The sequence below is a fragment of the Meriones unguiculatus genome, chromosome 3 (assembly GCF_030254825.1).
Source record: "Meriones unguiculatus strain TT.TT164.6M chromosome 3, Bangor_MerUng_6.1, whole genome shotgun sequence".
In the NCBI taxonomy this organism is placed as follows: Eukaryota; Metazoa; Chordata; class Mammalia; order Rodentia; family Muridae; genus Meriones; species Meriones unguiculatus.
The window spans coordinates 134,369,469-134,648,868 of NC_083351.1; the positions used below are offsets into that span (position 1 = coordinate 134,369,469).

General features: G+C 47.4%; 4 protein-coding genes across 15 annotated transcripts; 3 read left to right on the forward strand and 1 right to left on the reverse strand.

Moving 5' to 3' along the window:
* Positions 1–12,465: 12,465 nt before the first annotated feature.
* Positions 12,466–51,284, forward strand: Ubqln1 (ubiquilin 1). 2 transcript variants are annotated; one of them, XM_021654290.2, is made up of 11 exons: positions 12,466–12,861; positions 30,161–30,312; positions 32,731–32,843; positions 35,568–35,830; positions 36,729–36,887; positions 37,028–37,256; positions 44,143–44,285; positions 46,618–46,701; positions 47,849–47,964; positions 48,105–48,270; positions 49,446–51,284. In XM_021654290.2, the coding sequence occupies exons 1-11, from the start codon at positions 12,709–12,711 to the stop codon at positions 49,596–49,598; spliced, it is 1,731 nt and encodes a 576-aa protein (XP_021509965.2). In that variant the 5' UTR covers positions 12,466–12,708; the 3' UTR covers positions 49,599–51,284. The 2 variants fall into 2 exon arrangements, with proteins under 2 accessions (XP_021509965.2, XP_021509966.2); XM_021654291.2 differs by lacking the exon at positions 46,618–46,701.
* Positions 51,285–64,095: 12,811 nt separating this feature from the next.
* Positions 64,096–70,977, reverse strand: Idnk (IDNK gluconokinase). 8 transcript variants are annotated; one of them, XM_021654293.2, is made up of 6 exons: positions 70,871–70,977; positions 68,046–68,076; positions 67,732–67,818; positions 65,907–65,950; positions 65,015–65,540; positions 64,097–64,902 (listed from the first exon to the last, which is right to left on the reverse strand). In XM_021654293.2, exons 1-5 carry the CDS (start codon positions 70,918–70,920, stop codon positions 65,195–65,197), a joined length of 558 nt encoding a protein of 185 aa, XP_021509968.1. In that variant the 5' UTR covers positions 70,921–70,977; the 3' UTR covers positions 64,097–64,902; positions 65,015–65,194. The 8 variants fall into 8 exon arrangements, with proteins under 8 accessions (XP_060236559.1, XP_060236562.1, XP_021509968.1 ...); XM_060380577.1 differs by having other exon boundaries at positions 68,046–68,254; positions 70,871–70,969; XM_060380574.1 differs by lacking the exon at positions 70,871–70,977 and adding an exon at positions 70,562–70,847.
* A 19,372-nt stretch (positions 70,978–90,349) lies between these two features.
* Hnrnpa0 (heterogeneous nuclear ribonucleoprotein A0) lies at positions 90,350–93,282 on the forward strand. Its single transcript, XM_021654279.2, has one exon. It carries the CDS (start codon positions 90,839–90,841, stop codon positions 91,745–91,747), a length of 909 nt encoding a protein of 302 aa, XP_021509954.2. The 5' UTR covers positions 90,350–90,838; the 3' UTR covers positions 91,748–93,282.
* Positions 93,283–104,306: 11,024 nt separating this feature from the next.
* Positions 104,307–214,066, forward strand: Klhl3 (kelch like family member 3). 4 transcript variants are annotated; one of them, XM_060380581.1, is made up of 15 exons: positions 104,308–104,878; positions 122,110–122,232; positions 132,632–132,738; positions 145,287–145,408; positions 152,111–152,273; positions 164,258–164,367; positions 180,227–180,343; positions 185,265–185,414; positions 195,133–195,250; positions 195,619–195,816; positions 197,571–197,672; positions 200,703–200,831; positions 203,723–203,863; positions 205,555–205,698; positions 209,151–214,066. In XM_060380581.1, exons 1-15 carry the CDS (start codon positions 104,823–104,825, stop codon positions 209,177–209,179), a joined length of 1,809 nt encoding a protein of 602 aa, XP_060236564.1. In that variant the 5' UTR covers positions 104,308–104,822; the 3' UTR covers positions 209,180–214,066. The 4 variants fall into 4 exon arrangements, with proteins under 4 accessions (XP_060236567.1, XP_060236564.1, XP_060236568.1 ...); XM_060380582.1 differs by lacking the exon at positions 104,308–104,878 and adding an exon at positions 105,011–105,090; XM_060380584.1 differs by lacking the exon at positions 132,632–132,738 and having other exon boundaries at positions 104,307–104,878.
* The last annotated feature ends 65,334 nt before the right edge of the window (positions 214,067–279,400 follow it).

The following is a 279,400-nucleotide window of genomic DNA, read 5'->3' on the forward strand; positions in this document are numbered from 1 at the left end:
GTAACACCAGAAGTGAACACATAGGCACTGAGCTTGGCCACTTGAGCCAGTATTACAGGAATGGCGTGTGTGTGCGTGTGTGTGTGTGTGTGTGTGTTGCCTAAATTTATGTATGTGCACTATGTGCATGCCTGGTGCCCATGGAGGTCTGAAAAGGGCATCAGATCCCCTGAAACTGGAGGTAGGAATGGCTGTAAACCACCATGTGGCTTTTGGTAAAAGAATCCAGGTCCACTGCAAGAACAACAAGTGCTCTTACACCCTGAGCCGTCTCCCCAGCCCCAAGATTCAGTCATCCATTTTTATTTTTTTAATTTACTAAGTCGTGCCTGTCATAGCATGCATGTAGAGGTCAGAGAACACCTTGAGTAACTCTTCTCTCCTCCCACCATTTGGATCCTGGGTATCAAACTCAGGTTGTCGAGCTTGATGGCAAGTGCCCTTATTCACTGAACCTTCTCACAAATTCTGTTCCTTGATGGTTTTTGAGAAATAAACAAAAATTAACAAATGTGATGAATTATCATTATTGTTTATCTCTCTGACTTCTCCCATTAGGTTCCATGAACCTTGTAAAGACAGGGATTTATCATTCCTTGTATTCCCAGTTCTGTTCTGTCATGAAGCATACAGTAGATACTAAAGCAGTGTTTAATTAATAAAGAGGGAAAGGAAAATAAAAATGAGGATAAGTAAAGGAAAAAAGGATAAGCAAAGTACGGAGGTAGAGTAGAAGCCTTAGAACCTAGTTAACGTTGGAGATCTATGCACAGCCTGCTACACACTAGGTGAGCATGAGGCTCTGCTGAGTGGCACCTGCAGCCCAGGTGGCCTCCATCTTAAGTAAGGCATGGGCATTTACAGGATCGTGATTAGAATGGCAGTGTGTGATAGCTGATGATCCATCTTTACCTTCAAATTAAGAAAACAACATAGTTTGATAAGTGAAGGAAAACCATGAAGAGTTTACATGGAAGTCCTGTAATCATTTTTAAGGAAATTGGGTTTAGGCCAGGTATAGTGGCCAGTGTGATCCCATAAATATTGTAGCAGCATTCTTCACAAAAACAAAAGAACCATCTTAAAATTCATAAGGAAGCACAAAAAAACCACAGCATAACTAAATCAGGCCTAATTTTGTAGGTATTATCTACCCTATTTCTTGTACTATAGAGCTACGGGAGCAAAAACTCATGGGACCAGCAGAACAGCTAAATCCATGAAGTAAAATGGGACCCAGGCATCAACCCACACAGCCACAGCCACCTGATTGTTGAGAAAGATGCTAAAATATATATTAGAAAAAGCACAGCCTCTTCAACAAACACTGCTGAGAAACTAGGTAGCCACAGATGGAACAAAACTCTACCTCTTACTCTGTGTAAAATAATCAACTTCAAATGTTTAAGAAACCTTACCGTAAGTCCTGAAGCTCAAATTGTCACGGGGTGATTGGGAGGCACGAGAAACACTTCAAGACAGAATCACAGGCAGTGGCTTTCTGAACAGCATTTCAGTTGTTCAGGAAATAAGACCAACTCCTGGCAAACAGGACCCTCTGCATTAAAATCTTCACAAAAAAGAAAACAGCTTCGTGAAGAGATGGCCTACTGAATATCTTTCTTTGCCTAACAGGACTACTATCTAGAGTACTCACAGAACTCAAATATCTAAAGAAATGCAACCAATCAAAAGAAATGGGCTAGTGAACAGTTCTTAGAAATTCAAATGGCCAGATGCAGACACAAATACATGATTAAAAATAATTTTAAAAAACTTCAAAAGTACTTTAAAGCAAACTAAAGTGCATTGAATTTTCATCCCAGCAATTATGGCAGTCATTAAGAAAACGAGGGGAGAATTTGAAGGGAGGAGAAGGGTGTAAATGATAATGTAATACTCATGCATGAAACTCAAAAAGTTAAAAACTAAATCAGAAAAGAGAAAGAAATGCTGGTGAGGATATGGATGAAGTGATCCCTTACATGCTGCTGATAGGGATGTGACTAGTGCAGCTACCATGGAAATGATTGTGGAGGTTCCATAGAAACTTGAAAAAGTCACCTATATGACGCAGCTAGCAGCAGCCCTGGAGCCCCAAGCCAGCCTCTCACAGAGGTACTTGAGAGCAATGCTTAAAGCAGCACCAGCCTCAGTGTCTAATTATGAAACCAGTCTAGGTGCCCAACAGTAGAGGAATGTGAGATAACACGTGTGTGTTCAGCCAAAAAGAATGAAGCTAACATTTTCAAAATGGATGCAACCAGAAATAATCGTGTAAATTAAGCTAGTCTCCAAATGGCAAATTCTGTATGTTTCCCTTATTTGTTGTTTCTGGATTTTAGGTAGATGTATAAAACCATGTGTGTGTGTGTGACATGAATGTAGAGTGAAAATGTCTAGAGCAAGGAGGCTCACAGGATGACAGGAAGAACGGGAAGACAGAGAACAAGAGTGGGGTCTGCTCAAAGTATATAATTGTGTGAAAAATTTAATACCATGTACAATTAATATGTACAATGAAAAATTTAAAGCAGTTATTGTCCTATGTTCTGCTCATATGCACTGTGGAAGCTCAATATCCCACAATGGTTTTAAAGTGAAATATTACAGTACTGTTGGGAGGGTAACTACTGATTAGATTTGTGATGAGGAGAGAGTCCATGTCTTAGCACCATAAACCTAGCCAAAAACCCATGGTGGAAGAAATTATGGGCCCTATGAAGAAACTGAATACCAAAGCTTGGCAAATTGACATAGCATCAAACTGTCTTCTAAATCTGTTTTACCCATGGACAAATGCTACTCCCCTCCTTAATTAGAAAAGGTCTTTCTGGGGTTTGCAGAGATGGCTGCTTGTTCACTGCATGAACACTGGATGCTCTTCCAGAGGACCCAAGTTCAATTCCCAGCAGCTCATGGCTGCCTGAAACTCCATTTCCAGGGGGATCAGACATCTTCACACAGATCCAGCAATAATGCACAGAAAAATTAACTAGAATAGAAAAGCTCTTTCAGTGACTGGTAGTGAATGCAAAGACTCATAGGATTAAAAGTAAGTGACAGGTGCAGCTCAGCCCAGTCCTGAAAAGACACCTTCATAATCCTTTCTGAGGCTCAGGGAACATTGGAGAAGAGTGGGTAGAAAGAAAAAGACAGGGAGAGAAGAGCTGCAAAGTGTTATCTTCTGGACAAGACACAGTCATTACCATCACAAACTCAAAGCACTGTAGATAACCTCCACTGCATCTACACAGAAAGCAGCCAGCAAAGTCAAATATGGAGGAAGGATGGACTCAGGAGCCCTACCCTCCACAACTGTCAGCTACCAATAGATAGATAGATAGATAGATAGATACCTTTCATGTACACATTGATGACCATACAAGGCTCCAATGGATAGCTTCAACATAGTTATCACAGATGGTCCTGGTTACAGGGTCGCAAACAAAGTCAAGAATGTGAGAAAGGACTGATAGTGATGAGTTCAGATGGGGTGGGGGCAAGAACTGGCAGAGCACGGGATATTGGGAGTGGAAGCATTAAGAGAAGATGGAAGGAGAGAGAATAATCAATGTTTTACATGTATGAAACTGTCAATTTTTTGAAAAAAAAATTCTAGAAGTCCTGGGTTACTAGACAAAAATACCAGTTCTGGTTATGAGATACCACTCCAGGAATTGTTGGCCAGAAGGTCCCAAAAAGACCTCCTAAATTGTGTGAGTTATGTCCGTTGCACTTGCTTGCCCTTGGTTGTAGAATACAGAGAAGCCATGTTGGAACCAAGCAGGAGTCTTCCTCATTTCTGGCAGGCCTTTATGGTGCCAGATGTTGCTCTGTTTGGGGAGTAGGAAAGTAGAAATGGTATTTTCTAGCTTTGGACTTTGCAAACTATAATATCAAGCTGACAGGCAAAGGATGCTTACAAAAATAGTGGCACAACTGTTACGGGGTTAATTGGCTGGAAGGGAATTCGTGTCTAGAACTGTGGATCTTGCTAAAGAGCCATTGCTGGGGAGCTCATAAGCACTTTTACTTTGCTAAGTAGACATGTTGTCAACCCCTGACTGAACCCTGTTAAATGGTTCAGTTCTCAGGTTTGATCAAAGCTTTCTGTAGCAAATAGCAGTTAATGTAGACTCATCAAGCTGTTGAGAACAAGTGACGCGTGTGCTCAGCCTTAAGTCGGATGCTCACGTCCTGGTGTGAGGCATCACACCAGGGCTCAGGGAACATGAAAGAAGGGAGGTGAGAAGGAATATAAGAACCAGATGACGAGGACCAAGGCTGTGAAAGAATGATTTGTCCATTGGTGTGCATGAACACAAAACAGATGGACACAAGACTGAACCCCTAAACATTCAATCCTAGAAGGGGAAAGACTCACAGGGTCCCACTGCATGGATCTAATGGCAATCACAGGCTGTTGGGGGAGGGAAATCCATTGTCTTTAGTGATGTAGCCATTGGTGAGTGGATGTGCCAGTGGATAGCCTTACACCCATGCCCATGCAAGTGACACTGGTTAAACTGTAAATCACAAAGCCAAAGTTAAGACATGAAAGCGGAGTGGGGACTTGAAGCAGGAAGGGCAGCCAAAAGGGGAGGACAACAGGGAGGAAGGGGAGTATGATTAGGTTGTATAATACACATGTACGAAGTTGCCACAGACTAATTTTATAAGTGGTGTTTGTCATTAGTAGCTTTCTTTTCCCTGTCCTTTGGGCTTTCCCTCCCTGAAGCAAACCTGTTCAATGGGAGCCTCACTTGACAGTGTGTCAAGCGTCCTTGGGCCTCACTTGGAAGGTTCAGCTTAGTTGACACCTTGAAGAGATTCTGAGCTACTGGGGCAGTTCAGTCCCAATGCTGACACACAAAACAAAACATCCACTGTTACACCTAGAGCAGGATTTAAGGCTTACGGTTTACCTCTCACCAGCCCTGCTGGCCAGTTTTCTGTCAGTTTGATACTAGAGTCATTCTGAAAGAGGGAAACTCAATAGAGGAAATGCCCCCAAGCAGGTTGGCCTGTGGTGCATTTTCTTGGTTGATGACTGACATGGGAGGACCCAGCTCACTGTGGGGGTTGCCAGCCCTGGGCTGGTGGTCCTGTGGCCTCTGCTTCAGTTCCTGCCCTGCTTGAGTTTGTGACCTGATTTCCTTCAGTGATGGATTGTAAAGTGGGGCTGTAAGCTGAAATAAGACCTTTCCTCCACAAGTGGCTTTTGGTCACAGTGTTTTATTATAGCAATAGAAACCCTAAGGCTTCATCTTTGTGCAGCCTCTTCTATTTGTTCTCACTCCTGAGTTGTTACAACTGAACTGCACTTGGCATATTAAAGACCGGTAAGTTGAAAACAGTTTTGTGACCATGAACTGTGAAAATGGATCAGTTGCTGACCCAGCCACATTTCGATACATGGCGAGGGACAACTCCCCAACAAGTGAGCAGTGTGGCAAACTGCCGATGGACCACAGACAGAACCGCTGCCAGTGTGCACTGCTGTACTAGGCACAATACCATCCATCACCACAGACTGAGAGAGCCATCAGTGTATCAGCTGTGGTGCTGTCACAGGCTCCGCGGCTCCTGCTGAAGCTCAGTGCACCTCGGTGAATGGGACCATGTTCTTGTAATATTGATTACTTGGGAGTGCTGGCAGCCCCTTGGGGCCAGAGGGGCTTTCTTCCGTGGTTGACATTCTTTAGGTCTAGGGTATTTCTAGTCCACCCCAATCAGTTGATTTTGTATGTTTACATGGTTGTCATTCTTAAAGCTAATGTCTTTTTTTTTTTTACAGTCTGACAGATGGAGTACCTTTCATCATTAAGGTCACTCCCAGTATGTCAATGGTCTGGGTACTTAATGTACAATCTCACATCCTAGCTTCTTTATTTTTAGTCTACACTCTTTAATATTAGATATTTTGGTCACTAAATGTAGCTGTCCCCAGAAAAGAATAGCCTCTTATTGGCCACTTCCTGGGTGATGATAAGGACATAAGAGGTGGCACACGAAGCTCATAGATTTACTTTGAAAATCCAGTATTGCTAGTGAAATCCTGGGAATGTATGCCTTTCTTCTAATGGCAATCACAGGCTTGGCTGGTAGGTACTCTGAATGGCAACTCACTCAAGACCCAGGGAATCTTAATTCTGTGCTGGCCTGTCTATTTAGCCCTTGTTGGATAGATATGGTTAGTGAGCACTTGGCTGAGGACCTTGCTCCCTAAAGGTTCTAGTAGTGGCCAGTGGAGACCAAAATGGGGTGTGATATTACATAAATATGTAGCTTAAATATTTCCAGTGCTACAGGTTGGAATATCTTGGGTCTTAGAACTCGCAGAAAAGGGGCTCTCTGATTTTTAGAGCTATTTATGTATTTTAATTTTTGTGAGGCTTTCTGAGGAGGTGCTCTAGAACTGGCTGGGTCTGCTGTATGCCATCAGATAGCTCTGGCCACAGGCAATAGTTGGTTTTCTCAGACTGTTCTTAAGAGTGTGAACAAATCACAGCAAGTTTCATGAAGATGACTACCACCCAGAGATGATAGGCTTTGAGTCCTGCCCACTCAGTGTGATAATACATGAAGACAAGAAGGAAATGGACTGACTTCCGCTCCTCTGATGCAAAACATCCGGAAGCACTCTGAGTATCTTCCCACTAGCATCCTGTTTACCCTTCGCCAGCCATTCTGTAGGATAGATGAATGCCATTTACTGTAGAGCATGGATGCCATGCTTTGGATTGATTGCTCTTAGGCAGTCTCTCCATACATAAGAACTAGACTGAATATCCAAACAGGTGTAGCTATCAACCATCCTGGAGGTCCTGCCTACCTGTACTTCCCAAGTGCTATGGGTCACAATTTTGGCCTCTAAAAATGCCATTTTCTTTTCGGTTACATCATGTCCATCACCAGCACTGTTACAAGCCCACAGTAGCATCCCACTCTGAAAAACAGGATTTAGAAGCTCATCATAGGAGCATCAAGGCTCAACAGATCTCTGGTAACTGGGAAAACTATCTTAAAATGAGACTGCGTGGGATCACTTCAAGGAGCCTCTCAGCGATGACTGGTTGTTATCTACATGAATCTTCAAGATATTATTCCTACAATATGAACCATCCAGTTGGGAGAGATGGAACAAAATTTAACTGGGGTGATCACTGATGTCACATTAGCCTAAGAGAGAGCACTCAAGCTGACCACAACTCACTGTTGTTGTGACAAAAAGGATTGCCCTAGAGTTCCTCCTTGCAGGCCATGACAAAAGATATGAAATCTCTGCTACATCCAGTACCTGGACTAGTGCTTTGGGCCAGGTGGAAAAGTCAATACAGACACAATGATCAGGAAGTAGCTGAGGACTGGAGCAGTCTGGGACTGGAGCACTAAGGACTATAGTGGTTTTAATTCTGCAGGCCGCTCTTGTCCTCCTAAGAGCTAAGAGTCTTGCCCTTGTGGACAGAGCAGTAGCCTTATTAATGCAGAGCAAAACAAATTGAGTCTGGAATTCAGATTGATCAGTGACCATAGGCCTGTCACATGTATGGAAAAGTTTACCAGCAGTCAAGACTGCAGCAGCAGTGTGTGAATGCTTTAAGTGCAATTCCTTATGGGTATTCTTGCTTGCATGTTATTGTGTGACAAAACCACTCCTGGGGAGATACAACAGGCACCCAGGCATACATGTACACACACAGATACACATCTGCTCACCTCAGACAGGGATCTCATGACAGACCAAAGTAGGATACCAGCAAAGTGCAATTTGGTGAACCAGTGAGTTTTATTGAGGTTACTTACCAGAATATGGGTGAGGGGCTCCTTACAGGAGCAGAAATGACTCAAAGATGGCTGTATCACCAAAGCTCGTCTTAGCAGGATGCCAGCTCAGAAAGCTGGGAACCTGGAGCACACTGCAGTCTGCAGCAGGCAAGGCAACACATTGGAGGCACCAGGTGCCTCAGTTGGCCTAAACCTTTTCCAGGTAGCTGGTCTAGTGTCACTCTTCTCTGTGGCTTGGCTTGCCTGAGAATCTTTGCAACTCTGTTCCTACTCCTTACTCTTGACAGGGAGGGGACTCAGTGAATTGGTCAGTTTCAGAGACTTCCTGAAGCTATTTCAATTGTTTACCTTCCTAATTAAGCAGTTTCCAGTCAGGATGGAACGGTTTCAATCTCAGAGGAAACTGTTTCACAATACCTGTCCAAGCCTAGCCTACAGAATCCTTGGCTACACTGTTGCATACGAAAGAGGCTGCTTATCTGGGTGGGCCAAATATCCTTAACAAGAGAAAAGGCAAATAGGGAGCAGAAAGTGACAGCCAACTAGAGATTAATCGATGTAGCCACAAGTCACACAATGTGAGTATCCTCTAGAAACCAGAAACAGCAAGGAACTGATTCTCCCTGTGTACTCCAGAGGTAAAAAGCCTCTCATTACACACCCGAGTTTGGTCCTGAAGATCTGCTTTCCCTCAGATGCGTTATTATCCTAGATTTGCTTCATAAAACAGTTCAAAGATTTGTTACTTTGGAGCATCTACCATGTCCATGCAGCTCATCCACTTATGGTTCCCACAATATACAGCAGCAGAATCTTCTTTAAAGAAGCTCAGGAAACACATTTTAAGTCCAATTGTTTGGGATAAATCTATCATCTGCAAAGAAATTATTAGGCTTGCAATTCTGAAGACCAATAAATCGGGAGCCAGAGCCTACCTGTCAGAGCAGTTACACTGTGTTCCTAGTTTCCAGGAGAACCAGTCTTGCGACTTCTGTGACATGGGCAATGCTGGAAGGTTGTGTTCCCATAATCAGCAGCAGTGTTTGCAGAAAATGCTACAGGAAGATACACTTGGGATATTCTTAGCCCTGTTCCCAAATCCTGAGTAAATCCCAGCTAGATAAAAAAACAAGAGTGTGAAATACAACTGAAATTAAATATGTTTATAATGGAACCTTGGCAACATTACAGACTGGGGAAAGTACACTAAGATTTATTCTTAGTATATATTATACAGACTTGGAACTAAACTTTCAATGTCATTTTCTTTTGAGGTAGGCCTCAAACACTACCTGAGAATGATCTGGAACTTCAGACCCTTCTGTCTCTACTAAAGCTCCTGGGCTTTATTTTATACAAATCGTAGAGTAAGGGAGTGCCTTACTCGTTAGGGCTTCTATTGCTGTGTGATGAAACACTATGACCACAAGCAATTTAGGGAGCAGAGAGTTTATTCAGCTCACACTTCCACATCACTGTTCATCATTAAAGGAAGTCAGGACAGGAATTCAAACAGAGCAGGACCCTGGAAACAGGACCTGGTGCAGGGGCCATAGAGGGATGCTGCTTGTTGGATTGCTTTCCATGTCTTGCTTTCTCATAGAACCCAGGACTGCCAGCCCAGGGATAGCTCCTCCCACAGTGGGCTGGCCCTCCCAGCAGTCACTAATAAGAAAACACCCACAAGTTTCCTGCAGTCACATCTTCTCAACTGAGGCATCTCAGCTAAGGCTCCCTCCTCTCTGATGACTCCAGTCTGTGCTGACATAAACTAGCTAGAACAGGGAAGAGTAAAAAAAAAAAAAAGTAACTCTTCATGTTACTTTTATCACCTATTTGACATGACATTGTATTTAAGTTATATATTCTTTTTTTATTTTTTCCAGACAGGGTTTCTCTGTGTGTAGCCCTGGCTGTCAGGGATATCGCTTTGTAGACCAGGCTAGCCTTGAACTCACAGAGATCCACTTGCCTCTGCCTCCCAAATGCTAGGACTAAGGGTGGGCAAAACCAAGCTCAGCTGTTATATCCTCACGTACAGGTGTAGAATAAACTTGCTAAATGGCACTTACTAAACTCGGGATTAACTGATGCTGTCAGGGAACACTGCTCCCTCCCCCAAGGTTTCTCTGATAGCACCGGCTGTCCTAGAACCCCCTCTGTAGACCAGACTGCCCATGAAATTAGAGAGCTGCCTTGGGACTAAAGTCAAGAGCCACTATCTAGTTGCAGCTGGTTCAAACTAGCTTGTAAGAGCTGAATGTTCAAATTCCAGGTGTTTTATGACCCAAGTGACCTCAAGTTGGTAGTTTAAATTGGACATTTGCAAGGAAACCACCAGTGCTTGGTTCGGTTTTGGTTTGGGGAATTACTCAACTAAATGTAGAACAGTTCTTTTAATTACCCCCCCCAGAACAATCATTTAATAAAAATCCACCCCCCCAAAAGATTCAAATGGACATCTAGACCAAAGATCAGCAAATCTATGCTAACTATTTTGTACAGAGACCATATGGCCCCCTGGCACCCTATTCTTGGAGAAAGTTTACAGATCCTTTATCTAGAAAATCCCTGTCCACATTGCCAATGGTCCTTTATAATTTATGAGCCTGTCGGGTTAACATTGTGATGATGGGTAATTAATGGAACCCTATCTTCTTGACTGTGATGGCTAATTTTGACTGTCAACACCTCAGACACCAGTGAGGCTCACCTTTGGCTGCACCTACCTGCGAGGCTTATCTAGAGAGAAATAACAGAAGAGCCATCGTGAATGTAGGCAGCACCATCTCCAGAGTCTGGTGTCCTGGGCATTTCCGTTTTCTGCTTCTTGGTTCACACTACCACCACCACAGCTGCAAGCTCACCCCACTGCCAAGCCTCCCATACCGTGATGGACTGTATTTCCTCAAGCCTTGAATCCAAATACCCCTTCCTCCTCTAAGCTGCTTCTTGTCAGAAACTTATGGAAAGCAACTAATACACTAAATACTTCATAAACTATGCTAAGTTGCTAAAATTCCTTCCCAGGGGACAGGATGACCAATGGCTACCCCTTCTCCTAAGGTCTCAACAACAAACCAAGGCACGGTTACACCAAAGTTCTGTTGGGAGAACCCAGCTGGGATGAACCTTTTCCACAAAAGTACAGCTGAACTCTCAGAGATGGCAGCTGCGTGCTTGTCGGTGAACAGCCACTCACAGCATGCTATGTACATCAAGAGTGTTGAGAAACCAACACAGCTAATTCCAAGGCTCTCCCGTATGTCCACCATTAGAGGCTACCTACAGCGAGCACTGGAGATAAGGTTTCTTGAAGGGCAAGGCAGTGAGGGCTTCCGGTGGGCCGTCACGTGAGAACGGAGAACGTCAGGCAGGCATGGGAGGCAGCCTAGGGAAGCACTCAGGGAGAAGACCGCATGAGGGAAGACCAGACAACAGGGACCTAACAAGGTTGGAAAGAGATTTTACATACTTAAATATTCAGGACAAAATCCCAAAGTGCTTTGCTTGCCCAGTGATGGAACTTCCTTCTCCAAGAAGTAACAGTTTTCTCACATGTAGACATAAGCCTTGTAACTTTTTCCTATCAACGAACAATGCTGGCAGAAATTTAAGTGATAGCAAATGATACCTGTCTCGCAGTTCATCCCTTCAAAACTCTGACCCAGATTTCAAAGGGCTCTGCTAAGAAGTGTTTATGCAACAGTAGTTAATCATAGAACAGGCTTCGATGGCCTAAGAGCAGAAATGTGGAATGTCTTTGCATATTTGGGTCACAGTATGCTGTCAGAGTTCACATTTGTGCAATGCTGATTAAAGTAAAGTGCCGGGATGTATTACACGTTATCCCTACGAATAAAAGACTTACTACTCACACACAAAGTCACTTATTTGTACCTACACTATGCTGAAAATACTTTTTCAACGACTGTCCCCGATGCCACCTCAAGCCTGATAATTCGGTAACTGACTTGGACGGAGTACAAAAGGCACACATCAGCTAAGCTCAATCCTACCCGTTGGGTGGACAGTCCCAGGCATCCTGTTTCTGCCCCCACACAAGCTTGGAAATCAGACAATGAGCGTTGCCCTATCTTCTGCCCAAACCGGTTTGACTCCAGGGAGGGAAGCTGTGGCCTCACTGAAGCAGCGAGTAGCTGCTAATGCGCGGGTTGTTCGCTGGCACGTTTCGTGTTCCTGGCGTTCATTCGAAGACCCTTCTCCTCCGCTGACTTAGCTCTCAAGCCCTTAGCACAAGACAGGCCAACCCCCAGCTCTTCCATCCGGGCAAACAGCACGCTTATTAAAACAGAGTATCTCGCCGCTATTTCATAAGCCGACGCCCACGGGGACCAGGTCGGGAGGACACCGGCACCAGCGAGCGCCAATGGGCCGGGCCGTTTCTACCAAGTTCGCTGGCCGTGACGTCACGTCGGCGCACCATCATGGTGCCTTCAGAAACCACGTTTAGACTCTTTCAACCGGGGGAGCAAAGCGAGTTCTGTTCTCCCGCCGGGCACAGCGCTCCTTCGAACCGGAGGAGCCCGCGCCGCGCCCACCAGCCGGGCAGGGGCCGAGCCCCGCGCAGGGCCCGCAGCTTCGCCGACGCGCTACCCGGCGTGCCTCGCGCAGCCGCTCGCCAGGAGCCGGCGGCGCGGCCAGCGCGTTACCCAGCGTGCCCCGCGCGCGCCGGCGACGACCGTGGGGGAGGAGCGGGAGGAGGAAGCGGCGGCGGCAGCGGCGGCGGCGGCGGCGGCGCGGAGACAGTCCCCGCGTCCACACGCAGCCGATCGCCCACCCGGGCCTGCAGCGGGCAGCCCGCGTCCACGCACCCGCGGTGACCGCGCAAGCTGTCGCGCCTCGCGGACCCGGCCGCAAGCGCCCCTCAGCGTCCCGCTCGCCTGAGTCACCGCCATGGCCGAGAGCGCGGAGAGCGGCGGCCCACCGGGCGCGCAGGACGGCGCGGCCGACGGCGGCCCCGCGGAGCCCAAGATCATGAAGGTCACGGTGAAGACGCCGAAAGAGAAGGAGGAGTTCGCTGTGCCCGAGAACAGCTCGGTCCAGCAGGTGAGGCCCCGGCCCGGGCTCCCCTTCCCCCCCCTCCGCCTTGTCGCCGGCGGGGTGGGAAGGGCGGCGGAGGGGCGGCCTGGCCTGCCGACGGCCCCCCACGAGCTCCGCTCAGGCCCCGCCAGGTTCGGCTGCGTGAGCTAGTGCGGGGCCGGGCCGCGCCGCGGCCGCCGAGCTCCGGGCCCCGGGCCCCCACTTCTCACAAAGGAGCCGGGCACGGTGGGGAGGCTGGGCGCGGGCGGCGCTCGGCCTTGGGCCAGGCTGGGTGGGGGTCATTGTTTTCCCTGCTCGCGCATTGGAGAGGTTTGGGGGTGTGGAGCACGTGGAGGGCTGGTCCTCGGGTTTGAATGCTGAAGTCTCTCCCACCCTCCGGCCTTTTATATGAAAAAAAAAAAATATGACGTGGAAGTTGTGTTCGGTCACATTTTAATAGCTCACGCCAGAAGGAGAAAAGTAAGTGACTTTGATTCACAGGCGCTTGCTGTTTCTGTTTCAGTACATCCGTCATCGCTTAGCTGCCAGTCATTGGGTAGGGTTTTTTGTTTGATTTTAAGGGAGACGAGAGCGATCCCTGGCTGGGTTATTGGTGGTTGCAACCGAGCGCGAGAAAAAAAAATGCTGTTAATGGGAAATCTTACCAATCAAATGATTGCTTTACAGTCTGTTCAGGAAAACAAATCTTGCAGTTAATTAAGAGCCTTGGTAGAATTTATCAAATTAATTTTTTTCAACACATTCTAGAGCACTTGAATTGTTGACAGCCTCAAACATACACAGTTTTAGGCAAGGGAGCAAACAACCGCTGGAATGTACCTTTAAATTCTCTCAGGGTTTATCTGGTTCCAAAGGTGAAGTCGCCGAGCGTGTGTGTGTGTGTGTGTGTGTGTGTGTGTGTAAAGCAAGAGGGCGTGTGGCATCAGCTGAGAGAAACTTGCTGACTGAATCATCGTACTTTGTTTATTAACGCAGCTATTAAAAAAACTTTAGCATTTTATATTTTCCAGCATGTGTGTACATTACCGTATGAATGTGCCATAATTACAGCCCAGGGTCATCTTTTTCAGCTCTTTGCAGTTCCTGTGAACAGTCTCATATAAATATTTTTGAGACTGTATGCTTTTATGTGCATTAGAGTAATTCTGTTTTGTTTTTGTTTGTTTGATTGGTTTGGTTTTTCGAGACAGGGTTTCTCCATGTAGCCTTGAACCTACAAGGCTGGCCTGGAACTCAGAGATCTGCCTGTCTCTGCCTCCCTAAGTGCAGGCATCAAAGTTGTACCACGCCCAGCTTGGGTTTTGGGTTTTTAAATACAGATATTCACCATGTAGCCCCAGCCGTCCTAGAACTCACTGTGTAGACCAGGCTGGCCTGGTAACTTATTTTGATGTTGGTTAATGTTTAAAGTTTTGTGTGTTATATTCTCTGGGAGCAGAAAATGTGATAAAAGTTGAAAGCTTAACCCCACACCACAAGCTAAAAACACATCAAACTGCTGGATAAGTTAAGGCAGGATACTCAGAAACATGCACAAGAATAAGATGAAGCAGATTTCAGAGGCCCTATTTGTGAAAGTCTATTCACAGCACAAGAAAAGGTCTACAATTTTGTAACTTAGACTTTTCTTAAGGAACTTACTAGGTTTGCTATTTGCTATAAAGTTTGTTTCTGAGTAATACTTGATGATAGTGATTTTCTTTAAAATGCATAATAATAATGCTTGTGAATGGGGCTGAGGTCATAGGGTTCAGGAGCCTGGGTTGAATCCCCAGTGCACCCCCACATCCCCTCAAATGGCTGGCATTGGAAGACATTTGATTCTGAAAATTCTTAATCTGGGAGAGGGGAAAGAGGAAAAGAATATATTGAAGGCTTGTGTTGTTAGGCAAATCACATTAAAAATGTGTTATTTAAGTTAGCACACAAAGTAATGGGTTCATTATGGCAGGAAATCCTCTGGGGAGTGGGGGAAACATACCAGACAGAGGCTTACGACTGGAGGTCAGAGGACAGCCTCAGGTATCATCAGTCTTTGCCTTCCACCTTGTTTAGTGATAGGGTCTCCTTGTTTGTTTCATAATCAAGGATTCTGTCTGTTACAGCCCTTGCATGATCTTTGATTAAAGATCTGGCATTACATGATGTGGGGTTTTGAATTTAGGTCCTCCGTACATTTGTGTGGCAAGTGCTTTACCCACTGAGCCATCGCCACAGCTTCCATTCCCCATTTTCTATATAAAATACCAGTGTATCTGTGTAGTGTAGGCTAAGACATTGTACTGAAATTTATATAAATATGTTACTAATTAGGTGAAATTATCTTAAGCCTTCTTGGTAATTTGTAAATTCGGGTGGTTATTTTTATTTTTTAATTTAATTTTGGGGAAGGGTTTCACTATTTAGAGCAGGCTGGTCTGGAACTTATAGCTGTCTTCCTCTGCCTCCTGAATGCTGGCATTAAAGGTGTGTGCCACCAGGCCCAGCTAATTCTTTTTGTGTGTAACCAACAAATAGAAACAAGATTTTTTTATATAGTGCTATGTACAGTTGGTATTTAATGAATATTACTTATTTGATATATGTTAATAAAGCCTGAACTTTACCCAAATTAGAGCAAAATGTTTTTCATGGAGTAGCTAGAATTAATTGTGTAATGTTTAATTTGCTGTTTATGGGTAACTGGAACAGTTTATGTTCCACAATGGTTTTATTAATAAGTGGTTTTTATAACATAGATTCTAAAAAGGCAATATAGGAGGCTGTTTTTCTGCTCCTGATTATGAACGATTGCAGGCAGCTTTGAGAATTTCAGGATTTTGTGTCAAAGGCAAGGTAGAGAAGCGTGTGTGAACTGGTGTAGAGGGTGGAGGGGATTGTGTGCCTAACTTTTGACTGTGGGCCTTTCCTTGATGGGGGAGGTTACAGTACTTCCAGGTTTATCACAAATAACATTGGCATTAAGCCATGCAGGGTGGGTATGGAATCCCCCTGCTCATCTTGATGCTAAGAGCCATATGTGGAAGCTGAGCTAGGGAAAGTGTAGTTTCACTGACCTCAGCTGTATTGTAGCTATAAAATATCAGCCAGATTTGGGAAATTCAGTATTTTTAAAGGCCTAATAGATTTTAGAGCTAGTATATGTTAAGATAACATTTTGCACATACTACATTAAATAATGTGTGAATGTGAATTTGGATTGAACCCAGGGCTTCTTGTCCTGTCTTTACCATCACGCTATTCTCAGTCTCTCCTTTCCAGGATGTCTGTTTGAATGTTTGAAATAATTTCTGTGGCTTCTGTTGTATTATTCTGGACAATATCTTATGCAGAAGGCTGGGTGAACCAGTATTACAGGATATATATACTAAGGGAAAAGGGTGTCTCTTAAATTAGTGTTTTGCATGATCTAACGAATTGCCAAAGAACTGATTTAGTGATTCTAATTAGCAGAGGCTGCTTAACTTTTCTTTAACAGTGCAACCTAAAACTTCAGAGACAACTCATTTGTCTTTAAGCCATAAGTGATGTCTTTTTAAAAAGAGCATTCATAGGCTTATGTAACCATCACCCCCAAAAGAAACTATACACTTCCTTGTTGTAGTTTTTGAAGCAAGCTCTCCCGTAGAGCCCAGGCTAGCCTTCGTTTGCTGTCTTCTGTCTGCCTCAGCCTTTCCAGGGTTAGGATTATGGATTTGTATTGTGTCTATTTTATGATGCTTTCATGGATCATCTGAACTGTAATCTAGCAGTTATTTATTTCATATGTATATGTTTGGGGGGGTATCAGAAGATAATGTGCAGGTCCTAATGATTGAACTCATGGTGCCAAGGTGTGATGACAAACACCTTTACCTGCTCAACTGTCTCACTTACTTATTACTGCTCAGTAATATGTCACTATATGGATGTGCACCGCATCTTATTTCTTCATCCCCGGCTGGACATGTAAATTTCTGTTTCTGTTATGAATAGTGTCTCCGTGAACACTCATGATTCACATATGGTTTCATTTTTCTTGGGTGTAGACCTAGAAGTAGAATTTCTGGATCACATGGTAACTGTATGTTTAAGTCTTTGGGGAATTGCCAAAGTATTTTCTAAACAGGCTGTTCCAGTTACTGCTTTCTTATTGACACTTGCTATTGACTCTCTTTGATTAGTAGCCGTCCTATGGCTCTTGTGAATCACTAAGATACATCTATTAAATTAAAGTGATTTTGCAAATTGGGCTGAGTAGATGGCTTGGTGGATAAAGGGAGGGGCTTGTCCATCCTGGCACCTGAATTGTGAGTCCCAGCTACTCATGGTGGAAGGAGAGAACTGTCTTCTCAGAAGTTGTCCTCTAATTTCCACTTGTGCATCTTGGCCTATGTGTCTTCCTTCTACCTACAACAATATGAACATAAAACTCAATTCAAAATGGTGCCATACTTTTTAAAAAGCTTTTTAAAAATTTATGTGTATGGGTGTTTTGCCTGCATATATGTCTATGTACCATATTTGCCTGGTGCCTGTGGAGGCAAGAAAAGGGTGCTAGATCCTCTGACACTGGAGTTACAGGTGATTGTGAGCCATTATGTGGGTGCTGAGAACCCAGGTCCTCTGGAAAAACAGCCAGTACTTTTAACCCTGAGCCATCTCTCTAGCCCCTGGGCCAACTTTCTTTACTTGGAAATTATAGCTTTCTTTACTAGGAAATTAAGACTGTAGTAATATGGAAAGAGATAATTTTTAATTAACATTTTAGATTTTAAGGTATTTTTGGGGGGTAGCTTATTTGGTTGGTTTGGGTTTTGGGTTTATTTTGTATTGAGCTGTGTAGCTCTGGCTGTCCTGAAACTCCCTCTGTAGACCAGGTTGGCCTCAGACTCATAAGAGATCTACCTGACTCTGCCCAGTTTGATTTTTAAGTTTTAATATCCAGTATAGTATCAGTAGTTGATTTATATAAACAACTCTTGGTTGAAATGGTATCCTGAGTAAATTGCCGTAATGATGTAATTAAGAGAAAAGTCAGGACATTTGAGGACTGTCCTCACCAAGTTGCCATTCTTTCTTCCCTGGAAATTACATTGCAGCTTGCTGGTACTCCCTGACTTCTGTATTTCACCCCTCACTTATTCCAAGATTATTATCTGAAAATTGTTAATCAGATGTTATCGTTCTGCATAAAACTAAAGGTCTAAAATCTGAGTTGGTGGTAGGGCTCCTTGATGGTTTCTGCCACTTCTCCACTGTTGATGATATCTTTCTCCTTGATCATTTTGGTTAGCCACACTGTCTTTGTAATTCCTTGACCTGTTAGTACATTTACCCTCTGCCTTAGGACTTTTGTACAGCTTGTTCTGGCCTGCTTCCTACTCTCTGTTGGCTTCTACCAATCCTTTAAATTGCAGAACAGAGGTCAGTTTCTCAAAGAAATATCCCTGATTGCCCATGCTAGACTGGGGTCACCTGTTGCATTTTCTCACAGTGCCATTGGTATTGTGTATCATAATTTATTATAGTTCAAAAATCACATAGTAATGATTATTTAATGTATCTCTACTCAGAAGGGATTATGATTATTACTGTTTTGTTCTTAGAGCCTGGTGCTTAGTATAGACTCCATAAACAGTGTGTTTGTGCATGAATTGGGAACATTCTGCACAGTAATATATATTTAATATTAAATGCCCTTTGTGGAAACTTTACTGAGTGAAACATAGAAATGGCTACAGTTCTCTGGAAACCTCATTATAAGGTTCTCTTCCTTAATTTACCCATTCTCCTAGCTCAGAACTCTTTTTTGTTTGTTTGTTTTGTTTTGTTTTGTTTGTTTGTTTGTTTTGAGACAGGGTCTCTCTATGTAGCCCTTGGCTGTCCTATAACTTTCGATGTAGACCAGGCTGACCTCAAACTCAGAGATCCTCCTCCCGAGTACTGAGATTAAAGCTCAACTCTTTAAAATATTTTTAATTTTGCATGTGTATGTATGAGTGTGTATGTGAGAGTGCGTATGTGCGTGCTCATCAGAGCAACTCGGGGTGTTGGTTCTTCAGCTGTGAGGCTTGGGTAGTAGTAGCACCCAGTCCATGAAGGCAAGGGCAGCAGAGGCGGGACCAGCTTCAGCAAGGAAGTTCAACTTTATTTGGGATGAACAGGGGTTAAGTAGAACCCCAGGTAGGGAGTAGGGATTTCCAGGATGGGTATACATCATCGGCTGGGGCCTTAAGATACTCAAGTACAGTTTGCATGGAGAGGCATTCCAGGAATCCCAGGTGCTTTCTGATCCAGTTCTTACCGGGAGAAAGGAAGTTGAACCTGTAATGTCTCTAAGGACTATGTGACAGTCCTCAGGTAGGTAGAGGGTGTGGGGTCCAGGCTCCTGAGGCACAGAAGAGGAAGCCACCATTGATAAAGCCTTCATTTTGTATAGAGCTTAGTTATTTTGTTACATTTGTCTTTGGTATGTATAGGTATGTGTACGAGGGCACATATATGAAAGTCAGAGAACATACTGTAGGGATTGCTTCTCTCTCCTTCCACCTTGTCAGTCCTATGGATCAAACTCGGTCTTGAGGGCTGGCAGCAAGCTCTTGCTGAGCCATCTCACTGGCCTTTGATACATTTTCAGATGTGTAGAGAAATCAGTTTTTTTGCAGAGTCCATGTTAAACTGGCAAATGACTGTCAACTAGTTCTCCAGGAAAAACAGCACTGATTTGCAGTGTTTATTTGTTTGTGTGTAGTAAATATTCTTACATACAATGGTAGATTTCAAGCCAGCACTATTAAACTACTTCAACAGTTCCTAAAAGTGAAGAAGCTATTACTTAAATGGGTTCCTTAGACAAAGGCCAGCAACCATGGCAGGGCAGTTCTTGTCTCTCTGTCTTTCAGAGTCAACCTGAAACAACCTGTAGCCCTTTATGGATGTTACAGTGCTAACTGGAAATCTTTTGCCATGTAAAAGTATGGCCTAGTAGAAATGGTGAGAGGGGGCCTAGAGGAGGACTAAGCCATTAAGAGCACCTGGATCAGATCTCCAGCATCACATGGTGGCTCACAACCTTCTGTAACTAGTATCTAAGGATCCAACAAGCTCTTCTGCCCTTCACAGGCACCAGGCACACATGAGATACACAGACATACATCCAGGCAAAACACCACAGGAAAAAAAAAATAGTTCTTAAAAAAAAAGAAAAAGGAACAAATGTAATTTTCTTAGCAAACAGTAAACCTGAACTACTTACATTTGTTCAGGTAAAAGAAAAACTTTTGTTTTAGTTCTTTATTTAAATTGTGTGAATGTATGTATGCATGCCTGCATTTGGATGGGTATGTAGTGTGTGCACATAAATGCAGAGAAAAGACCAGTGGTGGCAGAGCCCTTAGAGCCGGAGTTACAGGTAGTTGTGGGCCACCTGATAGAATTCCTCTACAAGAGCATTGCACTGTCAGCCACTTAGCATCTCTGAGCCTGTTTTTTACAGTCTTGGTTGTCTGTCAGGTGCATAGCTGACAGTAAATTCAACTGTAAGCACTGTCTTTTTCAGGGCTCATCCTCTCTTGCAGAATTGAAACTTAAAACCATTATGCACGGCTTCCCTCCATCCCAGCCACTGAAAGCCACCCAGTCACCAGCTCTTTCCTCCCGGACCCTGGCTTTCACGGGTGTTGCTAATAACAAACCTGTCCTCCTGGAGGGTTGCAGACAGTTATTGCATGATCTTCCCAAGACTACCCAACATCACGGTGATACTGTTAACTACCTTTTTACTTTTTTGGTTACTGTGATTTAAAAAAAAAAAACAACAAAAACAAACAAACAACAACAAAAAAAAAAACAAAAATGTACAGTAGCGCCTTAGGGAAGGAAAGTTTGTTTTGACTCATCTTTTCATATTACAGTCAGCTACTGATGGAAGGACATGGTGGCAAATGAGAGACACTGGAAGGCACTAGTACACATGCTTGCTAAGGCACACTCATATACATGCATGCTAAGGTCACAGGACAACTTCAGAGACTCAGTTCTCTTCACATTGTGAGTTTCAAGAATTGAACTCAGGTCTGACAAATGCTTTTACCTGCTGAGCCATGTCACCAGCCCCAGGAATAGATTTAATACTTCAATTAATTGGTATTGGTTGTTTCTGCTTTCTTTTTACTCTCTTCAGTTCAGTGTCTAGGCTGAAACCAAGTTCTCAAATAGACATGTGCCCGTGCTCGCGCGCGCACACACACACACACACACACACACACACACACACACACCCTTCATATGCAACAGGGTTTCTCTGTATAGTGATGGCTGTCCTGAAACTCGCTCTATAAAAGCAGGCTGGCCTTGGAACTCAGAGAAATCCACCTACTTGTGTTGGAATTAAAGATGTGCTCTAACACCACCGGGCTGGGAGATTTTGAAGATGTATTTTTGTTATTTGTGTGTGAGAGTGGAAACATGGGAGGTGCCCACAGAGGACGTCTGGTTTTCCTGAAGCTAGAGTTGCAGGCAGCTGTGAGCTGCTTGATGGGGTTCTGAGAACTGCTCTGCTCCTCTGCAGCACGCGCTCCCAGCTCTTAGCTGGGCCATCTTGTCAACCCTATATCCAAGCCTTTTCTAAGAGCCAAGTGGTGAGAGCCAGCCAAGGCAGACAAGTGCTCTTAGCAGCTGCACCCATCACCATTTTCTGACCGTCGGCATAAGTGCCATGGAAACCTCACACTTAACTTGAGGTGTCTCTTAAAACCAAGAGGCTCAGTGAGGTTGGAGTCTCTTGTCTGTGACAATAATTGTTAACAGCCTTTAGTTCTTTGAGAGAGGGTGACGTCACATGTGTCTAGCAGGACTCCACTTTTTGTTTTTTATTGATGTTATGGTACCAGAAAATAATATAGGTGTGCAATAAAATGATAATTAACATAAACAGTTTTATGTGTTTGTGCAGGCACGTGTACATGTGTGTACATGCATGTGAGGCTAGAGGTTGAGGTTGACTCCTTTGTTGCTCTGTCTTACTGTTTTTAGGGTGCTGTCTCTTAATGAACCAGGAGTTCACGGTTTGTCTATACTGTCTGGCCTTGAACTCTGGATAGCCAAGGATGAGGGTGACCTTAACTTCTGGTCCTCCTGCTTGGACCCCCTGAGTGCTGGGGCTGCAAGTAGTGTTCTCAGTTTATGAGGTAGTAAGATTTCAGTGTGGGGCCTGGTGACGCACAGCTGTTAGGCATGTATGCTACTGAGCCATGGCCCCAGTCCCTCCTTCAGAAAGCAGGCTTTACCCTTCTGCCTTTCTTCAATTTTATATCAACAAAACCAGAGTTTATCTTCTATTCTAACTGATTTCTTTTGGTTTGTCTATGATGGCACATGGCTGTTGTTCATTTATTTTGAATGTCGTATTATACTAAACAAATGTACAATTGAGGAACATTTTAGTTGTTTTCACTGTTTGGTTAAAGCAAGCAATAGTGTTTGGAACTTTCTTGAGTGCAATTTAATAAACCCACGAACATGTAACCTGTTAGATAAATAGTGAAACTGTAAGTCTTGGTAATCAAATTGAGTGTCTACCATGAAATGTGATTGTAAAACTGACTAACACACTTGAGCCTGCAATTCATGTGGTATGCATGTACTGCATACATTCTGCCATCTCTGGTTGTCATTTATAGTTACCTGATTGTGAGCAAGAAAGGGCACCTTCTTCTGCCATGGAAGATCCCCTTCACTGTTCATTTGGGTTATTTCTTGCTAATTTGTAGGAAATCTTTATGGAATCTGAGTTTGTGCTCTCTTCGGTTTTTGTTTGTTTTGGGGGGTTTGTTGTTATTTTGTTTTGTTTTGGGGGGGTTCTTTAAGTAACCCTGGCTGTCCTGGAACTAGCTCTGTAGACCAGGCTGGCCTCAAACTCAGTGATCTTCTGCCTCTGCTTCTCTGAGTGCTGGAATTAAAAGCATGCACCACCATGCCCGGCTGATCTGTTGGTTTTTTGGAAGATATGTTATTATTTTGTGTGTATGAATGCCTGCATGTATGTTTGTGCGCCATGTGCATGCTGATGCTGATAGAGGCCAGGGCAGAGTGCTGGATCCTCTGGAAACAGAGTTGCAGATGGCTGGTAGCTGCTTTGTGGTGGGAAACCAAACTCAGCCTCTGCAGAGCATCTTGGGTGCTCCTCACAGCCGGACCATCTCTCCAGCCCCCTCTGCTGGCAGCTGTTTATCTCTGACTTCTTCACTCTATGATATGATAGCTCAGTGTGTGGGGGGTGTGTGAAATGATTAATAGATATTTTTGTTCATTTCAGAAGTGGTATCTTTCTTGTAGTGTTTAATCCAATGTCATTGGAGTACATACTTGATAAGATTTCAATCTTTGAACTGTGTCAACAAGTTATGACCTGGTGTCAATCTATTTTGTTAAATGTGCTTCAAAAGATGCTTGTTGTGGAAGTGGGTAGGTCACTTGTTTTATTTTGTATTGTTTTTGAGACAGGGTTTTACTATGTAGAGCAGGCTAGCCTCCATCTTCTGCCTCTACCTCCCAAGTGCTGAGCTTAAAGGGGGTGTGTCACCACATCTACGTAAGATCTTCTTCTTCTTATCCCTTCCAAACCTCTCAGGGTGTGCTGAGGATTTAACCCAAGATTACCTGTGTGCTGGGCAGTTGAGCTGTATCCTCAGCTCTAAATTTCTCTTTTGGCAGCATCGAGAAGTTGGATTTTAAAATCCAGTCTGGTGGTTGGTCTTTTCATATACGGTCTGCTATGTAGTCCATATATGTTTGGTTTCCTTTATCCTACCTGCTCTTTGCACTTCTCCTTTTTATTTCAGATAAAGTATTTTTTCGTTATTCCAGTTTCCTTTATTAGGTTGATAGACATATACTGTTTTTATGTCCTTCAGAGATTTCTCCATGACGTTTTTAAATTATTCAAGCCAGGAAGTACTTGCTACTTCTAGAATAATGCATAGATCATAGAACTCTTAGCTCCATGTACTGTGGATTTTCTGTATCAACTCAAAATTCCTACAAGCTTTGTAAAATTGGCTTTGGTTAAGGGTTTGTAAGCTGGGCATGGTGGTGCAAGCCAAGGCAGAGGCAGCCAGATCACTGTGAGTTCCAGGCCAGCCTCGTCTACAAAGTGAGTCCAAGACAGCCAAGGCTACAAAGAGAAACCCTGCCTTAAAAAACAAAACAAAAAAGTTGTAAGTTTTTTATTCTTTTACCCAGGATCATTTTCTTGTTCCTGAAGGACCATGTTATATTTCCTAAACTGTGCCCGCTAGGTGTCAGATTCTCTGTTTATATGACTATGGAAAAGATCCTGTGAGCTGTTTTGTTTTTACATTTCAGTTAATTTTGAGGAATTTTTACTGGATATAAAACTCTAGGTCAATAGTTCTCTCTTTGGAAAAAGTCAGCTTGTAATTAAGTGCAAACAGGTGGGAACTGGGAGATGGTGCAGCTCAACAGTGAGAACCTGCCCAGCCTGCAGAGCAGGACCTGTCCTTGGAGTTACACAGTGGGTGCCTTTTTATCTTGTCGCCTTCTGTTAGTAATGTACATTTAAAGTTCCTCCATAGCCTTTCATGACCTGGAGCCCACTTCTTTTCAGTGCAAGAATATTTCATTAGCTGAGTGCACAAGAAGAATATCTTGGTTATTTCCAAGTTTGGCCAGTTAGGACCAAACTGTAGGTTCATTATTGTGAATGTTCAGTTTCTTGGGATAAATAGAAAGGAGTGGTTGCTGAGTTTCCTGCTGAAAGTATGTTTGGTTGCCTAAGAAATAGCTAAGCCATCTTCTGTAGTAGCTCTTCATTCTGCATTCTCATCCCAGTGAGGCCCTTCTGTTGCTCTGTATCCTTGTCAACACTTGGTATGGTTGCTATTCTGAATTTTGATAGTTTTAATACATGTCTGTTGTTTATCTCTTTGCTTTAGTTTTACATCTTCCTGGTGTGATGAGACAGCATCTTTCATGCTAATTTGTTGTCTGTATATCTCTGGTGAAGTGCTTGCTTTGGCCCATTTTAAAATTGGGTTATTGTCAAGTTTCATGAGATCTTTGTATATTTGGACAATAGCTATTTATTGACTATACCTATTGCAAATATGTTTGCCTTGTCTGTTGTTCATCTTCTAATTTCTTAAAAGATGTCTTTAATTAGCACACAGTAGGGCTTTTAATTGTCCAGAGACTGATAAGCGCTTCCTGCTCCTCTCTTTCTTTCCCTCCTTCCCTGCATTGGTGAAGGCTTTGAAGACCAGGTGTCCCCAGTGTGCACCTTCAGCTCTGTCACTGAATTTAGAGCCATCCACCAGGTTTTAGGTAAGAGTGTGCTTGACACTATTTGTAGGCACACTTCTGTCTAGTGTAAGATGCCTTTTTTATTATTATTCTTAATTTGCTGAGTTTTTGCCATTAAAGAATGCTGTCAGATGCCTTTCTGACATTGACTGTGTACTGGTCCTTGTCATTAGCCTGGTGAGCTACCTGTCTTTTTTCTCCCGTGAGAAAAAAAAGGATGTTTTTTCTAACGTCCTTCCACGTTAGTGGGGGTTTAGAGGCAAACATAGGAGCATGCCTTAGGCCCAGCTTCCTACCTTCAGATCTTCAAATTCCATAAATGCTGTGTAATTGTACTTCTTTATTACCTAGTGTGCTTGTGTGCTAAGCTCAATTGGTCACTTAGACTTTTTTAAAATAATATTTTTTATTCCTTGAAACTTTTTGTAACTGTGTGTTGATCACGTCCACCCACCATCACCTCCCTGCAGCTCCCTAGTGCCCATGTAGATCGCTGGCCAGATCTGGCTCCGGTAGTCTGCTCAGAAGGAATTCTGGCTTTCTTTCCTACCTTTATTAGATCTGTCTCTGGTAAATAAGGGCCTGTGAAATGACTAAAGAAGTGGTTGCCCTGTTTCTAAAAGAGATTGCCTTTTTTGCTAGTTTTCATGTTTCAAGAAAATGGGGAGTCTTGGACATAGCTCAGTTGTAAGCATGAAGACCTGAGTTTGGCCTCCCAAGCATGTGAAAGATGTGAAGCAGCATTTGGGTTATAAGGAGACTACAGATCAAAACTGCATGATAGCCAGGAAGACTGGAAAAGTCTGGTAAGGCTGTGAAAAATTGGTGAGGCTGTGGAGCAACTGTAATCTTCCTGTAAGGCTAGTAGGAAGATAAAATGGACACCAACAATCAAAAGGGGTATTCTGGCTGTAGAGATGAATAAAATAGACACATGCTAATGATAAGTTGTTGATGCAAAACAGATCTTACTTCAAAGGGAATGAGTTTATTCTTGAAGCAAATGTAAATTGGCGCAGGAACATATGCTGAGGTCATCTTGAAAGGTGTGCCCTACTATTAGGTGGTTGCAAGAGGTCTCATTGCAGAATAAAGTGTTTTTGCCAGAGTCATTGCTGGAGATTACAGGTGGGTACAGCAGAGAGAGGAAATGGCTATAGGTTTCAGATGGTTTCTTATTTCATAATGCTTTCTTAGGATTTTGGTTTTTGGTTTGGCTTGGTTGTTTGGATTTTCGGAACAGGTTTTCTCTGTGTAGTCCTGGAACTCACTTTGTAAACCAGGCTGGCCTCAAACTCAGAGATTCCCCTGCCTCTGCCTCCCAAGTGCTGAGGTCAAAGGTGTGCACCACCACTACCCTGCAGCTTCTTAGGTTTTGGGGATTAGAGGAAACTAGTGACCTACTAATACAATTTAAAAATTTTTTTATTCAGGGATATTAGATTAGACACAGAAGTGAGCATTAAGTAACTTTCAAAGAGACTAAGACCTCAAAGTAATTTGTCTCTGGTTTGTAACAGTCTTATACACTATGACTGCATACACTAAATGCAGGTGTGCTTCCCCCCCCTCCCTTGGGAACCTCAGTGTGCTGTACCTTGAAAATACAGTATCAAGTTTAAGATATTAATACCAAGGACCACGTACTGTATGACTGAGTAGGTTAGGTATATGAATGAATGATCCCAAATAGGCAAGTGTATAGACACAGAAAGTAAATTAGTGGGGCTTTGGAGAAATGGGGATGGACGTGCTGAGTTTATAGGAAAGTGATAGCTTGAAAGGAATAGATATCTTTTTTAGTTAATGAGGATGTTCTGAAATTGACCTTGTTATCATGCTAGTCTATTTCTGAATATACTAAAGATCTTTGAATAATACACTTTAAGTGGCCAAATTTTATGGTGTGTGTGATACAGCTTTGGAGACAGAGTCTCACTACGTACCCTTGGCTGTCCTGGAATTCCCTATGTAGACCTGAGTCCCTCAGACTCACAAGAAATCTGCGCACCTCTACTTCCCTTGTGCTGGGATCAAAGGCTTGTGCCACCGTGTCTGGTGAGTTGTAAAACATCCTTCCGTGTTAGTGGGGGTTTAGAGGCAAACATAGGAGCATGCCTTAGGCCCAGCTTCCTACCTTCAGATCTTCAAATTCCATAAATGCTGTGTAATTGTACTTCTTTATTACCTCGTGTGCTTGTGTGCATGCATGACACTTCTTTCATTCCACCCTGCATGGCCTCAGGTTGTTGGGCTTGACAGCAAGTGCATTTACGCTCTGAGCCATCTCGAGAGCAGCGTGGCTGTACTGTCGATTATTTAGTTCAAATGTGAGAGAGGTCAAACTTAAAGGGCTTTCTGAGTTTAAGGTTAAAGCAGTTGATCTGGATCAACTTTCTCCTCTTATGTATTAAGTGCATTTTATTTGTTTAATTACAGTAGACCTGTAATAAAAGTTACGCATTTAGTTAATAAATTTTGATTTATTTTGCGTATGATATGTATAGGTTTGTCGTTGAAATCAGAAACCCAGTGCAGCAATTTATTTGTCATTGACACCATGTGAGGCTGCAGATCTTTAACTGTTCTTGGTGTCTGGAAAAGGTTCATTCTCTTCACAGAGTCCCTGTGGATCTGGAGAGCCGCAGGACAGTGGCCGTCGTTTGCTGTGTTTGATGCTTGTATTTTATGCATTGTAATTTCTGCTTTATAAAAATACTTTCTGTATTCACTTTATTATTGCTGGTAACTACCAGAGGGAGGAGGTGGTTAAGTTGTGCTCATGTCTTATAGAATTGTATAGAATATAAATAGTGTTTTGTGAAGATTTTTTTAAGTCTTGGAAGTTTTTTTAATTGGAAATTGCTTAGGTAAAAAGATTATACATCATAAAGCCAGGTGTATTGGCATATGCTTTTAATTACCTGCAGAGGCTGTCAGATTTCTGTGAGATCAAGGCCAGCCTGGCCTACATAATGAGTAGGACAGCCTGGGCTATGTATAGAGACCTTGTCTCAAAAAAAGTAAAAAATAGAGGGGGAAAGCTCAGATGAGAAAGTTCCAGAATGTTTACTGTAGTAGTTTTGTGTATCTTTATGCTTTCTTGGCCTTTTTCCAAAGCTTGGATATGTGTGTGAGTTGAGAAGGTAGGTTGTAAAATCCAGGTTGTGGAGTGAAGTGGTCAAGCCTGTGAGCCAGGACTCAAAAGGCTGGCTGGGAGTTGGAGGTCACCTTCTGCTACAGAGTGACATCCTGTCTCCCAGAACCAAACCAAACAAAGCGCTACAGCTACAGTGTTGGGACTTGGCTTGGGAGTGTTCTGTTTATATATGAATGAATAGGATGCTATGAATCTTTACACCTCTCTGCTTTTCAGCTTTGATTATAATACGTGGCTGGTTTTTTGTTTTGTTTTGTTTTTTTTTTTTTCTGTAACTCGTAAGCCTCGGCTACAGAGATGGCTGACCATCTCTTATTTGAAATGGTCTGAGATCTGAGGCCTTTTGAGTCACAACACAACACTCAAAAAGTTTCAGGTTATTTTGGAACATTTTAAGATTTTTGATTAAAGACAAGATAGCTCCTTCCAGAAGCATTTCAGATAAGGAACACTCAGCCCTTCTCATTGGGATCATGTTTTTGTAACATGTTTTGTTATAGTTGTGCTGGCATCTGTACTGAAACCTCCCACTGTAAGTGGTGGGTAGAGTTGTGAGGAAGGGATTCTTTTCTTTCTTTCTTTTTTTTTAAGATTTGTTTATATATTTACTATGTATGCAGTATTCTACCTACATGTGTGCCTGCATGCCAGAAGAGGGCACCAGGTCTCATTATAGATGGTTGTGAGCCACCATGTGATTCCTGGGAATTGACCTCAGGACCTTTGGAAGAACAGCCAGTGCTCTTAACCTCTGAGCCATCTCTCCAGCCCTAAACTTTATTATTATTTATTACAACTTACTCACTTTGTATCCCAGTTGTAGCCCCCTCCCTCATTTCTTCCTGGTCCCACCCTCCTTTCTCCCCTATACCTTTCCCCAGTCCACTGATAGGGGGTTCCTGCTATCAAAACTGATGCTCTGAGGTATTCTGTTATGTGAGTTCCCAGGTCACTGTGAGGTTTTCTGATTTGATTAAAGCCTGTGTGTTTTGGTTATTTTAATAGGGACTTAAGAAATGGTGATCAGAGCCTGGTGCGGTGGCACAGGCCTGTAATCCCAGGGAGGCAGAGGCAGGTGGATCTCTTGAATTCAAGGCCAGCCTGGCATATAAATCAAGTCTAGGACAGCCAGGGCTACACAGAGAGATCTTGTCTCAAAAAAACAAAACAAACCAACAAAAAAAAAAAAAAAAAAGGAAAGAAATGGTCAGTGTCAGTGCATTTGTCTGTAGCATCTCGTTCTTTATCTGCGATCGCAGGCTCTTCTATACTCTAGCAAGTGGTTCTCCAGGTTCTCCTGGTTTTATTTGTTTGTTTGTTTGTTTTTCCCCCCAATCTTTCTTTTGGTCTTCAGTTCTGGAAAGCCTTCCTCAGCTGTCTTTTGTGCTTTCTCTGTTTGTAGTTTATTTGGCTCTCTGGAGGTTTTACTATTTACTGTTTGCTTTTCTGTGGTACTGCTTGTTAAGAAACGTGAAGTGAAGGAAGTGGGGGTGGCATAAATGGCTGAGAATATGCGCTCGCCTGGATGAGAATTGAAAAGAAAGGGGCTAAAGGTGGAGACTCAGCAGACATGAGCTAATTTGTGACCCCAACTAGATTTGGTCCTGTTGATATAAGAAGGAGATGAGCACCATGAATCTGTGTTTGTGTGCGGCAACCACATCTCTTAACACATCTGAGTAAACCCTTTGTGCTAGAGATGGGATCGTAGCACACGAAGGTGGACATGCAGGGTTTGCAGTGTCAGTCACAGGGGCCTCCTGAAGTGCCAGTCTGGGTAGCATTGTGCAAGCTCCAGTATTATTAAAAATAAATACGTTCTTTATTTTTCATCTTATTCAGTTCAAAGAAGAAATCTCTAAACGTTTCAACTCTCATATTGACCAACTTGTGTTGATATTTGCTGGAAAAATTTTAAAAGATCAAGATACTTTGAGTCAGCATGGGATTCACGATGGACTTACTGTTCACCTTGTCATCAAAACACAGAACAGGTATGTCTTCTTCCATAACCAGCCAGGGGCTGTCCTTATCATCAGTATTTAAATGGTTAAAGTACTTCCCTTTGTTTCTGTTGATAGCAGGGTGTGTGTGAAAAACAGCATGTAACTCCATGCTAGTACTAGTATTAGCAGGTTTGGTAGGTAAACATTTCTGTGAAGGGGTTGGGTTGCAAATACAGGGCAAGTCCTCATTTAATCCTTTAGAGACCTCACCTGTAGAAATTCTAGTATCAGAAATTTGTCATTATGTAGAAATTTTTTTTGAGTTAGGTGGCAAATCATTTTTTAAGCTGTTCTCTTTGCTCTAGGGAAACTTTTAGACATGATTTTGGTAACATATTAGCAAACTGCAGATCAACTTCAAATTTTTTTTTCCCCAAGAAAAGGTTTCTCTGTTTTAGCTCTGACTATCTTGGAACTCACTCTGTAGACTAGGCTGCCCTTGAACTTACAGGGATCTGCCTGCCTCTGCCTCCCTAATGCTGGGATTAAAGCCTGTACCATCATCACCTGGTCAATCATAATTTATTAATGTATGATAAATTTTTGAAATTTATTTTTTATCATTATTGTTCTAAATATCATCTAAATTTTTGTTTTATCTCATTAATGAGAGAGCTTCATCACACTTACTTGAATATGGAATTTTATTGTGTCATCCCACTACACAAATGCTTAACTATAGTGCAATGAAGTAAATGACCAAAGCCCCCTAAAATGTCTTCACATTTTATTATTAACTTTGTGGCCAGCTTTGCCTTGCTTTGCTATATAGCCTGGGTCAGCCTAAGTCTGTTACCATGTTGTCTCGGCATCTTGAGTACTGGAAATGCATGCTCGGGCTGCCACACTAGCTTCCTTTCAGAGGCAGGCATCCTTCTAATGCAGGCCGACCACAAACTTGCTCCTCCTGACTGCGGTCCTGAATGCGGGGATTGTAGGGGTGCCTCACTGTGCCCTGTGAGTCCCCTTCTGCTCCCTTTGCTACAGACTACATTTGAAAGCATTGCAGCGGAGCCTGTCTTTCTAGAGCTTGCTGTAGCGTTTGCTCCTGGCGCCTCCTCTAAGCCATTCGTACTCAAGCAGGCTTTTGTGTGATGTTCTCTCAAGAACTGATGAGGAAATGTGTTCTTTTGTGCTTTTCTGTGTACGTGATGTCTCACATGACAATGGTGTGGCTTTAATGAGGACACATGCAAATAACTGTGTACACAGAGCACACATGCATACACATGGTGATTCATTTGTGGTTGTCAAGCAAGTAGAAGACCCATTATGCTTTCTGAGATGTTGAAGTGAAAAAGAAACCTTTGAATCGGCAAGTGAAGTTGAGATCTAAAATCTTACCTGGCCAGGTGAGAACAACTTCTAACAAAGCTCTGCTTTTCTAAAGAGTGCCGAGTAAAGATGGCACCTAGTGTCAGAGCCCAAGCCCTGGCCACCTTCAGCTAGCTCTACCCATCGTCCTCAGCAGTCCAGTGAAGCAACTAATGCAGAAAAAGGAGAATATGGCCACACTGGGAAGAACAGGTAGAGAGTCTGGCGATACCCCCGCCGCCATCTTCTGGGCCTTGACAGAAGGCTAGGTTTAATAGAGGGTAAGAGGGATACTTATAACTAAGTAGTCTTTAGTAAAAGTAAGGCCCTGCCTTGCCACCATGTCTTGGCTTCAGTCTCTCTTACAAGGTGTGTCCAGTGGCCAAAACTTCGATGAAATGGCATTCCAGGAGACAGGCTCTCCCTCTAGCTGACATCAGGTCTCCAGCCTTTCCTTCTCCCAGCATGGGACTCCAGGGGAAACTCTAGCTCCTTAGACCCATAGAAGGGGTCTTGACTCTTACCTAGTTAGAATGTTACCAGAACCAGCCCGCTCAGCAGCTCTCCCCTGAGGCGTCTGATCTCCTGTAGCAGTGGTTGTGCGCCACCTGATGTGGGTGCTGGAAGCAGCTCAGCCCTCTATAAAAAGCAGCAATTGATCTTAACCAGGGAGCCATCTCTCCAGGCCCTTAAAGTATCTTAAGTTTTTCACACTTTTAACAGTTTCAAGGACTTAGGTTAAACTGCCCCAACCGTGAATCTAGAAAAGAAATGGTTTAAGTGTTTGAGCTCTGTGGATGTTACTGACCATGTTTGTATTCTGTGAGGTGATTTGTTGCCCTTTCCTACAATCACTGTGATCAAAAGCGATGAAACATTCATATATATTATATTCAAAGCGTAGAGGCAGTCATTTTATTAAGTCTTACTGTGCTTCTAGTGTTTGTACGTGACACTCGGCCATTTCAGGCAGGGCATTAAGGACATTCTGTTTACCAGAGCGTAACCTTTGTTTGGCTATTAGAATTTTAAAAATTCTTTTAAAAATAATGAGTTCTGCATCTTACATTGTGATTTAATTATTTTCACTAGGCCGCAAGATCAATCAGCTCAGCAAACAAATACCACTGGAAGCAATGTGACCAATTCACCACCTCCTAATAGTAACCCCACTTCTGGTTCTGCTAACAGCCCTTTTGGCTTAGGTAAGCTTTGCTTTAGTCATTCTTTAGATAGGTAGATACATAGAGACGTGGGTGGGTTAAAATGTTCTCTCCCTCAAAGGGTAGTTTTAGATAAAGTGACTGGATAAAACACAAGTCACTTAACAATTTTTTAGGCTTTTCATGTTACTTCTGTAATTGTGTTAAGAATAGCTTGAAGCCAGGCATAATGACACACGCCTTTAATCTCAATACTGGGGAGGTAGAAGCAGGCTGATCTCTGAGTTCAAGGCCAACCTGGTCTACAAAGTGAGTTCCAGGACAGCCAGGGCTACACAGAGAAACCCTGTCTCGAAAAAAGAAGTAGCTTGGAATACAAGTCTATTTGATTAGCTTACATTTATTTAGTAAGTGACACACCTGTGTTTTCTAATGAAAGAGATGTAGCCTATAGGTACCTTATAATCAGACTACCACATAATTGTATCTGATGATACAGTAATTGATGAGCTGTGGTCAAGTGAGTAATAATTGTTTTCGTTTGTATAGGAAGGTACGTGGCAGGGTGCGCATTGTTATTTTTCTATCTTGTGTTTTGATTTTAAAAGCCTTGCAAATGTAGCCTGGGTTAGCTTTGAACGCTGGTCTTCCTACATTGGCCTTCCTGGCGTGGAGATTATAGGTATACCACATCACTCTGGACCTATGATAGTTACTTTGAAACTGTCTTAGGGGCTAGAGAGATGGCTCATTGTTTGCAGAGAACCCGGTTAAGTTCCGAGCACCCGTACTATGGCTCACAACCATCTCTATATCCCAGGGATCTGACACTCTGACACTGGCCATGCTGTGGTGCACACACATACATGCAGGCAAAACACTCATATACATAAAATTAAAAGAATTAAATCTAATACTTAAAAAAAAATATCTTGAAACTGTCCTAAACATGTGAAAGAACTGTTTCCGGAGTATCAGTGGTGAGGCATCCTTTCTGTCAGCCCAAACCACTTTCCTTTTCTTCGTGCCTACTCCCCACCTCAGCTGCCTTCCCCTCCTCCTCTATCTTACCCCTTACGTGCTGGGCAAGCACACCACACTGAACTCTCCAGCCCGCTCTGCTGTTCTTACTCAGCTATGAATGTTGACATTTTGTTGAGGAAAAGTGTTTTGAAGCTAACAAAAGTTGGGCCAAATAGAATAGCTTAAATGTCTTTATCAGCATTGTAAGGCAGTAGCTGGTAAGTTTTTCATGGGTATCATTTTCACATATTAGGAATCACCTTTTCATAAGAATTTTTGGGTAACTCAATTATGTCAATATATAGTACACAGGTTTTAGAGCATGGCATGATTGCTGTACAGCACACACAATACTGATAATAAATAATAGAAATTCTTTTAGGTTTTCACAGAGATGAGGCTCCAACTGCTTTTCTTCTCCTTCCATGACTGGTGATGTGGCTGAAACGTCCAGTTTTAATTCGTTATGCTTTCTGTTGACCAGTTCCTTCATCTGTGGCCATCCGTGGCACTTCTAATGCTATGCCTCCTCAGTGCGCCACTCTAGAGGGCCTGTTATAAACAACAGAAGGCACTGTAGAAACCCTATGAGAGAGAAGGAAGAATAAATTTGTGGTATTATACTAGACAGGTAAAGAAAAAATAGGTCTAGTTGGCTTTGTTAAATATCAAAGTTGAGGCTGGTAAGAAGTCTCAGTGGTTAAGACACTGGCTGTTCTCCCAGAGGTCCTGAGTTCAGTCTCAAGCAACCACATGGTGGCTGTAAAGGGATCTGATACCCTCTTCTGGCATGCAGGTATACGTGCAGACAGAGCACTCCTACATTTAAAAGCAAATAAGTAAATAAAAAATAAGTCAAAGTTGGAAATATGGCTAATATTGATTATAGAATGTGCTTAGGCTTGGGAGGTCCACTGTAACAAACACCAGAAAGAAGCAATGGTTTCAGCTGACAGGCTGCTCTACATTAAGGCCTAGGTGTGGCAAGGAGGGTGCAGCAGAGAGCTGCTTCCCTCACAGTGTAACCACTGTCCTCGTGCTTCTGCCGCGGAACAAAATGAGAAGAGGCAGAGTGAGTCTCTAAGTTGTGCTGGTAATCCACGGAGACCGCATGTAATCTTCTGCCAGCAGATTACATGGCATAGGGGGAACGAAAGGTTTCAGAGCTCGGCGTTGCCGCGGGTCAAATGGTCAGCCATGAGACTGGTAGTGTCTGTCTCCCATGCTGTCCCTTCTCTTCATCCCCTAGTCTCGGGTGGAACACAGAATAGAGTGTGCTGCTGTCGGTGTTGAGGTAACAGGGATGTCTCTGCTGTGGGTGAGGTTAACAAACCATCAGCCATGTGTGTTGTGGGTATTAGTAGACTGTGCAGATTTCTTTCTCTAATCTGGAGTACAAGTATGCCTTTATAATACAGATATACAAGTCCCCTGTCTGTAGCAGCAGGAAGTCCTTTCCAGTGTACTGCCCTGCGTAGCCCACTGAGCTAGGAACTCATTAGCACCATGACCACCTTCATGCGTGTGAGCAGCCGAGGAGCAAGGCTTTGGGGCAGCACTCATCTAGTCTAGGAATTGAAGCTGAGTCGTATAATAGTAAGTGTAACACAATATCATAAAAATGAGCTTTAAATGTTTCTTATATTCTTATATGTTAATATTCTTCATATTATATATTAGTTAGTGATTCTTCATATTTCAGCACAAACTTCTGAGTTTTGTTTTTCGTTCTTATCCTTTAAGGTGGACTTGGAGGACTTGCAGGTTTGAGTAGCTTGGGTTTAAATACCACCAACTTCTCTGAACTGCAGAGCCAAATGCAGCGGCAGCTTTTGTCCAACCCTGAAATGATGGTTCAGATCATGGAAAATCCCTTCGTCCAGAGCATGCTTTCAAACCCTGACTTGATGCGGCAGTTGATTATGGCCAACCCGCAGATGCAGCAGTTGATACAGAGAAATCCAGAGATTAGTCACATGCTTAATAATCCAGATATAATGAGACAAGTATGTCGATAAGTATTTCCTTTCACTTAAGTAAAGAATTTTCATTTACTGATACATTTAAAATTTTATATATAATAAAGTTTTATTTATATATAATATATGTATAGTATATATATAATATAGATAGGTAGAGTTAAAAAATGTTATTTTCATTAAAAAAAAATGTTATTTTCTGTGGTTCCAAAGATTGTGTGTGTACTGTAAAGTTAAAGAAAATTCCAACCATTTTTTTAAAGAAAGTCAGCAAAACATTAATATTAATGTGGTGTGCTTGAACTCTGGGTTTTCTGCTATACTTGAAAAGTCTTTGAAAAGCACTCTTTAGAAGATGAGCTTTTCATACCCATTTCTCCTCAGTGCTGTGAGTCAGAGAGAAGGGTCCAAGAATGGAGAGGTGGTTGGACTCAAACAACCGACTTTGTGATAGCCTCTGAATGTATGTTGGTTTTAAAGATGAAAGCCACCGGGAATTTTAAGAAGTACCTTCCTGATTTAAATGTAACAAAAGTGGTTTAAAGCTCTCAGTTGGCCTTTTGATTCTAGAATTGGATGTCACCTCATCCTGTAAAATAGAATTAGTGTTTCCATGAACTGAGCAAATGAGGTCAGGCTTCTTATCAGGTAGAAAACTGGTAAAGAAAGCAGAGACAAGAAGGCACAAAGTAGTCAGTTTCCTAATAAGGTTTTGATGCTGACTCGAGTAGACTGGAATCTTCAAACTAGCAGTTAAAAGTTCAGCCTGACTTAGCACTTAGCACATATGGCTCCCTTCAGTCTTGTGGGGCCTGGTGCAGGAACTAGTAGTCCAACTTAGTGCTTCTTACAAATTTCAGCTAAACACTGAAGAAATCCTTGCAGATGTCAGTGTTCTTTTTTTAAGTGGAGATTTCTTTCTTAGACATTGGAACTTGCCAGAAATCCAGCGATGATGCAAGAAATGATGCGAAACCAGGACCGAGCCTTGAGCAACCTAGAAAGTATTCCTGGGGGCTACAATGCTTTACGACGCATGTACACAGATATTCAGGAGCCTATGCTGAATGCTGCACAAGAGCAGGTAATCATTGGCTCCAAAGCTCAGGCCTAAGGGTTGTTCATGTCTGACGCAAGTCATCTGTGAGTGAGGATACTGCCATATGGAGAATGTGGCTTCGTTGAAAAACGATTCTGTACTTAATACTTTTTCTTTTATTACAGTTTGGTGGTAATCCATTTGCTTCCTTAGTGAGCAGTTCCTCCTCAACAGAAGGGAGTCAGCCTTCTCGAACAGAAAATAGGGATCCGCTACCCAACCCGTGGGCTCCGCAGACTTCCCAGAGTGCACCAGCCTCTGGTAGCACCACTAGCACTGTGAGCGGCTCTGCTGGTAATGCCACCAATGCCCCTGCTGGGCAGAGCACCTCAGGTCTGGTGCCTGGAGCAGGAGGTATGTGTACCTTGTATTGATAACAGAACTGTTGCTGATACTGTTTATGCATTCATATGCATCCCTTTTATGAAGACTCTTTGTTGCAGGCTTTTCGGATTTTCTGAGATAGAATTTTTAAATTGTGTATCTCTATGGGGTATAACGTATTTATTTGTGTTAAATCTGTATTTATTTAGAGTGTGTGTGCATGCCATGTGTGTCCAGGAGCCCATGGGAATCAGGAAAGGAAGGGTGTCAGATGTCATAAAGCTGGAGAGTTACAGATGTTGTGAGCCATCTTGTGGGTTCCAGGGATTGAACCAGGTTCTCTGCAAAAGCAGTAAGCTCTCTCTTAACTGCTGCTCCATCTCCAGCCCCTACACTAGGTCCTGATCTATGCATTTGTGTATTTGTTGTCACATGATTAAATGTATTCACCATACTATACAGAAGATATCCAGAGCTCATTACTGGGAAAATTTAAAAGGAGGAACAACATTTTAAGATGATATTGAAATTACTCTGGTTGCTATTTGAAGAACACATATTGAGTATTATGGTTTGGAATGAAATACCTCTCACAGGTGTATGTATCAAAGCCTTGCTGCTGTCACTATTTTGAAAGGTTTTGGAAACTTGAGGAGATGGGTAGGTCACTAGGGGTGGTCCTTGAATGTGTCTCGGCCCTTGCCTCTTCCTTGCTTCTTGGCTGCCGTGATGTGAACTATCATTCTTTGCCAATATTTCCATGTTGCTGTGAACTGATGTCTCTGAAATCATGAGCCATAATAAATTTCTCCTTTAAATTGTATTATGTCCAGTATTTTATCACAATTATGCAAAAGTAACTAATATATTGGGGGAGTCAAAGTTAGTGAAAGGAACTTGATTCTCAAGACATTTGGGTAACCCAGGACATATGAGATAATGGCTTGAGTGACTGAAAAATAGAAAATAAACCATGTATCCACTTACTGATGAAGAAGTAAAACAAATTATCCTCATTAATAGTATGATTGTACTGTTACTGTTAGATACATACAGGATCTAACATGAAACATGCACATTTAGATATCTAACACCTAAGTTGTTGCCACACTAATTCAAACATTTCCTTGTCTTGCTCCATTCATTCTCTCTCTGAGAAAGGAAGCAATGCTTAGTTCTAGAAGTTCGTAGAAATAGACCACATGGTGTGGTTCTCTTGTATGTCTGTACTGGTTTTGAAATCCATTCATACTGTGTATGTCTATGATGTGTTTTGCTGAAAAGTATTTCCTTCTGGGGGTATATGGCTTCATACCATATGTGTGGCCTTTTTCTTTTCAACCTGTTTCTCCAGAAATGTAGAACCATGAGAATTAGGCAGGAAATTTAGTATAACAAGATTGAGATTCCCAGACAAGGTGAAAGCACTATGTGTTGGATCTTAGTAGAGGCCAGAATGGACTTGGAAATTGTGATGTCCACTGAGTTTGGAATGAGGGGCTGGTGATGTGTGTGAACTAAGGCTCCAGGGTTGGCATCGTCAGAGGTAAGGATATGTCTGTATTTCTCTGGAAAGACTGGTCTTGATTGTCACCCTTAGGTAATTGCTGTTAGTGGGATCCTTGTTGCTGATTTGCTTTTTGAACCAAATCTTCATATTGTTGGTATGTGTGGCCATTTTTGAGGCCAGGGTATTTTTGCAAAGGCTGGAATCTGGATATTGAGATATTCAGGTCTCCAGTTGCTATTTAATTAACAGTTTTGTTTGGGTGTTCTATTACATGCTTCCTTCCTGAATTCATTCCCATTGTTACATGAAAGATTTTTTTTCTAAAGGAAATTTTACATGCATGTTGGTTAATTATGTATGTACATTAACAATAAGAGTGTTACTGAAGATTTTTACTTTTTTAACAATTGATTTATTTATTATGTATACAGTATTCTACCTAAATGTATGCCTGCATACCAAAAGAGGGTACCAGATCTCGTTATAGATGGTTATGAGCCACCATGTGGTTGCTGGGAATTGAACTCAGGATAGCCAGTGTGCCCTTAATCTCTGAGTCATCTCTCTAGCCCCCTAAAGATTTTTAAAGCAGTATTCACACATCTTAGTAAGATAGTCAAGAGAGATTGTTTCATTTTCTGGGTTTTTAGTTGGTTTTGTGGTTTATATCTATGGAATCTCAAGGATCAGCTCAAGGGCCAGAGCTAAAAGGCTGGAGTAGAGCAATTGCCAAATGTGTTAAGTAGGCTTCTGCAGCCAGGCTCAGGGCCACTGTCCAGCTACGTGGGAGGGAGACTGAGATGAGGACACTACTTGAATTTGGGTGTTCAAGACCATTGTGAACAGTGAGTGACCAACAGTGACTGACTCCATCCTTCCCTAAGTCGGAGTTTCTGGGTCTTAATTCAGAACCCATGAACGAACTAGAACCTTTCATGGTGAGGTGTAAGATCTGGGGGGAGTGAGGCTAGTTTATTATTCTTAGATTAGCATAAAGAGTACTGGGCCTCACAGTTGCATCTTGTGCAAATGAATCATTACATGTTTCTCTTCTTTATTCCCCTTTCCTACTACCCTCCCCCATGGCCCATCTTCCCAAACTGGCTTCTTTCTGCTCCCAGTTAATCCCAGTTTGTGCTTTTTTTATTGTATGTATTCAGCTGTTTCCCACATCTGTTAAGATACCTTCTTCCCCTCTCATGATCCCCTTTTCAGTTTCCTGGTTTAAACACACTCAGATATAATAGACACACACACAACTTTATATCTGATTCCACGTGTGAGAAAAAAATGTATTGAAGTCTGGCTTATTTTACTTAGCATAAGGATTTCTTCCATTGCTTCCATTATGTGTTCTGCAAATATCATGATTGTAGTTTTACATAGGTCTGTTGGTAGGTATTAAGGCTGACTATAACCTGGCTGTTGTGAATAACACAACACTATGCTACTTAAGAGTCATTCAGGTCTATACTCAGGATTGGTGTAGCTGGGTCACGTGGTGGTTCTAGTTTCATGTTTTTTAGGATCTTCCATACTGCCTTCCACGTGGCTACACAAGTTTATATTCCTATTTGCAGTGACCGGTGTGCCTCTTGACCCACAGCATAGCCACTGTGTCTCTTGAGCATTCTAACTGGAGTGGAACGGAATCTCAAAGCAGTTTTAACATGCATTTCTCTAATACCTAAGGATGTTGAACTTTTTCAAGGATTTGAGAATTGTCTGCTCATCTTATTACTAAATGGATTTACTGAGTGAATGATTTGAGTTTTTTGTTGTTTAATTTTTACATTTCTTTATGTAGTTTCAGTATTAATCCCATAGGGTATGTAGTTGGCAAAAAAAAAAAAAAATCCCCTATTCTGTAGTAAGGTTGCAAGCTGATTGATTATATGGTGACTTTAAAACTTAATCTCTTACGGTAGTGTATGATTGGATATGGAGTTTACTTTATTAGGCTAGACACTATAGTTACCTTTCTAAAATACCTTTAAGTTTTATATCTGTGTGTGAGTGTTCACATGCGTGTGGTATGTGACCCCAGAGACCATCGATCATCTGGAGTTACAGGCCACCCAGCGTAGGTGCAGAGATACAAACTTTGAAAAACAGCAAGGCTCCTAAATTGTTGAGCTACCTCTCCAGCCCCAAAAGACAGCTTTTTCTTAGCTACTGATGAATACCGCTGACTTACAGTGCCTGTGCTACCATGATACAAGGCTTATTTTGGCCAGAGTTTAAGAGCGTTCAGTTCATGGTTCCTTGGCCCTTTTGTTCTTGGACTTGGGCTGAGGCTCCCTCATAGCTGGGAAGTTGAGGACCTAAGGTGATTTACCTTCTTTCATGAAACTCCATCTATGTGACAAACTCCACAACTTTTGAAAGGGACCAGGCCTTTCACATGAGGGCTTCTGGGGAGCACTTACCCAGCTAAGTGCCAGGACTTGGTTCATAACTGGAAGAAGTTGAAGAAAACTTCCTTAATGAAGAGGGAAGGGCCTGCAGTAGACAAAAAATTCTTGTATCCTGTCAGAGGAAGTGTAAAAACATATTCTGGATGAGGAATTTAAAATTGATTTATTGCTGAGAAGAATCAGAGTGAGGGGAACAGTTGATGGTCCCAGACAGTGTCATGGGGTTTCTCAGAATGAGTTCCAGGACAGCCAAGGCTACACAGAGACTTTTTCTCAAACAAACAAACAATCAAGATGGAGAAGGAAGGAAAATACTCTTACCTGAGGGGTTCTATGAAAACTTGAGTTTTTTTTGTCTTTTTAAGCTTTTTTTTTTTTTTTTTTAGATTTATTTATTATCTATACAATGTTGTCTGTGTATAAACCTGCACGCCAAAAGAGGCCACTGGATCTCATTATAGATGGTTGTGAGCCACCATGTGGTTGCTGGGAATTGAACTCATGACCTTGGGAAGAGAAGGCAGTGCTCTTAACCTCTGAGCCATCTCTCCAGCTCCCTTAAGCTTTTACTATGTGTGTACAGAAGTTGTGCCTGCACACATGTATGTACACTGTGTGTGTGCTTGTTGAATCCCCTGGAACTGGGTTACAGATGGTTGTGAAGCCAGATTTATTTTGTAGGCTGTAGTGTGCCAAATTGTCTTAAGATATTTTTGAACTTTGGAGTGTAGAAAAAGCTAACTTGAAACTTGAAAATACAGGAACACCACAAACACAAGACTTACAGAAAATTACAAACACGAGTGGAGATAATCAAGTGTTTTAAGCCAGATAAAGGGATATTAGTTCAAAAACCAGAATGGAAATGAAGAATAAATAGTTCAGTGTGGGTACTGGGATTGGAACCTGGGATCTCTGCAGGAGCAAGAAATGCCCTTAACCACTGAGCAGTCTCTAGCGCAAGAGTTAAATTTCTTCGGCAGTTCAGGCTTTGTCATTCCTTAAAAATCTAGGACAGGACACTATCAGTAATGTCTTTTGACCTTTAATATTGATGCTGGACCCCTGTTCTTAATTCTGAGAAAAACCATCTGTTCTTCCCCCATTTGCCTGTACAGTCTAAATATAATCAACTGTGAATTGGTCACTGTTGATACATGACTCTCTGTTACTGGCTGACATGCGCCTTGAAACTTTACTGGAAGCTGGGAGTGGTGGTGTATACCTTTAATCCCAGCACAGGGAAGCAGAGGAAGACACATCTTTGTGAGTTTGAGGCCAGCCTGGTCTACAAAGCAAGTCCAGGACAGCCAAGACTACACATATAAAACACTGTCTCAAATAAGCAAACAAAGAAATTTAACTGGTTGCAATAGAAGTAAAGAAATGAATTTCTAGTGAGATACTTCATTAATTTTGTAATTTTTCTGCTCATTGCTCTCAAGTGAATGAGGAGTTGGTCTGGGGTCGGGTTTTGGTTTTGTGGTTGTTTTGTTTTTAAGTATATTCTTTAAAAAGTTTGCTTTAAGTGTATGGGTGTTGTACTTGCATGTGTGTGCGCTGTGCCTAAGGAGGCCAGAACAGGGCTTTGACCTAGCACTGGAGTTATAATTTGTTGTGAGTTGTCATGTGAGCCCAGGGACTTGAGCCTGGGTCCTCTGGAATAGCCACCAACTCCTATCTGCTGGGCCATCTTCTCAGCCCTGTTGTTTCATTTTTTAAGATGGGGTCTCATTTGTACCCCAGACTAGGTTGGAACTTTGTGTTCTCCCTCAGCCTTCTGACTCTCTCATGCCCAGAATATTGTGACAAGTGCTGACTCTCATAATGTCCATGTATGTTGTATTCTTTGATATAGAACAGTGTTTTGCCATTTTATTTAGTAAGGTAATCGTACTCCACCATGCCTTAACCCCATGATATGAACCATTTGCTTCTCTTGTTTTACCTCTTCTGTGATTAATTTGCACTTGCAATTAAGAAAAGCAAGATGCTAGAGTGGTTTCTTGTGGCACTGTGAAGCCGAATGAACAAGGGCTGACACCATAGGTGCCTGTTTGGGCTCCCCTCTGCCTTTCTAGAGTGGAAGCGCCCAGCAGGAGAGTCAGCAATGATGCTTGCTGTCACCAAGCACTGGATTTCAGTAGCTTCCACATTTCTACATGTATTTATTCTCACTAGAAGTTTTCCTCTTAACCATGTAAAAATGTAAAAACAGTGTTCACTTTGTGGGCTATACAAAAGCAGATTGTGAAGCCAGATTTATTTTGTAGGCTGTAGTGTGCCAAATTGTCTTAAGATATTTTTGAACTTTGGAGTGTAGAAAAAGCTAACTTGAAACTTGAAAATATAGGAACACCACAAACACAAGACTTACAGAAAATTACAAACACGAGTGGAGATAATCAAGTGTTTTAAGCCAGATAAAGGGATATTAGTTCAAAAACCAGAATGGAAATGAAGAATAAATAGTTCAGTGTTATGTCAGAACTGTTCTTTCTGCACTTGAAGGAAGCATTCTCTCTCTCTCTCTCTCTCTCTCTCTTTTTAATTCTATTGATTGATTGATGCCTCTGAAGTGCCATTGTCAGAATTTTTGTGCCTTAGTGCTATTGCTGAGTAAAATAAGGGTTGGTCTAAAAACTGAGCTAAGTAACTAACAATGGTTAGCGACACTGTTTAGGTTCTCAGCCCTTACTAGGTGTGGACATGCTAAAGAAGGGGGCAGAGTAAGATGGGATAGCACTTTCTAATGCCTCTCAAAGCCATGTAATTGAAAACTTAGCTGTTTTCTTGGGAAGGTTGTCATGTAATATTTGGTACTGTTGTTGACCATGGGGAGCCAAACTGCATAAAGTAAATCTGTTGCTATGGGAAATGGCCATCTGCCACTTCAGGTAGCTAAAATTTAAGTACAGTGTGCACTGTGTTTGATATGTCTTAATCTGTTTTTGTTTGTTTGTTTTGTTTTTTTTTAATAAAAATTTAGCTAGTATGTTCAACACACCAGGAATGCAAAGCTTGTTGCAACAAATAACTGAAAACCCACAGCTTATGCAGAACATGCTGTCTGCCCCATACATGAGAAGCATGATGCAATCACTAAGCCAGAACCCTGACCTTGCTGCCCAGGTGAGCTTATACTTGTGTTTAAGAGTCTTCTGAACTAAATACACAGTCCAGTGATTCTGTTCTTGGCACATCTGTCTAATGCTCTCACAGAATACTAGAGATGCAGACAAATTGTATCTCCAGCTTTTGGGGCAGCTTTACTTCATATATACTGGAAACAACCTGGTTTATCCTATTCGTTGATGAGATACACCTTTAGACAAAACACTGAAGTTTCTAGAGAATTTGCTGTGATCGTGGTGCTGCTCTTGTCTTATCTGTCTGGGTGTGGTTCTGTACCACCGAGAGCAGCGCCTGTTGCTGGTCCTGAACAACCGTGGGGCTGTGGAGTAGACTGTGCTCATACAGTGCTTTCCTTTATAGCTGTTGAATTTAGTGTAAAAGCTTCTCCTTTCATTTTGCTGAATGAAATGGTTTTTATTTTCAGCATCATGCAACCACATTGGTACAAGGATATAGCAGATGTCCTTGAGCTAGGGTCTTCAGTGATGACTTACGTAACAGCAAATAATTAAAGAATGATGCTTTTTGATTATTTTTTATCTTAAAATGTGTGTTGCAGGTTGTGGTTTTTTTGTTTCTTTTTTGAAAGGTGGTTTTGTGAGTTTATTAATGAATGCTTGTTGTTAACTGTCTCCTAAGCCACGGTTGTCACTTGGCTACCTAAGATATGGTATGACGTGACCCTTTCCTGTATTTTCAAGTATGTGTTTAGTTACAGCACTGAATGTATCTTATTCTTAATGTTATCTTTAGTAAGCATACTCCATGTAAGTGTGTGTTTGTAAAGGACCTGGCTGCTATACACACTGTTGTTTTCTAACTGTAAAACAAAACACTGACAATGCTAGTAGCCTTGGCTGCCCTGGACTTACTTTGTAGTCCAGGCTTAGCTCGAACGCAGAGCGCTCTGCCTGCCTCTGCCTCCTCGGGTGCTGGGATCATAGACCTGCACCAGCCAGCTGGTGTCTCTTATAGAATATTGAAAACTTTTATAGTGTGCTCTGGCATCAGATGGGTAAAGTTATGGCTTACTCTTTTGAAACCTAAATATTTTAAATGTAAAAACTTAATTGTGGTATGAAGTTTCAGGTAAGTTAGGAAAATATAATAAATACAATAAATAAAAAGATGATTTTTTTTTGTGACAAGCCTTTTTTAGACTAATTTAATTTATTTGAAGAATTTGAATAATTTAAGATGAAAAACGAATGTGGTAACTGGTTAACAGCCTCAAAGTAAAGCAGCATTTGTCTGGAAGACGGAAGAAACGTCCCTGGCCTGGAGCAGCTCCTGCTGTGGTCACTGCTTCTCTGAAGCACTGTGTATCCATACCACAGCAACTGCTGTGATGATGTTGAGGTCTAAAATTAAATAATCCACTTTGAAAAGGGAGGGGAGAATTCTTTTTTTACAGGATTTACATACAGTTGTTCTTCAGTGTGGTTTCCTAATTGAGGGCAAAGATCATTTCCTCCTCGGACTTTGGACAGGTAAACAGGCCATCAGTAATCACTGGAAAGTGATACACAATTTGTCTTTTTTGAACCTAGTAGTTTCCGGTTTGCTGATTGTGTATGATGAGCTTACAGGCAGGCACAGCATGTTACACTGGCCCTGACTGTTAATTGGTCAGACTTTGAAGGTCAGGAGGTGGCTGCTTTTCTACCTGTGGTGCTAGTGAGGTGGACTCCAGATGTCTTGGTCTCATTTACATCCTTGGGTCTTAGGTATTTTAAGACTTCCCCAGAGGATTGTTGGTGCTAGTTTGGGCTGGTTTTCATCTAGCAGCTCCATTTCTCTGGCAGGTTGCTGGCTGTCTCATGGCAATTCTGGACCTAATCTCAACTGATAGTATTGGGCAGGCAGATAATAGAGATCTGGGCTTTCTCTGTGCCTCCTGTTTGTGTGCTGAGGTTTCTAAGCAAGCCACATTTACGCTCTGACATATTGATGTTTCTTTTACTCTGTGGTGTAGGAAAGCATAGCTTCCTGAGAGCCTGGCACTCCCAGTATTTTTTCCTTCGAAGGCAGAAATTCACCTTGGTTCAAGGAAACAATTGCTTTTCTTTTTTAGGGCACTGCATGTCACCCATCATCCACCATTCTCGTTGACAGAGAAGAGACCTTCCTTCCTACCAGCCTTCCTTCCTCCTTCTTTCCCCTCCCTGAGCTCCTTGTGGTTAGAACTTGCCCTACTCCTTTTTTTATGTTCTCCCTTCTTCCCTTTTAAGTGCCAGTTTAGGCACTTGGAGGAAGGTAGAATCTTAAACCAGGTACATTACTTGTTTCAGATATTTCCAGTTAAAATGTTTGAACACTTGCCCCATAGATGATGCTGAATAATCCCCTATTTGCTGGAAATCCTCAGCTTCAAGAACAAATGAGACAACAGCTCCCAACTTTCCTCCAACAAGTGAGTAAGAAAAGATGCTGCTGTCTTTGTGATGATCTGCTTGAAAGGTTTGATGGTGAACGTGTCCTTCTCCTTCCCAGCTGACAGCACAGTGCAGAGGAGTGTGTGATTTCGCCCACTTGTAGACACTGAGCCTGATCCTCCCGGCCCATGTCACTCCTGACTGTGCTTACACTGTGAGGAGAGAACCGTGTTGCCTTTGCTCATGAGGATTTAGGGCTCTGGATGCTTTGTTAGTATCATAGGCCATTTCCCTCACTTGCTAATCCTGAAGTGCTTCCTAAGATCACGTCTACTGTATGGTTCGGACAAGTCTTGAGTGATAGGAAAGTGCTACCCTCTCTTAAATCACAGCTTGGGTTTTGTTATAAGGTCTCAATTTCTTCCAAATTATTAGAGTGCTTTTTCTTCAAGAAGTAGATCTCATTTCCTCAGAATCAGAATTAGTAAGGTTAAGATTGTCAGTGTTGTCACATTAGGAAGGCTTTTAAAAAAAAGTGCCCAAGATTGTTGTAGTGTCATATAGAAACATAAAAGTGGTGTTGGCTTTTTGAAACTGGTAGTTGTCAGGATTCAAAGCTGATTGAAATGATTGTTAAGCCAGCAAGTCATTCTCCACGGTTACTGATTGTGCTTGGTGTTTGCAATGGTGTGAGCTCCCTCTTGTCAGTCAGGTATGGGTATTTGAAAGCAGTGAGGCTAAACTGGGGAGCAGTTGTTTTAGATGGCAGGCTGGTACAGTTGTTAGGTCAGCAGCAGACAGGCGTGGTCGGGAGATACTGTGCACAGCTTTCACCAGATTACCACCATCCCATAAAGTGTGCATTTGGAGTTGTGTAGACAGTTTTTCTTTTTCTTTTTCTTTTTTTTTTTTTCTTCTGTTGGAGAAGGGGGAAATGTGCTTCTGAGATTGCTCTTAATTGTCTTTGCTCTGGCTTTTATGATAGGCTTGTGAATGGCTCAAGTAATAATTTCTGTATGGAATTTGCTGTCAAAGAGGAGAGTTTGTGTTTATTTTGGGAAGAAATACAGAGTAGTGGTGTCTAAGAGTAAGATTTTAGATTTTCTATAAAAGTGTTGCAAAGTGAGAAAGCTGTACTTGCCTTCGTTTAATTCTTTGGTAAGCACTAGTCTCTTTCCTCCTTAGATGCAGAACCCTGACACGCTGTCTGCGATGTCGAACCCTAGAGCGATGCAGGCATTGTTGCAGATTCAGCAGGGCTTGCAGACGTTGGCGACAGAAGCCCCCGGCCTCATTCCAGGGTAGGCTTATCACATAACGGTTCGTTTCACTGAGAACTTTAGGTTTAATGTCATTCTGCCTTTTATTTTGGTTGAGTTGTTTCTTTTTAATAGAGTAACCTAGCCGATACTATGTAACCTGTAACTTGTGCTTTCCTTAGGTTTACTGGCGTGGGAGCAGCAGGCAATTCTGGAGGCTCCTCAGGAACCAATGCACCAAACACTGCACCCAGTGAGAACACGAGCCCCACAGGGGGTGCTGCGGAGCCGGGCCACCAGCAGTTCATCCAGCAGATGCTGCAGGCGCTGGCTGGGGTGAATCCTCAGGTGACGCGTTTTCCTACAAACTTTTCATTCCTTGAGTTTAGAATTTTCAAAACAGGCAAAAAGAAAGCAGCAGCTGTTTTCTGTTCAGAGTAATAAAAAGTACTATTAAAGATTAAATCTAAAAAAGTTATTATTACAGAGATTAATAATTTTGCTGCTATATCAGATAACAAAAGAAAGAATACTTTCAGTCTAATGCCATAATATTTAGAAGTAGCCTTATAAAATATGAGTTTTAAAGTTCTTTCTTCAAAGCCATTTTAAGTAAGTTTTATAAGAGTTTAGCAAGGAGAATCTAAAAATCTTGTCCGTGTTCCAGAGCAGCTGTACCTGGGCTTCCTACTCTAGCCTGTCCACTGCCGAGCACATCCTCTGTGGGAACATGTATTCTTACTAAGAAGTCACCACTAAAGGGGCTGGAGAGATGGCTGGCTTGATGGCTAAGAGCACTGGCTGTGCTTCCAGAGGATCCAGATGTGATTCCCAGCACCCATTTGGCAGTTCACCGCCATCTCTAACTCCAGTTTCAGGGATCTTCCAACTTTTGTGGGCAGCAGGCATGCTATCAGACTAGTTAGCGCTGTAATAGAAGTGTAGTCGGTGTCAATGCAAGGAAAAGTGTCTACAATTCTAAACTGTCTGCACATGGGCTTTAAAAACAGTTTGCTTATTCACAAGGCTCTGAAGTGGTGGAATTTATTATGCTTTTTTTTACTCTTTGTTGGAGAAGAGCCCCGAGGGAATCAAATCCTAACCCTGTGTGCTTACCCCATCCTGTACAGCTTTTTAAAAAGCAGAGTCATTGATCTGCTTGTCATGGTTTAGGAACAGAGCATTTGAAAGTAAAGTGCTAAACAACTTTGAAATAGGATGGGTATTTATAAATCATTTGAAGTAAATATGCATATATGTATATAAGGATAAAATATGCACTGAGTGACACCTGGAGATTATTTTTCTTTAAAAATAATTGCAGATGGTCGTGTGTGTTTTAGCTGAATAAGTCCATTCTATTTCATAAATAACCAAATATAGTGACTATATCTCAAGGCAATTTAAGAAAGCTGTGCAAACAGTGTACATTATTTAAAACGCAACAGAAGTTTTTGGAAAGTGACTTGGGTATAGCAAAGACTAGCTTTCCTTAGAATGTGCTTCGTTGTTCTTCTCAACAGCTACAGAGTCCAGAAGTCAGATTTCAGCAACAACTGGAACAGCTCAGTGCGATGGGCTTCTTGAACCGGGAAGCAAATTTGCAAGCACTGATAGCAACAGGGGGTGATATCAACGCAGCGATTGAAAGGCTGCTGGGCTCCCAGCCATCATAGCAGCATTTCTGTACCCTGAAAAAAATGTAATTTATTTTTGATAACGGCTCTTAAATCTTTAAAATAACCTGCTTTATTTCATTGGAATTCTGTGCTGTTATAAATGCAACAACAGGAAGAGTCTGGAGGTGAAGTGCAGTAAGATGTGCGGGTTTCTGTATCTCGAACAGTGGGAATCAATGTTTCCGGTTAAGGCTGCTGCATGCATCAAACACTTGGCATTTATTGTAATTTTTTTTTTTTAATATCACCTTTTCTAATTGGGTGAACAAATTTTTGTCCTGCATCTGTCCAACTAACTTGCTTTTTAAACATAACCTATGGTAGTAATTTATGTAGAATAAAGGCATTAAAAAAAAAGCAGATCATTTGCGCTCCATGATTTGTGGTACAATATTGCTTATTGTGACTTTGGCATGTACTTTGCAAATAATGCTGTAAGGTTTATACTACTGACAACTTTGTTTATTTGTATACGGTGCAAATTATTGCACATTTCTAGGTCATCTAAGCAAAATTCCTGTAACCAAAAAAGTCAAATAAGGATTCCTAACTGTGTAGCATCTTACAGCATCTTTGATAAACATCTCTCAGCAAAAGTGCCATTTAGTCAGGTTTATTGAAAATAAAGAAAAACTAATTCTGGTTATCTCTTTAGGAGCACTTCATGTACAGGCAACATAATGTACCGCTATCTCAACACTTACATAATGGCTGCACGTTACCTTTATTTTATGCAGACTGAAGGAGCACTGTAACGTGGTCCAGTGCACCTGCCCGGGGCTTCCTGCTCCCCGTAGGTGTCTAAACAGCATTGAGTTTCATTGAACCGCCTCTTTGGAAGTTCTGCTGCTTCTGTTAATTGCCGTGTATCTTATGGGTGTGTCAGCCTTCTCATTCATAGGAAACACCCGGATTGAAAATTATTAGGGAGCCACTTGTTTCTCAAGTGTTTGGCTAGTTCTATTAAGAAATAGTTGAATGTTCAGAGTCTCAGAGAAGGGGGTGGGGGAGGGATGAGACAGAATCTGTTCTGGATTGGGCCAGCCTGAACTAGTAATACTGGCAACCAAGATTCTGTGAAGATTCTAGTGTCAGTCGGGTGAAAAACAAAGAGCCGTTTTAATGATTTTAAGTAAGTTTGGCTATTCTGTAGCCTCTTTCTTCCTTCCTCGAAGTTTTATTTGCCTAAGTCTCAAACTGTTGGGGTGATACATTCCGTTGGGACCAATTAAAATTATAACTTTAGGGTCAGTGATATATGTGACTGGCTCTGGTTCAGTATTCTCTTAGGTCATTGTATTCTCTCTTGTACAGTTGCCCGAAATTATAATGTTAAAATAATCTAAAATGAGTTCAGACAAATAAAATCAAGGGAAATAGAAGGTGAATTCCATAACTTCTGTAAGTTGCTTGCTGTTAAAAGGTTTCGAGGCCAGGTTGCCCCCAGACCGTACGCTGTTCCGACACTTTCCCCAGGAAAAGAACAAGTACGGAGGTCGGGATGGAGGCCTGGCCGGAGGAGGTCGGCAAGGATCGTGCTCACCTGTGTCTGCTCTCGGCCTTGCTCCTCAGTGTGTCTGCTTTAAAGACTTCTTGTACTGGTGATGGCGATGCGCAGGTGGGACAGTGTCGTAAGCAGCTTGATTTATTAATCGCCAAATAACAATAAATCTCCAGCTTTTACACTTGGTCTGTGTCGACTCTTTTGTAGAAAGATGTCTTGTTTTTTTCTCAATATGGCTAGATATTTCTTTGGTTGGTAACTGGGCGGTGGTGACACGCACCTCTAATCCCAGCGCTGTGGAGGCAGAAGCAGGTGGGTCTGTGAATTTGAGGACAGCCAGGGCTACACAGAGAAACCCTGTCTGGAAAGACAACAAGAACACCAACAACCACAAATTCTCTTGTGAGGTGGGGGTTGTTTTGTACAGCACACCCTTAATCCTGTAACCCCGGCTACTCTTAAATTCATTATGTATCCCAGACTGGCCATGGACCTGCAGACCCTCCCCAAATCTTGGAAGTGTTGAGATAATAATGCTATGCGAGCTGTCTAGAGAATGCAATAGTGTGCTTTGTTGATGCCTTTGGCTCACAGTGGGTCTACTTAGGAATGACACTCCCCCCCCCCCCCCCAGGTAAGAACAGCTGTGCCAGTGGCTGGAATTCTTAGAAGTGCTAAGAAGACATTAAGGGCCGGCATAATTGTTCTTATGTGGAGTCCTTTAGAACAAGGTAGGAAAAGAAAGGTCAGGGTGAAATTTCAACTCTAAATAAGTAAATAGGCAAATGACTGCCAGGTCTCTGTGTTCAGGATTTCTAATTCCAAGCCGGGTGGGGTGTGCCTGAAACTGGGGGAAACCCAAAGTTTGAGGCCAGTCTGGATACATAGTGACATCCTATGTATCAGAAAAAGAAAGGGGAAGAATTCTTAAATGGTGGATTTCAAGTTTGGTGTGAACATAGATTATTAAGTAGAGGGGGCCTTACCACCTAACCCTGACTAGCCTCAAAGTCACAAAGGTTCACAGGCCTCCCTGCATTTTGTTCTGTTTTAACAAACAGTATTTCCTTTCGTTATGGAAAAGCAGCGGGGTGTGATTAAAACAAAGATAGCCTTGGAAACAGACTGCCGCTGTGACAAGATGGTACCACGAGGGAAGGAGTGCACTGCTGAGAGGGACATGCTGAGCTTAGGCACAGCAGCCAGCTCCCGGCGCCTCACATTGAATACCAGAAGGTGATTTTACGCAGCATTTCAAATAACTTGAGCCCACTGGCTCATCAAAAAGCACAGGTATGGCTATCCCTTCTCCTGAGGTAGACAGTCTGGCTGTTTTGACATTGCTCTAACTCCCGGCTGGATACAGTGCCACCAGTGGACGGACACTCATTTCCTTACACCTGTTCACACATAAGTAGTGAAAATATGGCACACGGACATGGGAGAAAGCCACATGCTCAGGCCACAGCACGGCGGCCTCACTAGGATCCCCACACCCACCGCCAACAGCAGCCCTCAGTCGGCAGCCGCAGACTGCTTCTCCCTCCTTACTGTGTGTTATATAAACGTGCCTATGTTGTTATTTAATGAGAAACATCAGTAGCAGCTGAGGGACTGCAGAGTGGGTCTTCCCGAGGCGTGGGAATATGTTGCCAACTGGCTTTTTCAAATGTTTCTTCTAGGGTCATCTGCCTCAGTAGAAATGTCTCCTTAAGGGCTGGAGAGATGGCTCAAGAGGTTATGAGCACTGGCTGCTCTTCAGAGGTCGTGAGTTCAATTCCCTGCAACCACATGGTGGCTCACAACCATCTATAATGAGTTCTGGTGCGTAGGCGTGCATGCAAACAATATTGTATACATAATAAATAAATCTTTTTAAAAAATATCTCTTTGAGAGCTGGGGTGGTGGTGCTCGCCTTTAATCTCAGTACTCAGGGAGGCAGAGGCAGGTGGATCACTGTGAGCCTGAGGCCAGCCTGGTCTACCAAGTGAGTCTAGGACAGCCCAGGTTACACAGAGAAATCCTGGGAAGAGAAAAAAAAAACCAAAACAAAACAGTGTCTCTTTGATAAGCCAGCATGATCACACACAGTTCAGCCTCAGGAAGCCTATCACAGCTGCGCCATGCTAAGCCACAGGCACGTTTGTTGTCCACTTTGTGTTTGTCACAGTTCTGGCCATCCTGTCACAGGACCTGTCCACCTGTTTGCCACGGCCTGCTGAATGGGCGGCCGTCTGGAACCTTGCTCATTGTTGACGTCTGGAATGTCTTCAGTGTTTACGTTCTTGATAGATTCCTCTGCTGCCCAGCTTTATGCCATGTTGAAGGCTCACGCCTTCAACAGTTTCTCCTTGTGTCTCCTCAGGTCATCTCTGCTAGCCATTCCAGCACCACCCTTGTTAGTAAGATGGCTCACACTGACAGTGCCGAGCACTTCCCCAGCAGCTTGACTTCCTGTGCTGCGAACCGAGGCATTTCCTCTTTCTTGTCCTGTCTGCTGGCCTTTGTGACATTTTAGACAAAGTCTTTATATCACAGAGCAGGGGGAGAAAACAGAAAGAAAGGAAAAGAAAAGAGTAAGTAGTCTGAGTAAGTCTTATTCCGTGTGGGTGAGCGGAAACGCTTGCGTTGGGCCTGCCTGCATGCCTGCCATTTTACTCCACACCGAGAGTGTGCTTGGGTAGATGGATCTGGGCAGCACCACGAGGTGTGTCACGGCCTAAGGGAACTGGAAGGGCCTTTCCCTTGGGGGGCATGCTGGGTAAGTTGTGCTGTGTGCCTGCATCTTGATAGCAGTCTATGGCATAAGTGTGCAGTTTTACACTTGTGCCGTCATGTTAACTCTCAAAAGATAGATTTTGACATCGGGGATTCCCAAATGCCCACCCTCCTCAGCAGAGAGAGATGTTAAAGCTATTTTAATTTAATAGGCCAAACAAAATAAATGGCAAAACATAACAGGATTGAATTTTAAAACGTGTATTGACAAAAGTGTCCATGACCAAAAGTGTGGTTAGGAGGTTATGACTTGGTACATTCTCTCCTAGAGTAAAGGTGTTAGGAGTTAGGTCCTATGAGAAGACTGCTGTTTAACCAGCCTTTCTGACCTCGTTACACTCGCTTTGCTGCTGCAAGCGAACACAGCTGCTCCTGGCAGATGTCGCTTCCTCTGGGTTTTGTGCACGCTTTCCTTGCTGAGTAGAAAGCCTCCTGTTCTTTCCGGGCTCAGTTTGTGCTAACCCAGTGACTGATTCTGTGATCACTTAGGTTTTCCCTCAGCTACTACTTCGTTCTGTTCTGAAATGATCTGGGTAGGTACGGGAGGGATGGCCTGCGCTGCTCCTTGGCGTCTTTTCCTAGAGCTTCCTGATGCTGTGACTCCTGCTCTGCTGACCCCCAGCCATAAAATCATTCTGCTGCTGCTTCACAACTGTAATTTTGCTACTGTTAAGAATCATATTGTAAATCTCTGATACGCGACTCCTGCCAAAGCATTCGGCTCAAAGAGGTCTCGACCCTCAGGTTGAAAGCCACCATCCGAGAGCATTCCACTGACTGGGAGTGGGAACTCACTGAGCAGTCATTCAGTGGGAAAATACAATTGTGTCATATAGTCACTTCAGTTCACAGACGCGAAGCAAGGCTCTGGGGAGACAGCACAGAGAACACACTGCCTGCCAGGCATGAGGGACTTCAACAAGGAGTGCGGCCTCTTAATAGAGTGGACAGAAGTGGACATTCTCACACAAGGTGGCAACGCAAGCAGGACTTGACCGTCTTGGGCGTGGAGTTACTGTGTGCTGTTGAGAGTTTGTGTTAATGTTGAGTGTTGGTTGGTTGGTTTCCAGTGTATTGTGTGTGGTGAGCACACTTGTCAGTGTGGTCATATGTGTTTACGGCCTGTTCGTAGAGGCCAAAGACCCGTGTCATGTTTCCTTCATGGACTGCTCTCCTTTGTTTGTTGGGACGGTCTCACTGAACCTGCAGGTCATTAGGCTGGTCTGGCTGCGTCCACTTTCGCAGCCCTGGGATTAAAGGCACATGTAGCCATACCAAGCTTCTATGTGGCTCTGGGCTCAGGTCCTTAATGCTTGTGTGGTAGGTACTTTACTGCCCTCAGCCTGTATCTGCCATTCTTAATTGAGAAGCAAGGGTCAAAAGGAAACAGGGTGGACGTGGGGCTAGTGTTAGCAAGTGGCCATCTGTATTGAGAGATCACAGGTACCTGAGCTGAGTCGGGTGTGTTCTCTCTTGCTTTGAGAGATATGATCAGAATCAACTTAGAGAGAAAATGTCAATTGGGCAGGCAATGCCAGGCCGTGTCCATCAGTGAGGGAAGTCAAGGCGGGAATCTGAAAGAAGGCGTGCTTATTTCACACAGCAGTTCCTCTGAATGAGAAACCCAAGCCAACCAAGGCGGTGCAGCGGGAGCCATGGAGAAACAATGCTGGCTCACTTACAGGCTGGCCTATGTGCAGGACCACCTGCCTGAGCACGGCATGGCCACAGTGGGCACACTGCCCCTACACCAGTTAACAGTCAGAACCTTCCTCCACAGACGTTAACAGCTAAACCTCGGGTGCTGGACACATGGCCCCAGCAACAGACTTGGGTTTAGCTCCCACACCCACGTGATGGCTAAAGACCATCTAGACTCACCAGACACACGTGGTACACATCCTACATGCAGACACACATGTAAAGGAACAAAGTACAAGCTAACAGGACAAGACCGAGGATCAGTGAGGTCGGGGTTATGATTGAAGGCCAGACCGGTGGGGCTTATTGCCAGAGGCATAGAAGGTAAAAGCAAGCTGACGAGGTGGAGAGGCACAGATGTGAACAGGAGCCGTGAAGGAAGCTTGGGTTTGACACACATAGTCAACTAAATGCAAACAGTGGTGTTGAGAATGTGACCACAAGCACAGAGCAGGTGAGCGGGGAGGGGAGGTCTCAAGTAGAGAAGCCTAGTCCTGCGAGGTAGTCGTGGCTGGCTGTGCTACGTGTCACTGCCCTGTGCGCTCACACGGGCTGAATGGTAAGCCTTGGGTTTAGTGAAACAAGCTCCTTAGGGCTACAATCAGGAGTTTGGCGTGTGACGTTAGATAGTAGTCAGGTGAACTGAGGGACACCAAAGCGTGGCAAGCACACTTGGAACGCCCCCGGAGCTTGAGAAACTCCCTTTCAAGAAGACCCGCCCGTGTGTAGGTCTTGGTTGGTGCAGGCATGTATGTGGGCACCGTTCTGACAGGATTGCATGTTTCTTCTGCCTCGTGGATTCAGCTCACGGCCTCCATTTGATCTATTTTCACTTACTATGTAGTGAGTTTTGTGGCTCTGCATGTGCCGAGGGAAGACGAATGTGTTATCCATCGCCGCCCCTCCCCTTGAAGAAAGGGAGAGGGAGGGAGGGAGGGAGGGAGGGAGGACAGGACAGGAGATGCATGGAGAGCTGCAGGAACTAAGGTGCCACTTGGAGTCCCAGGAACAGTGAACAGCTCTTTCGAGATGACTGGAGGGTACTCTGGAGCAATGAGGAGGGTTGGATGGTGACACGGGGCACACTGACTGAGCCTGACATCTTGGGCTTCACCTTTAACCTCATCAGCCTGTTGAGGCCCTTGGTGTTCATACTCGACCATGCATACACACGCACAGCCCTGAATGGGCAAGCAAGACCCTGTCTTAATGTGCAAGGCAAGGAGTGATGCCTGAGTTGATCTCTGACCTCCACGCTACACCATAGGACATAACTTGCCCACATTCAGATAAACATTCATGCACACACAGATATTTTAAAAAAAAATTGTTCATCTCCAAATGACTGACTGTGTGTTAAAATCCTGTCGTTCGTTTCCCAAACCCTCCTGAGACACATTGTTAAAGGAGTTGTACAATAAGCAGTAAATTTGGTCTGTTCCTTGCGGATATGCGTCTACATTATCTAACTGCAGAGTAGCCGTCCTGCTTAGGGAAGGCATGAAGTCTTCACTTTGGCGGTGTCCACGGACTCCACAAGCACCAGTGCTGTTTTTAGAATGGCCTCTGGGTAGTCAAGATTTGCAAGTGCTGACGGGGATCTCCCGAAGTTTGAGAGAATTTCTAGCCCTCCTCCCACAAAGCAGAATTCCAGTTGCCCGACATTCAATCCAAGTTGCTGGGGAAATCTGGAAGGATGCAAGATCAGGAAAGCCAGCTTGCCTTTCCAGCTGATTCTGAGGCTGATGGGAATATCCCTGTGTTGACTCTCAACTCCACAAACAGCCTGGCTGTCCAGTCATCTCTTCCTTGGTAAAATGCTGACGGTACCCTTGCTATTATTATTGTGTCTTGGTTATTCGGAATATAACCGTACATGGAGAGTGAACTAGGTTGTGAGATTTAGAAATTCCTCCTTGTATCTCCTTTTACTTATTTCTCCTGCCTCGATGTCCTTCATAGGCTTTCAAGCCCTTTATTGAATGAGAATCAAGATATTGATTGCCTCCTTCCTGTTTTTAGAGGAAATACATTTTTGTTACTTATAGCCTTTAGTATGTTGAGGTATGTTCCTGTTATTCTCGTTTTTTCTGGCTCTTTTATCTTGAAGTGATGTTTAATTTTGTCAAGACCATTTACATTATTGAGGTGATCGTGTGATTTCTCTTTGGATGACATACCTGACTCTTATATTCTTGGAACAAAACTAACTTTCATTTTTCCCCCCTGTGGGTAGGTTTTTGTTTGTTTCTCTGAGACTGGAACTTACCTGGCTTGGAACTCAGAAATTTACCTCCTGCTTTTGCCTCAAAAGTGCTGAGATTAAAGGTGAACACCAACCACACCTGGCCTCTCTCTGTGTTAAAAAGATTTGGTTTTTTAGTTTCATTGTGTGTATGCCTGTATTCGTGTGGGTGCTGGTGCCTGTAGGGCCAGAAGAGGGCGTTAGATCTCCTGGCACTGCCATTCAGGAGGATGTTATCCACCTGGTGTGGGTACAGGGAACCCAACCCTGATCCTCAGCAAGAACAGCACCAGCGCTTAACCACTGAGCCATCGATATATGCCCTAAGTTCTGATTTCCAAAATACACTGTTCAATTTGGTAAACTAATATTTTGTTGAGAATTTTTTTTATCTATATCAGTGAAATTCGTTTGTGTGCATTTATCTGGGCTTTATACAGTAATAGAATGGCTTCATAGCCATTTCTCTGTAATCACATGCTGACCACTACCCAGGTTTGCCTCGGGAGCTGTTTCCCTTTCTAGTATAAGGAGCAGTTTGAGAAACACTGGTGGTAATTCTTCAAGTATGACAGGGCTGGAGCGATGACTTAGCGATTGTTGGATGCTCTTGCTGAGGACTCAAGTTTGGTTCTCAGCACCCACGTGGTGGCTCACAACCATCTGTAACTACCATTCCACCCTCTTCTGACCTCCAGCACCTAGCAGGCATGTGGTACACATATGTGTATTTATGCAGGCAAACACACATAAACATAATCCTTAAAAGCCAACAGTCTACAAATACTGTTCAAAGGTACGCCAGTCTGCTGACATGATGGGTGGTGATGGCAGGAAATAGCGCCTGAGCCGTTATTTCCTTATAAGAGCAGAAAGCTTGGTGTGCACAGTAAGAACTCCAGCCCATAACATGTAGTGGTCTCAGTCTGGTCTGAGGTGTTTCAGAGGCAGCACACAAACACCTGTAATCCCAGCATGCTCCACGGGAGAGGGGAGGCAGACGGAACCCTCCGAGGGTTTCAGGTGAGCTAACCTGGCTAGTGTCACTGCTCTGGATGGCGGCCCAAACCTGGGAGAGCCAGCCCCAAAGTGGGGTGGACTAAAGTCATGCAATTGCCAACTTTACTCTGCGCACCAGACAATTTATACTCTTGAGGGTTAGGCAGCGTCGGATGAGCAAAGTTCCCTTGAGTTCAAGCTGTACACCGTCACGGGGCAACCAGCCTTGGAAACATCATCTGACTAACGAGCAAACAGCTGCAGGGTGTGGCTGCGCACACCTGTGATCCAGCGCTAAGGGAGACAGAGGCAGGCGGATCTCTGTGAGTTGGAAGCCAGCCTGGTCTACAGAGTAAGTCCAGGAGAGTCAAAGCTATACAGAGAAACGCTGCCTCGGAGAGGCAAAAAAAGAAAAGAACAAGTAAACAGCAATGTAAAATCTGAAACAACACGTTATGAAGGAACAGGTTACAAGACTTGTTTTCTCACAAGCTCTCAGAAATCTCACACAGCCTCATCCATGCACTGTGTTCCATCCAGCTGCCTCAGCAGGTCTGCTGGTGTGTATGCAGGCTGCAGTGCTATGTGCATGTGTGTGCTCAGAAGCAAGCTTCTGTAACAGCAACATAGCTGCATGCCAGAGAGACTGGGATTCCGCACATGCTTGATCTTAAATGAGCCTGTGGTTATTGCATGTCAGAAACCTGTCAGTCACTGGATTCCTGGCCAATACATCGAGACAAATTGAAACCTTTGTTTTGATTTGCTTTTGCGGTTTTGTTTGTTTTTGTTTTGTTTTGTTGTTGAGGCAAGGTCTCTCTGTGTAGCCTTGCTATCCTAGAACTCACAGTATAGACCATGCTGGCTTCAAATTCAAAAGATCCACCTGCCTCTGCCTCCTGAGCACTGGGATAAATGGCCTATGCCGCCACAGCTGGCTGAATCTTTAAATTCTTTGTACAGATTCAGCCATCTCAAAAAGAGTTTAGCTGACTGACTCCATGTGGTGGGTAGAGCCACAAAGAAAGCCAGTCATTGTAGAGGTGAGTTTTGTACCTTTGCTCGAGAGGCTCAGCCAGCTCTTTAAGACTTGTGGTGTCCATCTCTCGACATCTCTTGGCATCGTTTGCATGTCTGGGCTCAGGCAGATATTTGAACATCCGCCAGAGTGGCTGTTCTCCTGCCGGGGCATCTGTAGTGTCGGGCAGGTGGGGTGGGCACTAACACAGAACAAACCGTAGATTGTGGTCATAAACTCACCCACAGCAGAATCCTTCCTTCCAGCAATGAATACATTTATGAAGATGTGCCTTCCCGCCCCCATCATTACTGCAGCCAATTGTTTTGTGGTTCCACACCTCCTCCCATCCCATTTTTGAGCCAGTGTCTGTAGCTGTGGCTTGCCTGGAACTCACTGAGAGCCACCTATCCTCGTCTGCTTCGAAGCTGGTTTGTTGGTAATTCTTTCCATGAGTTGATTTATTAAACCACGTTCCAAGCTTTTTATTTTTATTTTTTTAGAATCCCTCTCTGAATTTCTCATTGAAGTTGAATTTTCGTCCAGATTGTAAATTGATGTCATCTGAAGTCTCTGGAGGTTATGCATTATTAAGACACAGTCTTCACTGTTAGGTGTGTGTGTGTGTGTGTGTGCCTCTGAATGAGTACGTACCACAGGCAAGTAGAAGCCTGCAGAGGTCAGGAAGAGCAGGTTGGCACCCTTCATTGCTGAGCCATCTCTCTAGCCCCCACTTATTTATTTGCTTCTTTACTTATTTATTTGATCTCACTATGTAGTTGTGACTGTCCTGGAACTCACTCTGTAGACCAGACTGGCCTGAACTGAGAGATCTGCCTGCCTCTGCCTCCTCAGTGCTAGGATTTAAAGATGTGTGCATGATTGCCTGGCTTCCATTTATCATTTTTTAAAAATGGGCTTTCTGGTTGTTTATGTAGCAGTTCAACCAGCTTAATATCATTGCATCCAGCTATTGGAGTGCTAAGACCCAAAACAAAATAAAAATTAATAAAAAGAAAATAATAGTAAAATGTAATAATAATAATAATAATAAGGTAAAATGTTGAGTATGAGTGTATGTGTGTGTTTTGAAGGTAGCAGCATCTTTCAGGTCCTATAACCCTGCAGCCTATCACCCTTTTGGGTGGGATTTACCCCATCTGTAGATGGAGTTTACTTGGCTCCCACTGGGCTGAGCTCTGGGCTGGTCACTATTATGTTGCCAGGGTTGGTGCCAATTAATTTCAGAACTTGCTGTCTCCATGCATCAGGACCTGCTGCTGCTCTGCCTCCAGTGTGTATTGTAGCCTATAAGCTGTTCGAGTTTTCATTCCCCCCAGGATATCCCCTCCGCCCTTCTGTGCACCTAGAGGTAATAACACCCCAGCTGAAGGGAGTCAGAGAGTGGGGTCAGCAAGAATTCTGCATGCCGGAAGAGAGGAGGGGACCTTCCGCTCTGCCTGTTAGCACTTTCAGACCCACCCAGCAGCAACTGCCCTGCCGGGGAGGAGGCTGGAGAGATGTGCAATCCTAGACCTGTGCTCAGAGCTTTCTGTTTCCGTGGTAACAGGCTTGCCCCTCACCACAGAGGGTGGTGCCCTCTGTGGTGCTTCAGCCCAGGCTCCCTCTCCAGAGTGTTCCTGCCTCTCACTGTGCCTATATATGACCCTCCCCCTTTCGTGCTTCTGTGGCTGTGTCCATGGCAACACAATGGCAGGGAGTTCCCAGGATCCCTCATATTGATTGCTGCTAGTTTTCTGGTCCCCAGAAGGGCTGGATCTCAAACATTAGCCCTGTCTCAATGCTAATTGTGTAGTGCTTTGAGATATGGGGGCGGGGTGATGAAATCGGTCACGTCTTCAGAGCCTGCCTTCCACATGGGCAGAGTCATCCCATGCTAGGAAGAGTGGCCTTCACTGACTAGGACAACCCTCGGCCCTGAAAGCTCAGCTCTAACGGATTCCCAGTGGAATGGCCCAAGACCTTGTTAAAGTGGCATTGAACATCCTTTTCTGTCTAGCAAGCCCAGCCTGTCTGTAGCTTAAGCCCAATTCACCCTACCCCTTTCTATGCTCCATTCTGCCTCTAATCTCATCCAGACAGCAGCTCCTCTCTGCAGTCCCACCAATCACCAGCCAGAACCACAGCAGAGGTTGCTGCTCATCTGTAGTTTCCTGCCAGCTGTCCAGCCGGTCACAAATCCCACGCTGGGCACATTAGCACACACCTTTAATCTTAGCACTCTGTGAATTTGAAGCCTGATGTATGTAGCGACCTCTAGGACAACAGAGACATGCTCTGAGAAAAAAACAACAAAAATGGGATTTAACGAAGAAGAAAAGAAGCCAGGCATGGTGGCACACGCCTCCCAGCACTCAGGAGGTAGACACAGGTAAAGTCTACACAGGAAGTTCCAGGACAGCCAAGACTACACAGAGAAATCCTGTCATGAAATGCCTGGTCAGAAGCCCACCAGGTCTGGGCTTCACCACAGTGAAGTCTCTTGATGCTTCCTGCCAGGAAGCATAAACTACATATGTAGGTAGGGTTCTGGCTGCTTTTCACCCGTAAGGCTCTCCTGTCAGCCGCGTGAACACTCTGGTGGAGATGGCTCGGTGGGCTGGCCGGGAAGGTGTCTGCTGGCATTTGCAGTGCTGGGCTCAGACTTGGAACCTTGTAGGTGCTCTGCAAGTAAGTGCTCTACACCGAGCTCTTTCTGCAACATCGATCCTAAGGTGCATTCGAGATTGAGAAGCACTGCCTTTCTCTTCATTTTCTTGTCACATGATCTTAAGATCCTGCTATGGCACGTATGTGCTGCTCTGGTCCAAGTCTTATCCGGGGTTTGCTTCCACTTCCATCATGGGAAGGGAGCCGGGCATGGGAACAGTCTACCGGGGACTGTCTCTTTTAGCAGATCTAGACCCAAGTCTCAAGGCTCCTGCCATGGCCTTCCTTCCTCACAAGGACACTAGCCTGAGAACTAGTCCTCTTCTGAATGGAGCCATCTAAGAACCACAGCTCTGTGTTGTTAGGCGCCAACCCTCCAGGCAACATATCATAGCCGAAACTCAGGAAATAGAGATCCTTCCTCTCTTCTCAGTGTGGGGAATTCTCATTTTTATTTATTGTTGTTGTTGCTGTTTTTGTTTTTGTTCTTGTTTTTGTTTTTTTGAGACATAGCCTCACTCTGTAGCCCTGACTTTCGGGGAACTCCGTATACAGGCTAGAGTGGCCTGAACTCACAGAGATTTATCTGCCCCTTGGAATGCTGGGATTAAAGATGAGCATCACCACACTCAGCCCGTGTGGGGAACTCTTACCATCATGTGTCAGGAGTATGAACACTGGACCATGTCAACTCTGAAGCCAGGCAGGACATGCAAAGGCTTCCTGTTGCCACAGGATGTATGGTCACCATCCTTGCTGCTGTGACCAAGCATTTGGTAAGCAGCGGCGTGAGGAAGGGTGGGTTGGCTTAGTCTGGCTGTATGGTTTGGCAGGATATGGACTGTCATGGCAAGACCGCATAGTAGCTGGAGCTGGCGGTGACCGACAACATTGCATCCCCAGTCAGCAGGCGTACAGCAGCGATGCCTGCTGCTGAACTCCTGTTGTCCTTTCATTCAATGTAGGACCCAAGCCCATGTGTGGTGCCGCTGACGACGGGATGGGTCTCCTCAAGTCTACTAACCTCATTAAAAAAAATCCCACGCTGGGCACATTAGCACACACCTTTAATCTTAGCACTCTGTGAATTTGAAGCCTGATGTATGTAGCGACCTCTAGGACAACAGAGACATGCTCTGAGAAAAAAACAACAAAAATGGGATTTAATGAAGAAGAAAAGAAGCCAGGCATGGTGGCACACGCCTCCCAGCACTCAGGAGGCAGACACAGGTAAAGTCTACACAGGAAGTTCCAGGACAGCCAAGACTACACAGAGAAATCCTGTCTCAAAGAAAAGAGAGAGAGAGAGAGAGAGAGAGAAGAAAATCCCTCATAGATCTTTCCCCTTCTAAGTCCCATCAAGTTGACAACCAAGATGATCCGCCACACTCTTCCGAGCCCTTTGATTCTCTTAAGTCGTAAGCCTCTTGGAAATGGAGCCAGTCTGAGCTGTCCATCAACAGTTAAAGAAGACATGGCTTGCATGCACCCTGTACTTTTATGTGATCGCAAAAGACCCAAAACTCTCCCAAGCAGGACCCAAACTTAAATATATATATATATATATATATATATATATATATATATATATGCTGTGTGTGTGTGTGTGAGAGAGAGAGAGAGAAATCGAGCAGGAGGAAATCTTAGGAAAGGGTGGAGAGCCATGAATTGGGGAAGGTGGCCACCTGGGCAGAGGAGGAACCAGTAAGAGAAGATCAGGAAAGGGTGGAGGGGAAGGCAGTGAGAGAGGGGAATGAATTAGGAAAAAGTATAATGACACACATAAAAATGACAGCAGCTGTGGGAGTGCACGCCTTCAATCCAGCACAGGAGAGGAAGCAGCAGGTAAACCCAAGTCTGAAGCCAACCAAAGCTACACAGAGAGACCCTGTCTCAAAAACCAATCTTGACGACGACTAAAGAGAAATGATATACTAAAAGAAAACAGCCTGTGGTTTTGTGTGCTGACCTAAAATATTTAAACAGTTGCCTCTGTGCTGGGCGGTGTGGCCGTAGCTGGCTGGATTTTATTCACATTGCTACTGCCGAGACCTGCTTCCAGCACGCCCCCAGGATAGCAAGTTTTGTTCATTTGTATAAATATAGGCACGAGCCATCGTCCTTTTATTTTCCAGGTAGTATTTTCCTGCACTGATTACGGGATTTCCTCTGACCATCCGGTGATATTATACATATTAAACTTCAGTTTAAGCTTAACTTTTAACGTCCGTCTCCTGCCACAGCTGCACACCGCCAAGCACACCAGACGCCTACCGCTACAGTCAAACATCAACCTCCAAACAGGGTGGTTTGTTTTCAGTTAAGAATTCGGAATACATGGCGGCTCACGACCATCTAGCAAGAGATCTGGTGCCATCTTCTGGCCTGCAGGAGTAAAGCAGGAAGAACACAGTGCACATAGTAAATCAATCTTTAAAAAAATTTTTTTTTTTTTTTTTTTTTTCAGAATATAGATGGGGGCCCCCAGGGCACACACCTTTAATCCCAGCCATTGGGATTCTCTGAGTTCCAGGCCAGTCTGGTCAAGAGAGCGAGTTGGTCATGCTACATACACAGCCATGATACAGACACAGAGAAACCCTGTCTCAAAAGACAAAGGAATTCAGAATGCACATATGAGGAGCTTGGAAGCGGAGGGCGATGTGAACCGATCACTTCATTTCAGGGCCTCCATCACAGCGGCAGCGATCTCTGGGACACTTTTGTCCACGCTGATTTGGATGAAGTTTTCGGGAGCTGTCGGGGGCTCCAGAATACTGAACTGGGACTGCAGTAACTCGGGCGGCATAAAATGTCCTTTCCTTTGGAGCAAGCGACCAGAAATGATCTCGAATGACCCGCAGAGGTAGACCACCAAGAGCTTCGCGCCAGCCAGCGCTTCTTCCTTTGCTGGCTCCTCACTTGGCGCATGCGCACCACCATTTCCTCGTATCAAGATGTCCCTGTACATTTTCTTCAGGGCTGAACACGCCAGAACAACATGCTGTCCCAAGGCCACATCTCTGTTTCCAAAATATAAGAAACAACACACACACCCAAAAGGATGAGGGCTGCAAAATGAAGGCGTTTAAAAGGCTGTCGATTCTAGGCAGTGGACTAGTCTCTGCCAATGGAAAGTGTTACTTGAACATGGAGATTAAGCATTGGGTGTCCCCAACCTTAAACTGAGGATCTATCATCAGCGAACAAAATAATCCGCAGGCATCAGTCCCTCCCTTGTCAAATGAGCCCGTTCAGAGCTGACCGCGTGCCTCATACGCTAAGAGGATGGTTTTGCTCCATCCTCGTGGATGCACCTCGTTGTGGTTTCAGACGTGATTTTTCTTTCAATTTTTACTGGATTATATTACAGCCAGATGACTTCATACCTTAGTAAAATGTCGTGCAAGCTGCACAGCCAGGGAATCCTGTCCTGAAATTAGAACAGACTCAAAGTAGCTTTCCCAGTATTGCTTATACAGAAAGAGTTGTACAGCCACAAAAGATGACCTTACTGGTTATGGGAACTGGACATGAACGGGCTGGAGGAGGGAGATGGAGGTGGGGAGCCCACAACCACAGGAACATGGTCTTGTTCTGGTCTCAATGGCTCATTTCCTAATAATATAACTTCCCTTAAGCTGAGTATGTCATATGTCACGCCTCCTCCCAGCTCCCCACAATGTCTTTGAGGCTCACAGGCCCCATACTGTGGCTCACCTATTCCTTCAGTGCATCTGACCAGAACCTACAGCTAAGCTCATGACCTGCAGCAGAGCGCTACCCCAGCCCTCCAGTTAGCGTCCTCATGTGCCATTTGAACTGGTCTTCCAAAATGACTCTTGCATTACCCATGCTTAGCCAAGCTTGCCACATCCATCCAAGCACTAACAGAGATGAAAAGCATGATTTCATTATTATAAACTTTTAAATCTTAACTCCCTGGATACAGGTTTTTTTTTTTTCCTTTCTAAGTTTTTGTTGTTTTATTCTTTGAGTATTTTGCCTAGGTGTGTATAAGTGCACTGAGGACATACAGTGCCCAGAGGCCAGAACAGGGCTGGGGAATCCCTAGAACTGGGCTGGCTCTGGGCTGCCACATGGGCACTGGGAACAGAACCCCAGACCTCTGCAGAGTGGCCAGTGCTCTTAAGCACTGAGCACTTATCCAGCTTCTGGGCTGTGTTCTCTAAAGAAGCTCCCGGGGCTGCGTAGCCCGGAGTCCCACTGTCAGCCAAGAAAGCTTTACCTTCCGTCCTGGGCTCTGTGAAGTGTCACCCCCCCGCGCGCGTGCCTTCCCTGCACCCCACTCCCTTTTTTGCATTTAAACAGTTCAGGTTCACTTCTGCCTTTGGTGGACTGTCAAGACCTTTAGCTCCACAGGCAAAATCTGGCCACTGAGGCCTCCCTGAGGAGTGGGCTAGGAGCTGAGATAGGAAGGATGGACATGGGTCACTCAGTGAAGGAGGAAATACATTCCAGATGGCTGGGGGACAGTGGACACAGGCCCTGTGAGGGAGGAACGTGGCCGTGGGAGGGACAAAGTGGCTGTGTGGCTCCTGTGGAGATGGAGGAGTACCTGACACATTTCTAAAGAGACTCAGAACCTAAAATCAGCTAAAAGCCTAGAGGGCCTCAGAACAGTGGCACGTTGTGGTGGTTTGAGTAAGAATGGCCCTGTAGACTCAGATGTTTGAATAGTTGGTAACCAATTGACAGAACTTTGGGGGAAGGGTTAAGAGGTGTGGCTTCTTTGGAGGAGGTATGTCACTGGGGTCAGGCTTTGAGGTTTCAAAAAGACTGGTACAGTGTGTTCTCTGCCTCCTGTTTCAGACCGACGTGTTCTGCTTCTCCTGCCACACCTTTGCTCCATGACCTCTGGAACTGTGAGCCCAGTTAAATGCTTTCTCTTATAAAATGCCTTGGTCACGGTGATCTAGCAACGGAGCAGTGAGATGCGTGGCCACATCTGAGTTTGCAGTGGGGTACACCAGAACAGTGTCGGGGAGATGAAAGGACCCGGGAGACACTAACTTCCCTGGGTGAGCCCAAGGCGGTCTCTACCTTACAGATCAAAACTCTGCAGCCAGCTGTGGCAGGCTGGGCAGAGGTGGCTCAATCCGGGGGCTGAGCTCATGGAGAAGTTGGGGGTCTAGGCTAACAGACGTGGAGGCGTTTGTTACCCAGATGTCGGGCACCCATTGCCAGTGTTACCTGGTCACTCAGTGGTACCCCCTTCTGCATCTTCGTCCGATTCTCTGCAGAGTGGTAATCGTCAGCATCATAGAATTTCCATCCCAGCTTTACAACAGAGGGAAAGATATATGCAGCGTCAGCAAGGCCCATGTGACAGTCACCAGGAGCTTACTAGGTGTAGACATCACTAGTCTGAGGCTGGCCCTCTCACTGATCACTCTTATCACTACCAAGAAGAAACCTGTATTGCCTTGCTAAGGCGTCTGCACAAACCATAAGCCAGAAGAAGGGAGAAAGCAGTTGCCAAGAAAGCAATAGGTAAAGGACTTTACCTTGGAGGCCAGCAGCTCACCCACTGTAGATCTGTGGAGAGAGTACAGATATTTCCGTTTCTGCTCAACACAGGCAAGTGTCAGCTGTTTTGAGGAGAGGCCTGAGCGATGAACAGGTGTCACAGCTGGTACTAAAATGCAGGCCCCTCCGTGGGCCTAAAGCAGAGATGCCCTTAACCCTGGAGTCTACAGAGATGGCGTCCGCTGTCCTTAGGAACACCAGTGAAAATGGATTAGCCAGAAAGCAATGTATCAGATCTAACTAAAACACCGAGCCAGGTGTAGTGTCACATGCCTATTATCCCAGCACTTGGAGGCAGAGGCAGGAGGAGCTCTGTAAGTTTAAGGCCTGGTTCACACAGTGAGACACTCTCTTGTTTGTTTGTTCGAGACAAGGTTTCTCTGTGTAGCCTTGGCTGTCTTAAACTTGCTTTGTAGACCAGGCTGGCCTCAAACTCACAGAGATTCTCCTGCCTCTGCCTCCAAGCACTGCAATTACAGGCCTGCACCATCTCGCCCAGCTGAGGCACTAGCTTGAAAAAACAAAACAAAACCCTCCCCAACACACACAAAAAAAACCACGGAAAGTTTTTTTTTTTTTTTCTCAATAATCAGTGTTTTGTAGCTATTTGTGATGGTATGTACCTATGGTTCCAGGGCATGAGAGGTGGACACAAGGAAGGTGGATAGCTGGCCCTCAGCAGTTTGGATGGCACACTGAGATGCTGACTCAGAAAACTCAAAAACAAGAGAATCAATGTTTTAGGCCCTGCTGTTTAGGTGTTTATCTTTTGTGAGAGAATACGGAATGAACAGCATGGTAGTTTCATCAAAGGCTTAAAAGAGAGGGTTGTTTTTTTTTAAATACTATTGCATCTGTTTTGTGTTGGCCAACTCCTCGTGGGCATGGGGCCCGCCCTGAAGTGTGGTTGGTACATCCAGTGAAAGAGGGGTGTAATAGAGTTTAATACCCGGCAGCACTGTGTAAAGCGTCCTTAGTTTACCAGATACACACAAGGGCTGGAGAGGCAGCTCAACAGTTAGAGCACTGGCTGCGCTTCCAGGGGCCCTGGGTTCGGTTCCCAGCACCTGCATGGCAGCTTGCAACCATCTGTAACTCCAGTTGCAGGGAATCTGATGTTCTCTTCTGGCCCCTATTGCAGTGCACCTATGCGGTACTCAGACATACATGCAGGCAAAAAAACCGTACACATGAGACAAGCTCAGTGACTCAGCACCCACTGTCCCTGCTCCTCCAGAGGAGAAGGATGGAGCAAAGAAAACTAGAGGACAGGATGCTAGGACATGCACAAGGCACCACAGCAGGAACAAGGCTCAGAAGCAACAGTCGGATCTAAGGTTACAAGCCAAACTTCATGGCCCACATGTCTCTCAGATGGTCTAAAAGACACTTTCAAAGACAGTAGGCTGCTGGGAAGGCAGAGGCAGGAGAATGTCTGAGAGTTCAAGGCCAGCCTGGTCTAGAAACCCTGAGGGGGGAGGGAAGGAAGACAGGCCACTAGTGTCAGCAGCAGCAGCATGGCAGGCCTTTAAATCCCGGCAAGCCTAGTCTACAGAGTAAATTCCAGGATGACCAGGACTACACAAAGACTACTAATTCTGTTTGTCTCAAAAAAACAAAATTAAGAAAGAAGAATAGAATTGAATAGAATAATAGAAAAGACAGTAGCCAGTGGAGGAGAGGGAAGAAATGCAGAAAAGCAGATCTGAAAGGCTGAAGCCTCTCCCAGCAGGAGTGGAGCTGGACCCCTTGCCATCATCACCCGCCTCCATCTCTCGCCTCCATCGAGTTCCCCTTAGTTTATCACCCCCGCAGGTGCTAACCCTCAACTGGGTTCTCATTCGGCTCCTCCATCGAGCCCCCAGCACCAGAACTCTGTTTCTAAACCAGCCCTTTAAGGCCACTCCATCAGAAAGCAAACACCGCAAATGCCCTCCGGCTCATCCTTCCCGGCTCTGCCACAGGGACACTCTGAGCACCTCCTGAGGGCAGCGCTGGACAAGATTGATGGGGTTTCTCATGGGGAAGAGACCTGAGAACACAGCGAACCGGCTTCCCGATTCTACCACAGCGGGCTTCTCTGCTCGGCCGTTTCTTTTGGTTCATTCTGTGTGCTGGGACTGAACCCAGGGCACGACAATCGAACACTTCACCACTGAGCTGCACCCACGCTCTGGGCTCTGCGTTGCGTTTCACTTTCAGTAGAAGGAATCTTGCAGTTAAACGGTGTCCACCAAACCAAAAGCCTACCGCTTGCTTACTTCTGACCTGGCTGTACTAGGTTGCAAAGTAACTGCGTATTTTGTAGAGACCTAGCACTTTCCACGTGAACGTTCCAGCTTAAGCAGGAACACGATCAAGGAAGACTACACCTTGCAGGGTGATCCTCACTTTTCAAAAGAGTATTCAGAGAACTCACTATCTGCCCAACCAGACAAAGCTCTGTAAAGACCCAGGACGAGGTCGGCTTTTGGAGGACTTTGCACCCTTCCACCTTGTTTTGCAAGATGTCTCCAGGCCCGGGCTTGTAAGGCTCAAGGCTGAAAAGTGTGTCCGGACCCGCATTTCCTGCGTTATAACTTTCCACTCTGTGCTCCTGAGGCCTCTACTCCGGGCCATCGTTCCCCGGCAGCTAGCCACCATCTGCATGGCCCCTGCGTCTCATCCGCGGCGACCCTGGGAGATGCAATGGTGCAGGAGAGCAGGGGCGGGGGGGTCTCGGCAGGAGCAGCAAAGGCAGGGCTCGGTGGGGTCAGGCCGCCTCCCCGCTCCCGCCCGCTCTCCTGCCGCCTCCATGACCTACTTCCCGCAGCCGCTGACGCCCATCACTAGCAGCACCGCAGGTGCCTCCATCTCCCCGCTCCTCGGCGCCCTCTTCCGGGTCAGGCCCCGCCCAGGTCCTGACGCCACAGGCCACGCCCCCGCCGTTCCTGTGCTGACCGCTGGGTGGTGCAGCCAGAGGGCACCTGCTGTCGCTTCCAGGTGATTGTGTCCTGCAACAAGGAATCCACCGCGACGCACGGACAGTAGTAGAAATAGACACGCTTTACTAAGAAAGACAGCAGTGAAGGACAAGGAGTCTGTGTGTGTCTCTCTCTCTCCCCTCCCTCCTTCCTCTCTCTGCCTCCCTCTTTCTCTCCCTCCCTCTCTCTCTTCGCTCTCTCTCCTCTCTCCCTCCAAGAGAGGGCTCCTCCGGAGTTACAGAGAGTTGCAAGCTGCTAGGGTAGATCCTCTGTAGGAGCAGCAAGTGCCCTTGACCAGGTTGGCCTCGAACTCACAGAGATCCGCCTGCTCTGCCTCCCGAGGGCTGGGATTAAAGGTTTGCGCCGCCACTACCCGACTTTATATATAATTTTTATCTGCACACATATTATATAATATATATATAATTAGGATATATATATGTATATATATACCTAATGGTGTGACTTCTGGGCCATATGGTACCTCTAGATTTGAGAAAATACCAAAATGTTTTTCAAAGTGGTGGTACCATTTACATGCCCACCAAGCAAAGCATGAGCCTTCTAATTTCTCCACGTCACCACTACTATTTGTTGCTGTCGCTTTTGCGCTAACCTAACCATCCTGACTGTCACTTTTTAAAGCAAGATTCTCACTTTCTGCCTAGGAGCGGTTCTCCTGGGTGTGTGTAAGTGCACCACACGCATGCAGGCTTGCAGAGGCCGTAGGAGGGCATTGGAGCTCGAGAGAGCAGCGTTGCCGGTGCGTTGCTGAGCTGCGGCGTCAGCGCGAGGTCCTCTGCAAGAAGAGCAGGTGCTCTTAGCTGCTGAGCCGGCTCTCCTGCCACGCCCCCATCCTTCATTCCTGAGACTAAGACAGGACACGCCTACTTCTACCTAACAGGCTGCTCTTTCCGTCCCTGTGTATGTTTTCACATGCTTTTCCTCTTTCACCTCCTCCTTTTCTTTGCACTCCTCTTTTTCCTCCTCCTCCTCCTCCTCTCTTCCTTTCTTTTCACTCAGGTTGCAACGTTGGAGTGATTTTGTCTTATACAGATCTTTATCCCTGATCTCCGTCTATCCAATTGTTTACTTAACTCTTAGTTTGTCTAATTGGGATTGGAGACTTAATAGTAACAAAACGAAATCCATAAGAATGCCTGTCTCTTCTCTCAGCCTTCCAAGTTTTAGCCAATGACTCTCTCTTGCGCTCTCCATGCGGTTGGTCAGCTGAGCCTCCTCTGAGCTATTCTTGAGGATGCTTTGCTTACACCCTAATCGGGACCATTCCTTCTCCACCCCCCACCCTTCCCCCACTTGTTTGAATGCATCATTATTTTTTATGTCTTCTGCCACAACCCTGGTCCTCAACGTCATCCTCTCCCACTGAGGGAGATTGCTAGTGGTTTTCTCACTTCTGCCCGACTGTTCAGATAAAAGCCGTTCACTTAAAAAATTAAAATGTTTATTTTTAATTATGTACATACATGTGGTGGTGGTGGGTACACGTGAGTGCAGATGCAGGTACAGAGCAGAAGAGGGCGCTGAAATCCCTGCAGCTGGACTATAATTGTGAGTCACGCCAAACAGGTGCGGTGCTGGGCACCCAACTTGGGTCCTCTCTACTTAAGCCAGCTCTCCAACCCCATTTTTTTTTTTTTAAGTTTTAAACAATCATATCATGTTAGTTTTTGTTAAAGCCTTCCTGTGGTTTCCATTGCTCTTAAAACCTGTATTTGTTTGCCTGGTGCACAAGGCCCTGCACATTCCACCTTTGCTTAACTCCCTTCTGTGCCTGGCCTCATTGCTGTTCTACTAAACCTCCCAGTCCTGCCACTGTCACTCTTGTGCCCTTCACTGTGAATTCTTTTATTTGCCAGTAAAACAAAAAGAGGAGCCATTAGAGTCCTAAAACATAATTTCAGTTGTGGCTCATTTCTAAAGTTCCAAAAACTTTCAGCCTCATCTACCTACTCATGAATAAGTTTTCTTGTGAAAGAGGTTATTGTTAAGAATAACTTACTTATCAGATAAGTACTGCACATGGCCACTTTGGATTTAAAACCTACCCCTTCCCTTTCCTCCCTTCCCTCCCCACTCCTTCCCTCTCTTTCCTTTCCCTTTGTCCTTGCCTTGACTTCCAAAAGTCATTATGTAGGGCTGGGCAAAGGAGACCTCTTCACTGGCATGAGCCCAGCCTGGTGGGTGGTAAGGTGGTCTGTAAAACAGAGGAAGGTAGAGGTCACGGCATTATTCTTATTTGTGTGCACTATGACATTAAAAAGGCCATAAAAGCTGGGTGCAGTAGTACACAGCACATGCCTGTAATCCCAGCACTCGGGGAGGCAGAGGCAGGCTGATCTCTGTGAGGAAGAGGCTAGCCTGCTCTACAAAGTGAGTCTGGACCAGCCAAGGCTACACAGAGAAACCCTGTCTTGGGAAAAAAAACAAAACAAAACAGAAAGAAACAAAGAGACCATGAAACATTATTTAAATCAAAGAGGCATCTGTGCAAAGATCTGGAGCTCAGACAAGCATGTCATTTTCAACTGCAAGGAGTTCTGTGCTTGTGGAAAGTGGAGTTGGCAGGGTGGGTGGGTAGCCCAGTGGTGCCCTTCAGGCACTTCTATGGCTCTAAAACTCACCCCAGAGGGCACAGCATAAAGACAGACATCTGTTTAACACTGCCCGGGATGCCTTTAACCTTAGCACTCAGCCCAAAATTTCCCTAGAGATGTGCACTCCTCAGAAAAGCAAGGGTGGAAAGAGAGTCCTTTTCATATCTACTTTCAGTTTTGCCAAAATGATCGTAAGAGTCATGTGGAGGGCTCATTTTCTGAATTTACAGGGTTTCTTTGTGTAGCCCTGGCTGTCCTGGAACTCACTCTGTAGACCAGGCTGGCCTAAAACTCAGAGAGAGATCCACCTGCCTCTGCCTCTGAAGAGCTGAGGTTAAAGGTGAGGGTCACCACTGCCCAGCTCATTTTCTGAAGTGTTAATTTATCTTTTGTTCCCACCATCTGCTCCCTCCCCCCCCCCGCCGTATTCTCTGAAACAGAGCAAAGACATAACAGCACATCCAGGTGCTTTTTGATTTTTGACAGCTTCGACTCGGAAAAGGGAGAAGAGGAAAGAGCAAGGCAGCATGTGGTGTCTACTCTAGAAACCTCTTAGAGGGACTTATGAGACAAGGGAAGGCTCCCTGGAGGAGCAGGGACCAGGACCTGACCCCTCCAAGTAGCCCAGGGATGCGGCCCATCCTCTGTGTGGGGTAGCTTTGTGGTGCAGTGCTAAAGGTATCCCTTTTGCCACCGAGAATCTAGGGCTCAGAAGAAGGTCCTGGAGTTTGAAAAGCATGACAGCCACCTCCCTACGAGGGGACCATGAGGCTTCAGACAAAGGAACCGCTGGTAACCAGTTAGAACCAAGTTCAGAAGATTCTTCCTAAATATTCTGGGGGGTGGGAGGAAGCACTTACCAGCCAAGACTGCTGAGACATGACTTAATCCAATAGAAAGTCTTTATTAGCTGGCCCTAACTACACTGGGTGTTTGGGACCCCAGTGTAGCCACACGAGCCTTTCTCAGGATGAGCTTTTAAGCACAAAAACATGTCCTGGGTTGACATACTTAAGTTAACAAGAACAGTTGACCAGAAGCTGAACTACAGAAGCCGAAAAGCAAGGTGAGTACATTTAGAGACTTGCCCAGAACTATGGACTTTGATGGATTAGGTCATTGTTTTCGTTTTTGGCAGGTGGTGCTGTCTGCGTGCTGAGTCTTATGGCCTGATTGGCACTTCCACCATGGAGTCAGCTGTGCTAAGGTCTGCGGGCCTGTTACACTCCAGACTGTACAGAGCCAGAAATCTTTGCCCTTGGGATGGACACAGCCCCAGGACTGGCTGAGGCTAGAGTTCTATTCACATCCAGGAAGGTGGTTTAAGGTGAGACACGAGAATATGAAAATAGTGTGCTGTTTGCTTCATCGGGGGCAGAAGGGGGGTTTGCATCTCCTCCACCTCAAGTTTCTAGCTCTCAGTGTCTGCCAGGGATTTCTTACACACCAAAGGACAGTTTTCAGGAAAATCCGGTATGTCTCCAATTGTATCTTTTCCATGAGAAAACAAATGAGAGGGTGTTTGCTATACAAGGCCAGACCAGCTCAAACTACCGCAAGGCTTGGTTTTCTTCAGTTCTCTCTAATCCAAAAGCTGAAGTGTCAGAATGGAAGAGACAAGGTTGGGTGACATTCAGGAGGAGAAAGGCCTGTCCCCCAGGGCACTCTGAGCTGAGCAGGCACAGGGCCAGCAGCAGCTCCCTCCATGGCCTTGCAGCCTTAGCTCCAAGTACAAAATCTGAAACAATGGTCTGGAGAGCTGGCTCAGAGGTTAAGGGCACTGGCTGTTCTTTCAGATAGAGGTCCCGAGTTCAGTTCCCAAGCACCCACATGGTGAATCATGAACCATCTATAGTGAGATCTGGTGCCCTCTTCTGGCCTGCTGGTATACATGAAGGCAGAAAACTGTGTAAATAATAAATAATCTTGAAAAAAAATCTCAAGCAGGAATCTAACTCTTATATGTGTTTTTGCTTTGTTTTGTTGAGACAGGGTTTCTCTGTATTTCTTTTTTCTTCTTCTTTTGATCCAGGTTTATCCCTGGATGTTCTGGAACTCAGTACGTAGACCACACTGGCCTTGAATTTATAAAGATCTGCCTGCTTCTGCCTCCCTAGTGTTAAGCCCAGCACTCCCGTGTGTGTGTGTGTGTGTGTGTGTGTGTGTGTGTGTGTGTGTGTGTTAAACCTTCATTTTAGGCATGAGAGTTCCGCTGTGGCACACTGATGGACTGTCAATACACAAGGACCCCGGGGACACGCTAACCGTGTGATGTGGCTCATGTAGAACATCTACCCAGTACACACGGGATCTAGGCTCCGAAAATAGCAAAAAGGAAAGGACAGGGCATGGGGGCCTTTTCTAAGTGGGTCACTGGACAAATATAGTCAGTGATGCCTTTGATCTCAGCACTCAGGAGGCAGAGGCAGGCAGAGCTCTTCAAATCTAGACTAGTTTGGACTACCTAATAAGATCCTGTTTTGTTTTGTTGTTTAAATAATCTTTTAAATTATTTACTTTTATATGCATGGATGTTTTGCCTTCACGGGGTGTCCCTGGAGCTGGAGTTACAGAGCAGTTGTGAGCTGCCATGTGAGTGCTGGGACTTGAACCTGAGTCCTCCAGAAGAACAGCCAGCCATCTCTCCAACCCTTGTTTATTCTTTAAAGAGGATATAATAGAGACCCAATTGGTACTTTTTTAAAAAAAGATTTATTTCTTTATTTCATGTATATGAGTACTATGCCAGAAGAGGACATCAGATCCCGGTATGGACGGTTGTGAGCCACCCTGTGGTTGCTGGGTCCTCTGGAAGAGCAGACAGCACTCTTAACCACTGAGCCATCTCTCCAGCCCTGGCACTTCAATTATATATTTTGTTTTGTTTTGTTTTCCAGACAGGGCTTCTCTGGGTAGCCCTGACTATCCTAGAACTCATTCTGTAGACCATGCTGGCCTTGAACTCAGAGATCCGCCTACCTTTGCCTCCCGAGTGCTGGGATTAAAGGCGTGCACTGTCATGCCCAGATCTGGGTGTTCTTTTTAATTCTACAACCCATCAATGTGGTAGGAATTATTTGCTACTGGTCACTGAAAACATCTGTCCATTAAACACTTAGAAAAGTAATTGAAAAGTAATTTGTTCTGAGGGCAGGGCTTTCATAATCTAATTTTATTCATTTTTCTTCTGTTTAAAACCATATGATATCAGAGCTAGAGAGATGTTTTCCCAGCTGAGAGTACTTGCTGCTCCCGTACAGGATCCAGTTCCCAACAACCCCGTGGTGGCTCACAACCATCTACCATTCCAGTTCCAGGGGCTCTGACAACCCTTGCAGTCACCAGAAATGCACATGACGCATAGACACACATTCAGGCAAAACACTCATACACTAAAACTTTGTGTACACATAAAGCTTTAGAAAAGTTATCGTGTTGGGAGAAAAATAGATTTACACCTTTAAAAATCAATGAGTTATTTTTTTTAAGATTTATTTATTATGTATACAAAGCGTGTTTGCATGTACATCTGCGCACCAGAAGAGGGCACCTGATTTCATTTTTGATGGTTGTGAGCCACCATGTGGTTTCTGGGAATTGAACTCATGACCTCTGGAAGAGCAGCCAGTGCTCTTAACCTCTGAGCCAGCTCTCCAGCTCCCCAGTGAGTTATTTTTTAACTAAAAAAAATAAAATAAAAAAATAAATCTTTGATCAAGTGCCAAAGATATCAGAAGTCACTAAATGAACAACAAATGATGGAAATTAGCAAATTATTAGAAATGGAAATGAATTTGATGTAATTTTAGTCATTGAAAGAAGACCCAGTAATTAATGCTGGTGAGTGAAAATGCTTCCTACTCTGTTTCAGAAGCCGAAGGACAGAGAATAATTAGAACCTTGGGCAGAAAGGGAACATGGATTTCACGTAAGCTGTGCCTGGGGCTATTGTGTCCGCTACTGGGGGTCGGGTGGGACTTGTTCCCTGGGGAACACATCTCCTGAGCGCCCCCATTTCACATCGGTGCACTTGACTCAAGATGTCAGCTCAGTATTTTCATTTTCTCCGCTGGCCTGTAAATATCATTTAACTAAAAGCATTCAGATCCCGAATGGCAGAAAGGCCTCCTGTCGATGTGGTCTGGCTGAGGCGCTGTCTCCTGTCAGCGCCATTGCTGGACCTTCCTCTATTTTAACATGCATTCGCTTATTTCCGTGGTGCTGGGAGACAGAACCCCCACCTCACAGACAAGCCCACACCACCGACTGCACCCCCACACCTTCACCCCACCCCACCTCCTGCCTGCTCAGTGTGTTCAGAAACGAGGAGCAGAGTCTTCGGGGCTCCGGTGTGGAGCAGAGTCTTCGGGGCTCCGATGTGGTTGGTGAGCGGCTGCCACTTCTGTCAGACTTTTGGGAATATGATCAACATCAGGTGTCTGTTGTTGTCCGTCTCATTGAGGAAGATGAACTTGGTAAGTCATCCTCGGTATCCCGCACCCCCGCGGCCCGTCATCCTACACGCTGAAGCCAGAAGCTGGGACAGGCTTAGTGGGTAAGATTTTTTTTTTTTTAAGTGGGTAAGATTTAAAACTTTATTTTCACATCTTTCTGACAGATGCCTCACCAAGATGAAAGAATTCAGCATAAAATTCGCTGTAGGAGATAACCATTCAAGTCAATTTCAAGTTTTCGCTGGATTACGAAACACAAAAAAGAAAGAAAGAAAGAAAGAAAGAAAGAAAGAAAGAAAGAAAGAAAGAAAAGAAAGCACTGGGCAGTGATGGTCCACGCCTTTAATTCCAGCACTTGGGAGGCAGAGACAGGTAGATCTCTGTGTGTCTGGGGCCAGCCTGGTCTACAAAGTGAGTTCTAGGACAGCCAGAGCTGTTTATACAGAAAAACCCTGTCTCAAAAAAAAGAAAGCTAATTTTAGAATAATTAAATATATTAGTATAAATAAAAGCAACTGACACCAAAAACCCAAGTTAAAGAATGTATTTGATTTTAAGGGATACATGTAATCTATAACTCTCTAAGGAACTCACAGGCGTGTGCTGGAGAGGTGGCCGAGCAGTGGAAAGGCCTGGACACTCTTCCGGAGGACCTGAGGACCCGAATGTTGGTTCAAAGCTGTAACCAGGGCCAGGCAGAATACCCGCACACATGAAATTAATTAAATCAATCGAAACCACAATGTTCAGGTAAATTACTAAGTGTTATTACCCAATCCACAGGCCGTGGCGAAGTGCACGCAGGCTGTACAAGCAGGCGTGGCCAAATGAGGCTGGAGCCCCTGGCGTGGCCACTTCGAGCAGCTCTGCTGTGATGCACAGCTGTCGCCTCGTTCACTGTCCCACATGTTCGGGGCCTCAACATTAGGAATTTTTTTATTTTTTATTTTTCTCAACAACTTGCAGAACTAACCGTCAGCAGGGCTGGTGTCTTCCTGCTGGCTCTCCTCGGCTTGCAGACAGCTGTCTTCCTCTCATGGACTTCACGGAGTTCACCAGTGTGAGCAGACAGTCTGGTGTCCTCCTCTTGCGCGGAGGCCCATTGGAATGGCCTTGTTGTCCTCCTTAAAGATGCTGTTGCAGAACAGGGAGATGGCTCCGGCAGGAGAGTGCTTGGGCAAGCACATGGACCCGAATCCAATGCCCAGAACTTGTGTGAGAAAGCCAGGCAAAGTGGCGTGTGCTCTGGAAGCAGAGACAAGCGGGTCCCGAGGGCTTGCTGGCTGTCCAGCCTTAGCCGCATGGCAAGCTTCAGGCCACTGAGGGACCCTGTCTCAAAAGACAACCCAGAGAGTACTCTGGGCTCACATGCAAAAACAGTGTGAGTGCACACACACAGACGTGATAAACAAACAAACAAATGCAAGAGGAAGAGGAGGGGAGAGTAAACTGTCAGAGTCAAAAGCTTTCACCCCATGGCTTAAGCTTCTTTCACCTACCTGGATTGAGTTAAATTCCTTTTCCGTGCCTTTCATGCCAGTCTCAGAATCTCCGCTGTTCACCCTACAACCACTGTATCCTGCCAGCTTCTCCATCCTCCAGTCAAACCTGGCAGCAGCGTGGAGCCCAGCCTCCTTACCTCCCACCCTCCTTCTCCACGCATGCCAGGTTGTGCAGAGTTCAGGAGGTAGCAGGTGTGTGTGTGTGTGTGTGTGTGTGTGTGTGTGTGTGCGTGTGCGCGCACACCAGAGTCTGGAGACCCCGCTCTGCCCTGAAGCTGTGGTGTGTTGCCTTTGTGGTCCCTTTTGAGTGTGTGCAGGTTAACACCTGCTTGCAGAGGTGTGATGGGAGGCTCTGCAAGATCAAAATCTGTGTGTGGCAGTGTTACAGTGGCTTCTCAGTACCCAGAGGCTGCTATGTCAAATGCTGGGTCATAGTAACCAGAGAGTTGTGGGGCTGCGTGGTGTGAAAAGCCCTTCTGCTGTGGCCTTACAACGTCCTCCGCTCTCTGCGGGTGTGGGCTCCGCACGGTTTTCTGTCTTTCCCTTCCAGGAGTTCCCCTTTGCTGTTGATTCATCTCTGCTGTTCGGCTTCAGAGACTTCTCATTTTATTACTGTGGTGTTCCTCCTTCTATCTATGCCCCCTTCTGTCTTCTCTTTTTCTGTCCCTTCTCTCCCTTTCTTCCTTCTTCCTTCCCTCCATCCCTCCCTCCCTCTCATTTTCTTTCTGTTGTCTTGTTTTCAGAGTTTTGATTTTTAAAGGACATTTATTTGGGGAGGAGAGTTGTCACCGTTTGAGGACAGCGTGAGGGAGTCGGTCCCTCCTTCCACCCGTGGGCCCGAGAACTGCACTATGGTTGCCAGGCTTGGAGACAGGAACTTTACCCACTGTGTTCTCTCGCTATCCACTGAGCCATTTTTCTGTTTCCAGCTTTCAAGAAGCATTTCTCTAAGATCATGAGACCTCAGCACTCCACAAAGAGCTGCAGGCAGCTGAGGAATGCTGAGTGGGAGAAATTGCCTTCCCAGGGAAGGGCACACCAGCTGGCTACCCATTGCCAAGTGGGCATCCCTGAGAACATACACACAGTGATCTTATACAGACCGAGCAGGTGATAGTTAGGGATGTATAGTTAGGAACACATACAAATGTATGTATGTATGTATGCATGTAGATACACATACATATAAACATGCAGTGAGAATTAGTGAAAAAAGAGGTCATTTGAAAGAGACCGAGGAGTAGGTGGGACTGTTTGGAGGGAGGAAATGGATAGCGGAAATGATGTAATTATATTATCTAAGAAATGAAATAATTAAAAATGGTTTTCCTGCAGCTGCTTTTATTTCCTGTGTGTTACCGTGTACTTCCTGTCTGATTTCATTCTCATATTTGGTGATTTCTTCCACTGTCTGGTAATCCCCAGCTGTGTGTTCTTGTTAAAGAACAAGGCACCAGAAAGACAATCAGTGGCTCCACAGGGGGACTGGCCTCTGCACCCCTCAACAACCTCTCAACATCTCCCCTCCACCACTTTCCAGCTGTGTGTATTAGATCACTTTTCTCTGGGCCCTAGAGATTTTCTTCAGAAGAATCCTCCAACTTTTGGCAGCTCTGACATGAGCCTTGATACCAGGATTCTGGCTCCCAAACAGGTCAGCGGTCGAGTGAGTTATGTTCAAGAATTCTGCTTTTTTCCAGTTTCCCACTTTGACAACCCACATTTACCGTTTCCAGTTAAGCTGGCATTGAACTCACAGAGTTTGCCTGCTTCAGCCTCCAGAGTGCTGCATTAAAGGTGTGTGTCACCAAGCCTAGAAGACAAGAGGAAGGCTGACAAGAGGAAGCTCTTATGGCACTGGGGCCATGCAGCTATGGCCTCATGTACCCTTTGTTACCTCTCCCCAGGAATGGTGTCGCCCAGCTGGCTCAAACTGGACTCAGCACAGAGGGGCCAAGAGACAAGGCAAAACCAAGGCTAATAGTTTGCTGCCGTAGACCATCTGAATCAGTCCCATATCCTTCACCTGGGATCAAAACCAAAAACACTCTGTTTTTTCAAGCCAGGGCTATGCAGAGAAACCCTGTAAGTTCAGAAAATGAGCCCTCCATGTGACTTTTACTATCATTTTCGTGGAAATGTTTGAAAGTAGATATGAAGAGGCCTCTCTTTCTACCCATAAATTTCTGAGGTGTGCTCTGGCTGTCCTAGAACTCACCATGTAGACCAGGCTGGCCTTGAACTCAAAGATCCACCTGCCTTTTTCTTTTTTCTTTCTTTTCTTTCTTCTTTCCTTTCTTTCTTTCTTTCTTTCTTTCTTTCTTTCTTTCTTTCTTTCTTTCTTTCTTTCTTCCTTCTTTTCTTCCTTCTTCTTTCTTCCTTCCTTCCTTCCTTCCTTCCTTCCTTCCTTCCTTCCTTCCTTCCTCTCTCTCTTCTCTGTAGACCAGGCTAGCTAATTCAGACTGTCTAGAGGACAGGAGTTTTAAAAGTGGTAGTTTGCAGTGCTTGTGGACCAGGATATGAGCGCTCAGCTGCTGCTCCATCGCCATGCCAAAGCCTGCTTGCTACCATGTTCCTGCCTATGTTCATCATGGACTCTACCCATCTGGAACTCTGAGCCCCAAGAAGTTTCTTTTTATAAGTTGCCTTGGTCATAGTGTCTTTTCATAGCAATAGAAAAATAACAAAGATGGGAGCTGGACATGGTAGTTCAAGCCTGTAATCCCAGGACTAGGGAAGCAGAGGCAGGACAATTTCTGAGCTCAGAGGCCAATAGTAAGTTCCAGGACAGCCAGGGCTACACAGAAAACTATTTGCCTCATGCAGGCTGAGAGAGGCTCTTTGCCAGCTGCAGATGGATTGGACTTTCCATGAGGAACCCAATGACCTAACAGCAGGAAGTAGCCAAAGAGAACTCCACACACTTTCCCCACTAAGCTCCTTTCTATTCTACCCATTTTTTGGGCATTGGAAGGGATTGAGGCCTAAGAAACATAAGTAAAAATAGAGTTAAAAAGTAACGCCAACATGTACCTATGAGTGTTATTAATTGAAACAAAGATCGCCAAGTTGGGACAGCAACAGTGAGCAGAAGAAAGAGTATACCTGACTGATTTTTGTAAACCAGGTTGACCTTGAACTTAAAGATTCCATCTGCCTCTAGGCCCACCACGCCCTCACCTATTTTTATTTTATGTTTATTTTGAGACAGGGTCTCACTATGTAGCCATGGCTGGCCTGGAACTTGCTATGAGAACCAAACTGGCCTTGACTTTACAGGTATCTCCCAGCCTTTGCCCTCTGAGGGGTAGGATTACAGGCCCGAGCCACCGCACCCAAGAGCTGAGGACCAGATTGTTTTTTTTAAAGACGTACTTAGGCACAGAGAAAAATACTTGCTATCATTAGCTTTCTGGGGCAAGAGAATGGCAGGCTAGTGAGAGTCTCTGACATGACTATCCGAAGGGCCAAGATTATTAGCTTTTTAAATTCTGGGCCACGCCTTCTGCTGGCAGCCTATACAAAGGACATGGAAGAAGGGAGCTCTCGCTCTTGGCCTGCTTGTTCTTGCTCTTCCTGGCAAGTCCATTCCTTCCCTGGTAGCAGATCCTACTTCTTCCGGATTCCGGCAGATACTGAAGACCAGCTGAGACATCCAGCCTTATGAACTGAACAACTACTAGATTCTCGGACCTTCCACTGGTAGATGGTCATTGTTGGACTAGCTGGACAACAGCCCGTAAGCCACTCTAATAAAGCCTCTTTGTGTGTGTGTGTGTGTGTGTGTATGCATATACATTCAGTCTACAAGTTTTGTTCCTGTAGAGAACCCTGACTCATACATTGCATTAATATATGAGTCCCACAGACTGGGACTTATTTTCCTACCATTTTGGAAGCTTCCGTGATGAAGGTGGGTTTTGGTGGAGCCTCTTTTCTGAGTTTGTGGAGGCCATCTTTGCCCTGTGCTTGCAGGGCCTCTTTTCTTGCCCATGTAGGGTGAGATCCCAAGCCTCTCTTTTTAAGGATGTTCCAGTCCGATCAGGTTATAGTCCCAACTATGGCCTCATGCACCCTTAGTTACCTCTCCCCAGGAATGGTGTTGCCCAGCTGGCTCAAATTGGACTTGGCACAGAGGGGCCAGGAGACAAGGCAAAGCTGTTCATGGGGTCTGGACTCCTTTCAATACTTTTCACATTTCCTATATTTCAGGCACCACACTTAGAATTTTGCATCTTGAAGATGACATGAGGATGAAGAGCAAAAGTTAAATCTGACCACATCAGTGCACCAAATTAAGGACACACACACACACACACACACACGGGAAGACTTGATAATGTGTTTCCACAGACTGTGGTAGGTGTGGGAAACTCTCTCTTCTGCTCACCATTACTGTTCCGTCTTGACAGTCTTTCCCTGAATCAGTAACACTCATGGGTACACACAAGAGGAAGCCCCATGCAGCAATGCTCCATGAAGCACAATGTCTGTGCTGGGTGGGTTTTTGTCAGCTTGACACAAGTAGGGGTCATCTGGGAAGAGGGAACCTCAGTGGAGAACCACCCCCTCAGCTTGGCCTGTCGCCATGTGTGTGTGGCATTTTCTTGGTTAATGATTGATGCGGGAGGGTAGCGGCCACTGTGTACAATGCTACCCCTGAGCATGTGATCGTGGGTGGTACAAAAAGCAAAAAGAAAAAACATTTTTGGGGAGGAGGCATGGTGACACACACCTGTAATCCCAGCACTCAGGGATGCAGAGGCAGGTGGATCTCTGTGAGTTTGAAGCCAACCTCATCTACAAAGAGAGTCCAGGACAGCCAAGGCTACACAGAGAACCCCTGTCTTGAAAAACAAAAAATAAAACAAAAGACATTTGGAGCAAGCCAGGAAGTAGCATTCCATCATGGCCTCTGCTTGAGTTCCTGCTTCCAGGCTCACATCTTGAGTTGCTGCTCTGACTTCCCTTCATGATGAACTATAGGCTGCACAATGAAATGGACCCTTTCCTACCTTAGTTATTTTTATTATTTTTCTATTGCTGTGAAGAGACACTGTGGCCAAGGTAACTGAGAAAAGAGAATGTCTATTGCAGCACATGGTACCAGATGGTCAGAGTTTAGGACCATCATGGTGGGAAGCATGGCAGCAGGCAGGCTGGCAGGGTGCTGGGGCAGAAGCTGAGAGATCACATCCCAATCCAAAGTCATGAGGATGAGAGCTAACTGGAAGTGGTGTAGGCTCTTGAAACCTCAAAGCCAGACCCCAATGACACGCCTCCTCCAACAGGGCCACACCTCCTAATCCTTCCCACACAGTTTCATTAACTTGGACCAAATATTCAAACATAGGGTTTGGGGCACCTGGAACAAAAGCAGGAGCTTGGTTTTCTCAATCACAGAGCTTGGTGGAAGGAGCTTCTGAGACTGAAGAACTCCAGCAACCAGTGTATTAGTTCCCTGTGGCTGAGACAATACGGTGAGGAACGAGGGAAGGGTTCATTTTAGCTCCTGGTTTGCGGGGATCTAGTCTGTCATGGTGGAGTGAGAACAAGAGACACCTGCTGCCAGAGAGGACTGATATGAAGGCTGGTGCTCTGCCTGGACTCTTTTCCGTTCACTCCACGATCCCAGCCCATGGGTTGGTGCTGCTCTCAAAGGAGTTTGCTCACTTTTCAGTTAACTTTTCTCTAGAAGCATCGTCATGGTTAGGCCCACGTCATCTAGCGCAGGTGATTCTAAGTAGGTCAAGTGCACAACAGAGATTGTGCACTTGAACAACCTTGAACCCCAGTGCTGGGTGGCAGAGGCAGGCAGGACTCTGTGAGGCCAACCTGGTCTATGTCGAGAATTTTAGGACAGCCAGGGCTGTATAAAAGACCCTGTCTGGAAAATAAATAAGGCTGACCGTCCCAGCAGGAGATCTCCTGTATCTTTGGGCAAGCTGACTGTTTATGGGGCACTGTGGGAGTCTGGGAAAACCATGCAGCAAGAGAGGGGAGAAGCAAACCCTGAGTGGTGTGACATGTCCTTAGGACAGGCTTTGACATCTCTGGAGATGAGAGGAAAGCGCCGGAGTGGACAGGTTGGCTTCTGTCACTCACCAGCAAGACCCTGAGGCTCATAGCCCATGCTTTGAATTTTCCTTTACCAAATAGGCAGATTCGACCTGGGGTCAGTGCTTTCTCTGCTCAACCAATGTTTTGCACCTGCGGTCACACATTCGCTGAGACACAGGGACATGGAACTTTCTAAGAAGTGCTCTGCTGGGTGACTTTAGTGTGCAAACACCACGGAATTACTCGTGCTCATTAAAGCTAGGCAGCTCCAGTGTCACCAGGCGTGAAATCTTATGGGACTGTTGTTTATGCTAACCACTGATAGAAACACTACAATTACAATTACAATCAGGTGCAGCTGGCTGGGCACATTAATGGCATCAAAGCAACAATATCTTCCTTAGATTAAAAAAGAAAAAACATTTAAAAATTTTGAGTTAAGCAAAGGGATGCAGAAAGACGCGAGCACGAGTCATCCCACTTCTGGTCTACCGTATTTCTTTGACTCAACTCTTCAGAAGGTAGGACGGTATAGAAAACAAACGTGGGCAACTTCGTGTGGTGATAGCCTCGGTTTCCTTGGTTGAATGACTGACCTACACCTGTTGTGGGATGCTGTCCCTGAGAAATGTCTGCTCACTCTGCAAAGGGAACCAACAACAGACCAGATTAAGGACATTGCCAAGGTTCAACTTGATGAACCAGTGAGTTTTATCGGGGTCACATACAGAAGCAGGTGTGTTCCAAAGACACGGCATCACCAAGTGCCCACCTCGGAGTGGGTGATAGCTCGGGGAGGCTGGGAACCTGGAGCTCACCACATAGCTTCAAGCAGCTGTGGAGATCCTATTTTCCAGGCAGTTCTGCTGGTCTGAGTCCTCTCTCTGCACCACTTATACAGTCCCTCAGGAGAGGAGGGAGCCTAGTGAAGCTAGTGAATTTCAGGGACTTACTGAGGTTATTGCTTGCTTGTTTTTTTTTTTTTTTTTTGTTTTGTTTTTTGAGAGAGGGTTGCCCTGTGTAGCCTTGGCTGTCCTAGACTCGCTTTGTAGACTAGACTGGCATTGAACTTACAGTGATCTGCCTGCCCCTGCCTCCCTGAGTGCTGGGATTATAGGTGTGCACCACTGAGCCTGGCTTATCGTTTGCTTTCTTAAGGGGCTTCTCTGCAGGACAAAATGCTTCACCTATGTCTTAAGAAACTTCCCTCAAAGTTGGAAGGTTTGGTCTCAGAGGAAATGGCTAGCTACCAAATCCTTCCATGATCCTTGTGAAGATTCACAATCGTACTTAGTCTAAGGCAGTGGGGTTCTCAACCATTCTAATGTTGTGATCCTTTAATACCCCCAACCATAAAATTATTTCTGTCGCTACCTCACAACTCTTAAGTTTGTTCCTGATATGAACCACAATGTAAACCTGTGTTTTCTGACGATCTTAGGTGACCCCAGGGGGTCACGACCCACAGGTTGAGAACCTCTGGCCTAAGGCCTTGGGTAAGATTCCAATGGACATGTGCAAGACCCATGTAGAGAGCAGGGAATCATCCTGTGCCAGTTGGGATCCCTGTATTAGGCAATCTGGTGATTATGATGGCGCCTCGATGCTCTGGGTTCGTCTCCTTGCAGTCCACCTGTTTTCAATGGCTGGGTTGAAGCCAGCTTTCACATACGGGATTGTAGTTGGAGGGCCATCTGTACCTCCTTTGACCAGCTGGCTGGAGAGTCCTTTTGCAAAGGAATTGTTAAGTGGCAGAGAAACTGCCAGCACGCAGGCGGAGCCACAGTGGATGGCTCCCTCTAGCGTCAGTCTCCCTGCAGGCCTCAGATACTGGGGCCCTTTAGGAAACTTCATTGCTCCAGCTCTCACGTGGGCTGAGGTGCGTGGTACCCCTCAGCTGTTGGCCTGGGTGTCCCCGAAAGACTTGATGGTGCTGCGGAGTTTTTCCGGTGACTGGCGCCTGCGCTTTCTGTTCTGCGGCTCTTGATAGCCTTTTCTTCTTCCTTCTCAGCCTTCTCGCCTACGGCTCCCACCCCACACTGGCCACTCCTGACACTGCAGGAGGCATTGCTTCAGTGGCTGGTAGGTTTACTGTCAAAGACCTGCCTGCTAACTGCTGTGTGGCCCCCACTGCCTGCTGCCCGTTTCTTCCTGTTACTGGGTCAGCTGCCCTCGTAAAAGGTCAGGAGACAGAAACTTTATTGGATCTAATGTTGCAAGTGCGGCCCTGGAGTGTCTCTCGGCGGACTCACCCTGTGAGCTTGGGAGTCCTGCCTACATTACCCACTCTTGACCATGGTGCGAAGTCCTGCCCTTCTGGCTAAGTCCTCTGGAGTTTCCTGAGGCACCATAATAAAGGGTCTGGTATAACGCCCTCCTAGAGCTCAGGGACCATGGTGTGTGTGTGTGTGTGACCTGAGAGCCAGAAGACAGGGACGAGTGTGAAATACCATCTTCTAGTCCAGACACAGCCATTGTAACCATAAGCCAGTAGCAGCTGTGGATGCCCTGCACAAGGGCTGCTCAAGAATGGGCCCCTCGACAGTGAGGCATGTGTGGCAAAGGAACTCAGGGTTCCTACCTCCTCAATTCTGACCTGTTTGCCACTAACAGATTCAAGATGAGGAGGCTGCTACCGCCTTTGTGTATCCACTGGTGACCTCACCAGGGTCCAGTGGGTAGTTCCAATCCAATGGTCATGAACCTCAGAAAGGGACTGATAAAGAGGTGGCTTGACAGGCTTGGGAGAGAAATGTTAGGGAGAGAGCAATCAGAATTGTAAAAAATCAAGATCAGTAAAAATAAAGACTGAGGCTGGAGAGATGACTCAGAAGTTAAGAGCCCTGGCTGCTCTTGCAGAAGACATGGGTTTGATTCCCAGCACCCTAATGTCGGCTCACAATCATCTGTAACTCCAGATGCACTCCAAAATACCTCCTTCCCTTGAATTTTCTACTTGTTATGCTAATATTTTAGCCTTCCAATGTTCAAACACTGTTATGCCCCACCCTTGCTTGTATCACATGCTCGAATGTAATTTGGGGCACTAAAATTAATCTTAAAAACTATTTTATTGTTTAAAATGTTTAAGAAGTTTTATGTAAGAGTGTGTGTGTCTGTGTGGGGCCATAGGCACCTGAGAACAGTTGCCACTGGAGTCCAGAGGTTGAATTAGACAGGAGGTCTGACCTTCGCTGGGAACTGAACAGAACTTTGGTCCTCTGGAAACAGCAAGCGCTCCTAACCTCTGAGCCACTTCAGGCCCTTAGTTCTATTATTTTAAAATGGAAAAAAACAACCAACCAACAACATTTTCCTTGTTGTACTGGCTTATTTTGTGTGTCAACTGGATCCAAGCTGGAATCATCAGAAAGGAGCTGATTGAGAAAATTGCTCCATTGGGATCCAGCTGTGAGGTATTTCCTCAATGGGGGAGGGCTCAGCCCATCGTGGGTGGTGTCATTCGTGGACTGGTGGTCTTGGGTTCTATAATAGGCCGAGCCAGCCAAAGGGAGCAAACCAGTAAGCAGCACCCCTCCACGGCCTGTGCCTCAGTTCCTGCCTCCAGGTTCCCGCCCTGTTTGAGTTCCTGTCCTGACTTCCTTCACAAATGAACAGTGCTGTGGCAGTGTAAACCGAATAAACCCTTTCGTTCCAGCTTGCTTTTTGGTCAAGGTGTTTCTGTCAAAGCAACGGAAACCCTGAGACATGGTAGAAACTGAGATCTTGTCTGTGGACAGTACCCGACACAGGTCTGTTTATAGTTACACGGATGTGCTAGGAGCTGGCACATCTGGAATCTGGAACTGTTGCAGGGAACACGGGCGCACCGAAATGAGGCCCCCCTAGGTTTAATCACAAATGACGGCAGGGGGTGGAGGTGAGAACGCTGTAAAAATGGTGAAAATAACTTCACAGAACAACACGCCTGTAATCCAGGGCTTGGGGGTTATAGTGTCCCGCCAGTTCCAGAAGCCAGCCTGGGCTAGATAAAGTCTCAAGGCTAGCAGCGTTTAGATGGGGCGGATCGACAACACGAACACCGGCGAGCTCTGAACATGTCTGCAGGAGCTCGCTGCAGGGGAGCAGGGAAGAGCGGCGCCTAGAGGTCCCCCCGGGCCGGGGCTCGGGGCCTGCGTGGGCCGCCAGGCCTGAACGGCTTTTGGCGTTCCGTTACTTCGGCGGGCACGCTGGCACGGGGCATGAGTCACACTAGTTTGTTTAACCAAGCCACCAGCCCACCGTAAACGGCCAATAACCGCCTTCGGGTCAGGCTTCGGCCCTCCATCTTGGTGCCGCCCGCGGGGAGCTGACGCCAGGTGCGGGCTGGGCCCCAACAGTCAAGTTTTCAAAAAGCCCGCGCGGGGGGCCCGGGCCGATCCGTTGGGAACGGCCAGGAGTCCCGCGAGGGCGCGCGAGGACTCGGCGTGCTGGCGGCAGCAGGTTCCGCACAGGAGGCGCCGGGACAGCGCGCAAGAGGAGCGCGCCCGTCCCGCGGCCGCGGAAAACGGAAGTGGGCTCGGGGAGCTGTCGGTGATTGGCTGCCCGGACACGTCCCTCAAGGGGCTGGCGCGAACGCCACTGCGGAGTCGGGCCCGGGGCTTCCGGCGAGGGGAGGGAGGGAAGACTGCGGGAACAGCCGCGCGGGCCGCGGGAAACGCCCCGCGGACGCGCGCGGAGGGCGCCGGCGGGCCGTCTCCCGGGCACTGCGGCCCCGCGCCGAGTGCGAACGCCGAGGCGGAAGGGCCGGCGGACGCCCGGCGGCTCGAGGCCCGGACGGAAACCGCGGAGGGCGGGGAGGCCACGGCCTAGAGCGGCGCTGCGGCGCGGTGGGCGGGACTAAGGCGAGCGCCGAGCCCATTGGCCGGCGGCCCCGGCGTCGCTCGTGACGCACCGCGCGGGGAGGGTGCGCGCGCCTTCAGCGGCCTCTTTGTGTGGCGTCCGGATAGGGGAGCGGAGGTGGCGGCCGCGGCGGCCCTGGTGGGGTTCCAGCGTCCTCGGCTCGCCCTCGGGCCGGCAGCGCGCCCCTTCCCTCCCCCTCCCGCCCCTTCCCCGCCGGTGGTGGCGGCGGCGGCGGCGGCCCGGCCCGGGCTCCGACGAGGCCTCGGCGACCGCTAACGGCGACGGCGACGCCGCGGAGCGCGCAGGGCGGGGGCAGGGCCCGGGCGGCCGACATGGAGAACTCGCAGCTGTGTAAGCTGTTCATCGGCGGCCTCAACGTGCAGACGAGTGAGTCGGGGCTGCGCGGCCACTTCGAGGCCTTCGGGACGCTGACGGACTGCGTGGTGGTGGTGAACCCCCAGACCAAGCGCTCCCGCTGCTTCGGCTTCGTGACCTACTCGAACGTGGAGGAGGCGGACGCCGCCATGGCCGCGTCGCCGCACGCGGTGGACGGCAACACGGTGGAGCTGAAGCGCGCCGTGTCGCGGGAGGATTCGGCGCGGCCCGGCGCGCACGCCAAGGTGAAGAAGCTGTTCGTGGGCGGCCTCAAGGGCGACGTGGCGGAGGGCGACCTGATCGAGCACTTCTCGCAGTTCGGCGCGGTGGAGAAGGCGGAGATCATCGCCGACAAGCAGTCGGGCAAGAAGCGCGGCTTCGGCTTCGTCTACTTCCAGAGCCACGACGCGGCCGACAAGGCGGCGGTGGTCAAGTTCCACCCGATCCAGGGCCACCGCGTGGAGGTGAAGAAGGCGGTGCCCAAGGAGGATATCCACGCGGGCGGCGGGGGCGCGCGGGCGGCCCGGGGCGGGCGCGGCGGTGCCCGGGGCCGCGGCGGCGGCGGCGGCGGCCGAGACCAGAACGGGCTGGCCAAGGGCGGCGGCGGCGGCTACAACAGCTACGGCGGTTACGGGGGCTACGGCGCCTACGGGGGCGGCGGCGGCGGCGGCGGCTCGTACGGCGGCAGCGACTACGGCAACGGCTTCGGCGGCTTCGGCAGCTACAGCCAGCACCAGTCCTCGTACGGGCCCATGAAGAGCGGCGGCGGCGGCGGCGGCGGCGGCAGCTGGGGCGGCCGCAGCAACAGTGGACCGTACAGAGGCGGCTACGGCGGCGGCGGCGGCTACGGCGGAGGCTCGTTCTAGAAGCCGGGTTCCGGATGCCGGGCGGCGGCGCCCCTGCCCCCCGCGCCCCCCCCAGGCGCCCTCGGGGGAGCCGCCCACCCGGGGGGGCCGCAACCCCCCGTTTGCCTGCCTGTCTCCCTCTGAAGGTGGACTCGGCCCCACACACACATTTTTGTGTTACAGTCATTGATGGACTCTATTTTTTTATTATTACTTGGACCTTGGTCGTTTTTATACTAGCAAAATGTCTTGTTTTAATTTGTGTTTTTTTGGGGGCGGGTGGGCGGGAGGGAGTGAACTTGCTGATTCTGTAGCAAAACCTGGGTGGGGGTTGGGCGGGCGGGTAGTTTACTTTGTTGTAAGGACTTGATACCTGGCTACAGCGTTTTCTATGAAACCTACTTGGATCCCATGCCTGAAATTTGGAAGCATATGTACAAACAAAAAATCATTTTTACGTTTTATTTTTAATAAATCATTGTGTTTGACCGTACATGTCTAACATTTTCTTTTCTAGGATCCACTCTTTACCGTTTTCAAAGGGTATTTTTTTTCTTTTTCTTTTTTTTTTTTTTTTTTGCTAGTTATTGATGTGTACTTTGAGGAACTTAAGAAGAGGTCCTGTAGCTTATTTTTTTTTCCCTTCCTGTTTGCCCAGCTAGTGATGTGTTGAATTTACCTTTTACAGACAAAACTTTGAAGTGGTGGATGTGGCTGTTTAAAAGTTTCTGTGCATCCATCTGTTTGTAATAAGCGATTTGCTTATCATCTTGACATAGTTGGTCACTTCTTTCTATAAGAATTTACTTCAAAATATGTACTGTGTAGTTTTAAAAGAAATAGTTTGTGTTTTAAGCATGTGTTTTTATTCATATAAACTGTTTAAAACTTTTTTAGATGACCTAGTTTCATCTTTACTGGTTTGTCTGTAATGAATGGTTACAAATAAGGGTTATATTTTACCCTAACACTAAATGATTTTTTTTTTTTTAATGTATTTTCAGAGCAGGTTTAAAAACCGCTTCTTCCCTAAATCTGAACTTTGTCCTTTTAAGTCCAGCCTATGTAGCACCATCTACTGGTAGAGTGACAGTATAGCTGCAAGACAGTCGTTTTTAAATAACAGCTTGTTCAGGACAATTTCATCAGATTTAGCAGTTTGCTCTCGGAAGTCCGCAGGCTTGAAAGTCCCGCATTTACTTGTAGTTGAGCCGGGCCTCCCAGGTGTGCATTTAACAGCCCATATCAGTCACTTTTTCTACGTGAGATTTGACAATGTAAACTGCTATGCATAGCTTGGGCAGTAGCCCCGAACTGCTCTGGTAGCTACTGAAGCAGCTATGTGTACCGGGGTTTTAGGTGCAAGTTGTAAAACAAAATATCTGTATTCTGCTTGGTTAACGTGTATTTGTAGCCCTTCATGCAATAGAATTCAAGTTGTTGTTTATAAAAAAAGAACAAAAAAAAAACTGATAATAGGGGAAACTTGCCTTCCTGGATAGAAAAATAGAATAGTAACGTTTATGGATATCACAAATAAAGAATTCAATTCTTTACATGATTGAGTGAGAGTATGTATAACCTGGTGGGTGGCTGCAGAGGACCAGTTAACTTACCGGATTTAATGGTATGGTAACATTTTTGACTCGGATTTTGAAAGCCCAAAGCCTTAAGGTATCAAGCTTTTGGGAAAATATTTTTCATTTTACATTTTAAGATAATTTTTTTTTTTTTTTTTTTTTTTAGTGTTGGAACCTTATTTTGTTATTGTGTAACTTCTGAGGTCTGATTCTTGCCAAAATACTGTGATTACCAAGGCTTTTAAAGAGGTAATTGACACAAATGCTAGGCTAGTTGAATGAATGATAGCTGATGCTTGCTTCAGATTCTTCCCACTGATGAGGTAGGGGTAAGTATTTGGCACACGGAGTAAAATTTGGATCATGTTTGCCAGCTTAGCTGGGCTGCCCTGAAGTTTCTGCTTGAATCTACACATGCTCCTCGGGAGATTTAATTCGTTTTTTTTGGAGGGGGAGGAGAGATTGCCTCTAGGTTCAGGAAATTAATCTGAAACTGTATTATGTGCTACCTCTGACTTTTGCTTATTTTGGGTGAAGAGATTGTGAGCTGGTAGAAAGTGGAAATCACATAAGTCCCTGTTGGAACCCACATTCATGGTATATTGATAGCTCAGTACTGTGTGTTCCACCCTTAGAAATAGATGTAATTGGATAGTAGGAAAGGAGTTTTAACATTTTTAAGCACTTCCTGTATTCCCTGGCCAGCCTTGGCATGTGGAGCTGTCTTTTGAAACGGTTTGATGTCTTGGCTCACCTGTGAGAGTCTGAACAGTACTTTTGACTTAGGTCAGGAGGTGGTGATAGAGTCCAGCCCCCTGGGTATAGGTTTTCATGCTTGTGTATGTGAAGATCTTTGTATTTCAGGTACTTGGAGTTTACATTCTAAAGTAATCGCTAGTTAAAAGATAGTTTGGGAATCTTACGCCTGAGTGTGAGCACATGCCTTTGACAGAGCACTCTGCTCTCCTACCATCTGGGCCCTGGGGATCAAGCTCATGGCTGCAAGTGCTTTTACCAGTTGAGCCATGTTGGTGGACCTGGAAGATCTTAAAGATGGCAATGATAAAAATGTTAAAGGTCTTTAAAAAAAGGTGCACACACTTGTGTGGGTGCAAGGGAGTGAGTCAGGTTGCTGTAGAGCTGAGAAGGTGGCAGTGAGTCCCCTGGAGCTGGATTAGATGTGGGTGATTGTGAGTTGCCAGATGTGGGGGTCCTCTATAAAAGCCAGCCATCTCCACACCCCACAATTTCGAATCTTCAAAGCTTAAAAGTGCTTTAGGTTCATAAAGTGCTATCAAGTCTGAACGAATGCATTCCTGTTTATATCCTAATGTGGAATCTCAGTTTTAGGAAAATCATGGCAGATGGCTGGTAGTTTGGAATTTAGGATCCCTTGTCTCAAGACAAGTGACGGTTGATTTGTAGACTTTGTTGTTTGCACTCTTAAGTTGGATCACTTGCATTTTAGGCTGCTCTCTAGTGTCTGGTAATTGAAGGTGTGGAAGTGTACCTTAGGGTGTGGGTGGGCTTGAGCATCAGCTGTCTTTAGCTAGTCTGTGGGTGTGACCTGTGTAACATCCACACTTGACGGTTTCTTCCGGGTCAGTGTAATAGGGAAAAGCTCCTCTCTGCCCTAGTTTGGCCATGTTGGCTCCCCAACCCACCTTGTTTTCTTGCAGTGTGTCCCTACCTAGCTTGAAACTTGCTATGTAGACTAGGCTGGCCTTGGGTAGCCTCCTGCCTATCCAATACTAGCGTTAGGGCATGTGCTCTTTTGTCTTTTTGGAGGGACCAGCCAAGCTAAGTGGGACTGTTTTTTTTTTTTTTTTTTCCCCTCTCAGTGTCTCATTGTAGATGAGCTGCAGGTGCTCTTTTTTTCCTGCTCTCTTAAAAATGAAAAAAAAAAAATTTTTCCCCCAATAAAAAGTTCCTTGAAAGCCTAAGAAGTAGATAAGTGTTAATGTTTATTTCTTTTTGTTTGTTTGTTTTTCAAGACAGGGTTTTTCTGTGTAGCCTTGCCTGTCCTGGACTTTGCAGACCAGGCTGGCCTTGAACTCAGAGATCTCCCTGCCTCTGCCTCCCTAAGGGTTGGGATTACAGGCGTGCCCCTACCACGCTTGGCTGGAGTCTCCTATTTTAAAAGAATGTTTTGATTGGGGGGGGACAGGCTCTCATGGAGTCCTAGCTGGCCTCAGACCCCGGGATCTACCTGCTTTTGCCTCTGAGTTCGAGATTGCTCAGCTGCTCTTCTGAAGTAAACATTACTCTTCCGAATTTGTCCTGCTTGAAAGGGCAGACTATCCGGTTGTGTGTTCATAGGTGATAGTAGCAGCATTTGCCTTAGCTCAAATTGTGATTTACCAAATACTTTTATCAAGAAGCTTTCTCAAGAACTTGGAGAGATAACAAATTGGGAGGTGCTGAGTGAGGCTTGCTCTGGGTCAAAGGTGTAAATTTCCTGATTGAGACAAGTCCAGTTTGCTATTTAACCTGCTAAGTCAACTTATTTTCTAGACTATGCAATTGTTTAGATTTTTTTTATGATTTGATATGGTTTTCTAATCACTCACTAATTTTTTGCTAACAGTCTTTGAGAGAAACCCTTAGATTCATTCTTGTGATACATTCAACAAAAATTTTACTAGTAAGGGGCCAGCAATTTTTTTTTCCTCTTAAGATACGTGTAGTTTTGTTTGGACGGAGAGAATTTAAACCGTTATGACAGTACCAGCATTTGAGTTGGTCCTCTAAGCAGCAGTGACTATTACAGAAAAATGTGACAGGTGTTTGAACTAGTTTTAATATTTGCACATTCCTACTGCTTGGCTGACATGCAAAGCAGTCATTGGGTTCCTTTCGTCATTGTCTCTTTTGAATATGAGACCACGAAGACCTTTAAAAGAGCAGCCATTTAACTTTTATTGTTTTTGCCAAGTACTAATAATAGCAAAACCAGCTGTGGGACACAGACTAATTTATTCAGTTTTGGAAATACCAGTCACCTGAGATTGTTAGTGAAAAGTGACTCGGCGCTAGAGAGCTGCTCAGTGCCGAGAGCACTTGTTTCTCCTACAGAGATTTCCAGCACACACGGCAACTCGCAGCTGTCAGTCCAGTGCTCCTCCCTCCTGTGACCTCCGAAGGGCACAGGCCTCCACCTGGCACACACACGTACATGCAGGCAAAATGCTCCTGTACACAAGAAAATAAGTCCAAAAGGATGACATCAAAGATGAAGAAAACATTCCACACAGCGGTCTGTAGTTTGAGGCTCCCCGAGAAGCTACAGTCTCCATGACTCAGGCTCTTCCGGGTCTCCTCCTTTTAACTAGGAGCAAGCTTTCCCGGTGGTTTGACTAGTTTGGTGAAAACGAAAGTCAATTTTCTGTAATTGAAAGGGTATGAATGCAAGATAAGTCACTTTGGAAGCAGTGAAATGGTTCCAAAGTAGTGAGCTGGAGTTACTAGCTTGAGATTAGAGTTAGGTACAGCATAGGTGTACTTGCTTTTTAAATTTTCTTACTAAATATGGGAGATTTTAATTTGGAAATTTACTGGGTGACTGTAGTTGAGGAAAAAGGAGCAAAGTGATTAGCCACTGAGAGAGAGCACCAGATCCTGTTTTGGGATGGAGGCCATTGTAAAGATACAGCCTCTTGGTGATGGCTAATTTGTCACCTTGACAGCTGGGCAGAGGAGTCTCAGGTGGGGGCGTTGTCCCCATCAGATTAGGCTGTGTGCAGATCTGTGCTGGATTGTCTTGATTGATGTTGGTATGGGACCCGTCCAACTCACCGTGGGTGGTGTAAATTAAAGAGCTCAATGAGCCCTAGCAGGGCAAGCTAGCCAGGAAACAGTGTTCCTTCCCTGCCTGCTTTGGCTTCCTTTGATGATGGATGTAACTTGCAGGCCAAATAAGCCCTTTCTTCCCCAGGTTGCTTTATGCCCACAGTGTTTATTCCAGCAACAGAGAAGTAAACTAAAACAGCTCTGAAGAAACGAGTAGAAAGCCATTTGAGGGTTTTTTGTTTCGATTTTGAGACAGGCTCTGAGGGGACCTTACTATTTAGGGTACCCAGGTCACAAGAGTATTCTGGAAATAGTGGCACATTTTTAAGCAGTTAAAATTATAAATTTTATTTTTAAATATAAAACTGACACAATATAAGTATATTAAAATTATATCTTAAAATGACACATGTAAATTATGGGAAGTTGAAGTGACCTAGCTTCCGTATAATGATAACTGCCTCCCTCCCTGATTTTTTGAGACAGCACATCACTATATATACTATATACTCTATATATACTGGAACTTTCCATGTAGACCAGGTTGGCCTTGAACTCACAGAGATCCGACTACTTCACCCTCCCAACCCTCCCAAGTGGTGGAATTAAGGGTGTAGTTTTTTTTTTAACTACTTAGTTTTTTGTGGGTGTGGATATTTGCCTATCTGTATACCTTTTGTGTGTAGCGCCTGGGGAGGCCAGAAGAGGGCGTTGGATCCTTTGGAACTGGAGTTAGAGGTGTGGAGCCGGTAATTGAAATTGAACTCCGTTCCTCCAAGAGCAGCCAGTATTCCTCATCACTGAGCAGTAAGAGTATCAACAAGACCCTGCCACAAATTTAATAAGATCTAAACTTAAGTTTTGCTTCTTGTTCCCACTTTCTCCAAACTGAAAATTGTCTTCTGCTGATTTCTGATGGGCTCTCGAGTTTTCTCTCAATTTCCCTGATGTGTGTAATCCCTTCAGCCAGGCTGTAAACTCTTGGGCTTTCTAGTCATACCAAGTTTACGGAAATTTATCCATAGCCAACTGATGTAACTCAGTGAGCCTCGGCTGAATTATAAGCATGCTATCAAGAGATATGGAGAGTTACCAATTCGTCAGTCCCCAACTCACACTCCTTCATACTAGGGATTGCATTAAGGCCCTCGCACAGGCAAGCGCTCATCCACCCAGCTACAACAGACCCAGACTGATTTTTTACTTTCTTTTTTGAAACAGATTTTTACTGAGTTAGGCAGGTTGGCCTTGAAGGAATCCTCTGTAGTCGGCCTTTTTTTTTTAATGCAAAAACAACAAGGAAAGAACTGAAAGGTGAGAGCAGTAGGTAGAGGACCGATGTTATTAATTTAAAGTTGAATTAATGGTCATTCGTGAATCTGTGAAGGAAGCAGGTTTTTTTTTTTTTTTTTTTTCTTTTTCTTTTTGTGAAAAGCGCTTTCCCTTTTGTTATGAGAGATACACAGGTTTACCAGCAGGGGGCACCAGTTGTGGGCTGCAGCTTTGGGAAAGGAACCGAGTTCTTGGAAAACAGCCTGAGAGGCCGGAGAGCCTTCGGTGGTGGCTTCCTCCTGCTGCCTTCGAGTTGACTTTCGGGGTCTGAAGGGTTCCTCACTGGCTAAGCCTGGCTGGTGACCAGAGGACCTTGCTAGAGGAGAGGTTTGGATGCCAGCTCTGTGGAACGCCCTTAGGAGTTCCTAAAGCAGAAGTGAGGTACAGTGTGTCTGGGCCAGGCACCTGAGGCTATGGTTTCCATGGACACCTCGCTTGGCTCTCGAGTCTTGGGAAAGTTCCTCTCTCTGTGTCTTGGTTGGCTGATCCCGTAGTAGGTAACAGTGGGCTCCGAGGTGTGCAGACCTAAGTTAAAACCCGAGCTTTGCTGTTTGCTACCTGTCCTCCGTCTCAGTCAAGTCACTTAACCCTTAGACCCTCAGTTCTCCCCTGCTTACACCCTTAGGGTAGCGACTCTCACCCGCCTACTGCTTCCATCCGTCTACATAGCTCCTCATGTCCTGGTGACCCCTAACCATAAAATTGTTTTCATTGCTGCTTCCAAAGTGTAATTTCGCTGCTGTTATGGATCATAATATAAATATTCGACACGCAGGATATCTGATAGGTGACCCTCAAAGGGGTCACGACCCCCAGATTGAGAAGTGCCGCCGTAGAGGCTGTAAAAGTAAGAAAGGGTGTGTGTGGAGCGGTGAGGGGACCTGTGCATGCTAGAGGTGTAAGGCAAGCATCTTGAGCAATGGCTCCTGAGGAGACTTCCCCAGGACATGGGCTCCTCCTTTCTCAGAGCAGAGTGCTGAAGGAGGGAAGGCCAGGGTCCCTCTGGACCAGGTACTGACCTGTTCACCTTTTGACTGTTTGGGGGTGCTAGGTCCTTTCGCAGTTTCTGCCTGCTTTCCCAGGCACTTTAAGTAGTTAGAGTCCACTCAGCAAGTGGTCCAGGTTCTGGTGGGAAGTTTCGGTGTACAGCTTAGGGTGGGCCATTCTTTAGCTCCAGTCTTCCTCGGTCCTTGCTGGGCCTGCTGGCAAGAGTGGCTACCGAGGCTGGATGATGGCTTCACAAACTGGGGTCCCCCTCCCTCAATAATTGTTTTCTTGGTTCCAGGACCAGTGGGCCAAGGATGTTTAATTGCTTTGAAGAAGATGAAAAAGACTATGGGACCAGTTGCTACTAGTGATTGCTCAATGCTCATCACCAATGGGGCTCTCTGCTGGATGCTTCTCTTCTATGTTTAAACCTGAGAACCGGTGGCGGTAGCGGCTGACATTAGGCTCCTTCTATGAAAGGGAAGGTGATGTTCCAAAGGTAACTTGTATGGGGCCATGCTTCTGGAAAGTACACCTGCACTGCGCCCTACTAGGACCTTGAAGTCGACATGGTCTCCTCATAGGTGCATTCCAGGCACCTGTTCCTCATCCTGGGCTCTGTGAGGTAGAGCCTAACTACCCAGTATTTTTGAGATATATAAATTATGCAGAATTTTCCTTTCTAGGTGTATAGTTTTTAAAACACAGTAGGTTTTTTTAAAATATTTTATTTTAATTATGTGCATTTGTGAGTGCAGGTATCCTTAAAGATAGACTCACACGGGTGGTTGTGAGCCACGTGACATGGGTGCTAGAAGCCAAATTCAGGTCCTTGGCAAGAGCAATGTGTGCTTTTAACCACAGAGCCATTTCTCTGGCACCCCCAAGTCAAGATGAAAAAACAAAAATAAAAAAATAAAAACATTTTCCTCCTCCTCCTCCTTTTCTCCCTGAGACAGGGTTTCTCTGTGTAGCCCTGGCTGTCCTGGAGCTCTGTAGACTAGGCTGGCCTCAAACTCATGGAGATCCACCTGCCTCTGCCTCCTGTGTACTTTGGATCTCTTGATGTGTACACTTTCAATCACTTAGGTAAATGGTTCAGGTACACAGTTTGACTTGAGACCCAATTTTGCAATGCAGAGGGATTTTATCCAGCAACATGGCTACTCTAGCTGGAACACACACACACACACACACACACACACACACACGCCCTTTGCACACACCTTTAATCCAAAACAATGAAGGTAAAGTTAGTTTGTAGAAGGAAGCACCCATATTTGAAAGTGACATGTCATTGAGAGACAGACAAAGTGATGAACCAGAGAAAGATTTGGCAGAATTAATCAGGATAGGATACACTCAACTCTCAACAGAAGAGACAGGAAAGAGAGGACTTAGGAAATCAGTGCAGAGAGGAGGCAGTTTTACCAGGATGATTTTATAGAGAGAGGTTGAAGAGAGAACAAACTAGACACAGGTGAAGATAGGATGAGCCAGAGAATGGGAAGGAGCCAGAAGATCAGAAAATATTGCCAAAGTTAGTGTTGGGGCCAAGCAGAGCAATTCAGTGAGAAACTGAGAGAAGCCAGGTTGAAACAGTCAGCTTGGAGAGGAGTTTGAGCAAGAACAGCTGAACTGAGCCAGCCAGCAAGAATTGTGTGAACTTATTCAGCAGTAAGTCTCAGAGGCTGAAAATGTTCTAGGCCTAGTTTAGATTGTATGGAGGCTAGAAGCTTCCAGGACTAGGCCTAGGTTAGCAGATGGAGGAAGTAAGCCTCAGAGACAACAATTACTTCAGGAGAATAAAAGAGACTTTTATAGTGCTGTTTTATGATGCCTGCAGAGGTAAGAGAGCAAAGCATTGGAGAAGTAGAGGAAAAAGCTGGAAAAGAAGAAAAAGGGCTGGAAGAGAAGTTTGGTTTCTTTGCAAACTGTTATGTTTTTGTTTTAATCCTAAGTGTGGGATTTTTAGTTGGTCCATGCCTGTCAATTGTCTCGTGCAGAGTGTGGCTTTTGCCAGCTGGCAATGGCCTTCCACAGGTGGCACAGAGAGGGGCGTGGCCTAGGACTCAGAGTATAAGTATGAGGGCTGAGAAAGAGAAGGTGTGGCATTCGGTGGGGTGGTGGAGTGTGGCATGGAGCAGTTCGGAGAGACCAGAGGCCAGAGATAGTGTGGTGGTTTAGAGCAGACAGACAGAGGGAAATGCTTCAGCATACAGCAGCGTGGAGGGGCCTGCTCGCTGCACCTGTGGTTGCTGGAGATTGGTAGAGCCCTGAGAGAACCCCTTGACCCTAAACAGCTGGGAGAATAAAGGGGTCTGCGTCCCCTCCCCCTACTAACCTTTCCTCTTCCACGTAAGGGTTGGGAGGTTGGAGGGAGGTTAAGGCCTAAACACCTCAAATAAAAAAAGTTAAAAAAAAAAAACACTGCAAACGGCCCTTATGGGAAGGAACTGTTGCCATAACTGTCTTTAGAGGAGGTACTGGCTCCTGGTGCCAAGGCAGAGAGTAGGAGAGAGAACTTTCTAGTCCAAATCCAGACTGAAAAAGGAAGTCAGCTGAGAGCCGGATGATTGTGAACAGAGTTGGTATAGATCTGGATAAATTGCTTTGGGGAGCAGACCTGGGGTCAGCAGATGTGCTGGGCTAACTGAGGGTAGCCCAAGGCAGCGAGAGGAACCTGGACAGTGGGTGGTGGGACAAGCAAAGGGTAAGGATTTTCCTCCAGGCAGGTACCGCTTTGGTCCTGTTGATTTTCTCCTGCTAGAATCCAGAGTGGCTCTTCTCCATCTCAAGTCCAGCCGGGAGGATTAGCTTACCCTGAACAGGTCGGAGTGTGGCCCAGACAATGTTTGGATAATAGGCAGAAGGTGTAAAATGGGGCAGAGAGCAGAAAAATGCTCCAGCAGCTCTCCAGAGAAGGGCCCTTGGCTCCGCTAGCCTTACTTCTGGTGGATGGCTTTCCCAGATGGCCTTCTCCACCCTGCCACATGGATAGTGGGTGGCGGGAAGAGCCGGTGTGATCTGACACACCATAGTGACACCGGTTCATATGGTAAGAGTAGGTTGCAAGGAAAGCACCTGGGGCTTTATGTTGGCTTCAGTCCTTCCTTTTGAGGCGTGAGTGTGTTCAATCCTTAAGTATTTCCTTTTCAGATCCCCCCCTCCTCTTTCCTGAATGGTGAAGACGTGAATGAGGGCACACACAAAGGGAAGTCAGTTTTATATCCCTCTTGTGACTCACCCCATACTAGCTGCCTGCCTGCACCCTGGCACAGATCCTGGGATGCTGAGCTTCTGTGGCCCCCGTGACTGACATCCAGAGGAAACGGAACCACAGAGCTGATTAGAGGAGGAAGCGAAGCAGTGGGAGGAAGATAGGAAGGGTTTGTTGTGAACAAATGAAGATGTGGGGCTGTGGGGTGTCAGCAGTCACTCAGCGCTCTTCTTTGAGGGAGAGTGGCTTTGGGCCTCAGCTAAGAGGACACTCGGGTGTCTGGAGATAAACTTGGCGACTCACACTTTTGTCGTTTTGAAGTCAGAATGTTATGTCAAGTTCAAGTTATTGATACTTGTAGTTTTTATAACTGTGTTCCTCCTTTAGCCTGATGACCTTAGGTCTGTACAACACTGAAGAAAGCTAACATTATAATTATAATAGTGACACGTGAGCATCTCATATTTTCACACGTTGTTGTACCCTCCTAAAGTTCCCCATAAACATGAGAGCCCAGTAAAATTTCCCTCTTAGGCAGGTGTCCAGAGATCAGCAAGGAGAGCAGGGGCATTTTCAGCTTCTGTAGAATCACAGTTATTAGAGATGAAAGAGACTGTAGGGATTGTGTTGTCAAGGGGTCAGCAGTACAGAAAGATTACCTGAAGCCACTGAGCCAGTGCATGCTGGAGTGGCTCCAAAGGTGCCTGGTGTGTTGGTGGGTGAGGAGTCCTGGAATAGGGATGGGTACTCACGTCAGTTTTTCTGCACTATCAGAGAAGCTTCTAGACTCATCACTAATTGCCCCAATTATCCCTAAGCCCTGGTTAGGTGTAGGAGACACAAACTAGCTTCCAGCTGTCCACAAGTTTGCCTTGCAAGCCTGAGAAACAAGACATGCAAATACCAAACTCCCCAAGCCTCTCAATTAGGGGCAAGAACAATAAGGGCAACGCCCTTTGCAGTTATTTTGGAGGCCAGTGTGTGATTTAGTGAAGGGTTTAGAAGAACTGTGGTTTACTGCCCTTCCATAAAGACTGAGGATGGGGCCAGAGGAGCCCTTCCAGGTAGGGTCAAGAACTAGAAGGTAGTGCCCAGGACACAGGAGCTTCATCTGGAGAGAGCGCAGTATTAGACACGAGAGCTGGAACCGCAGACCTTACCAAGCTCATCTGTAGCAGTCAGGCACGGTGGCCCATGCCTTGCACTTGGGGAGGCAGAGGCAGGTGGATCTCTGAGACCAGCCTCATCTGCAAAGTGAGTCCAGGACGGTCCAGGCTACATGGAGAAACCCTGTCTCAAAAAACCAAAATAAATAAATAAAAAATAAAAAGAAAGCTGTTTTGTTCTGGTGGTCTTTCAGAGGGTCCAGGATAACCGCCTGACAGCGTTCTTGGGATCCCTGCAGTCGTCTTTGGTGTTTTGTAAAACAGGGGCGTTGTTTTAGGAGCACCTCCTTCTCTGCGCGTAACTCATCTGGCTCTGCTCCCACGTCTAATTCCTCTTATTCATTTCGGTTCTGTGACACCCACCCACCCAAATCCTACCTGTCGTACTGTCACCTCTCAGAATTTACTGTAGGCTTGGGGCGGGGAAATTAGACAGAGCTGATGTGACAAGCGAATTTCCCCAGGTGGGTAAACTCCATGGCAGGCCACAGAGGGGCCTCCTCATTCCGGCAATCTGGCCTGGCCCACAGACTCACAGCCTAGGAGGAGGAGAGGACAAGAGGAGGAGGGGTCAGCTTTTCTCAGCTGGTGAGGATTCCTCTGCTCCGTGGCAGTGCAGAAGAGGAGACAAGGGACTGTGCAGTGGGCTAGTCGCTAGGGCTGGGGATGCCTGAGCAGATGTGCAAGCAGCTGGAAAGGTGGCACAGCCCTTGGGTCGCCGCCGCCGCCGCCGCCGCCGCCGAAGCTGTGGCTGTTCCTAGGAGACAGAGAAGCCAGCCTGCGGGGGAGGGGGAGCGAGTGGGTTGCTGCTTTTAGCAGCTGAAAGGGCTGCAGGGAGCTCTGGGTAAGACATTTTCTACCACGGTCGCTTCTGCGGTGGAAGCTGCCGTGAGTAAGTCAGAGGAAGGAGGCTTGGGAGGGAGGAGGTCTCAGCTGCAGCCATGCTGAATCACTGTTGCTGATCAGAAACCCTCGCGGCGCTGCTGGGAGAACCCGGAGAGCAGCGCTAGTTCCCCGGGTGCATGCACAGTTTGGTGGATACTGACCCTGCCGGGCCTCCCGCAATGGAGGGCGAAAGGTACGTTATGTGTAAGTGCTGGTGTGTGCAGCGTGCATGTGTAAGCAAATGCGAGCTTAAGGTGTAGCCATCGGCATTTGTTTGCATCAGCTAGGCAAGGCTTGCAAAGCCTGGCCGCTGCGGGATCCCAGAGCAGAGGGAGGGCAGGGAAGTCCCTTTGGAAACCTACCTCTTCCAGGACTCAAGGTTCCGGAGACCAGGCTCCTGCCAAGGTAAGTCTGGCTTTGCTGGGCAGTGGAGCACACGGGAAGAAGGAACTTCCTGGCTGGCGTTGGGCAATAGTTTCAGCACGCCTGGAGCCAGGATCACCCTTTTCAGGCCGTTTTTTCAGGGAGGCGGTCCCTTTCCCCCAGGGTGTCTTTCTTTGGTGGGGGGTTTGATGTTATTGCAGGGCTGGCCTAGGAGACGACACTTGTTCACACCTAGGTGGTTGAATCTTCAGGAAACGTGCCAGGTGGATGGCTTTCCTAAAATCCAGTCTGTGTGTGTAGGTATGTTCCCGGACACTGGCTTTGTGTGCTGGGACCAGCCGAGGAGAGAGAAACCCGGTCCAGTGACATTTGCTCACCAACCGTTTTGTCCGTATCAAAGTTTGAGAGCTGCTGTGTGTCTTAGAGGAACTCCGGTTTCTTCCACCACAGACTTTTAATGAAGCAGCTGAAAGTGTCCGAGTGCTTGCAGCAGACAGGAATGAGCTGACCAGGGTTTGTCTCCTGGCAAGCTGGAGTGTGTACAGTTCCCGTTTATCCGAGGAGCTGATCCTCCGCTGTGAAGGCTCTCAGTGCAGGGACAGGTTTGGCAGAAGTCTCCCGAGTGCCACCGCCTCCTCACCCGTGGGTTGGCGCTGAGGACAGGCTTTGCCGTTTCCCTTGAGGAGGACAGGGAGAGAGCCCGGTAGTCTTTTCCTCCAGGTCATGAGTTGCTGGCTATGGGGGGCAGGCACATTTGGAGAGCACCTTCAAAAGTTTGTCCCCACTCCGGCTCCCGTGAGAACAAGTGTGCTTCATTTCACTCTCCTTTCTGTTTGTTTGTTTTGGTTTTGGTTTTTTGAGACAGGGTTTTTCTGTGTAGCCCCAGCTGTCTTGGACTCACTTTGTAGACCAAGAGGCTGGCCTCGAACTCACAGAGATCGGCCTGCCTCTACCTCCCTGCATGCTAGGATTATTAGGCATGTGACACCACCAGGCTCTCACTTACCTTTCGGAAAAAGCCCTAGAGACCAGTGGTTCTTGATAGCCCACCCACAGGAAGGGTAGAGCAGTGGCTCTCAACCTTTCTAATGCGGTGACCCCAAGTATAAAATTATTTTTGTTGTTACTTCAAAACTGTAATTTTGCTACTGTTATGAATCATAATGCAAACGCATGTTTCCTGATGGTCTTTGGTGACCCCGGTGAAAGGGTTGTTAGGCCCCTAATGGGTTGAAAACCACCGTCCTAGGACTTTTTAGACTATGTGTACTGCCTCGCACCCCTCTCTTGACGACAGGCGCCCCTGTGGGGCATCAGAGGCCTTGGGGCAGAGGCGGAGGTGTCCTTTCTCTCACTGGTCTGGTTGGTAGCTGAGGGAAGGAGGAGGAGAGGAGGCGAATGGCTCGGGACCTGTCTGCTTGCACCACCTGCAGCGTCTCTGGGCTGAGTGGCTGGCGTGGGAGTGCTGCCAGCCGAGCATTTGGGAGCAGAGTCTGTGTCCACAGTTCAGCGTCCTGCTTCGTCACAAGTCCTTGTACCGAAGGGCTCTTCCTCAACGGGTCTGCGAGGGCACCGTTTGTCTGTGGCTTTTGGGTACCCATTGGCTTTTTGTCTACCAGAGGCTGACCAGACACAAGAAATCGAGTGGAGATTTCCAGCGTTTACCAGGCTGCCCAGATCATTACTTTTTGTCCCTGTTCTGGGGACAGATTGCAGTCTTTGATTTGCCTCCTCTCTCTCTTTCCAACACGTGGCCGTTCACGCAAGAGTCCCGTGTGAGACTCAGCTTTTTTAGTCTTTGTTGATGGTCTTACATACAAACCTCTGTGTGTGTGTGTGTGTGTGTGTGTGTGTGTGTGTGTGTGCGCGTGCGTGCGTGTGCGTGCATGTGTGCTAAGACAGGGTCTCTCTATATATCCCTGATTGTCCTGGAACTCACTATATAGACCAGGTCGGTGATCTCTGATCACAGAGATCTGGCCTACCTCTGCCTCCAGAGACTGGGATTAAAGGTGTGCGTCACCCGGCCAAACCTCTTGTTGGTATTTTAGGTCTGAGTGAGAGGTCCAGCTGGCCTTTTTGTATTCCTGCTTTGTATGAGTTACAGGTCCTCAGACTTGGAGACATGTTCTCACAAGTGAGGATGGTGTCTTGTACTTCTTAACATCCCTCACGGACTCCTGTATGGCGTCACCAACAGCAGGTGCTGGGGAAAAATTTTCTAGCTGGTAACACAGGAAAATTTCGTTAATTCTTTGAGAATTTCTTACCGTACATTTTGATCATATTCATCTCTCCTTCCTCATCCCCTTCCAGACCCGTTCCCACCTTTTTAACCCATCGAGTTCAGCGTTCTCTCTCTCCCTCCCCCATTCCTTCCTCAACCTTTTCGGTGCAGTGTGTGTTATCCAGTTACCACTGGTGTGGAGCCTTCCCTGGGCTGCCATCCATACACCAGGCATTATGTCAATAAAGAAAACTGACGCTCAGCTGGGCCCGGTGGCACACACCTGTGATCCCAGCACTCGGGGAGGCAGAGGCCGGTGGATCTCTGTGAGTTAGAGGCCAGCCTGGTCTACAAAGGGAGCCCAGGACAGCCAAGGCTACACAGAGAAACCCTGACTCTCCCTCTCCCAGCAGCTATCAGACGCTAGTATCTCCTCAGCTTGGGAGGGAGGCTGGGATTGTGTGTGGCTCCAGCTTGCACAGATCCTGGGCGTGCTGTTGTGACTGCTGTGAGTTCCCGTGCACAGCTGCCCTCTTATCTGGGAAAACAGAGTTTCCTTGAAATCCTCCACCATCTCTGCTCTTGCGCCTTTTCCACCTCCTCTTCCACAAAGACGCCTGAGCTCTGGGTGATGACACAGACACCCAGTTTTCTCTTATTCTCTGCATCTCGGTCTCAACTGCTGCCTTTTGTGATGAACTCTAACTAAAAAGGTGAGAGAAGAGATCGAAACCTTTGAGCATCCCGGCTATGGAGCTGATTCTCTCGGCTCCGCTTGAAATGCTTGAGATGAAGGAGGAGGCGGAGGTGGCTTCGGCTTCTAAGTTTCCTGGAAACCAAGAGTGAAAGCAGAGTGATTGGCCCAGGCCACGAGCCCAACCTCCAGGGACTGGAGACATTCCGCCTCTCGTGCCTGCTCCACATTTAACCCGCTGAAATGTAATTGGGGCTATTTTTAAGCATTAAGACATTTCAGCCAAGAGATGTCTATGAATTATTTTCTTTCTTTGCTGTGAGGGTCTGGAAGTACCTTTTACCTCGAAATGTCAATCGAAAGCGTGGGCTTGGAGTAGCACAAACTTAGTAATGTGAAGTGATTTACGAGCCGTATGACCTTGTGCATATCATATTTTTTACTGAACTGTTTTTTGCATGTAAAGGGAACAACATTTTTCGTGGGGTTGTTGTGAAGATTGAATGAGGCGGTGTGTGCACAGTACCTAGTATTTCTTTTTCTGGTGTGGACAGCGGCTGCTATCATTCCTGGACCTTCTCTTGCTGTGCCGGCCCTGAGGGGTGGACAAAGCCTTTAAGATTTTCCTATAACCGTTATCCAAAGCAGATGATTATGTGGGACTATTTGAATGAAAAAAAAAATACAGAGAAAGCTAACCCAAATTCTCTGCATAGTAAAGTGTCTCACAGGGCTTCACATCTCCTGTACTGTTATTATTAATGATTATTATTATTTTTTTTTGAGACAAGGTTTCTTTGTGCAACATCCCTGGATGTTCTGGAACTCACTCTGTACACCAGGCTGGCCTCAAGCTCAGAGATCTGCCTGCTTCTGCCTCCTGAATGCTGGGGTTAAAGACATGTGCCACCATGTTTGGCTCTCATTGTTTTAAGGTTTCACCGAGATCTATTTTTAAAAATTTTTTAAATTCACTTTACATCCTTGTGGTAGCCCCATCCCTCCTCCCCTCCCAGTCCTACCCTCCCTTCTTTTTTCCCTATCCCCCTCCTCTTTTCCTCAGAAAAGGGGAGCTCCCTTTCCCATCTACCTCAGCTCATCAAATTGCATCAGGACCGAGCATGTCCTCTTTCCCTGTGTCCTGGCAAGGTAGTCCTACTAGGGGGAAGGGATCAAAAAGCTGGCAAGTGAGTCCCTGTCAGATATAGTCTCCACTTTCCTTACTAGAGGACCCACTAAGCTGCCCATCTGCTATACCTTTGTAGGAGGCCTGGGTCCAGTTCCTGCGTGGTCCTTGGTTGATATTTCAGTCTCCACAGGCTCCTCTGGGCCCTGGTTAGTTGGTCCTGTTGGTCTTCTTGTGGAGCTCCTGTCACCTCCATATCCTTTTCTCTTTCCTCCCACTTTTCCTACACATCATCCAATATTTGGCTGTGAGTCTCAGCTGTTTTGAGGCACTCCTGGGTAGAGTCTCTCAGAGGACAACTCTGACAGGCTCCTGTCTGCAAGCTTAGCAGAATATCGTTCACAGCGTCAGGAATTGGCACTCTCCCATAGGGTGGGCCTTTGGTTGGGCCAGGCATTGGTTGGACATTCCCTCAATCTCTACTCTATCCCTGCACATCTTGTAGGCAGGGTAAACTTTGAGTCAAAGTTTTTGTGTGTGTATTGGTGTTCTTCTCCCTCTGCCAGGAGACTAGTCTAGTCTAGACTAGTTAGAGGGTGTCCTCTTCAGTCTCTATGGCCTCTACTACTAGGAGTCTCTGCTTGAATCCCCCCACATATCCTCCCAGGAGCCTACCCTGACTGAGGTCTCCAGCTTGTCACAGAGCTACCCTCACCCTCAGTTTCTCTTTTCTCTTCAGGCCTTTGTCCTCTCGCTCTCACTCTCCCCAGGTCTAATCTCCCCTCTCTTATCTCTCTGCACCCCCTCTCCTACTTGCTCCCTCTCTTCAGCCACTACCTCTGTCTATTCTATCTCTCCTTCCAAGTGAGGTTTATGCTTCCTCTCTTGGATCCTCCATGTTATTTATCTTATTTTGAGTCTGTTCCTCGTACTGTGTTTACCCTGTACTATATGGCTAAAATCCACTTATAAGTGAGTACATACTATATACATCTTTCTGGGTATGGTTACCTCACTCAGGAGGATCTTTTGCCAGTGAGTTCAAGGCTCTTCCCTACTTTCTTTTCTAATAGATTTGGTGTATCTGATATTATGTTGAGGTGATCCACTTGGATTTGAGTTTTGCGCAGGGAGATTAATATGGATCTATTTATATTTTTGTACATTTAGACATATAGTTAGACCAGCACCATTTGTTGAAGATGCTTTTTTTTTTTTTCCATTGTATGGTTTTTACCTTTCTTTCTTAAATCTACATGTACACTTGCACACCAGAAGTGGGTGCCAGATCTCATTATAGATGGTTGTGAGCCACCATGTGGTTACTGGGAATCGAACTCAGGACCTCTGGAAGAGCAGACAGTGCTCTTAACCTCTGAGCCATCTCTCCGGCTCCCTTCCCTTTCTTTATAGATGCATGTGGGACATAGCTGCCCAGTGTGCATGAGCTGGGTGCTGCTTGCTTAGGCTAAGACCTCAGAAAGAGCTGTGGAGTTGCACTTCTTTTATAGCCTTCCCAAGCTCTCTAGCTCTAGGGCTAAATTTTTCTCCAGAGGGGAATCACCAAGGCTTCATGAGTAGGGGAAAGTGATTCATTCTCTCTCCTCCTTCTTTCACTCCCTTTACCCCCCTCTCTCAAACAATGAAAATGGCAGTTGCCTTTGCTGTTGGTATTTTCGTTCAGATTTGAAAATCAGCCTTGTGGATGGATTAAAAGAAAATTTCTACTCGCAAGATAAATTCAGTTTATAGCAACAGAAAGTGAAATGGTTGCTGGGAGTAGAGAAAAAGGGATTAGGGACTGCCTCACCGGTGTGGAATTTAGAATCTGGAAGAGAAACTACAGTGATGGATAGTGGTGATGGTTAGACAGCAATTAAAATGGACTTCGTGATAAAAATTATAAATTTTGTTGTGTATGCTCCACACACACACAAAGACATAGACACACAGGTACACACAGACACACACAGACATGCATAGACACATGACATACAGAGACACATGACAAAGACACGCAAGTACAGACACACACAGACATAGATGACAAACATAGACACATGCAGAGACACACGACATACACACAGACACACACATAGACACATACACACACACAGACACACCACACACACACACACACACACACACACACACACACACACACTTAGGTTGAGGCTGGCAGAGCTACAGCGGTTGCAGAGAAAAGCATCTGTTAGAAGAGATGTCATCTTAAGGAGAGGTTGGCTGCCCATTTTTCTTAGAGTTGTACAGTTTTCATCACGGAAAAAGTAGGAACTCTCCTGCTTGAGAAGGCTTTTAGGACAACTCTGCTGTGACCACTTCTATGTGTCCTCAAGGGTGGCTATTCTCGGCCAGCTCTCATCCCAGTAGCCTGCTCCTGTGCCCAGGGAGCTTCTGAGGTGAAGTACTTGTGTGTTTGCTCCAAGAACAGCAATAAGTAAATACCAAGGAGGCACCTGGGAAGTTGCTTCCCTAAATGCTGGATTTGGCGTCAACAGGTAAAACCTATGTCCACCAATGTAACATTGCTTTCTGTTCCATTTCCTGCTAGCTGATCACTTCGTCCTCTCCCAGAGACTACAAGTTGGGAACAGACTCTTGGGCAGAAAGTTTTGGGTTCCCACCCCTCCTGAGACAGAGGCACATGATTACAGTGGTGACCACGGAAACCAAACTTTCCATTTTGGATTATAAAAAAGAAAATATTTGTTCATTCAAGTAAAGCAATTTGTTTATTTTTTTCCTTCTACTTCTTTTCACTCCATAGACCAGGCTGGCCTCAAACGCAGAGATTCTCCAGCCTTTGCCTCCTGAGTGCTGGCATTAAAGGCTTAAGCAACCATTTCTGGCTGTTCTCAAGAGATGGCTCAGAGAAAGGGCACTGGCTGGTCTTCTAGAGGACCTAAGTTCAATTCCCGGCAACCACATGGTGCCTCACAACCATCTATAATGAGACCTGGTGTATACATAATAAAATAAAATAAAATAAAATAAAATAAAATAAAATAAAATAAAATAAAATAAAATAAAATAAAATAAAATAAATCTTACAAAAAATAAGTTCTTGAATCTTTCTTTCTTTTTCCTTTCTTTTTTTTCTTTCCTTTTTCTTTCTTTCTTTGTGTATAAAGGGAATAAAATCAGCAAAAGGAGTCTTTTCATTTCACACCCAGAATTGGCTTTTTAGGGTTTCTCTGCTAAGTTTTAGATTGTTAAGGCCAATCCAGGCAAGAACATTTTCCTCTGTGTGTTCCAAATCTCCTGCTTTATTTGATGACATCCCCACTATGGAAATGACCTATTTTTTTTTTTTTTAAATTCCAGATGAACCCTAAAAGTAGGTTAAATTGAGCAGACCAGTGGGAAGCCATGTAAAAAATAGTTTGAGCATGCTTTGTTCTAAGATTTTTTTTTTTTTCGTTACGTAAGTTCAGTAAATCTCAGGATGGAACATGTGACTGTCTATGATTTGTGAAGGTCTTAGGCTGGTTTCCCCTTTTGAAAAGAAGGTTTGTTTAATGTTATCGTGTGTGCTTGAATATGTGCTTGCATGTATGGAGCTCCGAAGAGGGCACCACATCCCCGGGAACTGGTGATATAGAGGTTAGGAATCACCATGTGGGCCCTGGGAACCCGACCTGGGTCCTCTGTAAGACAAACAGTGCTCTTAACCACTGAGCCACCCCTCCAGCTCCCTACTTCCCCTTCGACTTGTGAACGCACACCATTGCCTCTGTCATAGTGTGGCACACGTGGTGAGTTTGGCGCTCATTCAAGCCCCAGGCAGCCTTGGCTTCCAGAAAGCCTCATTTCAGGAGTGTGCCTCTTCTTGTCTGATTCTGCCTGCATGAACGCAAGTGTTTTCTCTCTTTATATAACTTGTTTCTTTTCATCCTCACTGTAGGTGAAGTCATGGATTAGGCCTTCAGGAATGTGATTAGTTAACACCAGTTCTTGAAGTTGGCCGTGTGGTAGGCATGGCAGCAACTACCAACAGCTTTCATGAATCATGGCTGTCTCATGGGAAGGGCTGCCCGGATCAGAAACATTACAATTATGTAGGATTTTCTGGACAGATTCTTATCTCAGCTCCAAGAGACAGTAGTTGCTGCTTCATCCTATTGATCTGAAGATGAAACTAGATAATGGATGTCAGACGCTTTAGCACAGCCAACTTCCAGTGAATGCTGCCTGTGGTTGACTGTCCTCTGGGAGTCAGAGCTCTCTGATGCGTGTCTAGAGTGTCCCTGTGTGAGTTATTTCACAGCCTCATCCCGATGCAGGGATGAAAGAGTGAGCAGCTTACACGTTACTTGGCGGCCCAGTATATGAACACCTGGATTCTGGTGACTAGATATATTCAGGTGCTGAGTTCTTCATCAGCCAAGATGTTGACATCTAAATTTGGTGATTTTTTTTTTTTTTTTTTTTTTTGTCTTGAACTTTCCGATAGGGTTACTTCCTTGATCTGTAGTTTGTCCAGGGTCGCATGGGTTCAGAAATCTGGTCTTTTTATTTTATTGTCTTGTCAATGTCTATGGGTGTTTTGCCTGTGTGTACATCTGTACACAAAACGTGTGTTTGGTGCCCTTGAAGACTAGAAGAGGGTGTTAGGTATCCTGGTTGTGAGCTGCTGCTTGGATTTGGGAGTTGAATCTGGGTCCTCTGGAAGAGCAGCCAGCACTCTTCAGTGCTAAACCATCTCTCTAGTCCAACCTGTTGATCTCGTTAGGAGAAGCAGAACCCCTCCCCCCCCCCCCCGCCATTGACAACCTCACGAGAACCTGACATACAGTGGGTGACCGGGCCACCATTAATCTGTAGTAAACTGTGTTACCTAGGGCGGCCAGTGTCTTCATTCCCTCTGAAGGGGACCCTGACTGTGTAGTGATTTACAGGCCTCAGGCTCTGCGCTCAGACTGAGGACTAACCAAAGAGCATAATCTGATGGTTAAATCACTTTTCTTTTTACACAGTGGGAAAGGAGAGGGACCTACAGCTGGCATCTAGTTTTTGGTTTTTTTCTTTCCAAAGGATATTTACTTTGCTGAGAGATTCAGCGTGGTCTTATTGGAGTGGTTCTGCCTTCCTTATGTGACCCTGCCTTTCTTTATTGTCTCGTCTCTAGCTCCAATAAAATGTTGTTTTTTTTTTTTGGACCCCATGTGTGAGGGCTGGCGCTAACCGATTGCTTCTGAGCTCTGTTGTATGAAGAGCTGTGGAGGGGAATCTGTGAGCCTTGGCTGCCTTGCTTGGGCTGCTTGTGCCCCTGTGGGTTCCTCCACACTGTCTGTGTTCTGGAGGTCCTCCCTCCAGGCCCCAGCCTCCCCTGCTGGCAGCTTCCTTGGAGGTCCCCCTTTCACAGGCCTCCTGCCTTCCCCTTCAACTCATTGCCGGGATTTTTCCCACACAAGGACCCCAGGACTCACAAGGTACTCAGTGACACTCTGCCTGTCTGCCATTCTCTCCTCTCTCCTGGGTGCTGGCCTGTTCCCTTTCAGTCCTGCTGATTTTCCATCATCTTTGCAGGGGTCTGGGCTGTGCCTCCTCCCCTGCAGTGGGGAAGAAGGAAATGGAAGGAGAGAAAGCTGTGTTTTAGAGCTGGGAAGTGAGGAAGCACACGGCAGTCGGTTGGTGGTTTCATCCCACGATTCATGTACTTGAGGCTCGTTAGGGTGGCTGTCATCCCAGCAGGCCAGAGGCAGGCGGATCTCTGTGAGTTCGAGGCCAGCCTGGTTTATAAAGGGAGTCCAGGACAGCCAAAGCTACAAGACAGAGACCCTGTCTTGAAAACACAAAACAAAACAAAAACAAACAAACAAACAAAGCTGGGGCTAAGGTGCCATCTTGGTTCTCAAGGAATCAAACCTAACAACAAAGCTGCTTATTCAGGAATTTTGTGACTCAGTTACTCGATTTGGCTACTATGAAAATGAAACAAGATAAATCGCATTAACATGTTCGCATTTTACTCTTGTCTGAGCCTTTGGACTTGGACGTGTTGTTTCTCACAGGAAAGGGCTGTGCAGGAGCATGTACCTGTCCCAAGAGACAGGTTGGCAGCTTGAAATTTCAGGGAGGACAGTTTAGCCTGTGGAAATAATAAATACCTGTGATAAATCAGAGCGCCTTCCCCTTGCCCAGCTGTAGCCACTAACCAGCGTACCCTGTGTGGGAAGGCAGACAAGGAAGAACCCTTCAGAAGACACAGGCCAAGTGGTAAAACCCCCGGTAGGGGCGGGGTCTAGCTCATCACACGAGGCTCTGAGGTTGAGCTAGATGTAGGAGAGGCAAGGCGGTAGTAGGACGTGGCCTTAGGCAGACACGCTTCACTAAGCCAAAGAGCATCAGGTACTTAGGCTGTTGCAAGCAGGTTAGTTACAGGGTGGTGACATCTCCAGGGCAATGATGGGGAGATGGAAGACCAGGATGGTTCTCCGAGATTCATTCCGAAGCCCGTGAGGAAAGAGGAGGAGGCTTTGGGACAAAAATGCCTGGACCATGCTGACGTCGTGGAGGAGGTGATGGAGAGAACCCAGGCAATAGATGAGGCAGAAGGGAGGTTGTGGTAGTAGGGCCAGGAGACGAGCTCCACAGCAGAGACAGCAGAGGGCGCGGAATGAGAGTTGTGGAGGTAGGAGACAGGAGTGTGCGCAAAACAAGCTACCAGGGATGACTGCCCAGTTTCCAGCTTGGATAGGCTTGTTCCTCTTGGTTATGTCTAGTGAGGTAGAGAAGACAGAAAGGAACTGTAGCTCGATATCCCAAATTTAGGGCAATTTGGGCTGTGTGTGGATTCAGTTATGTAACAGGAGGGGAGAAGGGAAGACAGTGGCCATCAGATTGGGGATTTAGAGGGTAGGGGAAGTGGTGGATTATACAGAGGCATAGTCAGGGCATGCACACATTATATATATATATATGTGTGTATATATATATTTAGTTGTTGTTGTTTTTTGTTTTTTTTTTTTTAGAGATAGGTTTCTCTGTGTAGCCCTGGCTGTCTTGGAACTCACTCTGCATGAAAACCAGGCTGACTTGAGCTCAGAGATCCACTTGCCTCTGCCTCCCAAGTGCTAGGATTAACAGTGTGCACCACTCCTACCCAGCAATGTCTTTTACGTATACTTCTATAATAGTTTCCGTGCATTCATTTATAGTTTAGCCCGAGGCCAATTCTACCATCAGTATCTGCTCTTGTGGGTGGTAGCTGAGTCAGCCTGCATGGCCCACTCTGCTTTCCTGTCTACCACTTGTAAGGACAAATGACGGGTTCTCAGCTCAGAACCCATCCATGGCCTTCGTCGAGGGCCCGCTGTATCCTGCTCCTCTGCCGGGTAGGCTGTTGTGAGTCATACAGTGTTGTGGGGTACACACCGGAGAAAAGACTGCTTGGACATGGTGTAAGCCGGTAGAAAGTATGAACCAGCAACGACTACACTGGATGCTGGGGACCCCAGCGTAGCCCTGAGCCTTTCTCAAGCTGAGTTTTAAACATAAAAAAAAAAAAAAAAATCCTGGGTTGACATAGTTCAGTTAACAAGAAAAGTTGGCCAGCAGCAGAACTACAGAAGGTAAAGAGCAAGGTTAGCACATTTAGAGGACCCCCCCCCCCAGCACTATGGACGTTGATGGATTAGGCCTTTGTTTTCCTTTTGACGGGCGATCCTGTTTCATGCTGAGTTTTACAGCCTGGATGGCACTTCCATCATGGAGTCAGTTGTGCTAAGGCCAAACAGCTCGTCCTGGGTACATGGCCCTTACCTGCCAATATGTTGAATCTGCCGTGAAGAGACGATGGCTAGATAAGAAAATGAAAAAGCGATCAGACACAGCCATGTTCTGTGTACCAGGTGGCTCGCATGCTGGAAATACAGTAGTCATTTAGGAAAAGAATAGTTGGGACTGAAGTATTGCAAGGGCTGCCCGGAGGAGGCAAAGCTGAATCGGTCCTCACAGAACGGGCAGGCAGGTTGTGATCCTGGAAAGGGGGAACTAGGTCCACAGCGGGGCAGCTCCTACTCAGTACATAACGGTTCTCAGTCAGTATTTGGGTGAGGTCAGGCTAGTGGTTTAGGTTCAGTTCAGGGGTGTATGTGTGTGTGTGTGTGTGTGTGTATGTGTGTATGTGGTGCCTGAATACTAGGCAGGAACTGAGGCTTTAGCCTGAGGAATTTCGAGATTATTTTCATACAGCAGTTTTGAAAGACTATCTATTTATTTCTATTTTTTTTTTTAACTACCCTGGCTGTCTGGCTCTCTTGTAGACCAGGCTGGCCTTTGAATTCAAAGAGATCAACCTGCCTCTGCCTCCCTGAGTGCTGGGACTGAAGGCGTGATCCAGCACACCCAGCTCTTAAATGACAGTCAGTCTTGCTTGGCTGCTAAATACACCGGGCAGATGGCCACTGTAGACTTTGCTGTGGGTGGCGAGGATATGAACGACATGGCCCACTCACTTTCCATAGGAGCAGCTTGGCGGAGGTCTGCAGAAAACCCTTGGGAAGAGAACGCCCACAGGGGGCTGCTGGGTGGGAGGACAAATGGAAAGCTCCAGAGGGGAGGGACAGCCATGTTTGTCCCTTCCTGAAGTCTGACTGTTTTATTCTGACCTTTTGAATGGAGTCAGCGAACGCCTGGAAGAAACAGTGAGCCAACTTGTAACATTTCCTTTCTGTGAGCTGCTGATAGGTTTATTTAAAAAAAAAAGGTTTATTTTTATTTTCTTGTTTATGCATAAAAATGTGTGTGTGTGTATGTGAGCATGTGCACACGTGCCTTCTTCTGTGCCTGGAGACCAGACGAGGGCTTCAGCCTCCCTGGGGTTGGAGTGTCGGGAGGTTGTAAGCTGCCCGATGTGGGAACAGAGTTCTAGTCCTCTGCAAAGGCTGCGAACGCTCTTCACGATGGCACTGTCTTTCCAGCAGCAGTTCTTGGCCTTTTTTTTTTTTTTTCACCACCGGAGCTAAAGGAATCACTCATGGCATCAATGCTGGTTCACAGAGTAGGTTGAAGTAGGCTGATTAGTAGCAGGACAGTGTGTGAAATTACTTGTTGAGCCAGGTCCTCAGTCATTTGATCGACTGGATTAATTTGATGTCTGTTGGAGCTCATGCAGAAAGTGGCTGAGACAACTATTTCTTCTGAGTGCATTCATAATGGGTTACCCCGTTTACTCGTAGGTGTAGTCTGATTCAGTGTAGTGAAGCTCTGGACATTGGGGTACACATGAAGGTTCCTTTAGTGAGCAGCCAGAGCATCAGCTCTGCCGGGAAGGGCACGAGTAAACCAATCTTGGAGGGAAATGACAGGCCGTGTGCCCTGTGAAACCCAGAAGGCTGGGTCTGAGTGGGTGGGAAAGCATGGCTTCACAACCATTCTGTAACTTCAGTTCTGAGGGTGAACTGTCCTCTTCTGCCCCCACAGGCACCAGGAGCACACCTGTGCTGCACGGATTGCCTGTGGACACAGATGCATACCTGTGCTACGCAGACTTACGTGCGGACAAAATTCCCATAAGCATAAGATAATTAAAAAAAATAGCTAGTCTTGATGGCATAGGCCTATCATCCCAGCTCCTCAGGAAGTTGAGGCAGGAGGATCACACATATGAAGACTACCTGGTACATACCCACACCCACAGAGAGAGAGGAGGGAGGGAGAATATCATCTCTGGCATTATATACTGATGAAAGTTTATCTACAAAGAACAGTCAATTGAATCAACGGTCAAATGATTAGATACAGTAAGAGCATTTGCTGTGGAGCTGGCTAGATGCTCAGTCGGTAAATGTAATTGCACTGCCTAAACTGCGACAGTCACTGCATAGACCTTTAAAAGGACAGTTTCTGTGATAGAATAACGAGAAAGGCTGTAATATGCCTAGGGAAAGATCGTAACAAATGTGTCTAAGATCTTCAGACGGAAATCCTTGGAAGTGTGAGTGACGCTGGGAAGGACCTGTGGAGCTGCATCGATGGCGCAGTAGTTAGGAGCATTTCCTGTTCTGGGAGAGGCCTGGAGGTCAGCTCCTGGTACTCACACAGCAGCTCGTGAGCACCTGTAACACTGGCTTGGGGGTCTGGAACCCTCTTCTGGACTCTGTGGGCTCCTGTATACATGTGCTGTGCATATGCACACTCAGGCGCGCGTGTACACACACACACACACACACACACTAAAACATTTTAAAGAACCTAAGCAAATAGAGGATAAGCCATGTTTATAGATAGAAATAATTGAAAAAGTATTGATTCAATATAAATTGATCTATAAATTCAATGCAGTTTCTATTAAAAGCCTCTCAGAGTTTTTCATGGAACTTGACAAGCTGATCTTAAAATTTGTAGGAAGAATAAAGGGGCTAGATAGAATACACAGGGCATTTCTCAAGAATGATCAAAGGCTTCATGACTTAACCTGTCAGGAATTAGACATGACGAAGCTACAGAAATTATGTGTTGTTTGTATAAACTGACTTTTGCAACTGGCTAGAGAGTGCAAAAAGGATCTCTCTGTATCTGAAGCTTTGTGAACTAGGTGGCATGATAGGGAATGGGAAAAATAAGAATCAATAAATCAAAAACCCATGGGAAATTTTGAATTTCTGTTTGACACTGTGAAATAAAACTCAGTATCTAATAAGTGAAGGCTTGTGTATTAAAAGTCAAAGACCGAATCTTTCCTAGGAAGGAGGAAGTACCCTTCTGGCATAGGAATGCAAAGTTCTCCTCTTTGCTGGGTGCTTCCTCTCTCTGACCACAATTTCTGACTTGAGATTTGTGCTGGACTTTTGGCTGCTTTCCTGGGTTCTTTTTACTATCTCCCTATACTACCCCTATCCTTTCCAAGCTCCCAACACAAGGTAGGAGAGAAAGAAGGTTAGAGGGAAAAGGGAGCAGTGTTATCAGTAGACTGCTTCTTGCTGATTAGAGTTCCTTGGTGCCAGTTTGATCTTGGGATATTTCCAACCAGCAATCCAGCAAACAGGAGCAAACAGCAGCAGGGGCAGCAGCAAACACTGCCTCTTTTGGGGCTCTGGCATTATATACCCTCTCAAGAGTCCCCAGAATTCCAAACGTAAACTGTCTTCAGCTGGCAAAATCACACTGCTGCTAGAGCACGAGGCAAATCACAGTCAGCTGCTGCGGACAGTCTGAAGCAGCCCTATATCCCACACCTGGGATTGAAACAAAAACACATTCCCAAAGCATTTCTATGTTTGTAAAGAATCCAAAGTTCTCACTACAGAGATTATTTGTATATATTTTTATGTATATGAGTGTTTTCATGCATGTGTGTCTGTGTACCACATGAGTGCCTGGTACCAGCACAGGTTGGAAGAGGGTGTCAGATCTCCTGGGTTTGAGTTACAGATGCCTATCATGTAGGTGCAGGGAACCAAGCCCAGGTCCCCTGAAAGAACAGCCTTGAATACATAATTCTAATCGTCTTTGGGCATCTTGGTATTTATCTTCTTCTGTTACCTTTCTTCCTTGTGCAAGGACTCCAAACATCCCCAGAGCTCATTGGTATGCTGAAGAGAAGGTAGGTAAGGGGGCCATAGGGGAAGCCTGTTATGGTCAGACAAACTCTGGGTCTGGCATTTCTGATAGTGGTGAGTCCCACTGTGGCGTCTCTAAAGACCCCCAGGCCTTCAGGACATTCCCTTAATAAAGCATCGTTGACGTCAGCAGTTTTCAGGGTGAGATGGCAACAGATGGAGGACACTTGACTGGGGAGACAACCTTCAAGGCTCAGATGGGATAGACTGTAGGTCCTCAACTGTGCAACCAATGGGAATGTTGCCTTTTCCCCGCTCATGGAGTGGAGTCTGGCCTAACAGTTCTCTTCAGGGTTCTGGATCTGACCTTGGTGCTCAGATCTGAGCAGAACTTCCTTTCCTCCTCCCATGACGTGGCAACATATTCAAAAGTTTTATAGCGTGACTTCAGTGCAAACAGTGTTGAGACAGTGGGTAGCAGGTACATGTGTTCACATAGGCCACGTATAGCCTGTGTTTCCCATAACAACTGCAGACCCCTATTTTTGTTTCAAGTTCTTACCTTTATTTTATGTAGGTGGGTGTTTAGCCTGCCTGCATGTCTGTGTAGCATGTATGTGTGTGTTGCCCATGGAGCCCAGAAGAGGGCTCGGGTCCTCTAGAACTGCAGTTACAGCCAGTTGTGAGCCACCGCGTAGGTGCCAGGAATTGAACTCAGGTCCTCGGCAAGAGCAGCCAGGTCTCTTAGCTGCGGAGCCATGTCTCCATCCCCACCTTCTATCCACCGGTGGAATTATGGCTTCCTAGAAGCTTTCACACATGGGTCCCTGTTCTCCAAGCTCTCACCACCGTGGCCCTTCTGGATTAAAGATGTGGTCGTCTGCTTTGTGTTTAAAGCCTGTTGCTGCTCCCTCGCTGGTCCAGGGGCACAGTCCCCCCAGCTAATCTCTTCCCCGGGGTGTCCTCTAGGCTCCCTGATTGCGGGTGCTTTCCCCCTTATGTAGGTCACTGTGCCTGCTGTGCCTGTTGCTCAGGACTGCCAGCCCTCTTCTTCTGGGAGGCCTTTCTCTACCGCGATGTCACTAAATACATCCCTTGTGCCGTAGCTCCTGTGGAATCGTAATTCGTAAAACACGGTGCTCCAGCGATACTTGGCTCTCTCCTTCTCTGAACCCTGACTTTTGTGATGAGAGGGACTGGGGACTTCCTTTGCCTACGGTCACGTTAAATGAAACACCATACCTGCCAGGCGTTAGCCCCCATTACATGCTAAGGGAGCCAACATCCCTTCACAGCGAGTGTCAGGGCCCTGGAGCCACTTCCTTTGTTGGCACAGGATGTCCTTTGCTGCTGCATCCCAGGTGAAGAGAACGGGCTGACAGAGATGCTCTCAAGGGCAGGCGTGGAAGGCGTACCGCCGAACTCCCTAATGCTCCATCTCTCTTTCTCTCCTTTTTCCCGTGCACAGCGTCAAGCCAAGCCCTCCTCCACCCACGGTGCAGGCCGAGGAAGCCGAGAAGAACCAGAAGACCATCACGGTCAACCCTGCGCACATGGGGAAGGCCTTCAAGGTCATGAATGAGCTCCGAAGGTACTCACCCTCCCTGTGCCCGTTCGGGTGGAACCCAAGGGTGGGCTTCACCAGGGGCTGAGAACAGAGGCATGGACACAGCACCCCCTGAATTCTGACTCTCCCTGCCGGCTCTCCGTCTGCTGCCCTTGCAGATTCTGAGACTGGAACCCTCTGTGAGCTCGTATATGTGTGTGTGTGTGTGTGTGTGTGTGTGTGTGTGTGTGTGTGTGTGAGTGTGTGTGTGTGTACACGCACACATCACAGCATGCATCTGTATTTAATACCTACATTTCAGTGGTTCATCACAGGGGTGTTCCTTCGTGGTCAGAGCAGGTCCGTGGATAAATCTGAGAACTGATACTGGAATAACTGAGCGCCTACACACAGTTGCACACTAGAGACTGTGGATGGCACGTATTGTTTGGCTTCCCTCCTTGGACCGAGGGCTTGGGAAGGGAGTCACACCACTGGCAGGCCACGCCTCTCCTGGCACGTATGTTAACCCTGTAGAGAAAGACGCGGGGTGAGAGGGCATCCGACCCCGTGAGCTGGGTGATGGCCTGATGGAAGGCCGGCGTGCACGCTTGGTAAGCGTGTTACAAGATAGGTTTTGGCGCTGGAAGTGTCTTCCCGTAAAAAGCCAGCGAGCAGCACTTCTTCCTGCCTCAGCGGCTGGCGAGGTCCTGGGAGGAGAGTGTCAGATACTCGAAAGGTTGTTGGAAACAGACTCTCAGCGGGCGTGTTAGGAAGCGGGGGTGCACCGTGGGCCGGGCAGGTTGTGGGGGCGCACAGTCTTAGTTATTTTTTAAAGGGGGAAGCAGAACCAAGGACGAAAATGAGCGTCAAAGACACCGGTGACAGTTGAGCCACATAAGAGTTAAAGACAGGAGGGGCTGTGGGGTGGGACGGGCCTTCTAGGCACGTGGCGGGGAGAAGTTTTAGCTGAGGTGGGGAACGGAACGCGTTTAAGCATTCTATTTGATTAAAGAAAATCCTCTGCACTTTATTAGCCATTGTTTGTGTGCATGTAAACACACATACGTGTGTGTGTGTGTGTGTGTGTGTGTGTGACAGCATGCACCCGGGATTCAGAGGGCTAGCTCTCATCAGCTCTCTCTTTTCACCTCTGTGTGGGTTCTGGGGATTAAACTCAGGTTGTCTGGCTTGCACAGCCAGCTCCCTTTCCCAGTGAGCCTTCTCCCCAGACCTGAAGTCTCCATTCTCTGTTTTTTTCCCTCTCATTTCTTCTTTCTATATGGTCTAGTATTTCACACACACACACACACACACACACACACACACACACACACACACACAACCAAATTAAATTAAGGCAGCGCATGGCTTATTGTCCAGTTTGTGGTAGGCCTCCTGCCAGACTCCCTGGAGAGGGGGGGACCCTGGCTCTCAGGAGGGATGAAGCTCACAGTTTTTCTCGACAGGCTTGAGTTTGGCTGTCCAGCCACCTGCAGAGACCTCGGAGCACACATACAGTTCCCCTTCCTCTCCCTCGGCTACTGCCTCCCGGAGGTAGCTGGGCTCTGCGCTTTCTCCAGCAGCGTCTGCTCAACTTGGGTCTGGCTCCGCCAGCCGTCCAGCTGCTCCTTCTCTGAGGGCTCGGCACTGCCAACGTCGGGGGCAGCTAGCTCCTTCCAGACACTGTGGTAAAAGGACTCTCGTGCCCAAACTCATGTGGGTGTGAGAATGCACACATTAAATGTCCCAAAGCCTTCCCACGTGTGCTTGGCTCACACGTGTGCAGTGTTTGGGGTCTAAGCAGCACAGTCCTTCACTGAGATGTAAACAGTCTCATCCTTTCTCTCTCTATTCTGCTCAGACGGATCACACTCTGTCTCTGTTTGGCTGGGGGAGTTTTTAGGCCAGGTCTCAGCATGAGGTGACCTGGCCCTCTGTCTTTTTCTCCAGACTGTATTTCCTCTGGCAGAACACTGAGAAAATGTAGATAGATCAAAAAGTTATACACAGACGTGGCTCAGTGGTTAGAGCCCCGGCTTCTCCCATCAGAGCAGAGGACGTAGGTTCGGTTCCCAGCACCCATCTGGCAGCTTACAACCGTCTGGATTCCAGCTCCAGGGGACCCAACGCCCTTTTCTTTCCTCCCCAGGCATTGCACACACGCAGTGTGCATACACCCAGTCACAACATCCATCAACACACATAAAATAAAAACTAAGGCTAAGAGTATTTTAAAGTCAGACATAATTTTGTGAGTGGTACCTGTGGATAGATTTTTGGGGATTCACTTTCTCTTCTTTGGTTTACTTACAGATTTGACTTTTTTCTTAGTTCTATCGCTGAACAACATTTTTTTTTTTTCCTACGTCACTATTCTCCAGCATCAAGCAAATGGATAGACCATATTTCACTTTTGGCTTCTTTAGAATAAAAGCCGGCTCCCTGCTCATGGGTATTACCTAACGCCTACACTCGTAGCGGCGTGTCCATCGCACAAGCAGAGAGAGACTCTGGTCTTACTCAGTTCCAGGGCACACCAACCGCGTGGACCTGGGCAACTTCACTCATCTCCCGACCTCACTCTTGTCAAGCGTGCTCGGAGGCTGATGACGACACCATTCTTGCTGGGTTGTTAAAGGCCTAATGAATACGGTGCTCAGAATAGTGCTAGCACACACAATTGTGGTTGTTAAATATGTGTGCCCCTCAGTTGTTCTTTCTATAGAATCAATGCCCGGAACTAGAGTAGGTTCTGGGCTATTTCAGTCCAAGCACACACGCTCCTTGCAATTTATGAATCATACAGCTCCCGAGTCTCCACTTCTTTTGGCTCCTGTGGTAGAGAATGGGCTGTTGGCATGGCAACCGCACAGCCTCGCCCCTCCGTTGTGCTTGGTTCTGGCCGGGATGCTTTTGGGTGGCAGTTCTAGTGGCTCCTGACCTGGAGACCAGCAGATAGTGGGGACAAGGCCTTCCCCAAGCACACCCCGACCAGGCCTGAGAGGGGAGCAGGCAGGATGGAGCAGCCAGTGTTTGGAATTCCCTCTCTGTGCTGACGGTTGGTTGTGTTCACTATGCACGCGTTATTTCACTGAGCTGTACCCGGGACGCCGTGCTGGCTTCTAACATCCACTGTGTGTGTGTGTGTGTGTGTGTGTGTGTGTGTGTGTGTGGACACGTGCATGTGAGTGAGTGTGTATGTGTGTGTATGGCACCAGGGTGCCCATGCCACAGTGTGTTGCTTGGGGAGACCAGAGGACACCTTTGTGGCATTGGGCTCAGGTTGCTAGTCCTGCTTAAGCCAGAACCTTTGCCTGGGAGCCATCTTCTTCTCAGGTGTGTTTTCACTACTCGTTACCCGTAGTGGACCGCGTGAGCAGGCTGCTTTCTGTTTTCCTTTTGGTACCAGCTTTGTGAAGAGATGACTAATGTGCTCTATGATTCACTTATCAAAAGAGTGTGATTTAGGCGTCGCCAGTCACCCAACTATAGCCGGCTTTAGAAGAGCTTCATTTATTTCAGAAGAAAGTCCAAGCGCTTGGGTGCAAGCCTGGTGTGCAAGCCTCCTGCCTGCTATTACCCAGCCTCTTTGTCTCTATGTATTTGGTTATTTTAGGATCAGACCGTTATACAGTGTGTCCTCCTTTGTGTCTGCTTTCTTTCCGCTAATACAATGTTTCTGTTTTGTTGTTTTTTTGGTGTGTGTGTGTGTGTGTGTGTGTGTGTGTATGTTGCATTAGTATGCATGTGCATTTAGAGCCCCAAAGTCAACGTCAGTGTCACTCCTCAGCTGTCATTCAGTGTTTTCTGAGACAGGTGTCTCAGTGACTGGAACTCACCTCTCAGGGTAGGCCAGCTGGCCAGCGTGCCCCAGAGAGTTGCTTGCCATTACAAGCATGTCTCCACGCCTAACTTGTTCTTAAAACGTGGTTTCTGGATATTGAGGACGTGCTTCTAAAATGGATGCTTTACGAGCTAAGGCAGCTTTCAGTCCTGTTTCTGAGTTTTTGACTCTTGTAGCTCAGGATAGACTCAAATTCCTGATCCTCCCGCCTCCGTTTTCTAAGTGCTGGGATTCCATAGTGGCTACACGGTCCTATGTCATGGTTTGAGGTTCATCTGTGCTGTGGCACATCCCAGCGTCTCCTCCCTTTTACTCGGGCAGTGATGTTTCCTCCGCCAGATAGCACATTTGGCTTCTGGGAGCACTGCTTGCTCTCAGTCCTCAGGGGCATGTCTCTGTGTTACGAATGTCTTCATTTCTTGAGTGTAGATATAGGAGTGTGAGGGTACAGGAATGTGAGGGCACAGGAGTGAGTGTGAGGGTACAGGAATGTGAGGGCACAGGAGTGAGTGTGAGGGTGCAGGGGTAGGGTTTCTCTTTTCCAGTTTCTGCAGCTCCTCTCTGATATCTGTCATTAATTGTGATGTTGTTCGTAGGTATTGGCGTGGGTGTGAGGTGATGCTGATGGTTTGAATTTCTCTGACAGTCGTGGGCTGTTTCCTGTGATTATCGGCCATTTTGTCATCTTATTTAGAAAGATGGGTTTTAAAATCTCTTGTCTCTATTTTAAAATTAGGTTCTTTTTCTGTTGGTTATTTGGGTGTAAGTCAGATTTGGTTTTATATTCTAGATGTATGCCCATTTTCATATAAATGTTTTGCTAAAAATCATTTTATGGCTTGGAAATCCTTATTTCCCAGTGATGTCCTTTAAAGTGCGAATGTTTTAAACATGGGCAGCTAATTTGGTATTTAAAAACATTTTTAAATTAATTTATTTTTTATTAATTACAGTTTATTCACTTTGTATCCTAGCTGTAGCCCCCTCCTTCATTCCCTCCCAAACCCGTCCTCCCTCTCGATTCTCCACCCATGCCCCTCCCCTAGTCCACTGATAGGGGAGGTCCTCCTCCCCTTCCATCTGACCCTAGTCTATCAGGTCTCATCAGGACTGGCTGCATTGTCTTCCTCTGTGGCCTGGCAAGGCTATACTCCTCCCCCTCAGGGAGAGGTGTTAAAAGAGCCAAACACTGAGTTCATGTCAGAGACAGCCCCTATTCCCCTTACTAGGGTACCCACTTGGACACTGAGCTGCCATGGGCTACATCTGTGCAAGGGTTCTAGGCTATCTCCATGAATGGTCCTTGGTTGGAGTCTCAATCTCAGAAAAGACCCCTGTGCCCAGATATTTTTGGTTCTTCTTGTGGAGCTCCTGTCTTCTCCAGGTCTTACTTTCTCCCCCTTCTTTTATAAGATTCCCTGCACTCTGCCCAAAGTTTGGCTATGAGTCTCAGCATCTGCTTTAATACCTTGCTGGGTAGAGTCTTTCAAAGCCCCTCTGTGGTAGGTTCCTGTCTTGTTCCCTGTTTTCTCCCTCTTACAATATCTGTCCCATTTGCCTTTCTGAGTGAGGATTGATCATCTTACCCAGGATACATCTGGTGTGAAAGCCATGAGGCCATTGCACTATCTGAAACCACGATTTCTCCATGTTTTCTTCCAATAGGTTGATATTTTTGACTCTTAGGTCTTTGGCTCACTTTGAAGTACTTTTTGTATACTGTATGAGGTAGTGATCGGACTTCATTCCACTGCGTGCTTATATCCAGGTACCCTGTCACTATTTGTTGGAAAGAGTGTTATTTCACAGTTGACTGGTCATGGCACATGTGTAAGAAGTTGACTAAGGGGCTGGGGAGATGGCTCACAGGGTAAAGTGCTTGCCGTGCACAAGGAACCAAGTTCAGGTCTCCAGCACCCAGGAAAAAGCCAGGTGTGGCAGCTGAGGGTGATGAGGGTGGAGACCGGCACACAGACCCCCAGAGCAAGGCAGCCTAGCCAATGGGTGGTGAGTCCCAGTGGGGTAGGCGGCTCTGTCTCAGAAACTGAGGTGGAGGGCTCACAGGAAGGCTCAGTGCCTAAGAGCACTTGCGGCCAGAACTGATGACCTGGGTTTGCTCTCTAGGACTGTGATGTTGGAAGGAGAGAATTGGTTCCAGCCATTTGTTCTTTCACACACACACACACACACACACACACACACACACACAGACACACACACACACACAGACACACACACACACACACAGACACACACACACACACATTTGCCATGGCATATTCCCCACAGCAAGAATAAATGAGTGTAATACAGCTCAAAAATAAGGTGGAGCATGACTAGAGAAGATACCTGACATTAACTTCAGGCTTTCACATGCATGCGCACACGTCTGTGTACCTGTACACACATGTACATGGACACAGACATGTGCCCTCTCATACGTTGATTGGCCACAATGTCATAAAATACATTACAAATAACAAAAGCCCATTTTTTATGGGCTTCTAATTCTTTTCTGTTGATCTGCATAGCTGTTACTATTCCTATGACTAGTTATTAGTTATTAGTTATTATTCCATGGTATTGCTATGATCAAATACTCTGACAAAAAGCAACCTACAGGATAAAAGGCCTATTTGGGTTCGCAGTTTGAGTCTGTCAGTGTTGGGGAGGTCACAGTTGCAGGAGCCTGAGGCAGATGATCACACTGTATCTACAGTCAGGAATCAGGGAGCAATGTCCAGCTCACTTCCCACAACCCCAGCCTAGGGAATGGTGCTGCCCACAGAGGGCGGGCTTTTCCATCTCAATTAACCTATTCAAGTTAACTCCCCTTAGGTGTGCCTACAGCCGTCTCCCAGGTTGTCCTAGGTCTCATCAAGGTGACAACTGAGATACCATTATACTACCTGTTTTTATGTTTGTATCATTTTTTTGGGGGGGGAGGGAAGCCTGGTTCTTGCCCTTTTTTGATATTAAAAAACATAGTCTATTTTAGACAAGAGTCTCACTGCTTTACCGAAAGCGGCCTAGAAACTGGACCCCACAATGTGTATCCCAGCTGAGGCGGTCAGGAAAATGGCGTGAGCTGCTGTGCTCCTGTTCTTGTGGTTAGCGAGAGTGGGGTCAGTTCTGTCCTCCTCTGTGCTGTCTGCTGCAGAAGGAGGTCCTAATGGTCTCAACTTCTTAGCTCCCACCCCCGGCCTGTCTTTTCCCCTCTCTGTGCTAGTCGGTGATGCGGCCTTGGGTTGCTTTAGGGAAAGGACCATATTTACGGTCTGGAGAACTGCGTTCAGGATTCAACCTCCTGGTTTGGGCATCTCTTTCCTTCTCTGGGTTTCGCAGGCCAAGTGTTGTCAAAGCCCACTGTGTGCAGCTGAGGCTGCTGCTGTCTCAGGCTTTACGGTTCCGCTTCTCTGAGAGAAACTGGAAACAATGCATTGGTAGTTGACAAGGGCTAGATGTGCTGCTCCAGAAGTTATCAAACTCATAACTTCTCTTCCATCTGCCGGCCGTGACAGACTCATTGATCCTAGCATCCTTACCTAGAATCCGGACATGACCAAATTACAGTCAGACCACAGCTGAGCTGTGCTGGTCTTCGATGCTTCGCCTCCTAGCATTAAGGGAGAGACTCGAGATGATCGGGGTACCCTACCTAGAAGGGGCTTGGGGATCCAGTTACTTGCCGTAAAATCTCATCTCCACATTCCTGTGTGCCTTTGAGGAACCTGTTGGTTTCTCTGGGCCTCAGTTTGTTCATCCTAGGATGCAGGCATAACGGCGTTACCTCAGCGAGTTAGTTGTAGACAAGATTAAATGAAATAGTGTCTGGGGGAAAAGCATCTCTAACTCAGCAAACATTATTACATCAATGATAGGAGAGAGAAGAACTTGGAAGGCTGATGAGAAAGTTCTTGGATTGGCAGGCTCTTTGTGGTACCTTAAGGCAATCAAATATCCATTTTCTTTTCTTTTTGAGATGCTAGGGACTGAATCCAGAATCTAACAAACACTAGGCAATGCTCCTCCGATGACCTATACCCTAAGGCAGTGCTTCTCAACCTTCCTAATGCTTCAGCCCTTTAATACAGTTCCTCATGTTATGACCTCCGACCATAAAAGTATTTTTGTTGCTACATTAGAACTGTAATTTTTCTATTGTTATGAATTGTATTGTAAATGTTTTTGGAAATAGAGGATTACCAAAGGGACCAAAACCCACTGAGAATTGCTGCCCTAAGGCCTATTTTACTTTTGTTTTGAGACATGGTTTCACTAAATTGCCTAGGCTAGCCTTGAACTTGAGATCCTCCTGCCTTAGCCTCCTAAGTAGCTGGGATTATAGGCTTGTGCCACCAAGCCCAGTTCTTAATTGCCCATTCTGTCAATGAATGTAGATTGGTTCATTTCATTAACTGTTTATTTGTTTGAAAAGATGTAGGGCCTACTATGTGGAAGTATGCAGCCTAGTATCCAAGGTACAGCATTAAATATGCTAATTACTTTTCCAAGTTCACAGTGGGGTGGAGGTGACTGCCATGTAAACAAGATAGTAGGAAGATTCTGGTGTGTGTGTGTGTGTGTGTGTGTGTGTGTGTTTACAGGTTCTTGTATCTTCACATGTGTGTATATACATGTGGAGGCCAAGAGGTCAATGTTGGGCATCTTTCTTAATCATTCTCCATCATATTTTTAAATAGAATATCAATAATTTTCATTTTTATTTTTTACAATTTATTCACTGTTTATCTTTAACTTTTTGGTAATTTCATAATGCAAGCAATATATCTTGATCATATGCACACCCAAAGTCCCCTCCCAACTCCCAGGCACCTCAACATATCCCCATTTCCCCTTCCTGTTCTCTTCTTTTTTGGTTAGTAACTACTGCTCATTTGAGTGTTGACTTATTTTGTTATCTTGTGCAGCTAATCATCACGTCAGTGAGTTCATGAGAGCGAGGGCCATGCTCATGTCCTGAAGGCAGAATTTTGTAGCCCTCTTCCCCATCCTCCAGTTGGTAGATTCTTTCCTCCCCTTTTCGCTGATGTTCCATGAGCCATGGGGTGCGGACTGATACAGATGTCCCATTGAGGGCTGAACACTCAGTAGACACTTATTCTCAGCACTTTGACCAGTCATGAGTCTCGGTGTTAACTACTTACCATTGCAGAGAGAAGCTTCTCGGGTCGAGACTGATGGTAGAACTAAACTGTGGTCATAAGTGTATGCATTTAGAAGGCGGTTGGACAGCATGCCACTTAGCAAAACGATTAAGAGTAGGCTCCTTCCTAAATAGCCTACGGCCTCCTGAGGCATGGGCTTTTGACCAGGTTTACAGCGCCAGGCCTGAATTCATTCTTGTGGTACAGGCCTTATGTCCAGTTCAAAAGCAGTTGGTTACCCTTGGATATTGTGCCACTACTACACCAGTGGGCGTATCTTGCGTGGAAGGTTGTTACTGCAGTTTACATCTGTGTTTTATTTTTAGAGATAAGGCCACCCACTGAACTTGGACCTTGCACATTTGACAGGATAGGCTGGCCAGCCAGCCTAGGGATATCTTTGTCTCTGTTTTCCTAGTGCTGAGAATGCAGGCATGCATCGTGGTGCCTGTTTTTTAAAAGTGCTTTCTTGGGGATTGAACTCAGGTCAATAAATAAAATAAAAGTGTTTGCATAGCAAACACTTCACCAACTGAGTCATATCCTCAGCCCATAAGACTGTGTGTGTGATTATGAGTGTATGAGACTGTACTGGGGTGTCAGAGGAGGACATGAGAAGCTCTACTTTATTGATCACCCTCTCAGTCTCTGATGCTGAATTCTCTTGAGACAGGGTCTCTCAGTGAATTTGGAGCTAGACTGGTAGCCAGTAAGACCTAGCGATCTTACTCTCTTCTCCCCGTCACCAGCTGTGGAGTTGCCGGCATGCTCCCAGTCACACCTGCCTTTTCAAATGTAGGAGCAGGGGACCCCCAACCAAAATCCCCATGCTTGCACAGGAAGCGCTTTTACCTGTTGAGCCGTCTACTTGGGCCCAGACAACAGTTTCCTTTTCTTTTTAGCAGTACTGGGAGGTTGAACTTAAGACTTTGTATGGGCTAGGCAAGTGTGCTACCACAGGGCTGCAGCACCGGCAAGGTTCTCAGCGACTGTAACAATCGGAGTTTGCTCAAGATGGTTGGGAGTGCTGTGTTTAAGGGTGTCTTTTGGTGGTGGTGTTAAATCTGGGTGGGAGGAGAACCCCCTCCCCCCCGAATCTGTCTTGATTCTTACTAGTCCGGCATACACAGTGGAGACCCTTCAGTGAACTGGAGTGGGGGTGGGGGGTCTTGGGTGTGACATGCTCATGTTCCACAGCATTACGTCAGTCTCTGTTGTCCAGATTCACCGCCGCATACCTTGGGATCAGGGTGATGAGGTAAACGAAGCAGCCTTGGACTTAACAGCCACAGGAGAGTTGAGCCTCACCTTGTCTCTGTGCCAGGCTTCTGTATTGATAGCGTGTGCCCCCGGGTGGGGTGGGGGTGGGGCAGGGCGGGGCAGGCGTCCACACTGTGACCCCCTCTGTCGCATCACTGGTGTCTTACAGTAAGCGGCTGCTGTGTGACGTGATGATTGTGGCAGAAGATGTGGAGGTAGAAGCCCACCGTGTGGTCCTGGCGGCCTGCAGCCCTTACTTCTGTGCCATGTTCACAGGTATGGCGAGGGCGCACAGCCTCAGGTGCTGGGAGAGTTCTGAGGGTGGCCGCATGACTGGGGAGAAGGGCGAGGGGAGGGAGGAGAGCCTGTCAGGAGGAACGTCTGTGCTTTGTGCCACAAGGAGGGCTGCCGGACCCCACCAGGAACAAAGGGACAGAACCAAAGCGCTAGTTAGTCTCAGGCTGTAGCAGCATGGTCCTGTGGGGAAGCTTGTTAGCTGTGTGGCCTTCCGGCCTGTCTGCTGGGCCTGCTGAGGGCTGAGGCAGGGAAAAGAGAGAGACCTGGTTACTGGTGCAGTGAGGAAGACCCGGCTTCTTAACACCTGCCTGAGCTCTCTCCCATAGGGATATACAGCTGGTCCTCTAGGGGACTAACCGATGTCTGCCAGCACCTTCGCCCAGTTTTCAGGGAAGGAGTCTCCTTGCCTAAGGATCTGACATGTGTCATGCCTGGGACCTGTCCCTGAAACCCGCAGGCTGAGCTTTCTGTTGGCAGCACCTACGTGCGGTGCTCCAAGGAGTGCTGTTGGGCTTGTGAGCCATCAAGCTGGCTCAGATGTCCCTGCCACGTGCTTCCCGAGTGGCCTGCTCTGAGGGTGGCAGCCATCACCTCGCATCCTGGCCTGTCCGCTAGTGGCTGCAGCACTGGTGTGCCTGGCTCTCTCTCATCTCACTGGCTGCCCTTCACCTTGCACACCCGTTCCCTCAGAAGAGCCCCTCCTACCTTCACCACAGCTCCACACAAGGCCTTTTCCAGCCCGTGTCATAACCATTTAAAAACAAAACCAAAAATGATAGCTGTCTGTTTTTTAACCTGCCTCCTCATTTCCTGTGAAGGTGGGGGCTCTTGCTCAACCTGTTTGTTTCCGTATCTTACGTGCTCACAGCATTAACGTGTGAATGAAGTGGCCCTGCTTGAGTCTGAGCTGTGGGAGTAAAGTTGGGAGAGGAGTTCGCCAAGACTGGTGAATGCAAACGTTTTCATTCACTAGAGTGACCTTTCCCTGCCATGGGGCACAGCAGGCAGGAGTCACCTTGTTGGAAGGGCCTTGGTATGGCGCTGTAGGAATAGTCTGTGCAAGCATCCCCTGGCGAGGGGCTCAGGAGCTGCTGAAGTAAACCACGTGACCTTGTCTCACGTGAGCCAGGACAGAAATGTACCCTATTGCCCGGAAAACCAACTCTGCTCCCCACCTGGGAATCTCGAGCCACCCTCCCTTTAGAGTGGTTTCAGCTGTAAGGGCTTCACTTCTGTCCCCTTCTTGCCTTCAGCTGAATCTGGCTTTTTTAGAATAATTTATCTCATCTCCAAGAGTTATCCAGCCACCGTTTGGATACACAGCTCGGCCAGTCACTCTTTCTATGCGTGGCTTTGCAACTTCAGCGTTGACAGAGGAATCCGGTTAGAAGTATAACGAATTGAACGGTCGACTCTAAGGCACGTGCCTGTGGGGTGGTTGAAATGCCTTAGTGAACAGAAACAGTTGGGGATGCATGCTTCCAGCTGATCTTGGCCTCCAGGGACTGGTGAAGGGTGAAGGGAAAGGGTTGGATTGCTCTGCACAGCCCAGGCTCTCCATGAGACCTGCTTCTCCTCCGTTCCTCATCCTTGATTCATCCTTCCAGCCACCCATCTGAATATCTTTCACACGTACTGAATTTCAGAGAGAAAAGTCAGAAAATATGAGCAAGGAAAAGGTAAAAAATGAAAACAACTAAAATAAGAATAAATGCATGCACTATAACATTTAGGCAACTGTTCTTTCTGATGTCCTACTTGTGGATATGTGCATCTACAAAGTATCTTTCAACACAAATGGATTCACATGTATTTGAATAGCCAAACCTTAATATATCTATTTTTTAAAGTTTCTATTAATCTGGAATATTTTTCTTTCCTGCTTCCGTTCTGCTTCTCTTCATTCTTCATTACGATTTAGGAGGGTCTTGCATGGCCCCTCCAGACTTACTTAAGTCCCGCTGTCAGCTCTCCCTAGTGTGCCTTCCATTCCTCTTTAGTATTACTGATTATCTCAACACTCCCTTGATCTCGAATTTCCCCTGTTAGTCTTCACTGTGAGGTGAAGGGCCGTACCTGCTTAACCATTACCTACCATAAGTTTACTGGCACTTAGCGTTCTATCCTTAATGTGTTTCCACGTCCACAAAAATCAGGTCTCTATCCTAGTTTCAATAGCTTCAGAAGGTTCCCTCCTAACTGAAAACTCATCCCTTATTTGCTGACATTTATAGTTCTTCCCAGCATTTTCTGTTGCAGCTAACATTTCATGGGAATCTTTGCATTTCTAATCACTGATCATTTTCTTAGAATAGATGTCTGTGTCAGGAAGTACTTGGCTAAAGGCCACCCACATTAAAATAAACCTGTTTCTACATCTGCTTTATGAGTGTTTTGCCTGCACGCATGTATGTGCACCTTGTATATGCCTGGTGCCCACAGAGGTCACAAGAGGGCGTCACATCCCCTGGAACTGGAGTTATGGAGGTTGTGAGCCACCATGTGGGTGCTGGGAAATGAACCCAAGGCTGAACCTTCAGTCCTCTGCAAGAGCAACAGATGCTCTTAAGTGCTGAGCCATCTCGTCAGCCCCAGCCACGCACATCTTGAAGACATGAATATTTTGTGTATATATATATATATATATATATATATATATATATCCATGGAGAGGCACCTGAATGCTTAGTGTGTATAAGGTTCTACTTTTTGTTTGTTCATATTTTCTGATTTCTTTTTTTTTTTTTGAGAACTGTCATTTAGACTCTTAGTTGGCCCAGCTTGTGCTCCTACATAAATAGGACTTGTATGAGGTCTCTAAGAGACCTCTTGGCTCTTCTTAAGACCTGGTACAGTTTTAAACAAACAAACAAACAAACAAACAAACAAACAGAATAACTTATCAGAGTTGGCTTCAAAAGACATAAGCCTACCAGGAGAAGGCCCACGTGGTTTCACTGTTTCTCTCAGCATCCTCCGGGCCAGAGGAAAAGGAAGTACAGCGGCTTTCTCTGGACTGTGGCATGTGACCGCGGTCCTTCAATCGGGCTTACATGCTGCCATCTTTTCATCTCACAGCTGTTCTGTATGTAAAGCCACACTCTTGACCTTGGTGGTTCCAAATTCGAAGCCCGACCGCGTGGGATCCACAATAGCACAGGAGACATGTTAACTAAAGGTCCGAGTGCTTGCCAGCACGTACAGCCATCCTACCTGCAAACAGACCTGGAGTGGACGCGTAGCTTAATTGCCTCCATTGCTTTCGGCACGGACTGAGTAAAGAGGCTGGGGGCTGTGTGCTGCCCGTCCTTTGGTTGTGAATATGGAATACAGAAGACTTCCGCATTCCATCACTTACCATCTCCACTTCCGGGGACACAATGACAGGCAGCCTGGCCAGCTCTTCTCTCTCTCTTTAAAAAGAGATTTATTTTATTATTCTTTTTTTTCTATTTTCTTTTTACTTTATTTATTTTATGTATATGGACACTGTTTTCACGCACAGCAGAAGAGGGAATCAGATTACATTACAGATGGTTGAAAGCCACCATGTGGGTGCTGGGAATTGAACTCAGGTCCTCTGGAAGAACAGCCAGTGCTCTTAACCTCTGAGCCATCTCTCCAGCCCCTATTTTATTATTCTTTAAGTTACACGTCTTTGTGTGGATACGTACACATGAGTTCAGGTGCCTACAGAGACCAGAAGTGTGGCTTCCCTGGACTTTGAGTTACAGACTTTGAGTAAGCTGCCCGATGTGGAGCTGGGACTTGAACTTGAGCTCTTTGCAGGAGCAACGTGTCTTTAACTGTTGAGCCACCTTCCTAGCTCCTTGTTCTCTTTCTTATGCCCTTTACTCTGGGCTCTACATCCTGTCTTTATTCAGAGGTCTCTGACATACATGCCATCTAGATACAGTAAAAACAAGCCTCATTTTACGATATTGAAGGAACAAAAGTCTAAGGAGTATGTGAGCTTGGGATCTTAGTCCTAACATAACGGCTAGAGCAAAGCACCTTTGGGCTTTCAATCCAAATAAAACCTTGGGAATAACCTAGTTCCATTCTTCTGATTCTAGGGTGTTATAGTCATTGATGGTGGTAGTGGTGATGGTGATGGTGGTGGCAATGTAGTGGTGGTCGTGATGATGGTAATGCTGATGTCAGTGGTGGTGATCACGATGACAGTAATGATGATGGCAATGGTGGTGATGGTGGTGGTGATGGTGGTAGTGATCATGATCAGGGTAATGATGATGGCAATGGTGGTGATGGTGGTGGTGGTAGTGATCATGATGATGGTAATGATGGTGGATATGGTGGTGATGTTGATGATGGTGGTGGTGGTCATGATGATGGCGACAATGACAATGGTGATGATGATGGTGATAACAATTATGGTGGTGGTGGTGGTGTGATGTGTTGGTGATGGTGGTAGTGGCAGTCACAGTAGTAGCAGGTGCCATTCTGAGGGTGGTGAGGGAGAATGTGAAGTATCTTTATGGCTCCACACGCATTTCCTTCTGTTACTAACTAAGCAGGTAGAGGTGGGATGAGGTTCCAGGGATCTGGATTTTGGGGTGTTCTTTCTCACTGTGGTCTAGCCTTCACACTCTCATTGCTTCCTTTGGCTCTTACTCGGCCTTGGGATAAAGGCAGGACAGGAAATATCCTTATTTCCCAGGAGATGGAAGTTAGGCTTTGGCAGTAAAATACCTCAGACTCCAGCTGTGGAGGACCAGCTAGGATTCAAGAAGACAGTATTTCTCATTGCTGTGTGAAGTTAACAACTGAAGTGGGCCTTAGAGTTCAGTTCTAGCCCACCAAGTTAGCAAGGCCCATCTTAGAACTCAGGTGAGGGTTAAAAATACCATTTTAACAATTGTGAGGGGTCATTGAATAAGGGCTAAGTGGTTTTCTGTTTCCTTTCCACCTAGTGCACAGAACTAAATTACAGCAGAGATTATTCAAGACAGGAGGAAGGGAGAGTGCTGTTAACACAATGGCTCTTAGACACAGCCTTTTCTTCCCTGCAAGGACAGGCTCTTCAGAGACCTGCTGCCAACAGACCGCACCTTTCTCGTTAGAAAGACATTATTTGCTTAATAATAGGATTGGACTTGTCTGGAAGATAAGCCATTGATTTTTCTAGACTTCACCAATCTTATATGATAATTAAGGATTTTTCTCTTCCTTGTTTGTTGGAGCCTCTGTCCACTGTTCCTGTTTGGCAGTCTCTCTCCTAAAAAGATCTCATTTGTACATCCCGCTTGCTTGTAGAATTTAAGACATGGACTCCTATACCTGATAGGGGTGTGGAATTAATTGTTCTTTGGGGTTTTTCTATGGTTTGGAGAGAGGGCTCAGTTCAAGGTGCCAATGTGGAGTCTGAAGGCTTCAAGTTCAAATCCTTTAATCCAGGACACCAGACTCTTTCCTTTGCTTGCTACAGGGGCGTTCTCACTGGTTATCCCTCTTCCTGGTGTGTTCTTCCAGCCCCGAACGAGTTAACATGGTGTAGTGGCATGCTCTTCCCCAAACAGACACGAGCTACACCCTCAGCTGCTGAAACTGCCCCGTCAAGTGTGAATTCTTTAACAGTGTCTGCTAACATGCAAGCAGCCCTGATCCTGCATGGACCTCTAGCCCTGACTCAGTTTGCATGTGCCCTTCAGCCACACTAAAACTTATATCTTTCCATGTTTATTCTCTCTCTCTCTCTCTCTCTCTCTCTCTCACACACACACACACACACACACACACACACACACACACGTGCACACCACAAAATAAGTGAGGAGGTGAGAGGACAGTCTTGAGAGGTGGTTCTCTTCTTCCATCATGGGTTCTAGGGGTGGAGCCAGGCTAGGCTTGTATTGTCAGTGCTGTTTCTAGGGCTCCACCTCACTAACCCTAGACCAAACTTTTTATAAAGGCCACATTCTTCTTCCTCACTCCTAGACCTTTTTGCACACTGTTCTCTCTCCCTGGAATGCTTTTCCCCCATTCTCACTTCTTTTCTGAATAGCTATGACACCTCCAGATCAGCAGCTTTTTTTCAACACGGGGTTTCTTTGTTAGCCCTGGGTGTCCTGGACTCGCTCTGTAGACCAGGCTGCTCAGTGGCTTTAATATAAATCAGTCCAGTGGGAACAGCGGACTCCATGACCAGAGAAGCAAATGTGTGCTTCTGTGTGTTCGCATCAGGGTGCCAGGGTTTCTGGCTGATGGTCTTTCCAGGCAGAGTCCCCTTACCCTTTGCAGGTGTGGGTTTGATCATGTCTATCTCTCTTCTCCATAATCCCAACCGACAGACTTGGCTCAGTGAGGGATGATGGATGGCTTGTGCACCATTAAGTCCTATAGCTCCAGCATATGGTACATATTTGATATGTGCTAACTGAGTGAACAAACGTCTGCTATTCATGGGTCATACATGTTAAGACGGGACAAGAGAGAGAGAGCGCCAAAAGATACGTGCAGTGCATTTCTCTGGAGTGTCTGGCAGGGCCCCTGGGGAAGGCCAGCTGAGGTGGCCCTCAGGGAAGAACTAGCAGAGATGGGAAGAGTTACAGGGTTTGACTTTCTATTTTCTGGAACTGTTTTGTCAAACTGTTAGAGATTAGTGAGGATCCAGAACGGCCGAGCCCCTAGCTTGATGTGTTATCTTAGTCCCTGGGAGGCTGAGGCAGGAGGACTGTGAATTTGAGGTCAACCTGGGCTACCTGATGAGAGCCTGTCTTAAAAACAAACAAACCAACAAACAAGAATGAGCAAGCCTCGGACTGCTTCCCTCTCTGAGGAATGACTGCAGTTCACTGGAGCATGAGCTGCCAAGAGAAAATGTCTGTCTTCGGCTCCCACTCTAAAGAACGCTTCCTCGGCGTCTGCCTCCTGCCAGCTCCTCTGCTATGTGACAAGGCTGCCAGGCAACAAGCAAGACAAGGTCTCAGCCCTTTTGGTTCTCACTTGCTAGGTATTGAATGGTGACTTACCCTTAGACGTTTGACCCATGTTTTCAGTTTAACAACTGTTCTGTCAAAGCTGTTGGCCGCGGTCAGGTTCAAAATATGGTGGGACTTATTAGATATATGAGTCTAGGTTGGGTCTAGAGTGGGCTAACTTTGAGTCTCTCATCTATGTATAAACAGCTCTTGAAATGCCACTTTAATAATTTGTCGAATGGCAGTAATGTCATTCATCTGTGGGAACTGTGACAAGGATTCAAGGAAGTTCTGTGGATAATCACTTAGCAGACGGCCTGGTACCCTGTAATGACTATTACTGCCATTTCAGGACCAGTTTAAACTAAATTCTCAATCTGGTGTAGTCATAAGATTGGGGCCAACACTATGGCTTAGCAGGTGAAGGCACTTGCTGCCAAGGCTGAAGGCAAGAGTTTGATCTCGGGAGCCCCTGGTAAAAACAGAGAAGCTACTGTTGTCCTCGGACCTTTACATGCGTGCTTTGACAGACACATGCCAGCATATGCTCATGAAAGCATCTCTCTCTCTCTCACACAAACACACAAAGAAAATTGTAAGTGTTTTCTACAGTAAGGTGACTACAGTTACATCCTGGTTTATTAGGAGGGAACTTTCCTTTTAAATATTTATTTCTGTACGTGTGTGCACACATCATAGGGTAGCTAGACTTTGCTACTTTGTGGCCTCTTCTTTTTCCCAGCCTTTCTTCCCCTTGGTTTCACCCCTATCACTACATAGGAGAGAAAGGTTAGGAGAGAGGGAGAGATCCTTGAATCTTAACTCTTTTTGCTTTTTTCTTTGCTTGTAGCTGGTCTTTACTATTTTGTGGGTTCTTTTTTCCATCCTTTACCCCCAGGTGTCACGTCCTATCACTAGATAAGAGAAAAAGGATATAGGAGAGACACACACATACACACACACACACACACACACACACACACACACACACACAGAGAGAGAGAGATCCCTGAATGTAATTTCTTTCTTCTTATTTCTTCCTTGAGCATGATTACTAACGAACTGCAACCAACCCCCCCAGTGACATTTATATAGACAATGTATGACAAACACTGCTCCCCCAACATGTGTACACACAACGTGCGCGCACACACACACACACACACACACACACACACACACACTCTAAAAACTAAAAACTAGAAAGCTAAGATCCACACACAATATTTGTCTTTTTGAACCTGGGTCGCCTTGCTTAATATAGTATTTTCTTGTAAACTCCATTTTGCTTTATATTGGAAGAAAAGTTCATTGTGTAGGTGGGCCACGTCTTCGTTTCCACTTGTCTCCTGGTGGACCTGTAGGCTGATTCCATTTCCGTGCTGTTGTGAGCAGAACAGCAGCCAACATGGATGCCTTCAGTGTGTGCTCTGGACGGATATGGCTGGGCCATCAGTTCTGTTTTAATTTTTTGGAAAACCGATTACCAAAATGGCTTCACCAGTTTACGCTTCTACTAGCTGTGAACATACTTCTCTTTTCACACATCCTCAGAAGAATCTATTGTCACTGGTTGTCCTGGTGATTGCCATTCTGACTGGGTTGTAATGGAATCTTGAAGTCGTTTTAACACGTTTCCATGATGGTTAATGATATCAGACAGTTTAAAAAACATTGGCCTGTTGCACTTGTTTTTAAACTCTATTTTATTTGGTGTATTTGTGCCTCCACCTCTTTCCAAACTGCTACACCATCCGTCTCCTCATGCTGCTACACACCACACTTTCTCCGGGCACTCCTATTTATCTTCCCCAAAGTCCAAGATCACGTCCCTCTCTTGAGGCAAGCAGGCCGTTACCAGCTGGCAAAGGCCACACCCCACAGGAAGAAATTATCAGCCATGGACGAACTAAAGCCCAGACTAGAATCCCACACTTGGGCTTAAAACAAAAACATGTTTATATAACATAAGACAAAACTTCCATTACACTGACCACTTTTGTTTCTGCTTTAGAGAAATATTTCATTAGCCTATTTACTGATTCATAGTTCCTGTGTGTGTGTGTGTGTGTGTGTGTGTGTGTGTGTAAGCTCACCCATGTGTGGAGGTCAGAGGACATCTTTGGGTGTTGGTTCCTCGTCTTTTTGTCTTGTTTTAGACGGAGTCCCTTCGCCACTGAGTAGCCCAGGCTGGCCAAGATTCCCTTGTCTCCTGCAGAGACGCACTGGGATTAGAGGCAGCTTCCATGTGGGATCCAGACTCAAGCCGACCGCCTTGGGTGGCAAAAGCTTTTACTCACCGAGCCATCTTCCCAGACTCGTGCTTTCTGCTCTGTAACCCCGTGTCTAAAGCACGGCTAGCAAACGTTCTCTCCCATTCTGTGTCCTCCTCTGCCCGAGTTTCCTTTGCTTCAGACAGCAATTTCTTAGAGCACCACACAGAGCAGAGATACCACTTTAATGTATGCTGAGGAATGACAGGAGGGAAATACTTGAAATTCTTTGTTTTCCTATTGAAGTGATTATGTTTCTGTAGATGCAGAACAACTTGTGTGTTCTGTAAAAACAACGCAATGCATAAAATATCACAGCTTAGGCTTGAGGCTGAGCTAGCATGTCTCAGGCAGTTTCTGGGCCTTGCACAGTGTGAGGGCGTGTTCAGTGCACAGCACACATGTGTGTTCAATGACTACACACTGGTGAGCGCTGCCAGAGACGAGGCGGATTCACCGTGTGCTTGAGCACCATACGGGATGATGATGCCCAGTCTAAGAAGCTGGGGCTAGAAAAGCCTGCTTACCTTTTGCAGGCCAGAGAAGCGTGAAAGAATTTGATAAATCTGTTATTCTCCCAGAAATGGAATTCCTCTTACCTCTGAAAACACACACACACACACACACACACACACACACACACACACACGGATTTTCACACAATTTCAATAGTTTCTACTTGTTTATCTAAAGTTCTAAACCTTGACTTGACTCCCACACACAGATTCCACAGAGGGAAGGCGGCTCAGCCCAGGCCTGACTGCGTGCCTCTGCATTCTTACTGCAGGCTCTTCTTTCAAAAATCCTATTTCTCAGGCCTAAGTTCTTACCTAAGTTCTTAAGTGAACAACTCCTCCTCCTCTTCTTCCTCCTCTTGTTTCTCTTCCTTCTTCTCTTCCTCCTCCTCCTCCTCCCTCTTCTTCTTTTTGGCTTTTCTGAGACAAGGTTTCTCTGCATAGTCTTGGCTCTCTTGGACTCCTTTCATAGACCAGGCTGCCCTTGACCTCACACAGACTCTCCTGCTTCTGCCTCCCAAGTGCTGGGATCAAAGGGGTGCGTCACCATCGCCCAGTTATTAGCGAATTTCTAAGTAGCCATTTGGAGATAAAATCATAAAGTTCTGATTTCTTTGATTGCGTGTGATCTTTTTTTTTGCATAAAACCCGGAGGATCGGAACCCCATCATCTTAGGGGGCAGCACGAGTCCACCACCTTTTCCTCTTTCTTCCTCACCATTGCCTCCTGTCCTAGGGCATGGTCACTTCTAGTTTTCCAGGCAAGGATTTGACAAACCCAATGCCACCCACTTTCCCCCCGATCTAGAGTCATTCGGATCTGGGGCTGCGGCAGGGTGGTGTGTCTGTGGGGCGTGGGGGTGGGCAGCAGGGGTCCTGGCGTTGCACCGCACAACATTTTCTTGGGTGTCAGGAGCTTAGTGTTGCACTGTATTGAATCTTTTTGGCTCTGGCCTGAATATGAGAGTGAAAACCCATCAGGGACTTCGCATACTCCGCTGGGGCTTCTGGCTGTGTTGCTTCTTGTAGTCAGATTGCCCGTCTTTCGGTGCTCCGCTGTCTGTTGCCTGAGGTTCCCTGAACTCGCTGAAGAGGCTTGGTTCTATCTAGGTCAGCGTTGGCCCCAGCACTTGGTTCTAGGTCAGCGCTGGCACTGTCAGGGTCTGTGACTGGGAATGCGGTGTGTCCTGGCTACGTCCTCTTTCTCGGGTTGTTAGCAGGGACTTCTGGCTGTCCTTCCTGCCTCCCGTTCAGCTCTCTCCACCCCTGCATCCAGAGTTTCATTGAGAAATCTCCCCCTGGAGAGCATCAGAGAAGTCTACAACTGGCCAAAAGGCAGAGAACACCTGACCGTAGAGTGCCCCAGTCAACGCAACTCCTACACCCAAGGCCCGGGGAACATCGGAGAAGAGGAAGCGGGAAAACGGCACAGGCCGGAGGACCAGGGCATGTCTTCTGAGAGACGCTGTCTTTTATCTGTGACAGGGAGCTGCACCTGGGAAATCACAACATGGTTACCTAGGCAAGACCCCCAAATGACAGCACTGGTTGACACGCCACTGTGGACGGGGCACACACACAGGCACTACCGCTAGGTGAAGAGGTACAGGCAGTCAATGGTTGCTGAGAAAGAGAATCAGTGTTTTCCAGAGAGGAGCCCCCCACCTCCCATAGGTCATCCACTCCTGCATGGTCAGCCCTGAACACACAGACACACGCGCAGCACTGACTGGACTCAGCAGGTTGTATTTATGTGTGCGTGGAAGGAAAGGTCATGACTTTTAGAGGGAGTCGTCGTGGGGCACGAGAGACATTGCAGGTGGGGGGGGGGAGAGGGAAGGGTGGAAATAAATGAGATTCCCGAGAAGAAAAATTCTGTTCCTGTAGCTCTCCCATTTAAAGCCTGCCAGTGGCGTCACCCTTCCCATGAAGCTCCCTTATGTGATGTCTACGGCTCTACGTGTCTGTCTCCAGCTTCCTTCCTTGCCCTGTGTTCTGCCATAGCAGCCTGTCTCGGTCCCTCAGATGCAGTCTCTCCAATCTTTTCTCCTTTGCACTCAGCCCACGTTCAGCGAGTGCCTCCTTGCCAGCTTTGGGACTTCTCATCCTGTCACCTCACCCGGATAAATGTTCTCTTTCCGGGGAGCCCTTGGGTAGCTCCCAGGTGTGGTCTGTTGTTCCTTCTCTGTGTTTCTGGGACCGAATTTCATGGCGTTTAAGGCTATGGCATCTAAACTCAGACACCCTTTCAACCCGGCTTGGCCCTTTAGATGTACGGCCACAAGATGAATGAGCTGCCTTCCCGGCCTTGCTCTCACTCTTTCTCCCTCTCTCTCAGTAAAGTGAGACTAATATTACAAACACCACACATTTCTCTGAGGTTTGGATGAGGTGGGAGTTAAAGTGCTTCACTCAGTGTTTGGTCATAGTTGGCCATCAGCAAGGACTAGTGTTCCATGCTGTCATGGTAGTTTGTGCTCATTTCCCCCCCTCTCACCAGACCTGCCCTCCTTCAGGGCGGTTAAGAGCTTGCTCGCCACACCTGGCCCTGGATGCAGTTGTCGGTAAGTGTGTGGTCCGAAGCCTCGTCTAGAGAAACGGGCAGAACACAGTGCCTGCAGCTGGCGTATGACTGATGGGAGACCCAAGGTCGTGACGCCCCTGAGGCCCCCGTGCCCGTCTCTCTCTGGTGGTTTTCAGGAGCACGGGCGGGGACTGCACGTTTCCCAGACAACACAGGAAGCAGACTGGCCGCAGGTGCCCAATTCCTGTTCTTTCTGTTCCGCTGTGAACTACAGGTGACATGTCTGAGAGTAAAGCCAAGAAGATTGAAATCAAGGACGTGGATGGGCAGACGGTCAGGAAGCTGATTGACTACATCTACACTGCAGAGATCGAGGTGACGGAAGAGAACGTGCAGGTAATCTCAGCCGGTGGCCCGGGAGCCAAGCACTCAGGCCCGCCATTGAACCTTCACAGTACCTCAGGGGTCACTGAAGAGGAAACCAAGCTGTAGAGGATTAAGTCACTTTACCTAGGTCACACGGCCAATTGCTGAGCCAGCTGGCCCCAAACGCCTGTGCGGAAGTAGCTGTGCTTTTCACCATCAGCTCCTCTGATACCTTTGCGTGAGCCCAGCCCGGGTGAGAGGAGTTTTTAGCTCGTGGTGTGCTTAGCTTATGAAGGAGGAACCAGAGGCTTGGGGACCCCTGTCCCCTGCAGGTTCCCATTGCCTGAGAGGCTCACTTGATGAGTGATGGTTGCTGGTTCTTTCAGTTCAGCCCAGTGTTCCCATTACCCTTCGTTGGGCACTGTCACGTCTGCAGTGTAGGGGTGAGGACAGACATCTGTAAAAGAAACACAGGAGTCACGTCTGCGCAGGGGCCCTCTCTGCAAGAAAGGACTCCTGGGGAGACTGTTTGCATGAAGAAGGGGGTTGGGGAAGGGCCCATTCTAGAGTTAAGCTGAGGAATGCGTGGGTGGTGGGCTGAGGGGTGCTAATGGCGGGCCAGGTACAGGCAGGCAAAGAGAGTGAGGTACACCAAATTGCCCCTGCAGAGCCTACCTACTGTGCCAGGGTGAAAGAGTCTCCTGTCGTCAGACAGTTACTGTAGCGATCTGGGCTAATCCACCGTATGTATAAATATGGAACTCGATGTGTAGACCAGGCTGGCCTGGGACCCATAGAGATCTGCCTGCCTCTGCCTCCTGAGTCCTGGGACACCACGCCTGCCCAAACTACACTTCAAACATGATCAAATGTGTAACTTGGATAATTAGAAAAAGCTCTGTTCCAGTCCTTAGTCCCTGGCAGGGATAAGACGAGAGCAGCATAGTTTATTATTAAAGTGTTAATTAAGAAGTTAAGGTATTAATTGATAAATAAAGAGTAATAGGGATCAATCAGTAAAAAGAGATCAGTGTTGATCTCTCTGGCTTATGAAATGCATTAGCCTAAGGCAGATGACAGCAGATACCGCAGCCAGAGAGCTCTGTAGAAAGTGACTTTGTCATTACTTTCCAAAGCTGCTGTGTCCAAGAGGGAGAGGGGAAGAACAGGGAAAGGCAGAGTGAAGGTTTAGAGGACGTGTGGAGATAGAGCTCTGGCCCTCATCTGCACGGCCACTGGCTCACAGCACCCTGATGTCAGCCCTTCCCAACTTGTGACCTGAGTGAATGGGACCCAGCAACAGCTGGAGAAGCCATCAGTCTGTGTGAATGCCCTTTGCTTCCCCACACCTACTGGGGTGTCCCCTGACACCCTGTTGCCAAGTTCAGCCTTCTCCATAAAGCAGAGGTCTAAGAATACCCATACAATAGTTGCCCATAACCCCCAGTGTTCAAACCCTGGCTTCATGTTATCTGGCTCTGATGCCCAAGCAAGCTTCTTTCTTTGCCTCAGTGTTTTCATTTTATCGACGTGGCCGTGATAAGTGCGTTTAATCTGCGTCTTGAGGTGAGGGATAGATGTGTTGACATAGCCTTAGAAAGTAGGGCCTGGCATGCAGTGATGTCATCACAGATACCCAGAAGGCACTAGATGCTGATGGGGACTGAGGACAGGTATCCAGGTGGGGAGTAGGAGCCATGGTAAATGGAAGGAGCTGGGAATTTCTGATATGCCCAGAATGCTTGGCCTGGACAGAGGCCTGCACCAGGCACCAGCTCTTCTGAGGAGAGGGACCTTTGTGCTGTCTGCTAAGTAACCAGAGGTGAAAGCGTATGATCTAGAAGGCACAGACAGAGCCTGGAGCTGTCTCCTCCCTTGTGCTGGGCTATATAGAAACTCATCCCTTCACTGGGTCAGTCATTCAGCCCCCCCCCTTTTTTTTGAGCTACTACCCTGTGCTGGCAGACAGTGCCCACAAAGAAGTTGCTGTGACAGGCTGCTTCCCCAAGGAACAGCTGCTCTGTAGGCAGCCACAGATGGTGGGCCTGAGTGGAGGGATCCAGGAGGAAGTCACAGCTGCCTGATGGGGATAAGCAGGGCAGACCACACTCACGGAATGTCTGCGCCAAACTTTGGAGAAAGAGGGGGTGGGCTGGCTTACCTCTCTGTCTTTGTGCCCATCCCCTCTAGGCTGTGAGTCTCCCGAGGGGCCTGCTGTCAGATAGGCTGGGGCTTGGTTGGATGGTCCTGAGAGTTAAATCTTACCCCCTCCCCAGTCACACGTCCCTTGTCTCTTCCATGATGGAGGTGGCAACAGGTCGTCTTACGCATGCGATTGGAGCCCAGACGGTGCCCATCTCGCCACTGCACCCTCGTTACCACTTGGTAGAGAGACTAACACAATCCCCGGCGGCAGCTGATCGATGCTCAAACCTAACTAGGCTCACACGGAGCAAATGGAGCGGGGACTTGAACCCGCCTCCCTCTGTCTAATCTGTGTGGCTGCGCTGAACTCATTTCCTGTTGAATGAATGATCTGAGCCTTGGCTTCTGTTCCTAGTGGTTGACTGTAATCAGAACTGACGGTGGCCACGCACTCTCTGCGCAGTGCCACGATCGCTCCTGTAAGCGAGTCACCGGTTGATTCTCACCGGCCGTAATGGGACTGCTGTGGCCATGACCACTGTGCTGTTGAGACCGAGGCCCACAGAGCCAAGGTCGTTGTCCTCAGCCACATGGCCAGTAAGTGGAGACACCAGAATTCAACGTGACAGTTTGATGGCCATGCTGTCCCAGCACCGGGACCCTGTTTGCACTCTCCTGACCCGCCCTCCCCTAAGCAGGCTCTATCTGTCACTGCTGCTCAGCCAGCCTGCGCTGAGTGCGGCTGCGAGGGCTCTGCATGCCCTTCACCTGGCACTCGGTGCCCTGCACTGTGCCTGGCCCTGCCCCCTCCCACAGCCGAGGGAAGGAGCTCCAGGACTAGGTGCTTTCTGAGGCAGGGCATTTCCTCTTGTTTTTGCAAAAGGAAGCAAAGCCTGTGACGGGATATCCTCTGCTGTGTTTTCATGTTATCGGAGGGAGAGAAAAAAACAAGACGGGCCCAGCACGTGAAAAATGGAGGGTTGGCCATTTGCAAGCTGAGGGGGAACTGGGAGCCCTTTGCTGTGGGCCGTTCCAGGGCCTGTTAGGAATGAGGTGCTGACAAGCTCGATGCTTTTTGACCTGGGTAATCTTCCTGTTAACTTCTCTTTCCCAGGACTCAGCCTTCTGTTCCCTCAGTGGCCAAGTGCTGCCTCCTAGGACTCAACCCACACAGTCCACTTCAAAGCTGAGAATGGAGTGGGCTCAGGAAGTAGAGAACAGGAAATGCCCTCAAGCCCAGTAAATGTGGAAGAAGGGACTGGCCCTCATATGCGCTTTCCCCTGGGGGCTTGGGTTTATCATTGTGCAGCAATGCATGAGAGGGGGCTTATCTCTTGGTCTCCTGATCCTCTCCTTCAATATTCTGACCTTCTCCACTCTTCTTCCTGTCCTGGGTGAAGCAAGGGAGGAAAGAGAAGGGCGTCTGGGTGTGAGATCAAAGACTGTAGGAGCCATTAGACTATGAGCTGGCCTCATTGTGGGAAGCCGGTTCAGGGATGCTGTCAGGTGGGAGGGGCCGAGCAAGGAATGGGGTGGGAGCAGAAAGGTTCATTTGTGAACAGCAGGGAAGTTGAAAGCTATGTGGGTGGTTTGCCCACAGAGGTGCCTGGTTAGAGTGTAACCGAAGGCATGTGCTCAGGAAATAGTTTATTATTGTGTTTCTCAGGCGCTTGTCATGAGCTTGAAAACCTAAGTGCTGAACTGTGGTCCTGGAGAGGAGGAGGAGAAGGGAGGCAGTCGGTGTTTCTGGCATGGTCTTGCTCCGGCTTGGCAGGGAGTGCAGTCTGGAGATGAACGGGGAATCTCAGCCATCTTGAGAGTTAGTGGCCAAAGATAAGCCCCGTCCTATGAAGAAGCATTCCAGGTTGCCCAGATCTGAGGGACTACCCAGAAGTTGTCCTAAAACTAATGGGGTCAGACAATGCCGGGTGGCTGGCCAGAGGTTCTGGGGGTCACATGGTGGAGAGCCTTCTGTTCCTAGCCTGTACTCAGCAAGAATGGCTAATGGTCCTCCATCTCACGGGCAGGCAGGACCTAATCTGGCCTTGAGATCTGTGTGGCCAGGCTGAGTGGCCCACAGGTTAATTGAGTTTTCAAGTTTATGGCTGCCTGGTGGGGCTGGAGCTTAGGCGGTTAGGTTTGTGCTCTAGTTGGGTTCACCTGGGTTTTAAGACTTTGAGGCGAAGGCGATTTTTATCTTTCTCTTCTTCAGGAATGAATCAGTGGGCCAGAAGACGTCAAGGTCATTGTGCTAATTTACCTCAGCCTGGCTGAGGACACAGCAAGAGGGTGGAGGGTGGGAGGAGTAGAGGAGCCTTTCCAGGGAGAAGTAGAAGCTGGTAGATGGGCAGGGCTCTCCCTGTAGACAGCAGACACTTAGCAGGTGTCTGACAGGCAGTGGAGTTGTTGTGTTAGAAGTTGGTGTGTTTGTGCAAAGTCGATGAACAGGGTGCCACCACAGCCCTTCCACAGCACTGGAAGTCCTGGGATGTCCCTCAGTCCTGTCAGACCTGGACAGTTGGTTACCCCTGTGGAAGGGCAAGGCCCAGGATTCCTCAGCGGGGCATAGTTTTGGCCTACACACATACAGGTGATGGCAGTCTATATGGAGGGCCTAGGGGTGTTTTGGAAGGAGAACAACATCTAGCATTAAAATTATTAAAAATAGAAAGAAAAAGAAAAAGACACCCGTCATGCCCAGAATAAAGAAAACAAATGCAGAGCGGCCTGCAGCCGTGTCTTCCTGGGCAAGCCATGGTGCGTGAAAACAGCTGGGGTTGGTCTGGCTCAGCCTCTCTGCCTGAGAGCTAGGGGCAGCTGGGAGGAAGAACAGGGAATTGCTACCAGCCTTGGTGCTGGGTCTGCAAGGTAAGGACTCACATAAGTCAATGCCGTGGTTTCCACCAAGTTTCTTTTTGGTAAATTATCCCAGCTGCCTGCCTCTTCTGCAGAGTGAGGGGGCAGCAGAGCCCAGCGGGGCAGGGCACTTGTCTTGTTTTTATGTTTTAGAGGGCAGGCTTGGGCAGCTATGGGACGCCTGACAGGGGTGGTAGCGAGTGCCCAGCAGGCTTGCTCAAGCCAGTTTCCCCCAGTTCTTAGGAAAAACATGTGCCCACACACCCAAGCGAGAACTATTCTGTTTTCCATGATGCAGAGTAAGCGTCCTGTGACTTTTAAACACAGAGCTCAGCTTTCCTCCCTGAGGACTCACGCAGGGCTTTCCTCTGCTGTTTAACCTGCTAGGGAGGAGGACCGCGTGAGTCCTCAGTGATGGGGGCTAGTGTCCTTCGGTCAGATGACAAGTGCCATAAAAGCAGGCTCTGGTTCATTTTGCTTACTACCGCATCTTAGGGCCTTGGCCAGTGCCTGGCACACAGACACTCAGCCATTAGGTAGAGCATGAGGTAGTGAGCAACCCAACGAGCATGTTTCTGAGTGAGGAAGCGCCCTGGAGTGTGCAGGGTGGTGGTTCTCAGACTTGGCTGGCTAGAGAAGCATGTGAGGGAGCCTTAATCATCGTGCTATGCCCAGGTCACACCCGTTGTGTGGCACTTCTGGGGAGATGTAAACAAACATTTATTTGCCCCAGATAGGGAACCGATGGCATGGCACACCTAACAACAGATGCCAACGAAGTTTAGCTTGGTAAAACCAGTAAGTTTTCCTGGGGTTATTCACAGGAGTGGAAATGACTCAGAGAGCTGCGTCACCAAAGCCCACCCCGGCAGGGGGACGGCTCTCGAAAGCGGTAGCTCACTACACAATTTACAGGCAGCTCAATAACTTGGAGGGTGTCCTCTGCAGGTAGCACAGATGGTCTGAGCCCCCTTCGGGAAGCTCGGCTGTTCTCGGCTTTCACCAGGCAGGCTAGCTGATCTGAGAGTGTCTCTCCCCAGTGTTTACAGTTTGTACAAACTTGGGGAGGGAGGGCCAAGTGGACATGGCCAGTTTCAGGGACTTCCTGGAGCTGTTAAGTTGTTTATTTCCTTCGCCTAAGAGCTTCCCTGAAGGGTGGAATGTTTCACCTCTTCTGTAGACACCTGTGTCTTAACAAGCTTTCCTCTAAGACGGAAGGGTTTAATCTCAGAGAACCCTGTACACAGTAGCCTGTACCTGTCAGCACCTTTACACACAGGATTGCCCAGGCATCAGGCTTGACAATTCTCTGGGCAACACCAGTGTGCAGCCAAGTGTAGAGAGCTCTCTGTGTGTGCTGCACACACGCTATACACGCCCTGCACATGTGCACACGTTTTGTCTCGCTGGGTGTAGCTACTGGTCCGGCAGGCACAGTGTCACTTGAGTGCTTAGAGGTGGGTGTGCTTTCAGGCCTGCGCAACCCAAACGTGCATTTTTCTAAGGTCCTGGGATGGAGCCCACCCTGGGAAGCTTTGTGGGTTGGAACCGTGCTGAGACTCTGCTCGTGGGCAGGGCTCTACGGGCAAAGCAGGCTGGGAAGTTTGGACTGGGCGAGAAGGCTGTAAAGAGCCGCGAGAAAAACTTGCATATAAGATAATAGAAACTTGACAGGACAGCGACTTTGGGGAGGAGCGACCAGGCGGCTCAGCGCGTCACCTTCTCTTGCAGGTCCTGCTTCCAGCAGCCAGCTTGCTGCAGCTCATGGACGTTCGGCAGAACTGCTGCGACTTTCTGCAGTCTCAGCTGCATCCCACCAATTGCCTGGGCATCCGCGCGTTCGCAGATGTACACACCTGCACGGACCTCCTGCAGCAGGCTAACGCCTATGCAGGTAAGGCAGGGTGGCCGGCTGGCCTCTGAGCCTGTGGATTTAGTCACCCGGACTGCTGGGACGCCCCGAGATTCTGAGAAGTGGAATGAGGTGGCTAGGGAGACAAAACACAGATACCTAACGACGGACAGGCTTAGCCCCGTTTGACGCGTAGAATATGGTTAATTTGTGCGTGGATGGTATAGCTAGCAGAGAAAGCTCTGAGAAGAGCCGGGAGTGTGTGTCAGTGTGCCCGTGAGAGAGTATGCGAGAGTGAGAGTGTGACTGTGTGAATCTGCACACGTGCAAGCATGTGTGTGTGTGTGTGTATGTGTGCGCGCGTGTAATGTAAACTAAGCGTAGTGCTGAGATAGACCTTCTTTGTCTAAGTTAGTTTTTCTTTGACGAAACTCCTCTGTGTAGAATACGTCCCGGGCGCCTAGTGATTAACAAGTGCCCTCTTACACACCGTCTTGCTTCTAGACTCACTGATTTTTAAATCTGAAAGGAATTAAAGTGCAAGATGGACGTCGTGGCACACAGCTGTGATCCAGCCCTGCAGAGGCAGGAGGACACGACAAATTTAAGGCCAGTCTGGGCTATACAAGAAAACCCCACGTCAAAACCCAAACCAAAGCAAGCAAATATGCCAACCAATCCCCAAGCCACAGTGAGGACGCAGAGTCAGGTTCCCTTTAGAGCCAGTGCCTCGGGCCTGGAGAGACGGCCCCTCAGTTGAGAGCACACACTGCTTCTGTGGAGGACCTGAGCTGGCTTCCCAGCCCCCATGTTATTGCCTCATGATCATTTGTAACTCCAGGTCATGGGAGCTGATGCCCTCTTCTGGCCTCTACACACACTTGCACTCACTCGCGTGCGCAGCTACACTAGGCACACTGTGTGAGCCTCAGTCTGGCAGCATGTTGTCTGGGTGACACTCTCTCTTGAAGAGCTCGGCATCCTGGTATTTGAATGGAGTCTTGGGAAGGAGGAGAAACGAAAGTAGCTCTTCAGCCCACCGTGTTCAGCAGGACATTCTCCCTCAGCATGCCCTGCAGCAGACGGAAAGATCACAAGTTATCCGGGAAATGGGTCTGGTCCTTTCAATTGCTACATTTGTGCACAGCTGCCTCTTTGCCTGTCAGTGGAACGCTTGATCTCATGTCATGCCTGCTCTTCTCTTCTGCTTCCTGACTAGCCACGACCTAGGAAATGAGCTGAGGACCTGTTGTATTAGCTCTGGATAATACAGTCCCGGGATGCATTAGCTCCTGCGTCCATGAGATGACCAGCATGTGCTCTGTTCCCTTCCTCTAATCAACCTCTTGGCATAGAGTGTTCCTCCATGTGGACATACGAATGACCAATGTCGACAGTCACAGACTGTTGAACTCCATACCATTGGTCGCAGACTGTCCACGAGTGACCAGTGGTGAAGACGTCCTTGAGCCTGACCTTTGTGAAGGACTTCCCTAGGAGCCCCACTCCCAATCCTGTTTTCCCGAACTCCCCTGCCTGTCATCTGTCCACTCGTGCTGTCCTCTCTCCACCCTTTCTCTCCTAGCGAGGGTCTTGCGTGGAAGCGCCCCCTTTCCTCATGGATGCTGCACAGATTTGACTTAGCAGGAGCTGGGTCAGGGCGAACACCTTTGTGTGTGATCCCACTGTAAGCGTTTGTCAGTGTGGCGGGGGTTCGACGCTCAGGTGCTTGGATGGACTTCTGTTGCCCTCTTCCCTGTCTCCTCCACCAGCCTCTCTGCTAACCTGTGTAGCATATACATGTATGCAAAGCATCGTGTCCCGTGTCCCCCCCCCATCTGACAGTAAGCCGGATTTGTGGGAGGGTGGAGATGATGCATCCTGCTGGTGCTCCTTGGGCCTGAAGCTGTCAAAGGGATCGTCTTCTGGCAGCAGCTTCTGCACATGTGTCTGTCTGTAGGCAGCCTAGATGAATTTCCATTACTAGTATTTATTGGGGTTTTCCTTTGGTTACCCTCCATGGTAAGCCCTTCATGAACATCTTCCTTGAACGTACACAACAGCTGAAGAAACCAGGTCCCGAGAGGGAAGATGATCTGAGGACATGCAGCGAGCAAGGGCAGGGATGGAATGCAAGCCCAGTGCCAGCCTTTGTGGCCTATGTCTTCCGAAGCGCCCAGCTTGCACAAAGGGGTGGCTCCACAAGCCATAGTGAGGTGCACAGGTAGTTAGAGTGGGCCTCCTCCGCTGAAATGGTGTGCTTGGTAGCCTGTGTCATCCCGGCATCAGACAGCGTAGACAGATGGAGAGACAGCTGGTGCCAGGACAGAGTTAACGACACTGGCGTCGGGGAAGCACAGGGTGCGTGTCCTGTTCTCTTCTTGGTGGCACACTGTACCCAGCCACACGGAGACTGTCCCCCCACCGCATGGGTGGCCATTCCTGCCTCAGTTAGTGGGCTTGACAGGCATGGACTCTCCTCTCCGTGGTGCAGACCTGGGGCCGTCTCACAGGCGGCTTTCTGTGTAGCCTCAGCTTTGTACAGCAGGGGTCCAGGATGATGATGCAGAAGTTAAAACTGCAACGAGGAGACAGGAGACAGGAAGCGAAGGAGGACCGCTGTGCTTAGAGAGGGAGGACAGAAAGATGTCTGACGTCTGTCCTCTTTGACTGCCGTGGGCCTGCTTCACCTCGTTGATCTTGTACGCCTGGCCTCAGGCCTGGCACTCTTGGACACTGCTGCTTCTCGAGACACAGCTGTCACTTTAGTTTGTTCCAGCGTGAGTTTCGATATGTAGCGCGTACTGGGGTCACGGGCAAGGAGCATTGCCGGGCTTGTGGTCACATGCCTTCTGGGAATCTGCCTTGCATTACGAAGCATTTTCGGGCCAACATTGCAAGGAGAGCCTTTGGATCAGATCCAGAAGGGAGGCCAGCCAAAGCGTGGGGCTGAGCCTCTCTGTGATGGGGATGGTGATGTTTTCAGGATGACAGCGGTGACAGGGGAAGGAGGACTGTGCTCTGGACCCCCTCTCCCTTGACCCCTCTTCTCCACTGACGGGCCTTCCACAGCCGGGTCCAGGCTGTAAACGCTAGAAATCGTGGCTTCCAGCTGCTACTGTTCAAACCGTACTCTCGTTGGGGAAGGGGACCAGTTCAAGGCTCCTGATTTGGGGTTTTCTTTATCTGGAAGCACAGGCAGGCAGGTGTGCTGTCCTTCTTCCAGTCTCTAGCCAACCGGGCTCTGCCTTCACCTGTCTGCCGCCCCCATGCTTGTCCCTAAACCCTTACTTTTTCTACGGAAACTGTCATTTCCTGAGACATTGCTACTATTTCAGCTTTAGTACAAAACCCATCACTGATCATTCCAGGAAAAGCAAACTGGCAGGATGGCACAGTCCCACCCACAGCAAAACTCAGGCAGCTCCTTTGTATGTTAACCCGTGGGTCCCTCTGGATCTCTTTCATCAGGAACATGTTTTATGGGCTGGAGAGATGACTCAGTGGTTAAGAGCACTGGCTGCTCTTTGGGGAGGACCCAGGTTCTATTCCCAGTACCCACCTGGTGCTCACAGCCATCTGTAACTCCAGTTCCAAGGGACCTGACGCCCTCTTCTTTCTGACCTCTGAGGGCACCAGGCACTCATGCTGTGCACAGACATACATGCTGGCAAACATGCATGAACATAAAATAAAATAAAGAAAAGAAAAGAAAACGAAAACAAAAACAATGCTCCCTAAGCTAAAAGCCTTCTTAGTGCATTCTGGGCAGTTTATCATATCTACAGTTACATTCCCATACCATTATACTAAACCACATAAATAGTTCTATACTATTGTATGAGGCAAGTTACCTTCTTGTCTGTCAGAAGTGAAGGTGTGAGAGCCTGTCAGTCTCCTGCTAGTCTCTTTGAAGGGCTCAGGGGGAGAATATTGGGCATTCCTATGGAACGTATATATTATGTGTTTTAGCGGACACAGGAACATTCTGTACCCATTATGCTTTTAGACTCTTATCACCTTGCTGTATATGTTTGGATGTATGTCTGCATACCCTGTGCGTGCCTGGTGCCTGTGGAGGCCAGAAGAGGGCACTAGATCTCCATAAGCTGGAGTTCTAGGCAGTTGTGAACCACCATGTGGGTGCTGCGGGCTGACCCAGGTCCTCCGGAAGAGCATCCCGTGCTCTGGCCCTGTGAGCCACCTCACCAGTTCCTACCCGTCATGCTTTTATTTGCCCCAATACAAAATCTTAGAGTCAGGTCCAGATTCTTGAGTAAGGCTGTTCATTTTAATGTGTGTGTATGTGTGTGTGTGTGTGTGTGTGTGTGTGTGCCCATGTGTGAGATAGGGCTACGCCCTACCAGTACTGGCTCTCTGTTGATGGATGTTAATACTTCCAGTTTTACTTTTATAGACCAAACTGCAGTGGGCACTAGTTCTTTTTACATTTATTTTATATCGGTGGGGGCTCCTGGACTCCGTGGTGCGTGCGGAGCTCAGAGCACAGCTCAGGGCGGTCACTTCTCTTCTTCTACCACGTGGGTCCCAGGGCTTGAACTCGGCCACAAGTGCCCTCTCGCTGGCCCTCGGTAAAGCAAGTATCCCTAGGTGTAATATTTTGGTAGGGTATAATCTCGGTAGCATAAGTGGACAACAACAACAACAACAAAAAAAGCATACGTTTAAAGTGATGTGTCCGGAGATACGGAACAGTTGTAACTGCTCGTCTAGTGTTTGGCCCTGGGTCTGATTCCCAGTTCTGTATACATAGACGAGAGAGGTACTGCCAATTTTCCCTCCGAACAAAACAAACCCCAAAACAAACTGAGGGCTCTTGCTTTCTGGTTAAGCCTCCTGCCTTCCAGGTGAGGGAAAGACTGGGTAGGGGCGGTGCCTCCCTGCTCCAAGGACTGTCCAGTTTCCGGTTTGGATTAACCCCTGCCTGGCCCTTGCAGCTGCAGCTGTCCGTGCTTCATCCAGTTCTACTCCCAGAACTGATGTGCCGGGGACTTTCTTTCCTGTGCCGCTGTCACTGTCCTGCCTGTTCTGTGGGGGAGGGAAGGGGCCCTTCAGAAGCTGATCTCTGCCCTCAGCCGGCAGTATCCCTGTCCTTCTGGGTGGCTGGAGGCTGGAAGGGGGCCTCTCAAGTTTTGCCTGTTTCCTATCCCTTGCAATTGTTGCTCTGCTTAATCTTTAACCTCAGAGGCCAGGGCCAGTTTATGAGGACTTTGTTGCTTCATAGTTTGAGGGCTGTGTGCCTGGGCTGTCAGTGGAGCTGCTTAGCCATTTTAATGGGGCCTCATTAAAGCGATGGCAATTAAAATTCTTCGGGTATGTTGTTTACATCAACCTGCCAAGGCTGGGCTGAAACCCTCCAGCCACAGGATGGAAAAGCCATTTAGTTTCATGTGCTCATGAGGGGAAATGTCTCCCCTTTTTTTTGATTGATTAGGTCATTTGGTGGAATGAAGTAATTAAACCAAGAGCAGGAAGGTTTTGCAAAGCATTTAAAAAACACGATTCTCTGGCGCAGTGAGGCCCTCCTCACTGGGCTGCATGAAGAGAGGATGATGGTGGAGGTAGAGGTGGCGGGAGTTTTTGCTATTTTGAACACTTGCTATGACCCAGGCACAGTGCCCCAAGAGCACTAATGACTGAGCAGTTTTAAGGAGTCTACATCTGTGTGTGTGTTCTTGAGAGAGTAAGAGGAGCATACACGTATATTTTGGAACATGAGACACAGGCCATGTGGAGAGCATTTCCTGCCTTCTGTCGGGTGGGTGAAAGAAATATTTGGAGTCTGAGGGCCTAGCATCTCTGCCCCTTCTGGGAAGAGGTCAAGGCGGTCTCTGTTACTTCCTCTGGAGCAGAGAAATGGTGAGACTGAAAAAAAAAAATCAAATTCTGATCCAGGAAAGCTTCCTGCTGCTCTTTGAAAACTGCACTGTAAGGAATAGGGATGGAGGTGGGGGGGCACTGAGGCAGTTCCTTTAAATTCCTCTTTCCCTGTCAAGTGCTTTGGTTCTGCTCCTGCCGGTCAGTGCCAGCCAGGATTCCCAGGAGCTCATTTCATGGGCATCCCCCACTGGCCCTGGGGCTTGGGGGCTCATGGCACCTCTACAGATAAACCCACATGGCACAGGTGGGTTATGAGCCCCCTTGTCCTAGCTCACAGCTTCATTGGTCCAGAGCGAAGGTCTGGCTCGCTTTATCCCATTAAGGGGAAAGACTGCAGGCTTGGAGCTCGCTTGGGAGGTGGCTCCAAAGCCCTGGGTCTTAAGTATTCTAAAGAACACAGTAGAAATGTGATAATAATTGTAGATACAGACGTTGGTTTGGACCCTGAGAGGTTAGCACTGAGTTGTAGCGCTCATTTTAAAACTCTGTTTTATTTGGGGTGTTTACGCCTCTACCTCCCTTCCACCAACCCTTTAACCCTAGATAAGAGAGTGAAGGTTAGTGGAGAGAGGGGATGCGGACGCCTTTATTTCTCCTGGCTGATTAGGGTTGATGGGTTCCTTTAGGGCTCTGTACTGGTCTCCGTCAATAGCAACTGTAGCAAGCCGTCTCCTCCAAGCCGCTGTGTTGAAATGTGTCTGTCTAAGTGTCACACTGGTCTCTCCAAACTGCCGAACACCACGTGACCCACTTTCTGTCCAGGCTTTCCTATTTATACCCCTCAGAGTCATAGACCACGCCCCTCTCCGTGCTGCATGAGGCAGGCTGTTACCAGCTGGCAAAGGCCATGCCCTGCAGGAGGCAGTTATCAGCTATGGACAAACTAGAGCCCAAACTAGAATCCCATACTTGCGATTAAAACCAAAACATGTTTATATAACCTGATTGAGTTTTAGAGAAACCAAGACTTCTATTACACTGGGCGAGTTGAATTTGGTGTTTCCTTCATGGGTCCCCAGTCCCCATCTCCTAGAAGGACATCATATGATAGAGAAGGGGGATTGGGGTATGGAAAGCCCTATATTTCCCTGGTTGCTGGGGAGACCTTGGGAACACAGGTGAATACACTTTGTCTATCTGGGGGGGCTAGGGAAAAACCTTAATCCAGGGATGATATTGGCTTCTTTTCAGGGATTATTTGGCTTATTGATCTAGAAGTTAGTAGTCTATGAGGGCAAAGCAGAGGTGGCAGGTGGCCACAGCAGCAACGAAGAGCTTATATTTTGAGCCCCAAGCAAAAATCAGCGAGAGCACACTGGAGATGGTACATGGCTTTTGAAACCTCAAAGCCCACCCCCAGTGACACACTTCCTCTAGCAAGGTTACACCTCTGAAACCCACCCAAGCAATGCTGCCCACTGGAGACCAGGTGTTCAGATTCCCAAGAATATGGCGGTTTGAATAGGAATGGCCCCCATAGACTCATGTGTGTGAATGCTTGGCCTGTGCAGAGTGGCACTATCAGGAGGTGTGGCCTTATTGGAGGAAGTGTGTCACTGTGGGGGCGGGCTCTGAGGTCTCCTATGCTCAGTCTCTTTCTTTGCTGCCTGTGGATTAAGTTGTAGGACCCTCAGCTCCTTCTCCAGCACCATGTCTGCCTGCACTCTGCCATGGTCCCCGCCATGATGACAGTGGGCTTACAGTGAACTGTAAGCCAGCCCCAATGAAGTGTTCTCCTTTATAAGAGTTGCCGGGGTCCTGGTGTCTCTTCATGGCAATAGAAACCTCACTAAGACAGACATCTCAATGAAACCACTGCAGAGGGTATGTCTAAATTTTGCAGCCTGTTCTGACCCACAACGCCTAGAGCACCACCATTTTACGGTTACTGTTTTCCCTCTAAAAAGAAAGTTTTTGCATTCATAGCTGTAGTCTCTCAGTTTCTATATGTATGCTCCTCCATCTGTCTCTATCTAAGAGGGAAATTTAGGGGTTTTGGTTACCTATATTTAACTTTACCCCCAATGGCCTTCTCAGGACAGCGTTGAAAATTTATCTTTTTAAATGTGTGTAGGTGTTTTCCCTGCATGTATGTTGTGCACCGTGTGCATGCAGTACCCATGCGGGCCAGAAGAGGGCATCAGATCCCGGGGACTAGAGTTATGGGCAGGTGTGAGCTGCCTGTGGGCGCCGGGAACTGAACCCAGGCCCTCTGGAAGAGCAGCTGGTGTTCTTAACCACCGAGCCATGGCTTCAGCCCTAGGACTGTTTTTATCTTAAAGAACAGATGGAACCCCAGATGAGAATCACCAGGACTTTTCTTTTCTGCCTAGACCAAGTGATTAAAAACATGTCCCTCCCTGACTTTGTGGCCTACTGGTAAATAGACACTATCATTTTGGAGCCTTAATTGAGACCTTGTTCAAATGTTTTGATTACATTTTACTAACGAGGAGCCCAGAGCCTGGATCAAGTGGCTGTGAGGTGAACCCAAGCCTTCTCATTGCCACATTGTGCTGCCGTATTATGTGGGCTGGTGTAGTGGTGTGTGCCTGCCTCTGGGCCTGAGGCTGGAGGATTGAGAGTTTGAGGCCAACCTGAATACAAAGCAGGGACCTGTAGCAAAACAACAGCATCAGAATACAACCAGCAGTAAAATACGCACAATGGAGTAAATATACAAAAACCAAAATTAAAAAAAATAAAAACATAAAACACACTGAAGTCAAAGTAAGACAAACAAAAATCAGGCAACTGCAGAAGATGATTCTTGCAAACTACCCCTGGAGTGGGTGCCATCTAGGGAGCATCTAGGAGGAGGGTCAGCATGGGCCCACAGTCGTCCGGGGCTAGCCTTCTTCCTGGGAAGCTGAGTTAGGTGCCACGTCTTGTTCTTGATTTTTCTACCCTGTTTTTTTTTTTTTAAATTAATTTTGTGTGTGTGTAAATATGTAGGTCTGTGCCGCACAACACATGCAGTGCCCACAGAGGCCGGAAGAGGGGGAGTTACAGATTGCATGAACTGCTGTGTGGATGCTGGGGGCGGAACCCAGGTCCTCTGCAAAGCAGCGCTCTTCCCTGCTGAGCCCACGTTGCTCGCCCCTTCATCCTGTTGTTTTTGAAGTGTTTCCAACGGAAATGGTGGTCTGGGACGGACTGGGGTTAAATGTCTCCTCACACTGACTAGAGAGACAGTGTACTCCCCACTCCCTTTTGCTTCTCCTTTCCTTTATTTCTCTCCCTTTCTTCTTCCCTTCCCATCCCTTCCAGACTCCCTTTTCGAACTCACTTTTATTTCTTTCCCTTCACTATTTATGCCGTCAAGGGCCACAACATCACGTAGGCTCCGTGGCCCTCAGAAGTGTTGCCTCCGATTTCGGCACAAAGTGTGGTGCTGTTGCCTGGAGCATGAATCATGTCCCCTGGATTCCTCTAGATTTTTTTGCTTGCCTCCAGCAGTCAGTGTCATTGCTCTTTGCAGTGTATGCACAAATCCATCTCTTGCCCAGGTAGAGCCCAGTTTTATCTTGGACGTAAGCATCTTCAGTTTTAAGAAGAGATCTGTGCTTACCTGTCCCCTCTCCCCACAGGACTCTGCTCGTAGGCCATTAGAATGGTCTTGCACGTATATTTGTCTTTTTCAGAGTTGGAGTCCCAGCCCTGTCGGGCTCAGGCGTGTCGGTAAGCTGTTCTCCTTCCTGATCGACCTAGACTCCTTTCCCATCCTCTGAGTTTCTCCTGGGTGTCTGGATACCAGCCTTGGCTGTGAGGCCGCTGGTGTACCTCCCCTCTAGGCACCACACTGGGGGTGGCCTTCTTAGGGGGGTTTCAGCAGTGGTTCCTTCAGGGTTCCGAAGCAACCCACTGCAGCAGGAAGGGACCTAGGCTGAAATCCCACACCGCCCCACAGGGCAAGAGGCAGGAGGCTGTTTTTTGCCTTCTTTGTCTCTGGGTTTTCTGGTTTGTTTCCCAGTCCATGCAGCATGGCAGTCCACCAAGCCCAGGTGCTTTTGCTTCATTTGCCATAAGGAGTTTAATTTTCTCATAGCACAGATGTTTGCTTCTTCTTCTTCTCCTCCTCCTCCTTCAAATGTATTTATTATGTGTACAGTGTTCTGCCTGCATGTTCATCTGCACACCAGAAGAGGGCACCAGACCGCTTACAGACAGTTGTGAGCCACCCTGTGGTTGCTGGGAGTTGAACTCAGGACCTCTGGAAGTACAGTCAGTGCTCTCAACCTCTGAGCCATCTCTCCAGCCCCAGATGCTTGCCTCTTTACCTCCCATTCACTCTATGCTTCTCTGTTTTCCATTTGCCATGTTTTGGCCAAGCAAAGCTAAATGTGGGATAGCCAGAGGCCAGATGTGCTGGCTTGTAGACAATCCTGGAAGCTAACAGCCAAAGGCTCAGAGAGGCAAAGGCTGACTCCTCATTCTTCAGGATGGCTGTTCCCCTCCTTGAAGAGCCCGACTTCAGGTCTGTCCTGTGTGACTTTGCTGACAGTGTAGGTCATCACTATTACTGCCAAAGTGACATTGTCAAGCTGGCTAGGATTACCTTTTATCTGAGGCGGGGGGGGGGGGGGAATGTTTAATAACTCTGTGTCTAATAATAAAATATTAGCACTTGGGTAATCTAGATGAAGGTGGAAACTCATACAGGAACTTACTAGGTCAGAAAATTTTCGGTCTAAAATTAAGAATAAATTTTGTAAGGAGCGACTTGAGAAGGTTGTCGTGATGAGCTCAAGAGCTGGAGTTCACTCTGAAGAGCGTTAGGTTAGGAGTGCGCACAGCTCCTGTGAGGACCTGGCCTGGGTTGGCAGCACCTACATGACAGCTCGCAGCTGCCTGTAAATCCAGTTCCAGGGATCAGATGCCCTCTCCTGACTCGTTTATGGGCTCCTGCATGCATGTGGTACACATACATATATTCAGGCACACACACATACAGATACATACGTGCTTAATTTACAAAAGTAATGATTTCAATAAGGTGATGATTGTGGGAGCAATTTAATATGTTCTAATTTTCTTTTGTGTTGTGTAGTTTTACCTGGTATTTCAGTAGCCTCCTGCGACTGGAGGACTCTAGACCTCATCTGAGAGATCAGCCAGGCTGGGCAGGGCTGATGCAAGTGGGAGCTGAGGAGTGCATCCCGTTAGAGTTATTTGAGAGGAGGTGGGGTCCGTGAGAGCTGTTGTGGAGTGAGGCCTAGGGACAGAGGGAGAGTTGTGTGAGCTCTCTGGGGAGAGCTGCCTAAACGGGGAAATGCCGTCTGCGTGAATTTACCTGGGAAAAGCTGGCAAACCATGCCGTGAAACCCACAGAAGTGATGTCGTTGGCTGAGGATACAACTCCCAGATGGCAAAGCCAGGCCTGCACGTGGGCCCTTCTTTCTGGAGTGCTGGCAAGTCAGGGAACACAGAGCTCTGGGTGATGGCCCGCATTGGCCAGGACTGTCTCTTGCAGTCTCCTTCTGTTGTGCTTGTCCTATGGCTTTTGCCTTGCTTTAGCTGTCCTGGGGTTTTCTTCCTCCTAACAGCTCCCCAGTGTGGTTGCTGTGGCCAGTTCCCAGTGTTCATGAACTCTCAGCTGGTTATTTCTGTCAAACAGAGACTTTCTAGAATAGGCTTCGTTTGAGGCCAGGGAAAGCCACGCCACCTTCTGACTTCCTAATGCTCAAGTCCAGCAAGGACCCCAGAGACCTGCTGTCGCAGCTGTTCTAAACCCCTTCTGTGTGGCTGGACTGCGCTTGTGCCCAGGCAGCAAACAGCCCAGTTATGTAAGCAGGTCCCTGTGAGGCTTCATGGCAAGGTCTGTGTCAGCTTTGCAGAGTGTGGACGAGAAGTAAACTCAGATCTCTGCCCCACCATTGTCTGTGCCGCTGTTCAGGACAAGATAACCCAGGGGATACACGCCTTCACTTCAGGCCTGAGGGTCTGGTTCCCCACAGCTGGCTGTCTCTGTCTCTCTCTTTCTCTCTCCCTCATCCCCCGGCTCCTCCTGGGACCCTCTGCCTTTCTCCCCAGCCTCTCCTCCTGCAGGTTGCTGTGGCCTAGCTCCGTGGAAGGCGAGAGAGTGTGGCCTAACGTTGTTGTCTTAACTTCTTGTCTTGGAGCAGAGCAGCACTTCCCAGAGGTGATGCTGGGAGAAGAGTTTCTGAGCCTGAGTCTGGACCAGGTGTGCAGCTTGATATCCAGCGACAAGCTGACCGTCTCCTCCGAAGAGAAGGTACTGGGCCACCCTCTGCTGAACCATGGGTCTCCCTTAAAAATAAAACCCCTGAGACTAAAACCACGGAGGGCCTGTTATATTCTGAATCCTTTCACGTGACAGGGCTGACTGCTGTGGAGCTGCTTCACTGACTGAGCACTCAGCCCGCCACGCCCAACACTGGGTACTTAGGCCCCCTAGCTCTTTCGGCCTTCCCCGAAGCTCTGGGTACAGGCGTTGCTGCTGTCCCCATGTCACAGAAGAGAGGCCCACACCGGACTCTTCCTGGGTCAGGAAAAATGTCTCTGCTCCAGGAGCTGGACTCTAGAGCAGTAACAAAATTACATGAGCTTTGGGGTTATCCGGCGGGCTTCACACCTGATCTCGAGTTTAGGTACATCGGTTGTGTGATCTTGGGTTAAGGCGCTTTGACTTTCTCAACCCCTCAGCCTTCCCTCCCACCCCATGAGGACAACGGCATCAACGCATGCCACAGGGAGGGTGTGGGACGAAACGGAATGATGTGCCGTGTTGAGTTCTTGGTAGAGAGTCAGCCTTAGCCAAGGCTATCTCCACCCTCCCTGTATGTGGGGGAAGCCAAGGCTATCTCTACCCTCTCTGTATGTGGGGTTGGTTTCTTCTTCCTGCGGCGTGAGGACATGGTGAGTGTTCTCCTCATAAACACATGATGAGCCGCTCACCGTGAATCCTGTCTGTTGTACTTGGCTGGGAGATGTGTTTCCGAACTGCAGTGCTGAGTTTCTGAGTACGGGCAAACACACCTCAGGTATTTTCTTCATCCTTAGAGAGTCTCAGGTGTTTGTTTGTTTATTTTTCTACCCAAATCCTCTTAGTCCATTCAGTATTCAAGTGTCAGGTCCTTTTCCTGAGGAAACATTCAAGGGAAATCCACACAAAGAGAGGACTTTATACTTCAGATGGCATGTCTGATGGCGCGTGTCTGATGGTGCGTGTCTAGAGGATGTAATGAAACTTACAAGTCGTTGTGTTTAGAGATGTGGGTCCTGGGCCCCAGGACTCTCATCAGGTGCCTAACTCAGCTCCACCCACAGTTCACCCTTTTGTCTACACTTCTTTTTTTTTTTTTTCAATGCAGTTTATTCAGGAACCTTGAACAATCATCGGACCCTGGGGAAAGCCAGCCCACAGCTTAAATAGCCTCTGGGTAGCCAACCCCAGCGTGCCTCGTGGGCAATGCAGATAGGTCCACATACAGGGAAGCAAGCAAGATCCTCGGCTTTAGCCAAATGTGGAGTTGTTCATGACAGAGAGCACTCACCATCAGGAAGGTGGAAGGCGGAAACCAGCTCCATCTTTAAGGCATAGCATTCCGCAGCTCTCTACAGTTCCCCCTTTTTGTTTTAGACGCATCAGGCAAGAGTAGAGGTCTGATCTCTAATATTAGGAATAAATTGGGACTTTGTACCGATGTTCATTTAGGTGTCATCCACCCAAAGGGCATCAGACCTGTCCGATACCTTTTTCTCAGAGGCGGGACCTGGGGCATCAACCCGCATGCAATCAGACTTGCTCTTCTCTGGGTCGAAAGCGGCTGACCCTGAGTGCAGTGCTTAGCCTCGCATCCTGAGTATAACATTTTAGCTTTTTATGGTAGCCAACCATGCTTGGGGAGACTGTCCTGCTTCAATGGCTGTAAATGATCTGAATGATCATGGCTGCATTACGCTGTTGTGAGACTCTAATCTTGCATATACACCACAGGCAAACCAAGGAGACCAACACCAGAAGGCCTGCTAACGCTCCCATGCCCGCCCATTCCTTCAGATGATTCATGGCTGCAGCAATCCATGGTGATAATCCTGTGGCTAGTCCTGCGTCCACTCTGGTAGAATTTACTGTGATAATGGCCACTCTCAGCTGCTCCATCGTAGTATCGAATTCTCCAGTCCAATTACCTAAAATATAGCTTTGTGTACACTTCTTTACTGGCAAATGTTTATACTTGCAATGAGTCATTGGTGTGGTTTGAGGCCTCTGGCTTCTGCTGCTCTATCAATGCTGGATCCTCACTAGGACTCCTCTCCCATATCCTGCTATTGCCTGCTGTCATGGAGAGCCTGCAGCTTTGGATCTGCAGGACTAGCTCCTTCCTGTACTCCAGCAGTTCATAGATGGGGTAAAATGTTGGGGTGGGCCAGGTCAAAATCTAGGTCATTTTCTTAATTAGTGATCAATGGAAGAGGGCTCAGCCCATTGTGGGTGGAGCCATCCCTGGGCTGGTGGTCCTGGATTCTGCAAGAAAGCAGACTGAACAAGCCATGAGAAGCAAGCCAGTAAGCAGCCCTCCTCCATGGCCTTCATCAGCTCCTGCCTCCAGGTTCCTGCCCTGTTTGAATCCCTGCCTTGGCTTCCCTCAGTGGACTGTGATTCAGGATACAGTAACTTTATCTGCTTAAACCCTTTCCTCTCCTTGATTTTAGGGCATGGCTTTCTAGAACCCATGCCAGTGCACCCTGCTCGGAAAGCACAGTGAGTCTGTGTCTGCTCTGGCAGGATGGGGTGGAGGGCATCATCACTTCCCGAACACCATGGGGCATTCAGATGAGCCTGTCCCCAGTTCCTGCTTGCTCTCTGTGTGACCCTGAGAACTCACCTTAAATATAAAATAAGAATTCCAAGAACACCTCCCTCTGAGAGTTGGCATGAGGATTAAGCAGGGACAGATAAAAAAACAAAACAAATAAACCAAAAAAAAAAACAAAAAAAAAAAAACCCTCGTGCTCAGTAAATGCCATCTGTCAGCACAGCCCTTGCCTTCAAAGGGAAGAAGACACAGTTTGTTCTGGAGCCAGATATGAGGGACCATGGCCCAGGAACACAGATCTAGATTGCCCCAAATGCTGTGTTCTAACAGGGTAATTTGTTTAAAAAAATTATATATATACACAGAGCGAAGAAAGCCATAAATCAACATGCTTTTCAAATGCACTGGAGGGAACAGCAATAGGTAGGTGGCAGCAAAGCAGGAGAACTTCTGCTATGATGTTCTTAGCCTCCGGGTTGGTAGACACTAGAGGTCTTTTATATACTCCGGAAGAATTTACCCAAGAGTCACAAGGATATTAGGTTACACACAGAGGTGGGCACAAAAGGCTGTTTTTTAAAGATTTATTTAATTAGTGTGTGTGGGTGTTTTGCCTGCCTGTATGTCTGTGCACCGTATGCAGGCCATGCCCATGGAGGCCAGAAGAGGGCGGTGGATCCACTGGAACCTTGGTTATAGATGGTTGTGGGTCCCCATGTTTGTGCTGCATGTCAGACTGGGGTCCTCTGGAAGAACAGCCAGTGCTTTGAACTGCTGAGCCGTCTCTCCAGCATTGGGGATTGGCTGCTTCAGAGGCTCAGATAACCCAGGATAATTTGGCTCTGGATCTGCAACGTTTCAGCCTCTCCATAATCACGGAAGCTCTAGTCAATCAGTTTGGAGAGGTTCAGTGGTTCAGTTCAGGGTGGTGGCTTTTCAGGCACGTCACCTAATGCCATGGCAACAGTTCTGTATTTTGAGGTACCATTGTTAATGATAATGCAACCAATTTATGACAGAGTCATGATAACGTTAGAATAGATTCCTGTGGGTCGAGGTGGCTGAGCGGTTAAGGTGATGTACTGTTAGCACGTGCTCTTAAGTAAACTGCATCTTTCCCAAGACAGAGAAACGAACTTACATAGAGTGGCTCTCATTACATCATGCACTCAGGGAAAAGTTGCTCTTTTTACGTTCAGTTTAGAGTGTGTATGTGGATGTCCACCTTGATGAAATTCTGCACACATCATTCCTGGAAACTGTGAGAACCTTCAAAATCAGGGGACGCTTTTCCTAAAGTGAATTCGTGATGGTTGATTTTGATCATCTACTTGAGTAGATTTAGGGTGTGAATGAGCCACAGCCTCTGTGAGGGCTTTTCCAGGGAGGGTCAGCTGAGAGGGGAAACCCTCCCTGACTATGGGTAGGATCATCCCTATGGGCTGGGTCACAGGCTGAATGAAAAGGGGGATGGCAGAGTCTGCCTGAGTGCCCATAGTTTGAATCCCACCTCCTTTAAGTAGCTTCTTGTCAGATATTTTGTTGCCCAGGTGTAGAAAGTAGTTAATAGGGAAAACTGGTGCGAAAGCTCATCACGGCTGCAATGGGGTGCGCAGCCTTGGAAGTCAGCACGGGGACGTGAAGGAGTTTACAACTTCAGGAAGCACACCATAGAGTGCTGCTCATTAAGCCCAGCGGGATATTCCGTTGGGGGTTTGGAAAACCAGAGTGTCGGTGAAAATGTACGTCATGCAAACTATGTATATGAACTTTTAAGGGGCCAAAAGGCTGCGTCAGGAACTACATTGTGAGACATTTGTGTTTCACCTGATGGCTTTTTGCCTGTGTCCTGAGCATCTGAGTGAGGCTAAATTCACAGGAAATGGGCTAAGCTGTTGGGAGTAGGCAAGGCCAGGACAATAAAATATTTGGGCTGTGGCATGGCTACTGGCTGCTGCTTTTAGTCAGGTTTACAGTGTATATGTGTGTGGGGGGGTATAGGTAGGTCGAGGGAGAGAGAGAGAGACAGACAGACAGACCGACCAGAAGTGTGTGGAAAAATGTGTAGCTTGTGGAGGAAAGGAATGTGGGTGCAGATAAACACGTGGGCAGCACAGACAAGGCAGGTGCGGGCAGAGCAGCTCTCACTGTTGAAAAGATTAGTATAATTTAGGGCACACCTCCTACACTTTGCAACTGGGACAGTAGGAAATTGCCTTAACAGCGATACCCCACCCCTCAGAAGCTCCAGGGGATAATAATAAAAATGCATTTGAAAAACTGCTGTCAGAAAGAGAATGCCTGGACCAAGACAAACCTGATCAAGCAGGACCAACTGAACACGGGCTTCCCGGGTTCAGGAACAAAGGCACTGTAGCTGCTATCCAAGGAAGGGGCCGGGAGACATCATGAGTGGGCAGCAGGCCTTGACATCACGTGTGCTGCTGAGCTCGGAGGCCTCCAAGATGTCAAAGTGAGGAAAGTTCCAGAAAGCTACAAGGCCAGGCCACCTGCAGCTGGATCAGCTTCCTGGCGTGGAGCTCCTGAGCAGGCAGCCTATGGAGCTGAGGAGGTCAAGCCCAAGTTGCAATGGGGAACCCAGGATTGGAGAGACCAGAAAAGTAGGACATTCCTTGAGGGAGGCTGCAGATACGCTGTGCAGCTGGCCCCAGAAAGATGCCATGGTGGCAGCAGGCGACAGTGCTGCCAGGTGGGGGCTGCTGAGCCCTGAGGCCAGAGGAAGCGAAGTGTTTGTATTTGAGACAGGGTTTCTCAGTGTAGCCCTGGCTGTCCTGGACTCACTCTGTAGCCCAGGCTGGCCTCGAACTCATGGAGCTCCCTAGCTTCTTTACCAGCCTCCAGCCCTCTCTTTTGGGATAGGATGGTTTCCTCTGTGACTTTATATATTGGATGCTATGAGACTTTTAGGGGCCAGGGACGGAACGCTGTGGTTTAAAGTCATATGTTTGGGTGTTGAGTTGATAAGGGGTAGACTGGTAATGGTGAATTTGGATTGTTAACTTAAGCAGTTTGAGGAGCACCTAATCCTGGGGCATCAGTGAGGCAAACATCGGTTTGTCTGCGAGGGCTTTCCCCAGCGAGAGGGAAGACACACCCTGAATGTGTGTGACATCATTCTGGTGGCCCAGGGTCTCAGACTGAATCAAAAGGGGAAAAGGAAAATGCTGCCAGCATTTGTCTCTCTGCTTTCTGGTCCATGGAGATGTGAGTAAGGAGCTTCATGCTCCTGCCATGGCAACTTCAAGCTGCTCCTACAACCATGCCTTCCCCGCCATGACAGATATACTCTCAAAGCATGAGCCAGATAAATCATTCCCCAACTAGGTTATTTCTTATCAGGGTTTTGGTCCCAGTGACCTAAAAAGCTACCGACACCAATATTATCTATCTGTGCCTTAATATGTTTAAGAATAGTGCTTCTCAAGAAGTAGGGCTGGGGCTGGAGAGAGGGCTCAGTGGTTAAGAGCACTGGCTGGTTTTTTTTTTTTTTTTTTTTTCTGAGGATGGGGGTTTGGTTCCTAGTACCCACATGGTGGCTGTAACTCCAGTTCCAAGGAGGCTTATGTCTTCTAGCCTCTAGGCATCAGGCATACATATGGTGCACAGATATACATGCTGGTAAAATACCCATGCACATTTAATAAAATTTGGCTACATTTCCTCATTAACTAAACCCATAGCTCACCCTTTCCTTTCCTTTCCTTTCCTTTCCTTTCCTTTCCTTTCCTTTCCTTTCCTTTCCTTTCCTTTCCTTTCCTTTCCTTTCCTTTCCTTTCCTCTTTCCTCTTTCCTTTCCTTCCCTTCCTGTTTCCCTTCTCCTTCTTCCCTCCCTATCTGTCTCTCTTTCTCTCTCTCTCTTTCTTTCTTTCTTTCTTTCTTTCTTTCTTTCTTTCTTTCTTTCTTTCTTTCCTTCTTTCTCTTTCTCTCTTTCTTTCTGACAAGCTCTCACTGTGTGGCCCTGGCTGGGCTACAGTAAGCCAGTCTGGCCTCCAACTCAGAGATTTACATGCGTGTCTGCATACCATGTGCATGCAGTGCATATGGAAACCGAGAGAGGGCATTGGATCCCCTGAGACTGGACTTACAGATGGTCTTGAGCTGCCGTGTGGGCACTGCAAAACCAGCTCAGGTCTTACTCAGGTCTTACGTAAGAGAAGCAAGTGTTCTTAACCACTGAGCCAAATATTGCTGGAAGGCAAATGGCTTAAAAACTTCTGACAAGTGTTTGCTATCTGAACGTTAGTCTTTTATGCTTTGAAAATCTTGCCCCGGAGTTTTTGATTCTTATTTCCTGTAATTACACAGGCTGTGATAAGTGATCTCTGGCATGCACAGTAGTTTTTCCTTTCAATTTTGTTTTGTATGGGGTTTTTTGAAAGTACTTGAAAATAATGTTAGAGATCTTAAGTTGAAATTCAACTGTGTTTAGTGATACCAGCCGTAAAAATGTCATCTGGGTTCATAATTACAAAACCCGGGTTTACCTAAATCCACACCTCATTATATTAACTATACTTTAGACTTAACTTTTTGCCTGTAGCCCATAGGTTTCTTGTGCATGTATTATAAAGTAAAGGCAGGTTTCAGACATCAAAGCTAAAGTTAACCTGCCCTTTGAAGTCAAGGGGACGTGGTACTTCACTGTTAATGGCCAATGTACACAGTAGCAGCAGCAGCAGCAGCAGCAGCAGCTGGGTGGAGACTGCTTGCTTCTTCAGAACTAGAGTTGCTAAGATAAGTGACTCATCTCCAACCAGAATGTATCCACCATGCGGTCAGAGGTGTGGGCTGTTTCCTAGAGTGATATGAAGCTCAGCTCATGGGAGACAATGAAAAGTATTTGTTGAATAAGTGAATAAGATAGCCCTTCCAGGCAACGATGTCGGATTTACCCTGTGGAGGTGTTCTAGGAAAGAATGAAACGTGTGAGATTGCCTAGGACACAGAAAATACTCTTCCCCTCAGTGCTGTGGTTAGGAACCCAGCTGGCCACGGTTAGTGGCTGAGTCAGGCCCATCTCTGAGGTCTGTGGCCAGTTTCTTAGCCCGAGACCACGATCTCAACTTCCTCGGCATTGGTTTTTGTTGTTTTTAGCATGTGTTACTTATATTTAATAATGGTGTTTATTATGACATTTTCATACATGTTTATAATATTACAATAATAACACTTCTCTGTCCCTCTCATATTCCTACTGATCTCCTTCCTCTTCCTAACTGGTAATCCTGTGTGTGTGTGAGAGAGAGAAAGGGAGAGAGAGAGAGAGAGAGAGAGAGAGAGAGAGAGAGAGAGAGAGACAGACAGACAGACAGACAGCCAGACAGAGACAGAGATACAGAGACGGAGACCCAGTGAGTTTCTTTAGGGTTGTTTACAGGTGAATGGGCCAGGATTTGTTTACAGGAGTACAGGCTCCTTACCAGTGGCTGCACTGCTCAAGAAATGCCCCATAAGTTCTCAAGGAGGGATGTGTTCTCATGAGGCCCTCCCCAAAGGCAGGATGTTGATGGATTCAGTTGTGTGTGGCTCCTGTACCTGTCATCACAGCTGCGATGAGTTTACGAGTGCGACAGCCACGTCATACCCGGAAGTACTGCTTCCCACTACTCCCCACCACCCTTTCTCTGGTTTCCGTGTTCTCCAGCATCCATGTAGCCTGGGAGTGGCTAAACATTCAATAGTCATCTGCTCTTACGACTTTTACCAGTTAAATGTCGAACACAGTTATTTGGAAGGCAATATATAGGCACATCATGTCTACTGAGCAAATAGCAGCGGCGGCTTCCCCACTAAGGCCTGTCACTTCCCAAAACCATGGGCTGTGACTGGCTTTATGGTGCCAGATGTGAACCCCCCCAACCTTCACCCCCACCCTGCAGAGTGGGCCTTGACTCTGAGCAGTAATGGTTGGTTATTCCTGTAACAGACTTACCACTGTCGGGGTGGGCATAGCTTGCCTGGTCTGCTGCACATGGCATCCACATGTGAGTAAGGAAGGCTTGGTGACAAACATGCTATTATCAGGGCTAGCCAGCAGGGAGGAAGCTTTCAGCCCAGTTCCAGCTAGATTTGCCTGGGTCCTGCAACCAGGATGTGTGGTGTCTTCAACCCCTGGTTGAATACTAGATGATCTTACCATCTAGTTCTGGTGGGCAACCAAGAGCAGTAGCAACTGTCTGTATGGTTTCAGAGGTCTCAAGAGGCCTTCCTGACCAATCATAGCTCATAGGGAGGTAGACCACTCCTGATGCTGGGATTTTAATTTACTAATTGATGACTTCTGGGAGCATCACTCTCTTTACTGTTATCCTTTGGAAAGTACAATCAAGTGGCCTCAATTGGGCAGAACACCACAGTGCTGTAAGCAAAGTCGGCCATGACCACCCACATTCTGAAGGCAGAGTTCACGAATTTGCTTTCAGTGTGACACTTGTGTTGTAGTGGGCCCATAGGCACGGAAGCAGATAAAACATGTGCAGTCCATTCTCAGCTAGCACACAGATGAAGAAACAGACTCCAGAATCATTTTACCTAACCTGCTATCACACACAGACACCTGTTTGATTTTATAATTGCCTTATTTACTTTGGACTGGGCAGATATTCCTGTCTAAGCTGTCTGAATATCCTCGCCATCCATCTCCCAGTCCCCGTCCAATGCCATCCTCCTTAACCATCCTAGCTTCCGTCCATAATCTTATAAATGCTTCCTTTTATTCTTTATCTGGGCCTTTTCACACCATTATTGGAGTCCTTCTTCCTGCCTCTAAGTGGTTTCTTCTCCAGGTTAACACATCCTGGTGTCCTTCCTCTCTTCCCCTCTGCCTGTCTCCCATAATCCTCTCTGTCCTCCAAAGCCTGGTAACCTTAGCCACGCCCACTCCATTCTGCACTCCCCAGGTAGAGGCTGTTTAATCAACCAATCAGGTGTGTCTTAGGCAGGTTTACAAAACAAAGGTATGTGTAACCAGATCTTGAGGGCCAGTAACAGGCATCAGACCAACCTCCAACAACATTAGATACATTTTTATGAGTATTTTAACTTAAAGACATGGCATAAAGATTTATGTATACTTTTGTGTCTCTTGGCCAAAATACTATACACTTCAATTTTTCTGCTTTTCTTTTTCTTTCTTTCTTCCTTCCTTCCTTCCTTCCTTCCTTCCTTCCTTCCTTCCTTCCTTCCTTCCTTTCTTTCTTTCTTTCTTTCCTTTTCTTTCCTTTGTTCCTTTCTTTCCCTTTCTTTCTTCCTTTCTTTCCCTTCCTTCCTTCCTTCCTTCCTTCCTTCCTTCCTTCCTTCCTTCCTTCCTTCCTTCCTTCCTTTCCCTCCCTCCCTCCCTCCCTCTCTCTCTCTCTCTCTCTCTCTCTTTCTTTCTTTCTTTCTTTCTTTCTTTCTTTCTTTCTTTCTTTCTTTCTCCTTCTTTAAGAGTTCATGAATTTCAAGTTGGCCTCAGCCTTGCTATGTAGCCAAGGACAGCCTTGAATTCTGTATCCTCCTGTCTCCACCTCCTGAGCACTGAGGTTACAGATGCACCATATGCCTGGTCTGTGACATGCTGGGGATGGAACCTAGGACTACATGCTTGCTAGGCAAGCCAACCATCAAGCTATATAACCCCTTCGCTGCTGGGTTAAGCATTGTTGATGCTCACAGTGGCTTGCATGACAGATAAGGTTCAGTGAGGTGACTGAATTCCTGAGCAATAGAACCCTGTGGGTGGAAACAGGGCATTTGTCTCTGTCCTCTTGCTGTACCACTCTGTCAGGAGGGTACAGAGATGACCTGCCCTAGCCATTACTGTCCAGCAGCTCAGTGTGGTGAGCAGATGGACTGAAAGCCTGTGTCCAGAAAATCTGGATCAGAGAGGTAGCTCATGATGGTCCGTGCTCACAGAAAACACCCGGGAGTGTTTTGTCCCAGATTGCTGCCTGGGAAAGGCATTGCAGGGACTCGAGCGATGGATGGTAGAAATTGCAACCATTTCTCTTCAAGTTTGAGATAGCTTGTTGTCCATGGGGAGAATAGTGACCTGCTTGGTGAGAATCAAGGATGTGTGGTGGGTTGAGGTTTGGAATGAAGGAAAAATCTGTAAAAATGTCTGAACATTTTCATTTTTTCAGGGCAGAACTTAGCCAACTGTGCCTCATGAAATTATAATATTACAAGATATATATATATATATTTTTAGGCATTAAAAGAAAAAGTGGTTTTCAGCACAGATTAATTTGGTTCTCGACCTTCCTAGTGCTGCAACCCTTTAATACAGTTCCTCATGTTATGCAACCCAGCCATAAAATTATTTCATTGCTACTTCATAACTGTAATTTTGATGTTATGAATCCTCGTGTAAATATCTGATATGCAGGATATCAGATGGCATGTGGCCCCTGTGGGGTTGCGGTCCACAGGTTGAGAACTGCTGCATTTGGGAGAGCCCGTTGGGGAGTGCTCAGAGCTTAGACCCTGAACTGCACACATCTCTGATGGGGACTGGCTGCAGCATGGTCTGCTTCTCGGGCTCGTATGGCCCTGGGCCCTTGACTGTGGAATGTCTCCTGCATCTAGTATTCTTTTTCAAGGATGGAAATCTGCACCAAGGTACCTGGACAAGAAATGGTCCACATAAAAGTCAATTATAGAATTATTCTTAGTGTAAGGTATTCTAAATGATCTGTGCTTCAGTGAAGATAAAAAATAATCTGCCATTCCAAAAGGCTAGAAATGATCTATGGCAGAATTTAAACCAGCAGATATAAGTGCAGTGTAGCTCAGTTAGGAAGAGCTGTGGCCTCAAACAGCTCTTATCTGAAATCCAAGGCGAAGTAGACGATGGTTTTTAAAGTAATTTAAATATGTTGTACAAAAATATGAATGACAGGCAAATTCAATGATAAAAGGGAACTTTTGATGAAAACTACAAACTAGATTGGCTTTCAGAAACTTTAGGAACATATCATTTCGAAATATCTGAATGACATTCTAACATTAAGACAAACTTGCCTAGTGTATGTGAAAATTCATCTTGAAATATCAATAGGGCAAAGTGGGCTTTGAAAGGGTTATGTAATGACGTCAGAGGAATAATGTGGAGCAAAGCACCGAGTTGAGAGCAGCGGTGGCCTGGAAGACCTCCCACACCCACGTGGTCCACGCTGACTTTGCCACCGGGTTAGGGAGGGGGCGGGAGTCCATCGTGGAGGGTTCGATGTCTGCAGAGACATGAAAATGCTGTCTTCACACACGCACTCTCTCCCTCATGGTGTAATGCTCCGTGGGATGCCCAGGAACCCAGCTACATTCTATGCAATGTTTTAGATCGACTCCCGTAAGAAAAACGATGAATCTATTGCTCAAAATAGTCTTCAGAACGGCTTATTTCGAGCAGGAGAACTAGTTTTCACCAAGGATGAACTCCTCAGTTGGTTTTCCAATACCACGTAGTCAGCCCTGAAATCACAGACATACAAGCAACACTCAATGGGTTCAGTAGATTGTATACATGTGCATGTATAGATGTTGGTCCTCCTCCCATGGGTCCAGTTCGTGGGTGAGGAGAGGGTGTCCAAGCTGAGGTGGTAAGAGGCGCAGGGCGAGCAGATACAGGCTGGTTTATTCCCAGGAGAGAGAGAGAGAGAGAGAGAGAGAGCAGGTTATATAGCTTTGGGCGACCAATCAGGTTCCTCCGCACCATCTCCAAGCCTGCCATTGGCTGTTGGTCTCTGGGCAGGCTCTTCAACTGTCAGGCTACCAATGGTCTCTTGCCGGAATGCCTACATTTATTAACAAAAAGAGGCCATGATGAATTTGAGAGGGAGGAGGGCAATATGGGAGGGGTTAGAGGGGGGAAATGATGTCAATACATTTTAATTTCAACAACGAAGAAAGAAAACCTGGGCGTTCTTATATATAGAAGCTCCCAATTTAGAAGCATGGAAGCAGGCTTGGCAAATGCCCTTGCCCTCCATGCCTCTCCCGGGATGATGTCCCGGGACAGTGTGGAGGGCTATAATTAGTATTGCAGGCTTAAGAACTTGGCTCCCAGCTCTGCAGCTGGCTCAGGGTTTGAGCTACTCGGGACTAAGATGAACTATTGCGAAGCCCTCAAATTCGGGGTTTTGGGTTTGAAGTGAGTTCGCACCTGGGGTCCCTCCTCTCTGGGAGCGTAGTGTCTGCTAGCTTGTTACTCTCTGAGTCTGGCTGACCAGCTCTAAAATTATGAAACCGTGATACCTCCTCCGGAAGTTTTGTGCAGATGAAATGAGGTTCTGCATGTAAGGTGTTGTTGATCAAAATCCTCCAGCCCTGATTAGCACGTCAGGTCCATGGGCAGGAACCCAGTTTCCTCTTTGATCTCGTTTGATTTAGCTTCTCTTCAAGTTCCTGTTGTGAGAATCACTTTTCCCAGTTACAAAACTGCCTATTGGTCTTGAATTCTCCTTGATCATTTTGAAAGCTAGCATCAGTACCTACTACCCAGAACCCCCTTCACTTGAGGTACTCAGGACCAGCCTTTCTCAGCTGCCTGTGTAACCAAGGTGGGGGTGGGGAGTTACCTACTGTTCTCTGGCCAGGACTTATTTGGCCAGGGCCTCAGGACTGTGGGGAGAACAATAAAAACTTTGCCTCAACCCTTCCGCCTTTAAAGCATCCAAGAAACTGGTTCAGCAGCATGAACCAGTGAGGAAATGACCCTATCTCTTTGAGATGAGACCCCAGGTGTGAGCAGCTGAGCGTTTCATCAGGGAACCCGTGAACACACCGCCATCACGTACGCCTTGCCCCATGACTGAAGCCCTGGGCTCTCTGCTTAGATTTTACTGAGTGTGAGTTTATGATCTTTCCCGCAGTGGGCAGGCAGAGTATTCCAGGCGCTGCGCTGTGTGATCCTCATCTCCGCTGCTCTGCGAGGAGCAGCCGGTGGAGTCTGAATGCATGAGGCGCTATTCCAGAGAAACTGTATTTGCAAAACAGGTGCAGGCTGGATTTGGCCTGCGTGCTGTGCTTTGCCAAGCCGGGGCCAGTGGACACTTGAGACTAATGGGAAACAGGAACAGCATAGCTGGGTTTGAGGGGACCACACCTGCCTTTTTCCAGTTCTGGATTGAACGAGTCTCTAAAGGTCTTTGACTCACTGGCTTATCCTGAGAATTCAGGAGGATGACGTTTGTGAGGCCTTCACAGGTGAGCTGTTGGGGGTGACTTCAAGTGCGTCCAGGGCTAAAGCTGTGTGGACATTTATTTTCTTGCTTGTTTTCAAGCATGAAGCCCAAATGGAAGAGACCTGTGGTCTCTGCGGAGGTTGTTGCTGTCCCACGCTGTGGCTTTCACAGCTGAGTAGGTAAACAGAGCAACAGAGTGGAGCTGGTTAGGCTGGTCCAACCAAAGTCAAGATAATGTTAAATACCAGCAGCAGGGGAAGAGCAAGCCGCTGTGTGTGTGTGCGTGCGTGCGTGCGTCTTGACCTTTCAAGCAAAGATTATGCCGCTTGGTGGGGAGAATGGAATCCGTGACTCTACCTACCCAAGCCTTATTCCTCAGCCAAGCTTCATCACCCAGCTGCTGCTGTCATACTGTGTGGGAGGGGCAGGAGACAGATGGCGCCATCTCATTCCTGTGCAAGTTCACAGTCAGGAAGAAGGGCGTAAGGAGAGGCGTGCAAAGCATGTAAGGCAGAGGGATTACCAGCCAGCACCCACCTCCCTCCCTCAGAGATCCCAGCCCTCCTCCCAGCCCTCCTCCCAGCCCTCCTCCCAGCCCTGCCCTCCTCTCCAGCCCGGCCAGGGGCCACTGCCTCCTCAGACGCCTCCTCTGAAGCCACTTGGCCATCCATTCACTGATGAGACTATTCCAGTGAATATCATGTACCAGGAAACAATGCTGTGTCTAAGGGACAGAACTCCATTTCTACAAGACTTGTGCGCTTCTGGTTAATATACATGACATTCAGAAATGAGGAAAAAAATTACGCATGTACAGGTTCATTTTTAAAAATTCTGTTCTATTCTGTTTCTTTTTTAAAATTGAAATTCTTGGCTGGAGAGATGTCTCAGTGGTTAAGAGCACTGACTGCTCTTATAGAGGACCTTGGTTCAAATCCCAGCACACACACATAGTGGCTCACAGCCATCTATAATTCCATCTCTGAGGGAGATGATGCCCTCTGCTGGCCTCTGTGTTTATCTGCACTCCTTTGAATGGCACTGACATAAAAATAAATCTTAAGAAAACACTTACTTTAATGGCTAGGTGTGTAGTGCAGCACTCTGGAGGCAGAGGTGTGGGAGTGGTCTCTGTAGCTCAAGACCAGCTTGGTCTATGCAGAACAGCCAGGACAGTATGGAGAGACTCTGTCCCATAAAACAAAAACAACAACAACAACAAAACAGATTTGTCCTCTTCTAGGTAGTAAATTTAGTAAACTTGATCCCTTATCTAAGCTTCCATCTGTCAGAGAGTGTGCCTCTTGCCTTGTAAAGAATGTCGCCGTGGCATGACTCTGAGAACGGAATTCTTGCCTGGGCAGCTTTTGACGCTGGCATCCACTGATGATCCTTGTTGAGTCAGTTCCTATGGAGGTGCTTGCGGAAGGGCCGTTCTTGCACTTCCTAAAGTGTCCGTGGGCTCCCGGATCTGAGTTTTATTACTGTGCTGAGATTCTATTACTGCAGTTTGGAAGTAAGATCGTTTGACACTGAGGTAGAGTTTGCCAAACAGTGGATGTACACGCTGAGCATACAATCTGGTTGATTTTAAAGAGGGCACCGGATCCCCTGGAACTAGAATTGTGGATGGTTGTGAGCTGCCAGGGGGGTGCCGAGAATTGACCCCGAGTCCATGGAAGATGTTTTGCCCTGTGGCATTCAGTATCACTTTCATCCTCACAGCCAGCCTTAGGCAGAGGACAACCTTGTTGTCGTCATTCAGTGTTCTCTGGGGAATAAATGCGGGGAGGAGACCATAACCCCTGCTCTTCTGTCCTGAGTACTCTTTACATATCTAGTTTACAGTAACTAGTCTGCATTCCTATCCTTAAGTGACTATCAGAACTTGCTTTAGTATGACCTTGATGACCGCATACATGGGATAGTGGGCTTATCATTCTCTGTGTGTGTTCTCTAGTAGGCTAGTGAGTATCTAAGGCCTTTGTTTTTGTTTCATCCTAAATATCAGGTCTTAGATTGAGTGTCTGTGTGGATGACTGGTAACTTTTTTTTTTCTTCTTCCTGGTTTACAAACTGAGGCAGTTGTTTTTTTTTTTTTTTCTTATTAAGCATTCTCTTTTCTTCCTAGGTGTTTGAAGCTGTGATTTCATGGATCAATTATGAGAAGGAGACTCGCTTAGACCATATGGCGAAGCTGATGGAGCATGTCCGGCTCCCTCTCCTACCAAGAGATTATCTAGTCCAGGTCAGTGCGTGCGAGGTCACCTGCTGGAGGAGAGCAGAGGCAGCTCTGGCCGTATGGTGTGGCTGAGGTGTTTCAGGAGTCGCTGTGGGGATGGAGGTTGCCAGCTCCCTGTACTGAGTGTGACGTGTGGATATGAAATGTGAAGAGCATGGGTGTGAGCAGATGTGGGCTTTCAGTCGAGGCTCCGTCCACCAGCTCTGAGTCACTTCACCCTCCAAGCGCCACTGGCTTCTGGTCAGATGTTGCAGTAGCTCTAAGTGGAGCTGTTGCAGGGGCTAAGGGACTCTGGAGCATCTGGGCAGGCAGGCAGCGCAGAATCTGACATATGAATTATCAGTATGAGCTGGTTTTCTCTCGGAAGATTGGAGCAAGAAGACTCATTTCCATAAGGCTCCTATGTTCCCTTTCTGCTATGATCTTAGGCAACCACAAGTCCAGGTCAGGAGTGTGAAAACCAGCTCTTCACAGATGCATAGAGCATATATTCTACTTCCTCCGAGAGAAGAAAGAACAGATAAGAGTTCTGGGGTGCACCGGTGTTTTCTCATTTAATCCTTACAACAGCCCTTTGAGGCAATGATTATGGGCCTCTTGATATCAGACCCTCCCCCCTTTTCAATTTTGGTTCTTGAAGCTTGGAGCCTGGGATTAGTCTGGGTCCCTGGTCAGCATGAGGGAGTCAGGGTTGGAGTCCCCGTCCACCAGGCTCTGAAGCACACATTTTTGTGAGCTGCCACCTTTGATAACCTCCGTCCTGTTGACATATGGGTTGGTCCATTTTGGCGGTAAATGGGGTTGGACATGCTTGCAAACTTTCAAAGGCGTGGCTTCAACAAAATGCAGAGGCAGGTAGCCACCCTTCAGGCTCTTCCTGAGGAATGTGCAAGCGTCAGGTGATAGAGGAGGCTGAGCAGGCGAGCTGCACCACTCTGCCCTTGTCACCCTGCCACACTTGACCCCGGATCCCCAGTTCTCTCAGCTCTGATGGGCTGTGTGGGGACAAAAAGAGATGACCCACCAAAGGCCCGTTACTGGGCTGAGTGAGTGCTGGCTGCTGTGTTACTGCCTGCCGCTTCAGGTGACGTTTATTCGTGAGAGTAAGTCCGAGCGCAGCGTCCCTGTTGTTCTCAGGCCTGAGAGGTCAGTGAACCGCTCTCTCTTTGTGTCCCTGGGTGACACCTTTACAGGTGTTAGGGGTGTGCTGGAAGCCCCTGTGCTGCCACCTGGTGGCCACATGTCTCACCCCCTAACATGCCTGAGTGACCAGTGACACTGTCAACCTGCCCCGCCCCATGGAGACCAGGTGGAATGGCCTCCAGCACGGACTGTTTCACAGCGAGGGTGTGTGCTAAAGAAGCCCCTGAAGCCCCCACAACCGAAGCTTACCAATGACACGGGCTTATTCTGGTTATCACAGAAAAGTCAGATTTGGGTATGAAAAGAGGCTCAGAAACGATGGCTCGGGAAAGGTGATGGCCCTCCCTTAACAAGGACTTTTAGTGGGCTCAGGAGGCAAGCTCCTCTAGGAGAGGGTGCTTCATTAGCATTTCCTTGACCCTGAAGCTTAAAGTATGATGAAGAAAATTTCTATTTTGTGGATGATTTTCCAATTACCTACTCTAGTTCCCCCCCCCAAATTGAGACAGATGCTTATAAGATTTATTAATAAGCTTTAAGCGCCATAACTGAGCAGATATCCATTTATATCAATCCTCTATGTTAGTTCTGCTGTTTCCCAGCCATGTGCCCCGATTTCCTTGCCATATTGGCCCCGCCTGTGATGTTCTGTTTCATAAGGTCATGGAGGAGAACAATGCAGCCAGTTCTGATGAGAACTGATAGATTAGGATCAGATGGAAGGGGAGGAAGAACTCCCCTAACAGTGGACTTGGGGAAGACTATGGAGGGGGTTACAGCTTGGATACAAAGTGAATAAAATGTAATTAATAAAACAATAAATAAATTAAAAAATTAAAAAAAAGCTGGTCGGTGGTGGAACACGCCTTTAATACTAGCACTCGGCAGGCAGAGGCAGGTGGATCTCTGTGAGCTGAGTTCAGCATCCCGTTATCCAGGTAGAAGGTGATTAGAACAGACTGCTGCTGTCACCTCAGTGCTGGTGTGGGCACTGGGGCAGGGACGGACATATGTTGGAGGTTGATCTAAGGCCAATTACTGGCCCTCTGTGTAAACCTGCCTAAGTCATTATACCTAATTGGCTAATTAAACAGCCTATATCTGGGCAAGGCAGAATGGGGTAGATGTGGCTAAGGATCCTGGGCTTTGGAGAAATCCATGAGGAATCACGGGAAGGACAGACAGCTGGGAAGAGAGGTGAAAGGAGGAGGCCACCATGGGTTAGTGTGGAGAAAAGCCACGTGGGACTGGAGAAAGGACTCCAGTGATAGCCCAGATAAAGAATAAAAGCAAGTACCGTGGGATTATAGATGAAAGATAATCCAGTTGAGGAGGATTAAGGTGGATGGCATTGGATGGGGGCTGGGAGATGGATGGTGAGGATAATGAGACAGTGTAAGGAAAATATCTGCCCAGCCCAAGGTAAATAAGGCAACTATAAATAAAAAAAAAAAAATCCTAAACAATTAAAGCTTAATTGTGAGCCTATAACTATCTAGTCTTCAGCTCCCTCAGAGACCTGAGAAGGGTAAATATTACCTAAGTAAACAGGAAGTGCAGAGCAAGCTTCCAAAGCTATGGAAATGATAGAGACAGCTGGCTGCCTGGACAGCCACCAAGTTCTCTCTGAAACGTTGGGTCATTGTCTTCAGCCTTCTGGCCCAGAATATGACAGACCTTTTTGAGAAGCAGGAATTATGAAGGACTGCCTACCTTCTCTTGGCAAAGCTCGGCAGCTGCCTTCCCTGCATAGTTTGTCCAAGTTTGAACAGCATGCTGTCTGCAGTTGAAGCAAGGGTAGTTTCTTGCCCAGTGGCTAGCTTGCCTTATTTGAAGCAAACTCCTTATAGAAGCTCTTTGATGCTCATCATCTTTGATGTAGAATGGGGTGCTACCAGGAATTGACATATCTCGCTGTCAAAAAAGCCTTTTACTAATAAAACATTTTTTTTTTTCGAGACAAGGTTTCTCTATGTAGCCTTGGCTGTCCTGGGTTCATTTTGTTCACCGGGCTGGCCTCAAACTCACAGAGATTTGCCTGCTTCTACCTCTCATAGTTCTGGGATTATAGTTGCGTACCACTGGCAATAAAACATCTGAAATGCCAAAGTATGTGGATCTGTGAGGTTTTTGCAAACCTCCCGTTTCTCTGTAGTATATCTGAAATAGGAAAACATTGCTCATTTCTAGATACTTACTGTCTGTTCAACCTAGGAAACATATTTCTGTAATCAGATAAACTAGTATCTAACAAGTTTGACTGACTTATAAGTTGTATTTCTAAATTATTCCTAGAATGTTATGTAATAGCAGCTTTCAAGAGGACTAGAGCATCACATTGTATTTTTTAGATGAGTTGCAGAGGTAAAATACCTTGCACAAGAGCTGAAACATCTGTATGTATATGTATCAAAAATAACATTAAATTTGTATCGATATACAAAAGTCTATATCAATATAAAACATCTGAGATTAGTAAGAGCTCTATATTTTGAGTCAATTCAATAATCTACCCTTTTGTTCCATTATTCCTATGTCCCCCTTTTATCTTTTCCTCCCTATTCCTCTTTTCCCTCCTTAACATCAGATAAGAGAGAAAGAAGCTTAGAGGAAAGAAGACAAAATAGAGATCCCTGAGTCTAAGTGCCATATATTTTGTGTGTTTTTTTTTTTTTTTCCCTGACCAAGATCATTTATCAACTTGCAACCAGCTGCCTTCTAGTGACGACAAACATTCATCATCCACAGAACTATCAAAAACCACCCATCCCTTATTGGGAAATGGGGCACCACTTTCTTAAATGTCTCCTGCTGCTCTTGGGACGGTGTTTCTTCTGGGACCCTAAGGAAACTGGAATATTGGGAAGTCTTGAGAAGGCTAGCTGTAACGCTCTGTGCAGGCTTATTTGAAGTCCTGGCTGGAATGGTCTGCGATGCTGGATGATGTACCATCTTAAGTTGTTCTGGATGTAGATTTCTTGAGAACACAGCGTCTGTGTTTGGACTAGGCTGGGAAAAACAGGTCTCAGTTTGATAGCATCCTTCAGGATGAATCCTGTCAGACCCCGTCCAACTTTATGGGTGTCTGGTCCTTTTGTTCTGTAAACAAATAAACTTTCCCAGGTCATATACATTTTTGTATAAACACATGTATGGAATGTGTAGTGTGCACAATTTAGCAGAAAAGGCATCTGTCTTTTTTTTTTTTCCTCCCCGAGACAGGGTTTCTCTTATGTAGCCCTGGCTGTCCTGGAACTGACTCTGTAGACCAGGCAGGCCTTGAACTCACAGAGAGGCACTTGCCTCTGCCTTCCAAGTGCTGGGATTAAAGGTGTGAACCACCACACATGGCTGCATCTGTCTTTCTTTATAAACCAGTCTGGACTGTATAACCAAACTGTAATATAAATCTTCATCTCTGCCCTATGAAAGGACGGTGTGATAAGTCCTGAGGACTGTGTAACCAACAAGACTTATTGGCTATGCAGTGGGTGGGTGGGGGGTTGGGTTGGGTGGGGGTCTCAGGCCAGTTATATCTCGTGCCCCTGGCATCGGCAGGTGATACTATCAGAGGTTGCTAGGCAACCAGGCTAGTGGGAGCAGCCTAACAGGGATGAGAAAAGTGGGCCCATTACAAGTTACTAGCTTGTAACTCTGTGGGCCCGTCCTGGAGTCTGAGGTGGTGTGGTATAGAAAGGGGTGGGTGGGAATGACGCAGCCTGGGGAAGAGGCTAGGGAATCGTCCCACTCCTCCGGAGGGTCATCTGTGGCCTGTTACCCCCAGACAGTCGAGGAAGAGGCTTTGATAAAGAATAACAACACCTGTAAGGACTTCCTCATTGAGGCCATGAAGTACCACCTACTACCCCTTGACCAGAGGCTCTTGATCAAGAACCCCAGGACCAAGCCCCGGACTCCAGTCAGCCTGCCCAAGGTAAGCTCGGCCCAGCCTCTGCCAAGCCTCACACACTTTCCCCGGAAAGTGGCCTTCCACTCCGGCTTCGGTTCCTTCTGGCTCATGGTTGCGTTTATGACCCAAGAGATGACCTGTTGGGTCCTCTCGAATCTGTTAGTACCTCTGTTTGCTTTGCTTAGACTTTCAAAATGGCCACAGTGGCATCAGGGAGCTTTGCTCAGCGCCCTCTCCTGATCTCCCATGTCATGCTGTATGTGATCTGAAAGACAGCTAGGGCTGACAGAGCAGACCCCAGGCCTCAGGAGTCTCGTGGATGGCAGAGCAGGGTGGGAAGTCAGGTAATGGGAACCTGTGAAATGAAGTAGGAGCGTGGGGGAAGGAAGGTACTGGGGGATCCTGTGGTTCAGAGTAGTGTGTGTGTGGGGTGCTGTCTCTGTCTGGTCTTTGTGTCTCTCATCAGTGGGATGAGGGATGTGGCACTGGTGGTCCCTAGAGTCCTCAGGCAGTAGTTTTCTCACTATCTTGACGTATTGGTGAGAGCTTGGTGGGTGGGCGTGGGTGCGGAGAGGAGGGTCTCAGTCAACCCAGTGGGGAAGGGAGGCGGGATTGAGTCACCTTGCCTAGGGACTACACAGCAGGGTGTCACCAGAAAGTGCTTAGACTCCTACTGTGTCCTGGCGCTCCCCCCTCCCCTCCTCCTCCTCTTCTCAGCTAACTACTGCCCTCCTCCTCGCCTGCTGCTTCCAAGAAGTCTCTGAGAGCTGGAGACACAGGTCATTGCTCACTACCGTCCACCTGGCTTCTCTGAGCGTGGCAGCCCCGGCCCAACCCCCATCCCTCTGGATCCTGCAGGTGGACGCAGTGTGCTCATACGTCACAAACGTTTCCTATAGTGCAAAGGAGCTGGGTCCTCATGGAGTTCTCATGTGTCAGACACCCAGCTGAGGGTGTGGTGCTGTCTTCATTAAGGCTGCTACTGATATGATGAATCACCAGGACCAAGTGTGTGTGGCGGGGAGGGTTTGTTTGGCTTATGCTTCCACATTGCAGTCCATCCCTGGAGAAGTCAGGACAGGAACTCAAGCAGGGAGGCTGCTTATTGGCTTGCTCCATGGCTTGCTCAGCACGCTTGCTTGTAGAACCCAGGACCACCAGGCCAGGGATGGGCTCCACCCACAATGGGCTGGGCCCTCCCCCATCAATCACCTATTAGGAAAATGACAGATCTTATGATCTTACAGTCAGATCTTATGATCTTATCCCAGATGATTGCAGATGTGGCAGGTTGATGTGAACTAGCCAGCACAGCTAAACTCCACAACCCTAAACACCGGTGCTTATAAACCTTAGTTCTGCAAAGGAAATTGAGGGTCACAGCAGTTCAGGGACTTGCCCAAGTGTCAGCCAGCCACTGTGTGGGACTCACTGAGGGAACCCATTCTCTGACTCGCACCTTATCCTGAGCTAACCTGAGTGTGTGCGTGATGGCTGCCCCTGCCACCCGTGCCCACTTAGGGGAAGAACAAGAAGAGCAAAGGGACTTGTTCTCTGGCCGTTTGCCTTACTGTTCTTCACTGTTGAAACATTGAACTGGAATTTGTTTTTTATTTTATTACATTTAATTCTCTCTCTCTCTGTCTCTCCGTGTGTATGTGCATGTACGTGTGTGTGAACCACTTGTGGGAGTCTGTTCTTCCTTCCACAACGTGGGACCCTGGGATTGAACTCCCAAGTTGTTAAAACTTGGTGGCGAGTACCTTCGCCCCCTGAGCCATCTTGCTTGCCCTTCTTGTAGTTTTAAAATGAAGACGTTTATGTTTCTTTACTTATAGAAATAGAAATTTATTATATATTAATAAGAATACACTATGAATTAGAAATAAAGTAAAGGTCACCTGGAGCCCCTTCTCCACAGCCGCAGCTTCTGCTTTGGTGAGTTCCCTTTTCAGCAGTATCGCTGTACACTTATTCATGAATAACTGGAAGTGTATATTTTTTTATGTATGTGTAATCTTCTGTGAGGACTGAAATATGTCTCTCTGGCCCTACTTAACCAAATGCTACAAATGACGGGTACGGGCCTAGTCAGCATTTAAACTGAAATGGGTACAAGGTACTTTGTTGGAGTTCTGTACCGTGTGTGTTTCGCAATCCTTAACTGAAAGTGTTTGGAATAATTCCATTTTTACATTGCAAATATATCTGTGTCAAATATTCCTTATTAAAGGGCATATTTTCATTTGTGTCTCTTTAATCTTGGAGGGTACTAATCTTGGTTTCATGTCATTGTTGTATTTCTTTTGGGGGAAATGCTTCGTTTGTGTCCTCTGTCCCTGTCCTTTGGAATGCATCTTTTTATTGGTGGGTTTCATGGGCCTTTCCTATATCGAAGGCATTAGGCCTTGGTGTATGCACATTGTTTTAGTTTTCCTCTTAAGCTGTTTATATTTTCTGCCACTTTTGCTTAGTCAGCAGTATCTTTGAAGGAGTGGATGTATAAAAATTAGTTATTTCAATTGACAAGAAAAACTGTATATGTTTATCATGTACTCTGTGATTTAAAATAGTTTAAAGAACATATACCTTATGGAATTGCAGAACTGAGCAAACCAACATGTATTATGACCACATATACTTTTTTTTTATGGTTAAAACATTTAAATTTTGCTCAGTGATTTTTCAACAGTGTAACATTTTGTCAACTGTGGTCATCACGTCATAGAGCAGAGCTATTGAATTAGCCTTTCCACATGTAAGGGAAGACTGTATCCTTTAATTAGTAGCTCCCTAGCCGCCTCCCTTCCCCTCCGCCTGTTGTAGCTGCTCTTCTGCTCTGTCTCTGAGTTTACCTGTTTTAGACTCTGCACGCAGGTGAGAGCTGTTTTTCTGAGCCTGGCTTATTTTCCTTAACGTTAAGTGCTCTGGCTCCAAACGACAAGATTTCCTTCCTGTTTTGGGCTGAATAACATCCCACCACGGGTTGTGCCTTCTGTTTGCGCTACCATCACAGACATGGACTGCAGCTGGAGCTCAGCCATCGTGGACCAGGCTGTAGTCTCCATCAGAGTGATGGTGTCTTTTGACAACTTGATTTCATGTACTTTGGATACATGCATGGTAGCAGGATTGCTGGATCTCATGTCAGAACTATTTTTAACTTTCTAAGGAGCCTCCAATCCTGTCCTCAGAAGTATCTACGCTCAGGGGAGAGCAGATGCCTGAAGGTTTCAATTTCTTTCTGTTGTGATTTATTTTGAGTTTAAGCCCCGCCCCCAGGGGGAGGGGTGGCACTTTTTTCCCCCTGTAAGTTTGAAGCTTTACATTTAAGGCTATAGTTCATTTTCAGAAGATTTTCAAAATACGTTATATGGAGTAAGGATCATGTAACCATCCGGCTTTTTCTGTATGTGAATATCTGGAGGTGACATACCACACCTTGGAAGGCTCTCCCCTCCTCAGTCCCTGCCCCTTTAGCTGTAAGCCGTCGACCGTATGTGTTGATTGACTCAACTGTGTACGTCCTGGTCTGTTTCCGGGCTCCGTTCTGCATCTTGTCCATCTGTCTGCCCTATGCAAGTGTCCTGTTGCTTTGCTCTCTGGCTTCAGGTCCCGAGGTACTACCGACGCCTTCAGTTTTGTTGTTGGGCATGGTTTTGCTAATTTCGGAGTCAGTTCATTATTTCTGCAAGAAAAACCATGGGAGTCACTCGGGTTAGAGTCCATCTCTAGGCCAGCGGCCGGCCGCCTTAGTCCGTTCCCGTCCGTGTGGCCAGCGACGCTTTGTCTTGGCCACGCATAGCTTTTCCTTGCTTGTCAAATCTCCTCAGGGGCGTTTTTGATTTTGATACAATCCCAAGTGTTCCTCTTCTGCGGGCGGTGCTAGGAGTTGATCCCAGGGCCTCCCACAAGCACAGGACCGCAGAGTTAGAAGAGAATTACTGCTCGATGTTCACACTGTGATGCTTCCTGAATTCTGACCTTTAGTAGTTCCTCACTCACGTGTGGACATATGATTGACGGAGATGCATTGGTGATGTGAACGCTGGTCTATGAAGAATGGACTTATATGTGGCTTCAGGATCGCGCATGCACTCCTCAGTTGAGGCTTTGACAGCCCCTTAGGGCTCTCTCGTGCCGTGTGCATTCCTGCACTAAGCTGTAGGTTCTGTGGCAGCCTGTGTCCTCAGCATACAGCCCAGATCCTGGCTCGGGGGTCCAAGGGCAGGGTTCTCATGAGTGACAGATATTTTAAAAGGAGAAGTACTGCTGTGGGACATAGGACTGAGCCATCGTCCCACCTCTTACTTGCATGCCGCTGTCTTCAGCACCCACGCATGTGTGTCTGCACGGTTGTAGGAAGGATGTGTGCCGTGCTTTCTAGACTGTTTGGTTCAGTGTGCAACACCATCCAACACTGAGGGAGCCTAGCCACCGTTCCCGGGGGACTAGAAGCCGCTCGGATCAAACAGACAAATCCTGGGCCCCAACCTGCACCTGGCTGTCAGCTGTCACACGCAGGCATTATTCACCCAGTGTCCTTCCACAGGTCCCCAGCACTGGGTAGGTTGTAGACATGCAAAGACTTGCAACTAACTATCCGTTCGCCAAGAGACTCCAAGTGAAGGGTGGGGAGTCGTGTGTGCATGGGCCAGTTCCATGATGTAAGCGCTGTAGCAGGGCACTGCCCACGATGCCCTTGCTCCGGGGAGGGGAATAGGAGAAGCCTTCCGCTGCACTGGTCTCGAGCTGAGCACTCAGGCTAAGTGCAGCCAGTCTGTGGCACAGGCCTCTGAGCACTGCTTCTGCCCCGGGATGGTGGAGGCTCATGGCGATGGGTGCTTTGTGTCTTGTGTCTGCTTGGGTCGCCTGAGGCGTCCATGATGACACAGAATATTGCTTACACAGAGCAGTCACGAGGCGGCCTCTCAGTGTTGTGTGCTGCCCACTAAACACATGCCGTCTTTGTCTTCATGGGTCTGGAGGCTGCACTGGCAGAGAACCCCGAGATACAGTAGTGTTGAGGGACTCACCTGGCTTTCCAGCTTGTCTGTGGCGGTGCAAGGGATGGTAGTCCCTATAGTGATAACAAGCACAAGTACCCAACACTGGGCCAAGTTCTCCACCGTTATTATCTCAGAGATTTTTCAAAATTGTAATCGTCCCATTTGGAAGATAGGGAAATTGACTCTTAGGCTATGTCACCAACTGGCCATGGACTATGCATTATCTGTTTCCGTATTCCAAGCCGCCATAACCTTGCTGGCTCAACACAACGAACACTGACTGTCTTGCAGCTTCCTGGGGCAGGTGTCCTGGGCTGGCTCATCTGGGTCGTGCTGGTTCTGGTCTCTCCTAACACCCAGCTCGTGGTCAGGGAAACAGCCGTGCAAAGGTTCATCTCAGGAAGACCTCACTCACGGGACTGCTGGCAGATTTTGATTCCTTGCTTCATGACCTCAGTGCAAGGAAGCTTGCTTCTCCAGTGAGGGACTCTACTGTGTGAAAGAGAGGGGGCACACTCAGGCAGGGCCTCGCTGCAGCCTCATCGCAGAATCATCCCTTTCCTTGTGTGGTTTTCTTTGGTAGACACAAACCACCAAGGCGGCAGCACACAGGTAAAGGGTGGAGAGTTAATTCCACGGCCGAGGAGGAGGGTCAGAAGATGGCTGCCCCATATTTAAAGTGCAGTCAGAGGGTGGCTGGGCCCCTAAACCCCACAGGAGCCTTTTACCTCATTCTTCTGTGCAAAGATCCCGACTCCTGCCCCCTAGGAAGTCTCTCTGAGATGGCAAGAGAGTTGTGAATGGCCAAGGAGGCTGATGAAGAGAAGGTTACTTGGGGGAACTGCTGGGGAGTTCCAAGGACTGACTGGTTTGGGCTGTCACGACTTCAGCTCAGTCGGGCTTCCTGACACACCAAGCTTAGAGAAATGAGGGAGGGAGGGAGATTAGCACTGTGGTAGCGTTTCTCAGCAGTGACTCTGGCTAGCTAGTGAAAGGAACAGACTTCCTTGAGCTAGCTTCAGAGGGAGCTGAGAGTGTGTTCCTGAGCTAGGGACAGGCAGTGCATCCTGATACATTCCAGAAGGAACAGCTAATACCGTCTTGGCTCCCATACCTTTGGCACCTGGCACTCTCCCTGAGCCTGGGTTGCTATGGACAACCAGAGACTGTCTCTCAGTCTCAGAGCCTGCCTACATTGCCCAGCTCCACAGATGGCAGCAGCAGAGAAGAAAACTGGGTTCCAGGAGGTGCAGAGGAGAGCTCTTGATTCCTGCTCAGTGGGTACCTCTTCCTACTCCTTCAGAAATGATAGGAAAAGCTGTTTAGGATGGCCATGGGCAGGACATGGCAGCCTGCTCCTGGGCTGGATTGCCCTGCTCTCAGATCAAACTGTTGGGATCAGAGGCTGCTGGTAGGTAGCTAGGGTGACCTCACACCTGGCCCGAGGCCCTTGATTGGCACTGCCTCTCTTCCATCTTATTCCATGCCCCATCAAACACCCCGGGATTCTGGAAACCCGCACCTTGACCCCTGGGGTTCACAGTCCTCACTCTCTCATTCAAGGCTCATGTATTTCCCTTCTCTACATTTTCAGTAGACTCTTTTTTAGCAAAACCTTCAAGCATCAGTAATGATACCCAGTGTTTACCTAACAACATGGCGTGCGGTTCACCAACCCTTGTAACAAGTGCATTGAGTCACGTACGCCTATAGACACTGTGTGAGAAATAGTCTGCTTTCCAGATGATGCAAGTGATGAAGATGTGGCCTAGCAAGGTCGACCATCTTGCTCATGGCTGACTGCAGACTAGAATGGGACTCATAGCTGAGCCAAGATGTGTCTGACCCAGATGCCTGTTGCTTTCCCAATCCTTTACTCTCTCTTTGGGCTTTGCTCCCATGCTGCCTAGTCGTTATACCCTCTATTATTTCTGAATCTTACTGTGCGCTTGCCAGGGGCGCCTACGTGGACCAGTCTTCTACTCTACTGGACACGCTTCGTTTGGATGCATTTTTTGGTGTTAGCCCTGCGGCCCCACGCACCAGGGTAAGAGAGACTCGCTTCCTGCCCTGGCCCGAGGGACCGACTGGCTGGGCCTGCCTTCTGCCCAGCTCACCTGTCACAGAAGAGAGCTTGGACACACCCTACTCTCGTGCAGCCCCGGTAGTCCACTCCGACTTGAGCGGAGGTTTCCCTGTGGCCAGGATTAAGAGTCTTGATCTGCAGGTGTGTGCTGGTTGCTCCAGTGTGGTCATTCCTGTGTCCTTGTCTTGGAAGCAGAATGACGGATGAGAAAGAGCATCGGACACATGTTTTAAAACTCATTATGCTGTCAAGGTCCCAGTCTAAGAAGCTAAAGGTGTCAGTATCACTAAAATAAACATTCATTTGACCTTCCATAGCAGGCATGTTTTCCTGGGGAGGTGCCTAATGACCCTTGCTTGTCATGGCGGAGTTCAGCTTGGCCATATTCAGCCAACCAGAAATCTCCAGCGAGCAGAACTGCAGCCCCTCAACACACAGCTGAGACCTGGGATCGGGAGGCCAGGGCCCCCACAAGCCTCTCAAGTACATTGCAGTTTTTAGGAGGATTACATGACAATCAGCTAGCATTATTGTTAGCTTAGGACCAGTTCCTAATGGTTCCTGCACACCCATCCTTACCCAGGGTCCCCTCAGAGGACAAATCGTTATTGCTGGGCGTGAGGGGATGGCATGTGTCTGGAGTTCCATCAGGCTGAGGCAGGAGGATTGTTTGAGTTTAAGAGTTTGGGGTTAACCTAAATGACAGTGAGACACTTAATGCAAGGCCTAGGGAGGTTTAAGGACAGACCTGCAGCCTTTAGCTCAGTGCTTCTCCATCACCCTTTAATACAGCTCCTCTTCGCAACTGTCATTTCGACACTGTTGTGAATTGTAGCATAAGTATCTGTGTTTTCCATTGGTCTTAGATGACCCCTGTGAAAGGGTCATTCCAAAGGGGTTGCAAGCCACGGGCAGAGCTACCCTAGAGGAAGGGAGTTGGACATTCTCTGATGTTTGCTAAGAAGCTGAGTTCATCGCCACCTCTCTCTCTCACTCTATGGACCTGCCCCTGGCTGCCAGTTAAACAAGATATGGTGGGAAGAAATGTGCAATCTGACTTTTCTTTGAGAATGATTCTGCTGACCTAAACCAAGGGTTTTGAGCTAAGGCTTGTAGGAAAGGCACGTGAAGACTCAGTCTGGGAGCACTGCAGAGAGGTTGGGCCTGTGGTCTGGGAGCACCACAGCTAGGTTGGGCCTGTGGTCCTGGTGCACTACAGTAAAGTCAGGCCTGAGTGTCTTGGTTTGCTCTGGAAGGTATTAGGGGTCAGAAGAGACCCTTGAGCTTTGAAGACTTTGTGACCGACATTGGCTCACAGACCCTGTGGACAGGTTCTAAGGAGCAGTGACCAGTGATACGGGCAGTGGGGCAGTCTGGCATCATGGCTGACCTTGTATTAATGGTCACCAGTTTGGGCTTCTTCTCCTGAGGTTTGTCCTTCTGCCAGATCACATGGTATAATGACCCCCTCTCCTTCAGTAACTGCAGCGGGGAAGTAGAAAGCAGTGTGATGATTCAGCGTGGTTGACATTGTTCACTGCAGATCATCAAGAAATCCCTGCAGGCCAGGGGTTAAAAATGTGCTTCTCAATGTCCACTTCTGGAGCCAAGCCCTGGCATTTCCCAGGCTGTGTTAGAGATGGATTCACAGCCAGACTCTGGACCTGATGAATCGGAAACTTGAGGCAGGGCCCAGCGATTTGTGCTTTTGTGAAGTTTGAGAACGGCTAAGTGTATAAAACAGGCTTCAGGTTATGCTTAACCCCATGGCTTAGGCCAGCCAGCTGACACCGCCTGCTTTCCCACCTCGAAAGAAGGCGTTGAAATGCCAGGAAGGGGTAGTGTTATCACGATGAAGGCAGTGAGGGTGAACCCAAGTTTATCACCATACGCATACTATTGCTGTCTTTGGCATTTTGGTTCTTATTTATTAATGGTATGTATCAAAGTCCTGAGAGTGTGGGTGCCACAAGCAAATACTATAGTTCATCAGCGTAGCCAGGACACAGCTTTACTGTGACTTGACAACTCCCGGCAGCAAGACATACACATGAATTGCTATCCGGAATATACTTTTAAGTGTGTATAACCAGGACAACTATTTCATAAAACAACACCCCGGCTGTATATTCTGAGCTGTTCAACTTGTTGTGTTCTGGTCACAACCCTGAGCTGATTTCCTGACTCCCCAATGAAGTACAGCCCACAGTGGGCAGTGCTGATGTGGGCCACAGTTTCGGTCTAGAAGAGGAAGAGGAGCCACAGCAGCCCAGCCTCTGTGCCAGCTGGGCTTGGGTTTCCTGTCTGCTCTGCCTCCCGTTGCTGACCTCTGGCCGTCTACCTATGACTTCTGGACTTTACATTCCTCGTCTCTCGGTCACAGTGACTCTCCTGGTTTTGTTAGCTATGGCCTTACTTGTAGGAGATTTAAACAAAACAAAACAAACAAACAAACAAACAAACAACTCGAGTAGGGGTGTTTGGGAGGTGTATGCCTATATGTGTGTTTCGGTGGTATGCAGGCTTCGCTTGATCAGGTGTCACCCTCCGTGTCTAGGGCATCTTCTTGTATGTAACTCTGCAACCTGGCAGGCAGCATGTGGAAGTTTCCACGCATGTGAGTTAATGTGCATTTGTCTTTCTGGAGGTCATGATTGTGGTTGGTGGCCAGGCTCCTAAGGCGATCCGCAGTGTGGAGTGCTATGATTTTGAGGAGGGCCGCTGGGACCAGATAGCTGAGCTCCCCTCCAGGAGGTGCCGAGCAGGTAAGCAGCCCCGGTGGCCCCGGCTTGCCTGGGCTCCAAGCAACCTTTCCCCCGCTGGTCTCTGCCTCACGATGGCTGTGCTGCTCCTTGTTTCCCCAGACTCCCCTTCCCACCTGCACATGGGGGACACTTGCTTTGAAGTCAGTTCTTACCTACCAACTTCAGGAATTTGCTCAAATCAGGTGAAGTGAGAGAAACGAGTAGCAGAAGAAACCCGAGTTCCACAGTTACAGATAGCTAAGGCTGGAGGTGGCCTTCCGTAGGGAGTCAGTCATATCCCCACCCTGCTTCCTCAGTGTCACCCATCAAATTGGGCAGTCACACCTCCCCCTTTCCCGACTCTCATGCCTTGTGTTCCTGTGCCTCAGGTGTGGTGTTCATGGCTGGCCATGTGTATGCCGTGGGTGGGTTTAACGGTTCTCTGCGGGTGCGGACAGTGGACGTGTACGACAGCGTGAAGGACCAGTGGACATCCATTGCCAGCATGCAGGAGCGCCGGAGCACGCTGGGTGCGGCCGTGCTCAATGACCTTCTCTACGCAGTTGGGGGCTTTGACGGCAGTACCGGTAGGTCCTCGGCATACCCTCTTACCCTGCGCCACCTTGCTTTGCTTTGTTCTGTCAGTTCTTGCTAGACTCTTTGCAACTGGAGCAGCGCCCTAGGAACGAATCCATCGGAATTAGTGAGCTCTCCTTCATGGTCATGAGATGCTGACGGAATCCTCACACAGAAAAGGCATCCGTGACTTACAGTCGTCAGGTGCCAGTCCACAGCCTGTGTAGACCTGTGGTGAGGTCGTTCATCACGGCACAGTGTGGCCACTTGAAACGGCTCACTTCATTAGCCAGGAAGCAACAGGAAGAGAAGAGACTGTGATCTTAAGTCACCTCAAGGGTCGCCACCAGTGCTAAGGATCCCCCCCAAAGGTCCCAGGACTTCCCACTACAACTGTCCAAGAAACAAGCCGTCAGCGTAAGTGTATAGCTCTCCAGGGCATTCAAGGTCCAAACTCTTAAGTGCTGTCATCCTTAGTCACTCAGCCTCCGGGGCTGGAAACAAGCCTTCTGGTGTATTGAGGTCATAGCTGCTCCAGGATGTGCTGGCTTCTGAGGAGACCCTGCAGTCAGAAGGCCCTTTCTTTCCTCTCCTGTGCCTAGCAGCCTGTTTCCTCAGAGGATCAGGAAGAGGAAGGAGCTGTTCGGATGGGGCATATTCAGGATTCTAGTCTGAGCAGTTGACTGAGCAGTTGAGCGACCCGAGGCTCCAGGTTTGAGGTTCTTGGCTCAGAGCTCGTACTGTTGCCCCATTGGCCACCGTTCTTTCTACTGCCCCACAGAGCCCAGCGGTCTGTGCCACCAGCTCATGGGCCTCACTCCCAGTTTTTATCTCACTTCAAAATTTCAACCCGGGGTCTGGAGAGAGCACTGGCTGCTCTTCTATAGCACCTGGGTAATTTCCAAGTATCCATGTGGCAGCCCCAACCATCTGTAACTTTAGTGGGCGAAGGTTTGGAGAGAGGTCATCTGTACTTATGGTGTCAGGTAAGATGACTGGAGTCTGTGACTCCAACTTCAGGGATAGTCTTTGGCCTTGAGGGAAGTAATAACAGTGTTTTGTTTGTTTGTTTTCTTTATTGAACACCTCTCTGAAGGTCTGTCAGTGAGAATCATCTAGGAAGGAATGGTGGTTATTTCAGCAGGACTTCCTTTTGCTGCAGAGAAAGCCTAGCCGACTCCATGTTTTTTGAAACATGGAGTGCAGAGGTCACTGATCCCAGCTTGCTCTGATTGTACACGGATACTAGAGCCAGATTCTTCACTCTCCTCTTGGCTCTCCCCACTCTCCCTGTGCTTACAACATAGCTGTCATGACTCCAGCCAGGTCATTTGTGTCCCTGGTAGCAAGAAGCAGGAAGTGGTTGTACCTGTATCAGAAATGTGAAGGCCACCCAGAAATTGCCCACCAGATTTCTGCCCAAGCTCACCTTGGAAGGTACATTCTTAGCCACCCAGCTGTAAATTGGGGACTGGTATTCGGCGTGGCATCACATGTTCCATTCTGTAAGTTTAATGGTTTATATCTGCAGTGCGGATAAGAGGTACCCTTTCCATCCCATCAGCTTCCTTGTAAGTCATGTGGTCAGTGGTCGACTTAAGTAGGCTGAGGAGTTACTGTGGCCACTTGCCAGGCAGAGGCGTACCAAGCTGGACATCCGGAGTCTGTGGTCCTGTCTTGCCCTCTGTCCGGCCCCACTGTTCCTCACACGTCAGGGTGAGTGAGGCCCATGGCTGTAGAAATATCATTATTCTCTTCTCCCTAGGACTGGCATCGGTAGAAGCCTACAGCTACAAGACCAATGAGTGGTTCTTCGTGGCCCCCATGAACACTCGGCGGAGCAGCGTGGGCGTGGGTGTCGTGGAGGGTAAGGAGGCTGTAGAGGATGGTGGCTGGTCCCACCCCAGCCTGAGGGCCTTGTCCCTAGTCCAGCATCGCACTCCATGCTCTATTGTGGCCGTACTTTTCAGGTCACTGATCTATCGTCTGTAGTTAGCAGGCAAGGAAGGATGCGACTCAGGGGGGAAGCTCCTGAGCCAAGGCTGAGAAAGGGCTCAGCAGCTTAGAGGAAGAAAGAGGCAGCCTGTCCCTCGGGCCACCTGTAAATATCTCTGCTAACAGTGGGGGCTGGGAAGGAAGTAGGGAGCCCAGAGTCAACCCAGGACCTGGGGTACCGAGGATGGGTGCTGACTATGGTTGGTTAGTTCTCTGCTCACCTTCATGGTTGCTGGCAGGGCCATGAGAAAGGCAGGCTTCTTTTTTCAGGTCGGATACATCTCAGGATAGGTTAGGTGTCAGCCGTGGCTGAGGCAGGAGAATGTGGTGAGATTGGAGGCCTGGCCAGACAAGGCTCAGAAATTTGTAAAACATCCCTTTCTCTTACTAATTCTCTTGAACCCTCTGGAAGAACGTAGGTAGGTCTCAGAGTTTTCCTCAGTGCGGAAACTAAATCCTGGAGAGAGCAAACGAAGTGCTTGAATTATGGTAGTAAATCTCAGGGCCCTCCTAGTCTAGATTCGAAGACCATTCTCAGCTGCTGATAGGTAGGAGTTTGTGAGTTCGGTACCAAAGCAGAGAGTATGAGCTGAACTCAAATGTTAGCCACGATGAGCCAATGCAGATTTATTAGTCTGTACTAGTCTGCTCATCCAGCTGTGTGCCTGGCTGCTTCGTGTGCCCCTTCCCCCCACATTAGCCTAAAGTGCAGTGAGATGGTATCTTTGTTTTCTGCTGCTGTGATAAAACACTGACCAAAAACAACTCGGGGAAGAAAGGGTTTGGCTTGTAGATCACAGCCCATAAAATAAATAAATAAATAAATAAATAAATAAATAAATAGTTAAAGCAGGAACCCAAGGCAAGAACTGATGCTGAGACCGTGAGGAATGCTGCCTGCTGGCTTGCTCTCTGTGGCCGGCTCAGCCTGCTTCCTTATATACAACCCAGGACCACTTGCGTGGGGATAGCATTACCCACAGTGGACTGGGCCCCGCCCCCATCAATTTGCAATTGATAAAATGAGCCGTCTCCTCTCTCGGCGCGTCTCAGCCCGCAGCGCGGTTATGTAGTTCGACATTTCCACTTAAAGCTGTGTTATCCCAGGGTAGCCGAACACATTGTCTTAGGGAGGACAGGATTCTATCCCTCGGTCAGGGTGGATTAATTATTTCTTGGGGTCTCATCCTCTTGGTGAGACAGAAGTTGATTTGTCTAGCCAGGAGGAGCGCCGAACAACAGAGCAGGGAGTTAAAGGCCTGCTGACAAGCTCAAGGCCAGACCTTGGATGGCCGTTTGCTTCGTCTGGTACGAGGTTGGAGTGGTTGGTGGGGTTGGAGCAGGTGCCTTGATGGCCGAGAGTTAAAGTGCTCCCCTGACAGGGGCTTTTGTCAGCGTGCCAACAGCCTGCCCTGCCCCTGCAGAGGGGGGCTGGGGCTTGTTTCTTGCCCTCCTGCCCCTGAGGCTCTGCGGGCTGCGGGCTGCCTGGGCAGCGGAAAGTGTTTCTAAGAATGCGGAGGAGGAATCGGAGTGGACCTTGCCTCACAATGGCCGAGGACTTGGCTTTCTGCACGGTCTGTTCTGTCTCTCCCCCTTGCTCCCAAGGCTATGCAGCCTGAATGACTTAGCAGTCGCAGGATAATTGGCTCCTTGCCTCCTGGAAGACTCTTTCAGAAGGACAAGGTACACAGTACGGGGTGGAGTGTAGACAGAAGTGCCCATCAGAGCAGACAGGGTGTCGCAGAGATGGGACCGCCTGAGCCCACGAAGGAGTCGCCTGGACTCTGGAGAGGGTCCTTCGTGAATCTGTCTCTCTGTCTGTCGGCCGCAGTTGAGGTCTTTTTGACAAAGGTCAATTGAAAAGACTCAAAGAGAAAAGAGTTTGGCAACAGAAGGATCGCTGGGTCAGCAGCCCTGACGGCCTGAGAAGCTAATGACGTAATCATGCATTCTCACATCCTAGCTGTACCCTTGTATTAGGGACTCACACAACAACCCCCAGCTCTTGAGTAAGTAATTCTAAGTAGATTTGACCGTGCCTTTGTTGATTCAGCCTGCAGCTGGTGTCAGTTTAGCTACTGTCACAGCATTCTGCACAACTGATGTCCACAGGTGGAGCAGGGTTCTCTCTCTGTCCCCACAGAAGGGACTGTCCTATCATGTCTAAAACTAATTGTTAAAGCTCATGTGTTCGAACCCTTGTCCTCACATAGGTCAGGTAACCATTTTTCCTTTCCTTATTGTACCCAGCTTCCAGCTTCCCGCCCCAGACAGAAACGACACAGGGAGACACAGGAGCTTAGCCTTATTTTTACTTAAGAGCAGTTGATAATGCTTCGGGGTTCTTGTCCATGGCTTAGAGAACACAGGTGGCCTGCAGAAAAATGCCAGCTGCCCCAGCCCAGCGCGTACCCAGCACGCCTCACACACCTGCTCTGCAAACCAGTGTGCCCGGAGGAGTGCCTGGGGCCGCGCTTGGCTCTTACTGAAAGACACTCTTCTATATTCTTCTCACTTGTCACACTGTGAGCCTAGAGCCAGCGGGTGGGCGTGTGGTCAAGGCTGAGAGAGCCCTGTATCTTCCAGCGCTGGCGTCTTCTTCTGGATGCGCTTGAGCCCAGTTCTCCAAGCAAGCCTGTACTGAGCCTCAGGGATGCCGAGTGGGTGCGCTGTGCTGGGTACCTGGGCTCTAAGTGTCTCATGGCTGACAGAAGGCAGGGATTGGAGGGGCCGTATGCCCCGTGGCTGGAGAACAAGCTGGGTGCTCTAAAAGAAGGGGACCCAGAACCCCAGATGAGGCAAAGGCGGCAGCTTAGCGGGATAAAAGTGGAGCTTTTACCAGCCGAGCTCCTGTGCTGTGTCCGTGCCACCGGCACACCCTCAGTCCCTTTGTCTGTTCCAGGGAAGCTGTATGCCGTCGGGGGTTACGATGGCGCTTCCAGGCAGTGCCTGAGCACCGTGGAGCAGTACAACCCGGCCACCAACGAGTGGACATACGTGGCAGACATGAGCACCCGACGCAGTGGCGCTGGTACGTGAGAGCCTCGGGGTACGGGAGAGCCCTGGGGTCCAGGCTGCATCCTCTTTCCTTGTGGCTGAGACTAGAGACAAGCAACGGAACCATACCCTATTCCCCCTCATGCCGTCTCCTTTCCTCTCGTTGGAATAGCCCCACCACATGCACACCACATATAAGGATCAGCCTTTCCCAGTGACGCCCAGCTCAGCACGAAAGGTGTGCTGGCTTCACTGCCTTCCTATCACTACTGTTTTCTGTTTGTTTGAGACAAGTTCTCCATGGCCCAGGCTAGCCTCAAGCTCACCAATAGCCTAGGCTATATCTGGGCATTCCCTTGTTTGTACTCAGGCCTACCTCTCTGGGGAGTACAGGCCAATCTGTGCTGAGTGCTGTCATGGTACAAATGCCTTCCCTTCCTTCCTTCCTCCAAATCTTACGATGTAGCCCAGGCTGCCCTCAGACTTCAGCCTCTGGGATTACAGGTGTGTCTGGCCTGAGGCCTCCACCCACTTACTCCTCGCCTCAGTTTATCAACTGACAAGATTTTGAAAGTCCTACCAGAGGTGGCTCGCTTTGCCCACGGCTTTAGAATTAGTGACTTGTAGAGTTAAAATTCTCTCTCCAAAGTAGGAGCCTTTAGTCCTCAAATAATGAGCCTCAGTCCTGCCCTGGCTTTAGCTGACAAGCTCAGCCTGCTTCCTGAAGCTGTTGTCTTGGGAAGAAAAGCCAGCATAGCAGTGTTTATGGCTGGAGATAAGCCTATGGCCCTTGTCCCTACTTTTCCTTACTTTGTTCCTCCCCAACAAGTGGAGAAAATGATCTCCCAAATGTTTTTCTATTTCTGTCCTGTGGAAGGTCCAGGCGCTCAGGAGCTGCCACAGTCCCTTTCTTTCTCCTTGTCTTCCCCATCATCCGGGAGCTGTGGTCTGGGAGAGCGAGCAGAGCCTTGGCCACAGTTCCTAGGGCTCCTGGTGATGGATCTGAGCCTCAGTGTGGGGCTGGTGGGAAGACCTCGATTCCTGGGAAGAGAAGCCAGATGCTCTCCACAAAGTCACACATTCATTTTCTCTCCAACGCCCTCACATATCTTCATTCTTAGCATTAGGCCATTAGGCCATTTTAGTTTTTTTTTTTTTTTTTTTTTAAGAGACGTTTTGTGTACACATCAGCAGGTCGTGGAGTTGAATGTCTGCATGGTTCCATTTCAGAAGCATGGGGGGGGGGAGGCTGTCTCTGTGAAGCTTGACAGCTTGGCCCCTCATGAATGCCTTGAAGTCAAGAAGCCCGAGCTTTAGAGCTGGGTGGGCTTGTCCTTGCCACGTCATCTTGGGTGACCCCATTCCCCGCCCTTGGCATTTAGTGCCCTCTCTGTGCTGTGCCCATGCTCTCAGGGGACCAGTTCCATTCATAACTCCTGTGATTTCCCCCTCTTCCCTGACGGTTTAGTTGTGATAGCTTCAGGCCCCTTCCTTGCACCTCCTAAGATCCGTGTGGTGATGCCCTTTCCCTGTGGGTTGTGCAGAAGGTGGTTGGAAGGAAGGTGGCGTCACCTGGCCCATCCTTGCCTGCAGGCCCCAGACGCTGCTGTTACTGCTGACTGTGTCTCTGGGAGGCCTGGTGACCTTGGCTGGGATGACTCTTGTGACTTTTGTGACTCAGCGCACAGCACAGCAGAGCAGATGGTGGGAGAGAGGGACCATCTCAGGGTTCCAGAGGTGTCAGTCCTGCTGATCCCGGAGGAAGGGAAGGTGAAGCAGCTTGGAGCCTACTGAATGTTCCCAATCCCGCAGGCCAGCAGCAACCGTTGGTGTCCCAGCAGCACCATCTGCTGCCAGATTTGGGCAACTGCTGGGAACCACTGGCTGTCCGCATAACCGCCGCCTGGGAGTCTACCGTACACCCCTTCATTTAGATAGCATCTGCTGGGAGCACGCCAGCAGCAGCCTCTGGGAAACAGAGCAGGGCAAGACATAAGCAGTTCTTGACCTCCTGAAGTCTGTAGCCTCCAGGTCCAGCTCTTGGGCCCACAGACCTGCTGCACATCGAATTCACCAAGACACCCTTTTGGGCTTCTGGCCAGTGGCTCTGGGGTGAAAGTTCCCAACAGAAAGGATGCAGCCTGTCCACAGAAGGGAGTAGTCCACGGAATCACTGAGTCATCCTGGCTCCCTCCTTCCACGAATGGGAAAGAGAAAGGGCCACCCCAGGGGAGGAGAGGAAGGCCTAGGTGTCCCACCTTCCAGACCCGCTGTTTCTCGCTAGGTGCGGCCTTCCTCCTCAGTGGCTGAATCTCCTTATCATACAGCAAAGGCCCACTCCCCCCAACCCCCGCCCCGGCAGCTCCCCCACCCTCACCCCTGTCCCTGGACATCTGATGCCTTCTGCCATCAAGGCACAGGCTGGCAGGGTGTCTGTCCTCAGCACCTTGCTCTGTGCTCTGCATCGATGGGTACAAGGCTGAATAATAAGATGTTAAGGGAAAACAAGACCGCATGGTGGAGAGGCCAAAGGGGAAACAAATGGTGTCAGTGTACTGTGGAGAATCAGCCTCTTGTCACATCTTAGTGTGTTTCTCTGAGGTTTTATTTATTTATTTACTTATTTACCCCTTTGTTACCCTCTGTAAATGTATGCACACATACATATTTACATTTTAAAAGCAGAAATGGGGTCACCCTGGCATTGTTCCTCAGTGTTTACAAGCGGCCTGTCTTGTGGGGAGCCAGGTGGGCATCATTGTTTATTTGTTTTACAGATTATGAGGGCAATGAGGTCCAGGGAGATGGGACTTGCTCCCCAGGTCACTCTGCCAGCCGTGGCTCACCGGGGCTGGGCACCAGGCCTCCTGGGTCTTGTTTTTTTCTAGAGAGCCTGGGGCTGGGACGCTGTGCTCTGCCTTTCAGGGGTTGGGGTGCTCAGCGGACAGCTGTATGCCACCGGGGGACATGATGGACCCTTGGTGAGGAAGAGTGTTGAGGTTTACGATCCTGGGACCAACACCTGGAAGCAGGTGGCAGACATGAACATGTGCCGACGGAATGCAGGTAACGTGACTGGAGGGGGCCGTGTCACAGCTGGTGCCTGCATTCACCTGTGCGGTGGCTCTTGCTGGTCGCCACGCACAGGGCTGTGTGGACCCCAAGCCACACAGAGGTGCTGCCAGTGTCTGGCTGAAAGGTTTTCACATCTCCACAGAGTCCAAATTCCTTCCTAGCGGGAGAGCCGGATCCCACCTGACGCCCCTCTGCCATCTCTCCCTTTATTGTTTTCCTCGTATTCCCAGTCCCCACTTCCCTCTGCTCTTCGAATCCTTCCCATAGGGAGAGCCCGTCATGTGCTGCAGGGCCTGCCAGGCCTGCAAGGCGGTTTCCTTTCACGACGTTGCTGTTGCTTGGAGCTGGGCATTGCTGTATGTGGCTTTGTGCTTCTTTGCTCTGGGAAAGGTGGCATGGCTTTGCCCACCTTCCCAGGATGGACTGGCTAACAGGTGCTGCCAGGAAGAGTTCCTGCTTTTATTCTCACGGTAGCTGTTTGCTAAACTCACTGTGGCTGACTTGTTGGAGGCATAAACAGAGGCGTTCCTCCTTGGCTCACCGCCTGAACCTGCTTCGATACCTTGGCGTTTGGCCTCTAGCCACACAAACAAGGAATTATAGCACCCGTAAGGCAGCTAAGTCTGCCTCTAGCCTGTGAATTACAAACGTCCCCAGGTAGATGTTACTTATTTAATAAGTAATAATAAGATCCTACCATAGTATTGTTCTAACACTTGCCTTTCAATCCTTCATCAGCATCTAATTACTAACCGTATCTTCTCGCTCCCAATTCACAGGGCTCTCTCAGAACTTACCAATTCAATATTGGCTACTTCATTTATGCCCTCTTTTCTAGGCTGCCAGCGACGCTGTAGTTATAAATGATCTTTATAGTTAAGCCAATGTACACATTTAAAATGACCTCCAGAAGGAACGGCCAAGAGTAGAATCTTGAGGCAGAGGAAGGATCCGTGTTTTAGATGCCATGCAGGCAGGCAGCGTATTTTGTGCCCTTCCCAGCACTGAGAGTATTCATCAGCATTGCTAGTTATTACTTTAAAAAGTGTCTTCGATTAACTGGAGTTTGTGAAAAGAAAAAAAAAACAAAAACAAAAACAAAATAAAACCCAAAACCCGCTATCTACTGGACTATGAGTTTTAAGTTGTTGAATAAAAGTTAAATTTCCCTGCTCTTCCATCCAGCTTTATGAGACCTTGCCTTCAAACAACTCAAAACTGTTAGGAAGGAGAAGGGAACCCCAACCTGGGGTACTGTTTGTGAATTCAAATGCCCATCTTGTGAGGCGGCTACAGATTCAGCTGCTTCATATGGCTCATCAGGGCAGCACGTGAGCTCAGAGGCGTGAGGGCATCCTGGCACCTTGTCTCTTTCCTAGCTCAGGCTGATGGGGAGGCCAGCATGCTCCCCATAAAAAGTTCCCTCGGGGAAACCCGCCCCTGCAGTGTTCTCTCTGTAATGTGGAGGTGGAGGGTGGGGGGAGGCGGGCAGCAGGAGCATCCGTAGGACCCTCTGAGCCCAGTGGCGATGCTCAGCATGCTCCTCCGCTGAGTGGCTCAGACCGCAGGATTACGTCTCTGCTGTGCGACAGAAACTGGGGAAGAGAGGCTGTGGGCCCGGGACCAGCTTCCCACGGCTCCTGATTCTCGCACTGGTCTTGTGACTTCGGTTTGATTCGCAGGGGTCTGTGCGGTGAACGGGTTCCTGTACGTGGTCGGAGGGGATGACGGATCGTGCAACCTGGCGTCAGTAGAGTACTACAACCCGGTCACTGACAAGTGGACGCTGCTGCCAACCAACATGAGCACTGGGAGGAGCTATGCAGGTCAGTGGGTCCCAGCTCCAGAGACCTGCACACCAAGGGCAGGGACAGCAGGAGACCACGAGGGCTTGCTTAATGGGGAATGGAATGCTTCCTGTAGGCTCCCGGGTAATTGTCACATGGCGATCGTGTCTTCCCCGTGTCCCCATGACCACCACTTCCCCTGTGAATCTGAGTGTAGCCTCGGAATATTTAAGGCATGCTTGTATTGCCTCGGCCACTCCTGGCAATACAAGGTCTCCTAGCACTTCACTTTGTGCTAAGCATTGTGGGTGGGAGAGCATGGTTCTCGCTCTTTAGAAGTTAGACCTCCCTGTTTGGACTGGAGCTCTGAATGGCTGCCTCAGGACACAACAGTTGTTATTGGATTCTGGGTAGTCTCACGGACCAGCTGCCTTTGGTTGCGCTCTTTTTAGGTTAGTTATTTTCCTGTTGTGACAGATTCCTGAGAGGAGCTGTGTGAGTGTGTGTGTGTGTGTGTGTGTGTGTGAGTGGAGGTATTTTGTCTCATGGTTTCAGGGATTTCAGCCTGTTGTCTCTTGGTTACTTTGTTTCTGGTGGGCTGTGGGGCTCAACACTCAGGGCTGCTGCAGGCAGCATGTGGGGGAGTGGCTCTGGCAGCCAGGGTCAGAGGAACCTGAGTGGGTCAGGTTCAAGTGCCCTGCAGTGGCGCGTCTCTGGCCACTTGCCCCTCCCCTTCTTCAAGTTGGGCTCCAAACCTTCAGTGCCAGCAGCGCCTGGAGGGGCTGTTTCCTATTCCAGCTGTAGCAGCCTGGCCTGAGGGGGCTGGGCCAGTGTGGTAGGTACGGTGTGTACGCTCCCTCAGGCTGAGTAGGACTGCATGCCCCCACCCCACAGCCGAACTGTGGAGACTGTATGTAACCACCAAACGCCAGCACATGGCCAGTAGGCATGCACCAAAAGTTCAAACATAGGTCTGGCCTCTTTCTATAGTGTCCCAGTCCAGGGCTGAGTAAAAGAGACTGAGGGGTGACGGGGTGGGGGTGGGGTGGGGGTGATGGGTAGGCTGACACAGAGGATCTGGTGCCAAGTCCAGCACAGGGGGAAGAGGTGATGTTGCTGAGGTCAGAGATCCCCTGAAGAGGAGAAGCACAAGCCCAGCTTCTTATGTCTGGCCTAAGCGTTTAGGTTAAATGGTCTAAATGTTTATTTACGGGGCGCACACACAACGTGCCATCCATATGCCAACTATTTAAGCCATGCTCTTTCGTCACATATACCTTGGCTCCCATGCTTTTCCTCTTCCTCCCGCATCTGTGAGGAAGGCCAGCCATTCGGTCTTGTTCAGGTTTCAGGACGTGCTGCCTGTGTCATGTGGGCGCCAAGGGCTCTGTCCCCTTCTTTCCTCACCGCAGTGCATTTCTTTCGCTTTCCCCTCCCTTAAGCCTTTCTCACTGGGTCACATTTCCTTCACTAAGACACTGGAAGCGTTTTGATCCCAGAACAACTCTGTTCTCATGAAAATCAGCACCCTTTTTCCTGAAGCCACAGAGGAGAGCACAGGGCCTTTGTAGGATGAGAAGGTGGGCGGGACCCTTGGGCCCCTCCCCTGTGTTGATGAGTAGTGGGCGGGATCCTTGGGTCCCTCCCCTGTGTTGATGAGAGGTGAGTGGGCTGCGTAGGACCCCTTAGGATTTCATGTATGTGCTGGATGTTTCAAAAGCCTGTCTGCCCACGCCAGGACTGGTGGGAAGGAGACAATCAAGCCATTTTGTACTCAAATCAACCAACGTTATTTTAAAATCTAGGGAGTGGGTCTGATGTGCCAAGATTTAAGGCTGACATTACTTATCTGAGCGTTGCTTATAGTAGCACCCTCCTCTGGGCATTGCTTATAATACTGCCCCTTCCCCCACATCATAATACTTAATGATTGACATTAGGGAAACAGTTACATTTTCTATGGACTGTTTAGTCAGTGGGTATATTGTTTTCTATCTTTTTATAAATTGAAAATATATATCTTTTCATGCAGTATATTCTGATTATGATTTACCTTCCCCTAGCTCCTCCCAGCTCCTCCCAGCTCCTCCGCACTTCCCCATAGTTTGAAGGTCATGAGGAAATGCTTGTGCCTGACCTGTTGGATTAGAAGAGGTTGAGTATGCCCAGTGCACTGAGTGCTCTGGCCCTATTGGAGGACAGGGAAGTTGAAGAGCTGGTAGTTCTGGAAATGGGTATATGGGAGTCCTAGCTCTGCTGCTAGCCCTGAGGCTCTGGGCAAGATATTCCACCTAACTGAACTTGCGTTGTCTCAGTTGAAAAATGAGGGTAGAATTAGATTGTGCCTCTGAGGGCTTTTAAGAGGATGTACCGTGATAATGCGTGTGAAGTTCGTAGCGTGTTGCCTGCCTGGTGTGCGTCACCACGGGCTAACGCACTCTGGTTATTATTAGAAGCTGGGATGTATTAAAAAGATAATGGCTGCGCTGTTTGTATGAAGGGATAAAAGACTTTCCTTTGTGTTCTGTGTTTTCCAATTTTTCCATAATGAGAGCATATTTTTTTTTCTAATAAAAAAATTCTTATATAGAACACTACAGGAAGATACTACAGGAGTCTGCTCTTGAAAAGTATTACTTAGTGAGAGGTAGCTGAGGTAGCTGGAGTGTAGGTGAGGGTGCCAAGGCCAGTGGGTACCTTTGGTCCGGAGTCAGGCGTTGACAAAATGCTTACAGAATGTCTCTGATGTAGTACCCCCCCCCTTTCCTTAGTTTCTCGTCTTCAGTTAGAATGTCTTACAGCTACCGGACTATGTTAAAATAAATCTCTAGCAAACGTGTTCACTCCTGGGCAGTTTCTGAGTTACGATTTTAGTAGCAGGGTCCAGAAACCTCCCCCTGGGCTGGACATGCAGGGTCTCAGGTAGAAAGATGTGAACAAGCCACCATCACAGCACAGAAGGCTTGCCTCACCTTCTCATTGGCTATGACCGGGCCACAGGCAGTCTAGGAGGCTGGTTTATCACCAGCTGGCATCTGTACTAGAGGGCAATGTATGTAGAAAGCATGTTGGCTGTCTCAGCCTCTGGTGTCATCTACGCTGACTGAGTGGATCACAGTGAAACTTGGGTTGTGAGTGGATTTACAAAGTTAGGTTTGTTCAGTTTTACAAAAGCACTGACACACAGGACATGCTTGGAATGTTTGTCCAGCTGGGAGTCGAACGCTGGGTAAGGGTGTCAGTTCTAGGATTTTGTGGACTGGTGTGTGAGGAGTCTGCCCGCATGTGCTCCTTACGATCATGTTTGTGGATACAGATAGACATCCCAACAGGACATATCAGAGGGGAGACTGCAGCTGCTGGCGGTGATAGCATGTGATCCTTGGGGACCTACTGGCTTTGACTTAGGTGTTGTAGATTCCTGGGATCCTTGGGACTCTGAAAAACTCAGGAGAAGCTAAGATTGTAACTTTCTTTCCCTTTCATGTTAGGTGTTGCTGTGATTCACAAGTCCTTGTGACCCGAACTCCCTGCCTGTGACTCACTCAGCAGTGAGCAGCTGGACCATGACAACTGATGAGATTGACTGGGAGGTTCTGCCATGGTTTGACAACCACCCGAGTTGTCTTGGCAGACCAGCCTCGACCCTCTCAGTGTGGACATTGATGACCCACCTTCTGCTCCCAGGTGCTTTGGTTTCTGCCCTAACAGTTGGGTTCCTGACAGCCCCAGCAGCACCCTTGGGATTGTGTGTATGTGTGTGTGTGTTTGTATGTGTGTATGTATGAGTGTGTGTGCATGTGTGTAAAACATTTCATTCAGTGGGGGCTGGGGCTGTGTGAGCATCTACTAGATTTCATTACTACTGATATTTTTACTGTGCTAAACTCCTACACACATCTTCTGGACTTGTCCTGTGGACACACTAGACTACTAAAGATGCTGTCTTCTGGAGGTCCAGGCAGAACTAGCCAAAAGCACACTCCACCATGTCTGGGACCATGACTTGACTACTGTAGCCATGTGGAACTTGGAGGTTTCTTCAGAGCTGCTCTATAGCCTCCATGTACCTCCAGGGTACCTGTGCCATTGCCTCTTCCTTGGCTGCTCTCTAGGAGGCGGATGAGAACTGTTTTGTCTTCACATCTTTGCCTCTAGTCTTTGATGTCATGGATTGAAGGTTTGGAAGATTTTGTGTCTTTTCAGCAGGGAAAATAAACTCATCAGATAATTGCTAGGTCAAACACTGGAGAGAAATAGACAGGAAAAGCAAGCAAGGAAGCAAGCTATCAAGCAAGTGAGCAAGTAAGCAAGCAAGAGGGCAAGCAGTCGATCAAGTGAGCAAGCAAGTGAGCAAGCAAGGAAGTGCTCAAGCAAGCAAGCAAGTCATCAAGCAAGCTAGATAGCAAGCAAGCATTTATGCAAGCAAGTACTCAAGCATGCACACACTGCAAGCAAGTGAGCTAGCAAGCAAGCAAGCAAGCTAGCAAGTGCTCATGCAAGCAAGCTAGCAAGCAAGCTATCAAGAAAGCAAATGAGTGAGTAAGCAAATGATCAAATAAGCAAGCAAGCAAGCATGGGATGTAGCAAGCAATTGAGCAAGCAAACAAACAAGCCAGCAATCAAGCAAACTTGCATGCCAGCAAATGAACAAGTGAGAGAGCAAGCAAGATAGCAAGTGAGCGAGCAAGCAAGCGCTCGAGCAAGCAATCCAGCAAGTAATCCAGCAAGCAGGTGAGCAAGCATGTGATAGAGCAGTCAAGCAAGTGAGCAAGAAAGCAAGCTATCCAGCAACCAAGCAAGTGATCAAGCTATCAAGCAAGTGAGTGAGGAAGTAATCAAGTGAGTGAGCAAGCAAGCAATTATGCAATAAGGGATCAAGCGAGCAAGCAAGTGAGCTATCGCACAAACAAGCTATCAAGCAAGCAAGCTATTAAGCAAGCAAGCAGACAGACACTAAAACCAAAGTGGTATGGATGCTCTTTCCACCCACAGTGATCTCAGAGAGGTACCCTGCCTTTGACTGTTCTCAGGGCACCTACCCTATTTATTATGCTTTTTTATATAGGCTTATTCATGGTATCAGCACTCATGTGGAGGATGAGTAAAAGGCCACTAAACCCAGAGATAGGTTTGTCCCTGGGTTAGGAGGGGCCATGCATAACCCAGAGGGACATGAATGACTTCTAAGAAATATACTGGCTGGATCTGGCCATTTGTGATGATGGTCAGGGCTACTCATATCGTTATATCTTCCCTTTCTCATGATTCCCTCCTCTTTCCGGGTCCTCATCCTTTCCCTGGCCTCCAAAATACCCCATTTTCCTTTCTTTTTTTTTCTTTGGGGAGGAGATAGTAGTGGGCCCTTCCTCAAAGACATTTGTATTTAAAAAAACTGAAAGCAACGTTTTGCTCAGCCACAGATCCAAATTATTAAGAATGTAACTTCAGGTACCTGGTGTGGCATTTGGAAGTTCGTGAAAGCACACACATTAAGGGGTGAGGGTGGGATGTTTGCTGCACAAGCATGGATTTGATTTCTAGCACTGATGTAAACAAACAAAACCAAAACCTCTCTGGGTAGAGCAGTTCGCATCTGCTATGTTAAAGCTGGGAAGGCTGAGGTTGGCAGAAACCTGGGCCTTTGGGGGGACAACCAGCCTAGGCTACTCAGCGGTCTCAGGCCTCAGGCACAGACTCATAAAACATGAGTCAGCAAAAATGCTGGCTCCTGAGGACCAACGTTAAAGGTTGACCTCTGGTCTTTGTACAAAGAACTTCAAAGCCGAACTCTTCCTAAGCAAGGAAATTGCTTGTACTGGCATTTCTGCTGCAGGGGGGGCGGGGGCACTTTGTGCCCAGAGAACAGTCTCACAACCCAGGGTTGGAGTCTATCCACCCCATTCCCACCTCCGCATCAGAGGCCACATAGAGACCAAGGAACTTCGTAAAACCCTGACACAGATAGCTTCTTTGAAGTACATTCTGTAGGAGGTTGGCACCCCCTGCCTTCTGCATTTGGAAACCCACCTTCTCCCCAGCTAGGCAGTACTTACTGAGTGATTAAAGCACCCTCTTCCATGAGGGCAAATCATTTGTAATGTTAAGCAGAATTAGGAACCGCCACATCCAGATAGCTCATAGCCATCGGAAGAAGCTAGAGTACCCAGGTTTGGGGGACCCAGAGGGATGCAAGCGTTTCCTCAGCAGGTGCTCTGGCTCCAGCTGTGAGTGGGCAGAGCACTTGTGCTAGGAAGTATGTAGAATGCATTCCTGAGGCCCTGCCCCCATTTCCAGGCAAATCTGGGGACTTGTTTGAGGTATAGAGAGGTGAAGATAAGTTTGGGGATCAGAGTCTAGTGAGCTGTTTGCACAAGCACTCTATTTTGGGTGAAAGGTAACCCCACCTCCTCCCCCACTCCCACCAAGAACCTAGACTTTTCTATGTAGGGATCACGATGAGTCTCCCTTTGCATCCTCTTCCCGGAGAGAAGCTGGCCAGCCACGGTTTCCGCTGGAGCTTTTGCTGTTGGCTGCACCTCATGTCTCCCTCCTTGTGAAGCACCGCTTTGCAGGTGGAACCGCTGAGGGTCCACTCATTTCACCCCTGTGCGTCCTGTCTCACGGGGCCTAGAACACTGGTATGTCACCACCAAAAAGCCAATCTGCCCTAGCTGCCCACAGATGCCACCCCAGGACCTGTGCTGCTCCATTCTCAGGTAGAAGTCTCCCCATGGTGGATACCTCAGACCTGCTTTCAAGGCTGTGCTAGTCACGCGGTGGGTGGTGACCCCACCCCCGCCCGTCACAGTGGCTGCCATTGCTAGTGAATACAGCCCTGTCAGGGGCACATCTGAAATCCGACTGCAGTGGCTACCCAAGGTTAGAAGCAGCATAGACACCACTTGGATGCTGATTCGGACAACGTAGAAGTCAGCTTCTGAATTCCAAAGTTATTTCTTCTAAGTACCCAACAGCATCTCCATCTTAAAAAAACAAAACAAAACAAAACAAAAAAACATGGCAGTATTATGCAAATGAAGTGACCTCATTCTTTTCTGCTATGCAATAAGAATTCTGAATTGTATCTCACGACAAGCCAGTTGCAATATCCCCTCAGCTGCTTTCTTTTTTTTTTTTTTTTTTTGAGCTGTCCTACTTTGATATCTGTTGTGTAACGTTTGTATATTTCTGAGCTAGATTCTTTCAAAGATTACCTTTTTGTAAAATTGAAGCTGTAGCTTTCAGGCTAAAGTTTTAATGTAGATATTTTTATAGATAATTTTTCAAGACATTTGAATCACTTTCTATTGTCCATGATGATGAAATGCTGTTGTGTGTGTCGTTCAGCCTGACAGAGCTGCACACCTGTTGCTGTGCTGTTTTTCGTTTCTCACCTGTCTTAGATCCTTCTGAGCTTCAGGCCCTTGGCCTTCTAGGGAGAGTGATGAATTCCAAGACACAATCCCTGGGCTTTGTCTCTTAGTCACTAGGGACTAATGTTAAGACTCGACTCAGCCCTTACCCATGTCTATCTCTCATGCCTTTGTGTTTATGAGTCTGTTCTCTGCAGGGCTGGGCTTGGGCCAGTCATGTGGTAGTGGCTCTCAATGCTCTGGCAATGAGCTTGCCCCCAGCCCACTCTCCCTAGGTTGCCTGGGCCCTGCAGACCTTGTTCATTCTCTACTGTCTCCTTTCTTTTAGAGGTTCCTAGCACTCAAGGCCTCTGAGGCTGGGCCATGTCTCTTTGGGAAGCTGGCATTCCATGTACTTTGGAAGAGGGGTCACTGCGTCCCTCGAAGAGTGTGTTTAGCAGGCACTCACACATTTTTTTTTTTCTTGAGCTGCCTCCACTCTGGTTTGTGTATGTATCTGTCTGCCACTGGCCTCTTGTTTCTGTTTTTAAATCCTAATTTATTATTTTTGGGACAGGCGCCATTTAAGTTGCCCTCCATGCTTCTTCCTGTTCGACCTGGCAGGATCAAGTTGGGAGGCTGAACAAACTCATTAAGTTGGACAGAGTATCCAAGGCTTTGATGCATAGAAGCACAGGGGTCAGAATGTTGTGTTGTATCTTGTTTTTTTTTTGTGTGTATGTGTGCGTTTGCATGTTTGCACTACTTAGGCCCCTCATGTTCAGCTGTACTGTTTATCTACTGAGCAAGCAGGAAACCCAGCAGCACTTCCAGGAGAGGCCTCTCCATATGGGTAACCCAGCCGTACAGGCCTCACGTAGCGTTTACCGTGGGACTCAGACAGTCCTGGGTGTGGCGGCAGCCCAGGCAGGAATGCGTGGGGCTGTGGCGTTGGCAGGAATAAATCGCTCCTGTGCTGTTCTTGCCTTTGGTTATAAGATTGTAAATTATTCCCCTCCCCTTTTTGGTGGTAATAAAGGACCCTTGTTAGACTTCTTGTTTAATTGTATGTGATGTGTAAAATACTTTCTTTGAAAGAAAACTCAAAACACAGGACATGTCCTATCTGGGTGGATGTTCTGTCCCTTGCTTGACATGGGCCATCAAACTGGACACTGCCTGGCACGGGTAAGGCCCTTCATCTGACCTGATGTTTTCTGCGTGATGTTAGGGACCATGTATCTTAAAAGAACACTTGTTACATGATCAGTGCAGTGAGAGCCGAGAAACATCCCTCCAAATGTGTTATTTTAAGAGGATCCCATTCCGGTTCCCCACACTGCACACAGCATTTTAACAAAAGCTGAACTGTGCTCACGCTGCAGACTTCATTTCCATTGCACAGCATCTTCTATGTCTCAAGTAAGTGAGGGAAAGACTGGTCCCTGCACAGAATCAGATGGAAACTTTTCTCCTCAGAATCTGCTGCACAGGGTCTCTGTCCCTCTGATTCCTGTCACCTGGCCCCAGCACAGTGCAGACCCAGGGAGACCTTCAGACCTAGTGGAGACAGTCTCTCTAAAGGTGTTGGGTAATGTGGACAATAGTTGCTGAGATCTGGGCCTGGAGGGGAAGATGGCTGGCTGTTCTGACATCACTCCTGGAAGCGGAGATGTATCCCAGGCATGTGGAATGTTTAGCTTGGTGGGAGTTTCTCAAAGCCACCTACCTGCTGACATGGATGTCCCTCTGGATAAAGGCCCTCCTGTCTCAGGTCCCCTCAGACTGTCAGGTGCTCTGTGTCATAAAAGGTAACAAATGGGCATCCAGGGCCTAGTGCTTACTTGGCACTTGGAAAGAATGTAAGGATGGAGGCAAAGTCAGCAAGCTGGACGCAGGTGATGGCTGACCTTCTGCATAGCCCTCTTCCGCCAAGCTGGCCCCTGCTCTGGCCTCTTATCCCTTGAGGCTGAGTGAAAGCTGACAGGATGTGTCTCTCCACTGCCCTTTGAACCATGAGCAGGAATTTATGTCCCTCTGGAACAGAGGCCCAACAGGTGAATGCATCTGTCTGAAGGGATTGTAAGGGGGAAGTGAGACAGGCTCAAATAAAGGACACCAGCCCGTTGAACCCTTGTTTGAGTTTGGGAATGAGTCTGAGGAGAGGCCCCAGGATGCAGCTGTTTTGAACATAGCGTTTGTTGTACAGTCACGTTGCCATGCCCACCTTGAAGAGACAGGTGACTATATATTGTGCTGCTAATTCACAACACAACAAGGGTTAATTCATTGGCCCTGAGAGGAGATCTAGGCTGTTCATCCTCCCGAGGCTGCCTGCTACTCTATCACTCTCCTGTCTTGGCGGCTGTGTTCTGCAAGTGCCCTTTGGAGAAGGGGGACCACCAATGCCTGGACCTCAAACACTTCCCAGAAACTCCCAGGGAGGCCTTGCTTTCTCCTCCACTTCCTCCAAATGGAAGGAGGCCCTGCCCGTGCGTGGCTTTGCAAGTAGGACTTCCCCTACCCTCTCTGGATCCTTATCTGCAAAATGAAGGACTCTTGCATCCTTTCCTGAAGACAAGAGACAGGGGGTGGCAGAAACCTTGAAAGGTACAGAGAGTTCAGATACGCTCGGTCAGAGAGGAGGTCCCACCTACCTAAAAGTACAGGGACAGAAGCTTGGGGAGGGGGTGGGGGGAAAGGCACCAAGGGGAGCTAGAGCTGCAGAGACTGGCCAGTATGATGATACAGAAGCTTTAGGAGTGGGAGAGACAACTTCAAGGCCTAGTTTCCACAGAGGGTCAGGTACCTATGGGCAAGTCTCTTGTGTCTCAGGCAGTTCCCCGTCTGTGAGATACAGATGAAACACCAGTTGGCGACCCCGGAGAAGCTGAAAAGTGAGAATTCCCCTATGTGGAGAAGGCAGACTCGGCCTTAGGAGCAGGTGTGGTCTGGCAGCATATATAGCCTTTGGGAGGTGGGGGCAGAGGCTGAGTCTCCTGCATGATGGTTGTGTGTGGTCATGTATGCTGTGCACAAGCTCCAGTTGCTGGGAGTGTGCAAGGAGGGCTGATACACACGAGAAGGGTCATGGGCTGTCTCTGGACCTTTCCTGGCCAGGCTTCATTTCTGCAGGGGGCCCAGTGAGGTGATCTGGGCTTGGTTTCACCTGGAACCACTTGGATTTTTTTTCTGAAAAAAACTTTTCCCTGAAAGGAGAAATGACTTCAGTGGTTAAAAAACACTGGCTGCACTTCCAGAGGACCAGGGTTCTGAGCTCTCAACTACAAGCCCAGAGGATCTATGCCCTCTTCTGGCCTCCCGGGGTACTACATGCATGTGGTATACACCCAATACACATCAGGTGAATAAAAGAAATAAAAGATGTAACACATCAGATTACGAGTATTTTGTACTCTAAAATGGTTAGCCACGAACATGGACCGTCCCAGCTCGCGGCTAGCGCAGAGCTTGGACAGGAAATCGTGTGGCGCTGGCGTGTCTGTTTCATGGCGGCCCATGGTATGCCCATTGCATCCAGACTCTGCTTTCTCCAGTTCCACCCCTCCCCTGAAGCCCACAAGGTCGCCCACCCCAGAGGCTGTGACCTAGGCCTTCTCCACGGGCTGTTCATAGCAGTGTCCAGCTGAAGCAAGCATGCAGTGTGGCACCCCTCCAGCTGGGAAGCATGTCGGGACCGATGTGCCATTCCTGACCTCACCAACGTGCTAGCTGCAAATGGGCTCCTTGGAGATGCTGTCTGCAAGGCTCTTGACGGCTGCCACCTTGTCCCACGTGGCTTTTCCATTACGCTCTGCTGTTTTGTAATCCACCTTCGTCTCCTTCCCTCCGAGTGGGCACAGGAGGTGTGGGTCTCATGTAGTGACCAGCCTTGCTGCTCATGGTTTCCGGTCCTTCTGGCTAAGATCACGTAAGTATCCACGCACCCATCTTCATCCCACCTTGGGTGACTCGGAGACACAGCTTTGTAAGCACAGGAGTCAGGCGTTAAGTCATCTCAAGCCAGATCTCACGAGATCCTCACGGAAGTCTCGCGCGGCCTACGCCGTGCCTGCTGGCCGGGCGTGGTGGTTGTTTTCTTGGTGCGGCGGCTGGTGAGTGCTGAGTCAAGGCACACCTGTGTGCAGGGTGTGACTGGCTGCTGGCTTCTCCCCTGTCGCCCCCTTTACCTGAACACAGGTTTGAGAGGCAACACGATTGGCTCGAAATCTCGCGAGAGCCCGCGCTTGGCTCTGCGTGACAGCCCTCGAGTGGCTTAGCTGAGGAGTGGGTTACTCCGCTCCTAAAACCGCAAGCTCGGGGGGGGGGGGGGAGGGGGCTCAATTCTGCGGCTGGAACGGTTGTCCCACTGTGCCATCACACCCCAGATCCCATGCTGTTGGCGTTTCCATTATTAACATGTTGCGGGGTAGCCGCCCCGCGGCTATTTTCAGCTCAGAAAACGGGCGCGGAGAAGAGGTGGTCTAGAGAGCTGTGAGGGGTAGGCTCTAGAAAGGGAAAACTTCCCCAGCGTCCCCAGCGGACTGGCGCAGATAGCTCCTGCAGCCTCGCAGATGGAAGCGAGGCAGGCGGCCCACTCTGAGTTTAACGTGGGCGAAAGAGAGACTTGGTATCAGGTGGGCAGTTAGCATCATCGGTGGGCCTGTGGGCCACCTGCATGCTTTCCCCTCCACCGGGCCTCGGGCTTTGCTGTCGTGGCCTCTGGTGTCCTCCCTGAAGGTCGTTTTGTCTGGGCTCTGAGTATATCCCCCGGCTCCTTGTCAGTGAGAATGATGTTCCCTGTGTACTTGGCGTCTGCCGAAGGGACACAGGGCACGGGCAAGGTGGGGCGGGGAAGGCTTTCTCAGAGTCTCAAGTCCGCCATCTTGCTGGCTCTTCTTGGCGTCAAGACTGGATGCCCCTCTTTCAGGATAAATGAGAAACCCTCAGCAATGGAGACCTTTTGGAGCCTGAGGCTGGGCCTTTGAGACAGCTCATTTATCAGTGGTGGAGGTTTTCCTGAAGCAGTGATTGAGGAGCTCCGTCAGCAGCAAGATCTATAACCTTTATCTCAAGAGTGACCCATCTGTGCAGCGCTATAAATCTTTCTGAGTCACAAGTGGAAGGTAGAGGCCGTGAGGTTTGGCTCTCGACTCTTGGAGGCAATTTTCTCCAGTTATTTGTCCTCCAGTCCTTCAGGACATCCTTGCATTTAATAGTAGCGCCTGACGGGCAGACAGCCTCTTTCCAAGGCGCTGTTCTGCTCTGTTCTTGCCAGGTGAGGCTCCATATCCAGGCAGGGCGCAGGAAGGGAGAGATATCTCAGCCAAGTGGTAGGCTTCGCCTTTTATCCTGTGAGGAGGATGGGGACAGTGTGGGGAGGTGGTGGCAGCTGGAATGTCTGGCAGTGTGGTGATGTCCACATGACACTCTGAATGCAGGTTCTCGTGTTAGCTCACCAAGATGTCCACTGAGACCCGGGAGAAGAGAGTGTGTCCTGGGCAGCTCAGCTCAGCGCAGCATCATTCCTCCCACCGAACCCCCCTCGGCCATCCCAGGGAGCTCACAGATCCCTCCAGGGCCTTTCCACAATCCTAGGCCTTACCTTCATCATCCCGCGGTGGCTTAGGTGTGAGATAAGGGGACAGAGGCCCCACAAGGGATTCCAAATGCATTTTCTAGCCACAGATCCGTCATTTTAATGTGACCTGGCCCCCTCTTAGAATGATTAACTAAAGGAACCCTCTGTCCTTGTGCTGGTGGCTTCTGCAGAGTCTTGATAAGGAAGCCCATAAAATCATCTCCGAATAGCTAAATGAGGCCGCTGGCACACGCTCTCACATCCTGCAAAGGTGGTGTGGTTTCTAGCTTCTCGAGATACTGGAAGCCTGTGCGTGAACACAGCTGCACCTGGGAAGACTGCAGAGGCCTGTAGGGTGGATGAAGGAACTGACCTTTGCTGTGGCACTAGCTGTTCATCACAAGTGGAGTGTCAGATGGACTCCAGAGCTCTTCCTGACTCTAGGACAGCTCTCCCACTGGGCCTGGGAGACTGTGAGCCCCTCCGAAGGCCTGTGGAGAAACTGCTCCATGGGGAAGCAGTCTGTACTTAGCTGCTGCTTTCTCTGCGCTGCCTCTGTGGTTTCTTGTGCCATGCGTGCTCTGGAAATACGGTATAAATGGCAGGCAGGACCCTGGTTGTCATGGGCTCAGTGGAGCTGACGCAGCGAGATGAGCGAAGGGGTCGGGGGGGATGAAGGTGGTCTGTGGAAGCATGCAGAAAGGGCACGGCAGGGTGTGTGCGCAAGTGATGGTAGACCGCGTCCTCGAGAAGAAGAGGGTGGAATGCTGAACCAGGAGGAGGAAGGAACCACAAATACCAAGGCCCAGAGGCTGGAGAGAAATAAGAACTAGTCCAGCATGGCCGAACCTTGACGTATCAGGAGGCTATGCAGAGAAATGAAGCTAGAAAAGAATGATATCAGGGTAGGATGTGAAACCATGAGGGTGAGGTGCCCTCTGACCTGTGGGAAACATAAAAAGTGGCTGATATTGAATTCCTAAGAACTTGTACTAGTCAGGGCTCTAGAGGAACAGAACTAAAATCATATATATATATTTATTAGAGTGGCTTACAGGCTGTGGTCCTGCTAGTCCTACCATGGCTGTCTGAGGACCCATTATTGTTCAGTTCACAAGGCTGGATGCCTCAGCTGGTCTTCAGTATGTGGCAGAATCTCAAGAACGTAGGCTCTACTGCCAGTGAAGGAATGGACTTGCAAGGGCAAAGGGCAAAGCAGGCAAAGGGAGCAAGCTTCTTCCTTCCATGTCCTTCACAGAGGCTGCCAGCAGAAGGCATGGCTCAGAGATCTCCCCCACCTCAAAAGATCTGGATTAGAAGTGGGGTTTCCCACTTGAAATGATTTAATTAAGAAAAAAAAATTCCCTCACAGGAGTATCCAGCCTCTTGGGTTTTAGTTAATTCTAGAGGTAGTCGAGTTGACAGTCAAGAACTGCTGTCACAGAAGCCAGCTCTGTAATGCTGAGATCCCTGCAGAGGCTCCAGGAGAGAGGGGGAGAGGGCGAGGGAGAGGCAGACATTCAGCATGGCCCCAGCGAGAGGCCTTAGCCGACCTTTGGGGAACTATTGAACTGGGTGTTCTTTTAATGTTGTTTTGACACATGGGATCACTAGTTTGTATTCCAGAAAAATCAGCCATTGACTCCAAAAGCACGGGCAACAGAAGAAAATTGGATCTCATTAGAATAAAAAAAAATTACGTGCTTCAAATGAGACCAACAAGAAAACAAAAGGACAGCTCACAGAATGGGAGAAAAATATTTGCACATCATGTATCTGACAAAAGCCGAGCACCAGAGCCCATGGGAAAAAAATGCATAAAGATAAATAACCAGATGTTTAAACTGGGCGACAGATATTTTTTCAGAGAAGACACACAAATGGCCGATAAACACGCTGAAAACAGCTCAGCGTCCTGCATGACCAGGGAAATGCAAAGGAAACTATGTGGAACTCTGCTGCCACCACATCTGCCCAGCTGCAGCCAAGGACAACAGCAAGGACTGACAGAGGCCTGTGAGAGGAGAGTCTTCATCTGCAGCCAGGGGTAATGCGTCAACGTGCAGCCTCTCAAGGACCAAACTGGCAGTTCTTCAAAAATTAAATGTAGACGTCTGCTATTGCCCAGCAGTCCTGCTCCGGGGGATGGATCCAAGAACATGGAAGACAGAAGACGCAACCACACAAAAGCTCGTCTGTAAGGCTGGGTGTGGGGGTACACATCTTTAATATGAGTACCTGGGAGGCAGAGGGCAGAGTCAGCCACCTGCCTCTGAGAGTCTGAGACTCTCTGAGAGCCTGGGGTTAGCCTGGTCTACATAGTTGGTTCTGGTCCAGTCAGAGATGCACGTCTCAAACAAACAAACAAACAAACAAACAAAGCCAAATAAAACAACACACACACATACAAACTTGCATATGAAATTTCATAGCGACTTTATTTATTTATTTGGCTTTTTGAGACAGGATTTCTCTTATATAGAGCCCTGGCTGCCCTGGACTCTTGTAGACCAGACTGGCTTCAGATTCACAGAGATTTACCTGCCTCTGCCTCTCTAGTGCTGGGATTAAAGGCATGCATGACTATCGCTGGCTTGCAACTTTATTTATTAAGTATTTTTTTTTTTTTTTTAAATTTAAGACAGGGTCTCATTGTGTAGCCCTGGCTGTTCTGGAACTCAACATAGAGACCAGGCTGGCTTTGAACTCACAGATCTGCCTGCCTCTGGAGAACTGGGATTAAAGCCGTGTGCCACCATGCCCTGCCAACATTTCTAATATCTCGAAAGTATTGTAAAAACAACTGCCTACATGCCCAACAACCGTTGAATGGATTAGCCAAAGCTTGCCCAGCCATATGTCCTATTTTGAAATATATCGAATAATATTGTGAAATATTACTCAACACAGAATTGAATGGAGTGTTGGTACAGTCTGTGGTCTGGGAACGTCCGGAGCTGCATTGGAAATGTAATCCCCATGGGCTGGGGCTGTGCAAACATGGACACCTGAGTTCAGACACCCAGTCACCACGTAAAAAGTCAGCTGTGACCATACATGTCTATAACCGCAGCGTGAGGGGCTGTGGGTAAAGACGGGGATCCCTAGGGCTTGCTGGCTGCCAGCAAGCTTAAAAATGGTGAACTTCAGGCTCATCAAGAAACCCTGTCTCAAGGGACTAAGGCTGGGAATGCTAAAGGAGGAAGCTTGGGGTCCTGCTCCTGCTTCATTCAGCACATGCATGCAGCACAGGCACATGTAATCTCACACGTGTACATGCACACACACACTTAAAAGTATAAATTTAGCTCCAGTGCAGGAGGGTGAGCCTGAGGGATGTCACTGTTGTCTTGCCTGGCATCTGCTTCAGAGGAAGGCACTGCTGGTTTAGTACACAGTAGAGGGTTAATTTCCTCAGTGAAAGGCAAAAAACACATTTCAGGCTGTGAGTGTGTCTGCTGAGGGTGCAGAGACGACTTCCTCAGAGGAGACAGACCCCTCAAGAATCTGAGGGGTCAAAGTTCTCAGCTTCAGGAGCATCCTCCTGCCAATACTATTCCATGGTATAGAATTCCATTCTTTACCCGTCCGTACCCTTACTTTAACTGCTGACACCCTCTGAGGCTGGGGCTTGAATGTTTGCTGTAATTCAGCCAACCTGTGTAATGAGGGCTTTGGTTTGAACTTGAATTTGAACTCCGTGGCTGCTGGAGAGAAGACTGTCTTCCAGGGCACACTTGGAGACCTTTGGATTGTTTATTTTCACCTGGAGCTGATCAAGTTTATCACTCAGTCTTTGTTGTCCTTCACCATGTTCTGAAGCTGGTTAATTTTATCACAGAGCTCACGCCTAGCCTTTATCAACTTACCCAGAGATGCTAAGAGCAATTAGCCAGCAGCAACATTTTTCTCCAGATTGTCAAAAGTTTCATATACAGGGTTACCAAGTCCATTGCCACTCATAGGGGGCTGGAAACCTGTGTGACTGCGGGAGCCAGCCTGGAGCAAGAGAGAGGCTGAGGAATGTCCAAACCCTGGAAATCTATCTTGTCCTGGGATGGGCAGGAGCAGGACTGTTCCATCCTTGCTCTGGGCCTGCATGTCCCAGTGCACATGGCCTGGCCCGTATGAGCCACACCTATGTCATCCTTGAGGCAGTCACATAGTCTGGTAGCCAGATTTTAGGGTAAAACTCTTCTCTCCTTGTCGGTAGTCTCCAGCAAGCACCTGAAATCCCTCTTCATGCAAACGAAGCATTCCCAGCACCTTGACCCCAGCCAATGATGTATATTCACCCTAATACCTCTACCCACTCCCCAAGATTTATACAGCCCCTACTTGCCTCCAATGAAAAGAACTGTTTCACTGAAAACCACCTCAGAGGGGGCTGTTTCTCTCATATGCCGACCAAGAACTTTCGAATCCACTGGCCAGGCTAAGAGTCATTCCTTCCAGTCCGGCTACTTGCCCAGTGGTGCCTGGATGCCCTGAGGGCAGAAGCAGACCTGGCCGGCAACTCACAATTGCTGAAATCAAGATAATCAAATGCATTTGTCTCCTTAAGTCTGTAAAATAGTTCATGTCGTGGGCTTTCAGCCACTCCGAGCTCCCAGGAAAGGCTTCAGTAATTACATGTGTTGGCAAATTGGAAAGACTATTACAGATACTTAAAAAATTCATCATTATACTTCTGTTGCTCTAGAAACACTTCTGGTACCAAAATATATATTAACCAGGTTTTCTAGAGGAACATAACTTACACACACACACACACACACACACACACACGTATGGTATTTGTGTGATGAGAATGGAATCCAGTTGGCAGTTCAGCTAGTCCAACAATGGCTGTCTACAAATGGAAGCTCCAAGAATCCAGTTGCTGCTCAGTCCACAAGGCTGGACATCTCAGCTACTCTCCAGTATATGCCGGAATCCTGAAGAAGTAGGCTCTAATGCCAGTGAAGGAATGGACTTGCTAGTGAGAGTGAGAATAAGAGGCAAGGTGTTTCCTTCTGTGTTCTTTATGTAGGCTACAGCAGAAGGCGTGACTCAGATTAAAGGCAATTTCAGCTCCTCCCACACATGCACATATGTTACATACATACTGACAAGTCTATGTACCACACATGTATGCACACACTCACACAGACACACTAGTGCTGTTCACAGATACAAAGAAAAATTACCAACCCGAGGCGAGGCATTCCCATTGCACTTTGCCAGAGGCACTGTAATAACAGTAACTTCAGGCAACAATCCTTCCCCAACGAACCGCAGGGAACTAATGGATTAAATGAGTTTTGTTTTCAGATACATATTTTTGCTTATGCTTTGACAGCTCATTTGTACTAAAAAAAAATCCCTACTATCAGAAGGCATCTTATTCATCAACAAATTGTAGACATCAATATTTCAGTCTCCTGTCAACTGCTCCCACACCTAAACACGATCGCTTGACGGCAGGAAGAGAGTTATGGCTTTCAATAAATGGAAGTTAGGGTTGACGGAGATATGCTGTTTCTCCCTAAGCACCCACACGAAGCAGCTTTGCTGTCCATGATGGAGAATCCAGCACACTGTTGACACAGATGTTGGCCACTCCCAGGCTGGTTGTTTCCTTGGTGCCCCAGGCTTAAGGTGTATTTGCCAGGTGTATTTGTCTTGTTGCCGCTGGTAGATCTTTCTTCACACTGGAGACGGGGGGGGGGGCGGTGCTTGGATGGGGGTCATTTAGCAGATGACAGAAAGGATCCCTAGGAGGACGCTGTGCTGTGTTCTTCAGGAAAACCTCCCAGGCAGTTCCTCTGCCTCCTCACTGTAGTCTGAAGCATCACCCTGGAGCTCAGCCAAACAGGCTGTCAGTGCCAGTCACGAAGAATGTCCCTGTCTGTCAAAGTCAAGGGCACTAGAGCAGCTGCACCTATCCCAGCCTTAGTGCTCTGGCACAACCCAAGGGGAGGAGGTGAAGGGTACTGAGGTTCAGGGTGGCCGGGAGAGCTAGGAAGAGGAGCAGGGAAGGGCAGTGGAGTGACAAGAGGGGCTCTGGAGACGCACTGTTCGGCTGCAGCCCCCAGCCGCACGGCTGCTTGTGGCTTTGGGCGTGGCCTGTCTGCTTCCTCGGCCTTATCTTTGAAAGGAGGGCATGATAGTTTTCCACTCGCTGGGTCGCTGAGAGTACTGAAAAGGTCACACAAGTATGGCAGGCATGAAAACGGGGCAGAGAGGAGAGGAGAGGAGAGGCGGTCTGGGCCTCTCTAAGCATGCTCTGGTTTTTCTCACAAGCCTCCCACTTGCTGCCTAGTGGGAGGAAAAACACTTCAATTTTAGTCGTCTGGTAAATTTAGTCTTATTTAAAAGCTGAAGTAATCGTCTTTGGCAGTTCTCAGATGTGGATGGTTGTGAGCCGCCGTCATAGTCAATGGAAAACTAGCCCAGGTCCCCAGCAAGAACAAGAAGCATTCCTAACTGCAGAGCCATCTTCCTGGGCCCTGCCTTTACTTTTCTTGAGCCCCATCTGGTCTTCGTTTTCTCGCAAGAATGACACAAATTCAGAAGATTTCTCAGTTATGATTCATCATTTTCTCTAGCATAGCCTATTGGTGCCTTTGCCGATTTTCAAAGGAGTTTCTCCTGAAGGATGGCTGCATTCAAAGCAGCTCTTTTTTTATGCTGTCTTTCCTCACATCCTGATTGTCCGTGCTGTAGTTTTGTTTCCTTCTGAGCACACACTGGACAAGCTGACTGCTGCCAGCAGCATTTCCCTCCAGGACTCCTGTCCTTCTTTCTTTACTACCCAGCAGAATCTGGCTACTACCATTGATCCTCCCACGTATCAAAAGCATATTAAGAGAGCCTTGGTATCCTATCCGAGCCCAAGGCAGACATCACTAATCAATTGCAGCACTGGGCCAATGGTTCCTGTAAGAAAAGGCACGAGGCAACCCCTGCCAATCAGCTTGAGTCACCTTCAGAGACTAAACTGATTTGAGGTCTGGGTTTTATGCACTTGCCCTTGTCTGGTGCCTTTGGGTTCCTCGCGTCTGGTGCAAATATGACACATTGTGTTTGCCTGGTGCTCCTGAGGTAGTGAGCTGTGCAGGGAATTGCAGTATTAGGAATATTCTGTCAAAGTGTGTGAAGCTGTCTGTATAAAACAGTGAGAGAATCCATGCCTTCCCTATAACAGTGTGAGATTTACAATTTGTTTTCAGGTATGTAAAAGTACCATGAGTATCTCACAGGGAGACTTAATGCCAAACTGTCTCTTCCCCACAAGCATTTATTCACATAAAAAAGGTGTCATTGCCATTTCCAGATCTCAAGGAGATTCTAGAAGCTTCCCCTTGTGCATGCAAAGAGGTTCTTAAAAATCTTTAATATAAGCTGGGCGTAGTGGCACACACCTTTAACCCCAGCACTCAGGGAGGCAGAGGCAGGTGGATATCTGTGAGTTTGAAGCTAGCCTGGTCTACAGAGCGATTTCCAGGACAGCCAAGGCCACACAGAGAAACCCTCAGTAAACTCAGGCCATCTCAAAATACCCTTGAGCAGAAAGAAAAACAAAACCCATACGCGCAGCCTTCACACTTTACTGCAGTAAAAGAGTTTGAGTTTCTTAGTGTGGCCACTTGAAGACAGCTCTGCTCAATCCCATCTCACTGTGGAGGGGTCTGGCATATGGCCCTCTTGAGCTCCTGCTTTGGCAGAGTTTAACTATGGATGGGGTTGATCTGTACCTCTTCCCCCCTCTAAGTCCTGCTATGTCTTTGTCTGCTCTTAGTTCTCTGAGCCCCAGGCACACAGAGATTTGCCTCTGGTCCTGTTTACGTATAGACCACAGGGCAAATGAAAAAGAGATCCATCCAAAGTAGAACTCAGCTGGGCAAAGAGAAAGTGCTACCGCTGATGTGACACAGGACATGTGGCTTGCTTGGGGCCCCAGAGAGCGGTTCTGACTTCCTTGGTATGGCCGGGTTCTCTATTTGTTGTTAATATTAGACCTTTGCACACAACCATAGCACATGCTATTAGACCTGGGCCCTGGAGCCCTTGGTGCCCACTTGCTTCACACTTGCTATCAGGCCTGGTCCCTATGCTAGCTGGTCAGTTCTCCAGGTAGTGGCCCGGGGACCTGCAGGCCCAGGGCCCCTCCTCAGGTGATGAACACAGCACAGATTCTACCCAAGGGCTGTCTAGAAGCGGCAGGAGAGGCAGAGCACTCCCACGGTCTCAGAATAATTTGGTTTTATTACAAGGGTTTTCATTTTGATGGCAACATTATTCTTTTCACGGAAGAAATTATCTTCAAATTATTTAATCTTTCTCTTTTATCTCTGGGGGTGCTTTGGGGGTGGATTGCTGCAGCCTTTTCAGATTGCTGGAGAAAACTGTCCTATCATTGTACTCCTCAGGGCCGCGTTGGGAACAGGAGGAACTATATTTCTGCTACAGAGACATTCAGTCCCCGAAATGAGCCCGAGATATTTGTGCTTTTTGAAAGAGGCTCTGGGCTGCTTGAGTCCTCCAAAGGGAAGTGTTCTGAGCTGGGCAAGAGCTGAGACTTCTTCTTGAGGGAGTCTGCCAGCTTTCATGCAGTTACCGTGTCCTTTTCTGAGAGGCAGATCCTAGGGACAAGAGCTGCTTTACCTGTGATCTGGAATTTTAATTTTGGAAGCACAAAAAGTAGCTGCTGCTGCTGCTAATAAAGCAGTCAAATGGCCGTGGCATCTCTGTGAAGCCTAGGAAGAACGCCAGAGCTGGGAGCTGGGTACGAGGTGAGGTGGGGGGGCTGGACCTGATTGATGCCACCAGGTCCAGCAGTACTGTGGTGCCATTTCCCAGCCCAGAAGCAGCTCTGGAAGCAGACACGGTCAAAGTTCAAGTTAACGTGAAAATAGTCTAACCTAAGCCCTCTTGGCTTCCCTAGGCAGGGTCAGGAGCTGAGCACAGCCAGGCCCTTTAAGGTGGCCTGAAAAAGCCCAGGGCAAGGGAATGAGAGTGAAATGTATCCAGGAGAGGGCTCCCTCCAATGCCTTCCCACCTCTGCCCTCTGCTGGCTTGGTGAATTCCTTCACATGATTAATGGCTCTGCTTCAAAATCCCCAATCAGGCCTGCCATGACCCCAGCAACTAAATCCAGTTGCTTTGTCACACACCAGCAAAATTCACTTTCCCTCACTGTGTTGCCGCAGTTGTTAGTGGCATGTGTATATTTTGGAGTTTCTCTGCTTCTGCAGACTGATATTCCCTCCCAGAGACTGGCACACAACGGGGCACACTGCAGGAGCTCAAAGCTGTTTGCTAAGGAGATGGAAAAGTTTGTCCCTGGCTGGGAGCAGCCCCATCCTATGAAAGGCTTATCTGGGGGGAGTGTTCCCTTGTGCTTTTTGCAAAGTAAAATTTCATTGTGTGATAAAATGTCAGTCACAAAAAAGCAAACCACAGATTATATAGGAGGTGCTCCCCACCCTGATTCTAGTCACTTCCAGCCCTTGGTAAGTGCCGTGACCCGTTTTCCTGGAGGTGGTCAGGACCTACCTTGTTCGCTGCTGCGTGACTGTAGGCACATGTTTCTTTTTAGAGCTCAATGTAACATGCTACTGTGCTTCTGAAGGGCTTCCCGTCCTTGTGCCATATGGACACACACCAACTTATCAACACACACTTAGTGAGTACCAGGCGCAGTGCCAGGCCCTGGGGGAAGCCGTTAACAGTGCAAGCTGTCAGGTCAGAGTGTCTCGGAGTTGACTCCCAGCACTTACCAGCGATGGAACATTGGGCCCCTTAGCCTCTGGCTCTCAGTTTTCTAATCTACAGCATGGTGCAGCATGCACAGCATGGTACCCCGGGGAGCGGACTGCAAGAGGCCGGGCTAGGGAGCCCGAGAATGGTGCTGTGCTGTAAGGTCCCTGCTAGTATTGATGTCAGGAAAGGGAAATTAACGTCGGTGGGGCCAGGCACACCCCGAAATCCTATGGCATGTGGCTTGGTCTCTGGTACTATAGGCTCCTTCTAGGAGAAGTGGGGGGCTGAAGTAAGGGGGCTGTGGGAGCAGCACAGAAATATGGCAGCCGTGTGGGGGCCTCTCAGCAAGTTTCTGCTGGTTGTGTCTGGGGCTCCCGTTCAGCGTATGTGGCTGCTTGGCCCAACGCCACCTTTCCCTGGGTATCCACGGGCTGGCAAATCTAGAAGAGAAACTTCCTTTGGGTTTCCTGCTTCTCAGAGGTAGAGCTCCACCCCCACACAGAGAAGCTCCTCCCCTGCACAGAGAAGCTCCACCCCTGCACAGAGAAGCCCCTCCCCTGCACAGAGAAGCCCCTCCCCTGCACAGAGAAGCTCCTCCCCTGCACAGAGAAGCCCCTCCCCTGCACAGAGAAGCCCCTCCCCTGCACAGAGAAGCTCCTCCCCTGCACAGAGAAGCCCCTCCCCTGCACAGAGAAGCTCCTCCCCTACATAGAGAAGCCCCTCCCCTGCACAGAGAAGCCCCTCCCCTGCACAGAGAAGCCCCTCCCCTGCACAGAGAAGCTCCACCCCTGCACAGAGATGGCTGGCGGGAGGTCATGCCCCTCCTTTGTGGCAGACATAGGTTCTTTGCCTTTTGTTTGCTTGTGGCTTAGAGATTATTGAATTAAATCTTTGATTTAAAAAACGAGGAATATATCAGTCAGCTTTTGTGACCATGACCAAAGTATTGGAAATAAGCAACTCAAAGGGAGATAGATGTTAGCTTGTGCTTTCTAAGAACTTAATGTATGGCTGATTGGCCTCTTCTGTTTAGGCAGAACATCATGGTAGTAGAAGCATGCTTTGCTTTGTTTTTAAAATTCCTTTACCTCATTATGGACAAGAAGGGAAGTGGGGGAGGAGGGACAGGGACAAAAATACCCCTAAAGACTCACCCTCAGTGGCCTACTTCATCCAGCTAGGCCACCTTATGAAGCTTTCAAGACTCCCCTCTCCCCCAAACAGCAGGACTAGCTACAGACTAAAGGTTCAAAATATGACTGTGTATGGGGCAGTTCAGATTAAAATTGAAACAAGAACGCTGATGTCCAAGCCAACAGCTTGGCTGGTGAGCTGGGATCCTTGGCTGTGAAACAAGGCCATTAACATCTTTGTAGAGCTGGTGTGAGGCTAGAGTCTATGCAGGCAATGGGACCTGGATCGTACTTGCTTATGGAGGCCTTCAGCAAATCTAATCCCTCCTCTGCATGGCGCTTTGGCAGGGGAGTTACTGCTTTACTGTCTTTCATAATGAATCACTTAGCCCTGGAACCATAAAGCCTGAGCCTAAGTCTTTGCCTTGCTGCTCTTCAGGGGAAAGCCCTCCCAACCTGGGGCAAATTTTAGGGCTTGCTTTTGGGTATCTGCTTTCTTTATCTTTAGCCCAGAACGCCTTCCCAATGGCCTCACTGGCGTGAAACGTCTGTAGAACCATGTGCACTCACGGCAAGGTATAAAAATCCCTTCTTCTCTCCCTACTTGCGTGACCACAGGTAGGTTTTTCTGCTAGAGGAGGGTGTCTCTAGAAATGAACCGTGATGGGAGTGGGGGTGGGAGTTTGGTGTGGGCCTCTGGATGAGGCTCAGGGTACAGAACGATGGCCTGATCCCCACCTACAGGTTTTTATCGACTTTGACATCCTTCTCCTCTGATTTGTGTAAAAGCTGGGCTTTCCAGCCTATATTTCACTCTTGTAATGATCTTTTTAAGCAAGAGCTTCTGAATTGTCTGGCTGTAATTCCACACTTAATGACTGAGAGTTACAATCTGATCCTATTCATAAATGCTAAGGGCGATCACATTATGGAGGAGACAAGCCTCTGCTTTATTCCCAGGGGGAAGAGCAATCTAGCCTGCTGCCTGGGACGAGGTATTTTTTATTTTATTTTATTTTAAACAGTGTCTTTCTTGTGTTCAGTTAATCACGTCTCTTAATATTTTCCCTCCGGAGGCCTCCATTCTTTTTATCTCCCAGGCATTCTTGGTAAAAACCGTCTCTTCTTTTATATGAACATGTTCATTAATCCTAGAACATTTATTGTGCTTCATTAATCAGGTTAGAGGATTAACAGAAATTGGGATTTCTAGCAATTTTAAGCAACAGGCAGGTTGGACCAGCGAGATGCATACTTTTAGTGTGCTGATCATTGCATTACCCCGCCTGGATTTTGTGGATGACAAAAGTGTTCAGTTTCCCTCCTGGGTGTTGAAGGCTTCAGTCCATCCATCCCCAGGGCTGTAGGCGTGTGGGAAAGGTACTTGTGCTGGCTTCCACATGGGCATGCCCTAAGGGTGGCGGGGTCGGTGTCAGAAGTTCAAACGAACACAGCTGCAAGGATCTTGTCTTCCTGGGTTCTCTGGAAACTCTGATGCCCGGATTTTCACAGCTGGTGTATGTAGGTTGGTGGTTTCCGTGGTGTGAATGCAGTCGGCCAGGCATGGTGCTAGGAGCCTTGTCTGATCCTTCATGGACCTCAGAGAAGTGTTAACGCTGTCCCTCTTCAGTAAATGAGGAAATGGGACACAGAGAAGGCAATTAGCCAGCTCAAGGCCACACAGACACCGTCTGGCAGAGATGAGTGGACAGGGGGGTATTAAAGGTAATCACTGGGGAGGGCATGGGTATGAAGAACAAAACAAGTCCCGGATTGGGGCCAGAAACTGGCACCTCAGCCTTGATTATCTCCCTAACTTCTCTGGGTTTAGTTTTTCTAAAAAAAACAAACAAAAAAACCCTTTTGTTGTTTGCTTATAAATGAGAACACTGGAAAAAGATGAAGTTTATTTTGACTCGTCCCAGCTTTGACATCCTTGAATCTGAGAAATTCTGCTGAGAAGAAAAAGAGGCGCTAAAGTGGGTCGAACGGTTTCATCTCCAGTGCAGGAGGCCGGTCTGGCCTTCATTTCCAGCCGGGCTACCTCCTCGCCTGGCTCTGTGATTACATTGTGGCCAGTCTTTATGCAGTTCTGAGCACTTCTATGCCGCCCGGCACTCCGAGACCCTTGAACATTGCCCTCAATTTCACGGCTTCTCCTCATGTGCCCTGAAGCAGCAACAGCACATAAACAAGCAGACCAGGAACAATGGCTGCTTCTTGGTATTGAAGAGTGTATCAATTTTCTGTAATTCCTCGTAGCAGGCTGAGCATACATTACAGAGTTCAAGTGTTTTGAAAATAAGCTACGAAGAATTGTTATCTGCCGAGAGAACTGGCAGTTTATCAACTTTCAGAGTTTGAGTGTTTGGGTGTGTGTGCTGCAGAGTGTGTGAGAAGGGCTGGCCTCAGGCAAGCATCCGTGGGGGAGTGGGAGAGTGGGGGTAGAAGGGAGGGGGGCAGGGAGGGAGTGCCCCGTGCTCTCTGAAGAGAAAAATAATTTAGCTGTTGGAGCTGGAATGAAGCATTTGTCAAATGAAGCATTTGACCTGCAAGAGGCCATGTAAAGTATGACACAGAAGCCCAATTTTGCATCAAAGTGTGCAAGGAAAACCAGGAAAACTTGGGTCAACTTCAATCATGCCTGCTCCTCCTTCCTGCCGCCTTATCCCTCCTCAAGATGATGGACTTTTGCATCTCCTCTGAGCATCTCTTTCCTCCCTTCAGCAGCCATACTATCCATATCTCAGTCATGACTGACTGTGGCTTCTTGATAGACATTGTCTGAACAACAACAAAAAAATTAAAAAGTCTTTCTTCCCCCTTTGTTAAAGTATTGGCGCTCCTGACTCTTTTTGTAATTCTCTCTCTCTCTGCTCCTTTCCCACATTTCCTATGCTTTATGCTGCCCCCCCCCCCCTTATTTTCTTTTAGAATTCATATGGAGGTTGTGGGTGGTCATTTCTGCTGTAGATTAGCTGTTTGTTGAGTTGGTCCAGAACCACGGACAGCACCACCAACAAGTCTGCCTCCTGGGATGTCTCAGTTTTGTTTAATTTGAATGTTCTCATTCACACACTTAGAAGCCACTGAGCCCAGCGTGGGCTACCATATGTGTCCCTTGTGCTTTTAGGAGCTTGGGGAGTGACTTGAGCATTAGTGGTACCGCCTGATGTTGGGGAGAGGCCAATGGTGCTGAGACCTTCCTCCAAATGTCTGAACTGAGAGGCCCCTGTCAGAGTGAAGGCTGAGAGGCTGAGAGGCCCCTGTCAGCAGTGAAGACTGAGAGGCCCCTGTCAGAGTGAAGGCTGAGAGGCTGAGAGGCTGAGAGGCTGAGAGGCTCCTGTTCAGCAATGAAGACTGAGAGGCTTCTGTCAGCAGTGAAGGCTGAGAGGCTGAGAGGCCCCCAGCAGCAGTGGAGGCTGAGAGGCTGAGAGGCTCCCAGCAGCAGTGAAGGCTGAGAGGCTGAGAGGCTCCCAGCAGCAGTGAAGGCTGAGAGGCTGAGAGGCCCCCAGCAGCAGAGAAGGCTGCTTTCAGAAGCAGAAGGCTCAACTGCCTAAGAAACTGGTCCCAGTGCTTGGTAAAGCAGAGAGGGCAGCAGGTGTTATGAGGACCCTGTAGCCTTGGAGATTAAAAGCATATGAATGCAACTTAATTTATCTGAGTACATATTATAGAACTTAAAATGAATGAAAGGTAGTATTATGTATTAATTAATTATCATACAGAGACTTTAAATGTTTGGCTACTTACGTTTTCCAGTTTGTTCTTTTATGGTGTTTTCATGTTGTGTTCTGTGTTAAAGAGGCGTTAAGATAATGAAAAGTATAAAATTTCCCTCTAGGACTTTCATACTTTTAGATTTTGAATGTCTTTAAAATTTCAGATAGTGTTTGTTTCATAACTACCCACGTCTCTCTTCCCCAGGAGTGATGGTCGTTACTCATCTCTTGTAAATCCTTCTGAAGAGCTCACACCAACCACGTTTCCCTTCTTTGTTCACACACAACAGCCTACCTCATACATTAGTGTGCATTTTAGCTTTTCAGCATCACGGCATAGCTCTGAATGAGTTCGTGACCCCCATTCTTTGCAGGTAGGGAAGACCTTTAGTGCACACCTTGTCAGGGGAGTGGGCAGACATACCCGTGGCACAGATGATGAGAACTCAGCTACCAACCGTTTACCCTTGTCAGTGCTAGAGAGAGAGAGAGAGAGAGAGAGAGAGAGAGAGAGAAAATGTGTTGGGTGGCTGGAGAGCTGGTTCAGTGGTTAAAGGCACTGGCTGCTTTTGTGGAGGACCTGGGTTCAGTTCCCAGCACTCACATGGCAGCCCATAAACACCTGTGACTCAGATCATGGCGGCCTGATGCCCTCCCTCTTTTGGCCTCCATATGACACTGCATGCACGTGGTTCACAGATGTACATGCAAGGAAAGACTCATATACATAAAACAAATCTTACATATTTCAGGCCTTGATCTCAGTGCTGAAGACCCTCTTGCAGCCACACAAACATTGACTAGATTTCCCTCCAGGAAGCTCCTTGCTTCCTGGAAAAATCTGATTTTCCTTTGTTTTCAGTTCTTCAACTCTAGACTATAGGCATCGCCCTTAGTGTGTGCTTGGGCCCTCATTACTCTTCTCACAGCTCAGCTGTCTATTTCCCCTTTGACAATTTTCACGGTTATACTTTCTGTCTTTGTTTTTGTGTGCTTTCGCTAAATCATGACTCAAGGTGATTTATTTGAGAGCTTCTACTTCTTTGGTTTGGTTGAGTTTCCAGAATCTGTAGGTTGAAAATGGTTATAAGATCAGGAGAATAACCCTCTTCCAGTCTGCATCTGGCTGAATTTCTCTTCTTTCAGAATTCTGATGGCATTAGGTCTTTTTTTTTCTTCCCTTGTTTGTTTTTGTTGCAAGTTTCATTGAAATATAATTTGCATATAATACTGTCAACTGATTTAAAGTGTGTAATTCAATGACTTTTTAGTTTATTCAGAATTGGGAAAGTATCACTACAGTTAGTCTCATAAATTTAAATCACATCAGGAAGAAACTCTTGATAACATCTCACTTTTATGGTTTGAATGAGAATGGTTGCCACAAGCCCACATATTTGAATGCTTAGTCATCAGGGAGTGGAACTGTTTGAGAAGGATTAGAAGGATTAGAAAGGGTGGCTTTGTGGGAGGAAGTGAGTCATTAGGGGTGGGCTTTGTGGTTTTAAAAGCCTATGCGTGGTGTCTCTCTCACATTCTGCCTGCTGCCTGTGCACCAGGATGTAAGGCCCTCAGCTACTTTTCAGTACCATGCTTGCTACCATGATTTCAGGGTTAGGGTTAGGGCTAGGCCTCTGGAACTGTAAGCAAGCCCTAACTAAATGCTCCCTTTTATAAGACTTGCCTTGGTCATGGTGTCTCTTCACAGTAATAGAACAGTGACCAAGGTACTCCCCTAACATTTAGCAACCAGAAAGCACTTTCTGTGAAAATATGCTTGTGTATTCTGGATGTTTCATATAATAAATAGTCTTTTGTGTGTGGCTTCTTTCATTTAGCACAATATCATCATCACGATCTATCTTTATATAAATGCAGCATACTCCAGTCTGCTTCATGTTTATATACTATCTCATTGACTAGGTATACCAGAGGTTATAGATGCATTCTATATAGTTGTTTCTACATTTTAGAAATTATGAACACTGAAGCTTTACAAATCCATGTGTATGTCTTTAGTGAACATATAACTTATTTTCTCTTAGGCATTTATTGAAGAATAGTATTGCTAGCTCAAATGGTAACCCCACAACCCCACATGTTGTATTTTGCCAAGTTTAGGTTTGGAAGAAGTTGGTTACTGATGATTTCCAAAGTAGCTGTACCAGCCACCAGCCACAGAGGAAGTGTCTGATCTCCTATGCTGACATCTATTAGCCAACTTGAGGCAGCGTCTGACTGTGTTTTCAATGTGTGTTTCCTCAGGTCTAGTCATCTTTTAAAGCCTTACTGGCCATTTAGTTAACTTCTTTTTGTTTGTTTTTTATCTTGTTTGTTCAGACTTTTAAGTTAGTTTGTAGACCTCACTTCAGCCTAGGCTGGCCTGGAACTTACTTACTGTGTAGACCAGGCTGGCCTCAAAACCCAAAGGGATCTGCCTGCCTCACTGGAATCAGAGGTGTGTGTCACCATACCCAGCTAGATTTCAGCTCTTTTTGAAATTACATTTTCTGGTTTTTGAAAAATTTAGCACATTTTTTTATATATTTAAAATAGAAATCCTGCAGGAGAAGAGGTTCTCAAATATTTAATCCCATTTTATGGGTTGTCTTTTATGTCCTTTGGAAAGAAATGAATTTTACTGAAGTCCAAAATTGACTTTTATTGCTTGTACATTTAATGTCACAGTTTAATGACATTTAATGAATGCAACATTGTGAACATTTATTTTTCTAAGAGTTTTATAGCTTTGTCTCTTCCATGTAGATATTTTATCCTTTTGAGTTAATTTTTGCAGATAGCATGAGGTAAGGGTCAAATTTCACTCTTGTGCCTGGATACATTGTTTTTGTGTGCTCTAGTTTTAACACACTATTTGTTGAAATGACTTTTTTTTTTTCTTCTCCAATTGGGTTGTTTTAGATCCCTGTTGAGAATTATTTGACCACAAATGTATGGATTAGTTTTGGATTTCAGGTCTCCTCCAAACTATGTATCCAACCTTGTGCACAATGACCCGTCTTGATTGCGTTGGTGGCGACTCTAAATTTTCTTCTAAATGATTTCTCCTGTTTCAAGAACTTAGGCGATTCTGGGTGTTCTCCTTTACATAAGGATTTTTATGATCAGCCTGTCAATTTCTAACATGAAACCATCTGGGAATAGAAAGAAACTGCATCAAAATCTGTAAGTTGGCAGGCGAATTCTTAGAATCACAAAAATACCGTCTCTGATTCATGAACAGGGGATGTCTTTCGATGGCACTAGATCTTTCAAATATGATCTATACTTCCCAAAGTGTAAGTTTTGTACTTATCAAACATCCTTAAGTATTTTGTTTTTCTTGCTGCCATTTTTGTCAATTTTGATGCTTCCATAAATGAACTTGTGTTCTTAATTTTTCAACTTTTGCACTGTTCATTTTCTTACACTGATCTTACTTTCTGTAACATGGTTGAGCCCACTTACTAATTTTTGTTGCTGTTGGTGATGAAGGCCTTGGGAATTTCTATGCACAGTTTTACCTTTCCTTACAAATCTGGGCAACTCTTATTTCCTTTTCTTTCCTGGCTGTCCTGTTTAGCACATCTGACAATACTGAATAAAACTGGCAAGAGTGGACATCCTTCTGTTATTTCTCACCTCAGGAAGAGAACACTCACTTAGTGGACCATTAAGTATGATGGTAGGTGGTTTTGTTTCGTGGAGGCATTTTATTACCATGTTCAGGAGACTTTTTTATTCCTATTTTGTTAAGTTTTTCTTAAAAATAATTTTGTGATGTTGTATTTTGCCAAGTTTAGGTTTTTATATCTGTTGAGATAATCACGTGATTTTTTTCTTTAAATTTATGATTTATATGTTATGCACTGAAGGCTTCAGGAAGTTCGTAGTCTCCTTGTCTTATCTGTATTTGTATCTTATTTTTATATTTTGCTAGCTTGCATTTTATGATAATTGGTATCTCTTTACTAAAATATAAGCCTGATGAAGGCAGACTTTCATCTTGCAGTAAACTATTGATTTTAGCTGTGGATACCAAAATATGTGAGAGGGGAGAAGTGAGAGGAAAAAAAAAATAAGTGTGCATTCTGGACTGTGGCTCAGTCATCACAGAAGGGTCATTTTCTTATCCACCTGTCTGCACACGAAGCTTACATTTGAGCCATAGCAACCAGGCAAGCAGACTTTGTAGTCACCCTGGAGTGGTGTAAATCTCCAGTGCTACCTTCTCTGGCGCATGGACCACCGATGGCCGCCTCTACAGCACCTATGACGCATGGCGAGGATGGAATGTGTTCGTTTTATAGGGATTGTGCTCCCTGAATAAGCAGCGGTTAGATCATGACGTTACAGAGATGTATGAAATGGGCTCATTTTCTTAAGGAGCATAGAATTGGGGGGGCAGAGAGACAGCTAGAATAGAGGGGAAAGTCCTGGGGTACCAGCAAAAGAGGGTGGAGGACAGGGTTCCCTGTAGAGTGGGTTTTGAGCTTAGCACCCTCACTAGCATCAGGGGTCTGTATCACTGGCCACCTTCTCCTGGACCAATCAGCATCCTCCTAACTTCCCTGCTTTTTCCCTGTACTCCATTCTCTCCTTGTGGCTCGCAGCTCACGCTGATGGTCATCATTCCAGAGTTAAGGCCCACATTGCTTCATGGCTCATATCTTCCTATCTACTGTGTCTCTAGCTCTCTCTGACCTTTCTACAGAGCCCCCTTTGACATCTCTGCACACTTCCTGTCCCTTTCTGTCTCCTCTGACAGCATCTCTGCACATAGCCTTCTGATTTTCTTTCTAGTCTGCGACTACATTTCCACCTGGGGCTTTTGCAAGTGAACTTTTCTCCTGGAATGTCCTGCCCTAAGTGTCAAGCTAGCATCTCTTCAGACCCTGGTGAGCAAGGCCTTTCCTGACCCCTCTACATAAACAGGGGAACCTCTTCTTACCCAGACTTCCTTTCACCTCACCTTGTTTTGTTTCTAAATTTTCTACTCGGTAATGTGTTAGTTTACTGTTTGTCTTTCTTGATAAGAGTGTAAGTTCCAGGGAGGCAGGAATTTCTGCCCATTTTTTTAAATTGTTGCTCATGCTTGTTTGGCACATAGTAGGTCTTACTTAGGGGATAGAAAGGAAGATACTGCAGCCTGGGATCTGAGATTGACAGGACATCTGTTGAGTGAATAATGTATTTCCCCACAGGTACAATTTCGGTGTGGACTAGGCATTGCTGATACTCAGTTTTAGCTGTTTCTGAAACAGTGTGGCAAAATCATGATTTGGAGACGAGGATGCAGTGGGTCTGTGAACAGAGTACGGAGAGGTTTTTGTGGTCTGAGGTAGAGGCACGATTGAAGGCATCGTGGCCCACGAGTAGGCAGTGAGTATGGTACCTGAAGCTGGAGCTGGTCAAAACAGGACCCAGTAGGAATGCAAAGGGTACCTGGTTCTTCCAAGACCCCAAAGAGCAGCTTTAGCAGCCAGCCCCCTCTTTCCCCCAGCGTCATGGGCTCTGAAGTCATTGAATGCTGCTCGTGTACCAGGCACTGCTAGACGGCGCATGCGCACACCCACGGCTGCCTACTTACAGATGAAGCGGTTGCTCCAGAAAGTTCCCCCCTTTCCCAGGGCCACATGGACGGTGGGTTTTCATTTCGGGGTCGACCAGACTTGCAACAGAGGACAATGACAAGTGCTTGCGGCTGCTCTACCTTTCTGATCTAGACAACAAGATTGGGGGGGGGGTCCAAAATCAGCAAGCAGGCATGCTTCAGCCACATCCTTGATAAGAAGAGAGTGAAGGACGGTACAGGTCTGGGCATGGCTTTAAATGTATTATCAGGGCTAAGCATGTGGCACGTTTAAGAATAATTAGGGAAGTCGTTCAGGGTACCTGAGGTCATTCGAATAGGAATGGATGGAACCCCTCCTAGACTCAGGTGTTTGAATGCCTGGCCCTAGGGAGTGGCACTATTAGGAGGTGTGGTCCTGTTGGAGGAAGTGCGTCAGCGCCGGGGTGGGCTTTGAGCTCTTAGATGCTCAAACCTGCCCAGTGTGGCACACAATCCCTTCTGCTGCCTGTGGATCTGCATCCAGAACTCTCAGCTGCTTCTCCAACACCATGCCTGCCTGTGTGCTGCCATGCTTCCCGCCATGATGATAATGGACTAAACCTCCGAACTGTAAGCCAGCCCCAGTTAAATGTTCTCCTCTATAAGAGTTGCCACGGTCACGGTGTCTCCTCACAGCAATGAAAGCCCAAGACTGTCGCAGAGAGGGAGGCCTGGGTGGGTGTTGCTGCTTAGGATAAACATCACCTGGGAAATAAATGCTTTTCAAAATAGTAACGTGGGAAGAAGCCCAAGGTATGTTTGAGGAGAGAATTTGGTATTGCCCAAATTCCGTTGGAAAGAGCAGAGGGTGTTCCAGGGTATGGGCTCAGGACCAGAGAGGTGGGGTGCAGGTTTCAGAGGACCCTGACGTTCAAGTGGCGGTGGAACCCTTCCCTTTGGGGAGCCGTGGCTTCACGAACAGTGTGGCCAGGGGCTCAACCTGCAGGAGCTGCCCTCTGGAACAGGTATTTTCACAAGCGAGTTCTGGCTCACGCTGTGAACTACATGCTTACACCTTACTGTGTTGAAGGACAACGCTTTGATGGCCCTAGTAGTTCCATGAGACCTCTTGTTTGTGGCGCACTGTGCAGGCTGTGATGAAACACGCTCAGTAATCAGTGCGCTCAGTCCCGTTAGCCTTACTAGACAACCTGTGGGGAGGTAAATACAGTGTGTGTGTGTGTGTGTGTGTGTGTGTGTATGCATGGGCATATGTGTGTATGTGTGTAGATATGGGCATATGTGTGTGTGTATGTGTGTGTGTGTTTAGGAGGCAGCAGAAGGGACTGAGGCTCGAAAATCCCGTGAGACCAGCATTGTCCTCGGCATGGCTTTCTCATGCACTGCGGGAGCCTCGTGTTAACCCCGAGCTGCTCACTGTGGCTCATCCTCCCGGCCACCCTGGCAGGTGTCCGCTCTCCCAGCTCACCCTTTCCTTTACTGACGCGCGGATTTTTGGTGGGTTTGATTCTTCTGTTTGCTGTCTTAGTTCGTCTCCCCTGTGTGTGAGGGGTCTTACTTCGCCTGAGCTCACTAAGAGTCAGAGAAAGCTTCACTAGACTCCTGTAACAGCTGCTCGCTGACTGAGTCACTCTCACGTGTGCATCCTAGTGGGCTCATGAAGCACGCCTGACACTGTGGAGTGGCTCTGGCCTTCGCAGTTACTGGGCAGCTCAGTGTCCAGGTCCAGGCCTTGATCAGGTGGGAAAAGCTAGAAAAACAACTAGAACAAATGTGTGGAGTATGCTGGGAGTTGCGTGTTATGCATGGGACTTTTGTATGTACATGTGGAGTGTGCTAGGACTTGTGTATGTATGTGCAGGGCATGCTGGGACTTGTGTATGCATGTGTGGGGTATTCTGGGCCCTGTGTGTGTATATGTGTGTGTATGTCTGTGTGTATCGGGCATGCTGGGCGCTGTGTATGTATCAGAGCTAATTAGGAGAACAGCTTAAGCTGCTTTGGTGTCAAAATAGCTGTGGGGAAAACAACCTTAATAGCAGGTTGCAGATGAAAGGAAATGAAATGGGAAAGAGATGAGGAACATTTTAAAAGAAAACAATCAGGCTAGAGGGACTGGGGCGAGACAAGCAGAGCATTTCAGAAATCTGAAAGATTGGCAGGAGGCAGCATATGCATCTACTGAGGGTCAGGAGACAGCTCCGTCCAGCCCCAGTGCTTGCCACGGGCAAAGCCCCTGAGATTCCTGGAGACAGCAGGCGTGTGCTCTAACATGAGAGTGTCGTTCAACTTCTGGGAGACTGCCAAAGCACTTCTGGGGTCCGCCTTGTCCTAAGGCCAGGCCTGCCACTTCCCACGGCTCCCCTTTCTGCTTTCCTCTTGCCACTCCTCACCTTGAGCTCCTGGTCATTCTATCCCTCACACGGCTTCCAGATCCATCCCTTAACAGATATTTCTCAGATCTTCTCCTCCAACTGAGAGGGGCTTCTTAGGTTTACGGAGCAGCTCCCACTCTCCCGATCTGTCACCTAGCAAGCTGGGAGGCGCTCACCCCCTCCCCTCAGGCTTTTCCTATGTCTCCTGTTCCGCTCTTCCATTTCAGCCCCTGGTGCCATATTCCACCCCGTCCTCTCAGTCAGAGTGCGCTGCATGCTGCCTCCTTTACTGTCCGTCTCTGCGTGTGGTAACCATCCCCTTCACGTCTTGGCCACCTTACACCTATATGTATGCCAAAGAGTTGTTCTGCTTAATGCTCCTCACCTCCCAATTCATTTCCCACACGGAACACTCCAGAACAGATATAATTTCTTCCAAAGGACCCTCAATGGTCCTTTGCTCTTCTATCCAGTAGTATATAAAACAAGACCCTGAAGCCATCTTAAATCCTATAATATGTAGATTGGAAATTCAGGCAAGCATTGGTGGGGATTCTCCTGTGTTGTGGAGAAGCCTGTTGGTCAGCATGTAGCTGGTGATGGCACCACAAACTTCATGGTCTTATGAACTCAAAAAGCACCCTTTTTGTAGTGTGTCTCTGTAGTGTGCTGCTGCTGTAGAGAGGGGCACGTAGCCCCATCCGTCATGGCAGTATTACGAGAGACTATTTAGCCACTCTTTTAACCACTGTCAGGGCGAAGGTTGCTCTTTTTGAACATAGCGTGTGGCCCTTCATGGCTGGCCTCTGCTGATCTTCCTGCTCAGCATCCCCAGGCTCGCTGCCCTTTGTGGTCAAAGGCTCTGTTCATTTTTGGCAGATTACACAGCCTTGAGTATTCTGGTATCTTCCACTGTTCCCTCCACGTGTTTACAAAGGACTTTTTACCCCTCCTTCGGCTGACAGGCTGACAGATTTCCGATCCCCTCAGCCGTCAGGTTAAGGGCTGCATCCTGAAGGGAGATTTGTGTGAACCCGCTTGTCCAGGCAGTGCCACACTTGGTGAAGCAGTACTCAGCACCGTAACCGATTAACAGCTGGCATTCCTCACTGAACTAAACACTGCTAGAGGGTGTGGCTATGTCTCGTTCAGTGTTTCCATCCTCAGAACCTACACACAAGGTCTTGCACACATTAGCTGTTCAACAGATGGATGCTGAGCTCCTTTCCCACTCTGCCCCAGTTTCCTCATTTGTAAAAAGAGGATGTGGGTCAATGTATAAGTTACTCTTCTGTCACTGTGACAAAACACCGACCATAAGAGGCAATGTATAGAGGAATTGTTTGTTTCAGCTTGTGATTCCACAGAGGAAGAGTCCCTAATGGCGCAAGGTGGGGGTGGGGGTAGCAGGAGGCTGGAGCAGGAAGCTTCAAGATCACATTTTTGACCATAAGCTCAAAACAGAGAGAGGGAGAGGGAGAGGAAAGGGAAGAAGAAGAAAGGAAGGAGGGAAGGAGAGAGAGAGAGAGAGAGAGAGAGAGAGAGAGAGACTAAAATAAAAGGAGGGCAAAGGTATGAATTTATTTTTAAAACTTTTTATTTATTCAGTTTACATCCCTATCGCAGCCTCCTCCCTCCTCTCCTCCCAGTCCCACCCTCTTCCCCTTTCCCCTCCCTTTCTCCTCAGAAAATGAGAGCCCCCCCCAGCCCCACCCCCCAACCAACCTTCCTTGGCACATCAAGTCGAATCAGGACTAAGCACATCCTTTTCCACTGAGGCCCAACAAGAAAGCCCAGCTAGGGGGAAATGATCCAAAAGCAGGCAACAGAGTCCATGGCAGAGGCAGGCTCCATTGTAATTGCTAAAGGAGCCTCATGAAGTCCAGGCTGCCCATCAGCTACATATGTGCAGTGGATCAAAGCGATGAATTCTTAAAGCCCGCCTCCAGTGATGGACTTCTCTCAAGGCTCCAACCCTTTTCCAAACAGCAGCACCAGCTGGGGTCCACGTGTTCAAACATCTGAGCTTGTGGGGGACATTCTCATGTAAACCAGCACTGTTAGCACTGGGGCTGGGAAACGGGTTTGCCCTGCTGCCACTGTCATTCTGTTTCTTCCTTGGCACATCGCTGTAACGTGTTTGGAAATAGTGAGTGTGTTTAGCAAGAAAGATAATCACTACTCAATAGTGATACCCACCACGGGCCTGGCAATGGAAGAGACAGCCCGCGTGCTGTGGAGTTTCTATACATCAGAGGTTTCTCAGATTTAAGTCTCCATTTGTGCTATAATACACAATGCACATTTCTAAAATCCAGGGCTGTAAGAGTTCCCTCCCTGAAGAAGAAACTCTTTTCCACGTGGTGATCCATGTAGCAAGGTTTTCCCTGTAGTAATCTGGTTAACAGCCTCAGGGTCTGAACTAGAAATCTAAGAAGCAGCAGGAAATTGACTAACCCAAAGTCAGAACCTGCTTCTAGGGTCAGGTCTAACTAGCGAGGCTACGTGTTCATTGGAGACCTGCCGCTCGCAAGCCAAACCACGGCTCAATGTTAATTTCCTCTCCTTTCCTCTCTAAGCTCCCTGACGACATTAGGGTAGAATCGACTGGACCGGGGCCGTCGCTTACAGCTGTGTGTACTTTGAGAAAATTACCTTGCTTTTCCTAAATTTTAGGCTTTTTTTTTCTGTGAATTGTAGGCAACGCCCTCTCAGAGGTGAGGCGATACAGGAAGAGCACATTGCAGTTGGAGCACCGTAAGGAACCACAGCCTTAAGACGACTCTACTGTTACCACTGTGGCTCTTACCCGACTTGCCTCCGGGAGCCAGCGAGAGGCCAGAGCTTTTGTGAAGGATAAACCCAGAGTCTCATTTCCCCAACCTGATAGCTCTAAAACCGAGCTCAGTGGTGATCGTGGTTTGTTCGTGAGATGTTTCCAGTCTGGATCCCTATAAAGAGAAAAGAGTGGCTCACTTAGCAGGCCAGAGGGTTGACAGTGGCTGAATAATTTTCTCTTTGGTGGAGAGAAAGAGAGAGAGAGATGAATGGGTAAAAGCCAATGAAACAGTTGACCTCACGCTTGTGTGTGTGTTCTAAGGTAATAGTGTAAGGGAACATCCCAGCCAGTGAGCGGTCAGAGTGAGAGGCCTTGGAATCTGATGTTTGTCACTGGCAGAAGACTAATAATGTATTGAACTGATTAGAAAGTTTAAAATATACAGTAATGAATTATGAAGTTAAAAGAGTTGGTGACTTGGGAGAAGCCAGCAGAGGTCAGTTATGACCCAACAGTGCACTGAAGACTCCGGGAGCCTGGGGAACAGTGGGGTGTTAATCTGATTTTAGAAGGGCTAATGCAGGAAGCTCTCCAAGTGCCAGTGACAAATACACCTCTAATCATCCATGTATTAAATTTAGTACCGAGGAGAGAGGCACTTCTCTCTCCTCAATTTTATTGGAATGCAATTAACATGGATATGAAAAAAGTTAAAAAGAAACGGAATTAGATTTGAACTTCATAGTTTATCTCGGAGCGAGGGTACAGGCAGATACATTTCCCAGGGACTTGAGGCTGTGCCTGAAGCAGTTTCATCTTGAGCATCTCTCCCCTCCTTGAGCTTTCCTGGAGGAGTAAGTTTACTGAGCCAGATGCTGAAGGCAGGTGTGGGGAGGATGCCGCGCCTGGGGCGAGGAGGAGGGCACGTGGGTCAGCATCACAGTGAAAGATTCCAGGCTGGTACACAGAGGAAAGGAGGCCCTGTTAGCATGAAGCCTTTGCCGGCACAGCCCCGAGGCTCTTCGCCAGGTGGCCAGCAGTGAGCCACAGTCTGAGATGCAGTGAGCTGCAGTCTGACATGCAGCAGGTACAGTTCTTTCACAGCTGCCCAGATGGGAGCCGCCAGATCCCCATCCCCCACCCCCAGCCACTCCTCCTCACCTTCTGGACAGAAAGTTTGGATCCTAACACCAGGAACTTCAAATGTCAGTTTTGGCCATCAGCATCTGAAAAGGTCCCGTCTTCCCAGTTTCTCCTCGTCAATTTTAACAGTTTTTGAATTCAGGGAAAACAAACAAACACACACACACACACAAGCCTTGGGGAGGGTCTGAGGGCTCTTTCCAACGTGGGCAGGGAAGGCCCCTGCTGCGTTACTGTCTGTCTTGGTCAGTGGCTATGCCTGGCATCACAGCGTGGTGGTTTTGGACGTATTCTTTCTCTTCGTAGATTTAAAATCTTTTCTTTTTATGTACGTGAATGCTTGCTTCAGACACAGTGTGTATGTGCACCGTGTGAGTTCCTGGTGCCTGTGGTGGACAGAAGAGGGCCTTGGATCCTCTGGAGCTTGAGTTACAGAAGGTTGAGAGCCACCACGTGGGAGCTGGGAACCAAACCCAGGTTTTTTGCAAGAGCAGCAAGTGCTCTTAACCGCTGAGCCGTCTCCCCCAACTCCATCAGACATATTTTTAATAATTTGTGTGTTACACACACAAATCTTTTTGCTTTATAACACACGCTCTTCCTTCAGACAGGGATTAAGGAGCGGAGCCCCTTGGCAAGGGACAAATATTGGAAAACAGAATAATTAAGAGAGTGAGTGGGTTTAATTGGAGAATTGACCCAAAGCCCCACTTAGCACCCCTCCCCCACCAGACAGGGCAGCCCAGCTGCCTCAGGAGTTGGGGACGGAGCTTGCTTGATTAAGATGTTTCTTGGGAAATGGAATTAAGCCTAATGATTTCCAATGGAAAGGACTGCTAATTGGGGAGGCAATGTTACTTAATTGGGACACCTGCGGGTAATTAAAAGCTCTCTCCCACTGGCCTTTCCTGCTTCTGGCTTTGGGAGGCTAAAGGCAATGCAAAGAATCCACGCATGCTCAGGCCCTGGTTCTGGCGGCCTTGCCCTCTGTCCACACTCAGCGAGACATTCCTTATGGCATGCGGTTCTGAGAGTGATGTCCTCCCCAGACCAGAAAGCCTCGCTAAAGTCTCTGGCTCAGATCCACTCTTGGGGAGAGTCATGAGCTCACTGGAAAGGAGAGGAGCAGGCAGTTGGGTGTGATCTCAGAATTCGGAGGGTTTGAAGCAGGAGGGGCAGGGATTCAAAGCTGCCTCTAGTTACATAGCATGTTTGAGATTAGCCTAGACAGAATAAAAAGATAGATAGTGAGGTATCTATCTAAAGATACGCTGGCACCCAGGGAGTCCTCGGCCCTACTGACCATATGGACCAGGCTGCCAGGGACTTGGTGCAGATGGAGAGGGTGCCCTTAAATGTGGATGCCTGTCCTTGGTTACAGGATGCTGGACATGACTGCCCCTGATTACAGGACAGAAAGGGCCTTTCATCTGTGGCTGTTAGGTGGGAAGGGTGAAGGTTTTGTTTGTGAAAGTGTCTCACTCAGGTTGGCTGTGGTTTCAGTCCTCCTGCCTCAGGCCGTGGGGCAGACGGGCCTGTAAGGCACGCGTGGTGTTTTGCTCCTCGGGCTCTCCTGGACAGTGAGGAGGAACTCCAACCACAGCGGAGCTCTGGAGAGAGGGGCATGGAACACAGTTTGTTGGGAAGACCTTTCGTGCTGCCTATGCAAGGGGATAAAGGGTGCCAGCGGGAAAGAATAGAGCACCCACCCCTCTCGAATGGTCGGTGGGTTGTTGCTGGCGTGTGTTTCTGTTGGGAGTGTGGGGAAAGAGGAGTTTGGGATAGGGGACAGCACAGGTTACACGGGAGGGGGTCTCGGATGCTGTTCCCTCAGGGAGCTCACTGGGCCTTTCTGTAATGGGTGAATGGATGGCTGCCCAGGAGTGCGCAGTGTGGTGGAGATGGGTCAGCTTGAGAAAAGCCTCTTGTAGGACGTGCCATTCTGTACTGGGAGCAAAAGAGAACAGGGCAGGGTTCTTCGGATAGTCCCAAAGACAGGTGTCAAGTCCCCAGTCTCAGGCAAAGGCAGTGAGAACCAAGAGGGCCTGTTTGGGTGTGTATCAGGGGAGGACCCGGCAACCCAGGCTTCACCAGAGGCTGGCTTCTCTGGCAGCCAGTGGCCCTTTGTTCACATTTCCCTCACCTTCTCTCATCTCTCATTGTGAAGATGGGCTCCCCAGGTCCTGACATTTCAACGGAAACTTTGAGGGAGTCCTGAGACTCCCACCCAATGCCCCCTGACAATAGGGGGGAAATAGGACAAGGATTTGGGCCCGGCTGCTTCCCGTGGAGGCTAAGGAGAGAAACAGGAAGTAAGCCTGGCACTCCAGTTTCAGCACCGAGAGGAGGCAGGATTGAATAGGAGCACCAGGCGAGTTGGAGCATGGGTAATTGCGGCTTTCACCGTGACAGCCATCTCATGTTCTCTCTTTTCTCCGTGGTCTGGGTGAAAGGCATGGCATTCATGTGCAATGGATAAGGTCAGGTCCCATTTTCAGTCTTTTCTGAAAAGCTGTTCCCAAGAACCGGGTCACCGAAAAGGCTCAGCGCCGCTGCTGGTGCCGAAGTAAAGTCTTGGGACGGAAGATGTTATCTTGTCTCCCCATCAAAAGCATCTTCAGTGTTGAAGCCTGGTGAAGTGTTCGGCTATGGTTTTCTGTAAAGTGCTTCTGTGAATAGCCACTTTGCAGAGGGCCAGTTAATGTGGATGAGGTCAGCTATGTGGGAGAGCCTCTTGATTTTCTCCGTAAAGCTCGAACTGGCCCAGCCTGCCTCTGCCAGCCCTCACAGCACTAACTGGCTGTGCCACCCCTCAGCAGAGAACAACTTGGGCTGAGGTTGAAATGTGCCAGTGTCCCCGTGAGGGGCTTCTGGGACTGTTTTCAGTTCAGTTCCTTTCAACTCATTTGGTTTCCTTTTGAAGTCCTACTGTAGAAGAACAGGGGTCGGGAAGGGCCTTTCCCACGTGGGAGCCCACTGTGGCTTGTCTTTTCCCAGTGGCCTCCAGGGCGGGACCTGTCACCTCCCATGACCTCTGTGCCTCCGTGAAGAGTGAAAACCCTGGACATTCCCTGGTGTTAACTTTACCACTGACCACATGAGACGGATTTCCCCAGCAGTGTGCGAAGCTGGTGCTGTTGCCTTGGTGCACGCCTGCTGGGCGGACGCGTACACGGACTTTATCTCAGCAGAGTTTTTACCCAAAGAGGGAGTAGGGGCAGTGCCACAAAGCACAGCCTTTAAATCTGTGGGTTGTGACCCCGTGCGGGCTGTCACAACTGAATGTCGGGATCACGCACACTTTGGCAAGTAGTAAAAGGTTTCTGGGCATGCAGTGCCCGAAACTGAATTCAAGATCTAGCACGGGATGAATCCTGGGAGCTTCTGGCAGCGCTCGCCTTTGCTGCGTTGTGGGATTTCACTGCAGCCTGGGTTCTGAACACACGCCACATGCCATGCAGTGCCAGGGAGCCGAGCCTGAAACACCTCACCCAGGTCTGTGACGGCATGCTGTGACTTGCCCTTATTTTTATTTCACGAATAAAACATTTTCTCTCCCGATAGAAGCATAACGGTTTAATTATGAAATAAAAAAGCCTTTCAATATTTTCCCACTGTCATTCTTCATATGTAAATATCAAATGAGACTGTCTTTGGGTTGTCTGGTATTTAGGATATTTGGTTTTAAAAATTTCTGTTTGAGTTGCTGACTCAGGCTCACAATAACAGCATTAAATGATTTTTGGCTTAAAATTAGGACAGAATTTCCAACCATTTCTGAACTGGCTGTTGTAGTTACTTTTTAGTTTCTGTGACAAAAACGGGGCATGATCAAGGCATCTTATCATAGAAAATGTTTTAATTTGGGGCTCACAAGTCTATGACCATCATGGTGGGGAGCATGGCAGTAGGCAGGCAGGCATGGTGCTGGAGCAGCAGCTGAAAGAGTACACCTCAGTCACAAACACAAAGTAAAGAGGTGACCAGAATCACACAGGGCTTTGAAAACTGAGAGACCCAGCCCCAGTGACACAAGGCCACACCTCCTGATCCTTCCTAAACAGTTCCACCGATGGGAGACCAAGCATTCAAGCCTATGGGGGCCGTTCTCATCCAAACTGCCGTGCTGCCCTAAACACGCGTCTGCCATTTGTACAGGTGTGTATACGTAGCAGCGTTCTCAGTGCGGAGAACCACAAAGTAGAAATGTCAGTCGGCTCTGAAAAACATTGACGTTGCTCTGTGCCTGGCGGTATCAGCTATTCTACTGGGATTTCATTCTTCATGTAAAAATAAATAAGCATGTCCATCTCAATGCAAATATGCCTTCATTTTAGTAAGTGATAAACTTGTATATATACCAGGGAACTGGTTGGGGAAGTTTAAAAATATTTACTTCCGTGTTTATTTGCTTATTGTGTTTATGTATATGAGGCGCACACACATGTGTGCACGCATTGGGGGGGTGCACCAGGGGTTGGAGGTGGGGTCTTCTTCAGTTCTCCTCACTTTTTGTCATGGGGTCTCTCCCCCAGGATCTGCCTGTCTCTGTCCACCTGCCTGGTGCTGGGTGACAGGAGAATTCCTCCACATCTCACCTTTTATACATGTGCAGGAGACCTGAACTGAGGTCCCCAGGCTTGTCCAGCAAGCACTATACTGACGGAGCCATCTCCCAAACCCAAGGGTTGTTTTAAAATAAATTTCTCTATGAAATATTTTCATAAAGTTACTAACATTTCACAAAACAATTTCATAAACAGTTCATCTCTCTATTTCATGCACCTCTGTATCCAGGGTCACTTCCTTGGATGAGAAGCCCTGCTGAAAATGGCCTCCCCGACCAACTCTCCACCTGTGGAAAGAGCTTTCCTGAATAGGGAACCTCCATTGTGCCTAGGGAAGAATACAACTCCCTCTCGCCATGGCTTGGCACAGGGTTGTGCCCTCCCCACTGCTGGCACTGCTTAAGCAGCACTGACAGCTTGCCACAGTCCCACCCCAAGGACACAGCGCCTTCTGTGCGTTTGACTGGCATGTTCTTTCTTCCCATCTGGCAAATTCTCATTCATCTGAAGCTGGTCTGGGAATCATTCACTGACCATTACTTTACATTGGCGGTTCCACGGTAAGAGCTGGCAGGCATTTCCTAGAGTCAAGATATGCCTAAGTCTAGTCAGTCCTAGAAATAATGATGGCCACAAATGCTTATAGAACCTTTGCTTCTACTCTCCTGAAGCCATGTGTTTGGGCAAAGAGCCCTAGATGTTAGGATCCCTTGAATCAGTGGTTGTGCTTCTTCTTCCTCATCCTCTCAGAGTCCTGAAAACTCCATGGTGTTTTATTCTGTCCGTGGAGGGCTGGTGGGCTGCAGCTGTCAAGACAGAAGAGTAGAGACCTGCTTGGCCAAATTTGAGGCTGGTGAGCAGTTTTCTCAGCAGGATATCTGTTGATAAACTAGCTGGAGCCAGCTGTGAGAAGTCATTAATCTCCATTAGACCTGGTTCTGACACAACTGGATTTAGGCTGAGGCTGTCCACACCAAGCCCGGCCCATTTGCTGGTCTCTTCCACACCGGCGTTGTATCTGCAAGCTGGTGCCCACACCTGATGGAGCAGCCTCAGGCACCTTGGGAAAGAGGTGAGGCACTCGGGGTATTCCGAGACCCAGCCCACGGGGGCTTATGGCATTTGTTTCTGGCTGCTTAAGGTAGATGTGACATTCATTCTGGAGAAATTACTCATCACGACAATTATTTCTATATTTCTATACAAAGTGCTTCTTTTATCATAGTGAAGCTGAGTTGGGAGAGGAGTTGGTCCTTGTGTTGAGCCAGGGGAGAAGGTTAGCAGCCTGTCTTCCCAGCCTCTGTTGAGAACCAGGTGGATCCCTCATCAGACAGGAGAATGTTCACGGCTTCTGATGTTAAAACTATGGCTCGGACTGTTGCTATGATAGGGAACAACAAAGGGTCATTTGTTTGTGGGCCAGGCCTCCTGGCTTCAGGATGCAAAGGGATGGTAGCTATTGGTGATCCTGAGGTAGAGAGACATAACAGGCAGATCACTGCTTTGAAACATAACACATGCCTTGAGGTTCAGGCAAAGGCTGAGTGGGTACAAGCTGGGCAATAGGTTGATGAGCTATAAAGAAGTATATGTTCAAAGAACAGAAAACATTACAAATCCCTCAAGAATAGTAAACTGCTGTCAATATTTGTGATTTAAAAAAAACAACAACACTGCCCCTGTATTTATCATATTCTAAATATTTTCTTCATTCCTTTTGGACATTAGTGAATTTTATTAGAGATGAGCAGGTTTGGGTTGGTTACACACCACTTCTTGCACACCTTTCATTTCCCCAACCTCAATGCGACTTCCTCATCGTCTAGTAAGTTAGAGTCACAATGTGATTGGGTTGAATTATGACTGTAGTGATTTCACTGAATGTATAAATTTAGCTCATGGATAAGCCAAGTATTACTACTATTTTCTTTCTTTTGGGGTGCTTACTATGTTTTTCCCAGAGCATATACATTTTGGTCTCTTCATTTTCTATTATTAATTTATTTTGTTTTCATTACAGATCTTCATGGTTTCACCAAATCTTTGAAAATACACATACATAGTTTCTATTTTGCTTTCCTGTTGTTGTGATAAATACTAGGACCAAAAGCAACTTTGGGAGGAAAGGTTTTATTTCATTTTATAAGTTACAGTTCTTTGTTGAGGGAAGTCAAGTCAGGAACTCAAGAAAGGACCTTAAAATAGACAGAGAGAACACTGTTTTCTGGCTCTTGCTCTCTCCTTGGCTCATGTTCAGCTTCCTTTCTTAGAAAGCACAGGCCTTCCAGCCTAGGGATGGTGCTGCCCACATTGGGCTGGGCCCTCCTACATGAATTAGTAATCAGAAGAAAATCTCATGAAGATGCTCTTGGGCCAATCTGATGGAGACAATTCTTCAACTCAAGTTCTGTTTTCCCAACTGTGTTATCTTTACAGACATGATTAGCCATTTTATGTAGATATCCTGTCCATTTGGTGGTGATGATTTTTTTCTGTTATTAGAGTCCTTTTCTCTAGATACTTTCATCTTCCTGCTTCTAGATTGTTCATTTTTCAGGTCTGCAATACAGCATCACTAATGGATAGTGCATTTCTTCTGTTTTAGATTCCCTGTTTAGGTTTTGAGTTCTTTCAAGTCTGTAATACATTTATGCTCACTCAAATTATAATTTAGATGGCTATAAAATCAAAGTACTTCATTTGAATAGCTTTTACATTGCCTCTTCAATTCTCACCCACAAATGACAGCTTAGCTGGCTATAAAATTTAAGTACTCTCTTGAAGCCTTTTGCATTGCATATTCAATTCATGAAACACAAATGATAGTTTAGCTGGCTATAAAATCTAAGTAAGCCATTAAAGCCCTTTGTACCGCATCTTCAGTTCACTCCATTTTTTTTTCTTTTTTTTTTTTTTTTTTGGTTTATCTATAAAAGAAGAAAAATATTTTCAGGGTAAAGTTTTTTTTTCAATTATTCAATTGAATTTTTAATTTGTATTTTTCCTTCATTTTAAGTTATTTCTTGAACTTCGTTTTCCTAAAAATGTCAGAATCTTATTCTTATTTCTTCAATGCAAAATCTTATAATTTATGAATAAATTAAAATGTACTTCTTTTTCTCTATTTTGTTTTTCTTTTTATACTGGAAGAATTTGTCAGATGTTAGTTGGTCATCTGTTGATTGCTAAAAAGGTGTTTGAAGTTTTCTTTCTTTGTATGAGTATGTGTGTATATGAGAGAGAGGGAGAGAGAGAAAATGGGACAGGGTGAGAGCTACTGAGATGGATCAATTAGTTGGCTTTACTGTAATGATAACAAACAAACATATATTTCTGACTATTTTTGCTGTAGATAGCAATGGCCTCATCTCCAATCTGGAAGGATAATGACTCATTTCCAGCTTGAGACTGAGGTAGACAGCAAGGACAGTAGATACTAATTTCTTTATATCTAATGAGCTAATATTGTTTCAGTGCCAGAGTCTCTCTAGCCTCATGAGTTTGAAGAACAAACCTTTGGTTCCCTTGGAAATGAGTGAGTCACCTGGCTGTGTGGGTTGGGGAGGGAAGCTCAGGGCACAGTATTTCTGCATAGCAGCTTACAGTAAATTTCCCTGTTTTCAGTTTTCAACCTCATATTCCCTACCTTTAGCCTTTCAATGCATTGAGACCCGAGCCTGCCTGGAATTCTGTGTTTGTGGTGGGAGGTGGGGGAGGAAGGAATTAACTTATTTAAAATATAGTTGTCTCCATCTTCCGGGTGTAGGAATGGTAGGTTCCTCTGCCCTGCTGTGAACATTACCAATCCTCTACCCACTGTCTCTCTTCTTAAAGGCTGTGGAAAAAATTTTATTTACTGTGATCCCTTTCTCATTGGTTGAAAAATATAAAAATCTTTACCAGCATTTAAGTAGGCTTTTCAGAGGGAGAAATGATAAATGTGTTATTGGTTAGTTATACTTAGCTAATGGTTAAATATAAACATAAAGACATGTTTCTGGTTTTGTTTTTTTTAAAAATTGAACACATACATGATTGGCCTAAGTCCATATTAGGACCTGAATGTGTTGCCTTTGGCTCACAAAATAAGTCACATCTTTTTTCTCTAAATTGCACACATTCTATGCTTTTTTCCCCTACAATAATAGGCCTTTGTTGCTTTCTCTATAATCTAATATTCAAATATTTGTAAAAGTAAGGAATTGCACATAAGTGTAGCAAAGTTAACAAAAATGGAACAACTCTTAGGAGAGGAACGCCCACCCACGAACAGCCTGATATATTTCCCCATCAATTAGGAAAGTCCAGCTTTGAACTTTAAGGGACAATTTATTTCACCAGTACATTTCTTCCTGTCTGGAAACCAGTCAGTGCCTAGACAGAGCAGGCACCCAGACAGTGGACTGAGTAGCAAAGACTCGCACCAGATAATTTTACAGTCTGTAGAATGTTCAAGTGCCTCCGTGCTTTAGTGATTTAGTAAAAGAAGTAAACAACGACAACCTTGTGAACCACAAATCCCAAGGTGTTCACAGATGGATTCGCTGAATTTGTGAACCTTTTAAGAACCATGTGTGTGAGAAGTCTCCTGTGTGCTTAATACATGTGACTTTTCCTAGGAAAGAATTTTCATGCCATTAAAAGCTTGAGGGTCACTGACTTAAGTGAGCGTGGACTGTCAGTTGGTGGCCAAGTGTGATTCTAAGGAGGGAGGTGCTGCCTGGGCATGGGACAGAGGGCGCGCCTGCTGTCTTCAGTAGTCCTGTGCTTTGGAATGCCCAGCTTGGCTTCCCTGAGTTTTGTCGTCATCACCCTTTGCAGGTGACCACACAACTTTGGGTACAGGATTTAACTCCTGGGGAGTAGATTCTGAGCTCAGTGGATGAACCTGGAGTCCATCAAAAGAGACTCACACGTTCATGATTAACTGGACCGACGGAACATCTCATTTATAAACATGACCATACTTCAGTCATATTTACTTGTAAACTGTAAGTGATTATCCAATAGTCTTTTTTTTTTCTTTTAAAAAACAGGCTCTTGAAAACATTGCTTTAATGAAAAATAAATCTCAAAGCAGCTGTGGTATGGTGTGTAATGAGTAATTTATAATTAAGAGTTGCAATTATTTTCCAATTAGGCAATTGGAATGCCAGAGTGGGAACATCAGTGACGTCAAGCCAGGCCAGGGAGGATCAGGCTGAAGACTAGAGTCAGCTGTGGGAGACAGGCAGGGGCTGGCTTAAGGATGATTCACCTGAAGCTTCCGCCACAGGGTGGCACCTCCAGTGACTGACCCTCACTTGTGGTTGGATTGTGGAGGGAAGCCCTAACTTCTCATGCTTGAAGAGTAAGAAAGCTGGCCTACAGGAAGCAGTTTCTGGAAGACTTCTGAGAGCAAGCAGAGACCCCGAAGAGCAGACTGTCCACGTGAGGGACAGTCAGGGGCCAGCCCCTTCTCCCAGAGCTCACAGGGTTTCTGGTCTCCAGCCTTTCCAGTTCCTACAGTTTTGTGTTACTTCGTTCACTTCTTCTTTGGACTCGGCTGGAAACCTTTACCACCTGTTTTCCCGGTTAGCCTGACTAGGGTTCTATATTCTTCACAAATGAACTCAACCTAGCCCTCGGGACAGTTTCTCATGCCTGTAATGTGCGGCACGTGGGGGTTGGTTCTCCTGGTAATATTATCTCCTGCTGAGCCTTGTGCCTGCAATTGAGTAACAGTGGTGTTTGGATCAGTGTGGGAGCAGAAGGCCCACTGTGCGCCTGGCAGACCTGCTGGCTGAAGGTATATAACACCTGGCACACCTATGGTGGAGGGTTGGAAAGGTCTCTAAAAGTCAGTTCACAGCAGTGGACTTCGACACTTGTTTGCCCAGCAATGCGGCGGATGTGAATCCGCTGCAGGACTGTGAGTGAAGAAAAGACCTGGCCAGAGCTCCCCTTTGGGAGACGCACGAGGCCTTCTGTTGGTGGTAGGGGAAGCCTGAGGGCAGGGAGACGTCCTGGTGACCACTCCTGCGGTTTAGGGCAGAGCGGTGATGACCAGGGAAGCAGGCTAACCGTGGCCAGTAGACTGGTGGTCAGCAGAGGGGCGCAGCTGCCTACCAGGGTGATACGGTAAAGGAGTAAGGGGGAGGAGGGGCCAGGTCAGCATTGTCAGAGTTAGCAGATTTTGAAATTAGATAGATGATTAGCAGAAGACTAGAAGAAGAAAGAAGAATGCTTGAAAACGGAGAGACAGAGAGAGACACACAGGGTGTACTTGCTTGAGGTAAGCCATGGTCTTCGGGGGGAATATCTATTTGGGAGTGTCCAGCAAGGCTGGAAAGCTCTGGGTACAGGGCCCTGCTCCACACAGCTTGACTTACACTCACTCTTCACCCACAGGGTGAGGCTGCGTACACAGCAGGGCTCCTGTCATTGTGAGCGGAAAGCTCTGTGCTGGAGCTGGCCTCTGACCCTAGCATAGGGCAGATCTAACCCCACAGGCAGCACTGGCTGATCTATCTCACCCTTTGCCAGTTTTCATCAGTAAAATTGAGTAGTAACAGGACCAGCTTTGTTGGTCCGTGAGGCAAACAATGATACTTTCGGTGCTAGCACAGGTGTCTCCTAAGACATGGCACACAACTGCCTTCAAGCCTTTCACCACCCAGAGGGGAAGACAGGTAGGTACAAACCAGGGCCACCAAATATGGCAGGAGCTAGGGAGGATGGGGCAGGGGATTAGGGACTCGGGGAGACAGTCATGTGCGTTGTGGGACAGGAGAAGCTTTGGCAGATGGATTCTGAGGTTGGGTAGGAGCATGTGTGACCTTCTCAGCCCTGGATGTACAGGGAAGTCGCCGGGAAGTCCTGGTTGACATCGACCAATCAAATCAGGCTCTCGGCAGGAAGGGAGCGTGGGAGCATGGACCCAGTAGAAGAAAAGGGAAAGGGGAGTTGAAAACTGGAGGGAGGGGCTGGAGAGATGGCTCAGTGGTTAAGAGCACTGTCTGCTCTTCCAAAGGTCATGAGTTCAATTCCTAGCAACTGCTTGGTGCCTCATGACCATCTATAATGTGAACTGATTCCTTCTTCTGGCAGATGTGAATGTAGATAAAACACTCATATACATAAAATAAATAAATCTTTAAAGAAATAACACAGGAGGGCATGCTGTATGCATGAAATGTCAGTGTTTCCAGGAACAGGTATGCTGAGTCTCCTGTGAAAGGTTTTTTATTGCCGTGGGCCCATTTCTTAGAAACTTAAGTTAGCTCATAGGACTTATGTTAGCTCATAGGACTGGGCTGGGGGGCGGTGAGGAAGAGACAGTGGACATGGGGCAATGAAACACACTCAGGCTCTAGGACATCCCTAGGACAGTGGGATGCAGTTAAGGGTTTTTGTTAGGGAGAGGTGATGTGTTCCAGAGTGACCTGTCTCCCACTTGCACCTGGCCTGTGGCAGGTAGAGAGACTGTTGCTGCAGGGAGGGTCCACATGAGATGTGACACATCTCAGGCAAGGGTCAGTGGCACATGAAAGAGACACGCCAGAGCTGGCCATCAGCTCTTCTCTTACATGCTATGTCTGTGACAGGCCTTTCCAGGGGACCAGCTATAAGAGCAAATTCTTGGACTTGGCAGCATCTCTCCTACTTCCTTGGTGTTTCCACCAAGTGGAAGCTCAGCATCACTTAAGTGACTCAAGCACAGGAAAGAAGCCTCCGGAGCCTTTCTTAAATCAAGGCACTGTTTGGGCTTCCTGCTCCCCTAGATGCAAAAATAGCAGAACAGATGTGTCTGATCCTCCGAGAGAAAGTTTCCTTTTAGTTGATATCAAACATAAATGCTGGGCCCTGAAGGGAATGTTCAGAACGTTCTGGCTTTAATGAGTGAATGGTGGATGTGGGCCACCCTGCAGCATCTGTGGACAATGGGCTCTTGAGCATTTTCCCTGTGACTGACCCTTTTTTTCTCAGAAGGTACCCACTCCTTGGGGGGGGGGGCTCTGTAGTGGAGGCTTTTTAGAGTCAGGATCAGTTACCAACTGATATTAATATGGGAATTCTATCCAGCAGCCGCTGATGTTGCTGAGCAGGTGTGCCATCCTTCCTGGTCCTAGGACTCAGGCTACATCCTTCTCTCTGCTTCTGAGCTTGTATCACGCTGCCTCCCGTATGTTCCCAAGCTCTCCTCCCGTTTGGAGGCTGAGAAGCTCCACCTCATTTTTTTTCTCTCTCTCTCTCTCTCTCTGTCATTTTATCAGCTGGATTTGAGGCTGGTGGGAGGTTCTGGTCCCAAGTTCTAAGCTGTAATTGTTTCATTTTCTGTTTGTCCCCATCCTACCATGTACTAGCATTCTTGGGTTTGCCTCTCTGCCTATCCCTTTCCTTCCAAGCATCAGGTTTCAGGAAGCACCAAGGCCTTGTCCACTGATCCCACCATCAATTCCAGTCCCTCAGGCCTGCTGCCTGTGGTTTCTTCGCTACACTTGAAGCTTTTAAGCCAAACATGCCACCCACTTCACAAGAGTGGTTGCTGCCAGTGAGCATGGACCACACAGGCATCTATGAAGAGAAACACAGCGTCTGTCCTGAGCAGCCAGCTGGTCTACTTTGCTTAGTCACAGGATCCTTATGTAAAAGGACAAGCCATCTTATCCAGTGTCAGATTGATCAAGAACTCCGGCCACTGGGAGGAGGGCTGAGTGATGGTGGAGGCCTTTTAGGGCAGTGGAGTTTGATGCTGTGTCTGGAATGTGGGCTCCCTGAGGGCTCCCTTTGGTGAGAAACTAATCCTGATTGCATAGAAACCCTGGGTCGTCAACCCCGCAGCCAATGGGAAGCAGGACCACTGGGAAAAAAGAACCAACTTGAGCCGCTGAACTCTGAAGAACTTGAAACACTGTGCTAGGCTATTTCTGTAGCGCCGCTCACCCCCTGCTGCCAGCCTGGCTGGGTACTGCTGGTTTCGCATGCCCTAGCCCCATGGCATCGCTTCTCTTTGTTACAGCGCGCGGCTTTGAAGTATAATATAACAAGTTCACCTGTCACAGGCCCGAGCAGTTCCTCAGCTGTCGCCCCCAGCTCTGCTGCTCCTGCAAAGAGGCACATTAGAGTCCAACCCGAAAGAAAATGGACGTGGAGCTGAGTGAAGACAGCAGGTGCTTTTTACGGCGTTCAATGGGTTGCCAGGAAGGCACAGAGCTGACAAAACACCTCCGAGGCAATGGCTTCTCTGGACAGACTGTTTTGAAAGGGATTCAATTCCATTTAAATGATGCTATTTTGAATATTTTTTTTTTCACATTCAATACCCCCTGTCTTCCTTTTTGTTTTCTATAGGGGAGAAAAACGTAAATGTGAATTAAAATTGCCTGGGAAAGTCTAGGCATAAATATTAAAACATTTGGCTGCTGGTTAAATGGAATTTATGTCTGCAGTTTCTCTCTGGTGAAACATTGCCCCAGACTCCGTAAAAGCTCCTTTCTTGTGTGTCTCACTCTTCTTTAGCAACCCCTCTGCTGTCTGCCTGATCTACTTCTGTATCTGATGGTCCTGGGAACAAAGTGTGTAGTCTACAAAGCAGAGGGGCGAACTCTGGCGTCAGCTGGGGCACAGCAGGTGATCCAGGCTCTGGGGGCTGGGCTGAGCAATGGTGGACATTGCCTGTGGGAAGAGCGTGCAGACCTTGGAGGTTTCCAGAGAAGCCAGCTCCAGATGTGAAGGTGAAAGTTATTGATTCTTCAACGTACACAACTAAAACCCAGCCCCATTGTGGGGTGGGATAAGGCCCAGAGGACCCTGCTGTGCGCTGGCTGGTGGGAGCCTCTGTTGTGGATACCCTAGGCCTTGAGGACCAGGAATTGTTGGTGGAAGGAGGTCTCCTCAGGCTTGAGGCCTGGTAGCAAGCAGCCTCCCTCAGGACTGTTTCAGTGGGAAGTAATGCCCTTGTCACAAGGCAGGAAAAGGCTTATCTAGAGAGACGGAGGTCTGCGCACCATCCATGCTCTGAACTTTGGGGTGGAGTCACCAGAGTAAGCTGTGTGAGCCCTGTTGGTCTTATTTCCTCTGCGCCCTCTTCCTTTCCCTTCCTTTCCCCCTTCCATCCATGTAGCCCATGCTGACCTCAAACTCATGTTCGCTTTGTCTCAGCTTTCTGAGTGCTGAGGTTACAGGTGGGCGCCACTGTGCTCAGGTCTGTTCCTTTTGATTTTATTTTTATGTCAATATTTTAGGTTACTGCGCGAAGTAAAGGGTATCATCACGGTGTCTTCACATATGTGCCATTAGGGTGTGTTCTCGTCCCCGGCAGTGTCCCACGGGTCCCTTCCCCCACCTCCAGTCTGTTCCCTTCCTTCTTCCAATTAGTCTCAACTTCTGATCTCCTGGAGGTGGGTGCTCCACCTCCCTCATGATCTCTCCCTCCCTCTCATGGTCCGCTTGCTAAAACGAAACATACACGTGTATTCTTTAGAGCCAGGGAAATTACATCTGACCCACCCACTAGGTTTCTGGAGAGACAAAAGGTTGGTGCGGGTAACCTTGATGCGATGGCAAAGTCAGAGCCTGCTGCAGGGGTGTGGATGGCAGCTGGACTCCTCCGCCTCCCAGTCCATCCCCATTCTCTCACCGTGTACTCTGAGAAACCCAGTTTCTTTCTCTTTTTCTTGTTCTTTTGGTCTTTCCGAGTCAGGGTTTCTCTGCATAGCCTGGGCTGGCTTGGACTTGCTTTGTAGACCGGACTGGCCTCGAACTCACAGAGATTCACCCACGCGCCACTGCTGCCTGAGTGCTGGGATTACGGGTGAGCGCCTCCGTGCTGAGCTACCCAGTTTCTTTAAACAGAATATCTAAGCAGAGACATTCTCTTGAGGAGTGTTTCCAAGCCAACACCCTAAGGAGCTCTACAGTCTAGGATGAGGGAAAGAATGGGAGAGTTCAGACTCAGGTTCGAAAATGTTGCATTAAACAGGCCCTTCCTGTGTGCTCTTCTTATCCTGGTTGCTTGTTTTGAGAATGCTCGTGTCCGCTATGAAGAGTAGAGTCTTACTGAAACATCACTCTTTCCCAACAAGCTCACATTGAGCTGGGTCACCCAATGCTTTTGTTCTTTGCAGAGCTGTGAATATTGCTGCCAAGTGCCAGTGCTGGACAATAGGGAGCCACTCAGTGGAGCTAGGCCTCTGCTCAACCCTGACCTCATGACCTTGACAGTCTAGTGAGTCAGGGCTGGAAGTACTGACGAAGAAAGCTCACACTCAGCACAGAACCAGAGAAAGCCAGGAAGGGCGATTGTGCCCTGGCCGTTTGGTATCCACGAGGTAGGGAGGGAGGGTCCAGGGGTACTGTCAAGGGTGCAGTGGCATGAGACGGGTCAGAGAGGAGAGAGTGCTTCTCAGAAGTGGGGTGAGGCTCTTGTGACCAGAGGCAGCACAGTGAGGGCTGGGGCATGTGGGAGGGGCTGGAGAGATGTGGGGAGGGGCTGGGGCACGTGGGAGGGGTGGAGATGCGGCCTGGCTGGTTATTCATTCAGGGGACTGATGATATTTCCCAGAATCTCCTTTTGGAAGGAGGGGACAGGTCAAGTCCAAGTGTTTTGCTAATTTTGTTTTGTTTCGTTGACATGTACTCTTGCTATGCAGCTCAGGGCAGCTTCAAAGTTTGTGAACCTCCTACCCCTAGTCCTCTGTGCTGGGATGACAATATCATGCGCAGCAAGAGGAACTAAAAGAGATCGCGGGATGGGGGGGAGGGGCGAAGTTTCCTTAATTTACAGATCGGTGTGATATAGCCAGAGGTCATGAGGATATTCGGGTGTGGGAAGACTCCCACCCCATTGTAATTTTCTGGAAGTCAGTGCTGGGGGTCTTGAGTTTCCTGTTGTGCCTTTCCATGTGGATGCAATGCATTCTGGGAAGGGTGTTATTGCTGGATGCCATGCTAACGCAGGGAGTCGATCACAGTGTGGTTCTTGTTCTTGTTTGCTCTGGAACTAGGAGTCTGACTATTGCACCTCTAGAGAGGTACAATTCCTGAGTTCTGCACACCCAGCCAGGGATCATCAAATGCCTTCCATGTGTTCAAACTTCATTCATAAATATTTATCAGAGATATTGCCAGGTCCAGGAGACAGGGGGTGAACAAGATAGAGGAGGCTCGCTACAAGGTAAGGGGCGGGCAGGAACACAGCCTGACATGCGTGAGAAATGTGAGTCCTCACCTTATGCTTGGGCATTAGGGAAGAACGCTCGTGGGGAGGAGGAATTAGTTTAGCGGGGAGAAGTGAGTGAGGGTGGTGAAGATGGTTCCGGAGAGGAGCTGCCTGGCAACAAGCCCGGACGCCAGAGAACAGCACTCATGGTGTGGCCCATCCTGCGTGGTCGTAGCCTGGGTACATGCTACCTGCACCTGACGAGAGGACCCGGAAGGTCTTCTCTTTCTCCAGCTCTGCTGGAAGAGCTTTCTGTGGTGTTCGTCTATGCTCCTAAGCAGTTCTGGTCACGATCACCCAATACAATCACGTTATCTTTTTCTTCTGAGCATGCAGGCTCACTCGCACCAAGCCAACCTATTTTTCAGCCGTTGCCCATATGAAGGGGGCGTGGGCTAGATGCCAGCGATTGCAGGAGGCGATGCGAGTGAACTGTCAGAGAACACTTAGAGCTGAGCGAATTTTGCACGGTGCCCTGAGCCCGGCCCCCGATCCCTTGAATAGAACTGCAGTGGCAGGGGACAGCCTTCTTCATTTAACGGAAAGGATGGGGGTAGCAGAGGCCTATCGGGTGCAGTGACCTTTCACGGCAGGCAGACTATGTGCCAACATTGAAACAATTATCTCGAGAGCCCGTGGGCACCGACTTCCTGTTGATAACATGTGGCGCTAATTACCTTGAAGAATTGACGGCAGATGCCGGTGCCTGGAATTAATTGGCCCTCAGGAAGGCCACGCTTGGCTCTGGACCAGGAGCGAAGGCACCAGCCTCCACCAGCAGCACCAAGCCCCTGGGCAGTTCCACTGTCTTGCGTCCTCCTCCCACCACCTTGGAAGCTGCTGTGCCAGAGCTGTGCCACATTCTCTCCGCCTTTTCAGTGAACCCCAAACTGGTTTGGTCGACCACTCACCCCTCTCTCTGCTTATAGCCTCCTATGGCTGCAGGGGAGGGATGAGTGGGCCAGTTAATAAAATATATTCTGCGAGGAAAAGGTCAGCGCAGAAAGGCCCCTACAATAAATTCCCTCAGAACGAGAGGGCATTAACCGTCTGCTTCCGCGCTCCTTTTGGTATTGTCCAGGCTGAGCCTTGGGGTTCAGAAATTCATCAGCACTGTGGATTGTCGATGCCTGATAATGAAGGAGGTCCGGTGTGTTGTCTCTTCGCCCTCCTGGACCACTAGGTCCTGGGGAGGGAGGGAGCTGGTGAAGCTCGGAAATGCTCTGTGGTCACACTGCTGTGAGCTCTAGTCCATGCACTTTTCTTCTTCACGACAGTTTATTATGGAGTGTGAATGCCCACGACAGTGCAAGTCAACCTTCTTGGCGGTTGTGCTTCAGGCCCTGTGCCAAACATTTTACACACACCGTCTTGTTGTAAACCGCCCCTCCCCCCCCCCCCGAGTGTATCGTGCCCTTTGTCAGACAGGGAAGCTGAAACTCAGTGAGGTTAACTACTGAGCAAGCTACCCACCTAGAACACGGAGAGCCGGGATTTGAACTCACAGGGCTTGACTCTAGAACCTTGCTTAGTCCCTCTGTCCTGCAGATCGTAAGGACACGGGACAGAGGCCACCTCTGCTTTGCTGCCCTCTGTGCACAGTCCCCAACAAAAGGTGAGCACCAAGTGGACGGTCTTGAAGAGTCTGAGGGAATGAATGAAACTAAACTCCACATCTTGTGCGGTTGTGAGAATGGGAAGTACCTGGACCAGGCCCCCGCTACACCCCCTTTTGTGTGCTGGGCAGTCTGGAGGCATGGTGTGCGTTCAGGGCTGAGGGGTGCTGCTGTCGACATTGAAGATAATAGAAAGGAGTGAAAGATAAGGTAAAATCTGTTTGAAGGCTGTGGTGAATATTCTTCAAGTATTTGTGTATGTGTGTGTATGTCTGTGCGTGTGTGTGCTCATGTGTAATCCAGTTTCTCGGAGAGGAAGGCCCTGTAAACAGTCCTTTGCAATATCTCCACCCTTTTCCATTTTGACACAGTGTAGAGATTTTTCCACGTCAATGAATATGGTGCTTCATCACTCTTTTTAATGGCTGTATAGAACTCTATTGTACGGCTGTGCCATGATTAATTTAACCTGTCCCTTATAATTCACATTTCTCCACATTCATTCAGCAGCATAATTATCCATTTAATCACCTGTCTCTCCCTCTGGGCTGTGTGCTCACTGAACACAGGGACAGATCTAAAGCCCACAGGCAAATAATAGGCACCCAATAAATGTTTACATGGATAGATGGATAAAGGAGTGAGAGGGGGACGAAGAGGTTTTGCTTTGTCAATGCTGTGGGTTGTTTCCTGCTCTACCTGTGTTTTGAATGACAGTCCATTAACCCGGGGCTGGCGAGGGCACTGTAGTGATTACACAGCAACAGTCGCTGTGCTCTGACTGAGCTGACTTTAAATCCCGCTGCTACAAAGAAGAATTAATTCACCGTCTTCCTGAAGGAAAGTCCTCGCTTTCTAGAGCCCGTGGACTGTTTCCCATGTGGTTGCAGCCGCTCATCTGCTCATTTCTTCCAAGGCTACAGAGGCTGCCAGAGAGAGGCCTTTCAGAGTTAAGAAATTGGGGTAGGCTTTTTGTGGGGGCATCTGTGGGAGGATACCAGGGATAATGACCCCTTCTTCTATCTTTCAGCTTTCTAGGCAGGATGCCTTAGTCCTTCAGCAACTGTGAAGAATATGACCCAAAAAAAAGATGCAAGCAAAACTCAACTGCCCCTAAGATTATCAGCTGAAAAGAAATTAAATACAGGGCACCTGCTTGTGGGAGAGGGCGGGATATGCTAGGTTTCTGTTCCCAGCCTTCAGTGAGTCCTTGGCTGTTGTCATAGCCTCTGTGCTGGCTGCTCTTATGTCAGCCTGACACAAGGTAGGGTCATGCGGGAAGAAGGAATGTTACTTGAGAAAAACACTTCCACAGGATTGACCTATGTAGGTCAATCTGTAGGCCTAGGTAAGCAAGTCTGTAGGGCATTTTGTTGGTTTGATAATTGAAGGGGGAAGGCCTGCCCTTTGTGGGTGGTGCCACCCCTGGGCAGGTGGTCCTGGGTTCTGTAAGAAGGCAGACTGAACAAGGCAGGAAAATCAAGGCACTAAGCAGCAGCCCTCTGTGGGTTTCTGCTTCAGCTCCTGCCTCCAGGTTCCTGCCCTGCATAAGTTCCTGCCCTGACTTCCTTCAGCGAAGGAGTATGACTGGAGAATAAGCCAACTGAAGTAAACACTCTCCTCCCAGAGTTGATCTTGGTCACGGTGTTTCATCACAGCATTAGAAACCCTAATGAAGACTGTCTCCTAGTACTTTGCACCTCAAATAAATTCAAAACCTCTGTATCTGGGAGAAATGTAATTGAAGCCTCGCTTTCCTCATCTACAAAATGGAGCAATAGCTACGGCCTCTGAGAACTGGTGTGGGTTAATAAATTGATGTCTTTGCATTGTGGTGTTATCTATGTGCTGAAAACGAGTGAGCCATGAACAGGGGGAAACAGTGGCATCTCTGTGCCCAGAATGTACCAAATTCATGCGATCTAATCCCTAACAGGGTAGTGTTAGGAAGTAGGGCTTTTACGGAGGTAAAAGTCATGAAGGCAGAGTCCTCCTGAGAGAGGACTAGTGTTTATTCACCCCTACTATGAAAAGACACAGAATGCACCATTTACAGGAGTGAGTTCTTACTGGACTCCAGATCTGTTTGTCTTTGATTTCTCAGCTTTCAAAACTATGGACAATAACTTCCTGTCACGAATAAACTAACGAGTAGAAAGTATTTTGCTACAGTAGCCTAGAGAGGCCAAGCTAATTCTTGACAGATTGTTGATACCATGAACCAAAGGGAGGGAGCCTGGGGACTGGCTAGGGCTGTCTTGTTGCCAGGGGTGAGGGTGAGGATGAAGGAGGAGGAGGGCACCGAGGAAAAGGCTCCTTCAAGCTTGGCAGCTAGGAGTGGAGCTGTCAGACGGGATCAAGAAGGGCATGGTGTCAATGTGGAGCACGTTAGGGGCAGAGAGGACTCAGTTCACACACACACACACACGGGAGGCAGAGCACAGGAACAGAATTCTGGTCTTAGAGCTATGATCACTTTGGGCCTCTAGTTTCTCTCTGGCCTGACCCTCAGCTCATGAGCTCAGTGGAGACACAGTCAGTCTGCTGCTCCTTGCCCATGCTGTTGATGTCACTGCAGTGTCCCTGTGGCCACTGCTGCTGCCATTAGTGGTTCCTGCATTTCTGAAGCTGCAGGTCCTTGTCTATGCCCTGCCACCGTCGAGGCTGGGGCTTTCTTCCTCACACTGAATGGGCTTGTTACTTGTAGGCCTGTACAGCGTTGTCCCTTTCCTTATCGTGTTGGGGTCTCCCTCTGTCCTCTTGATAATACATTTGTATATATTCTTTATATATTAAGGCTACTAACCCCTTGGCTTATACTTGTACACAGTTTTCAAAGCTTATGGTTTTAGCTCCCATGGACAATATTTTAATATAATACTTATTAGTATATAGTTAATGTCTGAAATGATGGGGTTCAAGAAGATATTTGAATATAAATTTATGATGGACTTTGACATATGCAAGCCCCTCACCATTCCTCACCCCCTCTTCTTCCCATCCCACTGATTCTGCTTTTATGTCGAGACACAGAAGCTGGAAAAAGGTGAAAGGTCAAATCAATTGAGTCTTTGTTTTCTGACATCCCCCTTCCTAATTGGCAACTTTTGATTCTGTAAAAATAGGTGTTTTGAGCAGAGCCCCACAGTGTTGCCCACTATGGCCTTGAACTTTCCACCTTCTTGCGTGGATCCCAAGTGCAGGGATTACAAAGCATGCATGACTGTGTCTAGAATAAAACCCCACTTTCAACAAGAGTGAGCAAGCTTTAAGTATGGACCTGTGGGATTTTTATGCGCCTGACGTGAGCCGGTGACAGGTGTTTCAATCCTTCCAGTATGATCGTGTCTAAGTTTATTATGATAAGGAGTCTTTAACACCCACTACATGGTAGAAAATGTATAGTATCTGCAGAGAATGTATTGTTCTCAAAATTTCCCATGCATCTACTCTAAAGAGAATTTGCAATGCATCAATTATTATAGCACTTGTATGTTTTGAGAAGTGGTATATCCATGTGTAGAGAGTGTGTTCTGTCTACAGGAAAAGTCTGGCATGATCTCAGAGTGACGCGTAGGTCCTGTAGGACAGGGATCCTTCCTGGGAGGCCGGCCCTTCCCAGGCAGAACAGGGACTTGGGCATTTTGCCTGTGTTTGCCCTTCCTCTAAACTGCTTTCAGCTGGGAATTTCGGCGATGCGGACCTGAGGCTTCTCAGAACTCGGAATCTGGGATAAATAAGGGTGTCAGCAGGTTTTTAAAAATGTGGTTTGGACAACCTCCACAGGCTCATAGATTTGAAAGCTTGGTCACCAGGGAGAGGCACTATTTGAAAGGAGAAAGTGTGTCACTGGGAGGGGTGGGCTTTGGGGTTTCAGAAAGCTCACTCTCTCTCTTCCTGTTGCCTGCTGATCTGATGTAGGCCTCTTAGCTAGCTCTTCAGCACCATGTCTGTCTGAATGTTGCCATGCTTCCTGCCATGATGAGAATGGACTGAACTCTGAAGCTGTAAGTTACCCTCCAATTAAATGCTTCTTAAAAATAAGTGTTGCCACAGTCATGGTGGCTTTTCATGTAATAGAACATCGATTAGCCCAGTCTCCAACCATCCCATTGCAGCCTTAATGGACAGTTGTAACAATGTTCTTCTCAGCCACTTTCTTCCTCAAGGATCTCCCTTTCCCCTCAGCGTAGTCAGCATGTGGCTTTCCTGAGTCCCTTTGTCACTCCTCTCTGAAGACTTGAACGATGCCTTCTAACACACAGAAAGTGCCTAGCATGGGACATGTTCAATTTTTCTTCTCCCCTTTCCTCTATGCGACTGCAGACCCCAAACTCACTCGCCAGTATAGCATGGAAATAACAGCAAATATGGTCTGGCTTAGGAATGGGCCCACTTAGCAGAAGGGATGACCTGTTTAAGTTGTTGAAATACCTTAGTCCATAAGCTCCCATGAATGTTGTTTTGAACTAATAGTCTTATGCGCTTTGGCTCCCAGAGTGTTCCATCTTGTGGGGTGGTTAAGGTCTCTGTCTAAGTCTCTTGCTGTCACATACATTAAGAACGCAGGTCTTTGACATTTTCTTTTGTTTTAAAATTGCAATGGAGTATTAGATTGTTTGGTTCTTTTTTTTTTTAAAGCCCTTTATCAAATTGTTAAGCTTGGTTAATTTGCATAAAACATTTCCTCCGCAATTTACTCTCTATTACTTTTGAAACACAAATTGCCCCTGCCGCCTCTGGGTGGTTGTGATGGCACAAAACTATCAGAGCTTTCCATTCTAGGGATGAACAAGTCTCAGGTTTGAAGCTCGGGGAAATAAACTGGAACTCTTTCTTTGCCCTGAACTCTCTCTCTGTTGATCTGCAGAAGAAGAAAGAGAAGCAGAGGTTTAAGGAGAGGGTCCGAAGGTTGGAGTGGACAGTGTAGAAGCCTGGAGTTGGGAGATGACGATGCTCAGAGAATGGATGAGGAGGGAGAATCTTGGGGTGTGTGTGGAAAGAAACTCATAATGGCAAACCTAGTGGGTATTCCTCAGGCATATTCCTCTGCTCAAGCAGCCCCCCTCCCCATTCCTCAGCTGCACAGCCTTTACTGCCTCCCAATTAGCCCAGGATTCACTCTACATTCAAACATAGAGTCAGAGTAGCTGGTGCACGTCAACACCAACAGAAATAGACAAGCTTTATCACATCCAGCAAGCTGCTGAGGATGCCTTGAAGACAGTCCCAGGGTTTAGTGACAGGGGCCCTGATGGTGTCGCCTTTGCATAGTGACCCCCATCTGGGACCCAGGCATCCAGGCTCTGTGACGTTCAGGCTCACAGAGGGGGCCTCTGCACTTAATGGCAATCCCCCTTTAAGGCAAAGCTGCTCAGCCTGAGAAACACTGACATTCACAAATAGCAGATGGGCAGGCTGTAATTAGGCAGCTGCTATCTCTTGCACTCTACTTTTCTTAGAAAGGAGAGAGTCACAGAAAAGATGGAGGGTTTCCTTGTTGGCGAGGGGTCTTCCCCTTGCACATCACAAATTCCTTCCTGGCTCACCCTAGGCTGTTCTTCTGGAACTAATGTCAGTAGGTACAAACGAATGTATTAGGCAAAAGGTGGGATTTGTATGCAAGGAGAGGGGATTATATTTAGACTCATGCAATTAAAGAGCCATTTATGTCTGAGCATCCTTAAACAGACAAATGTAAAACTCATGAATACCAAATTCTATCTGGGTAACTGGCTGAAATCTCACACGCTCACACAGGCACTCTGAGCCTGTCTTTGTCTGTTCATTCGGGGCTCGCATCTACTGAGTCAACCTCCCAGCTTAGGGCTTCAGTCATGAGTTCTGCAACTGTATGCTCACATGAGGGACAGGTGGCTGGTGGGGTGGCATGCCAGCCTCGGCACACCAAGAAGGCAGTCGAGGAAACAGAATAGGAATCTCTTCCAGGGTTTTGGTGAGAAGATCCCCATGTAGTCTGCTTTGGACCAGAGTTGCCTCCGAGCTTGGTGGTCTGCTGTCTCTACTCTTGGAGTCTCCATTTTGGGATAGAGCCAGTGTGACCAGAGGTTGCTACCGACACAGTGCTGACACCACGGTCACTTTGGAGTGACTTTTTTTCTTAGGACCTAAGTAGGAGGGATGTTGAAAAAAAAATTATTTTCTAACTCAATGATTTTTCTCCTATTGAAAAATGCCTTGAGGCTGGGCAGACAGGTAAGCGACATGGAGATACCTTAGCTGGTGAAGTGCCTGATGCACGGACAACAGGACCCATGTGAAAAGCTGGGGGGGTGGCGAGCTTGTAATCCCAGCTTGTGGCGGTGGTGGCAGATGAATTCCTGGAGCTTGCTGGCCATACAGCCTGACGTAATTGGTGAGTCCAAGGTCCTGTTGGGAAACTCCGTATCAAACCCAGGTAGAGGTGGATGGTCCCCTACACCTGAAGTTGACCACTGGGTTCCATGCAAGTGTGCACACAAGAACACACGCCTCCCCCCAATGAAGGCACACACACACACACACACACACACTCCCACACACTCACACACACAACCCAAAGTGTTTTCCACCTAAAAATTCTTCCAGAAGAAGAAGAAGAAGAAGTCTGCAAATTCCCAATTTCTCAGAAGCACAGCCGTCCTTGAAGCTGGACAAAATCTTTCTCTCATTGATTTAGTGGTAGTGACAAAAAGGCTAACTTGTGATGGTTACTGTCAACCGTCTACTTGATGAGATCTAGAATCACCCAGGGGAGGTGGACCTCTGGGCAAGCCTGCTCAGGACTGTCTTGAATAGGTTAATTTAAGTTGGAAGGCCTGCCCCCTGTGGGTGGCACTATTCCCTGGGCTGCATACAAGGGAGAAAATGAGCTGAATGTAAACATTTGTTTCTGTCTCCTTCCTGACTCTGAACACAATGGGTCTAGCTGCTCCAGCTTCCTGCTGCCCTGCCTTCCCTGCCACAGTGGACTATGCCTGAAACTGACAGTCAAAACAAGCCCCTCTCTCCTTTCTGAGCCGGTTTTTGTCTGGGACTTTGTCACAGCTACGAGTTGGAGCAGGCACACCTTTGACAGTAAGAATCAATGGGGGGTTTACCTGCGCATTCTGCTTTTATTATTCTGCATTTCAGCAGGATGTTCTCTTGCTTCAGGCAGTTCTGTCCTGTCTTGCCCAGAGCTTTACCTTGAGATAAGCTTCTGAAGGAGAGAAAGAATATCCAGAAGGGTGCATCTCATCCAAATTTACCCTCACTGATTGATGGACTAGCATTTGGTGACCTACAAAGATCGACACACATAGTATTCACCATCTCAGCTCTGGGAGAGCCCTTCTTTGCTGCCAGCTGCTTCCTTGGCTTCTGGGCTTGTCATTTCAAGGCTGTCTTCTCAGATCCCTTTTGCTTTGGTCCTCATAGTGAGGACATTTGTTCCTGGACTTAGAGCATTCTCAGATAATACTTGGGATCTTACCTTTTGGTCCTCAACTTAGCTTTGACATCTACAAATTTGTTTCAACCATGTTCTCAGGTTACAGGAATTTGGATGAGAGTATAGTCTGGAATATATACCCTAGGGCAGAATCAAGGAGGCCTTATGGATCTCTGGATGAAGGTCTTGCAGAAATCCTGCTGGAGCATGAAAAGAGCTTAGTCCAGGGCGGCAGCATCAGAAATCTCAGAAAGCCAGAGTCTGATGTCGGATTCAATGGGATGTAAGAGAGGCATCAGAGATTACCTAGAGGTTCTTCTTTGAGAAGCTTGGAGGAGGAGATGAGTGCTTCCCATGGGGCTTGGTGGAGGCAGACTGTGGAGCGTGGTTTTCCTTTGCTGATCAGCTGTTTATTCTGTCTTGGAGCTCTGCTGTGGACAGGGTTGGCTCAGCGCATGTGTATTACAGGTCAGGCACAGACTCCTGGGAAGAGAGTTAGGACCAAAGTACAAACACTGGCATTGCTGTTGAGCGTTTCAGATGTGCAGCAACCCCAGAAGGACATGACCCATCCCCCAGCTGCACCCACGGCTCGTCAAGTCAGAACCTTCATTTACCGGATCCCTGGCAGTTTAAGCTCACAATGAACTTTGAAGTGTGCTGCCTCCCACAGTGAGGATGAAGGTGCCATTTCACTCCATGTTAGCCCAGGACTCAAGAAATCGCTTTCACAGTGTTCACTTTGTGAGTTTTTTAAAAGCCAGTTTGTTCTTGATTTCCATCATAGACCCGCTGTCGAAAGCTCTGGAAATCAAGCCCACGTCTCCAGCAGCCACTTGGCTCACCTGTGTCCCTACTTCTGAGATCCAACGAGGACCACGTTGGGCATAAGGTGGCCAGGTGTCCCTGTTTGCCTGTGGCTGGGGGTTTTCTAGGGATAGGGGTCTTTTCATTTAAAGAGAGACAAAATTAAGAAGGGCAGTTCTAGGCTTGCAACAACAGCGAACAAAAAGCAAGGCCGTCCTCCATACTCCTGCCCTCAGGCATGCTGCCCTCCCTAAGTACCAACTTTGCTCCAGAGGGAGTGATTTCTTACATTTGCTGAGCACACCCCACTGTCCCCCAAGTCTTCAGTCTGATTAAGATTCACCTTGTTTGTCTGTGAGTTCTGACAAATCAGCAATGACGTGGGTCCACCGCAGCTGACTCACACAGCGTCATTTCATTACCCACCAGTGCCGTGTGCGTCATGTGCTCCTCCCCCACCCCCATCCCGCTTCCCTGCGTGACGTGGCGCAAATCTTTCTAGCGTTCCCAGGATCTCTGCCTTCTCCAGCGTGCCATAGTGGAGTCACTTTGTCGCCTTCTTACTTTGGCGTCTTTCACTTGGTACCAGCAGTTTAAGGCTCCTCCATGTCTTGGAGCTATTCCATAATGCATTCCTTTGCGGAATGGATTAAACATTTAGAAATTTTAATTGACACTTAACATTTGTGCCTACTTATGAGATACCGTGTTATCATTTGGCACACGTACATGGCAGGTAGCGATTAAGTGCCATTGATTAGAATCTTCTTCTCTTTCTCGTTTTTCATGTGTTGAGAACCCTCAAGTTCTCTTGCAGATGTTTTGAAATGTAGGGTTAATTGTACAGAGTATTAAAACTCTGCTTTGGCATTCCATCCCTGCCTACCCCAGCTCTTCCCTCTCCTCTCTCTCCTGGCCTCTAGATTTCTACTTCTATGTGACCAAAACATACACATGCCAGCACACACCCACCCACCCACACTGACACCCACCCACACCCACCCACACTGACACCCACCCACCCCCCAACACACACATGCATGGACACACTTACTTTTGGTCTTTGGAGATGGCTGTGGCTAAGCACTCTCAGTTGCTTATTCTCAACTCTTTGACCAGTTATGAGTCTCCACATTTTCCATCGCCTACTGCAGCATGAAGTGTCCCCGACTATGGCTGAGAGCTGCACAAGTCTGTGGATATAAGCATAAATATTCAGGGAGTGGCTTGACCACGTGACCCCCTTAGCGAAACAACATCAACAGGCTTTCTCTTTGGGTCTATGACTCCCCTAGAAGTGGGTTTTGACCATATGTAAGGTATCAGGCATGGATTCCCTCTTGTGGAGCAGGCCTCAGATTCGCTCAAGAAGGATTGGCTACCCCATTAACAGTCTTACCACTATTGCACGAATGGGCACATCTTGCCTCGCAGGTTGGCACTGCAGCATTCTGACTGTAGCACTGATGTTTTCTCTTCTCCAGGAGGTACAGCATCCTCTGGCACCATGAATGCTAGGCAGAAGGGAGGGAGTTTCTAAGTCAGTTTAAGATTGATTTCTCCATGTCCCTTGGTCAAAGTCTGTGGCATCTTGAAGAATATGGTCTTGTCATCTACTTATGATGGACAACCAAGAGCAATGGCAACAGTCTGTATTGCTGAGAGTACCTCTGGGGCCTCCATGACCAGTAATTCACAGGAAGGAATCCCATATCTGGAACTGAATTAGTCATTTAACAAGTTCTATCTTCTGGGAATAACTTGTTCACTGTCTTAGGGTTTCTGTTGCTTCGATGAAACACCATCACCAAAAAGCAAGTTGGGGAGAAAACGGTTTATTTGGCTTACACTTCTGCATGGCAGTCCATCATTGAAGGAAGCTAGAAAGTGAACTCAAACAGGCAGGAGCTGATGCAGAAGCCATGGAGGGGGCTGCTTACTGGCTTGTTTGCTCATGGTTTGCTCAGTCTGCTTTCTTATAGAGGTTAGGACCTCCTGCCCAGGGATGGTGCCACCCATGATGGGGTCATCCCCCCCATCAATCACTAATTAAGGAAACACCCTAGAGGCTTCCTTCAGTCAGATCATATAGATGCATTTTCTTAACTGAGGTTTTCTCCTCTCAAATGACTTTAGCTTAAGACAAGGGGACACAAAAGTGTCCAACACATACAACTGTGCAAGGACTCTCTCTCCAGCTCACTTAAAAGTTCATTTCAATTTCCTTATTTTTTTTTTTTTTAAGACAAGGTCTTTTTAGGTACCCCTTGCTGATCTGGGTAGAACTTTTTACATAGATTAGGCTAGCCTTGAGCTTGAGGCAACCCCCTTGCTTCTGCCTGACAAGTACTGTAATTATAGGACATCAAAAAAGAGCCTTGCACGACGAGCAGGGAATGTTCTGGGGGAAACCTGGAGTTGGTTGTCATGATAGAAAGGCAGAGGTTCTGTCTTTGCTTGGGTGATTTACCTTGACAATGAATTCTGCTGTCTCAGAGCCTCAGTTTCTTCTTGTGTGAAATGAGGTGGAGTTGGCTTTGGGCTCCCTTCTAGTTATTTTTAAGCTCACAAGACCCGGTTTCTCTGCTGTTCTGGATTTACACTAATGAGGTCTCCCTGCTAGGAGACAAAACCCAAAACTCTTTCGCTTAACATTCTTTTTCTTGACTTGAAATGATTTTGGTTTGGAAGGCACAGTGACCCTTGGTGCTTAAGAGAAGGTGCCTCCCTGCTGTTTTACCCCATCGTAACATTTGTCACCCAGCAGGGAGTTTCCCTCCTTTGACATCACCTTTTTGAAAATGGGAAGATCTGTGCTTAGGATGTACCCAGGCCTTTCTGTGGGCTTGGCTTGAATTTGACTGAAGTGCCCTAAGTAGAACTGAGATGTAGGGGGTGGCGTGAGGGTTGGCCCAGCCTCAGGGTTGATGACCTGTCTCCTGGGCTGGCCAAAAATGTATTTCTCTCTCAGTGTACTCAGTCCTTGTTTTTCCAATTATTTTGTGCTCCCCGATTTGCCTAGCAGCATAATCAGAAACATCACATTCGTCATTATCTTCCAAAGTCCACAGCAGAGAACTAGCTGAGACAATTTCTTCTGAAATTGTAATGTGCCCACTTGAACAGCAGTTCTAATTTCCTGAAGCCTAGTTCCTTTTTGAAAAACTGTCTAGCTTCCCCCACCCCTTAAATTGAATTTTGTCATCAGAGAAACTGCCAATACTCATTGCCAGTGTCGTTATTTTTCTTTACATATTTTTGTCTGAGCTCTCAAGTATAAAAAGCTCTCCTTCCTTTCCATCCAAGAGTTGCGTCTGAACTGTGTGAACAGATTGTGCAATTTTGCACAGGCTTCTGGCCTTGCTGTGAAGTGGAGCACGCTGCCCATTGTCTGTCCCTCCTTGCAAATGATGGATTTTTCCCTGTGGCAAATAGACACAAGGAGAGGTCAAACAATTCTACAAAGTAAAAAGGGTCTTAAGAGGTCTCCCGCTCCAGCCCTGCCCACTGACAGAATTACATTCAAGCCATTCCGCATGGAAAAGAGAACAATGTCTCTCTGCTTTTTTTTCCTCTCTCAAGAGTGTCTTGTATAAGGTCTTAAATTTTAAGACGAGTCAGTCAACAAGTCCGGAGGACTGCACTATGGAACATAGGGTTTGAAGAGCTGAGCAGATGCAGTGTGTGTGTGTGGGGGAACGCTGGTGGACAAACCAGAAAACCAGTGATATGCACTCCGGAGATGCCGACTGAGCCACACGGCAGAGAGCAGGATGCGGCTTGAAGGGGAACAGGGGAGAAAGGGCTGGGGCACATGATGTGGTATATACATTAGATTTGCCCAGCACTACCTTAGAGCCCATCCGGTACACAGAGAAGCAGCTTGTGTTTCTCTAGTGGGGCACCACAGTGCATTGCACTCACCAGTCCGTCATTGCACGCAGACGGACATGACTAGTCTTCTACACAGACTGTGGCATGCAGTGATTTCCTGTTTGTACACAAGGACATGGCGAGGGGAGGGAGCACTCCCAAGGCTTCTTGTGACCTTCCGTCTGAGGAGAAACTCACTCCTTTTCCGAGAAGATTTATTTTTAATTTTGAATGAGGTGTTCATCAGTGTGTGTGTGTGTGTGTGCGCGCGCACGCGCATGTGTGCATGTGACTGTAGGTACCTGCAGAGGCCAGAGGCAATGGCTGGCCCTGGATCTGGAGTCACATGGGTAGTGAGCTGACTGACATGGGTGTGGGAACAGAACTTCTGTCCTCTGCAATACACACTCTTAACCATGGAGCCCCACTTTAGCTTCCAAACCTCACTCCTTATGATGACAACACTGAGGGTCTTCTCTCTCTCTCCCTCTCTCTCCCATCCTTCATCCTCCCTCACTTTCTGCCTCTCCCTCCCTCCCCTTCTTTCTCTCTCTCTTTTTCCTTCCTTTCTTCCTTCCTTCCTTCCTTCCTTCCTCTCTCTCTCTTTCTCTCTCTCTCTCTCTCTCTCTCTCTCTCTCTTTCTTTGAGATGGGGTTTCTCTGTGTAACATCCCTGGCTGTCCTGGAACTTGCTTAGTAGACCAGGCTAGTCACAGAGACCTGCCTGCCTCTGCTTCCTGAGTGCTGCAGTTAAAGGTGTGCCCTGCCATTGCCCCTATGAGGTTCTTTTCTTTTGCCTATTCCTTTCTTTTTCCCAAAGTTGCACAGGTAGTCAATGGAGTCAACTTTTGGTAAGTATTATCTGTAAAATTTTAGGTTGTTTAGCTTTGTGACACACGTGCTCTTCTGTGGATGAAGGAGGTGCTTGCCCTTGAGAGCTTGCAAAGACTTTAGAAATTTGAGTTCTGAATTAATTCTCACAAAGTTTGTTTCATGTGTGTGAGTGTTTTGCCTGCATATATATATGCGCCATATGTGTGACTGGTGCCTACAGAAGGCAGAACAAGGCATCAGGTCCCCTGAAACTGGAATTACGGATGGGTATGAGAAGTCATGTTGGTGTTGAGAATTGCATCCAGGTGCTTTGGAAGAGCTCTTAACCCCTGAGTCATCTCTCCAGATCCCCTCTCCCCACCTTCTATGATTTTTTTAAATGAAAAAAAAATTACAATGTATTCACTTTATGTCTCGTTGCTCATCTCTTCTCTCTCCCTCCCTCCCTCTTCTCTCCCTATCTCCTTCTCTGAGTCCACCGAAAGGGGGCATCCTCCTCCCTTGCCTTCTGACCTTAGCCTATCAAGTCTCATCAGGACTGCCTGCACCCTCTTCCTCTGTGGCCAGGGGGAAGTGATCAAAGAGTAGGCAGAGACAGCCCCTGCTCCCCTTAGTTGGGGAACCACATGGAGACTGAGCTGCCTATGGGTTACATCTGAGCAGGGGGTCTGGGTCTCTCCATGCATGTTCCTTGGTTGGTGTATCAGTCTCTGCAGCCCCCCTGCCCCCCCAGGCCCAGATTTGTTGGCTTTGTTGGCCTCCTTGTAGAGTTCCTGTCACATCTGTGTCCTTCTATCCCCCCCTTCTTCCATAAGACTCTTGTGCTCTGCCCAATGTTTGGCTGTGAGTTTCTACATCTGCTTCCATCCCCTGTTGGTGGAGCCTTTCAGGGGACATCTATGGTAGGCTCCCTTCCTGTTCTCTCTTTCTCTGCTTCTGGTGTTGAACCTTTTTGCCATTCTGAATGAGATTTAAGCATCCTCCCTAGGGCCCTCCTTGTTGTTTAGCTATATTATATGGCTAATATTTGCTTATAAGTGAGTATATACCATGAGTATCTTTCTGGTTCTGGGTTACCTCGCTCAGAATAATCTTTTCTAGTTCCATTCATTTGCCTGCAAATTTCATGATTTTCTTGTTTTTTTTTAAATGTTTATTTATGTATTTTTCCTTTTAATTTATTTATATATTTTTAGTTTTTTTATTAATTACACTTTATTTACTTTGTATTTACTCATTCCCCTCCCCAAGTCCACTGGTAGGGGAGGTCTTCTTTTCCTTCCTTCTGATCCTAATCTGTTAGGTCTCATCAGGAGTGGCTGCATTGTCTTCCTCTGTGGCCTGGTAAGGCTGCTCCTGCTCAAGGGGAGGTGATCAAAGAACAGGCCAATCAGCTCATGTCAAAGACAGTCCCTGTTCCCATTACTATGGAACCCACTAGGAGACTGAACTGTCATGGGCTACATCTGTGCAGGGGTTCTGGGTTATCTCCATGCATGCTACTTGGTTGGATTATCAGTCTCAGGGAAGACCCTTGTGCTCAGATTTTTTGGTTCTGTTCCTCTCCTTGTGGGGCTTCTGTCCTCTCCAGATCTTACTATTTCCCACTTCTTTCATAAGATTCCCTGCAATCTGCCCAAAGGTTAGCCTTAAGCCTCAGCATCTGCTTTGATAGTATGCAGGTCAGAGCCTTTCAGAGGCCCTCTGTGTCAGGCTCCTGACTTGTTCCCTGTTTTCTCCTTCTTCTGATGTCCATCCTCTTTGCCTTTCTGGATGGGGATTGAGCATTTTAGCCAGAGTTCTCCCTCTTGATTAGTTTCTTTAGGTGTACAGATTTTTATTAGGTTTATCCTATATTATAGTTCTATATGAGTAAGTATATATCATGTGTGTCTTTCTCCTTCTGTGATAGCTCACTCAGGATGATCTTTTCCAGTTCCCACCATTTACCTGCAAATTTCATGATTTCCTTGTTTTTTATTGCTGAGTAGTATTCTATTGTGTAGATATACCATACTTTCTGTATTCATTCCTCAGTTGAGGGGCATCTTGGCTGTTTCCAGCTTCTGGCTATTACGAATAAAGCTGCTACAAACATAGTTGAGCAAATGTCCTTATTGTGTACTTGAGCCCCTTTTGGATATATGCCTAGGAGTGGTATAGCTGGATCCTGAGGAAGCACTATTTCTAATTGTCTGAGAAAGTGCCAGATTGATTTCCAGAGTTGTTGTACAAGTTTACATACCTGAAGTTCTTTGCTAGAGCAATAAGACAATTGAAGGAGATCAAGGGGATACAACTCAGAAAGGAAGAAGTCAAAGTATCACTATTTGCAGATGATATGATAGTATACATAAGTGACCCCAAAAATTCTACCTGGGAACTCCTACAGTTGATAAACACCTTCAGCAAAGTGGCTGGATACAAAATTTACTCAAAAAAATCAGTAGCCCTCTTGTGTACAAAAGACAAAAGGGCTGAGAAAGAAATTAAGGAAACAACACCCTTCACAATAGCCACAAAAGACAAAGTACCTTATGTGACCCTAACCAAGCAAGTCAAAGACTTGTAAGAAAAAAATTTCAAGTTTCTGAAGGAAGAATTAGAAGAAGATATCAGAAGATGGAAAGATCTCCCATGCTCATGGCTTAGCAGGATCAACATAGTAAAAATGGCCATCTTACCAAAAGCAATCTACAGATTCAGTGCAATTCCCATCAAATTACCAGCACAATTCTTTACAGACCTTAGAAGAAAAATTCTCAACTTCATATGGAGTAACAAGAAACCCAGAATTGCTAAAACAATCTTCTACAATAAAAGATCTTCTGGAGATATCTCCATCCCTGATCTCAAGCTGTGCTATAGAGCAACAGTAATAAAAACTGCATGGTACTGGCATAGAAACAGAATGGTGGATCAATGGAACTGAATAGAAAACCCATAAATAAACCCACACACTTATGGATACCTGATTTTTGACAAAGATGCCAAAACCAT

Bases quoted from the DNA above. Each gene is read 5' to 3' on its own strand.
- Hnrnpa0 (XM_021654279.2), top strand. From the start codon at position 90,839: ATGGAGAACTCGCAGCTGTGTAAGCTGTTCATCGGCGGCCTCAACGTG.
- Idnk (XM_060380574.1), bottom strand. From the start codon at position 70,716: ATGCAGATGGTGGCTAGCTGCCGGGGAACGATGGCCCGGAGTAGAGGC. The intron at 67,819-68,045 runs GTAAAGTCCTTT...TCTGTTGTAAAG, and splicing joins GTGAGCTGCTGGCCTCCAAG to CTGGGATGGAAATTCTATGA. The intron at 65,951-67,731 runs GTAACACTGGCA...TTCTAATTTCAG, and splicing joins GGGTACCACTGAGTGACCAG to GACAGGATTCCCTGGCTGTG.
- Ubqln1 (XM_021654290.2), top strand. From the start codon at position 12,709: ATGGCCGAGAGCGCGGAGAGCGGCGGCCCACCGGGCGCGCAGGACGGC. The intron at 30,313-32,730 runs GTATGTCTTCTT...TATTTTCACTAG, and splicing joins GTCATCAAAACACAGAACAG to GCCGCAAGATCAATCAGCTC. The intron at 46,702-47,848 runs GTGAGTAAGAAA...TTTCCTCCTTAG, and splicing joins TCCCAACTTTCCTCCAACAA to ATGCAGAACCCTGACACGCT.
- Klhl3 (XM_060380581.1), top strand. From the start codon at position 104,823: ATGCACAGTTTGGTGGATACTGACCCTGCCGGGCCTCCCGCAATGGAG. The intron at 104,879-122,109 runs GTACGTTATGTG...TCCCGTGCACAG, and splicing joins CCCGCAATGGAGGGCGAAAG to CGTCAAGCCAAGCCCTCCTC. The intron at 164,368-180,226 runs GTACTGGGCCAC...TTTTCTTCCTAG, and splicing joins CCGTCTCCTCCGAAGAGAAG to GTGTTTGAAGCTGTGATTTC.